The sequence below is a fragment of the Syzygium oleosum genome, unplaced genomic scaffold (assembly GCF_021117445.2).
Source record: "Syzygium oleosum isolate NSW1041296 unplaced genomic scaffold, Sole_v2.1 Sole_v2.28, whole genome shotgun sequence".
Lineage (NCBI taxonomy): Eukaryota > Viridiplantae > Streptophyta > Magnoliopsida > Myrtales > Myrtaceae > Syzygium > Syzygium oleosum.
This window is the reverse complement of record NW_026607512.1, coordinates 654362-924669: the sequence shown is the minus strand read 5'-3', so window position 1 is coordinate 924669 and position 270308 is coordinate 654362. Positions and strand designations below refer to the sequence as shown.

At 42.7% G+C, this 270308-nt stretch overlaps 38 protein-coding genes, 2 long non-coding RNA genes and 3 pseudogenes across 63 annotated transcripts; 21 read left to right on the top strand and 22 right to left on the bottom strand.

Moving 5' to 3' along the window:
• The first annotated feature begins 1262 nt into the window (after positions 1-1262).
• On the top strand, positions 1263-3097 carry LOC115680616 (dof zinc finger protein 1-like). 3 transcript variants are annotated; one of them, XM_056303684.1, is made up of 3 exons: positions 1263-1477; positions 2104-2192; positions 2274-3097. In XM_056303684.1, exons 1-3 carry the CDS (start codon positions 1454-1456, stop codon positions 2848-2850), a joined length of 690 nt encoding a protein of 229 aa, XP_056159659.1. In that variant the 5' UTR covers positions 1263-1453; the 3' UTR covers positions 2851-3097. The 3 variants fall into 3 exon arrangements, with proteins under 3 accessions (XP_056159659.1, XP_030460293.1, XP_056159658.1); XM_030604433.2 differs by having other exon boundaries at positions 1266-1477; positions 2104-3097; XM_056303683.1 differs by lacking the exon at positions 1263-1477 and adding an exon at positions 1612-1876 and having other exon boundaries at positions 2104-3097.
• Positions 3098-8043: 4946 nt separating this feature from the next.
• LOC115680618 (protein yippee-like At4g27745) lies at positions 8044-9094 on the bottom strand. Its single transcript, XM_030604436.2, has 2 exons — positions 8976-9094; positions 8044-8485 (listed from the first exon to the last, which is right to left on the bottom strand). Exons 1-2 carry the CDS (start codon positions 9066-9068, stop codon positions 8258-8260), a joined length of 321 nt encoding a protein of 106 aa, XP_030460296.1. The 5' UTR covers positions 9069-9094; the 3' UTR covers positions 8044-8257.
• A 2635-nt stretch (positions 9095-11729) lies between these two features.
• On the bottom strand, positions 11730-12584 carry LOC115680617 (protein yippee-like At4g27745). The gene is made up of 2 exons (XM_030604434.2): positions 12357-12584; positions 11730-12235 (listed from the first exon to the last, which is right to left on the bottom strand). Exons 1-2 carry the CDS (start codon positions 12447-12449, stop codon positions 12011-12013), a joined length of 318 nt encoding a protein of 105 aa, XP_030460294.1. The 5' UTR covers positions 12450-12584; the 3' UTR covers positions 11730-12010.
• Positions 12585-17667: 5083 nt separating this feature from the next.
• LOC115680686 (nuclear speckle RNA-binding protein A-like) lies at positions 17668-24037 on the top strand. The gene is made up of 7 exons (XM_056303614.1): positions 17668-17919; positions 20351-20466; positions 20549-20786; positions 20861-20922; positions 20999-21080; positions 21764-21841; positions 22592-24037. The coding sequence occupies exons 1-7, from the start codon at positions 17820-17822 to the stop codon at positions 22666-22668; spliced, it is 753 nt and encodes a 250-aa protein (XP_056159589.1). The 5' UTR covers positions 17668-17819; the 3' UTR covers positions 22669-24037.
• Positions 24038-24257: 220 nt separating this feature from the next.
• On the top strand, positions 24258-29792 carry LOC115680685 (oligopeptide transporter 6). The gene is made up of 6 exons (XM_030604503.2): positions 24258-25290; positions 25548-25645; positions 25720-26289; positions 26795-27053; positions 27209-27391; positions 28927-29792. Exons 1-6 carry the CDS (start codon positions 24817-24819, stop codon positions 29539-29541), a joined length of 2199 nt encoding a protein of 732 aa, XP_030460363.1. The 5' UTR covers positions 24258-24816; the 3' UTR covers positions 29542-29792.
• Positions 29793-46804: 17012 nt separating this feature from the next.
• LOC115680785 (uncharacterized) lies at positions 46805-48938 on the top strand. The gene is made up of 3 exons (XM_030604621.2): positions 46805-47012; positions 48109-48268; positions 48485-48938. Exons 1-3 carry the CDS (start codon positions 46934-46936, stop codon positions 48723-48725), a joined length of 480 nt encoding a protein of 159 aa, XP_030460481.1. The 5' UTR covers positions 46805-46933; the 3' UTR covers positions 48726-48938.
• Positions 48939-49646: 708 nt separating this feature from the next.
• LOC115680661 (uncharacterized) lies at positions 49647-54256 on the bottom strand. The gene is made up of 8 exons (XM_030604472.2): positions 54034-54256; positions 53056-53200; positions 52796-52964; positions 51466-51736; positions 51005-51270; positions 50583-50798; positions 50334-50436; positions 49647-50184 (listed from the first exon to the last, which is right to left on the bottom strand). The coding sequence occupies exons 1-8, from the start codon at positions 54182-54184 to the stop codon at positions 50123-50125; spliced, it is 1383 nt and encodes a 460-aa protein (XP_030460332.1). The 5' UTR covers positions 54185-54256; the 3' UTR covers positions 49647-50122.
• A 1181-nt stretch (positions 54257-55437) lies between these two features.
• LOC115680662 (uncharacterized) lies at positions 55438-59881 on the bottom strand. The gene is made up of 5 exons (XM_030604473.2): positions 59642-59881; positions 58260-58560; positions 56849-57007; positions 56359-56654; positions 55438-55950 (listed from the first exon to the last, which is right to left on the bottom strand). The coding sequence occupies exons 1-5, from the start codon at positions 59834-59836 to the stop codon at positions 55729-55731; spliced, it is 1173 nt and encodes a 390-aa protein (XP_030460333.1). The 5' UTR covers positions 59837-59881; the 3' UTR covers positions 55438-55728.
• Positions 59882-61223: 1342 nt separating this feature from the next.
• Positions 61224-64758, top strand: LOC115680660 (metal-nicotianamine transporter YSL3-like). The gene is made up of 7 exons (XM_030604470.2): positions 61224-61886; positions 62029-62198; positions 62351-62448; positions 62535-62669; positions 62762-62951; positions 63061-63175; positions 63331-64758. The coding sequence occupies exons 1-7, from the start codon at positions 61511-61513 to the stop codon at positions 64266-64268; spliced, it is 2022 nt and encodes a 673-aa protein (XP_030460330.1). The 5' UTR covers positions 61224-61510; the 3' UTR covers positions 64269-64758.
• Positions 64759-66225: 1467 nt separating this feature from the next.
• On the bottom strand, positions 66226-67433 carry LOC115680666 (protein S40-7-like). The gene has a single exon (XM_030604477.2). The coding sequence runs from the start codon at positions 67081-67083 to the stop codon at positions 66481-66483; it is 603 nt and encodes a 200-aa protein (XP_030460337.1). The 5' UTR covers positions 67084-67433; the 3' UTR covers positions 66226-66480.
• Positions 67434-73828: 6395 nt separating this feature from the next.
• LOC115666243 (cytochrome b5) lies at positions 73829-76472 on the top strand. Of its 2 annotated transcripts, none has more exons than XM_056303606.1 (4): positions 73829-74049; positions 74443-74578; positions 75670-75736; positions 75993-76472. In XM_056303606.1, the coding sequence occupies exons 2-4, from the start codon at positions 74492-74494 to the stop codon at positions 76241-76243; spliced, it is 405 nt and encodes a 134-aa protein (XP_056159581.1). In that variant the 5' UTR covers positions 73829-74049; positions 74443-74491; the 3' UTR covers positions 76244-76472. The 2 variants fall into 2 exon arrangements, with proteins under 2 accessions (XP_056159581.1, XP_030443867.1); XM_030588007.2 differs by having other exon boundaries at positions 73831-74049; positions 74482-74578.
• A 563-nt stretch (positions 76473-77035) lies between these two features.
• LOC115666242 (rab GTPase-activating protein 22) lies at positions 77036-81312 on the bottom strand. Of its 4 annotated transcripts, none has more exons than XM_056303596.1 (6): positions 80811-80920; positions 80560-80647; positions 79327-79462; positions 79177-79226; positions 78791-78844; positions 77036-78677 (listed from the first exon to the last, which is right to left on the bottom strand). In XM_056303596.1, exons 2-6 carry the CDS (start codon positions 80589-80591, stop codon positions 77456-77458), a joined length of 1494 nt encoding a protein of 497 aa, XP_056159571.1. In that variant the 5' UTR covers positions 80592-80647; positions 80811-80920; the 3' UTR covers positions 77036-77455. The 4 variants fall into 4 exon arrangements, with proteins under 4 accessions (XP_056159571.1, XP_056159572.1, XP_056159570.1 ...); XM_056303597.1 differs by having other exon boundaries at positions 80566-80647; XM_056303595.1 differs by lacking the exons at positions 80560-80647; positions 80811-80920 and adding an exon at positions 81137-81312.
• Positions 81313-84188: 2876 nt separating this feature from the next.
• Positions 84189-86773, bottom strand: LOC115680665 (probable 6-phosphogluconolactonase 4, chloroplastic). Its single transcript, XM_030604476.2, has 3 exons — positions 86320-86773; positions 85630-85765; positions 84189-84859 (listed from the first exon to the last, which is right to left on the bottom strand). Exons 1-3 carry the CDS (start codon positions 86694-86696, stop codon positions 84398-84400), a joined length of 975 nt encoding a protein of 324 aa, XP_030460336.1. The 5' UTR covers positions 86697-86773; the 3' UTR covers positions 84189-84397.
• A 2012-nt stretch (positions 86774-88785) lies between these two features.
• LOC115680667 (ubiquitin-60S ribosomal protein L40-like) lies at positions 88786-90738 on the top strand. Its single transcript, XM_030604478.2, has 5 exons — positions 88786-88945; positions 89034-89120; positions 89792-89894; positions 90342-90408; positions 90513-90738. The coding sequence occupies exons 1-5, from the start codon at positions 88843-88845 to the stop codon at positions 90537-90539; spliced, it is 387 nt and encodes a 128-aa protein (XP_030460338.1). The 5' UTR covers positions 88786-88842; the 3' UTR covers positions 90540-90738.
• Positions 90739-90846: 108 nt separating this feature from the next.
• On the bottom strand, positions 90847-93724 carry LOC115680663 (pyridoxal reductase, chloroplastic). 2 transcript variants are annotated; one of them, XM_056303600.1, is made up of 8 exons: positions 93439-93724; positions 93116-93344; positions 92593-92686; positions 92312-92435; positions 92126-92227; positions 91828-91973; positions 91630-91723; positions 90847-91446 (listed from the first exon to the last, which is right to left on the bottom strand). In XM_056303600.1, the coding sequence occupies exons 1-8, from the start codon at positions 93601-93603 to the stop codon at positions 91261-91263; spliced, it is 1140 nt and encodes a 379-aa protein (XP_056159575.1). In that variant the 5' UTR covers positions 93604-93724; the 3' UTR covers positions 90847-91260. The 2 variants fall into 2 exon arrangements, with proteins under 2 accessions (XP_056159575.1, XP_030460335.1); XM_030604475.2 differs by having other exon boundaries at positions 91828-91979; positions 93439-93721.
• Positions 93725-94101: 377 nt separating this feature from the next.
• Positions 94102-95486, bottom strand: LOC115680743 (uncharacterized). The gene has a single exon (XM_030604575.2). It carries the CDS (start codon positions 95467-95469, stop codon positions 94204-94206), a length of 1266 nt encoding a protein of 421 aa, XP_030460435.1. The 5' UTR covers positions 95470-95486; the 3' UTR covers positions 94102-94203.
• A 1478-nt stretch (positions 95487-96964) lies between these two features.
• LOC115680781 (homeobox-leucine zipper protein ATHB-12-like) lies at positions 96965-98318 on the bottom strand. Its single transcript, XM_030604617.2, has 2 exons — positions 97838-98318; positions 96965-97508 (listed from the first exon to the last, which is right to left on the bottom strand). The coding sequence occupies exons 1-2, from the start codon at positions 98165-98167 to the stop codon at positions 97176-97178; spliced, it is 663 nt and encodes a 220-aa protein (XP_030460477.1). The 5' UTR covers positions 98168-98318; the 3' UTR covers positions 96965-97175.
• Positions 98319-108114: 9796 nt separating this feature from the next.
• LOC115680760 (auxin-responsive protein SAUR32-like) lies at positions 108115-109286 on the top strand. The gene has a single exon (XM_030604592.2). It carries the CDS (start codon positions 108778-108780, stop codon positions 109141-109143), a length of 366 nt encoding a protein of 121 aa, XP_030460452.1. The 5' UTR covers positions 108115-108777; the 3' UTR covers positions 109144-109286.
• A 7105-nt stretch (positions 109287-116391) lies between these two features.
• On the top strand, positions 116392-123163 carry LOC115680701 (uncharacterized). Of its 8 annotated transcripts, none has more exons than XM_056303593.1 (17): positions 116392-116870; positions 117748-117795; positions 117968-118018; positions 118102-118320; positions 118890-118988; positions 119075-119130; positions 119411-119522; positions 119741-119911; positions 120064-120306; positions 120686-120898; positions 120979-121182; positions 121279-121404; positions 121522-121797; positions 121895-121993; positions 122113-122600; positions 122709-122741; positions 122878-123163. In XM_056303593.1, coding segments are annotated over exons 1-17 (2556 nt in total). In that variant the 5' UTR covers positions 116392-116753; the 3' UTR covers positions 122879-123163. The 8 variants fall into 8 exon arrangements, with proteins under 8 accessions (XP_056159568.1, XP_056159567.1, XP_056159569.1 ...); XM_056303592.1 differs by having other exon boundaries at positions 118099-118320; XM_056303594.1 differs by having other exon boundaries at positions 118093-118320; positions 120797-120898.
• Positions 123164-132289: 9126 nt separating this feature from the next.
• LOC115680584 (growth-regulating factor 7) lies at positions 132290-135561 on the top strand. Its single transcript, XM_030604401.2, has 4 exons — positions 132290-132988; positions 133185-133337; positions 134005-134311; positions 134600-135561. The coding sequence occupies exons 1-4, from the start codon at positions 132772-132774 to the stop codon at positions 135369-135371; spliced, it is 1449 nt and encodes a 482-aa protein (XP_030460261.1). The 5' UTR covers positions 132290-132771; the 3' UTR covers positions 135372-135561.
• On the top strand, positions 133119-161118 carry LOC115680770 (60S acidic ribosomal protein P1-like). Of its 2 annotated transcripts, XM_056303608.1 has the most exons (4): positions 133119-133147; positions 159586-159702; positions 159818-160036; positions 160831-161118. In XM_056303608.1, the coding sequence occupies exons 2-4, from the start codon at positions 159634-159636 to the stop codon at positions 160882-160884; spliced, it is 342 nt and encodes a 113-aa protein (XP_056159583.1). In that variant the 5' UTR covers positions 133119-133147; positions 159586-159633; the 3' UTR covers positions 160885-161118. The 2 variants fall into 2 exon arrangements, with proteins under 2 accessions (XP_056159583.1, XP_056159582.1); XM_056303607.1 differs by lacking the exon at positions 133119-133147 and having other exon boundaries at positions 159546-159702.
• Positions 135658-138310, bottom strand: LOC115680585 (protein IQ-DOMAIN 18-like). 2 transcript variants are annotated; one of them, XM_056303598.1, is made up of 6 exons: positions 138018-138310; positions 137627-137926; positions 137247-137489; positions 136661-136804; positions 135975-136561; positions 135658-135884 (listed from the first exon to the last, which is right to left on the bottom strand). In XM_056303598.1, the coding sequence occupies exons 1-6, from the start codon at positions 138111-138113 to the stop codon at positions 135812-135814; spliced, it is 1443 nt and encodes a 480-aa protein (XP_056159573.1). In that variant the 5' UTR covers positions 138114-138310; the 3' UTR covers positions 135658-135811. The 2 variants fall into 2 exon arrangements, with proteins under 2 accessions (XP_056159573.1, XP_056159574.1); XM_056303599.1 differs by having other exon boundaries at positions 135975-136558.
• On the top strand, positions 139375-140662 carry LOC115680649 (small heat shock protein, chloroplastic-like; annotated as a pseudogene).
• On the top strand, positions 141223-143631 carry LOC115680767 (uncharacterized). 2 transcript variants are annotated; one of them, XM_056303605.1, is made up of 7 exons: positions 141223-141515; positions 141742-141939; positions 142033-142165; positions 142454-142568; positions 142667-142700; positions 142942-143170; positions 143269-143631. In XM_056303605.1, the coding sequence occupies exons 1-7, from the start codon at positions 141501-141503 to the stop codon at positions 143331-143333; spliced, it is 789 nt and encodes a 262-aa protein (XP_056159580.1). In that variant the 5' UTR covers positions 141223-141500; the 3' UTR covers positions 143334-143631. The 2 variants fall into 2 exon arrangements, with proteins under 2 accessions (XP_056159580.1, XP_030460464.1); XM_030604604.2 differs by having other exon boundaries at positions 141226-141939.
• Positions 144521-149537, bottom strand: LOC115680764 (polyadenylate-binding protein-interacting protein 12-like). 3 transcript variants are annotated; one of them, XM_030604601.2, is made up of 11 exons: positions 149458-149537; positions 148806-149324; positions 148398-148508; positions 148204-148248; positions 148049-148121; positions 147851-147963; positions 147658-147717; positions 147524-147571; positions 147368-147436; positions 145104-145165; positions 144521-144985 (listed from the first exon to the last, which is right to left on the bottom strand). In XM_030604601.2, the coding sequence occupies exons 2-11, from the start codon at positions 149262-149264 to the stop codon at positions 144928-144930; spliced, it is 1098 nt and encodes a 365-aa protein (XP_030460461.1). In that variant the 5' UTR covers positions 149265-149324; positions 149458-149537; the 3' UTR covers positions 144521-144927. The 3 variants fall into 3 exon arrangements, with proteins under 3 accessions (XP_030460461.1, XP_030460460.1, XP_056159576.1); XM_030604600.2 differs by having other exon boundaries at positions 148806-149347; positions 149458-149521; XM_056303601.1 differs by having other exon boundaries at positions 148806-149327; positions 149458-149476.
• Positions 151238-157250, top strand: LOC115680772 (serine/arginine-rich splicing factor SR34A). Of its 3 annotated transcripts, XM_056303603.1 has the most exons (15): positions 151238-151406; positions 152721-152984; positions 153134-153241; positions 153742-153807; positions 153909-153983; positions 154065-154134; positions 154198-154269; positions 154374-154420; positions 154502-154559; positions 155708-155757; positions 155864-155920; positions 156083-156162; positions 156245-156316; positions 156411-156447; positions 156984-157250. In XM_056303603.1, exons 3-15 carry the CDS (start codon positions 153155-153157, stop codon positions 157002-157004), a joined length of 792 nt encoding a protein of 263 aa, XP_056159578.1. In that variant the 5' UTR covers positions 151238-151406; positions 152721-152984; positions 153134-153154; the 3' UTR covers positions 157005-157250. The 3 variants fall into 3 exon arrangements, with proteins under 3 accessions (XP_056159578.1, XP_056159577.1, XP_056159579.1); XM_056303602.1 differs by lacking the exon at positions 152721-152984; XM_056303604.1 differs by lacking the exons at positions 152721-152984; positions 156411-156447.
• A 128-nt stretch (positions 161119-161246) lies between the features above and the next one.
• Positions 161247-166565, bottom strand: LOC115680763 (granule-bound starch synthase 1, chloroplastic/amyloplastic-like). The gene is made up of 14 exons (XM_030604596.2): positions 166546-166565; positions 164814-165197; positions 164612-164692; positions 164432-164530; positions 164245-164334; positions 163999-164062; positions 163764-163864; positions 163565-163674; positions 163235-163478; positions 162951-163127; positions 162634-162825; positions 162364-162450; positions 162091-162219; positions 161247-161856 (listed from the first exon to the last, which is right to left on the bottom strand). The coding sequence occupies exons 1-14, from the start codon at positions 166546-166548 to the stop codon at positions 161740-161742; spliced, it is 1878 nt and encodes a 625-aa protein (XP_030460456.2). The 5' UTR covers positions 166549-166565; the 3' UTR covers positions 161247-161739.
• Positions 166566-169941: 3376 nt separating this feature from the next.
• Positions 169942-170452, top strand: LOC115680771 (uncharacterized). Its single transcript, XM_030604607.2, has one exon. It carries the CDS (start codon positions 170048-170050, stop codon positions 170318-170320), a length of 273 nt encoding a protein of 90 aa, XP_030460467.1. The 5' UTR covers positions 169942-170047; the 3' UTR covers positions 170321-170452.
• A 1280-nt stretch (positions 170453-171732) lies between these two features.
• LOC115680765 (ribosome-binding factor PSRP1, chloroplastic) lies at positions 171733-174953 on the bottom strand. Its single transcript, XM_030604602.2, has 5 exons — positions 174433-174953; positions 173970-174113; positions 173627-173878; positions 172356-172464; positions 171733-172272 (listed from the first exon to the last, which is right to left on the bottom strand). Exons 1-5 carry the CDS (start codon positions 174748-174750, stop codon positions 172142-172144), a joined length of 954 nt encoding a protein of 317 aa, XP_030460462.1. The 5' UTR covers positions 174751-174953; the 3' UTR covers positions 171733-172141.
• A 2691-nt stretch (positions 174954-177644) lies between these two features.
• Positions 177645-178306, top strand: LOC130135170 (uncharacterized). The gene is made up of 2 exons (XR_008814644.1): positions 177645-177927; positions 178067-178306. It is a non-coding gene; the product is annotated as an uncharacterized LOC130135170 (long non-coding RNA).
• A 3790-nt stretch (positions 178307-182096) lies between these two features.
• On the bottom strand, positions 182097-185075 carry LOC115680647 (peroxidase P7-like; annotated as a pseudogene).
• Positions 185076-185346: 271 nt separating this feature from the next.
• Positions 185347-186590, bottom strand: LOC130135171 (uncharacterized). The gene is made up of 2 exons (XR_008814646.1): positions 185672-186590; positions 185347-185589 (listed from the first exon to the last, which is right to left on the bottom strand). It is a non-coding gene; the product is annotated as an uncharacterized LOC130135171 (long non-coding RNA).
• A 1432-nt stretch (positions 186591-188022) lies between these two features.
• Positions 188023-193066, top strand: LOC115680762 (two-component response regulator-like APRR5). Of its 2 annotated transcripts, none has more exons than XM_030604593.2 (8): positions 188023-188332; positions 189243-189404; positions 189499-189629; positions 189778-189933; positions 190193-190367; positions 190456-190795; positions 190983-191760; positions 192533-193066. In XM_030604593.2, exons 1-8 carry the CDS (start codon positions 188098-188100, stop codon positions 192638-192640), a joined length of 2085 nt encoding a protein of 694 aa, XP_030460453.1. In that variant the 5' UTR covers positions 188023-188097; the 3' UTR covers positions 192641-193066. The 2 variants fall into 2 exon arrangements, with proteins under 2 accessions (XP_030460453.1, XP_030460454.1); XM_030604594.2 differs by having other exon boundaries at positions 188024-188332; positions 190459-190795.
• A 2851-nt stretch (positions 193067-195917) lies between these two features.
• LOC115680768 (NDR1/HIN1-like protein 26) lies at positions 195918-196868 on the top strand. Its single transcript, XM_030604605.2, has one exon. It carries the CDS (start codon positions 196048-196050, stop codon positions 196675-196677), a length of 630 nt encoding a protein of 209 aa, XP_030460465.1. The 5' UTR covers positions 195918-196047; the 3' UTR covers positions 196678-196868.
• A 2298-nt stretch (positions 196869-199166) lies between these two features.
• Positions 199167-200582, bottom strand: LOC115680766 (uncharacterized). Its single transcript, XM_030604603.2, has one exon. It carries the CDS (start codon positions 200435-200437, stop codon positions 199493-199495), a length of 945 nt encoding a protein of 314 aa, XP_030460463.1. The 5' UTR covers positions 200438-200582; the 3' UTR covers positions 199167-199492.
• Positions 200583-202806: 2224 nt separating this feature from the next.
• LOC115680646 (E3 ubiquitin-protein ligase RHA1B-like) lies at positions 202807-203367 on the bottom strand. The gene has a single exon (XM_030604457.1). The coding sequence runs from the start codon at positions 203365-203367 to the stop codon at positions 202807-202809; it is 561 nt and encodes a 186-aa protein (XP_030460317.1).
• A 5610-nt stretch (positions 203368-208977) lies between these two features.
• LOC115680729 (protein TRANSPARENT TESTA GLABRA 1) lies at positions 208978-212330 on the bottom strand. 2 transcript variants are annotated; one of them, XM_030604559.2, is made up of 2 exons: positions 211166-212330; positions 208978-209205 (listed from the first exon to the last, which is right to left on the bottom strand). In XM_030604559.2, the coding sequence occupies exon 1, from the start codon at positions 212199-212201 to the stop codon at positions 211167-211169; it is 1035 nt and encodes a 344-aa protein (XP_030460419.1). In that variant the 5' UTR covers positions 212202-212330; the 3' UTR covers positions 208978-209205; position 211166. The 2 variants fall into 2 exon arrangements, with proteins under 2 accessions (XP_030460419.1, XP_030460418.1); XM_030604558.2 differs by having other exon boundaries at positions 208978-209267; positions 211166-212329.
• Positions 212331-225343: 13013 nt separating this feature from the next.
• LOC115680774 (protein DOWNY MILDEW RESISTANCE 6-like) lies at positions 225344-230571 on the top strand. Its single transcript, XM_056303704.1, has 4 exons — positions 225344-225669; positions 225797-226044; positions 229065-229389; positions 229689-230571. The coding sequence occupies exons 1-4, from the start codon at positions 225472-225474 to the stop codon at positions 229980-229982; spliced, it is 1065 nt and encodes a 354-aa protein (XP_056159679.1). The 5' UTR covers positions 225344-225471; the 3' UTR covers positions 229983-230571.
• A 223-nt stretch (positions 230572-230794) lies between these two features.
• Positions 230795-234271, bottom strand: LOC115680773 (caffeic acid 3-O-methyltransferase). The gene is made up of 4 exons (XM_030604610.2): positions 233737-234271; positions 231759-232069; positions 231547-231611; positions 230795-231380 (listed from the first exon to the last, which is right to left on the bottom strand). Exons 1-4 carry the CDS (start codon positions 234156-234158, stop codon positions 231078-231080), a joined length of 1101 nt encoding a protein of 366 aa, XP_030460470.1. The 5' UTR covers positions 234159-234271; the 3' UTR covers positions 230795-231077.
• Positions 234272-244373: 10102 nt separating this feature from the next.
• LOC130135140 (uncharacterized) lies at positions 244374-245711 on the top strand. Its single transcript, XM_056303567.1, has 2 exons — positions 244374-245136; positions 245226-245711. The coding sequence occupies exons 1-2, from the start codon at positions 244717-244719 to the stop codon at positions 245709-245711; spliced, it is 906 nt and encodes a 301-aa protein (XP_056159542.1). The 5' UTR covers positions 244374-244716.
• A 7664-nt stretch (positions 245712-253375) lies between these two features.
• On the bottom strand, positions 253376-255211 carry LOC115680775 (caffeic acid 3-O-methyltransferase-like; annotated as a pseudogene).
• A 3439-nt stretch (positions 255212-258650) lies between these two features.
• On the top strand, positions 258651-260757 carry LOC115680752 (nascent polypeptide-associated complex subunit alpha-like protein 2). Its single transcript, XM_030604585.2, has 4 exons — positions 258651-258853; positions 258965-259067; positions 260103-260221; positions 260300-260757. The coding sequence occupies exons 1-4, from the start codon at positions 258764-258766 to the stop codon at positions 260651-260653; spliced, it is 666 nt and encodes a 221-aa protein (XP_030460445.1). The 5' UTR covers positions 258651-258763; the 3' UTR covers positions 260654-260757.
• A 5290-nt stretch (positions 260758-266047) lies between these two features.
• LOC115680735 (peroxidase 5-like) lies at positions 266048-268146 on the bottom strand. The gene is made up of 4 exons (XM_030604568.2): positions 267894-268146; positions 267103-267294; positions 266849-267014; positions 266048-266545 (listed from the first exon to the last, which is right to left on the bottom strand). The coding sequence occupies exons 1-4, from the start codon at positions 268095-268097 to the stop codon at positions 266136-266138; spliced, it is 972 nt and encodes a 323-aa protein (XP_030460428.2). The 5' UTR covers positions 268098-268146; the 3' UTR covers positions 266048-266135.
• Between the last annotated feature and the right edge of the window lie 2162 nt (positions 268147-270308).

Below are 270308 nucleotides of genomic sequence, written 5' to 3'. Positions count from 1 at the left end.
TATTGTCACCATTGAAATGTTTAGGACTGAATCGGCCGTCGTACAATAGGTTTAGGACTTTTTGGACAACTTTCCCGTATTTGTGGTGAGTTCAATAAGAGGTTTCTATTGTCGCCGGAATAATGTTAAGTGTTGATCAACTCTAAGTAGAGATAGATCAAGAGACTCAAATTAAGATTTTCTGAAGTTTTAGCTACAGTATCATTGGGGGCTATGGACACATCTACTAACGTCTCGAAAATTTCTCCATCACATAATACATCCGATTCACGGTATGGCGCGCATGCGCAAGAACGTCGATGAGAAAGACAAAGGGACCGAGCGTCATAATCTTACCTAAATTCTGTTGCCGGTGGACTATCACCTACCAACGAGGATTTCATCATGCGGTGGACGAGTAAAGAATGACATCCACCAAGTCAAGCCCTCGTCAAATGACGAGCATCACATTCGATTATTAGGAAATAAATCATCATCGTAGCTCCAAAGAGATTCAGACTTACGCAATTGGGACTCCAAAAGTCAACGCCTAGCTGTAGCTAATGCATGCTAGAGCATTCCACCACCCGTAATGCTCACTAGAAAAACGAGGACCCCTTTGAACTTTCATCGGCATGCAACAACTGGTTGAGACGCGAGCATCCTGTCTTTCTGGTTAATGAACATGCACAGATGATGAAGCTGATGAGTCCTTGCCCCATGTCACGACTTCTTGATTCCTTTTGTGTCTGATGACCTAACAATGAAAGGGCTGCTTCTGTTCACTCTGCAATTGCATGTTTAGTCAGCATTAGTGCTGCGGGGGGACTTGAATAGGCATCATCACTGCTCCTGCGATGGCGGCAACAAAGACCCAAGTTAGCTTCGTGGGAGGGCGTGGCATAGCCGACCTACCTGCGCGCACTCTCTCTCTCTCTCTTTCTCAGAGAGAATTTTTATTAACGTGCAAATAATTGCGAAGGGAGAATGGGAATGGGAATGGGAATGAGAATGAGAGGAAAATTCTCAGTCACTTCTTGTGTGGTTTGGTCAGAAAGGAAGAACGCTCCCACCTTTAGGTCCACGTAGGATTTGCACCAAGACACCCTCTGAAGAAGAATAAAGTTGCCAATCCCAAAAAGATATACGGATGTCGATTTAAAATTAAAGAAAAAAGCGCGTGTCTATGGGAATTTTCATGTGATGTTTCATCATACAATTAATTGGGACAGCGAAAGATTAACTGATAGACAAAACTAGCCCCCCCCCCCCCCGTTCTCTCTCTCTCTCTCCTCTCTCTCTCTCTCTCTCTCTCTCATCACTGATAAGATTATACAAGGCAACGCAGAGGGGAAGAAGAAGAGGAGGAGGAGGAGCTGCAAGGACCCCTTTAAAGGTGTTCCATATCTTTTTGATTCTGAAGGCTCGAGAAGGAGAGTGACTCAACCCTCTCTTTTTTCTTCCTTTTTATCCCATGGATACTGCTCAGTGGCGACAGGTAAAGACAAAAAACATTTTGTTGTTGTTTCTCTTTCTCTGATCATCATCATCATTTAATTTGCCCTGTGTTTTGGTGTCTGTGTCTGCGTGTGTGGGAGATTTTCGCAAGGTGTGCAGAAGAAAAAGTTTCAGCTTTGAAAAAGCTTTCGGTTGATTTTATCTGCTCAAAAAAGTTAACTTTCTTTCCACCCATGAAATGATGCTTAGCTTCCCACTAAATACTACCGCTTTGAATTTTGTGTGTGTAGCTTTCTTTCTTAATAAGAAATCTTTCATCATCATCATTATCTTACAGTTGAAAGTACTGCACTCTTTTTCTCTCTCTTTCTCTTTCCCACCTTCTGATAAAGGGATCTGGGAAAGTTGTTCCTCTTTGTTCTTTTGCCCTTGTAAACATGTAATAACCCCCCTCAAAGTTGTCAAAAGTTAACTGCTTTTGTTTTCTTTTCTCTGTCCAGTGTGTTTTTTCCTTTTCTTCTATTTCTCTCTTTCCCTCCCCCACAAATTCTGAGTGATCCAATCTTTTTCATGCTGTTGGATGATGGAGTCCTAGACTTTTTTCAGTTTTCTTTGGCACTTTTAACTGTTCTCTTTTTTTTTTTGTTTGTGTGGAATGATGTTCAGGGAATTGGGGTTATTAAAGCCATGGAGGGCTCATCAAGGCCTGCCCTAAGGTCAAGGCCTCAAAAGGACCAAGCTTTAAACTGCCCAAGGTGCACTTCCACACACACCAAGTTTTGTTACTACAACAATTACAGTCTCTCTCAGCCCAGATATTTCTGCAAGACCTGTAGGAGGTACTGGACTGAGGGTGGTTCTCTCAGAAATGTACCTGTGGGTGGTGGGTCAAGGAAGAACAAGAGACCATCATCATCTTCATCTTCAACATCATCGCCATCATCAAAGAACAAGATTATTCCCAATCTGACTCCACCACCTCCAACCATCCTGTACTCTGACTCTCAAAACCCTAATAATAAGCTCCATGAAGGCCAAGATGTGAGCCTGTCCAGCTACTTGCCGGCTCAGGCTTACGCTGCCATTAATCACCACCTTCCAAACCCTAGCTCTTCTTCTTCCCCAATGGAGCTCCTAAAGAGCGGTGGGACTTGTCCTAGTGGTTTGACCCTGAGCAGTTTAATGGCGATTCCCGGGTCTGATTCAAGCGCCTGCATGTATTCATCACCAGCTGGGTTTCCTATGCAAGAACTCAAGCCAACCCTCCAATATTTCTCTCTGGCTGGCCTTGAAGCTGGGGAGTTCAAACAAGCGCCTTCGAGGACTGCTGAATTCGAGCAAATGAATAGGGGGCAGCATGGAAATTCATCAACTGGGTATTGGAGTGGATTGTTGGGTGGAGGATCATGGTGATGACATGGTCATATGACAGAAAGATAGCAGCTCGTTTTGCATGAAAAGCATTTGCAAGAGATCAGAATGAGTTTGATTTTTCTTTGATTTATTTTTCCTTTTTAAATATTTCCCTCTCAGTGGTGTGTGACTTGTTTCTAGGATGATGAAAGGCTAGATAACGGATAGAGGTAAAATGGTTGGTTTCTTCATTTTTCTTAATTACTGTCATCCCCCTGAGTGAGTTTGGTTGCTTTGTTTTCCTTCATTTCATTGGTTTCTTGAATTCTTCCGTGCTTGTGGTTTTTTGTTCACCTTGTCCTAGCTACTTGATCCATGGGGATACGCCTGAGAGGTTTCTAAATGGAGAAATTAGTACATTCCGGAGAAATCCGAAAGAATGTATATACATCACATAAAAGTTTTGGCTATGGTCTAGTATCAGCATCTTCTTCCCTCATTGCAAGAGGAGAGATCACAGAGCTAGCTTAGTATTGCATTGGTATTTGCGGAGATGGCTTGATTAATACTAGTGCATGAGAAAATTATTTTAACTTGGTAAGGCACGAATGTTTGTGGTCATTCTTCTTTTTCCTTTTTATTGGTAAAGTGGTGTTGGAATGATGGCTGTCAATCCTTTAGCTTTACAGCAATTATATATAATATAACTCTGTGTGCGTGCTCCTCTCTTTCTTCCCTTCGATCTGAAGTGTCTGGTCTGGTCTTATCTGCGCAACATCATCTTGGCAAAGATTCTTGCAGCCCAGAAAAGCGGATTGAATGGAGGGAGTAGAGAGAGAGGAGTTTGAAGAGAGATGACGTGAGAGCGAGAATAAGAAATGAGTGGGGAAAGTACCGGAGGTGCGTGTAATGTGTACATGAGTATGACCCATCTTCCACTTTGCCTCCCTCGCCAACAAGTTGTGCGCAGCAGCTTCACATGGTATCCCACTTTCATCATTAGGGTTTCTCTCTCTCTCTCTCTCTCTATATATAAACTTAATATAATGACAGTGGGATAAGCGAAAAATAGTCTTGAAAATTTCTTGCATTTAAATTCTTTCAGTTCTAAACATTTTAAATCTAGTCAGTCAAGTGCCAAAGTGAGCATATGTGTGGTGGTTGTCCACTCTGAAATTCCTATTGGTAGTGAGCCTACGACTTGACTAACCAAAATCGAAAATGATTGGAAGTTAATCAATCGAAACAAAATATGGACTTAAAGGACTAACTTGATCGATTGAACGAAAGGTTCATGACTGTTATAGTATCTATAAATATTTATATATAGTTAGTGCTTAGTGGTGAAATATTGTCTGCAAATGCAGTGTGTTCATCGTGTGAAAAATCTTTCTTGACTATATGTGATAGAGGTGAGAGCACAGCTGCCGTACATGGCTAACTAAGTAGCTTATAAAGTAGATATTATTAACATAAGGTAGGTTTCAAAGATTCGAAATCTATAGATGCATTTTGTTCTAAGTTACATTCAAGTCATACCCGTTTTTTTTTTAAATTAACACATTAATACAGGCTTAATCCCCTAAAAAACCTCAAACTTTAGGTTAAGTTTCAATTCTGTCCTGAACTTTTTTTTGTCTAAAAAAATCCTCAAAAGTTAGGTTCAGTCTCGATTCTGCCCTGAACTTTTTCTTATTTAAAAAACTCCTAACTATATGAGTCTAGTCCCAAATCTGCCCCGGACTTTTTTTTTTGTCTGAAAAAATTACCAACTTTAACTTTAATCCCAAATCTGCCTCAAACTTTCTTTTTGTCTAAAAAAAATTAAACCAACTTTCAATCTAGTCTCGAATATACCTCCATCAACCTCCGTCCAGAAATTGCTATTAGTTGTTTGATGTGGTATTTTCATGTCGGTAACAAATCTACATCGGTAAGGTGATGTGGAAAATTATCTCCAAAACGAAACCGTTCTTTGATAAGAAAATTAGGGAAATTAGGGACGAATAACGACGATTTTTAGACAAAGGGCTAGCGGGGTGTATTCGGACTAGAATTAAAGTTCAGGATAGATTTGAGACTGAACCTAAAATTGATATTTTTTTTCTGACAAAAAAGAAATTCGGGACAGAATTGAAATTAAATCTAAAATTGAGAGTATTTTAGGGAATTCCGCCGTAAATACATAATGAGCTTATCGAATCATGACTCTATGCCGAGGGGCTATCATTCCCTAACTTCACTAGGATTCATTCCTCCTCTCCCTTCTTCTCCATGCAAACGAGGAATGAATTTTGCCCCCTAGGCTTTGGTCCTAAAGACGCCCCCACCGACAAAGCCCTCGTTCACCGTGAAAGAAGGAAAGAAAGACAATCTGTAACATCCCCGTCACTTCTCTCCTTCCCCCCTCCATCAATGAAAACCATGCACGAATTCCGCAACTTGGTATGCAGCCGTAAAAGCTGCAATTATTATTCTAACGTCTGTTCTTTGACGAAGTGGTGAAAGGTCGCGAGCAAAGGCCATGATGATGATGATGACGACGGGGGAGTGCGGGTTTTTGCCAAACTGGGGCCATCCCATTCCTCTCTCTCCCTCTCTCTCGCCCCCACGGTCTTTTCCTTCGTGTCCCCTCCATTTCTGTGAAAGCTGAAACAGGCCATGCACGGGTCTGAGTTCTGATGTCGTCGCCATCTTTTGCTATTATTGTGCTGCGCCTCGAAAACCCTATTGTGTCGGTGCTAATTGCTGATTAGGTAACAACATGTGTTAGCATTTAGTTTCTCTCTCTCTCTCTCTCTCTCTCTCTGTTTCTGTCATGGCATTTTTGCATGTAGCTATAGGGTTTTGAGACTGGCTGAGTGAGCCCAACCTAGTGACATTCATCCAGTCTACTGAAGGTTAACTCCTAGAGAGACTAGCTTCTTTAGCTTTCGGCTCATCTTGGTATTTATGGCTCTCTTATAATTGCAATTGCTGCGCCCTCGGCAATTTTAGCCCGGTAATGTAAACGATTGGTGTAATCTTGTCGAGCTGAATGAAATCTCTTTTGGATGGGGCGGTTTATGATGTCGCGCCGCGGTGCGTGTCTTTGGGTTTTGTAAAACACGGACGCGATCATTTATCAGGGAACGCATCGTCCTTGGCAAGTTCTTCGATCAAGATTTAGGGACGTTTTGTAATGGCCTGCGATGAAATGACTATATTCAAAAGTATGATTTTACGACGGTTGTGTGATGGTTGATGACCAAATGAATGTGTTTAAGAGCACTTACAAGCCACCGGCAAATCTATCTTAGGTTATATCACTAAGATGTAGACACAACCCAGCTGACATTTTCGCCTCAAAATCCAAAAAAGCCCAAAAGTTAGATCTGATTGTATTCGGTAGTTTGAGAAATCAAACTTGTCTTGTCCGCTCAAGTCAGACAACAAGTCCGGTCTTCAATCACCGAGCTAACCCGTGGGGTTTTGCATGCACGCATGATGAACAGATCATAGAGCAACCTCAGACAATAACAGAGAAGATATCGAATTGCCTATGCTACGAAACGCACTGAGTTATGTTAGATGACTCAGATCTCCGTGTATGCATTTGGGCTCCGTTGTTGATCTCTGGATATGGACAGGTGGGTTCAAAGTTCTTCCTCGTCAATGTCTTACAAATTTCAGTAGTTACAGGAAACGGGATACAAAGGTTCCACCCATACCATCTCTTTTCACAATGTATAATCAGCCTTAAAAGTTAAAAATGTTGCTTCAGAAATACGTCTGTCAAAGATGGTCATTCCTTTAGGTTTAAAAGACCCACAAAGTTCACCCTTTACAGTGGCTACCGTTTTCCTAGCCAACCATCAGAAGAGCACGCGAAACAGATGCAACAAGGAAGCTAACTACATAGACCTTTTTCATATTCGCACGTGGCAATACCTTTAGTAAGCTATAACAACCCATTAGAGAATTGTAAATACAGAGACTACCAATTCAATGTAAAGGCTGTGCTTTTTCCAGGAAAAAAGGAAAAGGTTAACGTGGTGAAAGTGCATCTGCAACTCCAAGAGGTAACCAGGTGTTTCGAGCTCTAGCGAGCGAGATCTCCACCTCCAACCCGGACTCCATTTTAGAGCACACATAATAAGCTATTGTCACAGACTTGGTGAGATACGGGGAATACAGGGGTATCGCCATATCAATGAAGTCAGATAGTTCAGCACAATTGACTCACAAATTCAACTTGAACAATCAACTACTTACCATTTTCCAGAAACCTAAGCTGAAAAATCAGCCAGTTATGTACATAACACTACCGAATGCCTTGAGGATAGCTGACACTGGAGAAGGAGCTTTCATAGAATAATAGTCAGGAAAGTGAAACGCGACAGGGAATTATGAAATCACATGGACAAGTCTTTATAAGCCACCTAAGCATAATCTAGAGATTCTTCGTAGCTCAACTTCTCCTTTTTTTTTTTGGTCGAACAACTTATCCCATTAAACTCGTGTGTTTTAGCTCTTGGACCTCTGGAATAATGGAAATACACCTCGACTTGATCGACTCAGAAACATGAGAGTAACAATTTACTCCATCTCAAGAAAGGACAATGTGAAACTATTGAAAAGACCTTAGATCTCCACCAAGCAGCAAGTTCGACTCGGAAACATGAGAGTAAAAATTTAGTCCATCTCAGGAAAGGACAACGTGAAACTATTGAAAATACCTTAGATCTCCACCAAGCGGCAAGTTCTTCTGCGTCGCAAGCAACCCAGAAGCATTGCAGAAACCAAAAGGGAAAGAAAAGAACAAAGGAAACACTCCAAAGCAGCCACTTCGACTTAAAATCTTCTTGTGAGTCATGAATGTTTAAACAAACCGGTCGGGGCTCTTATGTTTCTATAATATTACGGCTTTCTTTCCCTAGCTGGGAACCTCGAAATTCAAGAGCTAGATGTCAAGAACCTATAAATTCACAGCTACTAACTGAAGGGAAGCGAAAATCCAAGAAGAATCGGACATTTTTTTTTTTTTGGTAAGGAGTAGAATCGGACATTTTCATATATACAAAAAGTGAAAGCGAAAGCAGCCACTTTGACTGAAAATCTTGTTGTGAGTCGTGAATGTTCAAACAAACCGGTCGGCGATCTTACGTTTGCATAATACCATGGCTTACTTTCCCAAGCTGGGAACCTCGAAATTCAAGAGCTCGATGTCAAGAACCTATAAATTCACAGCTACTAACTGAAGGGATGCGAAAATCCAAGTAAAATCAGACATTTTCATATGTACAAAAAGCGAAAGCAATGTGCAACTTCCAGACACCACACATGGCAAGATTCCCCGGTTCCTAGGACCAATTTTTAATGAGCGGAGAAATCTCTTTACACAGAGATCGCGTTATCTACACACTCACATGAGCATGAACATTTATGAAGATTAATGTTTTGACAAGCATAAACATCAGCTGGCGCGCTACCAATTTTCCTTAACAATCTTCACCTTCTCAAATATGAATTTTCCTTCCTTATACTTCTGTGAAGCCTCGTAGGCCCTCTCATACTTCCAACCCAACACCTCATGGCAATCGGCACAGGATATGTCGGCAACCGTATGAAGACCAGTGCGGAGACGACGATTTTCTTGGGCCCCCACGACAATGTTCATGGCATGAGAGAACAGAAAAGCCCGGCCATTTATTCCCTAAGAACAACAATCTCCAGACCCCTATTAAACTGATTCATATGCTTGAATTTTGATAACTGACAAGAACTTGGAAATAATACCAATAGCAAAAAACAAAAGTAATGAGATCGAACACCATTTAGCCATCTAATGTGAGACAAAGGCAGATCCTCTCCTAACTGTAATGCCAATTGCCAAGGACAAATCTCACCTTCTATCTGACAGCTTTAAAAAGGCCTTTAAGGCATAAACGGAGTATGAACTCAGAATTTAAGACACGACAAGACATTTTGCTGACTCTGTTCAATTAAAATTTTTTCCCATCAGCAATCTCTTTGCAATAGACTTCATACAGCCGACACGCAACGAGGGTCGCACCGATTACTCACGCACTACGCTCAAATGTGTTGAAAAACCCCAAACAACACTGAACCGAAACATCGCGAGTCCACAGAACAGTCAAGAACAACCAAACATTCTCTCGGAAAAAAAAAAAAACCCGCCTCACCTGGAAGTCCTTGGAGATAATATCATCGTGAAGACCAACATGGTTTCGACAATTGTAGCAGCTGTACACCCGAGGCCCCACGAATCCCTCCATTGATGGACAAAAGAACTCAAGCCTCTCTACTCAAGCCAAGCTGTGTAAGCCAACTAAAGAAGTGAGCAAAAACAAACGCCAATCGGAAGACCAACAGACCCAGAAGTGGAATCTATAGACGAACCCAAGACGGCAAAGAAACCGGAGATTCCGCTCACCCGCACAAGAATTTTGGCGACGACCCAGGAGTCCAAAACAGGGGCTTTAGCGTGCAAGCTTGCAGCGGGATGGGACTCTCTCCGGGTCGAGCCACAAGATTTCCACGGGAACGAACGACCGGCCCGACAGGGACGGAAATGGGTAAAATTAAAAGAACCCCAGAAGAGCACACAATCGAAAAATTCAACTCGTGGGATCAGCGACCGGGAAGCAGTAACTCGAAGCGAAAGAGAGAGAGAGAGAGAGAGGAAAAGTCCAACGCGAACCGAAGGGCGCGTGGCCCCACCAGTAGGCAAATTGGGATTAGTATATTGGGGAACGGATGAGTATCTGAGGTGTCGATCGTCCACCGGATCAAGCAACCGCTGACGGAAGACGAAAAGCGAACGGACGGGAATTTAAAGAAGCGATCTTTTTCGTCGACGCTTGTCCATTTTCGTGGTCGTCGCGCGAGCTCCGGAGCTCCGGGAATGCCCCCCCCCCCCCCCTCCATATGAGGTGAATCGGGCCGGTCCGGACCGGACCGGACCGAACCGAACAGCAGCCGGGGGGGGGTGCGCGGAGCCGTGGGCCCCACGCGCCGCTCGGGTGGGTCCCGGTCCGCCAATGGTTTTTACGTCGTACCGCTTCGGAAAACCGCCGCCCCGGGAGACCGGTTCATCGGGATCGTCGGATTGGACTTGGGTCCCACGGGATTCGACGGCTGCGATGGAGCGAGAGGGGACCAGGCGTCACGTGTTCAAATCCTCGCTGTACCTAGGTACTAGCGAAGCTCAATTTTCCCCTTCTTTTTGTACTAGAGTCCCACGTGTCTCGTGCGTGGCAGTCAAGTTTCTGAGCCGATTTTCTTCCGCTTGGATAACTTTAGAGAGAAAAAACCGTCCCCAGAAGAGAAAAAATTGGACCTCTCGTGTGTGTTTTTTTGTGAGGAGTCGTGACATGATGTTCAACGAAGAAAAAGTTGGGCAGAAATGTCCCAAAACCGCCAATCTTGCAAATCACTTTCACCCGCTTTCCCAGATTCTTCTGTCCGTGATCCCCAGTTTAGAACACGTTTGTGTCAAAAAAAAAAGAAAACGCTTTATATCATAAAGGACAATACTTTTCGGGAATATGAAAATTCATTTTCCTAACTTTAAGAATGCGCGTTTTCTGCAACTGTAAATGGCTTTTTGCCGACTAATTATTTCCTAGCAAACCAGATGCGTGAAAGTCCGGGGAAGCTAATAATTTGCGGAAAATTCTTCCACTCAAACAAACACACTATCAAATAAAAGGCCCAAGTGAACGAATACCATATTTGACTATTCCCGCCTCCATACGCGCCAAATTAAGCCATCGTTTTCAGATCCTAGTGAATCATGTTGCAACCCAAACTATCCTCAGCCGATTCTTTTATATACACGAAAGGTTTAGTACTAAACTGGCATAATTGAGATGTTTTGGATTAAATTGATAAATTGTCAAAAGGTTTAGGATAAACTGTTTAGGACTAAATTGGCCGCCGTATAGTGAGTTTTGGACTTTTCGGATAATTTTTCCTATGTTAAAGCATCATGCATTACTTATCAGCAAGGTGTATAGACTTTTTATATACATGCGGTTTCTTTCTATTTATAAACTTAAACTTTTAGGTTAAACTTTCTAACATTTTATTAGAGCCCAAGTTTATTTTGTATATACACCAGTTCGTCAAGTTTCGCGTCTTAGTCCCTTCACCTATAGAGTAAGTTTTTTTTGCTGGATTTCCTAATTATATAAACTTGACAAATTTGAGAAATGTAATGATTTGAAGATTCCTGATTGTATGAAACAATATTGATTTTGAGTGCGAAATTTGATATGCACTTACTAGCATTTATCATTCTTAATTTTCTCTGTGTCGTCACCCATACTGCTGGGATCAAACCCTAGTTTACATTATAAACATAATTAATACGATAAAGATCAAGCAGCTTTGGGATCAACAAGCACTCACTTAATGAAGTAAAAACAGTTTCAAAAGACGAAAATGCCACCCGTGCAATCATATCTTTGCTTTAGCTAGTCGTGAATTTTTGGTCTTTCCACATTGCCTTATCTTGCTTATTTAAATAAATCCCATACTAAATTACCAGTGCATTTGTTTTGCGGGATAATCAAGATTTGGAAAAAAAATTCTGAAAAATAATTGCTAATATCGCTTGTGAAAATTAGTCAATGGTTTGAACCCCAAAAAAATTATAAGTTCATTTTTATAAGCGATACAAGCGATTACTTTTTATAAAATATTTTTCAAATCTTGAATTTTCCTTTTGTCCTATATAAAAATTTGAAGTTCACGTACAAACTATTCATGAGATAATGTATCCAAGAAGTGTCACAATAACCTATTATGCTTATTTCTTCTTCTTCTTTTTGTTGGCCCAATTCATTTTGTATCAATGGTATGATCTTAAGCCCTTGCTCCTAAATATTTATTTATGCCCAACAAAAAGAAAAACAGGGGAAAGAAACCCTAAGTTCTCTAATCCTAGCGAGATTATAATAAATTATATATGAATATGAACATTCAAACGTTGTTTTAGTTATAATAATAATGTAAATTCAAACGTTGTTTTTAATTAAACGTGAATACGAACATCATCCGACGTCGTTTCCACGACGAGAGAGACGTCCAGCGCCTGGAGAGATTTCTTTACAGAGGGAGGCGGAGACGCAGCTTTATTCTTACACGGTACGAGAAGCGAAGACGGGAATGGCGAGAGAGACAGGTTACGCGCGGACCGGCATCGGCATCGGCATCAGTACTCCTTCAGGATCTTCGACAGGTCGATGATAAAGCGGCCTTCCTTGTACTTCTGCTTCGGATCGTAGGCTCGCACGTACTTCCACCCCATACCCTCGTGGCAGTTGCTGCAGTAGATGTCCGCGACCGAGAAGGCCCCCGTCAACAGCTCCCGGTCCTGCGCCCTCGCGATGACCACGTTCGTCGCGTTCGTGAACATGTAGGCCGGCCCCGATTTTACCTGACGTGGGGAGTGATCGGAGATCGTTTTTCAGATCCTTAAAGAAAAGCACGGTCGATTGACAGGAGGAAACAAAAAAAGGAGGGATTCTTGGGGAGGTTCTCTTTCGTTTTCCCCTTACTCGGAATTTCCTGGAGAGGATGTCGTCGGCGAGGGCGACGGGGTTGCGGCAGTTCCTGCAGCTGAAGAAGGGACGACCGACGAATTCCGCCATCGAAAGGAGAGCGATGAGATTCCGATGAAGAAGAAGAAGAAGAAGAGAGTGCTCGAGTGCTATCTGAATGTCGAGTTGAAGAAGGGTGAAGGAGCACGTATTTGAAGATGCGGACAGTTGACTAGCTGACCCTTGGAGAGAGAGTTGTTGGTTGCTCCCGAGAGTACCGTGCATGAAATGAGCCCGTATATGTAGATTTGCCACGTGTCCTGCATCGTCAAAACTTAGTTAGAGGACCAACGGATAATGGATCTTAGAAATTGTGGCGAAAAACATGCCAAAATATTTTTCGAAATTATAATATTTTTTAAATTATTTATTTTTTACTAAATAAACGGGACCTTAAACGAGGTTATCGATGAAGAAGTTACTGATGAAGCGGGTCTTGACAGCGATGTCAAGCGGCTTTGAAAGTTCGTGAAGGCTGCATCCAGCCTCTTCAAGGCTGGAAACAACGAAGGCTCATTAAACTTCAGTGTGGTCTAGCAGCTCGCGCTTGCGGAAGGATGGCAATGGAAACCATTGTCGGGATGGACATCGATAGCTCGAGGCCCGTCGAGTCGAGGTTGGCCTCTTCTTACGAGAAAGCCACCGGCTTGCTCAAGGAATCGCAGCTCGAGAACGCACGACCCAAATCCAAGCTCGGGTCGTCTAAGACCGGGCCAAGAAAGTCGGGACCGAGACCATCGCTTCAACGAGCCCCCCCACAGCCGAGAGCGTCGTTCCTGTCCAAAGCTCTTCGACGGGGTCGCGAGTGGTCGGAGAGAGTCCACGTTCGTGGGCATCTCTTCATCGGCCGAGGAACTCGTCGGTGCGCGCACTGCGTCCTGGATCGGAGCTTCGAGACGGGGGCGAAGCGCGGCGAGCGGCGATTAAGTGTGGCTTCCTGCGAAATCGGCGGGCTTCCTTGGTCAGGCCGCGTGAATAAGAAGAAGATGAGAGGGAGATGTTCTGAAAATTGTGGAAGCGGGAGCTCGTCGGCTCGTCGGCTCGTCGGCGCTTCACATGCTTTCCGGCATACATTCGAAACGGCCGTTGGTTCCCCAACAAGTCGTGACAGTGTCAGTACACATGGCATAATTTCACTGCTTGGGCTCATTTCACGTGTCGTACTCCGGAAGCGACCAATTATGTTTCTCTGATTCGTGGGAATCTCAGCTTTAAACATTCTTCTCCCGCTGCCGCCACGTGTCTTGCGCCAGTTGGCCCTCCAAAAAAAATGTTTAGTATTTATATTATATAGAGTTAATAACACGAAAAATACTAAACTGATAAATTTACGATAAATTTTCCTTAAACTAATTTTTTGACCACAAAAAATTTAAAACCGGTGCACTTATGACAAATTTACTCTCCATTAGTTTTCCTTAAATTGAATTAATTTCACGAAAAAATACACATTCGTACATGTGTGACAAAGGGATGGTAAACCCCAAACTTGTACATACATTGTCATCCAACTAAATAATTTGATGATAAATTTTAACAGAAATTAATGGAGAGTAAATTTATCATATGTATAGTAATTTGGGGTTTTCGATAGTATTAACGTTATTATACAATGCACGAAATATAATTATAAAGAATTAATACATCAGTGATTGGACCTGATGTAAGATGAGCCAAGTCAGAGGTTCGATCTCGGTCTTTGGCTCCGAGCTTTTTCTCTTTTTTTCTGCATTTCTTTCACAAATTCTTTTCCTTACGTTCATCGTTTGTTTTGCCCTCTTATTTTCTTCGTAAAAGTTCTTCGTAAAAAGCCTATTCTCCGTAAAAGTTCTATTTTTCTTTTCTCTCCTCCTCTTATTTTTTTTTTGTTTTCTTTCCAATCTGATCGAAGATATTTGAAATTTTTTTACGTGAGTGTACTCTTTTTTTCGTATTTAGTAATCGACCCACTCGCGTAGTCGAGTTCATAACTCTTTTTTCTTTCACTTTTTAGTGTATAGTAGTAATAGTCCTTAAAAAAAACACGAAATCTCCATCCATAAGTAAATCGTTTCATAATTCTCGTATCTACTTAGTACTAATCGCTTTAAAAATAGAATCAGGACAGAGGTGCTTTGATACTATAATCAAACGCTATTCTTCGTATTTAGTAATCGACCCACTCGCGTAGTCGAGTTCATAACTCTTTTTTCTTTCACTTTTAAGTGTATAGTAGTAATAGTCCTTAAAAAAAAACACGAAATCTCCATCCATAAGTAAATCGTTTCATAATTCTCGTATCTACTTAGTACTAATCGCTTTAAAAATAGAATTAGGACAGAGGTGCTTTGATACTATAATCAAATGCTATTCTACGTATAGATTTTTAACTTCAACTAATCCTCGCATCGTTAAGACATGGTGTGCCGGGAAATTAACACATTTACCATAATATCCATTGGTTACTTTTATTTTTCCAAGCCACGCACATAAAATAAGAGATGTGTCTTAATTTTTTCAGTTCTAAAGGTATAAAAATTCGACAAAGACATTCTCGATTAAGAAAATAATGATATCGATATAAATTTTTCATTTTGGTGAGTGTATTTACAAAATAAAATATAACCTTTTCCGTCGCATTGGGCGGGCTTTCTCCTAATTTAATTAAAAGCGATAGGTTGGAAACGAGATAAGGGCCGGTTTAGATAGGCTGAATAGCCCTCTTAAACGGTTGTATTTTAATATTCCGTCCGAATTAAAACAATATTTTAAGTTTGAAAAAAGAAGAAAAAATCTGGTGACCATCAAATTCTACGTTGAGATTTATATATATCTATATAGGGTTAATACCACGAAAAACCTTAAACTGATACACTTGTGACATATTTACCCCAAACTATTTTTTTGACCATAAAAAACCTCAAACTGGTCTGTGACAATTTTACCCTGAACTATTTTTTTGACCACTAAAAACCCCAAACTGGTACACCTGTAACAATTTTACCCTGAACTTACCACAAAAAACCCAAAATTGGTACATATGTGACAATTTTACCCTGAATTAAAATTTTAATATTATTTTTTTATTTTTTTGAATTTTTATTTATTTTATATTCTTTTCTTTTCTTTTCTTTTTCATCTTCAGACCCTGGCCTGTCGCCGGTCCGGCAACCGGCCAGAGGCGGCCTGGGCGAGGGCCGCCCTCTCCCGCGTCGGGCGAGGGCCGCCCTCTCTCGCCCGGCGAGGGCCGCCCTCGCGCGTCGGGCGAGGGCCGCCGCCGCCGGCATCGGCCGCCTCGCCGTCGCGCGGGCGAGGGCCGCCCTAGCCGGCATCGAGGGCGAGGGCCGTCCTCGCCCGCCAGGGCAAGGGCGACCTCGCCGGTAGATCGGCAAAGGCCGCCCTCGTCGGATCCGGCGAGGGCGACCCTCGCTGCGCCGGCGAGGGCCACCCTCGCTCGAGCCTGGGCGAGGGTCGCCCTTGCCCCGGGCGAGAGAGGACGCCCTCGCCCGGCGCAGCGAGGGCGGCCCGACGCCGGCGAGGGCGGCCCTTGCCCGACGCAGCAAGGGTCGCCCTCGCTGGGAATCCGGCGGCGGGCGAGGGCCGCCCGACGCCGGCGAGGGCGGTCCTCGCCGGCTTCCGCCTCTGGCCGGTCGCCGGACCGGCGACCGGCCAGAGGTTGAAGGTGAAGGAAAAAAAAGAAAAGAAAAGAAAAGAATAAAGAAAAAATTCAAAAAAATAAAAAAATGTATATTAAAAATTAATTCGGAGTAAAATTGTCACATGTGTACCAGTTTAAGGTTTTTTGTGATATGTTTGGGGTAAAATTGTCACAGGCATACCAGTTTAGGGTTTTTTATGATCAAAAAAATAGTTTGGGGTAAATGTGTCACAAGTGTACCAGTTTAGGTTTTTTCGTGGTATTAACCCATCTATATATAAAGATTAGGATTTGTCGTGTAAAGAAAATAAACTTTTTTAGTTTTAAGAAATATAAAAAAATTATAAAAATTAACTCTCTACTTCCCAAAAAGGTCTCGTCCAAACACGCGCCGACCGAGGACTTCGATTTACTGGAAACTTGATAAATTTGCAGCACGAATAAAAGAAAAGAGAAAAAAAATTAGAATCTATAAATATTTATTAGTTCGCGTAGGTTAACGTGGATTCATATAAGGATTAGCACAAGAAAATAGCGAAGCCGATTTAGCAGGACAATGAATTTTTGATATGGGTCGCAATTAATGGCAAGGCCAATTAAGCAAAGACAGTTGAAACTCTCTTTTTTCCATTTATGGTAATTGAATTAAGTAAAAAAAATTATACATGGTTTAATAATTTTAGGCAATACTTAAAATTCTGTAAATAAGAAATTTAAATATGGGCCGCGAGAAATGGCGAAGCCGATTTAAATACGGTGCAAGATATTCTTTTTGCTATATATGGTAATTAAGTTATGTAAAGGGATTTTCAGCCTAATTAGTAATTAGAGCTAAAGTAGAATCCCTAATAATTGCAGAGGATATGACAACTCAGATGCAATGTTTTCGAAGTTGGACCAAAGCTCAGGGCAAGCACGTGAACGCACCCGAATTACAAATATCCATATATTTGTTTGTCAAATGATTAATACCCAAAAAAAAAAAAATTGTGCACATTCTTGCAATAATGCATGTCATAAACATATATATATGTATGTACATCTCACCAATGTCACGAGCGATCTAATGTGTCATCATTTAATTTAGTCCATGCATTTTGATGAAATTAGCAGAACAACTCGTACCACCCCGCTATCTCTCGGAACATCCGGCACGGCATATCGATCCGGAGGAACTAGTAAAATGGGAGGAAGCGTGAAATTAAATTGCGGCGGTGATAATAAGATGACCATGATGAGTAAGCAGTTTACGATTCATACACGCTTTTCCATTACGGGTAGGTACCCCGTAAAGATATCCAACGGCCGACAGTTTTGGCCGGTCCTTCCCCGCGCATTTTTATTTAAATAAAAAGACAATTCAAATTTAGCAAAAATAAATAAATTAAAAAACCATAGTAGAACCTTGTACTCTTGGACAATATATACATACATATATATATAAAATATATACAATATAAAATACAAAAAAAAAAAAAAGCGAGCGAGAGCAACGGAAGCAACGGAAAGAAGGGGAAAAAAAAGGAAAAAGGAGGAGCAAAAAGACTCCCGATACCTGTTTCTCAAACAACGAAAAAACAAAATCTGCGCGCATTTAACTTCACTCCCCTACTTCACACACACACACTCTCCCGTTGTCTCCCTCTCTCTTATTGAGTCCAAAGTCCTCCTTTCCTTCTCATTTCTCCCTCCCTCCCTCCCTCCCTCGCTCTCCACCACCACCACCGCCGCCTCCTCCCTCCTCCCTCCTCCCTCCCCGCGCCGCCCTCCTCCGCCGCGGCGTCATGGCCGATCCTTACTGGGGGCAGCAGCAGTTGTTCAGCGACCCTCGCCAGGCGCCCTTCTTCCCGCCTCCCCCCGCGAAGCGTCCCCGGGCCGAATTCGGTAAAGCGCTCTCAATTCTCCCCGATCGCCTCTCCCCCGCTTCTCCGCCCGCTTGTGATTCGGCGCCCTTCCGGCGTGGGGTTCTAGGGTTTGTTTGCTCGGGCTCCTCCTCATTCGCTTTCGCCTTCCTTATAGATTAAAACGAACGGAGGACGAGGACGGCAGATGGTTGGCCTTTTCTTTTTTCTTTTGAGCGGGAGCTCTGTTTCCTCGTTTCTGGCTCGTCTGACGTGTGATTTGTCGTGAAAAGGGAAAAGATGAAGACGGTCGGAGCTCAATGCAGCTCGGCTGCTTTGCCGCGAGCCGTTGAGCTCGTCCTTCGTTAACCTCGGTTTTGAAAGATTCTCCAGATAACATGTTCGCGCTTCTTTTCCCAAATTCTCTGGAACCCAATGAGTTCTTTAGGCGATCAAATGGTCTAGCTCTGTTGTCGGAGTTCATTTGCAGTGGATTATGCCCATACCTCTCTGTGGTTGCAATTTTAAAATGTTCGAAACGCGTAAACCGATTTTGCTCGATGCAAGTTTCGTAATTTAGGTTGTCTGTTGACTGACCGACTTATGATTGAAGGTGGCAGCTTGAATGCTCGAAATCTGGAGGCCCTCGAATGGTGATTTAGGTTTGCGGTAGTTATTGCCGTTGGTTGCAGGCGGTCGGTTGATGCTACGTGTAGATTTAACAGGGAGGGGATTATGAGTTTCAACGGTTTCGATAGAGCTGGCGTTGGGTCTGCTGATATCATCGGACGCGTCTTTGCTTGCCACGCTGGCTAGATCATCCTGACCGTTAGTTCTGCAATATGAGGACTAGGATTTCCATTTGTGTTTCAGCGTATGCGCCAGTTCTATTAATTGTGATATGGAAAAATTAATAGTCAGTACTCAATGCACTAGTCGTTGGAAATCTCGGGTGGACGGAAAACACGGATAAAGTCAATTAGCTTTAGATGAACCTTCCATGTGTATAAAAAAACATGTATCCATTAGGCTTGTTATAGATTTGATGAAGAATTTGGCATGTTGGAAACCTGCATTAATTCCATAATTTTAAGGCTAGCTAATTTAGCGGCATGTTGTTTGCTGGTAGATCATCTTGACGGTCACTTCCATGATTTTACAAGGATTCCATAAGTGGATTCAGTGCACGTGGTAACCTTACTTAGTCTTCAAGTAAGGTTGTCCCTGATGTATCGACAGTCGGTTGTTGCTTCCTCTGATCTAGGTAAGTTGCATGGATAAAAAATGTGGATAAAGGCTATAGCTTTTAGATTAATAATCCCTCCAATGGGCACGTGCGCATGGGGGGGGCCGGAGACTCGAGCAAGATATATGCATTCTGGAACACTTGCATGACTTCTGTGGTTCTTGGCTTATTCTCGTAAGTCAACTGATAAACTGGTGTTTCTGTTACTCCAGGACATGCATTGTTCTGTCTTAGCAGCTAAATCATCTTGAGAGATAATTGGGTGTTTGTGAATGAGTATTTGTACCTGGGTACTGGGGCACATGCCAAGGTTGCACATTTTCGGTTTTTGGGATTTGCCTCCTCGGTCATGGGAATTTTGTGGTGGATAAAAGAACGTTGCTAGTGGTCAAACAATTATGTATCATTCCACCATCTACCTGAAGGTCACGTGGACTAGGGGGTGGCAATAGATTTGAGCCATGTATTTGCATTAATACTCTTTCACATTGGAGCACAGGGCACGGCAGTCTTTGCCAGAGTTGTTAGACCTTTGTTGGATGAAAATGATTCAGTCAGTAATCTCAAGCTATATCTGGTTTCAACAGGCTTTTTATCAAAGATAACAAGTCATTGGCATTGCTTTCTATAGTTTAGATGCATTGCTCTTAAATACGTTGCTTTTACACATTCAAAAGGGGTTTCTTTGCTAATTAGCACAAATAAAAAACCGAACAGTGCGAGAGAAAAGCGCATTCTGGCTTGAATTGATCGTTATGCATCTTTGAGTCACTCCTATCTGTGGGATTATGATTTCAGTATCTAATGGCTTGAATTGATGGTGATGCATCTTCAAGTCACTCTCACGGTAGCAACAGATTAAGGCTTGGTCTTTGCCGTTTAATGTATTTATGTTGCCATTCATGTATGAAGATCAGATAAGTAAATTTCTATGTCTGTCATGAGTTTCCACCAAAGGCCACTGGATGTTCAATCTAAAATATTCTAGTCGCGGCTGTTTTCAAAATGTAAAAATATCGAACTTGTAAAGTTTTAGTCCAATTAAGAGTATGTGCAGCGCTTTTACTAATTTCCGGAAGATAATGATGAGGGCTTCTAGTTTACTTAACACCTGGTCTGCACTATCCGAGTGCCTCTTCTACCAGTCTGTTTCTCGTTTATTTCCGGCAGTGTGGATTGTTGCTCGTCCTGACATTTTTTCTTTTCAAATTTGTACATGTTCCTGCAGGTGCTGCCCATGATTTCCAAGGTTATCTTCCCATAGATGATAATAGAGGAGCCCTCCCCGGAATCCCAGATACCGAATCCCTTGGAGCTTCCTATGATCTTTATCTGCATACTACTGTATGTCATACACTTCGTTGCATAAAGATTTTGTTCAATCCAAGCCTCGGTTCATATCTAATATATTGAAATGTTCTTCCAGCAAATGTCGCCATTTAGCGGGGCACAGCCAACTGGATTTGTAGGTGCAGGGACATCTGTTCACTCCTTTGATGATTTACCTATGGTGGGAGTCGCAGGATTGGGCCCAATGACACCTATGGCAGAAGGGACCTTGCCCTTTGAAGGTTGGAAGGCTGAGGTTCCCCTCCCACCTGATGCTTCGAATACACTTTTTGTGGAGGGCTTGCCTCCAAAATGCACCCGGCGGGAAGTTTCTCGTATCCTTTCCCACTCGCTACCTTTTGTTTTGGTTTGGTTCCTTCACAGGTTGTACTCCTTTACTAGAGTTTAGATATCTTTCGACCTTTTGTTGGCTACAAAGAAGTGAGACTTGTGAACAAGGAATCGCGACAGGTAAACCAAATCATGTGCTGATGTATTGGACATGCATCAATCAATAAATGAAGACTGATTACATGGATGTTTGCAGACTGGGAAAAATCCTGTGGTGCTCTGTTTTGTTGATTTTGTGAGTCCAGCCCAAGCAGCCACTGCCAAGGATGCCTTACAAGGTACGTTCACCCTAAAACAGCATTTTCAACTTATGGTTTTATATTCATGGTATAATTTCTGGCTTATATCTGTCATCCTTGAGTAAACAGAGTTGGCAATCTCTGATACCCATTAGTTTCTTCTTTCTTTTTCTTCTGCTTTTGGGTTTCCCCCTAGTAATTTGTGTTTCCCTCTGTTCTGTCCTTTAGAGAGCAGCAAACGGTTGCTGTCCATCTTGTAATTTTGTGTGCATTTCCGATGTCGCAATTTTTAATGCATCAATCAATCATACTAACCACTGAGATTCTTGTGATAATATTTTCCTCTAGCAGTCATTTTATGAGAGTAACAACAAATTAAAGCAGCGTTGTTTTTTTTTTCTTTCTGGGGGTAAGAGGAGCAGCTGTTTTCAGTTATTGCAAATCTTCCATTTCTGCCTTATGATCGGGTTGCATTTGAGGCCTGATCAGAGAGATTTTGTTTTGAAATCCAGGATCCATTACCTACAATAGAGAGTCTTCTTTTATCTTCTAGGACCAAAGCGGCTCTTATGCAATGTAGGCTGTCTTGAAGTCAGAATAGAAAAATCTTGAGATAAGAATAGAATTTTCCCGATGCGTCTCTTATCTTCCATGGCTGATGGCCATAATTCCCGAAACACAAGCTCAGTCGGAGCATAAAATAGTCATGCTCGCTTTTGCAGGTTATCTCTTTGATGAGCAGGACCGTGACTCGGTCAGACTGAGGCTGCAATTTGCTCGCTACCCTGGTGCAAAGTCAGGTGGGGGGTATCGTGGCAAGCGCTAATTTACATTGTCTTGCGGGTGATCATCCTCGTTTTCCAACCAGTTAACGTATTATATTTCAGGTCCCTTAGATGCTATTTTGCAAAACATCATATTGGGACAATGAAATTGAGCTAAAGTCTGGCAACATTATTGCTATGTAGGAATCACATGTATTTGGGAGGGTACATACTTTATAACCGATGATAAAGAGCCTTGCCGTTTCGAGAGTTATACAAATTTCCAAAATGGCGGTTTGATAGGACCAACATGAACTGAAGTTTTTGTTAGGACTGGCATAAGCCGCATGTCCCATTATCCATATTTATAGCTACAAAACTGATACTCTTTTCTGTTAGAACTGCAGACTATGTTTATCTATGTATGTGACTTAATTGCTGTTGGCATTTTGTTATGTCCTGGAACTTATATATAGTTGAACATCTGAAGACTCTATTGCCTTCTCCGTTGTGTGTTGGGTGTTATTATCATGGCATATGGATGTCAACAGTATCTCTGAATGCTCTATCAAAAGAGGCCAAATTCTTTTTACTTTTTAGGGGGTTTTGCATGGAAATTACGGAGTAGAAAAGAAGATTTCTTTGCTTGATCTTTCCAGGTCACCATAAGCAATAGCTCGTTGGGCATTTTTGGTACTTGGTCTAAAATGCTAGAGAATTTAACTGCCCCCTTCCCTCACTCGATTGTTGAAAATGATACTCCTATTCTCCTTTTACTGTTGTCAGGAAACTCATCACCTGGTATGATTAGTGCTATGGAGGAATTAGGATATCCATTAACACCTCGATATTTCATTGCTTAGCAAAAAGGGGAAGAAATAAAGTGGTTGCCCGGTCAGTTCCTCACTGTGCCTAGATAGTTGACACCACCAAGCCAACTTCTAGTCATCCAGTTCTTATATTTGCCAAAGTTCTGCATTTGATGACCTTGAATTAAGAATTGCTTTGTGGATTAAATATGTAGCTTACTTCAAAGCCATAGAATCTGTGAGTTGCTATCCGATTATCTGCTCTCTGTCTAACAATGAAATGTAAGCAGTCTTCAAGGAGGTTGTGAGTGCAATCTCATTTCTCTAAGTTTGTCATTCTCTAGCTATCTAGCTAGATAGAACCTTGCAAGTTCTGTCAAGCAATTTATGGGTATTCGGTTTGATTGTTTGAGCCTGCTTACCAGGTGCAGTCCTGTAATTTGCTTCCAGTTCTTTGTGGAAGTTCGTCGCAGTTCCTTTTTATGAGGAATGATCTTAAACTATTCCTTTTGGGAGCTTCTCTTCTTTCAATACCCCACTCTCTTATTGCCTGCAGCTAGACAAGAAGAAAATATAAGATTGCAGAACTTCGCCCGTGCCTTTCCTGTTTGCCGACTGTTCTTTTCTCGACCTCATAGAGTTTTGATCTTGTTGTGGATGTGTGCACTAATGCATCGATGATTGTTATCGTGATGGTTATCTGCTTGTGGGATAGAAAGAAAGCACTATTGTCACAGAACTGATGTCATGCTTCTGTTTTGCGCTTTGCTGGATGAGACTCCGAACGCTGTTGCTTCCTATTGCTATACTTTCACTAGAAGCATTGTAGTCGTTTGTATCGAGGGCAATGCTGAGAATAACGATGAAGACAGCAAAGTTTATGATGATTTTTAAAACTACTGTTGCTCCATTCTGCATTTTTCTATTTTACAGTTGTTCCTGATTCCTCTTTGGGGGGGGGGTGGGTGGGCTGTCTTTGTGAGCCTAAACGTTGGAATCTTGTTTTGGGCACTGAACTCGAGGTCCTGTCATGGACCCCCCCGGGCATTATTGATGGGGACAAAAATTAGTACCTTTATCGCCCCACTTGAGTAATGGATCATCCTATAGATTCTTAGCCCGTCTTAGATACGGCCATGTTCGGCTTGGGGTTCCTTCACCATCAAAAAGATTATTACTTTGTTTATTACAGAAAGGAGAAAGGATACATAAAAATATCGAATTCCTACGTTGGGAGTGGAGACCAGTTTCTTGTGGGTGGAACCAAGCTGTTGACGCTCTTTTGGTTTTTATTTGTGCGATTTTTTTTCTTATATCTCCTCCTTTTTGAATGGTTTGCGTTGGGGGTCAATTTCAAGATGTGGGTGACTTTTCCTTATCCTCATCAGATCGGTAAAAAAGGCCAAACTTTCGAAACTTTGACTTGCTTGGATTTGAATTGAATGCTAATCTTGTTGTTCCCAACCATCTCTCGAGTGATTTTGGTGGGCCGGAGCTTCCTCGTGCTTTTGCCTCGTACCAAACAATGATACAGCTCCAGGTCAATATCTTTCTCTGATGAAATCAGTTGAAATCTCGTCCCCAGTGTTTTTTTATACTAACAAGGTAGGTCTTATTCAGGACACTGATACCGATGTTTAACAGAGTGGTTTACCCATTAAAATCGGGAAGAGAGAGAGAGAGAGAGAGAGAGAGTTGATGTTTGTTTTAGCAATGCAAACAATGTGGACGTCAAGGCGGTGGGTATAGACACTCTGACCTTATTGAAAATGCAGTTCCGAGTGACAGGTGGGCGATGGAGGTGCTAGCGAGAGGGGCAGTTTTCTTGTATCTGTCTGCAAAGAAACGTCCTCCCACGCCCGGCACTCTACCTGCAAAGCTTTTCACACCGCGATATTCTTGCGCAAAATTCGGTTGCCAAAAGTCTTAGCCCAACCGTACATCTGAATCTGCGGAATCCTCAACAAATTTGAACTTTTCCGTTCCGTCCTCTTTCATCTGATGGGATTACGTTTTGCTTTCGCGCTCTTTGTACCCTTTATCTGCTCCTACTCTGTTTCTGTTTGCCCTGCCTCTTGAGATGCATTCCGCAGACTGATGCTCTCTGTGCACGTCTCTGTGTTTCTCCACTGAGATAGGCTTCTCTCGGGGCACCCGGTGAAACATCCCTCTGAAAGCGAGTCCCGTCTTTTCACCATTGCCATGGCTGAGACATTTCAGGTTCAGGGCAAGGAAGAGGAGCTCGACGAGGAATGCCCCGTCAAACAGGTGGAGCTGACCGTGCCCAAAACCGACGACCCGACTCAGCCCGTGCTCACGTTCAGAATGTGGGTTCTGGGCGTCGGAGCCTGCGTCATACTCTCTTTCGTTAACCAGTTCTTCTGGTACAGGCAGAACCCCTTGTCCATTACGTCCATCTCCGCGCAAATAGCTGTGGTGCCCATCGGCCATCTGATGGCGAGGACGATAACGAAACGCATCTTCTTCCAGGGGACGAAGTGGGAATTCAGTTTGAACCCCGGGCCTTTCAATATGAAGGAGCACGTCTTGATCACTATTTTTGCAAATTCTGGTGCAGGCACTGTGTATGCCACGCATATCTTGAGTTCCGTCAAGCTTTATTATAAGAGAAAGCTCACCATTCTTCCCGCCTTTTTGGTGATGATGACTACTCAGGTCTGATTACTAGTGATCTTGTGGAGATCTCTGACGACAAAGCTTTCTTTTCTGGGATTTTTTTTCTCGTTACTTTGTTTATGGTAGCTGTGAATTGGTGATAGCAACAGAGTGATATATCATATAGTGCAATCTGAACTCAGTGTTGGGTTCTGGCGAGATGAATTCTATCCAAAATCTTCAATTTTTTTCTTGACAAGAAGCCGTCTTGATCTACTTCATGACCATAACACATCATATTCTGGAATTTATCATAGGTTCTGGGCTTTGGTTGGGCTGGTCTATTCCGGGAATATCTTGTCGAGCCAGGGGAAATGTGGTGGCCGTACAATCTGGTCCAAGTATCCCTATTCAGGTAGTTATATTCTGTGCGGCATCATATGGAGTGGTGTTCTTTCTGATTGTGTAATGGATTGTTATGAATCGCAGGGCTCTACATGAGAAGGAAAAAAGGCAGAAAGGCAGCTTCACCAGGGACCAATTCTTCGTCATTGCATTGATCACCAGCTTTGCTTACTATGTCCTTCCTGGTTATTTGTTTATGATGTTAACCTCATTTTCTTGGGTATGTTGGATCGCTCCTAATTCTGTTCTTGTTCAACAACTTGGCTCGGGCCAAAAGGGCCTTGGAATTGGTTCTGTCGGGTTTGATTGGGCTACCATTTCATCATACCTTGGGAGTCCATTAGCTAGTCCATGGTTTGCGACTGCGAATGTGGCAGTTGGTTTCTTCCTCGTAATGTATGTCATGACGCCGCTTTCATACTGGTTTGATGTGTACAACGCCAAGACCTTCCCGATATTTTCCCAGTCTCTCTTCTTGTCAAATGGTACAAAGTATGACATTGCCACGATCGTGAATTCCGAGTTCCATCTTGATAGAGCTGCATATGCCAGGAATGGTCCAATACATCTCAGCACCTTCTTTGCAATGACTTACGGCCTTGGTTTTGCCACACTTTCGGCTACTGTCGTCCATATTTTCCTCTTCAATGGAAGGTAAATACTATCGAGTATTGGTTTTTTTGCACAGTGCAAGTTGTCACACAGAAAGAGATGGGATTGAAACGTTTGATGGAATATTGACATATCTTGGGATTTATTTGATTGTTTCCGTCTTATGGTTTCTTCGTGCCTTGACATTAATTGAACAATATTATCAGCATGAAGATTCCACAATATCCAAGTCCTTCGTTGCTTTTTATAAAGTAAATTTCATGATGATTCTGTTCATTATATATTTTTTAAACCAGGAAAACTTCATTTGTCAACTTGGTAATTTCACTTGTTATCTCAAAAGTTGGTTTAGACTTAATACCCTGTTGTAGTGAGATGCGACTATCGCAATCCAATTGGATTAGTCACATGCTCTTAGAGACTTAGACACCCGATGTCATTAAAAGGAAAAGAAAAGAAAATCACCTTGGCGGCGATGAGTGCTTGCAGAGTGTTTTTTCCCTTGATCTAATATTAATTTTACTTGCTCTGCCTCTTCTTCATGCAGTGACCTATGGAAGCAAAGTAAAAAAGCCTTTGGAGGGAGTAAAAAAATGGATGTACACACGAGGCTCATGAAGAGATACCAATCAGTACCCATGTGGTGGTTTCTTGCTATCCTGGTCATTAACATTGCCTGTATAATTTTTGCTTGTGAGCACTACAAAGAGACTCTTCAATTGCCATGGTGGGGCATATTACTGGCATGTGGCATTGCAATCTTTTTCACCCTGCCGATTGGTATAATTACTGCAACCACAAATCAGGTACGGTACGGAACTTGAAACTCTTCAACCTCTTTTTATATTTGTGTATCATGAACTCACACATGACCATCAATGCGAATTATGTTTTACTCCAATTGTGAAAATTTCATCCTTGAACTAATGCTCCCCAACTTTTGTGCTCTCCTTGGTAACAGACACCCGGTTTGAACATCATCACCGAATATGTCATTGGTTATATGTACCCAGAGCGCCCTGTTGCAAACATGTGCTTCAAGGTCTACGGATATATAAGCATGACTCAAGCTCTGACTTTTCTGCAAGACTTCAAGCTGGGCCATTACATGAAGATTCCACCTAGGTCAATGTTCATGGCACAGGTGGGGTTTTTTCATCTCTTGATCAATTTTTTTAGGCTTGATTACATTTTAAACCCTAAATGAGGATAGATCATTTTGGATTGGAATTTCTGCATGTTAGGTTCAAATATAACAACCAAACGAGGGGGTGGGGGGTTTGAATTGGTCGAAACTTAACTAGATAGAGATTTTTCAGATTCTTTTCTGGCAAGTGCCAATTTTAAAACTTCTAAAAACTGCAAATTTTGAAGCTTCTGTAAACAGTCTCGTGAATGCAATAATGAAAGTGGTCAATGCAAGTGCAAGCAATAATGAGGGATAAGGATAGAGAATATCAAGACGAGATTTATAGTGGTGGTTCAGTTTTCCTTTTGGCTACTCCACTCTTCCAGCTCTGGCAGCCCAATTAGGCCATATTTACTAGTATCAACAAATATTACAGACTGCTTCCGCAAAAAACTTGTTTCTCCCGCAGTTTATCTTAGGCAAGACTAGTTCCTCTGGTAGTGCCCTACAGCAGAATCGATCATTTCTTTCTGTTGATGCCCCACAACAATACTAGAGCTCTCACAACCTCTCCATTATCCCACAGTGGATTTACAAATCCCTTTGTCAAACACTTTGACAAAAACACAATTCCCTGTGTTTGCAGAACAAAAAGGTTCTTCGAACGCTTTTAATGATACTCTTGTTCTCTCTCATATATACTCAAGTGTGTACAAATGTATAACAAGTGTTGAGAATATTTACAAAGAAACTGTCGACTCTCAGACTTAGAATAACCTATGTGCAACTACTCAATCAACAGTTTCATAGCTTCGCTTCTCGTATATATAGATCTCCAAATCTGAACGTTGAGTATTGAATCAATAGCCATTGCATCAAATTGAGTTTCCTTGAATAATGTAGTTGTTGGTCCACGAAATCGGCTATTGCAGATATTTTCCAATCAGTCCATTTGACTCATGTATGCAGTCTCCTATATACGTGTATATTGTAATCATTGATTCGTCATCAATCCGATAAATCAAGGTATATCTTTGCCAAAATTGGGTCTGCTGTAGCAAAAAACTGTCTATGAGGTGGGTCTTGAATAATTATATTTCCACGAGCTTGATTTATATATGGGAACTTTTATATGACTGATGCAATCTTCTGCATCAGTGATGTAGAACATATATCTTTTAATATGTCCACTTGTGTTTCCTTCCATTTCAATAATGATCAGGTGAATGTAACATTTAAAACATGTATCTCCACTTGATATTTCCATTGGTGTAGGTCACTTGTGATAGCATAGACTAGTAAAAGATATTTAACCTGTTATACTTCTTTTACATTCACCCAGAGAACTCATTAAATACTTTATAAGGTTTTGTGATCGTCAAAATAATCTAAGGGGTTTCAGAATTGGTTTTCAATTGTCCAATACTTCAAAATATAGCATCAGACTGACTTATGTGCAAGATCTGGGATTTTTCTGGCTAACCCACTATTTCAGTGGAAAATTGAGCAGGTTAACCGTCAAGTCCTCAGAATGTTGATTTCTGTTTCAGGTCGTTGGAACAGTAATATCCGTAATTGTGTACCTGTTAACAGCTTGGTGGCTCATGGAGACTGTCCCAAACCTTTGTGACACATCCTTGCTGCCGCCTGACAGTCCATGGACTTGCCCACCTGATGGCGTGTTCTTCGATGCATCTGTCATTTGGGGTCTTGTCGGGCCCCGTAGAATTTTTGGGGACCTTGGCGAGTACGGAAATGTGAATTGGTTCTTCCTGGGTGGGGCTGTCGCGCCTTTGCTAGTCTGGCTCGCACACAAGGCATTCCCCAATCAAAACTGGATCCGCTTAATCCACATGCCCGTCCTCTTAGGTTCAACAGCAATGATGCCGCCTGCTTCTGCCATTAATTTCACCTCTTGGATCGTGATCGGCTTCCTCTCTGGATTTGTCGTTTTCCGGTATAGACCGGAATCATGGAAGCGCTACAATTACGTGCTTTCTGGAGGTCTTGATGCGGGAACCGCATTCATGACGTTGCTGCTGTTTCTCGCTCTGCAGTCAAAGGACATCTCCGTTGACTGGTGGGGAAACAATCCAGAAGGATGTCCCTTGGCCACTTGTCCAACTGCAAAAGGAGTTGCCATAAAGGGATGCCCCGTCTTCTGATCAAAGCCATTGCTCTCGTGCTTTCTTGCTCGTGTTTCCTCAGACCTGTATAAAGTTTCATAAGTCTCTTACTATTATGCGTTTTCTAGATTTATAGGCAGAACAATTTAGGTTGGGTTTTCATTGTTGAAAAAGGTGCACTCTGTCTCCATAGTCATTTGAATGTCTTCCTGTTTTCCTTTCTGAGCCAGTGCCGCATTTGAATTTCCTTAAATGCAAGCGCAGATGAGACGACTGATAATTCTCAACAAGCGGTCTGCATAAGACTTTGTTCTTTCTTTTCCTCCATTTGCCTCTCAATCTCAAGCAAAACAGGCATCAAATGCCTTAAAACCTAGCATGATGCAACCACACAGAGAGAAGGTTGTGCACGGGTAAGGTTAAAAATCAGCGAAGACTGCATAGGACATTAACATTAACATGTCTTTGAGCTTTATCAGCCAATTACTCTGATATGCGATGTTCTTTCAGTTTTGTTCCAGAAATGACAGATTACCTCTTCCTCGTATAGCTATGGATACGATCATTCGAATTTTGACTCGAGAGTGTCATTTGGTCAAAAAAAAAAAAACACTCGAAAGTATCAAATTGTGCTAGGGCTCTGCTAGCTAAAACTTCCTCTGTTGAGGATCTAGATTTCTTCTATCGGCTGTAAGTTGACAGAAAGAGATCGCTAGTTTTATTAATTGGAACTATGCATGTTATCTTCTTTTCTTTTCTTTTCTTTTTTCTTCTTTGTGCAACTTCTATCGTCAAATAACCGAGCGCAACAAGTGCATGCAAATGCGATGTCGTTTGCACCCAATGTTGTAGATATCTCTTCCTATCTAATTTTCCAATCACTATCTTCTGTTCTTATTCTTGTTTTTCCATTTGCCCTCAAACACAAGATTTTGTGTGCACAATATGGTGAGGTACAATAGATGATAATTTCAAAAAATTGAGAAACCCTATACTGTAGGGATCATAACTTCTCGTCTTTCATTGTTTATATTTGAAGAAGATTATTATTCTCATTCATAATGAGCGCATGTGAAATTAATGAAAACGAAAATGGAAAATATAACATCAAATATCATATTTAACCACCAAGGCTAGCAGCAGTTATATTGCATTCTTGACATTGGATTCACCATGTTGGCTACATTCTAGACCAACAATCGATATTAAAGTTCATTACATATCTTTTCGATCAACATCAATGGTGCATTTGTTTCATTGAAAATTTCAAAATTAAGGAAAATATGGAGAAAAATGGTTATTTTTCATTTATTTGGTAGTTTAGGGATATTGATGTCTTTCTTTTGAGAATGGGAGGTTGTTTTCCCCCAATCTAAGATTGTTGTTTTTAGTCCATGGAAAATGTTTTCCGTAAATCGATTAGTTTTCCATGATCCAGACATCGGAAAGTCAGAAAATAATTTTTCAGAAACAGTTTTCCTTCTAACGAACGGACCCTAACTTCATCTTCCAGTCTTACCTGGTGATTTGGATGACATACCTTTCTGACAACCTTTGGAACACGCTCAAATGTGGACAACAGTTTCTACGCTTGATGTAATTGTGTTGCTTGATGCCGTTATGCTTTGCTAAGTTGTAGTTATGGCTAAGTTTTATTGCTAAGCGATATGTTCTAAAGTGATAAGTGGGATGGATGTCTTATACGAACAAGCAAGTTATTTACTTTTGGGGGGAGATGTATCACCTTAAGAATTTTAAATTTTAACGTTATCTAGGCTAAAAGCAACCGTAAATGTGGAAGCTGGAAAAAACATCCTTAGACTATGTGAAATTTTGCTTCAACCGGTCGAAGTCTTGTCATAGATCTCGAGAAAAATGACAATAATAGTCCATAAACTTTGGTTCAATGTGCAATATCATTCTTGGTGATTTAATTCGTTTAATTTGGTCCTTCAAACTATTCTAAATGTTCAGTGCAGTCTTTTTGTTTGATTAAACCAGGGAGAAAGTCACCGCAAGTTCCTAAACTAGTGCAAAATGTGCAATCTAGTCCTTGAACTTTCATTTTGTTCAATCTAGTCCCTTAGCTTTCTTCGTAGCAAAGTCAAATCAAATGTTTAATACTATTCACCAATTTTCATAATTTCAATATTAACTAGATTTTAGAATACTTTTCATTTCAATTCATTTGCTAAATCAACAATAAATGTGCTATCTTTGTATTATCGTATTGGTCTAATATTACTCTAGTTCCATTTAAGTATATTTTACCTTATCTATAATACTAAAAGTAGAACTTTAGTGAGAGTTGTATTGGTATGGTCAAACAATAATTGACATTATAGTGCAATGTACTCAGAGTTGTTATAGATATGACAAACAAGGTGAGGCCTAGATTTGGATAAATGGAGGAACATTGGGCCTTCGACCACCATGGAGCCAACTAGAGGAGGTGTAGGAGCGATCAACATAGGGGGCTAATGATGACAGTGAACTGAAACGATCATAGGAGAATTGGAAGTTCGGTTGATCAAGTAAGGTTTGTCCACCATGTTTTTGACCAAATTTTTTGCCCTAAAACTAGGCCCTTGGAATGGGGGAGTGGGTGAAGTAGCATGGCCGACCAAGGCATGATGAATAATGGATGAAGACGAGGCATTCAATTTTGAGGAAATCATTCTTCCTACATGAGGAGTCATGGCTGCTGATCATCGAATAAGAGAATGAGCCGTTGGTGACCATGGTGATAAAAGGGATCTTACTCAAATGGGAGTTCATTAAGGGCTTAAATCACCAAGTAGTTGTCGGAAATGGAGCAATTGATTGTGATAAGAGAGTCTGTAATTGACTTCAGATGCCAAAGATGGTAAAAGATGGACTGGTCGGGTTTCTTGACAACATTTTAAAAATCAAGCTTTACTCCAATTTCCTTGGCCACGCAACAATTAAAAGCATTGTCCTAGAGAGAGCCAAACTATTGAGATGCTCAAAATCATGAACTTATGAAAAATATGGATTGTGAGGGTCGAATTGATCAAACTACAAAGCCACTAAGGGTCTGTTTGGTAACGTTTATGTTCCTGGGAACAATTTCTATTCATAAACAGTTTTTTCTAATTCTGTTCCCGGGAACAGTTTCTAAACAAAAAAATGCGTTTGGTAACCGCACAAAATTTCTATTCTCGGAATAGAAAAAGAACATAAATGCGTTCGGTACGACCTTAAAAAATTATACTCCCAATTTTTTCATTTAAGTATAAAATGTGAGTGGAGACTTAACAATTCTTCATGTTTGGATAAAATTGGACTAGAAATATAATAAGAATATATTATGATATAGAATTGGATTACCTTAATACAATTACAAAGAAAATTACTCCTTATAGACAAAGCAAATACCGGATTATGATCGAGGAAATTGCAGTTTAGGGTTTAGGGGTTTAGGGTTTCGGGTTTGGAGTTTTGAGGTTTGGGGTTTTAGGATTTGGAGTTTAGGGTTTGGGGTTTATGGTTTTAGGATTTTGGTTTTAGGGTTTTGGGTTTGGAGTTTCTGGTTTGGGGTTTAGTGTTTCATGTTTTGAGTTTGGGGTTTTAGGGTTTGGGCTTTTGGGTTTTAGGGATTCGGGTTTTGGGTGTAGGATTTAGAGTTTAAGGTTTTAGGGTTTAGTGTTTCGGGTATGGGGTTTGGGGTTTAGGGTTCGGCATTTTGTGGTTTAAGGTTTTAGGATTTAGGGTTTCGGGTATTGGGTTTTAGGGGTAGGATTTTGAGGTTTTGGATTTAGGTATTGAGATTTAGGGTTTAGGGTTTAGGGTTTTAGGGTTCAGGAATAGATTTGGAACAGGATCAAGAAGAAATTTTTTTTACTTCTTGATTCTGTTTGAAATCTATTCCCTGGCTGCTTTTCTGTTCTAGGGAACTAAAAAATTGACTGACATTACCAAACGGATTTTTGTTCTTTTTTTTTGTTCCAGAGAACAAAAGAACAAAAAATCAGAGAATTTGAAGCGTTACCAAACAGACCCTAAACTGTCCTAACCTAGGTGAAATAGGAGGATTGACCTCCATTGTGCCATTATGATGAGTGACAGGCTTTACACAGATACAAAAAAGATCCATCGACATAACTCAGCTAATCGTTGTAAATTAGAATAGGCTCAAACTTAGACTTCCACGAAAAATAATTGTGTGCATGAAGCTTGATAGAGATGATGTTGTGAACAACAAGAGACAACGAGGTTGAGTGTGGGACTGTAAATAGGAATCGGAGCAGCAGGGAAGAGGGAAGAAGAGGTGGAATTGGGCGTAGTTTTGGGGAGATGGATAATTGAGATTTAGGAAACATAAGAGAATGGTTAAAGAGGTGGTGGAGAAGAAGAAAAAACTAGAGATGCGTCTGAATGTTGAGATAGAAATATGAGTAAAGGAAGTTCTGAGTTGTGGGGTAGAGATATTGAGGAACTTAATGTGTTTTTCTGCTCCAATAACATGTGAATCTTTAGAGTCTGAGATAGAATAAAGATAGAGTGCTTATAGTGGTTTGGCCCAAATTAGGATTACGTGATAATATATATACAAGAGTGATTATAGTCAAGATACAGATAGAAACATAATCACATAGAGACCTCATAATACATATCAATTACATATTAATAATATTTCCATGAAACATCAGTTCCATTCTAGGGTTGCTTTTCAAGAAAAGAACACATACTTCCCAATTCTTCATAAATGTTTAATTCTATCTATCTCATAATGTACCGATTTACCCAAGATCCTGCACTTTCTTGGCTGCTCGTAGATTGATTGGTTGGGCGGTGGCTGAGTGGACTGCCCAATGTCAACTGGAAAAAGGAGAGACACTCCTCTCATCGATCACGTGCGTAAAGAGTTCCTACTCCAAATCCCAGAACGAAGCAGACGAGGACGAGATCTATGTTAGATCCACTGTTTCTCAGGATAATAACTTATGAATTAATCCATACGCACACTATTTCTTGCGAGTCCCCCATGATGTTCATCTTGCTATTATTTAGGTCAATCTATGTTCCACCCAAAGATTCCCAGAAGAGTGCATGCCCGTAGCCCAATTCATGCGCTTCTTGAAGCTGCAAGTACCTCCCGGTTGAAATTAAGCAACATATGTGTTGTTAGTCTGCTGATGATATAAGAATGCATGTAATAACATGTGTAGTTCTTTGGTATGAGTATAGCACAGAGTATGCAGATTAGCTTGACCTCCTCCATTTTCTCAACACTTCTTCATCCTGCAACATGTCGAATCAAGGGGTGATTATGTGGTAATAGCTCACATGATGAACAGCGATAAGTGAGAACGATATGTTGGCTAAACTCGTTCTACGGATGATACATATACAGCTTTTATAGCATTGCATAAATAAGTATATACGCAAGTTTGAAGATGGAGTGATTCATAATGGACAGTCTGAAAAGCAAAAGATTATTGATTGATGCAATATATGAACAGTAGAGTAGCCAGCAGATCTCAAGAATTAACTCAGACACCCATCCTTGGAAAGAACACATTGCAAGATATCAACGAACTTTGAAAGGAAAAAAAGAGGGCTTCCATATGCAAAAACACGAAACTTGTCACATACATTTATCCACAGATCTGAGAGAAGCTTCCCAAACAAACGGAGTCTCTCCTTGCGGAAGATGTCTGATGTATTTAGGAGAAGAACACGCATATATGAGCTAAGTATTCCTCATAGGAGCACAAAAGAACTGAAAAAACGCACAGAACCATCAAGATCTGGCGCTTAAGGAAGGAAAACAAGGAAATGGACCAGACAAATACCGACAATTGCTAGGGCGTGATTCAAAAGAACATAACAAGATGAGAGGTCTCTTCATCTCAGAAAGAACAAAAAGGAAAGAAAAACTAGGAAAAGAAGCATACAAGAGTGATATTGATTCGGCTCGTCTTGAAGATATTACATAGCTAATAGTAAGCATGAAACGCAGAAAGATGAGCCGGACCAATATCACGCCATGTCTACTTCTCCCATCGACCTTCACTTGCTCTTCTTCTTCTTCTTCTTCTTCTTCTACTTCAGTAGAGAGAGAAGAGAAGTTATTTAAGGCCTGGGTTTTTCTGTTGCAGCTTCTTCTCCCTTTTATAGCGTGGAAATGGAATATCATCAAGGGTTTTGACGCTCCCTCAGAAAGGAATACGGATAAAGGAGAGGTTTGTAACGTGGAAATTGATCTACCAAATTGATATCTATATACATTGATGATCTCTCGTTAAGTATCAAATGTTGCCCCATCTGTAATTTGGCACATCATTTTGATGCGCCGATTGGATCAACAAATTTAGTAGCCGAAAAAATTTATTCACAAAATTCCATTTATAAATGGATGCGGTGAACTTTTGTTTGGTTTTGAAAACGACTTACTTATCTTAATAGTTATTTATCTTAATAGTTCACATCAATCCATCTTAAACCATATTTTATATTCCTAAGGTCACTATTGTTTTGACCAGGCATGTGGAACATGTAAATAAATTACGGTCCACTCATTAGCGAATCCAGCGAGCAATGCCATCCAGTTTGCCACCTCTTTATTTTAAACCCTAGGGCAGGATTCTCGCAAATTTCATGATTATAATATGGCCACTTGATGCATAGTACATAGATACCTCCTTCATCCATTCATGTCGGGGCGATTCTTCTAAAAATGCCGACGTCACAATTATGGCCCAGGCATGAGAGGATAATTAGCTTTATCAGATTGAAATATTTTCCCAATCAATCCTCCATCATATTACTATGGATGGATAAAGTTTTTCTTAAAATATAATGTAAGTGTACGTTTCAAGTTCTCAATTGGATAATCTCGTCTGTGATTTTGTTGAATCATGAGCATGCTTTTGTTTTCCGACGAGGATCCTTCTACTAAGTATGCAGTTTTGAACGACATGGACATTAATTAAATTTTTCGAATTTCATCATTTACATTCACAGAAGCTAACACTTTTTCTTTTAAATCTACCATTTGCTTCTAAATCCTGTTATAGCCTCACACAAAACAGGTCTTGGGAAAGTGAATTTCGTCCTGCCTATTACCGATATCTTGCCTACATGAAAACGTGCTTCATTTGTACGGAAACAAAAGGCACATTAGTGGGGGAGAACAAAAGCTTATGGTCCCCCCTAATTTAAGCCCCAAATTGTGATTGGTGACTTGTCTCGAAAGGAGGAGGGGACAAGACATAAAGCCGAAGACAGGATAACTTAAACATAGTTTTGTGAGAAGGACTCGAATTTATTAAGATAAACCAGCGATCATTGTTAATTGCTTTCTCCTCTTGCTCCAATTAGAGACTTTAATTATCTCCGGAAATTATCGTTAACGAGTGCTCCCGAGACGTTAATTCAACCCGACTGGTTAGAATAAATCTATTTTGAGATGTCGGAAAAAAGAATAAATCGTAATAATGTCTAACGCATCATGGGATATTGCCGCGTGCAAAGCTTGTCTTTCTATATTTTCAAAGCAATTTGCGACGCTGCTTAACAAGTGCTAACAAGTGCTTCGAAAACACGCTTCGATGAATTCATTTTAAAATGCTAAATGGTGTCGCCGGCCCTAAAGTCTCTCCGGTGGTTTATCAAAAACCCTAGAGAAAATCTAGGCCCCTAAATCTTAAAGGCAAGAGAATCTAATCCTTTTTGCAGCGTAGGGAACTGCCAATGGATCCTCTTTTCTTTTTTCGTTCATTTGAGTGGCTCGTTGAGAAAGAATACGAGTCAATTTGGAAAGTTCGGTCGTCGCAAGTGATTCCAAAGTAGGCCAAAACAGGAGACATGTACATCTTTATCGAAATGTGTCGAATTCCCACGATTCTGAATGGATATGATGCTATCTCATGCCTGTTTTTCCAACACGTGCCAGTTGTCTCTTCACCAGTATTTAAAGATTAGCACCAGAGATGGAGCTCGATATGATGTTAGCAGATCGAACCGTTCAAGTATACAAGTTGCAACTTTTTCATCCGACGATCGTTTGTTAATATACACACACTGAAGTGCATCATTAAATCGGTCAAAAAACTTCAGTTAGCAGTAGAATTTGGACATGGGGCAATGATATCAAACCACATCATTCAATCCAAACAATTGATCGGTCAGTGACATTATTCCAAAATGTTTTGCCCCGCCCATGACACGAGATGCCGTGTTAGTTTTAGAGCAAGATGTCTAAAGTTCAATCCCTCACATCACTTCTTAGTAGTCAATGTTTGTGGATTTTCCTTTCTCAGGTGCCTTGAGTCTCTACAAATTCCGTCATTCACACAGACTTAGAGTTGTCACCAGCATGCTCTCAGTCATTCCACGACAGCTTTCGCACGAGGAGAAGTGTGTACAAAACACAATTCACGGCACGCCTTACAATCTAATATGCATATTCATCTAACCTGAAAAATAATTTAAGCTAGTAGATAAATCGATTCACACGTGAGATCCAAAGTTTCGATTCTTAAGGCCTCGTTAATAAATTATTGGTTATTTGTTCATCATTTTGCTCATTCTTCAACTCCAAGAGCATTCTTAATGCCCGGTTCCACTCCAATTTACACATAAAAAAGGGAGTCCTCAAACTATAGTGGTCATATCTTGGTTGCATCATCTCTTGGGGAAGTCCATCTTCCTCTCCCTTCGGAAGGTGGGGTAGGCAAGTTCCGTCGGCTGAGATATCACCTCGACAGGCTAAGGTCGGTCTTCCCCTTATATTCTCAGACTTCTTGCTTTTGTACTTGTCTGACCCCGACCTCTGTCCATCGAGTGGAATCTTCTTTTGGTGTTGTCCCATCGAGCTGTGCTCTCTTTTTCTTGCTCGCTTCGGTGCTATGTTGGTTATGCCCTTATATAACCATCTTTGTTAGCACAGTTTTTCTTTCTACCATGCCATATTTTTTATTAAAATAAGAACATCCTGTATGATGTGTGTCTGTTTATTCTTCTAGTTAAAACCTTATCAATCTAACTTCACCTATTTCTTATGGGTATGTGTTTGCTTTAGCTATGTATCACTTATCCTTTACTTCTAGACGGCCTGTATAGGGATGCCAAGTCAATATTCAAAACCTCAAGGACGTTTATACTCAACTAATAGAAGATGAGATTTGATTGCTCGTAGATGTCTCATTGTTTTCAACTTGTATGTTTCCTTTGTTGATCTGGCCTTGAATTGTTTACTTGAGTTTCAATTCAATACCATTAGTAATATGTATTACACTATCTCAATTTAGGCTGAAGAAGGAAGGTTTTGTTTCACGTCCGCTCTACTTTCCCTTTTTGTCCAAAAGAGACAGATCCAAAGGTTTTTCCCAAGTTAGAGAATTTTCCTTGCTGTCTTTCTTTCAGTGAGTCCTAACTTTCTTCTGTTCTGATTAATCTTATGAATCAGTAATCGATAACGGGTAAAAGGCTTTGTGAAGGTTAAATTTCTTGATTCCTTCCTGGAACCGCACTGGAATAATTTCTCCGATCCTTCCTCCAAAATGAAAGTAAAAGCTAGTCTTGGCCCGGAGAATTGATTGAAGCCTCTACTTCTATTTCAATAAGGAATGCGAGCAAGGAATTCAATCCAGGGATCTCATGAGTCCCACATCGGCTAGACCTTTCCAACTCTGATTCATTTGCGAATAGCAAAAAGAGGAGATCCAATCCTAGTTTCTCGAAAGACTTATTTGGATGCGGGAAAACTTGATAAGGAAGTAAAGGGAAGAATATAAATTTAATGACAACTTCGATCCGATGGCTGTTCTTGACTAACCACAAGGATATGGGGACTTTATATTTCGTCTTCAGTGTCATTGCTGGAGTGAGGGCACATGCTCCTCGGTATCGTTTCGTTTGGAATTAGCAAGACTTGGTGATCAAATTTTTTGGGGAATATTATCAACTTTAAAATGTTTTAATAACGGCACATGCTTTTTTAATGATCTCTTTTATGGTTATGCCAGTGATGATATGTGGATCTGATAATTGATCTGTTCTGATTTTGATAGGTGCACCGAACGTAGAATTCCCACACCTAAATAACATTTCATTTTCCCTTGTTGCCACCAATTCTCTTGCTCCTATTAAACCTAGCCTTAGCAAAAGCGGGTGTCGACGCTAGGTGGACGGTCTATCCACCCTTGAGAAGTCTTACTAGCCATTCCAGAGGAGCAGTTGATTCAGCAATTTCTAATCTTCCTTACAAGCAGAAGATTCATCTAGCAGCTTTAATAAAAGTAGGATAAAATACTAAGTAAGGAAAAATGTGGCAATCTATCTAATCGAGTTAAGAGGAATGCAATTGAAGTTCTTTCATAAGCCCCCCTGGACAGCTAGTGAGAAATATGTCTAGTCCTTCTATCCCAAGTTTCCCGAGCCAAACAATATGTTCGATCCAACAAGCAAATTAGGTCTAGCCAAGTCAATTTGAGTGAGAAACTAAGTCTCTGTAGTTGGATAGTGATATGATGTTAAGCACATATATCTTTATAAAAGAACAAAGGAGTTTGATTCTTGATCTCAACGTACCATTGTTGAGATGATTTCCATTATATATAGATATTACAAATGTTACATTTCGTAAGGAAACATGTTCTTGGTGCTTGCTTGAGACCATATAAAGCTCTCTCCAGTTTGCAGACATAAGAAGGGTGATTTTTGTCTTCAAAACCTGGCGATTGCTCCATATAAACAGGTTGCGATAGAAAACCATGTAAGAAGGCATTTTTAACGTCTAATTATTTGATGGGCCAACCTTTAACAGTAGCAATGGTGAGGACTGTTCTTATACTTCCTGGTCGAACAACTGGCAAGAAAGTCTCAAGGAAATCTACTCCTGCTACTTGAGTATATCCCTTGGCGACCAATCTTGCTTTTAATCTTTCTAATGTCCCATCGGCCTTTAACTTAGACTTAAAAACCCATCTACATCTCACAACATTAGTATTTGAAGGATGTGGAACAAAAGTCCAAGTTTTTTTCCGATGTAATGCCTCGAGTTCCTCTTTCATTGTTGTCGACCACACTGGATGCTTCAAAGCATAACGTACATTGTTCGACTCCTTCGGTATAGAATTCATCATAAGTAAATTGGCATATTTTGGATTAGGCTTCACAATACCAGCACATGCTTGAGTAATCATTAAATGATTTTGAGTGGAGGAATGTGCTATTGAAGAATCATGAAGGACATCCATAGAGGAATCTTCATTTTCAAAATTGAATGGAGAATCAAGCGGAGCACTCGATGAGTCACCAATTTCAACATGATTTTGATGAACATGTGTTTCACCTTCCTCAATGTTGTCTTCGTGAGAAGTATCATTGGTAGCAGAATTTAATAAGTCATCATGCAGTTGATCAGAGTTAACAGACAACTCACCTTGTTGCAAGTACAAAGGTGAAATTTTCGAGTCTGATGTTGTGATGTCATGATTTAGCCAGCTTATAAATTCAGATATATCTGCTTTATCACTTTGATCCCTAAATAATAAGCTGGGCACGGTATAAGGAAATACTGTCTCATAAAAAATGACGTGTCTTGATAGATAGATTCGACCAGTTGGAGGATAGAGACATTGATATCCCTTATGGCGATCACTATAGCTGAGAAACAAGCATGGCAACGATCGAGCATCGAACTTATTTTTAGTGTAGTTCCTAAGATAAGGAAAGCACCTACAACCAAAAACTCGCAAAGAATTATAATATGGTTTTCTGCTAAATAAAAATTCATAGGGTGATTTCATGCCCAACACCCTTGTAGGAAGCCGATTCAAGAGAAAAACTGCCGTTTGGAAGCCTTCGACCCAATATTTTTTAGGAATTCCACTTTGATGAAGTATAGTCAAGCCAATTTCACATATGTGCCTATGTTTCGCTCGGCAACTCCATTCTGCTCCGGAGTATTTGGGCAAGATACTTGATTAATAATGCCATTCTTTTGCAAATGAATTAAGAAATCTGCTCGATTGAACTCGCCTCCTTCATCTGATTGAAAGATTTTAATATGCCCTCCAAATTGCCTTTCCAAATATTTCTCAAAATTGAGAAAACATGCATAAAAGTCAGATTTTTGCCGTAATGGAAACAACCAAGTATATCGCGTATAATCATCCACAAAGCAAACATAATACTGAAACCTTTGAAATGAGATTATTGGAGCCTTTCCCCACAAATCACAATGTATCTTTTCAAAAGGCTTAGCAGTACTAGATTTGGAAGGCAAAAAAGGAAGTTTAGATGCTTGACCTATTTGACAACTACTACATATCGTAGTGGTTTATTCCAAGCAGTAATAATAATTTCGCCTTTATTTTGCAGATGACGGATTGTCGTTGACTGTGGATGTCCCAACCTTTGATGCCTAGTGCTTTCATCAGGTTTTCTGAACCGATTTGAAAATAGTGCTTCTTTTGGCGCCTTCAAGGTATATAGATCACCTTCACGGTTTCCAACTGTTAGAACCTTTCACGTTTTCCTGTCCTTTATCGCAAAACCAGTGACAGAGAGCTCAAAATTTAGAGGATGGCCAGTTGTAAATTGGCTCACTGATAATAAATTCTTTTTCATATGAGGAACAAGTAGAACATTTTTTAAGTCAATGCTATTTTGCCCCAAATTGATCTGAGCATCACCGGTATGGGAAATTTTAAGCGAATCACCCAATGTATGGTCGTAAGTTGAAAAGGTTACCTTCATCTTTGGTCATGTGATTTGAAGCTCCAGTATCAGTGAACCATTTTGAATCCTGACTATCTCCAATAGTAAGCGCAACAAATGCCTTTGGCACATCCGATGGAAGGAAAGATTGATTAAATCGATTAAAGCAATCTAAAGCAAAATGTCCCTGCTTGTTACATATTTGATAGGAAACAACTTTGTCTGTTCCTTTCACAAGTTTCTCGATCTTGCTTTGATTAAATTGTGGCTGGTGACCCTGCGATTGCACAAAATCAACCCGAGAATTTTTCATTCTTGGACCATTGTGAGAAAACCCTCTTCCATGCGAAGAAAAATAATTGTTGGAATGTTGGAATTGTTTGCCCTTCTTGATGCTCTTAAAATTATTTCTTTGACCAAAGAAAGCTGTCCCGTGTTGAATTACAAGGGAACTTTTATTTGTGAGCCGACTCTCAAAACTTTGCAGTTGTGAAACCAAGTCAGAGAATATCGGCATTGGAGGCTTCAACATGGAGGTTGTGAATGAATCATATTGATCACCTAAGCCATTCAAAACAAAGAGACCCTTCTTTTTGTCCTCAAGGGGACATCCGATAGTAGATAACTCATTAAAATATTTTTGAAAAGCACCGAGATACTCGTAAAGAGATGAGAAATTATCTCTATGACATTTTTGAATTTGTAGAAAAATTGAAACTTCACGTTCCTCATATACCTTGGCAAAAATATTTTGTAAAGCTAACCACACCTCAGCAGATGTCTTCAATTCTACTAATTGAGCAAGAACTTCTTCGGAGAGCGTCGCAATGATCCATCCCCGCAGAAGGCGATTTGACCTTCTCCATTGTAAAAAATCTAGATTTGCCACTTCCTCTAGGACTCTAGCTTCTTTTCCAGAATCAGAGTGGGTGGCTATTGTTGGACTTGGCATCTGGTACTCGCCATCAATGAATCTTACCAGATCTTGACTTTCAATTAGTGCAAGCATCTGGGCTCTCTAATAAGAATAGTTTGTTTGTGTCAGTTTCAGTGACACAAAATTGCTAATGTTCAAAGATGAGGGGTATAAATACTTAGGATTGGTGGAAGACATGGTTAAGGATCGATTTCTTTTGAAGATATGCTCTGATACCATAAAAGAACAAAGGAGTCTGATTCTTAAGCTCAACGTATCATTGTTGAGATGATTTTCATTATATATAGATATTACAAATGTTAAACTCAGGAAACAATACAACAATGGAAAATAATAAATGAAAATATCATTATATTACAAGAGTTGTCAATCACTTGATTCTATCATTTCCATGAATTATCTTGTAATTTTGATTGATATCTCTAGAATCTCCAGATTCTTCTTCCTTGGTTGATAAATCAATGCCTTTACTTTATTCCATAGGGGTAAGCCTATCCAAAAAAGCAAAGAAAAGGTCAACGATCGAGATCTTATCTTGTGCTAAAGCTATTTCTAGGTGGTCTCACTCAAAGATAAGGGATTCGATGGCACCAAGAGCTTATCAAATAGATCTCCTTTAACAGTCGAGCAAATAGGGTTCTTCAAATGAGTTTGAAGTAGGCATTTTGGGCGCATGTCAACTTTTGAAAGGAAGCAATGGGCTCGCTATCAAGCGATCCAATGAGAAAGCAAAAAAGCTTACGCTTAACCTCTTTTGGAAAGCTAGAATTAAGTTCCTTTGCTTCGCCCTTTGTGGATAGATCCGTCGGAAAAGGCTGCTAGCTCTTCTTGTTCTTGTCACTCTTCCGGTGATGATTGGTGTATGTACCGGTCTAACCAGCAAACAAGCGAGACTTTTTATCCTAATATTATTTTGTCTAACAGCTTAAACTTAAATGGGTCGACACCCCGATCGTAATTTCGTAAGAGTTCTATACTTTCATTAGAACTGCGGTCCATAAGTACGATGTATTACTAGAAGATTCGCACTAGGCAATCACATCAACATGTACCTATCGTAATACTACATGTTCGAAAGATGGGAATTCCGGAAGAAAGCAATGTTACAGCGGTCACTCCACTTGATTAAATTTACAGCAAAAATCTATATGACGTATAACTAGTTTTATGCGACAAATCTCAACACTGATGAGTACGGTCTTCAGTGTTCGTCCATGAAGCAACTCTTGCCTACAATTCTCGTGTGTTGGTCCATGTGGAGAACATTGAAAAAGTGTGCATTTCTCAATTACTAGTAGCCTTTTCGGATAAATAAAAAAATTGTCCAATCAGTCGTAAACATATTGTACGGATGCTAATTCAATCCTAAACTTTCCAATTTTGGCAATTTATTCATAAACCATTGCACGAAATTCCAATGTAGTCATTCCAGCCAATTTTCGCCGGAAATCGCTAGCATGACAGTTTATCACGTAGGATAATCGGTGATGACTGGATCATCACATCGATGATTTTCGGCAAAAATTGACCCGAAGGATTACATTGGAATTCCGCGCAAATGTTTAAGACTAAATCGGCAGAATTGGAAAGTGTAGGACTGAATTGGCATTCGTACGATAGATTTATGACCGATCGGGTAATTTTCCCATGGATAATTTATAAGTTATTACGTGGAAAGTTATAAGAAATTACTTATATCTTCACGTGTTGTGTGTTTTCATACAAAGAAAAAGAAGCAAGTTTTAGGGCCAGTTTGCTAGCTCTAAATCAAATGCAAAAGACGCCTTTTGTTTTCCGTCGTTTTGATAATTATCTAAATTAATAAAGATTCCATCGTCTATTCAAAATCAAAAGTACAAGATTTTAACTAAGTAAAAAGTGAAAATCAATCCAAACATGCCTGGGGCATTGATAGCGTAAAGAGACTATAACAAACTCTTTAGCATGTAAAAAAAAAAGAAAGAAATATCCCGCCTTGGCTACTATCGATTTGATGGTTATTAAGATATTTTGTTTTATGATTTTAACCTTCATATCAAATATAACTAAGACTGTCGATGCAAAGAAATTCACATATGTATGTAATATTCCATTCAAATTAGCATTTCATGTGAATTTTTTTCTTCTTGCCGGTTTTTTTACCTCCCGCTTTTTGGCGGGTACTTCGCCGTTCACGAAGCTTTTCAAGTTTCGCGGTAAGAAAAAGGTAACTCACGGTGCTCATCGATGCTGCACGCGCTAGAGTACAATTTAGCTCCTACTCCCGATCCCCAACGAAAAGCGAGCCGCTCCATTTCACCTTGTAAGAGACTTAAAAAAACGTACGGCAAAGTCACCAAAAAACTCTAAATTATGTCAACTGTAATATAAAAAATCTCAAATTTATACTTGTGTGACATATTTATCTTTCTCCGTCAAAGTTCAGTCAATAGGGCGCTACAAAGCAAACAATGTTGACATGACGCCACGCGGCTTAAGATAAAAACGTTATTTTGGTTGAAAAATAAACTATCGAACTCTAGACGGAAGAGAATAAATGTGTTACTTAAGTATAAGTTTGAGGTTTAAAGTAAATGTTGTTACAAGGAACATAATTTGAGATTTTTGATATCACAAAAATAAAGTGCGAGTAAATGTGTCGCAATATAATTTAGGAAAAAAGCCACCAAAAACCCTAAACTTTTCCATCTGTGACACATTTACCCCGAACTTTTTTTTGTGACACCAAAAACCCCAAACTTTGCTATTTGTGACACATTTACCTCAATGTATTTAGTCCATGGGCATTTTCGTCTTTTTTCCTTTCTGGCGAGGGGGCCCTCGCCGGCGTCGGGCGAGGGCTGCCCTCACCGGATCCAGCGAGGGGGGCCCTCACCGGATCCGGCGAGGGGGACCCTCGCCGCCGTTGGGCGAGGGTCGCCCTCGCCGGGCGAGCGAGGCGGCCCTCGCCCGAGGCTCGAGCGAGGTCGACCTCGCCGGCGTCGGGCAAGGGTCGACCTCGCTGAGCCTCGGGCGAGGCGGCCTCCTCGCGCCCAGGCGAGGGCGACCCTCGCCCGATCCGCGAGGAGACCCTCGCCGGCCGCGAGGGTCGCCCTCGCTGGGCGAGCGAGGGCCGCCCTTGCCGACGCCGGGCGAGGGCGACCTCGCTCGCCGGCGAGGGTCGCCCTCGCCAGATCGGGCGAGGGCCGCCCTCGCTCGACGCCGGCGAGGGTCGCCCTCGCCTGGGCGAGCGAGGGCGTCCTTCGCCGGATTCGGCGAGAGCCCCCCTCGCCGGAAAGGAAAAAAAAAAGGAAAAAAAAAAAAGAAAATGCAAAAAAGACGAAAATGCCCATGGACTAAATGCATTGGGGTAAATGTGTCACAAATAGCAAAGTTTGAGATTTTTGGTGTCACAAAAGAAAGTTCGGGGTAAATGTGTCACAAGTGAGAAAGTTTGGAGTTTTTGGTGGCTTTTTCCCTATAATTTAGGGTTTTTGTGACTTTTGTTTTTTGAGAAAAAGGAGAGACCCATAAAAGGGCAGAAGCCTTACGGGTAGAGCGAGTACCGGTTCGTGAACTACTCGAGCGATGCGGGGTTAGTACCGCGACACGTCAAACGTTTCGGACTGTTCGAGTGGGAAGACGCTCCAGAAGCGAAGCCTGCCCACCTAAGAAAGCATCGCGACAGCCTCATCATCATCATCATCGTGTCGTCATCTCTCTCTCTCTTACACGCACACGCACACTCTCGATCTTGACTTTTGTCCAGAAGGCCATTCGAGAGGGAGGGAGGCTCGTGGGCATTCGGGAAGCTCTTGTTCAATGGAGAGATTGCCGGAGGAGCTCTGTTCCAAGATATTCTGCTTGTTGGATCACCAGAACCTCGCCACTGCTCTTCAAGGTCGGTCGGTCGGTCGATTCCCGGATTCCTGGATTTTGTCGCGTCCAAGTTCAAAATTTGGAATTTGATGGGTCTTCTGTAGCGTCTGATCTGAGTTGGGTTCTGCTGATTCCTCGCGAATCTGGGTTCTTTGCAATGTTGACTGCTCGCTGGAATTCTAGCAGACTAAATCGAGATTTGTCTTTTATCATCGGTTTACTAAATTTCTATTGAGATTCCGATAGGGGGGGCGGTATATGCTCGTTGTTGAATGTGAGCGCCTTTCAAAGGCTTGATTGGTTGATGAGGAGCTCGCATCTCGTGCAATTCAGTTGAGGTGATCACAATCGGAGACGGTTGATCTTAACTTCAGTGAGATTTGATTAGAATTCTGTGGGGGGCCATATTGTTTCGAATTTAATGAGAGAAAGATACAACTCGTGGTCGCAAAGTAGTTCAGATCTGCCTGAGAGGGAAACGGTCCGTTTTGGCGCGGTCGAGTCGTTTTATTGACTTTATACTGAATAAAGCTTTTGATGTTTCCCTTTACATGTAAAATGTTTTGATATTGTTTCCAGAGTTCAATTCAAAATTGTTCTTTTTCCGCGAGGAGAACGAGTGCAACTGTCTTATGCTTAATAAAGTCTGGTTGGAGTGTGCTTGATTTTGCTGATGATAGGTGATCGTAGATGCATCCGTGGAGGCAGTACTTAAATGCAGCAAAGTAGATGACTGGCAAAATAATGAAATTTGTGATGATTTCTCTAGATCGAATCTATGAAACCTTTAGATGCATTGCATATCTGTTCCTTGACATGATCTATCGCAATGGTGATGTAGGAAGATGGATTTAGATGAAAAATTTGCCCTGGCTGAAAAAGTGGCTATCTAGCGACATCGGCGTATATATAGCAGGCAATACGGGATAACTTGAAACTTCAGAAAGTATATTCCAACTTAGGGTGGGATGAATGCAAATCGACTAGATTTTGATAATTGAGGGGCAAATGAGATTCTACACAAGAATATATAGTTGTTTGCGAACTGTTAGATCTTTGCTTTAGCTGCATTTTGCTTCTAAATGTTAAGTTAAGATGATGAAATTGGTGATTAACAGTTTGCAGAAAGTGGAAAGTCTTGGCCTCAGCCAACACCCTTTGGAGTAATTTGTTCAAGGAGAGATGGGGAGAAGATCGCGCTGCATTCTATGATCCTGCCAACTCAAAGTCCTGGAAAGAGGTGTATGAGGTGCAGGACCGTTGTGACCGTGTCGGACTGTAAGTTTGATCTTTCTGATTTGTATGGCGATCTTTTCAAATTCATTTTCTTTCTATTAATGCACCTCCAAAAATCATTTGTTTGAGACAAATTAGACATATCAGTCATTGGAGTTACTTCCCTTCCATCATGTAGAGATGCTAACAGAAAAAAGGTCTCCAAAAGATCTGCTTCATATGGTGGCATTGAATACCCAACTCCGTTCATGATTTCAGGGGACTAAAGATAATCAGGGAAGGCGGTGAATACTTTATCGTTCACCAAGGTGAAATTCAACATCATCTAGGTTCAAGGACCTCTTGCCCTTTGGGTTCTAAAAGGCATCAAAATGGGGAAGAATTGAGGCACGGGGAGGCATCCTGCCGAAGCCAAGGTATTCTTGACAGGATCCTCTTCTTCATTGGGGACTTGGAAGTGGCTTCCACGGATGCAAAACGTTGTCGGGTCCTAGAATAGCGTCTATGTTCATATGTTTATAACATTATCCTGTTTGTTGTATGTAGGCCTTTATGTAGAATCCGCTCATTTTGATTTAGAAGCGAGGAGGGCCCTCTCGTGTTGTGTATTCATCGCCTGATGTAGAATGGCCTATGCAGATTTGTGTTTATCTTGCGGTTCATTTCAAACTGATGGAATTTATCGATTCTAGTTCATTCTGTACTTGAAAAATGGATCTTTCAAGAACTTCAACCTTTTCCCAACCCCGTTTCCATAAGTTAGACTCTCGTGATTTATAAGCGACTTGAGCAGTCAATTCCAAAAAAGTGACTCCGGACATGTAGTGTGTACAATTCACGCTTGATAAACGGATCGTTATGCATCTTATATAGTGCGTCACTGGTCAATGTTTTAGAATTTAAAGAACAGATTTCCTTGTTTCAATGAAGATACTGAAATAGTATTGGGTTGAGTCCCCATAATATTATCGGACGGATCCGGCCGAGGATTTTAGCTCATACAAACCCGGCCGAGGATTTTAGCTCATACAAACGATATGTATCAATATAGTTAGGGACTCCGGATTTTAGCTCATACAAACGATATGTATCAATATAGTTAGGGACTCCGAATCCATATTTAACGCAAGTAAATCACCGATATCAGTCGATTATTCTAGACTAGACTACTTCAGCTGAAACTCAAGAAGAGGAATGAATTCGCTTTCATCTACACACCCGCTTCTGTCTAATTTGATCTGTTCAACTCAGTTCGGCCCTTAAAGCTTGTCTTTGCGAGTTGGTCGTCGTGGTATCACATTACAGCTGCATAAAGTGAACCAAAAGGAAAGTAAAGTTCAATTTATGCAACAAAAGTGCATGAAACTTAACAGAATTTCCTAAGGAATAAGCGATGGCTGAAGCGCCACACAGATAGATCTCTGTATGAATGTAGTGAAATATAAAACTCTGACGAGCCAATGTGATTTCATGTCCGAAAGAAAGAAAATATGTAAAAGATACATTTAGATGCACGTAGCAACAGATACCACTTTTAGGCTGAGAAACAAAAGAATGACAAATGGAACTACTACATAACTGGAGTCTCCTTTTTAAAGAAGGGAAAAACCAAAAGAAAATGAAAAGCTAAAGTAGATTCGATTGTAATCTAGTCTTTGCACTCGATTGCCCACTGGAAGGAGGTCGATAGCCATTTAAAGATCTCGAGCGTTCCCCGTCTTCTCATCTCCTTTTTTTTGTTTCTGCTTTATCTCCATATCTTCTAATCTTCATACAAAAAAGAAAAAGCTCAATACATCTGCTATCCAGCACAAACTGCGACGTCATGCGCAGTTGAATAACTTGCTGTTTTGCAACTTTTCGAGACTTTCCTGTATTCGTCAGCACAAACAATAATCATATATTCATTGGCTCAGTTTCTGGGTCCCTTTCCTTCGCCAGTTCCCTGTCTTCTGTCTCTGTTGACAACAAGTACTTCCAAGTCATTAAAAGCAGAATATAGACAGGACATGAACGAGAAACAGACTGAATTACAACATTTTTAGGGATCCAAGTTCAGATGTGCTTGCACATGTGGTTCTGGACCAGAGGCAAAGATTTTACTCACTCGGCTTATCTGCAATGACCAAGAGCCGCCTCTGCAAGAGGGAAGCCACGAAGAGGAAAATAGAGCACATGCCGAACATCACAGTGATGGGGAAAGCATCAACCTTCAAACACGATTCATGAAAACTTTCAGTTAGGCAGGGAGAAAAGTTTCTAGGAGGGGGTGACACTACTACTAGATAGCTCGACATGCACTGGCCTCAGATTTCGTTAGTTCGCTGATCTTGATTAAATAAAGCCAGCAACTTACATTGTACAGCACTACGCAGACAAAGATATTAAGAGGAATCCGGAAGAAGTTCATGATGGTGCTTCTGGCCTCCTCCGGGATATACTGGGACCTCATCTTCATGATGGATGGCCAGAAAATGCCAACACAAGCCTCAAAAGTGCAAAAGCCAAGAAGCTGGAGACAACCTGAAAATGACATACCTCCGCCTTTGACCTTAGCAGGCGTCACAAACATCTGTTCCAAATCAACAAAGTCAAAATGCGAGTATATCTCCATGTACAAACACAGATATAAACATACAAAAAGCTGTCACAAGATTCGCGCAAGAACATGCACATGCTTGTGCATGCTCACACACACACACACACACACACACACACATAGAGATAGAGAGAGAGAGAGAGAGAGAGAGAGAGAGAGAGAGAGAGAGAGAGAGTTACAGTGGTTAAGATGGGGAGCAGGAGAGCGGCAGCAGATATAACAAAAACAATCTGCATGTAACTTTCAACTCGGGGTGATGTGCGAGCCATCAATCGGGAGGCAAGAGAGCTACCCAGCATGGAAGCCAACATGAAGGTAGCAAAAATGAAACCATGGGGAATCTCCTCACCATTTGGGCTCAAAGCAGGAGTCCACAGAAATACAAATGTATACATTGAACCTTCAAAAAGTGATTGGATTGCGCCCAGCAAAGCGATTTTCTCATCTGACCATAAAACAGAATTTCAAGGTTAAAAATAAAAACAGATCAGTGGAGTGCAATATAAGCAAGGGAAGAACATTTGAAACAAACATGTATACAGAGGTGACAACTATGAGCATTGCATGTGTCAATATGGCAATCTACAAACTAATAGTAAGATATCTGAGATTCGTTGAAAAAGTAAGATCAGGAATCTACCAGAAGCAATGGCTGTGGCCGCCCCCTTGAATTGAGTGAGCAAGTCCTTATTCTCTGAAGGATCTCCATAATTCTCAGTCCACGAAGACAGAATAACTGCCATGCCGATAGCTAAAAAGCATGAAGCAGCATCGAAGGGTGCCACAGGCCCGAGAGAAAGTGTATCGACAAGTATATTTCCAAATAACCCAGATAGGATAGCAACAAGACCATTGCCAAGAAAAATTGCCTTTGAGAATGTTATAGACAGCCATTGTTGTTCAAAACCCCTCTGCGCAGATTGTGTGAGAGGACATAAGTATGAGAATTCTCGAATTCCTTTAATCCAGTAAAAAGAATAACTACAGGGAAAAACTGCACCATCTCATCAATATTATATTCAGGGGAATCGACTCAGCAATGTTTTGACATCTGAAACCACAGGAGCAAATTCCCAAGGGTGGAATGGATCAGTCTATAAATGGAGACAGCTAGAAATATATGTAAATTCACTATCTCATCCTCCCTCCGGCATACACATGCCGAACAGACGCGGATATATAATATATTCAGGGGAATCGACTCAAAAGTGTTTGGACATCCTAAACCACAGGTGCAAACTCTCAAGGGTGGAATGAATCAGGCTATAAATGGAGACTGCTAGAGAAATATGGTGAACTCACGATCTCATCCCCCCACCAAAGGCATATGCATGCCAAATAGATGCAAATAGATGAACAGGTTTCAAGTGTACATATGTATTCTTAACTTTTGGAACTTTTACCTGTTCGCACAAACCTTGAGCCAGACAAGACAGTAAATGCAAAGTATCTAAAGCATGTTTGATAGAGATTGTGTTAACCCTAAAGAGAAAGTACGAAAACAAGGAAGTTCAAGTTTAGATGAAACCGAATAACGTGCTTTGTTCTACTCGGCCTAAATGATCCAAAGGGCAACAAAGTCCAGTTCATTTGACTTAATGTTTCCAAATAACTTCACTATTAGAACAGGAAAATGGGGAAACTATGTTCCCATCTCATCAAATGAAAATAAACTTCCCAGGAAGCCATCTAAGGAAAGCATGAGGATAGTAGCTTGTTACTGCATTTACTCCTTAATGATTAGGAGTTACAGGTTTAAAAGTTTCAAAATGCATAATGACTGTCAATGAGTAGAACTGGTGGTATTCAGAGACAGAAGTTTCCCAACGATCAACTTTCATGCATCTTTATTATCCAACAGAGAATAAATTTATCCAGCTTTGTGCTAATTATTTCAGCATTACAATTTATTCAATCATCTGAGAGAAACCAAACAAAAGAAAAGTAAGGGAATAGCCGCCATCTCTTACCTTATTGTGTTCAGCAACAAGCCAGGACTCAAATGCTGAGAACAATAGAGAAGTGGCAATACCTCCTAATACACGGCCCAGCATCAGCACTTTGTAGTGAGGAGAATGCTTGGTGATGCAGCTCAGTATGTAAGTGATACAATAAGTCACACATGCCCTCTTCCGACCCCTAATTAAGTGCAAAAAGGATCAGTCGACCACGAAAGAATTTCCCGAATAGTGGAAAGGTATGCAAAAACAGCACGTAGCAGAAGCCTCACTGTTTGTCTGCCAGGGATCCGACAATTGTCCCGAACAACATGGAGGAGCCAAAACCAGCAATAAAGAGTTGTCCTATATCTCCTTTTCCGTAGCCATACTGACTGTAAAGGTAGTAGACATAAGGGCCCTGCAACCAATCACCGGCTTTCGCCATGAAGAATACAGACCGTCAGATGAAGAGTCGCAAAGCATCTCAACTTCTAAAAAGTACATTTCTCCGCAGAGTTCGCCAAATAAGCAGCTGATCTCGAAGAAAAACTACAGATCCATCCTTGATGGTCTCGCGAGATAATGCATTCCTCTTTACGGATTAACGAACGACGGTACGAAATGTCTAACGATCTAGATGCCCCTAGAGCAGAAACAGGGTCGGTCGGGGAGAACGCGTCGACATCAAACAAAGACAAATATGCAAGCATACGAGCACAATGGCCAAAAAGCGAAATTGATCTATAATGCAATTGAGCTGTAGTCCTGCACAATCGAGCATCACTAATGACAGCAGATTCGATTCTGATATTCCCTTCGAATCTAGGAGGAGCTCCAACCTGCAAAATGAATCCGCATTTCCACAAACAGTTACACAACAGAGGCCAAACCTCCACGGTCCACACGCGATCAGCTAAAACACGAATGCAGCTGCAGATCCGCTCCGCACGCAGCATCCGGAAACGCACGCAAGAACCGCAGATCAAGCCCGACGGCGCCTCAAAATGCGGGATCGTCGGCGCCGGCATTCTCACCAATTCGTCCAGATCTCGACAGGAAATCCTCGCCACGCGTCAGATCCACGCCACAATCCCTCGGCTCGAGGCGCGAACCGCAATCGGCGCGGCGACCTCGCGGGAGCGCGCAGGAAGGAAAGCGAACGGGGAACCCGAGCGCGAGATCCGAGCCGGGGAGAGAGAGAACGAAGGGAAAGAGGAAAAAGAGAGGAAGGCGCGAAATGGGGAGATCAGAGGAACCGCGAGATTTACCCATCATGAGGGAGTAGACGAGGAGGTAGTTGTTCTTGAAGGAGGTGAAGGCGGAGGTGGTGTTGATGCGGTCCTTGTTGTTCTTGCTGAGCTCGAGGGCGGCGACGACGGCGCCGAGGGCCCCGAACACCATGTAGTAGAACACCTCCATCGCCTCCTAAAGATCCCACGGATTCAGATTTCGTGCGAGCGAGCGAGCGACGCAGTAGAGAGTGAAGGGTGGGGGGGGTGGAAAAAAGCTCCCTTTCGCGAGTGAGATTTTATTGGGATGCTTTAAGGTCTCCCCGGAGAGGGAGGAAAGCTATAAAGAGAGAGGGGAAGAAGGAAGACGACGCGGGCGTGGGTTTGGGATCCGGTGCTTCGCGGCCTAACCTTGGCCATTCGGCGGGGGAAGGGACAGGGAGGTCATTTCCCCCCCGCCCGCTTTCGAAGAGCCCGTGGGGACGCGGTTTCTCTCGGTTTGCCGGTAATTGAATTTGACACGTGGCGAGATCTGAGGCCCGGGATCCGTGTCGATCCGGTGTCGGTGCTCTTTTTCGGTCGCATCGCAATACTCTCTCGCTCTTTTAGTTTTTGCGCCCCCCCGTGAGCTGCCTAGCGTGCCGATGCCTTTCGACTCCGTAACTTTCGTTTTTTTCTCGATATACAAATATTACGTTACACGCCTAGCGAGACGAGAGAGGGTCATATCTAAGCAAAGCTTTTTTTAACTGGGTCATTTCGATCGTATCGTACGTTTTCGTCTCGGGTCTCGGCGAAGCAGTTATCGCCATTCATGTGCACCGCGATACGAGGTCAAAGCCACGAGCAATTACGGAAGAAAGTGAAGGGTCGGATGAGTATCCTATAAAATCAGGATGGGAAACGGACCGGTACGTCGAAGCACTTGTCGCAGAACGACTTGCACCCCTCCTATGTCATTCGATTTGGATGGCAGAACAACTTGCTAAAAACAACCCGCCCCGGCAGCGCCATACCTTCTTTAGGAGGGCAAACCCCGGATATGTGAAATACTATGATAGTCTCGTGCTTCGCATTTCTCCAGTTTATACAATTATTCGACGAAAAAAATGTCACCTTCGAATTTTCTTTGCTCTTTTTTTTTTTTTGAGGGGGGGACTCAATGGCCAGGTAGAGTACAATTTGATGCAGAGTGGCATAAGGTTGTCATAGTTTTGTGGGATCATTTCGTGCATTCTTGTCACCACCCTTCAAATGCTTGGCTTCATCTGCCGAACATACTCCCACTTTCAATGAGCACTCCCTTCATGAGCTGACGGCACATCAAACAACCAAGAATCGTAAAAGGTTTCAAGAGCGGGGAGACATTTGCTGGCCCAACCATGCAAACTGGGCAGGCAATGGTCCAAATTTGTCTAATATCCGACACATCAATACATGGGATTACAAAAGAATGAGTTAATTGCCCTCCCATTAAAATCTGAAACCTGTCATGACATGGAATGTCGATTTACTTCCCCATATGTATTCATTAAGAACTCGTCCCCTACTAGCCATCTTCAAACTAATTGAACCACAGAGCACAAAAGAAAAAAAAATTGGTGACAAGTTCCAAATTTTCCAGAAGGAAATATGATTTGATGCATCCGGTGCTGAGTATTAAAGCAGACAAAAAGATATTAGAGGACAGATTCTACAGACAAGAGGAGGCTTAAGATGGAGACGGACCCCCCTTCAAGAATCCTGCGAATCCGGTCGGAGGTTCATGATCTGGGAGAGGACCAGCCTCGATAGCTCGTTCATGGCGGCTTGAACCTGATAATCGTCGGACTCGCTATTCCTTGGCCAACTGGGTGACTGTGAGCTCAACCTGGTGTATTCACTGGCTGCAAGCTTGGTCTTTTTTGAGGTCATGAGAACTTTCTCCAAATCAGATTGTAATAAGGGCCTTGGTGCCTGGAAAAGATACACACATCGATAGAAACCGCTTCAGTCTATCTCGAGATAGGAACATCATCATAGACATACACAAAACTACATGCGTAAAACTAGCACCAGACAAGTCTGTACAAATAATCCAAATGGTCGCCACAGAAGTCTGCATTCAATGGAGTCACTAATAGGAAACTAATCATCATGATCCTGAAGCATATTTCATGTCATCATAGAGGCAGCTACAAATGTCCTGGCAAATTTATCATAAAACTACGCAACTCCACAGGCGACACCAAGAATCCACCCGGTACCAAGGATTTTTGCAGTTGAACACCAAACCATACACACTATCTTTTCCTCCTTCAGAAACTTAAACCTTTAAAATAAGTGAGTCTTAAATGCAACTTAACTAGTGAAAAGAGTACTCACTTGAGAAGGCCTTCCCTTCTTCTCTTCATCTAATAGATCCCTGATTGGAAAATAAGCCGCCTTCTTGCAGAGTTCAAGCAGATCTGAGCCTGTGTACCCTTCACACAAGCTGGCAAGGTAGTCAAAATCAATGTTCTGTTCAACTTTCTCACCCTTCAAGATCACCTTCAGTATCTCAGCCCTCTCCCTGCGATCAGGTATACCAATCTCAAAAGCTTGAGGAAGACGGCGAAGTATTGCTTCATCAAGTTCAGATGGACGATTGGTTGCAGCAAGAACCATAACCCGAGCATTCTCTGTAAAGAGAGGGCAAAATTGTTAGAACCAAAACTTACTGCTCAAATTGACCAGAGGAACAAGCTCCTGATATAGCAGCAGCCATGCATAGTATACTAGCATCCACTTCTAATGTTTTATGTGTGCACGTGCATGTGTGTGCGTGTGTGAGAGAGAGAGAGAGAGAGACAGACAGAGGGGGGAGAGAACTCACGATCTGTCGTGAAACCATCCCATAAGGCCATGAATTCAGTCTTCATGTTCGTTAATGCCTCATGATCAGTAGTTTTACGCTGGCCCAGGAAACTATCGACTTCATCAATGAATATGATAGCCGGCTGCAATTTGTAAGCCAAGCTAAACACGGCAGCCACTGCAAAGTAGTACCATCATATATTTAAAATCAAAGCACCAGAGTCTGTACTCTAAATATGAGATGAAAGTAAAATTGAAGGATTCCCTTTGATTAGCAACATTATAAAACCTAGGATATCGAACTCATGATAATTTCTGATTAGCACCGACACTGATACACGACACGCGACACGACACGACCCGACCCACCGACATGTCATTTCTCAAAAAATAGAGAATTCCGACATGTTGAGACGTGTGTGTATATATATATATATATGTATATATATTTGGTCAGATTTGGGACACATATATTGAATGTATAGTTTTATATATACATAATAAATTATCATTTGTATGATTATTTCAATCAAATTAATTTGATTCAAATCCACAAATAAAGAAATAATATAAAAAAAAGAGCCTAGAATGAAATGTTTAATTTGACTCAAATCCACATGTTGAAGACTAGGGTTTCTTCTTTCTCCCTTTTCTTTCTTTTTTCTTTACATTTTGACCCCTAAGTAATTGAAAATGTTTAAAATTGACCCCGTGTGTGTCGGATGGCGTGTCGGGATGCTCTGACTCGCGTGTTGGAGGCGTGTCCGGAGCGTTGACCACGTGTCGGATGTCTGACACCAACGTGGAGGCCTACGGAGAGTGTCCGTGCTTCCTAGGATAATTTTCACTTACAATTTAACTTCATGAATAAATGCAGCGGTTTTTAGAGTTAGCTTCATCACTAAAGAACAAGAAAGAAGAATATGTCCTAGAAGTTACAAACACCAATACCCCCATGCCCCCATGAAAAACCAAGCATGCTGCGTGCCATCAAGAAAAAGATAGAGGAATTATGTTATATCCAAAATGATATGAAAAATTAATTACACCGAAAGCTCAACCAAAAGTCCAATGTATTAAAAGCCACTAAAAAACCAATACCACTGCCGAAGCTTTACCGTATAATGCAGTTCAGTCTGTGGTAGAAGTTTTTTCTTTCTATTTGAGCCAATTTACTACAATAGCATCCAACAGAAAATAATACACATTTCAAACAAGTGGCCACTGACTAGCCACGATGCACAAACAATATTTACCTAAATTATGCCTCACTGTGACCAACTTCACTGCTTAATCATATGTGACTCCTCTAGCCAAAAACTCTATCTAAATTCCACTAAAACGAGTTTTAATAATCTAAAATATACTCACTCTGAGCATTCATCTCAGCTGTCACAGTACATAAAGCAAACACAGACATGCAAACTCACCAAGTTTTTGAGCATCTCCAAACCATTTGCTCATCAAGTTTGATATCCTCACATTAATAAAAACAGCTCCAGACTCTTTTGCTATGGCTTTGGCAAGCATGGTCTTTCCAGTACCAGGTGGTCCATAGAGCAAAACACCTTTTTGGGGACCAAGAAGTTTTCCATGTGAGAAAAGATCAGGTCTTCGTAGCGGAAGAATAACCAGTTCAAAGAGAGCATGTTTAATGGTTTCCAATCCTCCAATACAGTCAAATTCCACATCAATATGGTCAGGATTGATGACGTCACATGCTATCACATCCTGAAATTGTAAAGGAGAAAAATTAGAAGAAGAACAAATCCGAAATTGACATTTGAAAGCCCAAAAACCTTCGTGAGAGAAGAACACTTTTCACAAAAGAAGCTATTTACTGCAGCTTGCAAAGTAACCCAGGAAGATGAATGATGACTGACCAAACAACAAGATAACAATAAACATGCCCAGCCCCACTGCATATACGTAACAGGCTATCAGTTAACAAACTAGTCAAAACCAATCTAAAAATAGTTTTGATGGCAATCTGATCGGCATTCACCATAATCTTAGTACATGTCCAAAACCCCTCCTTCACCACTTATGAAATTTTGACAACTTTATAAGGCATTCAAAATAGTTTCGACAAGAAATTCGGGCATTTAAGCAAGGTCTCTACATCCAAGATGGTGCACGACCATCAATAGTGACAACAACTTACAAAGATGAGACGATAGTGGAGTGTATCGTCATACAGATAGAACCTTAGCATTAAAAATGAGAACAACAACCGGGAGGACAGCGCTAATCCCTCAACTCCCGTCCCACCTTCCATATGAGACTCTTTAGTTCACTTAACCAATTCAACACTATTATAGACAGGAGCTGCTATCCATGGCAAGAAATACAAATATCAATCACCTTAAGTAAAATGAGTATCTTAGATAACATATGTGCTCAACCCAATATCACACTATAACATGCCGGAATCTCTGCCCCCTTCGGTAAAGAATTCTACATGGTCGACCGTATAAAGAATCACAGTAGAGGTACCATTAATTTTTGGGCAGAGCAATACAACAAATGAGATTAAGGAATCCTATCAAACACCGAACGAAATATGAAGCAGACAGAACATTTAAGCACTTTTGCTGGGTGGCAAGCAATTCGATTCATCTCATCGCAGTCACAAAGTCATAACAACTTGAGGGCTCCCCAAATTCTCCCACACAAGCACATCAAACACTGCATAATCCTCCATCCAAATCACAAAAAATCCAGCTCAGAGCACACCACCCAAACCTCAAATCCAAAACCCACGTGCAAGACAAAACGATTCAAACGAGCAGAAAATCCGAAGGGTCCTGACCTCATACGGATTGGTCTGGACGAGGGGCCGACCGAGCCGCTTGGCGATCTCCTTCTTGTGCTCGAGGGCCTTCTTGGAGGCCTCCCGGTTCGGGTCGAGGTGGCGGAGCCCCGCGAACATGACCAGGCAGCTGAGCGCCGCGCTGGCCGCGTACAGCACCAGCTTCTCCAGGAACCTCGCCTCCGACCCTTCCATGGCTACCCGCCGGGGGGGTCTCGCGCTCGGGCCGGCGGCGACGGGCGGCGGCGGCGATGGCGGCGGCGTCGAGGGGGAGCCCGAAGGACCTGCGTGCTCTGCTGCTGCGCCGGCGAGGACCCGAGGAGGAGGAGGAGGAAGACGACGACGAGTCTCTCCGCTTGAGGATCGGAGGAAGAAGATGAAGGGAAGGGAAAGGGAAGGGAAGGGAGAGAGGGTTCTCGGGAGAGAAGAGGAGAGAAGTTACGGGGACTCGCAGGGAGGAGGGGGCCCATAGTGGCAGTTTTGGTAAAATAGCGGTTGGTGGTTGGATCCGTTTCTTTCTTCTCTGGGCTCTCCAGTCCTGACCCGTCCTCTTTTGGGCCGGGTCGGGTCCCGGACTTAGGCCCGGCCCGGCCGTTCCCACCTGTCGCGGTCGGCGGGGGATGGTACGGACTTTCCGCGTGAGGCTTCGAATCCCGCTCGCCAGAGCGAGCAGTTTGGGGGCTACCCCATGAACTGCCGGAAGCCTGCCGTGGTTCTTTTTTTGTAACGAATGAGGTGGGGGTGATTCGTCTGGGGTGGATGCCTCCTAAAGAGCAACAGAGGCGGGCGAAGGTAGGCTCGGGCTGAAATTATGCTCGTTAGCGACAGCAGTTCTATGAATTCAAAATCTCGTGATTGGAGATATCCAAAAATTCGATGTTAGCTAGAGAGTTTGCGGGAGTTTTGGAAACACAGAGAGTTTACTGAGATGCATGTTATTTGGGTTACAATATTCCACGTTACTCGTTATTTCGTTAATATGATTGTAAGCTCTTTCTAAATATGTGATTTTCATTCACCCATTAAGTTAAACTCAAAACTTTTAAAATGGTCGGTATTAGTGTTAGAAGTCTCGAGTTCAAATCTTTTCAACCTCTTATTTACGTCCCTAACGTGCATTTTTCACGCTCAATACTGTACCAAAGTCCAATCTAAACGTGTAAAGGGAGTTCTAAAATATTTAAATATTAACTCCGCGTATTCGTTCAATTGCTTTAACTTTTAAAATGGGTGGTACCGATCTCACAAAACTTGTTTAATATAGAGCTAGCGTGCAAAGCATTATAGAGTTCTTTTTTTCAGTGCGATGGGCATCCAGCCTCGCGGGAAAACAGTCGCAACTAGCTCGAATCAACGGCCAGGAACTTGCCGTCTCCCCCTTAGAGACGGCCCACACCTGCGCAGTGTGCGGCTCCTACGCAATTCCTCCGTCCCCGACAAGAAAGAAAGCTCCTCGCGTCGCGCGCATGGCCACGCCATTTCCGGCCCAATAGCTTTCGAGCACCACGACGGCAACGTCTTTGCTTCTTTCGTTATTTTAAAGAGAACTCAACGTCGACATGCGAGAACAAAAACAAATTGTTTGTCGTTCCCCATCGGCTCTGCTGACCCTTTCCTCTTTCGTTGCAACGTTACCCTCTTCGTCTCTTCCACCCGGAACCATCTTCTTCACCGCCCATTGAAGCGGTGATCCTGCCGCCGGGGCTCGAGGCATCCATCTGCTCCTCAGCTTGCTAAGCTGCGTTGAACGGTCGGGTGCGTGCGTTGTTTCTTCCGTTCTTTCTTTTCTTGTGGGTCACGCTTCAGTCAGACGCCGGACGTAGTTAGATAAAGATCCCGACGTCACGATCACTTCTTGCAGCGACGACTATGCCGGCGGGGAACATGGACGGGGAGGAGTTGAGCGAGCCCCTGAACTTCGGGAGAGAAGGTCCGGAGGAAGCGCCCGGGGGGCGAGCGGGCTTCGCGAGAGCCGTTCCTCCGTGGACGAAGCAGATCACGGCGAGGGGGATAGTGGCCGGGTCGGCGGTCGGGATCGTTTACGGGGTGATCGTGATGAAGCTCAACCTCACCACCGGGCTCGTGCCGAATCTGAACGTCTCGGCCGCGTTCTCGGCCTTCGTGTTCGTGAAAGCATGGACCGAGGTGCTCCGCAAGGCCGGCGTCATGTCGACCCCGTTCACCCGGGAGGAGAACACCACGATTCAGACGTGCGCCGTCGCGTGCTATAGCATCGCTGTCGGAGGTGGGAGATTCTTTCTTGCCTAACCTTCTCCGCTGACTTTTTTTTAGCATCTGTGTTCAGGACACTTTCAGCGTTACGTTTGAAGCAATCTGTGTCTCTGAGTTTCTGCGTGCTCACTACGAGAATCTGTTCCCTTTTCCAGGCGGTTTCGGGTCTTACCTGCTGGCCTTAAACAAGAAGACTTACGAACAAGCTGGGGATGCGCCTGGTAATACTCCCGAGAGCACAAAAGAACCCGGGATCGGTTGGATGACCGGCTTCCTCTTTGTTAGCAGCTTTGTTGGGCTTCTGGCACTTGTTCCTCTCAGAAAGGTAATGCCTTGATGATCCACAAAAGATCAGACTTTATGCTTCTCGACGCATTCTCGATGTTCGTTAGTAACTCGAATTTTGAGTTCGTTTCGAACGAATTGCCTCTTGTAAGATCTAGAATTTAATGCCTGTGCAGCTATGTGGGTCTACAGATCATGATAGTAGATTACAAACTGACTTATCCAAGCGGAACTGCTACGGCTGCGCTTATTAATGGGTTTCATACTCCTAAAGGAGACGACATAGCCAAGTACGCAGTTTTTCTTTTATTGATTGAAGCGTGCGCCACAGGTCCTAGTTTGGAAAATGAGAGATCTCAGGGAATTGTATTCGCAGGAAGCAGGTTCGGGGTTTCGCGAAGTTCTTTTCGATCAGTTTCCTGTGGGCTTTTTTCCAGTGGTTCTTTTCGGGGGGCGAGCGATGTGGATTCTCGCAGTTACCGATTTTTGGATACAGCGCCTGGAAAAACTCGTTCGTGTTTGAATTCTTTGACGCTTCTTTTTTGCCGTTTCCCTGAGCGACTTGATTTTGCTTGCATTTGGTTGAGCATTTGGTTTTTGCAGATTTTACTCCGATTTCAGCATGAGCTACATTGGAGCTGGAATGATCTGTTCCCATCTCGTGAACTCGTCTCTGCTGCTCGGCGCTCTGCTCTCCTGGGGAATCATGTGGCCTCTGATTGGTCGCCGTGAAGGGGACTGGTTTCCCAATACGCCACCCGAAGGCAGCATGAAGAGTCTCAATGGTTATAAGGTGAACGAATATTTGTGGATGTTCACGATTCGATCCGTGATTTTTGACCGATAACATGTCCTTGGGTGGTAATATAACATATTCAGTACATCGAGTTATGTGCCTGCAGGTTTTCATTTCAATAGCTCTCATTCTGGGCGACGGACTCTACAATTTCCTAAAAGTACTGTATTTCACTACAAAGAGCGTCTGTGCTAGGGTGAACACCAAGAACCGTAAGACCTGTAAGTCACAGATGAACTTTACTTGAGCTACCCTATTTTTGAGTTCAGACGAGCTTAGTGTGTCACAGGTTAATCATGAACTTAAACCACCAAAAGTATGTAATGTTACTGTTTGAGTGCGCTGCTGAAAGCTAACATCGTCTTCTCTACGGCAGTTCCTGAGGATGAGAATCAGTCTCTTGACGATCTTCGGCGGAACCAAGTATTCGCGAGGGACAGCATTTCCGTTTGGAAGGCCTGTGCAGGGTACGCTTTCGCCTCCATCATCTCCGTCGCCGTGATCCCCATCATGTTCCCTGAGCTAAAGTGGTACTATGTAGTTGCTGCTTACATGCTTGCGCCCCCACTTGGCTTCTGCAATGCCTATGGGGTGGGACTCACAGATATGAACATGGCCTATAATTACGGAAAAGTAGCGCTCTTTGTGCTAGCCGCTTCGGCTGGAAACGATTCCGGCGTTGTCGCTGGACTAATTGGGTGCGGTCTAATTAAATCTATTGTTTCCATCTCTTCCGATCTGATGCAAGACTTCAAGACTGGTCATCTGACACTGACCTCTCCCCGAGCGATGCTTCTTAGCCAAGCCATTGGGACGGCCTTAGGTTGCGTGGCAGCCCCTCTAACTTTTTTCCTCTTCTACGACACGTTCGATGTGGGAAATCCGCAGGGTGAGTATAAGGCTCCTTATGCTATTGTTTACCGCAGTATGGCCCTTCTAGGAATGGAAGGATTCTCTGCCCTCCCCCAGCATTGCTTACAGCTCTGCTACGGCTTTTTTGCCTTTGCCGTGGCAGTAAACTTGGCTAGAGACCTCTCGCCTAAACACATAGGGAACTGGGTACCGCTTCCAATGGCTATGGCCGTGCCTTTCCTAGTTGGTGCCTACTTTGCAATAGATATGTGTGTGGGGAGCTTCATAGTTTTTGCGTGGCACAAAATCAACGGTGAAGAGGTGGGCTTGATGGTTCCTGCTGTTGCTTCTGGTCTGATTTGCGGAGACGGTTTGTGGATCCTTCCGTCCTCGATCCTTGCTCTCGCTAAAGTTCGTCCGCCAATCTGTTTGAGATTCTCTCAAACTACTCAGTTCTTTTAGAGGCCAACTGCTTTTGGAGGTGAAACAAACCGATATGCTTATCAGATGAAGGAACTATACACAACCCACCATCTAATCTGAGTTAAGAAGCTGACCGAGAAGTTTCAGTCGCAGCAAACTAACAGAAGATCGATCATGGAATTATACACATGAAGGAGATGCACAACCCAGCATCTAATATGAGTTAAGAAGCTGACCGAGAAATTTCAGTCACAGCAAACTAACAGAAGAACGATCATGGAATTATACACATGAAGGAGATGCACAACCCAGCATCTAATATGAGTTAAGAAGCTGACCGAGAAATTTCAGTCACAGCAAACTAGAAGAAGATAGCTATTGGAAATGCTTACAGGCTTCATATATTCATCTGATTAAAGTGATTTTGTACATATAGCAAGGAGCCTTTTCTCTGCTGATCTGAATATCCGTGGGAACGGATTGAATGGAAGAATTGAAGTGCTCTTGAAGAGGTGGATTGTAACTTAAAGGATGCCGGGTTCTCTCTCCTAAGCAAAAAGGCTTACAAAGGAAGATCTCACCTGTGAATAGAACACAAATTAAGTCCATGTAAAGTTTAACAGGATTGAATCGAACACAACAATCTCGCATGCTTGCATAGAATTGGGCGAGAGCATCTGACAGCTAACTAGAAGAAGATAGCTATTGGAAATGCTTACAGGCTTCACATATTCATCTGATTAAAGTGATTTTGTACATATAGCAAGGAGCCTTTTCTCTGCTGATCTGAATATCCGTGGGAACGGATTGAATGGAAGAATTGAAGTGCTCTTGAAGAGGTGGATTGTAACTTAAAGGATGCCGGGTTCTCTCTCCTAAGCAAAAAGGCTTACAAAGGAAGATCTCACCTGTGAATAGAACACAAATTAAGTCCGTGTAAAGTTTAACAGGATTGAATCGAACACAACAATCTCGCATGCTTTCATAGAATTGGGCGAGAGCATCTGATTGCTTTGCTAAAAGCTCTGCACAGGCCTAACAGTAGTTATCGATAGACTTGATTATAAGTTGAAGAATATAAGCTGTGAGTTTGAGAAGAATTCCTGAATGATCTCTATCTTAAGAAACTACAATGAGATCAAATGAATGACCTTGTTGTACAGTAACGAGTCCTATGTTCGACATGCCGAATCCTTTTTCACTACACCACTCGTGCAAAATTGATCAGCCAAACATGCAATGGAGTTCGAGGGGAAAAACTGATTTTCCTAGGCTGGTGGCCTATGGAGGCGTCGCTGTCCGCGTTGTCATCGCGTAACAATGGTAGAGACGAAAACCAATCTTACATCTGCTTGCTTTCCCCTTCTGAAGCTCAGGAATAGTGTCCTGACCGATTCTTAATCCCATTTAGAAACTTCAGACTTACTCAACTTACTGAACTTTCTAGAGAAGATACCATCAAAATGATGAATGTCAATAGTAAGGGAGGAGCATCCACAGTCAATGGACTGATGTCCGAAATCCGAGGGTAAATGTTCTGCAGTAGCAGCAGCAACCAACTCTCTGAAACCCCCCAAAGAGAAAAATGAGAACAGAAAAACCTCAATGCTAATTCTAGAGATTCAAGATTTTGATTTGAATTCTGCAGCGCTGACTGAACACGTTCTTGTTCCGAAAACACCCTATCACAGTGATCGTACAAAAGGGTGTCACTGGTGCTTGAATACTTCAGTCAAATGGGCAGAGAGAGAGAGAGTCAAACCTGACCACTTGAGCTTTTTCTTTACTCGAGTAGCTTCAATAACAAATCAAGCACTTGACCCCCTGTCGGCCCAAATGAATAGTTCTCAGATGTTTCTTTCTTGAACAGTCATTACTAATCAGAGCCTAAAGGGTCACTTTCATTCACAAAGCAATGATCTTGGAGTGCTTTTTGCTTGAGCATCGTCGGAAAACGATGCAAATTACGTGGATCACATGAGCGCACTTCCATAGATAGTGTCACCAATGTGTTACACACACACTTTTGTCTTTACACGAAAAGGAATATGTCTCTCCATGGTTGGCGCATTACAAGCTGATTCCAACTAAGAACAGCATGTGTTCGTAGGATAAAAGATCCTCACACATGTGACTAAACCTTTTGACCAAAACACTAAAAAATTTCATCATGTTATTTATCCACAAAGCTAATGGGACTTAGGGAAAGTTGGTCATCTCCCCACACGATAGTTGATGGCCCTAAGCACTTTCAATCTAGAAAACCTGTTTTCCTGAAAACAGCATTCCTGACTCGCCTCAAGTCCCTCCCTTTCAGCGTCCTCCCGGCACCTTCAAACACCGAATACGCCATCGTCGCCCGCGACATGGCCGCCATTTCATGCGGTGGCACCATCTTCTTCTTCTCCGGCCGATGATCATCCTCCGCGTCAATGTCCTCGCACTGCTCCCACTTGCGACGGTCGGTCCCGGGCACGCTGCCTTTGGCCCACTTGGGCCAAACCGGCACATCCACGGGGGCCGACATCCGGGCCCTCCCAGGACCCGACCCGGACAAGCCTCCACGGTCCGGAGAGGACGAGTGCGGCGCTTGCGGGATCGCGCGGGCAGCCGACAGGGCAGACAGGGTCGGGTTTATGGCGGGTTTCTTCTGGACGAGAGGCGGGTCGGCCAGCACTGCGGTGAGCCCGAACATCGAAGCATGTGGGTGGCGGTTCGGAGCGGCGGTCGGGGTCGCGGGCGGGGAACTCGGGTCCGTGTCGGAGGACCAGACGATATCGGACTCTTCCCATTCCTCGAATGAATCCTGACCCATGCAACACCGTGAGGGCGAGCTGCTTTCGAGCATATCCATGGCTGAATTCAATTCTCTTCTTCTTCTTCTTCTCTCTCTCTCTCTCTCTCTCTCTGTTCTCTAGAGCGGTCTTCTTTGGCTACTTCTGTGGCTTGAGATTCAATGGGAAAAGAACGAGAAGCATCCAGAACCGAGTAGAAGAGCTGAGATGGCGATGCGCAGCTTGCGAGGCGGCAGTTGCAAGTTCATTTGACGCCACATGTTTGGTGCTAGTTTCAGGAGGACCACCCAAATGTCGGGGAGCATTGAATACGACTGTACGAGAAAGATGCTCACTGGCCATGATTCATTTCATCAAAATCTTGTTTCATCGTGAATCCTTCGCTTCGTTTGCTTTTCTAGAGACTTTCCGAGGATCGAGTCGCGCTTCGGATCTGTTTTGCCTTCGCAGAAGAATGGCTGGTGAGATAAAAACATGGTACGCGCACCGGGAAAATTGTCCAAAATATCTTAAATTTATTACACTTTTGCCGATTCAATTCTAAACTTTTCAACTTTGCCAATTAAATTTTTTTTTTCCTTTTCTCTTTTTTTTTCTGATTTTGAATTTAAGGCCGGCGAGGGTGGCCAGCTGACCCTCGCCGGCCATGAGCGAGGGATCACCGGCAGGCGAGGGCTTGGCGGCCCTAGCAGGCTCTGGGCGAGAGTAGGGGTGTCAAAACCGAACCGAAAATTCATACATTTTCGACTTGATTTCGATTTCGGTTCGGATAATAAGTAAAAAAATTTGGTTAGTTGATAGTTCGGATCGGTTTGGTTCGGATCGGATCTCGTTTCTTTGCATTTCTTTTTCTTTTCGCGTACACTCTCTCTCCTCCGTCTCTCCTGTCTCACTGTCGGTACTCTCCCTTTTCTCTCTCTTCCCTCTATCTTCGCAACTCTCCTCTCACTCACTTTTCTCTCTCCTCTATCCCTCTCTCTCTCTCTCTCTCTCTCTCTCTCTCTCGTCCTTCTCCTTTATTCTCTCTCTTCCTGACCTCACGCGTGCCTCTCCACGCACTGGGGACCGGACAGAGGCCCGAATCGGAGAAGCTCCGCCGCTCGGCCCAGATCCCGGTATCGAGAACCCCGATTATGATGTTGTCCGCATAATCGGAATTCGGCCAGAGGCCGGTGCTCTCGGTGAGGCCGAGGAAGTGAGGGGTCCGGGTGGTGTGGAGGTGGCGGATGCGGTCTGGGACGACGGAGAGGACCCCGGGGCGCGGCGGAGGGCCTCGGCCTGGGGGGCAGTGAGGCGGGCGGAGAAGTTGCCGGCGGTGGCTCGGCAAGTGTAGAGGATCTGGGAAAGGAGGGTCTAAGGGTGGGAGGGAATGGAGGAAGGGAGGAGTACCAGTGGTGGTGAGTGGAGAAGAGGGAGGGCTTGTGGGAGGATGAGGCATGGATGATGAAGGTCTGCTGGGGGCTGTGGGGGTGATTGCTCTTGTGGGGTTGAGAGAGATGGAGAGATGAAGAGCAGGAGGATGAGGAAGAAGGTGGAGGAGTGAGAGAGATTGGCCATGGATGAAGATGACTATTCTTCGATGAGGAAGAAGATGGTAGCGAGCGGGAAGAAGAGGACGACGGTGAAGAAGGAGAAGAGGACGACGGAGACGAGCAGGAGGAAGAAGGGGGACCCCAAAACCGAAAACCAAGCTGTGAATAAAAAGCAAAAAAAAAAAAGAAAAAAATTCGAAAACCGAATCAAACCGGTTTTTCGATTCGGTTCGTATTTGGTTCGAGCGAGATTTGATTCGATTCCTCCCTAACGGCTCGGTTTGGTTTGATTTTTCAAGAAAACCGAACCAAACCGAACCATTTACACCCCTAGGCGAGGGTCGGCCAGCCACCCTCGCCGGCCCTAATTTCAGAACCCAGAAAAAAAGAGAGAAAGGAAAAAAAAAAAAGAAAAAAATCATAAATTATTAAAATATTATTTTAAAATGTCCACGTCAACGCCACGTGGTCAACCATGTCAGCGATTTCCGGCCAAAATTGGCAAGATAGACTCAATTGGCAATAAATGAAAAGATTTAGGACTTAATTGACAAAGTTGAAAGGTTTAAAATCAAATTGGTAAAAGTGTAATAGATTTAAGACTTTTTGGACAATTTTCCCTACACGCACCCCCGCCATTTTGGCGACTTTTGAAAGAACAAAAGAAACAGATTTTTAAACCAAGCATGACTTTATGATTGATGAAAGTATATGCTAAATAAAATTTGAGCGATCAAACACGATAATAAGCGGGATGGCAAAAATAAATCGTCGTGCATTCTCAACGACCGTCACGACCATCCTCATCGGCCGGACCCAAGACCCCACCATCTGAATTGTTGGACCCGGGCCTTGGAGCCAACCTTGGATCTTTGTGGCTCGAACCGAGACCCAGCACACCCGGAGTATTAACAACATTCCTTAGTACATCTTCTCGGGTCATGCCTTATGATTAGGAGATTTATAGCCGGACAAAGAACTAACAAAACCGTGAAGCCTATGTCGTCAATGAATTGAGCGTGATATTGACGAATGCATGTGATTAATGTTTTGGCGATTCAACTCACCGAGCCGTCTTTGTCGGAACGACTCTAATGGATCTGACTCCGAGGAATTTCGTCTTCCCATTTTCGGGAAAATTATCAAAAAAATTCCAAACTTATTGTAATTATGTCAATTCAATTCTAAATCTTATTTTTATTCGATTGGGTTATAAACTTTTTATATTTGTATCAATTCAGTCCATTCGGTCAATTTTCGTCGGAAATCGCTTACATGGACGTTGGCCGTGGCGCGAATAGTGCAATTTTAATAATATATTAATATTTCTTGATTTTTTTAATTCAATCCATCCGACCAGAGGAAGAAGGTAAGAAAAAAAAAGAAAAGAAAAGAAAAGAGAGGAAAAGAAAATAGAAAATAAATAAAAATTCGAAATTTTTTTTAAAATACTATTAAAAATTATCCACATCAGCGTCGGCCGTCCTATGTGCCAGCCGCGCCACATTGGACGGCCGACGCCTATGTTAGCGATTTCCTGTCAAAATTGACCGGATGGACTGAATTGACACAAATGTAAAAGGTTTAGGACTCAATTAGCCAAAAAAAAAATTCGAACTGAATTGGCACAATTACAATAAATTTAAGATTTTTTTGGTAATTCTCCCCCTTTTTTCTAAGGGTTAATACCACAAAAAATCCAAAACTGATATATTTATGATAAATTTACCCAAAACTAATTTTTTGACCATGAAAAACCCCAAATTGATACACATGTGACAATTTTACCTTCCGTTAGTTTTCGTTAAATTTTACCGTTAAATTTTTTAGTTGGATGACACGTGGCAATTGACGGATATACCAGTTTAGGGGTTTACCCTTCATCTGTCACAGGTGTACCATTTTGTGATTTTTCATGATATTAATCCAATTTAATAGAGGTAAATTTATCACAAATATACTAGTTTTTGGTTATTGGTGGTTAAAAAATTAGTTTAGGGTAAATCTGTCATGGGTGTACCAGTTTAGGGTTTTTGATTGTCAAAAAATTAATTTTGAGTAAATTTGTCACATGTATACCAGTTTGGGGTTTTTCGTGATATTAACCCTTTTCTTCTAAATTGGCAAAGCTTGGCTAACTTTTTAGTCCCATTGGAGAATTGTTGCTCTCCCCCGGGTACATTTTGCCCGTTTTTCATTTCAAGGGTTAATACCACCAAAAACCCCAAATTAGTATATTTGTAATAAATTTATCACAAACTAATTTTTTGACCATCAAAAACCCCAAACTAGTACACCTGTGACAATTTTACCCTCTGTTAGTTTCCGTTAAATCTTATTTTCAAATTTGTAAATTAGATGACATGTGGCAACGGGTGTATCGGTTTAAATTTTATATAGGTGTACCAATTTAGAGTTTTTCGTGATATTAATCAAATTTAACATAAGGTAAATTTGTCACAAATATATTAATTTTAAGTTTTTTATGGTTAAAAAATTAATTTAAGATAAATTTATCATAAATATATTAATTTGAGGTTTTTTATGGTGTTAATCCTCATCCCAATTGAAAAAAATACTGTCCGAGCTTATTATCTTGGGAATACGTGTGGTTGCAGGTCAAGAACATACTGCCGACTAAATATAGGAGGAGTCAAAAACAAGAAAATGCATGTAAGAGACCGGTGGGGGTGCCCATCGTTTCTGACCAAGCCAGTTGACCTGACTCTCTAGAAAAAAAACAAAAGGGAAAAAAAAAAAGAATTGCTAATATATTGTATAGTAATGATAACACGAATGATTCTCGAACTTTCACCTTATATGCAATGTGATCCCTGACTTTTAGCCCAATGTGCAATGCCATCTTTGAACCTCTAATTTCTTCAATGTGATCCCTTAACTTTTGGTGCATATTCAATTTAGTTCCTGTACTATATAAATTAATGAAAAGACAATATTGAACATTTTCATAGGGACAGAGACTGGATTGAACATGTATAAAAAGTCTAGGGACCACACTGAACAAACTAAAAGTTAAAGGACGACATTGGCACTGGACTAAAATCTGGGGTCCACATTAATCAAATTTAAAGTACATGGATCACATTGCACATCAGGCAAAAGTTAATGGATCATTTGTGTCATTTACCCTATTATCCTTTTGGAGCACTCTCAAAAGAGCCCGACAACAGAAAAATACACAAGCAAAATGAAACGAGCGGCGGGACCAAGATTTTAGCATAAAGAAAAAGTGGTGCGACTAAGAACGAGTCAAACAAATGGAAGAATCATAGTTTGATTTTTGGAGCAATATATATTAGTGAATCGTGCATGGGGGTGAGCAACGGTCCAGGGTTGACCCTGGATCGACCCTGGACCGGCCGGTCCTGGTTCGATTCCCAAGGGGACTGGGTCAGTCATTGGTTCTGGGATCTTTGGATCCTGCATTGTGTGGGTTGATCCTCGATCTTGAGAGTTTAGGGTTGATCCAACCCGGACCAACCCTATATACATATATTTGTTTTCCAAAGAGCCTAAGGCCTTTTCTCCTCTTCTTCTGGCGTTGAAAATAGAAATTCTATTGACTATTGAGCATCGCCTCTCTTCTTCCCTCGCTTCTCCATGACCGTTCGCTATATCTGCCTCTCCTCGCTCTCCTCACGAACTAGCTTGCCTCTCTTGGCCCGCCTCGGCGCCTCACAAATGGCGAACGCAGGTCGCCTCGGCCGTCCTCGGCATCTCACGAACAAGATATGAAGTTGATTGTTTTGTTTTCAAGTGTTCAGAAATTGAAGCAATAATTTGAGAATGAACAAAATACAAAATTGTATAATTGATGGTTTATGTTATGTATTTTGACCATTTTATTTTTTAATTTCATTTCACGTGTTCGTATACTACTAAGTGGAGATTTTTGTTGTTGCGTTGTCTTAGATTTTTATTTGATTTGCACGGGGTCCATAGTTTGGTTACTCAATATTACATTGTCAATGGATATATATTTTCAAAGTGTACCGTTTATCCTTTCAATGAATAAAAAAAATGAAACATAAAAAAAATCGATTGGTCCCGGGTTGACCCTGGGACCGGATCGGACCCAGGGGGTCAGTCCAGGCCTCGGTCCCAAGCTTTAATAGGATCGATCCTCGGTCTCAAAACTTGAGAACCAATACTATGCAGATTGGTCCTAGAGTTACGTGTTGGACCGACCTAATCCGGACCATCCTCACCCCTAATCGTGCACGCAAGTCAGTCTTCATGAAACTTATAATATCATCTGGTCCTGTTTTCTCCTTTCTCCACCTAGCACAGGATCCTAGTTTTTAATTTTTTTTTTTTTTTAACATTCTCTGTACGTTAAGAAGAAGAAGAGGAAAAGGAAACATGGACGGCAGCAGCGCCAACGACAAAAGTTAGCACAAAAGCTCTGTTCAGGCATCCAAAGACCGAGACTCTTCCAAAGTACCTAAAGTTAGGTCGATAATTACTACCCTTTTGACAGAGCAAATCGCAGAACAGAAATGACCATATTCTTATTTTTCTTTTATTAATTGGATGGCAAGCTAAGCTAGGTAAATTTTATTTTTATTTTTTTTTGAAAATGAAATCTTGAACTATTTAGGCTCCGTTCGTTTGGCGGAAAATATTCTCCCGGAAAATATTTTCCGGGTTTTCCGGTGTTCGGGGCGAAAACGTTTTCGTGGGAAAATATTTTCCTTCCCCTCACAAAATAGCTTAAGTCATGGAAAATTACTTCCGCTTCTTCAAAAGCGGAAATCATTTTCCGGGCTGCTTCTTCTTCTTCTTCTTCTCACTAAGGTCGCCGGCCGCCGCCGCCGCCGCGCCGCCGCTGCCCTTGCCGCTCGCCGCCGCCGGTCGCCGTCGTCGCCACCGGCGCCGCCCGCCTCCGCCGTCGCCGCCGCCGGTCGCCGCCATTGCCGCCTGCCGCGTGCAAACCTCGCCACGCCGTCGCCGCCGCCGGTCGCCGCCCGCCGGTCGCCGCCATTGCTGCCGCCTGCCGCCGATCGCACCCTCGCCGCCGGTCGCCGCCGCCGCCAGCGAAAAATATTTTTCGAAACTTTTTCATATTGACCACCGAACACCGGAAAATTATGTTCCGGGAAAACATTTTCCAGGAAAATGACTTTCGGGAAAATATTTTCCAAAAGAAGAATATTTTCCGCCAAACGAATGGAGCTTTAGAGAAAATACAAGCAAAGAGCAATAGGTGTTTCGCTTCAGGACGCATTTGCCCCCTGCCCAACTCCAGCATCTGGAGAACACCGCCGCATGTTGTCTGGAAGCGGAAGGGGCGTTTCGGACACTTCGGGGCAAAGAACCGGGCCGCGTATAAAACCGCAGGGCGTCGTGTGTTTTCGGGGTGCCTTTGAGCTTGACAGGCTGCGACAAGATCGAGGGGGAGAGGGAGAGAGAGAGAAGAGTAGGGGGGCGAAGCGAATTCCGATACGTCTTCCGGAGACCCTTTTCTCTTGCGTAAGTTGGGGCAAGATCCGTTGCTCTGTCTGCTGATGATTCTGATCCAAGATCTGTGCTTTTGGTGCTGATTATTTTCTTGATGCAGTTCCACTTGCGTGTGTTGTTTTGAGGTGGACTAGATGTAGATATCGCGGGGTTTATGCGTTTCTGGGGGGTTTCTTTTCCTTAGTCACTCACTTTTCATTTCACTGGCACCACATGACGCAAGATTCAGTACGAGTTGAACCTTTTTTTGGCGCTAATTAAATTCTTGATCGACTTCACTCGTATGTTCAGAATTAGACTTGATGAAGATGTTGTGGGCTTTGGTTCTTTTGGGTTGTTTTTTGTTTTTTTTTTTCTTTGTCGCTTATTTTTCATTTGATTAGTACAATATGTTATTTGATTCAGTGCAAAATTGAAGTTTTTTCGTGCTTTTTGGATCGGTAGCGGCTGAATAATGGCTTCGGACCGAAAGCTCTTTGCATTCGAGGAGGTCGAGAAGCACGACAAAACCAAGGATTGCTGGCTTATTATTGCGGGGAAGGTCAGAATCAGATCTCCCTCGACCGGATTTGTGATCGCTTGTGTGTTGCATTTTTGGATTGTTAATTGCTAAAGCACTGACTTTTCAATTGTAGAAGTAAAGAGTTATTAGAGGGTCGGTTGAGTTTTGCATTGTGCTAGACCGAGTTCTGAAATTCAGGAACTTTAGCTCCTCAAGTTGTTTTTTTCTGAAATCTATTTGCAGCGCCCTTTTAGCATGGTTTGTTTTTTTGGGTGTTATCCGTCTGCTGTGGGTGAATAGTGAGTGAACTTTCTTCGCTTGAAACTGACCAGGATTGTGCATATCACAGCTGATATATTTTGGATGTTTGTCTTGTGTAAAGTAGTTAAGGCAATGAGTTTTCAAGTTTGATAATCTTCTTGTCAATTATCGAGTTGTCAATCGACATAGTTTTAGTAGGAAAACAAGACATGAATCATGAAATTGTTGTATGTAGTCCGGCAAGAAGATACTTAGAGTTTCGTATATGATGTGGTAAAAAATACATAAGAGAACGAAGGATCCAGATAGCTCTTTTCGTTCTCACAAGAAATTCCATTGATGGAGTGCCTTTATAAGTCCATTGCTGAAGCATGAGATGATGCTATAATGCTAAGTGTCTGATGCCGGGCATCAACAGTAAGACATAGACATTGATGAATGATATACGCATTCAGGTCATATTGGAAAACAAGCCTTTTGTCTATGATTCAGATTTGCAACAGAGAGTACTATGTACGAATCTTGTCAAATGTAGACTCTCTCTCTCTCTCTCTCTCTCTCTCTCTCTCTCTCTCTCTCTCTCTCTCTCTCTCCATCTAATAGGCTACTTGCCTTACAATTTCATAGGCATAATATCTAGGTGGCTCTAAGAAATGGTTTCCCCTCGCCTTCATTTTCATACACTTGCCTATAGGTCAGATAATTTGTACTTGAAGAGGTTTAACCATGAGGATCCTCTCTGTCACATTCCTTTATAGTGCTCCAGACACCATCACAAAATCGGCTGAGTGCTCTGTGATGGAAAAGAAAATGCCACTTTTGGTGGTTAAAATCATTACTCAGATAGAAACTGCTATATACTATTGCAGGTATATGATGTAACGCCATTTATGGATGATCATCCTGGAGGAGATGAAGTTTTGCTATCTGCTACTGGTATGGAACAATTTCATCTTACTTAATTCTTCATCCTCCCTTGAAAGGAAAAGCGTTAGAAAACTTTAAGCCGCTTTTTTCTGAAAGTGGTAGCTTGAACACAGTCAGTATAGGTTTATGAGTAAGATGGAGGATGTATAAGGAGAAAAGTGAAAGATTGGAGGGCAAAAAACAAAATCTGCCTTAAGTTTTACTATTTCCTTATATTTATCGCCTTGTCTTGGCTGAGCGTGGTGTGTGCTCCCACAAATTGCAGGAAAAGATGCAACGAATGACTTCGAAGATGTTGGCCACAGCGATTCAGCTAGAGAAATGATGGATAAGTACTATATTGGTGAGATTGATGTATCAACTGTTCCGGCCAAGCGCACTTACATCCCCCCGCAGCAACCCAATTACAATCAGGACAAGACTACGGAATTTATTATCAAGATTTTGCAATTTCTCGTTCCTCTTCTGATCTTGGGCTTAGCATTTGTCGTGCGGCACTACACAAAGAAAGAGTAGGACTGGGAACTACTGCTTGGAGATACCCCCTCACATGAGGAGTGAACTGTTTGTCTTGCATTATCTTTACTAGTTTGAAGAATTATAGCCGAGAATCATAATTTGGGGTTCTGTAACAGCAGTCAGTTTGTTGTCGAGACCCAAATGTCATTGGTGAGCCCCCATTGCTGTTGTCGGAACGACTTCTCTCTCTTTCCCTATCTCTCAACCCGATGTTCTGTTTCAGTTTGGACCTGTCATTCTCTCGAACCCAATGTTCTGTTTCAGTTTGGACCTGTCATTTTCCGTGCACACTTTGTTAATTTTTCTTCGAAAAGTTTCTTTCAAAGAATGTTCTTATCGCTTTACTCGTCCAATATGTTAAAGTGATCCGGATGACGATTGTTGTTGAGTTGGAGTGACACTAAGGAACAACATAACCAAGTCGATGATTATGTTGTTCGACAGTATCATGAAAGGTGAAATTTAGGATGCCAATGCCCATTTCTTTTGCTGGAGAAAGTTAGTTGGCACTGTATGAAACTGGGTGAAACAATTATTGAGAAGCTGCAATGGTGCTTCAAACGTTGGCAAACAACCTAAAAAGTTAGCACTCCTTTTGCAACTCTCTTTTTATCACTCTAGCTATGTGAACCAAGTACCCTGTGTTAAGCTGATCGCACAGCTACCAACTAGGAGAATCACACAAGCATCATCACGTCACAGACCGATGAGAATCCGACTATGGGGACTTAAGTGATAGGTCTAGACGTTAGGACTTGGAAGACTTGACCAAATATCAGCAGAGAAGAATAAGAGAAGCCTCAAGTTCAACTATTGCGAGCCAAATCTGAAAATCTGCAAGGAAAAATAAAAAGTTGCCACCATGTCTTTCTTCTACAAATCTGAATTTTATGCTTTCCATCTCACAGACTTGATGGAAGCAGACACGGCTATGCTCTTTCAGACTAAAGAGGTTTTGTCACTGAGAATAATACATTGAGGCATCTTCTTGCCGGCTGTCGCACCAGATGCAAACAGTAGTAATTTATAGCATAGCTGCAGATGTCTACCCTATCTAATGTTTGCCCCTGCCACTTCCTCAAGCCTTGATAATGTAAAGCCATGACAAACAGGCGGTATAAGCTACGGAACCGGGTGCTCATTGCTCCAGTCCCGAGATCAGTAGAAAACCACATAAACAATTAGCCAAAAATCAAATCCACAAACTGATCATCGGAAAGAAGTTTCTATTTTCTCATGGAGGGTCACCACCAGGTTGTGTGCATCATCTAAAAGCTTCCACACATCAAGGTGCCCAGCCATGCTATTGCATTCTCTCAGTATCTCATCCATGCTGTTGTACCTCTCTATGATCAATTTCCTCTTCTGCAAAACCGAAGCAGCTATCGCGTAGAGCAATAAATCCTCTGTTGGTGGGGCCCGCTGCCTTATGCGGCTCCATGCCGATTTCCCGACCCCAGCCCTTATAGCGGCCTGGTCGGCCCACATCACCTCCCAGAGGCAAATTGTTTGTTCAAAGGATAATTCCCTTCTAAATAGTACAACCACCATCCTATAAACGAAGAAACAATCTTCTGCCTGGAGCTTCTCCAAGTGCCTGTAAAGGTGAGAGTCCTTGGATTTGATAATTTTGGATACAATATTGAGCTGCCTTCTTATGCCCACCTCATCGAGCCTAAAATTATGCCGGGCCTTCCTCATGAAACTAACGAAACACCAGAAAGCCTCGTGATCTTCGGTGATCACAGTAATTATTGGAGAAAGAAGATCACTCATACCCTGGCAATAGCCAATTTCAGGGTCATAAAGGGCATAGGCTTCAAGAACTGCAACTAGTCGAGCAGCGTGGAAAATTCTGCAAGGCTCAAGATGATCATAGTCCTTCAAACCGACAGCCTCGGCAGAACGCCGAGCCCTAGCTTCTGATACTGTGGCCTGAGATGGGGAGTACGGTATCCATTCTGGGTTGGCACGCACTGCATCCAAGCGGATAATCCGCTGCCATGTGGCAAAGTCCTCATCAGTGTGGAGGGAAGATTGAACTTCTGTCCTGGAGGGAGAGAGGTTCTCTTTGGGTGGTGTATCGGGATCATCATCCCCAGTCTCTAAAGAGAAAGATGCATCATTTATTTCAACATCCTCTGATGAGTCCGTATCTGATGAGTCCGTGTTCAATGTAGAGGTATCAGCATTTGTAACTCTTCTTGAAGAGTCATCTCCTTCCAACAATTTGCTAGAAGAATCATCCAAGCACCCACTATCTGGGCCGCCTTCCCCACTAGATAGGGACTCCCTAGCACTTTCCACTTCTTCAGAGCTAGGAGAATATGTGTCTTGAATGAGCCGCCCACTATATCGCCTGCTGCTGAAGCTCTCATCAAATTGCCTCATCAACCGACGGCATTGCATTCGAAGTTTTTCATATTTCTTCCTGCAAAGAACAATGGCAAGCAAAATGCCAATTAAACGGAGTTGCATTAATGGTACAAGGACAAGGATTGTCACAGAAACAATGACCAGATTCAAATTGAAGAGGGAAAGCACCTGTTTTGGGTCCTTGTCATATCTCTCTCTCCTTTAGAACTTTTCAAATCATACCTGATAGCAAAGGAAGCAAAATGAACAGAAATTTACTGTTACCATATCCTAAGTCGTAAAGGTACAAACTGCTGATACAGAACACACGACCAATATCACAGAAACTAAAGAACTTCAGAAGTATCACTTTTAAGAGAGGCAAAAATGTTTTTGTCGATAAGGAAGGAAAAGTTCTACAGAATCATATCAATGCCAATGTGCATAGATCTAATGAGGGAAAGCCATAAAGATCTTCAAAGGTTCAAATTCATAACTCATATCACAAGAACTCCAATTTGAAATTAGCACACTCCGTGAAAATTAAATTCGAGAGTATCAAGAATCTGTCTTACACTCCAAGAAGGAAAGGCCAAACCTCTGCCCTAATGCTTGGATGAATTCCCTGGAGAAGGATATGAACTTTTAGCTCACAGGTTATGTACATTAACGATACAGTTTACATACTTCTTGACAAATATCCCTAGAAAGACTTGATTACTCACTCCACTGCGAACTTTCTTGAGAAACTTGACTCCACCATCTCGAAGTCTCCCATCGGGTGTATACAAACTTCTCCATTGCTTGGGCAAGAGTGCATGTTTCCTTTTTCGGCGAGACCATGGTGATTTAAGGCGGCCCCTGATTTTGATGACAGGCAAAATTAGCATATGCAAGAAGGGGGAGAAAAGAAAACAGCATAAAGATGAGCAAGCAAGAGTAAATTGTACAAGCTAAACAGATGCTTGGTTTCCCTATAGCCCGTTTTGCAATATATATATATATATTCCAAGTGAGTGCTCATGGAGAAAGCAAGGACCAAAAGCATTCAACAATCCTAATGGGCTTCCAGTGATCATCAAGGAAAATGGGCAAATCCAAAAACTAAGACCACCCTAAAAAGGGACCTCGAGCCATAACACCATAAGAATGGACTAGCACTTATTATAGGGCAAGAAGCAATATGGGGAGAAAACATATTACAAGTGATAATGACATTCTCAGATAAGCCAAGTGTACAGCAGCACCCACACGGCACAAAAATTTCAACGAAGCATGCAAACGTTGGTTGGCTAGTTCGGTTTTATGTGTTGCGTTCCCTTGCATCCATTTGGTAATATAGGTTCAATAAATTGACAGGTTTTGATCGTCTTTTTAATAGGAAAGATTTCTCCGAGCTGCATTGACAACCTAGAAAGCATTCAAAGTTGGCTTGCCAGTGTGAACACGATTGATCTAAGCAGAAGGTTTTCAAACACATGCACTTGTGCCAAGAAAAAACAAAGAAAAAAACAACAAAAGGGAGCATCTGTGCTTGTGATGGAATCTAGTCTAAGTAACCGCCTTTGCAAAGGAAAATCCATTCGACAGCACGCAGGACACATGCTTCCAGCCAAAATGGCAATCGAGGTTTTTCAGACTTCCAACACCTGCTTTCTTGCCAACAATTTCCATTGTTTATGGCCAATCGGCTTACCACAATTTCCAATTATGGAAAACATCATCTATTTCATGCACTGTTATTACCTATTTAATAAGTACTTCGATTGACCGAAGACGCATAAGAACGCGTAAATCACAAACTGACAGAAGCTCGAACGAAACCAAAAGGAACAAACAAGTCAAACACCATAACCGGAACTAGCACGACATGATCATGAACCCATGAAACCGCACAAATCTTCGAATGAAACCCGATCTTCGATCGATCAAAGCCAAGCAACAACAGGCAAATTTACACTAGCCTAGTCACAGAGAGAACAGCATCCATCTTCGTAACTCCGATTTAAACAATCTCCCCCAAAGTCGGCCCCCGAAAACATTTCCCTGAAAACGGGACTAACGAAATGAAGAACTTGGGAAAGTATAGAAAGCAATCGGAAGTGAAGCTAGAGAGAAAAGATTTTGAGATTCAAGACTTGGACTTCAAGATCTGAAAGACAGCAGAAAAGCGACATAAAACTAGAGAGAGAGAGAGAGAGGGACTCACCTATCGAGGGAAGAAGAACAGGAAGCTGGCGACGAATTAGCTACGACGAACAGGACCGAACGCAAATGGATCCACGAAGACGACGAGGAGGAGGAGGAGGAAGGGGAGGACGAGTGCGAAGAAGACGAAGTGTGGCTCCGCTTGAGAGCTTTCATCTACGTGATGCACACGCGAACAACACGGTCTCCCCCTAACACTCCCCACCTAACGAGCCCGAGCCTCTCTCTCTCCCTCTCTCCCGGGGTGTGTGTGTCTAGGGTTCCACAGGAAGAATTCGACTTTTGACCGAATCAAAACTTCCCGACGCACGACCGACCCCCGATTACCTACGAGCGGAGCAGAGCACGGCAGCCAGCACCGCGAGCACGGCCAGGGCGGTGAACAGGGCCGCCGCGGGAGCCGGGGGGAGCGGCGCCGCCGACCAGAACCCGCCTCCGCCGCCGCCGCCGCCGCCGAGTCGTCGTCGTAGGGGGAGCAGGTCGGGCATGGCAGTGGGCAGTTGGGGGGGGGAGGGTCAAAACCGCGGACCTGCCCCCCACGGCGGCGGCGGCGGCGGAAGCGGAGGCGGAGGAGGAGGAGGAGGAGGAGTTCGCTGCGGCGGTCGGCGGCGGCGATGGCGATCTCGGCTGCTTCGAGGCGGATGGGAGATTCTCTTGCGGGCGGAGAGAGACTGGCCGACGACTGAAGCCCAACTGCTTTCGCTTTGATCTTCTTTTTTGCTTTTCTTTCTCTTTGTCTCTTCCGTTTCCGTAGAGAGAGGAGAGAGGAGAGAGGAGAGAGAGTGCGCGCGCGTGTTTGTGGGGGTAGATCGTAGCGAAGCGACTTTGAGAATCTACGCTGCGCAAATATTTTTCTTTCTCTTCCGAGTGAGAAGGCGCTGCCCTCGCAACGACGTCGTTTTGGCCGCCAAGGAAAAATTGGGGAGAGAGAGGAGGGGGAGAGAGATGAAGCTTTTGTCTTTGTTTGGACACAACGGATGAAGATGATGAAGATGAAGAAGATGATGATGATGATGATTATATAAAATCGGACAATGGACGGAATTGCATCTAAATCTATAGAAAAAAACCAGAATAATCGACTCTCGTTTTTATTCTAAATAAATCGAAAGCTTTTCGAATGCTTTTTTACGACATTCACGTTTGCGAATACCTACGATGAAACCCCGTCAAATAACACGAGACGAAAAGAGGGATTGATTAGTTCGGCCGCGTGTAAATTCCTTATTCCTGCTTTTCGTGTGAAGGTCGAAAGTTAAGGTGCGCAGAATAAGTTTGGCGTCTTTACGTGGAAACCGCGTTGACTTTATTTGAGCCTATGATTATGTTCGAGGAGATCAAATGAAGAGACTTCCGTCGCGAGTTATGCAACAACGAGATGCCCCCCTTGATCTTTGTCGGATGTGCTCGAAGGTCTTTCGAAATATCCTCACGTTGGAGACTTCTTACTCCGGTTGTTCCAAGAGTCGCCACTATCCGAACCCCGTCCAATAGACTCCCTGTCCCGGGCTCATTCCTTTCGCACGCGGGTCGATCGGAACATTAGACTTTAGGTTTCTCGACTCGGAATGGATGGCGGATCGCACTTGGCAAGCAGTTATATATGGATTGCCTCACATGGTACTCAATATCAACTGATAACTCTTCTTCTATCTCACCCAATTCATCATTGATCATTCTACGGTACAACTCCTTAACCAAAACAAGGAGGACATCCGAAATGTGAAAAGTAAAGAATGGTCTACATATTCCTTTGAAGCACAGGAGGGAGGTTGGTTTTTTGAGAATGGGGCAAATCATGTCCTTCCCTTCCCTTCCTATGCTTCCCACCGACTCTACCATACCGTCCGTGATCCGTGCACATCAAGAAAATGTCCAATATGCATCGGCCGAGCTCCGCCCGGGAGGCTAATCTGATCCTCGAGTTGTCGGTTCGTGCGTAGAACAACAGCTCGTGTTCCACGAGCCGAATGATCGGAAAAAGGAGAAACTTGTCTCTTTAATTCATGTTTGTTTTGCCCTCCTCCCTTTTGAACAGTTCATGTGGATTGGGCAGGGCGGAAGAGTTGAAGTGGATGCATGTTTTTGCCATCTCCTTGTCGGGGCAAAGGCAAAAGCCAAAAAGCGACCGCTCACCCGAACGGAGATGCTTTCGAAGCTTTTTTCTGCCCGAGCGCCCTTTACTCAGCAGCTAGGAGCCATTCATTCCCCTTACGGGTTTCCGAGTCAACAAAAGCAGGCGCCACCACGCTGTTCATCGAGCACGAAGAAGAGGAACGAGAGGAAGAAAAGCGCCATTCGTTCCATCAAACGGAGATGAAACCCAGGCAAGGGTCGGTCACAGAATCAAAAGGCCTTAGCGTCGCGAGTGGGATAACCAAGACGAGAGATGACCCATCAAGAAGTCCCTCTTTTCGTTCTTGGGTTGGGCATTGCTTTCCCCTCTTCTTTTTTGGCTGGTCAAAAGGTCAAAAGCGGGGGCTCTGTCCTCCGAGAGGGGGCGGTTTTATTCGAAATGCGGACCCGACCCTCTCTTTTGTCCTCTTTTTTTCAGCTGGGTCGTGCTAGGTCGTCATCATTAGCGCTAATGAAATCGATTAGGAGGAAAATTTAATGATGCGTGAAGTGGTGGGGAGGGGGGGTCCCCATCGAGAAGCGGGGCCTCTCTTCTCTCCACCGTGTCGTTAGCATCACCTAATGCTTTCCACTACACCAACACAATCATGGGACGGAAGCCCCCGGAGGCAGCAAGATTCCATGTCTTTCTCCTTTTGGTTCCGGTCGGCCAACGGATCATCCTCCCTACTCTTGAAGCTTAATTGCCATGGGGACGCCCTCTCCTTTTGACCCTTTTACGGCGAAGGCCGATTTGTCACTGAAAACGTGATGGACAAGCCTGCGCAAATGGTGGGGAGGCGTCAGTGGATTGAGCAGTTTTGCGTACGAAGCACGAAGTCAGTCGTCGCGCATTAGCTCGCGGCAGCGGATTTTATAGGCTTCAATTTTTACCGATTTTTTTTTTTTGGTCAGACAATTTTTGCCAATTGCATGGCTATAGCCCCGTGAGAAATCGATTTGTCTTTAAATATGCGAGCGACCTCCACGCATCACTGATCAAAGTGCAGTAGGCAGGAGATGAGAATGGACATGCCGTCCCGCGAAGAATGGTAAAGAGTTCTTCGACATCAGATGGAGCTTGAAAGGCTTTTTGAACAGCTCCAGAATGGCTGGATCTGGTAGCCATCTACTGTATGCACAGTGGTGTTCACCGTAGTGACAATGAATCGGAACCCATGCATCGGCTGCCAAGAATAAGCGAGAACAACGGGCGTGATAAAACCCAAAACTATGTTACATAAGTCAAAAGTACAGGAAGCAGTTTACAAAGGAAAATGCATGTATCGAGTTCACGCTGTTTTATTACATCGATGCTGTGATCCTGTGACAGATCACAAGAACCTCACTGATCATTGCGCAATGTCATCAACATATCCCGGAGCTTGTACATGTAAAGGTACAGAACCCGTAAGATCTCGACACCTAAATTATAAAGGAACAAACACCGCACAAACATAGCAAAGCCTGCTACTACAGCTTTGAAGCAGCAGCCTTGTCCAAGAACCAAGTCAGCTCGCCCTCGGGCGAAACCAATTCAACAGGTAATTGGTCAGGAGATTGACTATTACCCAATGCAGCGTGCACTACACCAGCTTTTCCAGCTCCAGCAACTACTAGCGCAATGTGTGCAGATGCGTTGATCACAGGGAAGGTAAAAGTAATTCTCTCTGGAGGTGGTTTAGGTGAGTCCTTAATGAAGGTGACCCATTTCTTGTTTTCGTGGACAAGAGGATGACCGGGGAAAAGAGAGGCAACATGTCCATCGGGACCCATACCCAGAAGCATGAGATCAAACTTTGGGAGCCCACTTTCTGATGATGCTACTATGCTGCTTTTCACTAAATGCTTAATGCATGTCTCATAATCATCCGCTGCACCCTCTGCCGACAGAGCGTCGTTAATTGCATAGACATTGCCAGGAAGTATTGGCACCTAAAGCAGGGAAAGTAGCAAGAAAAATGGCTGGTCAGTCGAGAATCTTACAATTCAAAATGATCTCCCTTACAGCCAAAGAAATGTGCCATATCTGTTTTCATACATCTCAACCTTCGAGGCCGCACAAGAATTTTTCTTTTTCCTGATCACTATAAATGCAAAGCTAATCAAGCATAAGATGAAGCCCCTAAATAGCCATTGATAGCAGGTCAAATAGATAAAAACAGATGACCCAATAGATTAAAACCACTGTAGACATCTGCCAACAACTAGGTCTGGAAACTACGAACAACAGAAACCAGCACACGACATATCATCAAAGATGCATCACATCCACTTTCTTGTGCACCAATACACCCAAGTAACTAAGCGCTCCCAATCAACTAAATAAACAATCATGCACTACTGATTTAGTTGACTGAGCTCTCTCTTAAATTGTCGGAGTAGTGACCCCTTAAAAAGCGGATCGGGATTTGCTTTGCCTTATTCAACCCCAATTCATCCATTTGATCTGTTTCAATGCAAAAATGCACCTCGAAGTAACAGAGCTCAAAAGCAATGAGTACCCTATCAAACTTTATGAAAAAGCTACATGCAATTGTGACATTCTGCACAATCTAAATGACGAGACATGTCTTCAGCTGATCTACCAAGAGGAATAACAGGAACAAGCATATCCACACACATCATCAGAGCATGACCTTTGCATTTGGAGTAGCGTAAATGACATTCCAAAATGCTCGGACCTTTACAAAAAATAGACACACCTGTGATAGAAAGCCATCATAAGCAAGCTTGTAGTTACTATCATCGTGATCCTTAGGCACAACTCTCTCATCCACCCAGAGAACGTGCCATTTCGACCAGTCCACCGAATCAATGTACGGCGCTTCAACCAGTTTCCTGAAATACATCTCAAACAATGAGCCAAGCTCTTTCCAGTGTAAAGTAAATGAATGACACATAATCAAACGACACTCCAATCAAGCCAAACTAGTGATGATTCTAATTCTTTATGCCAAGATGATTAGCTAATTGGAGCTGAAAGAGCCCAACTTCAAAATCTAGTCAAGCACAATGCCTCAGAAATCTCGGTTTTGCTCACTAAACCAGCTCAACCACCCCCAAAGGCAAAACAAATGGTCGCCTGAATCTCCATCAGCAGTTCAAAAAAACTCTTATTTACCGACCAAACGCACCTATCTTCAGCCAGATAAACTTGTAAAGTTTCGTTTTTTTCCCACGATTCCTCCACCGAAAATTTCACTAAGTTGTAATCTTCCTCATTCATAATTCTCCTCCTCCTTCCTCACTCGCTGATTATTCGGTTTAGCAATAACTCCTCCAATTCCCCACCACGAGCAACTGAACTAGCGAAAGTTAGAAAATTTCCCTCGGAATCAAGAAAGTTATTTCCGCAAACACACAGAAGAATCAATGAAAATCAAGCTCCAAACCTGAGTGACTTGATCAACGAACCTCCGGACACGACGACGCTGAACGCTCCTCTTTCCTCGGCGAACTTGGCGGACAAATCGGCGGTGTACTTCGCCAGAGAAACCGCGAGATCCTCCTCGGTGTCGAACACCTCCACCACCTTCTTCCTACCGCTCTCGGTCGCGGCTCCGGCCATCGAGGATCGCGCCCTGGGGACGAGGCTCCTCGAGCGAGCGCCGGTCAGGGAGAGGCGGCCCCCGAGAGCGACGGAGAAGGCGAGCCGCTTCGGCGGCGATCGGGACGGGAGGAGCGGCGGCGACGCGGCGCGCGGGGAGAGGGGGAGGCGGCGGCGTCCGGGGGAGAAGGAGCGGAGAGAGGAGGAGGAGAGGGAGGCCATTCGCGAAGTGGAAATTTATGGGTGGTTGGCGAGTTTGGTGGCTGACTTTTCGGTGGTGGCGGTGGGGGGCCGAAGAGGTGTAGTTGTCACCGGCGATACGGACGATGATGGCCGGCGAGAATCCTGGTGACACGTGGGAGGGGAGCGTGAATGTTTAGTTTTTTATTTTATTTTTTTAAATTAGAATGCAAACTTTAAAAAATATTTTTCAAAAAACAACGAATTGTATTACTTATAAAAATAAATTAATTAAAAATATTTTCATTACCCACGAAAATATTAGGTATAAACTGCTGTTCATAATTAAAATATTTTCTGTTCACTAATTTTTTTAAACGATATAATCAATCATCTTTTGAAAAATATTTTCTAAATTTTGAGTTTTAAATAGACTCACCTTACTTGTGAATTTCAAAGGCTTCTTTGGATTTAGTGATAGAAAGAAAGGGAAAAGTATTACAAAAGTCTTAAACCTTTTGTATTTGTATCAATTGAATCATAAACCTTTTTTTGGTACCAATTGAGTCCTAAATCTTTTATCTTTGTGCCAATTCAGTCCTTCCGGCTAATTTTTGCCGGATTTTGCTGATGTGAACACTAGTTGGCCGGCCGCCAGCGCTAACGTAGACAATTTTTAATAATATATTTAAATTTTTCTTTTTTTTTCCTCCTCTCCTTCCTTCTCCAGCCGGCCGCCAATGGCCAGAGGCCGGTGAGGTCGCCTTGCCAGCCACAGGCGAGGCTCGCCCTCGCCGGATGGCCGTGTGGGTGGCCTCGCACTAGGCTGGCGAGGTTCGCCCTCGCCCAGCTGCTGGTGAGGCTCCAGCCCTCACTAGTGGCCACGAGGACGAAGGCCATGACCTCATGCCCTTTGGCGAGGTGAAGCCTCACCAGTGGTTGGCGTGGCTCACCAGAGGTCGGTCGTCGATCTAGCGATCAGCTGGAGGAAAAAAAAAAGAAAAAAAAAGTAAAAATTTTAAAAATATTAAATATATTATTAAAAGTCGTCCACGTCAGCGCCAGCAGTGCCACATAACCCCGTCAGCGTCCACGTCACCAAAATCCGACCAAATTTGCCGGAAGAATTGAATTGGCACAAAGACAAAAAGTTTAGGATTCAATTGACATCAAAAAAAGGTTTAGGACTCAATTGGCGCTAATGCAAAATGTTTATGACTTTTCTGAAACTTTTCCCTAGAAAGAAAGGGGCATTTCGGTCATAAAATTAAGGAAACTAGGCATCTAGATTCACATAATCTATGAACAATTTTTTGTGTAAAAACACTTTATTGGAACATTAATTCTAATCGCTAAAGTTGTTATGTCATCTACAAGATTAAATAAAGTAATTATGGCATCCGAATCAACGTTTTTTTCCTTCCTCAAATATTATCAATCACTGATTTTGCATATATTACTCATTTTCATTATTCGTCATCTCTCGTGTGTTTTAATTTTAATATTTATTCCTTTGCATTATGTATTTTTATAAGTATCTACGTAACTTGCAAATTTTCTTTAATACGTATTTCTATCAATCTTTGATTGAAGTATTTTTTGATATGTTATATTTTACATATATACAACTAATTTGCATCACAAACATTATTAATTTTACTACTTCTCTGGTAAAGGTCGTGAAGTATTCCATGCCAAATATTTCTTGCAAAGACAAATGATGAATATCTTGTGTTAAGATTACTTTTACTCTTGTATTCATCGCGTTGTGTTTGACAATAAACTAAATTATTCACTATCACGTATAAAATCAACGAAGGTTAAAAGTCGGAAAGAAAAGCGACCGGTTGATTATGAATTGACTTTTTTCTTAAAGTGAAAAAAAAAAAAGCCTCATCTCCACCTCGTCCCATTTTTACATTCCTTAATTGTTTACTTTATTGAGAAAAAGAAAACGAAAAAGATGACTTCGAAAGGGACCGGTTGGCAATTGGTTTGTTCCTATCCCGGCACGGCGGTGAAAGGGAAGAACCCGCTGTCCCTCGCAAGGATATCCCAAACCCAAGAACCAAACAGAGCCTAACTCCCAAAACCCTAACGACCTCGCAATCGCCTCGTATAAAAAGGGAAGCTCAAACCTTCGGCAACGGGAGCTGGCACAGCAGAAGCGTCTCTCGGCCGCGCGAAAATGCAGATCTTCGTGAAAACCCTAACCGGCAAGACCATCACCCTCGAGGTCGAGTCCAGCGACACCATCGACAACGTCAAGGCCAAGATCCAGGACAAGGAAGGTACGCGAATCCCCCGATCCTCGAGCTCTCGATCGATACCTGTATGCAGGCGCCTGACGTTCGGCGCTTCTTTCGAGTGCTTTGTCAGGAATCCCTCCGGACCAGCAGAGGTTGATCTTCGCCGGGAAGCAGCTCGACGATGGCCGCACGCTGGCTGATTACAACATCCAGAAAGGTTCGCTCGTCCTGAACCTGAGCTTGCTTGCTGTTTGCGCTTTTAGATGGCTAGATACGTAGCGTAGTGAATCGGCCGCTAGGAGCCGTGTGGAGCTTGAGCTGATTGTTAAAGGTGTCGAACTTTGGAGGATCGGTGCGTAGAATCTTATATGTTAGGTGTGTGATGATTGCAGTGTTCTAAGCTCCGAATTAAGGTAGATATGTTCTGCTATAATCTCTGTTGTGTTTGAGGACAATGAAGGTTGAGGAAGTTTTCTCGCAAATCTGTCCTTTTCATACACGAGGAAAGGACGTTTGTTGTTGGTTGAAAATAAATGATCAGATATAACAAAGTGGATCTACGGTTTCTTTTACAAGATAATCTCCTCGGTGTCGCAACATGCCAATAAAGGGATTCAAATCCTTGGTTTTGCAACTGATTCTTTTGCTTGGCAGTAGTGGTATCATGTGTAACTCGATGAAAACACGGCAATTAGTAATCAGGGTTAGAAATAGTTTTTGAGTATGTAGAGATTTTTTGTTGAACTATACTTGTGACCACAATTCACTGTGTGTTGGCGTCTAACTGGCCATGGCTAGTCAGCTACAAGAAGGATTTTGCAAATAAGTGCCCTTTTTCTACCTGTTTAAAACGAATGGATTAATCATCCTTGTTGTTGCATTGTGCAGAATCAACTTTGCACTTGGTTCTAAGGCTTCGAGGAGGCATTATCGAGCCCTCGTTGATGGCACTGGCCAGAAAATACAACCAGGACAAGATGATATGCCGCAAGTAAGTATAGTTTTGGCATGACACATAAGGCATGATTCCACACGTAATGGTTGCAACTGCTAATTCACTGGGTATCTCTCCGTGCATTTGCTTGATGTGAGTAGAAGTATACTTTGGTGTCTGACATGCTTGAGAGCAGTAAATCTTGGTGCGAAATGATATACTTGTTTAACTGTGCCTTAGTTTCTCAAGGAAAAGATCGAATTCACCTATCATATTTAGAAGTTTCTTCTTCTTTGCTTCCCTCAACAATAATCAATCAGTAAAGATAGTTCTTAGAAACTGCAATTCATAAAATGACCGCCGAAGATGGCATCTTTCTAGCTCCATTGGCCTAGTACAATGTTTCCGTGTAGTTTCCTTAGTTAGATGCATTAGTCTTTAGTAAAATAAAATGTATATTTGGGTTGCTTCGAATTGTCAATGCTGAACGCTTCTGGGCTACAGATGCTATGCGCGCCTGCACCCTCGCGCTGTCAACTGCAGGAAAAAGAAGTGCGGACACAGCAACCAGGTAGATTGTTCAGTAATTCCATTCAGTTGCTTTGGTGTCTCTCCATTTCATTTCTCTATTTTTTTTGGGCTGAAATGTTTGCCTCCCCTTCTCTTCAATTGCAGCTGAGGCCAAAGAAGAAGATCAAGTAGATTGCTGATTTTGAAGGGCTCTGGCATGTGTTTTGCTTGGTGGATTTTGACTTGAAAGCTTTTAGTTTTTCAATAGATATTGTGAGAAGCAGAACGTTTTTTGGTTACCGGTATTAGTCACTGGCAATACATTGTGCCCAGCATTTGAACATTGCATCTTTTTTCAATTTGATTCAACCTGTTGGTAGTTTCAATCCAAGATTTCCCTTCTTGTGTACTATTTTCTCGGAATTTTGTTGTTTGCAATCGAGGATATCATTTTGATCGATGAATAATGAATATTGAGAACCATGCAACCATGAGCACATTCACAAGTGAATCTATTATTCTCTTGATCAACTATCTCCAACGAGAAAGGTTGTGCCAACGGAAAAAGAAAATTGAAGGTAAGAGGGACGCACGCACCCACACAATCACACACCGCGTGCAAAGTTGGCCCCAAAACAACTAAACAAGCCATGTCCAGAGGCAATGCCAGTGCTCAAAACTAGCAAGACAGGAGGAGGCACGACCCTTCTTGAAACGTTTCTTCTACCCGTCAACATTGACGTCATTGTCGATATCTCATCAGCTACAGCGGATATGAGCTCGTTACCATTGCCTTTCCATTCCCCCGCTATGAGAAATTCCTGTGCTTGATTGATCACATTTAGCCCATCCAACTTCAGATGAGCTGATGCTTTAGCAAATAGTGCTGTTCAGTCACTACCTCGCTGAAGTTTCACCTCGTCTGAAAGATGTTTTGGATCATTTTCTTCGGAGATTCTTCTGCTGCGTTTTCTAACTGAAGAATCTCACTGGCACTGAGGCGCCAACCTAAAGCGCCCAAATTTTCCTCGGCCTGCACCACTGTCTTAACTCCAGGTATCGGAATCGCGCCCTTACGGATGCACCAGTTTATAGCAACCTGTTCACAGAATAATCCAACGTCACCAACCAACGGCAAAGAAATGTCAGGGATAAGATCAGGGGACAGGAGCAGCACAGAAAGAGAAGGTAAATAATTGTGCAATCTAATTTTGATATTGGCCATCTCACAAGAAGGCCGGATGTCAAGAATCCACAAGAAAGAAGACGTAAAGCAATTTACCTGAGGTATGGTTTTTCGCCGCCTTTGTGCGATATCTTCTAGCGAAGATAACAAGGGCTTCAGTCCAGGAAGAATTTGTCGGAACAGGAACGAACTGCGACGAATATGCCATTCATGAGAAGATAGTCGCATGCATAAGCAATTTTTACCCAAGTCACTTTACCAACATCTTAAGGTGAAGTAATAAAACTATCATACCGGGGACCCCGTGGTAGTTTGGAAGGTGTGTACTTTCCTGTCAGCATTCCAAGTCCCAGAGGACTATAAGCAATTAAACGGATCCCCAAAGAATCACATATCTTCTTTATCTCAAACTGATCTTCTCCCATGCTAAGCAATGAAAACTGCACCTGCGAGCACAAACGTAATTACAATCCATAGTCTAAGCGAGAGCCGATTGCTGCTCGATGATGAGCTCCTCAAAAGCCATCTCGGAAAGCTTTAATGGACAGTGACTTGGAACAGTAACAAATTCTATCTAGAGGTATACATTCACCTGAGCAGAGCTTAGAGGAACGCCTCGGGCTGTGAGGTACTCATGAATCTTTACTAGCTGCTTTGGTCCGTAATTGCTCACCCCGACCGCTCGAACCAAACCCTGAATCATCAAGGCAAATTGTAGGAACTCGAAAGTACGGCATAACTGTGAGAGATTTCACGGCTTATAGTGAATCATGATAACCTTTTCATACATTGCCACTAAACCATCCCACAGGGCTTGCTCCTGGAGTGGCGCATAATTTGCAGTCGACCAATGCAATTGTCCAATTCCGATTTGCTTGATCTGCAGTCTCTCCATAGAGGCCCTGAAACGATCCGCATACTCGTCACGATTCCTCTTCAGAAGACGGAGAGGACTGGGGACTTCCTCCTCCGTCCACGCTCCCTCATTCTTTTGAGTCACCGTACTGAAGAAGTGAGCATTGCCTTTTTCACAGAGCATAAAAGGTGAGTGCAACATACTTGCACGCGTCCACGAACTGACCTGGCGAAAGTCGCCAGGGGTAGGCAGCAAACTTTGTAGCGATCACGATCTCGTCTTGTCCCTGCTGGTTCCCTACAAATGCCATGGAACCGATCCGACCAGTTGGATGAGCTGGATGAGAAAAAAAAACTAACTGCGCAAAGCACTTTCGGAGAACTTCTGTTGAGATTTCGATTTAACAAGAAATCTGCAAGTGTGATGCAATCTTACATTTACATGGAGCTGATATCTCTCAATATTGCAGTTGACATTTTCATGCAGTTTCACGTTTCAATGGAATGAACATTTGGTCTCCACCTTCTACTGACTCATTAATACCAATCACTTGAGACAGGAAATCAGCTTATCACAAGACTCAATATAAGGGTCATCCTCCTCGAAATGATCAGGTAACAACACCAAAGCTTCACTCGTTCAAGCACAGCAATTCGATCCCCTCATACGCGCAAAGTTCCACAGTCCGCTTTCATCTATACCACAGAGAGAGAGAGAGAGAGAGACCTTGAAGGTCTTTGATGAACTTCCCCAGGAGCTTCTCGCTCTGCCCATTCAGCCTACCGGTGCCATAAGAATCGGCTGTGTCGAAGAGATTGACGCCATTTTCAACGGCCAAATTGAAGACCCTCTGAAGATCAGAGTCCATCGATTCTTGATAACCCCACAGGAGCTGGTTCCCCCACGCCCACGTCCCAAACCCCATCGGAGACACGCTCAGCGGGCCCATCTTCACCTAGTTCCAGCACCAGTTTCCAAATGCTTCAGACAATTCTCACAGAAAAGAAAAGTAGCTGGCATCGCGTCGCGTCGCGTCGGGTCGCGTTTACCTTTTTCAGGTTTTGCCATGGCCAGAAAGCAGGGGGCCTGAGGGACTTGAAGAGCGAGGAAGGAACAGAGGCCTCGCCTTGAGGAGCGAAGAAGCTCGAGGGGCTGAAATACTTCGTGGGTGTTGATAACGTCAGGGTGGAGGACGACACCATTAACGTTCCCATCTGCTCTCTTCGCTTCTGCTCAGCTCATCGCTCGCTTCCATGCTCTGTTTTCATTGTGTGGTCAGAAAACGGGGGGATTCGCGGGTTCCATTTGGATATTATTACAAGGACGGTTCTTCGAATGATATCCTGACCTGTTTTTTTTATTTTTTAATTACGAAGTTGACGCATCCGACCGTCAGTTGGCAACAAATTGGCATAGACCCCATGCAATTAATTTGCGAAAACATGCCAACCGAGGCATCGAACGAGAAAGACGAGCACGCTTCACCTAATGCACGGTGATCATATCGTGTACTAAATTTTAACCGTGTCGATGTTATTTTTCGTCCGTTCCAAATCGAGCAATTAGTTTCCTTTTCATTTCGGTCTTTTTCTGTAATTTATGCACGGTGCCTCACCTTGGTGGCACTATCGTGCATGTTTTCTTTAAGGTAGTCTGTCTTCATCGATCAAAGTTTGTAGATGCACAACATTAGGGAATACGAACGCGAAAGCTTGTCCAAAGGGGGTAATGCTATTTCCATACCAACGAAAAATCAGTGCAATGAACCCCTGAAAACACTCCCTAGAAAAGATCAAAACGACACTTATAATTGTTCAAAATCGACAAAGATCCATCAACGCAAATTGATGTTGTATGGACACACAGACTAATCCTTCTTGGGGGGTACTGGTGCTTCCAGGCTCTGAGCTCGAGCCACCGGGAACCGAGCTCGGACCGCCACCGTTGTTGTTGCTGTTGTTGTTTTTGTTTTCATCGCTACCGTCGCCGTGACCCGTGTCTCCTCCGCCGTTTCGTCTGTCGTCGTCAAGTTTGATCAGAGCAAAGCAAAGCCTGTCGCGACAGTCGTCAGAATCGACTCGGAACGACCAGATTTGGACCCTGTCGCGTACTTTCAGCTCATTCTCCGACGCGAAATTGTTCCAGCCGGATCTGAAGTTGTAGATCAACGACGGCTTCGCCTTGTTCCTGCTGCCCATCTCCACCAGCGCAAATTTCAACACCTGCGATCGCTTCGGGCCGATCACGCTCACATCCATCGCGTTTTGCGCTTCCACGAATCGGTTCTCTTCGTCTCTGAGAAAGCTCAGATCGCGGACTTGGTTCTTGGGAATAGACACGCGACATATATGTCTATCCAAGTCCGTCCGCGATAGCTCTTTCTCGATCACCAGCTTGACCTCTTTCCCGCCCATGCCATCAATTTGGTCTTTGAATTCTTGAGGCATATCCGCCGGCGGATCACTAGGGGCCGGCGAACTCCCCTTGCTTTTCTTGCCACTGCCCTCTCCGGCTTTTGCGGTGAAGCCGACCTTTCTCCCAGTACCGCGACTCTTCTCTTCCCTCAAACACCATTCCTCGTCGCCGATTCCAGCCGCGAAGCCAATACCCTCCTCGACAACTTCTTTCCCGGGTCGACGACGGCGCTGCGCGTCCCCCGCAGACAGTGTTTCCTCCATCGCTTTCCTCTTTCCTCCTGCTCCTACCGGGTCACCAATGCCCAACCTGTTACTCCATCCTCGCCTTCCCATAATCTCTCCTTCCCTCGGCGCGCCCCCAGACAGTGTTTCCTCCCTCGCTTTCCTCTTTCCCCCTACTCCTACCGGGTCACCAATGCCCAACCTGTTACTCCATCCTCGCCTTCCCATGATCTCTCCGTCCCTCGGCACGCCCGTCGAAGCCGTGGCCGCCGGCTCGCGGTTCTCTCCTTCTCCGCGGGGGGACGACATTTCTCTCTGGTGTTTGCTTCGAGCCGCTCGGCCGAGCGCCGTCAGCATCGACTTGAACGTCTCGCCCATGGAATGCCCCGCGAAGTCTTCGAGGCGCAGCAGCCATCTGCTCTGTTCCCTCCAACCCTCCATCGAAGACGATCTCTTCTTGATGCAAAGCAATCGATTTGGAACGATCTTTTCTTCGACGCTTCTGAATCGATCGCAATGTCACTTATGGTTCAGGGACAAGCCTTTATATATATTTGCAGGTGAGAGAGGACAAGAGTCCGAGTAGAACTAGGAAACTGGAAACTCAGTATCATGGGCAATCTAATTAAGGAAATATCCGAGATTGGTTTGGCGGTTCTTGATGGAAAGAGAGAGAAACTAACGAAGAAGTTTCCTAATTTAGTAGCAGTATCCTAGGATTCCCCGAGTTTTATAAGAGAATAAAACTATTATAAATCCCTTTTCTCTGATTTATCTTAAATTTGGTTTCAGAGGATTTATCCTGACCAATATTGTTGTCACGTTAGGTTGCACTACTCATCAGTTATTTTTATCTATTTGAACGTAAAGAGTAATTATCCAAATTTTGAAAAAAAAAAAATAGGGTTAATACCACGAAAAACCTCTGTAACAAATTTACCCCGAACTAATTTTTTGACCACTAAAAACACAAAACTTGTACATTTGTGATAAATTTACTCTCCGTTAAATTGGATTAATACACGAAAAATCACAAACCGGTATACTCATGACAAACGGAGAGTAAAACTGCAAACTGGTACACTAGTCAGCTATCACGTGTTATTAGCAATTTAACGGTAAAATTTAACGAAAACTAACGAAGGATAAATTTGTCACGTGTGTACCAGTTTGAGGTTTCTGGTGGTCCAAAAAATTAGTTCGGGGTAAATTTGTCATTGATGTACCAGTTTGGGTTTTTCACGATATTAACCCAAAAAAATATGGAAGAAAAGATTATAGAGTATTCTATAGGTGGGTAATTAACTGTTTTTATCGCGAGATTTAAATGAAGTCGAAACCCTACTTGACCAACTTACTAGTCTGATTTATCTTATGATCAGGTACGGCGAGTGATTCCGGTGTCCGGCAACAACGTTAAAGATTGCCATGCAAGCATCTTCAACATGCCGGTGAAAGCCGCGATTTGAAGACTAGATCGAGAACAAGAGAGATGATTACAAGCCAGAGGACGGTAATCAGATCGGAAGTTGCATTAATGGCTTGATTCGAAACGCTAACGCTCGAACCCAGGTTTTGATCCAGACAAACGTTTTGTAACAGCGTTCGGGCCTCCTTCCCGAGCAAAATTCGCCTCAAGAACGTCGGCCATGGATTGCTGATAACTCACCAGATGCTCCCAGCGCGATGAATCGCGTGCGTAGGAATGATTCGACTTTGGCTAACCAGAATATGTCGCACGCGACAAGTAAATCGAATCTAGTTAAAGTTTAGTGCCCCTAACGTTGTTCGTTGATTATTTGGGGTTCTTTAGGTTAGCGAAATGGTGGTAGCAGCCAAGAAATACGTGCAGAAAACAGCAAGAACCAACTGCTAATGCAAATGCCTCAACATGTCTTTTACATGTCCACTGTACTACCATCACAATGGAACTCCATGTTTGAAGCTCTGAATTCATTTCATTTCTTTCCTCATCTGCGATGCCCCTATTACCGAGCGATCTCTTCGTCTATGTTCGAGCAGGACCGTTTACCCCACCAGCTACCCCATTCTGTACAATGTTTTAGCTAATGCTGAGACCCCGCGATGCATGTCGAATTCATGTTACACTGAATCCCGAAAGTTCAATCGCCTAGGCGGCCCCCTTCTCAGGTCCAGAAGTTCCACCACGGCGCCACATTGCTGCAAGGATAGTCTAAAATGTCGTTCGAACCAAAGTTGCTCCATTTCTCTGGCAGTGCCACGGAACAATTTTCTTCGTCCCGGCTTAGATAATCCCGCGCATCTTCCGACGACTTCTCTGTCTCATTTAATTGGTCGTCAGGTGAGGCGACAATCAAACTCCGATCGAAAGATTCGTGTAGCCCGATCGGGTCGGCTTCGATCTTGCAATTAGTATCTTCATCGTCTAAATTGCTAGCCTCTCTGCAGATCCTGCCCCCACCTTGGTTTTTATCTAACATACCACTTAGCTTCTGCAGCTGTGAATGACCAAAGAAAGTTGTTATTATGAGGTTTATATTTTTATCCAGAACAACTCGTTTCCTAAAGCACTATGGAATGATCACTTATGGTGGTCATACGTCATAGTACATGCTGATTCTGTCTAACGCTCAAGATTGAAATCATTTGGAGTTTTCGCTTTCATCAATCATTTCCTAAGAGATGAAGTCAAGTATGTTGGAACTAAGAACAACCCATCTCTTCACTTTTTCGAAATTCTTTGTCCTGATGTGATTTCTCCATGACCATAATCAGAAGGATCAACTGCAATTAGCCAGGAATTAAGTAAAAAGGGGATCAGTGCTACCTCTTTCTCTAAATCCAGCTTTTCTGTCTTCAAAGACTCGAACTCAGCCAACAGCTTCTCATAGCTGGCTCTCAGCACTCTGTACTCTTGCTCGACCTGCTTCGACTTCCACCGAGCCCTCCTGTTCTGGAACCATATCGCCACCTGCCGCGGCTCCAACCCCAGCTCCCTCGCGAGCTCCATCTTCCTCCTTGGATCGGGCTTCGACTCAGACTCGAACATGGTCTCCAGCAACCTGATCTGCTCGTCGCTGAACCCCTTCTTCATGTTCTTGCTCTTGCCCTTCTTCTTCTTCATATTCCCAGCCACGCAATCCTCGCTCTTCTCCATCTCCAGCACCCTCGGTGGTGCCACCAGAATAGTAGTAAAGGCTACAGAACCGTCTTGGGTAGTGAGAAGCGAAAAAAATATGGAAATTGATATTAAATAGAGAGTGAGTGTTGATTTGATATGTCTTTCGAGAAGAGTGTGGGCTAACGTGGGCTTGGTAGCATAGCTGTGGAGGGTGGATTTTCTTTGACATGATTTGGATCATTTGCTTTCCGGGTGATGATGACGTGTGATTGATTATAGGATTGTTGGCTATCCAAAGCCAATCGGGTCAATATCGTATTGCAGTGATCTTGCTTATATTATTCCTGTAATGTAGCTTGTGGTAGTCACTATCTATCTATCTCTTCTTCTTTTCCATTCTGGTGCTAATAGTTGTACCTCAATGTTGATTATCGACCACTTGAGCTACGTCATTGAAAAGGAAAACTAAAGCTTTATCACCACCATGGGAGCAGGAAAATATCAGTCCTCATTTGAACCGCTCTTCTGTAATTGAAGTGAGAAGCCACAGTTAAAGATCGATTCGGAAGATGGGATCTTTACGTCGAACCCTGAATTTATCTTCTGTTTCTCGAGAAGGGAAAGTGCCTACAGTGTGACCGGCGTTCGACTTCCTTGACGACGTGTGTAAGTTATACCGCACGGTCGAATCGGGAGAGTTGGTTCATCGAAGAAGAATTGCACCTCGAACTCGTTAGCTTAACGTATGTCTTCTCTTTCTCTCGTTGCCAAGATGCCAACGGAGGTGGAGAATGGAGACGAATGCGAGGAGAGCTAAGAACGCATCAGTCAGCATCAGCTCAATGTGAACTCTAATGGGTAAAGCAGCCACTTGGCCAGTACACGTTGAGAGCGGATTTACTCAACAGTCGCGTCTCACCTAATCACAAGACTACGACGTTCCCGAAAGGATAAGCATCGAACCCGCTAGGGGACGACGGCGCCAGCTTTCGGTACTTCGATCATGCACCTATCCATATATACATTCGGACTTCCGTGGGCTTCTGTCGCATTAGAGTCGCGCGCACGTGGCCATCCCGGTCACTTAGTCCTCGCGAAATCGGGTAGCCACGGGGTAAGAAATGAGCACAGCTGGGGAAAGATTAACGGGTTTCGCGAAACGGAGTGCGTAATCACTGATCATCTTCCTGTCGTTTCCACCATCAAAGACGTCAAGCGGAGAAAAGAACATCTTTATCCTCCGAGTCATCACCAGGGAACGGAGATGGTGTTCATCATCGTCTCGTCTTTTGCCCAACTCGCAAGTTGGTCCCTTTCGGGTAGCCTAATAGCGACAAACGACTTGTCGGATTTGTCAAGTTAAAACCATTTCCAAAAGTTCTTACCCTGGGAAAGAAAGAGAGAGCCACCGAAGAAAGCAAGCGCCTGCAATCATAATCAATCATCGCCGTCGTCGTCGTCGTCGTCGCGGTGGGTCAGGAGCTCGGGACGAAAGCTGACTTCACGTCGGCCCGGGTTTTGGAATCTATCGCTGGGATTAAAATATCATTCGCATCGATTACGGGTCAATTCAGGGACCACTTCGAGAGAGCTTAGGCTGAAGAGGCTGCTGCTTCAAGCAAGTTTTGCTTGTCGGGCGTGGCTTGTATGGTGTGGTGGGACGTCCGTGTCGCGGACCGCTAGGTGGCTCCCGGAGGCCGAGTACGAGGGTCGTTTTATGTACTTTTGCTCAGGATGATGCTCTTCTTCTGGTTCTGGATGTCAGCCAACTCCACCACGCCACGATGCCGTCGATTCAGGTGCTCGAAACTTCGCGCCTGCAAGAGTGTGCGTGAATAGTGTGATGATGATGGATCGATTTGGTACGAACTACGTGAACCCGATTGATTAAACGGCGACTAGATGCGTAGCACGCTCGCTCCAAGATTCACTGGATGGAAACCCCCTGAGTCCGATGATCCGACGACTGAAAAAGAAATGCCGCGGACCCGGCATTCATCGAGAGAAAGTTCCTAGAAAATTTGTTTGTTTGCGATGAAGAAATGGAATCACCAGAACGTTATCGTTTGCCATTGTCGATTTTGGTTTTACCTGCTTTATCGTGTATGTAATTTAGCCGATGCATCGTTGTAGGAAGAAGAGGCCGGCACGTTCTCACTTCTCTTTTATGTACCAATGTAAGAAAAATGTAATCGAATTAGTCAAATTGATGATAACGATTCTTTGAAATGAAAAAAGTTACATCCTTTTAAGTTTTTGTATAACTACATTAATAATATCAAAATATACAACGCTAATCTCATCAATATAGATTTCTTAACGAGTGTCCAGAGGCACCAGTTAAACATTCAAATAAAGAAATTTTGTTGCAGTGATCCGGTTCGGGGAGTGTTCGCCGGGGCCAGAGAGTTTTGATAAGAAGCGGCTTGTAACAGGCTTTTAGAATGGCGAAGGGAGAGTGTTCATAAGATAAATATTTGAAATTGGAATTAACTTATAAGAGGCACATTTGGCATAAAGGCAAGTTTAGCATTGGAAATCCAATGTTAAGCGTGCTCGGGTTGAATCACTATCGAGATAGGTGACCTTTTAGGAAAGTACCCACATGTACGTCAAATGACAAAACCGTAAGACTCGATATGAGATGAGCCAAAGTAAATACAATACCTCGAGTAATTAACCTAGGGGTGTCACAATATGGTATACCCTCTAGTAGTTGCGTAGTTCAGGGATGAACCACATGAAAGCTAGTGGGCTTGTAATGACTCGGTCCAACGAGCATAGGGAGTGTTTGTCGGGGATTAGAGGGTATGAACAAGAAATGGCTCCTAACAAACTTTTAGAATGGTGAAGGAGGTAAGAATATATCGCATTGCTCACCGAACAAAGAGCAAACATTCCTAGGACATATATGTAAAATCGGAAATACTCATTACATGCGCTTTTGTATAAGAATGGGTGACCTCTTGGAGAAGAGCCCACCTATAGATAAACTTGTCAAAATGGGTCATAAGCTTATTTCTTGACCCATATTTGATGAGCTGAATTGTTATATAAATTAGTTATATTTATTAAATGGATCATAAATTGGTTCAGAATGGTAAACCCAAGATACTATATAGTCATGGCCACGGTTCAGGAACCGCCGGTTCCGGTTCGTGGCCATGTATGAATCGGAATCGGAACCGCAAGGGGGCGGTTCCAGTTCCGGTTCGGAACTGGCGGTTCCAGGCCGGTTTCTGTTCCGGTCGGTTTCGGTTCGAGGGGGGAGGAGGAGAAAAGGGGAGGAGGCATCGGCGTCGGTGGCTGCGGCCATGGGCGGGGGCGACGGCGGAGACGGCGGCGGGGGTCAGATCTGGAAAGACGGAGGGCGGGCGAAGGAGAAAAGGGGAGGACCGGCACAGGGGAGAGGGGGGAAGGAGGGACCGACCATGACGAGGACCTTGCTGTCGGTCCGCGAGAGGAGCTCGGAGGAGAGGCCCGAGACGCAGGCGGTGCGGTATAGGGTCAACACGGTGGCGTCCGCGGTGGCGAGGGGCTGGCCGGTGAGGGAGCTGAAGAGGACGAAGACAGCGTGGACCACTGGCAGGTTCAGCGCGAAGGAGTTGCCGGGGAAGTGGGTCACGAGCTCGACGCCGATGCAAGGGAGGGAAGGGTGGGAGGATAAGGAGGGCATGAGGAGGAGGGAGGTGGAGGGGACGGCGGCGGCAGAGAGGGGGTGGGAGTGGCGCCGGCGGAGAGGGGTGTGGACGGAGGAGGAGAGGGTGGAGGCGTGGAGCGGAAGACTGGTGGGAGTCTGGGAGAGGACAGAGGAGGGCGTGGAGTACTGCTGTACTGGAGGAGGTGAGGGAGGGTGGGTGGGGGTGGGGCCTTGCTGCACTGCAGGTGCCGGGTTTTTTTTTTATAATTTTTTTTTTGGAATCGGGCCGGTTCCAAAATTTCTGGAACCGGAACCGGGCCCGTAGGCCACGGGCCTGTTCCGGTTCCGAACCGCGGGCCCGGTCAACGGTTCGAGTCCGGGTTTGACCGGGCCGAAACCGGCCCGTGGCCATGACTAAATATATATGTCAAATGGGTTCACAACTTACTTATACCCAACCCGACCCGACCCACATTTATGACTTTCTCCCGCCTTCACTCGATCTCACGCTCTCAGCTCAGTTTTGGTGCGAATTTTTCTAGATTTGGTTAAATATATAAGTATTTTGACAATATAGATCGGTATAAGTTGGACCATTTCCGACCTGACCCATTTGACAGGTCTACCTATACACCAACGTTCTTTTTTTCGTGTTATGCACAATGAATGTCTTGAAAATGAACATCTTTTTTTGTCTTGGGAGGCATTCATGAACGACCCACTATCGATCTTTACTAATTTGACAACGATTATTAGGGGTGTCAGAACCGAACCGAAAAATCGAACCGAACCGAACCGAACCGAATCGAAAATTTTATGCCTTTCAATTCGGTTCAGTTTTCAATTCAGATAATGAAAAACGAACCATTCTTTTTTGCCGGTTTGGATAGTTTCGGTTCGGTTCGGTTCGGTTCATGATCCGAATTGAACCAAATAGTTTCATCTTTCAATACCGTGGCAACTCTCCCCCACTACAATCTCCTTCTCGTCCATCGCCTCCTCCTCTTTCTCCTCCAGTAGCATCGCAGACTCGCGCTCAACCCTCTCCCCACGATCAAATTCCCTCTCCTGCAACAGTGCGGCAACGTTCGCCACCTCCCCATGATCGGTTTGAATCCGGAGCTTCAGCCTGGCGATCTCGCCAAGGAGGGGGGACTCCTTCTCGCGGGCCCACCTCTGCGCCTCGTGGAACCGCCGCTGCTCCTCGCACAGCCACCATTGTTCCTCCCGGAGCCAGCAGGACTCCTCGAGGCCGTAGTCGGGGGCTGCCTGGGGATGCCGAGAGGGACACGGAGGTGGTGGTGGGACTTGGGAAAGAGGCGGAAAGAAGAAGGTTTGGGGACTGGGAAGGTGAGGGGGGATGATGGGTGTTGGTGGGGGACCTAATGGTGGGGTAATGGAGTGGAAGAGAGCGAGTCGCGTTCAGGGAGATGAATGATGGAGAAGAAGACGACATGAGAGAGACATTTTTGCAGAGACAAGGCAAAAAAAAAGCAAAGAAAAAAAGAAGGAAAGCGATTTTCTCTTTCTTTTTCAAAAGGGAAAGTGAGCTCGACTAGAGTATAAAGACAAAAAGCAAAAAATCGAAAATCTGAACCGAACCGAACCGAACCGAGCCGAACCGAATCGAACTGGATTTTCGGTTCGGTTTGTATTCGGTTCGGATCACAGTTTGGTTTGTAGCGAGCTCATATCTCAACGGTTCGGTTCGGTTCAGATTTTCCGAAAATCCGAACCGAACCATTTACACCTGTAACGATTATGCCCATAATCAATTCCATATCTGTGTAGCAATAGTTTTTCTCTCTTAATGAAAATCCGAACCGAACCGAACCATTTACACCCCCAAACGATTATGCCCACCATCATTTCCATTTCTCTCTAGCAATGGTTTTTCTCTCTTAATGGGAACGGGGCCAAAAGTGTCCTGATGCGAATCCCCACTCATCCTTTGGGCCCATCCACCCATCGCCTCGCAAGGGCCGGTTCTTTGGACAGTTTGGTGAGCCGGCAATTCTTTTATCATGCGGTATTCGTAGCATTTCGTATCGTTACAAGGGATGTTCACGTTCGACATGATCATAGAATGATTTCGACTAAAAAAATCGAGTGAGAACGCGCCGATTCGTGCCCGTTTCGAGTCAAGTCGGGACGTGCCGTTTCGAATTCGTACTTCTCTCTGTAAATTCGTTTCGGGTTCTCACATCGTATCCGGAACGGCCGTCCCTCGGGCACCGTCTCGTTGCACGTAATAGTTTACAGACAATCGATCACGGTGCAAAACCTGCATAAAAATCTATGCCTTTTCATAAGGCCGGTGCGTAGATTTCGCGATCTTGCCCCCGTGTGTGCAGCTCGTTGATTTTGTTGGGTTAAGAAGATAGACCTTGTTCGCATGCAAATCTATCCGGGAAATTGTAACCCATCTACCAGGAGGCTAACGGAATCGATCATTCATATAGCATCGAGAGAACCGATACGAAATGAAAGATCGATATTTGATTTTGTTTACCGGATTAATGTTTTTGGGGGAATCTATGTTCGAGTCATAAAGATCAAAAGAGAGAGATTTGATCAAATGAATTAAAACAAAAATTTAAAAGGTGGAATTCAAGTGGTTCCCCGTTTCGTGGGCTGAGGGCTCCAGGCAATCATATGCTTTTTGGCAAAGATCCCCTTTTTATTATTCTCGGTCGTCCCATTTTGTGGGGGGGAGCAACGGCTCCACTGTTCATTTAAATAACTAAATAAATAAGTATATAAACACTATCGAATATAAAAAAAAAAGCAACCTTAAATCCGCTTAAACAAAAGGAGAGTTGATACCACGAAAAACTCTAAATCGGTACCATTGCCACGAAAACTTTTAAACACAAATTATTTTTGGCAATGAAAGCGTTTTTTTTTTTTATTATTGGAAAGGATTTCCAATATCTCTTCTTCGTTTCCTGAGATCGGGGTCAGAAGACACGCTAAAATTTCACGGGCCTTGGGAACAGCCGGCCCTTATTAGGTAATACCGAATGATGAATAACTCGCCTTTCGAAATATCGGTTTCGCGCATTGCTCAAGAGACGGTTAGCAGGATACCGAACATTGTAAAGTCTCCTCAATCAGCTGCTTAACAAGGGAATTCGTTAACAGAATCCGAATTCAAAATTGCATCGTGTTTTGCTGGTTTGGGGTGGTGACTAATGAGGAAGACGATTATGCAGAAATCCCGGCAAATGAAAGTTCAAAAAAAAAAAAGGTTATATTGATTCGATTTGTTCAATTCGATCTCTCAATTTTTAAAAGTACGATTTATGCGAAGGCCGCGAGCGATTTGAAAAGTGTCAATCCATATCTAACGTACACATCTCCTGAAATTCTAAAAATTGACTTTAATTTGAAAGATCATCTGAAGATTGTGTACTTCCCCACCTTCTACCTTAACAAAAATGTTCTGTAATTTTAGCTCAACAGCAATTTCTTCCGTTCATTGCGGCGTCAGATCCGGTCCACCAGGCCCACGGCTAGCTAGATTTTTCGGGAAAAAATAAAATTGAAATCGAGGATGATTTTGTTATTAGTCCCATCTTCGATTTTGTGACAAGATCCCATTAGTTTCGCAGAAAATAAATAATTTAAATTTTTTTCCGTAACATACAAAAAAGAACGAACGAACGAACGAAAATGATTAGATATAAATTGCTGTCAATAATGGAAATTTTTTTGTCGACTTATTTCAGGTGATACGAACGATCATTTTTAGGAAAGTAATTTTTAAATTGTTTATTTTTCGCGAAACAAATCTAGCCTATCGGATCGTTCTAAGAAATATCTATTAACTTATCGATAAAAGAAAAAATTTAGAGTATTCAACTTATTGATTGTTGTTCTCGTGTTATGGGTGATGGGAATCATATAAATTGACTTGAGTGCTTTCAAATAAAATATACTTAAAATTTGTACTATAATATTTTTTTGGATTAATATCACGAAAAACTCCAAACTAGTATATCTATGACAATTTTACCCAAAAATAATTTTTTTTACCACGAAAAACCCTAAACTGGTACACCTATAACAAATTTACCCTAAATTAATTTTTTGACCACCAAAAACCCCGAACTGATACATTTATCACAAATTTACTCTCCGTTAGTTTCCATTAAATTGAATTAGTACCACAAAAAATCATAAACCGGTACTCATGTGACAAACAGAGGGTAAAATATAAAATTGGTACATCCGTCAATTGTCTCGTGTCATTTAACAAAGCAATTTGACAGTAAAATTTAACGGAAATAAACTGAGGGTAATTTATCACAGGTGTACAAGTTTGGAGTTTTTGGTGGTCAAAAAATTAGTTTAGGGTAAAATTTTACAGGCATGCTAATTTGAAATTTTTCGCGGTATTAACCCTATTTTTTTTGTCCTGTGATCACGTATTTTAAGTTAAAGGGGGAATATATATTTTTTGGTCAAAAAGTTTTAAAGGGTAAATTTTTTTTTTTTTTTTTTGGTGGTAGGACAAATTTAAAGGGGGAATTAAGAAAGAAGGAAAATGATGAAAACGTTAGGATTAAGTTAGGAGCTGATCCAGACCCTGACGTTTCTCTTTTCGCGCCGAAGACTTTTGGGCTCACCAGCCGCGCCAATTGGCGAAAGAGTCCCCTTCCCTGCTGACGTGTACCGACAGAACTCGTCGTCCGGCTCGGCTCGGCTCGGCTCCTCCATCACCGTCATTGTCGGCCGGCCCCACGCGAGTCCCCACGCGGGAACGCCCGCATTCCGCCCCACCCCCTAGCGGCCACGTGTCCTCGTGGCTGGGCGACGCGTGTGGCCCTTGGGCCCGGGTGGGTCCGCAACGATCGTACCGGGCCTTTCCTGGCGGAGCTCGTTCTGCTGCTGCGTCCCGCGCCCCGGCTCTGTTCCGGGCGAGCGTCATGCTGATGCGAAGCGCGAGTCATTTGGAAAAAACAAAGGCGGGTGCGAGGTCAATTCGTGAAATTAAAAAGTCTGCAGTTGGAGATCGACGTTGAAACTTGCGAGTCAGTTCACCATTTTTTTTTATTTTTTGGCAATAGTCTTGATGTGAAAATGTATTTTTTAATATGTATTGTAACTATTGGGATAGTTCCGACCAAAAAAAAAAAACTATTGCGATAGAAAACAAAACCTACAAAAAGAAAATCTCAAACTATATCCACTGTATGCGATACATTTACCTTCCGCCAAAATTTCATAAATAAGGATCGTTAAAAATCTACCTACATGAACGTCGAACAGCTGACGGTGTTGACTTTGTGTTCATGTGGCTTAAGTGAAATAACAATAACGTTATTTTTTCCGAAAAATCATTTGACGGTTGGAACAATATAAAGCCTGTGCAACGAAAATCACCATCCTCGATTCACTTTCTTATTTGCTGGTTGCTTGAAATATAAAATGGTAAGTTTGTCATTACTTTAAAAATAAAAAGTGCCCTGTTTTCTTTTTTTTTTACATAATTTTCAACATGGGAAATAGATAGGAATGGAGGATTGATATAGAAAAATAGGCGTGACCCCCGTGGATAGACTACAAGGTATACATTGGAACAATTTCTAGGAAGGAGGGATTTGATATTATAATTGCATTCAATAAGTCAATTAAATCTTTTTTTTATATTAACAGTAATTTACGGTCATGCATTTCAGGTCATGCATTCCACTTCGAGGCGTCACCAGACATGGTTTCTTATTTCACTTCTTCCTTCATTTCATGCCACCTGTGAATATAAAGAGATATTAATCGAGCATCACATCTCAAATCGACACTTAATCGCGCGGATTTGATTGCTTTTTTGAAAGTTTCGGGACGCGATCGCAACTCCGCGACAAGTTTCAGGGCTCCCGGTGCACTTATCCGCTAAAATTTTAAAAGGTTAATATCAAGAAAAACCCAAAATTAGTACGCCTATGACAAATTTACCCAAAACTAAATTTTTAACCACGAAAAACCTTAAACTGGTAAACCTGCGATAAATTTATCCTAAACTAATTTTTTGACCGCTAAAAATTTCAAACTGTCACGTGCCATCCAATTAAAAAATTTGATGGTAAACTTTAACGAAAACTAACGAAGAGTAATATTATCACAGGTGTACCAGTTTGAAATTTTTTATGGTAAAAAAATTAATCCGGAATAAATTTATCGTATCGGTTTTAAAAAGGAAAGAGAGAAGAAGATCCCGGCGTGAACACGGGGATAAAAAGAAGTCAAATAGGGAGAAGCTTTGAGAGGGAATCCACGTAATAATCACGTCAGGCCCCGCTCGCAATATATCCCGGAAGTGGAAACAGCAAAGGGTCCTCTAATCCTGGAAGCAGCCGCGGCACCTTCCGATCTCCAGCTGTAAATTACCCCGAAATTTTGAAAAAGGAACGATCCTGATCTCACCATCTTCATCTTCATCTCCATCTTCTTCTTAGCTAGAGAGGGGGAGAGAGAAGGCACAACCAGACCAGAACCACCTGATCTTCACAGTAGTGACCCACACGAGATATTGACTGTTTCATCCTCCCCTCCTCTCTCTCTCTTTTGCCTTTGTGTATAAGCTAAGCTAAAGCCAAAGCCAAAGCCAAAGCGATACCCTACACGAAACAGAACACCAAACGCCAAAGGGCCGAAGCTCCTCCGTCCACCGCCCTCTCTCCTCCGTATAAAAAGCCCCACCTCCGCCAAACCTCCTCCTCCTCCTCCTCCTCCATCCCCTTCACACACCCCCCCATATGTTGTTGATCGGTCATCGTGGTCTACCATGAGCAACATCCCCAGATCCTTCACCGACTCCTCCTTCACCCTCTTCCAGCTCGCCATCTCCTCCTCCGACCCTTGGCCCTTCTCTCTCCTCTCCCTCTAGCAGTCGTCCCCTCGACCCCGGCTCGCTCGCTCGGCGCCTCTCTCTGCCACTGTCTCTCTGTCTGGTTTCTTCCTCTCTCTTTTTTTTTTGCTCTCTCGCTCTTTCTAGCGGCCGGCGATGGGAAGCGGAGACAAGCTGTTCCACCTGCACTTGCCCCACCACCACCACCACCAGCGGCAGGAGCACGACGTGCCGAAGGGGTGCCTGGCGGTGATGGTGGGGCAGGGCGAGGGGGAGAGGAGGAGGTTCGTGATACCGGTGATGTACGTGAACCACCCGCGGTTCGTGCAGCTCCTCAAGGAGGCCGAGGAGGAGTTCGGCTTCGACCAGAAGGGGCCCATCACCATCCCCTGCCACGTGGAGGAGTTCCGCTCCGTCCAGGAATCCATCGACCGGGAGAGCTCCCCCCACCACCACCACCACCACCACCCTTCCCTCGGCGGCTGGCACGGCCACCACCACGCGTGGTGCTTCAGGGTTTGATCACATGGACACCATGTTTTTTTCTTATCACCACACGCTAGGGCTTCCTTTCGTTGTTATAGATCGTTCTTGGTCTGTCGAACGTCGGTCGATGATGCGTGAATCACTTCTGCAACTGTGAAGAATCACCATTTTTCCTTTTCTTTTCATTTGCCTTCTTTTTAGGTCTTTTGTTTCAGCTGAAATTTTTTGGGGGCGACGATGCTCGGGTTTGTTTCGATGGAGACGATGATGACGATGTTGACGAATGCGTCCTGGTCTGATAAACGTGGATGCTTGGTTTCTGCTTTTTCTCCCATTTTCCTGTAAATATTCTCCACAGGAAAAGCGTAAAGAAGAATATTGCTTTTGTTTGTAAATTATATATGCTCTCCTTTACCGGTTCGATCATTTGTGGAAATAAAATTTTAGAAAAAATATTTCAAATTCGAATTCCCAATTTCGGGACATTTTCCGGGTCAAATTCACCGATTTTCGCTAGTGGGAGGTCGTTGGGGAGAGGGAGCGTGCGAGGTGGGTACTTCAAACGTGTGGAGCACGATTTAAATGGAGAAAAAAACATGATTGGACACTATAAATAAATATTAATTTAAATAAGGCTAGATTTAATTTTAAACGTTTGGGGTACGCCAAGCGTCTATCCGTTTGAGCCGGAAAAAGACGTTGAGATTGGCTGAGGGTCTCCATACTTGTGGGACAGGGGGTGATCAGTTCCACATTAAAAAGTCTCTGGAACTAATAGCCGACCCCGTCCACCTTAAAAACTATTAAAAATATTAGAAACGGATGTACTGTAGGCCGATTTTGCCGGTTCGGTACGGTCCGGTCCGGTCGAACCATCTGGTCCGGTTTCTGGATTGGACAGAGATCGATGCATACCGTTATTGTGGGAGACTTTGGAAAAAGATCCTTAAATTGAACATTTTTATTTGCTTCTGGAGATCCTACGAACAAAGCTACTTGTCCTACAACATGGGTGATTTGGAGGTTAGGATATGATGCCGCATTCAATTTGTTGGTTTGGATATAATATGGTTGTTGGGATGTAATGTCCAATTTGTTGAAAGAGGGGAAAAGGATCATCGGAAAAACGGATTATTTTGTTGCGCGGGACTTAAATTCGATGCTCCTAGGAAGTAATAACCTTTTGACCCAGGTATTATTTTCCCTAGGCCCTTGTTTGTGTGTTGTGCAGGGGTAATCGGTTTTACGGTGAGTCAGTCGATTCTCGACTGAAAACTTGAAATCTATTCAATCGGGATTAATTTTGAGAATCGAGGACTGAATCGGGATCTTTATTGAACTGGCCTCGAAATCGAACCGGCTGCTTCCAAATTGATTCCAGTGTACGCATGAGAACCGGGCTATAAGCCTTTTTCTTTTCATTTTGAACATTTATTAAATTCTTTTGGGCAGGAATCCCGTCCCTGCCCTAAGAAACAAATATTTAGCCCGCCACCGCTCCGTGCTGAGGCGAGGTGATTTTGCCTTCACGGGGACAATGGGGCACCGACCCGGATTTTTTTTTTTTTCATTCTCGAAGAGAACTAATACCACTTGCTAGATGACAAATTGACATTTTTCTTATTTGTACTATTCTTTATAAGAAAGAATGGCTTTTTATGAACGGATTTTGTAACAGAAGAATGGTCTATAGAGATGTTCCAAAGCTTACATTTTCTATGCGAACAAAACTTGTAAGCAGGAGGCGGATGATACCGGCCTCAGCCTACCCCGTGCCCCGCCCCGCCTAATGCCGCATTCGAGTCGGGGCAGCATCACGCGGGGCACATATTCCTCGCGTCCCATGCGCATCCCTATACTATAAGTAGTTAATTTCTTTGAGAAAATACCAAAATGGGTCCCCGCCATGGACAGACCTATGTTGAATCGAAGGCAATGAGGCTCTTGCTCCGACTTTTTTTTTTTTTCCTAATATTTGATAATAAAAATAATTTTAGATTTTGCTAAATTACTAGGGCCTAATGAATAAGTTTTGCCTCCTTTAAATTTCCCCAAAAAAATGCACGACTCAGTCAATAGTGACTATCTACATTGCATTTGGCCCCACAAATTGATGAAACTCAGGAGGCAATTCTACAATTATGAAAATGCAGCTAGTTTAGACAAACAAAGCCTACATAACATTTGATCATATCGAGTAATACGCATTATTGATAAAATTTGGCCCCCATTGTAAAAAATTTTCTAGATCCATCCCGAGTCCCCGCACTCTTACTTGATGTGCAAATTTAGTTCTTGAACTTTAATTTCAATCCAATTAGTTCGAGCGTTCTTTGATTCGAACCAATTGAGTCATCTTAGTTGACATGGCAATTTAACGCACATTGTGGAACCCATATTTCCAATGTGGCTATACAAGTGCGCAACCACGTCAGCAAATTAGCAGAAGATAAGATTGGTTCGACTTAAAGAGTACAAGTATCAAATTGATCAAAATCATAATTCAAGATCAAAATGAACGTCAAATAAAAGTTCAACCACCGATTTTTACATGATCCCACCAATAATTGGCGATTATTCACATCCGCCGAACCATCTCTCTTTCCAATTGCAATTTTTGCCGGTCGTTGTATAATGCAACTGCATAATAGGAGCCTTTGGCTACTAGCCGAACATATTCATGCCTTCGAATCCCTTCATATTTTTTTCCCCTCAAATGCTTTCATGCCTCGAATCAGTAGCTTTACAAGCAAGGACATTACCTCGCCTTATTGTTCTAATTAGGTTTGCATGCGGGCGACATCCATGCCCGTAACTCTGTGAGCAGAGGCATGGTTGGAGGGAATTTCCAACCACTGATTGAGGAGAACATTGTTCAAAAAATAGTGGGGTTGGGACCAGAATAAAAGGAGGAGGAGGAGGAGGTAGGGACATGCACATGCACATGCACATGCACAAGGACCCAACATATAAGATGCTTACCAATAACTTTTGACAGTCGGAACATAAGCTGGCAGAATCGTGGCTGTAAAGATATCTTAGAAGTCAAAAACGAACGTGAGCCAGTCATAGAAGGGCACCAGAAGAAATTGACCAAAAGACAAATGTCTCGGGCCCAGAGCTTAGGGTGCGCATGGAATGCATTCCGGAATAAAAATTCTGTTCTGAAATGCATTCCGGAACAGAATGGCGTTTGTTAAAAAATTTCCGGAATGCATTCTAAAACGATTTTTGCATTCTGGAATAAAAATGCGTTTGTTAAAAATATTTGATTCCAGAATGCATTCTTGATTCTAGAATAAGTTTTTGGCAAGAAAAATAGAAGCTACTTTTTGTAGCTTCTTGATTCCGGAATGCATTCTCCCTATTTTCTCACAAATTTTTTTTTTCAGAAAATCCATAAAAATTGAAAAATTCTAGAAAAATTCATAAAAATTTCCAGAAAATAAAAAAAAGTCAGATTTCGGGAAAATATGAAATTTGATGAATTTTTTTTTTATAAAAAATCAAAAAAATCAAAAATTTCAAAACTTCACAGAATAGCTTAAAACACATGTGGCCACCCACTTTGAGTGAAATTTAAATTTTTTGAGGTGCCAACAAAAAATCAAAAATTTCAAAACTTCACAAAATGGCTTAAAATACCTGTGGCCACCTACTTTGAGTGAAATTTAAATTTTTTGAGGTGCCCAAAAAAAAGAAAAATAATAAAATATAAAAATTTTCAAAACTTCACAAAATGGCTTAAAATACCTGTGGCCACCCACTTTGAGTGAAATTTAAATTTTTTGAGGTACCCAAAAAAAATAAAAAATTTCAAAACTTCACAGAATGACTTAGAATACCTGTAGCCACCCACTTTGAGTAAAATTTAAATTTTTTGAGGTGCCCAAAAAAATAAAAAAATAAAAAAATTCAAAACTTCACAAAATGACTTAAAATACCTGTGGCTACCCACTTTGAGTGAAATTTAATTTTTTTTAGATGCCAAAAAAAATTAAAAAAATAAAAAATTTCAAAACTTTACAGAATGGCTTATAATACCTGTGGCCACTCACTTTGAGTAAAATTTAAATTTTTTTAGTTGCAAAAAAAATCAACAAATCAAAACAGATTTCTATTCCAGAAATCAATTTCTAAAGCAGAATTAGTCATGTTTTACCAAACAGATTTCTCCTCCAGAAATCAATTTCTGGTAAGAATTTAATTTCTGGAGCAGAATGGTTACCATTCGCACCCTTAATATCATCCACGACCTCACGTCTTCTTTCGAGTGGGCGTGAAACTGGCCATTCCGCAGCACTCGAGGACGATGACCAAATGACAACGCTTGGTTTGGTGCGTGTTATAACAGTTGCGGAACATGCTTCTCCACTGGCAAAGAAGGGTTGAACCTCGAGCGTTGACAAATGGAATCGGCTCAAGAAACTCGTGCGTATTCAGAACGAGATCCGTTCAAGGAAAGCTTCATGTTCGGGGGAAACGAGCCTCTCGGCCGACCATGACATCGTTGACTTTCCCATCGATCTTGCGGGTCAGAGGGATTGGGAGCGTGAACTGCATTTCTCCTAAGAATAATGTCCGAATCACGCGTCGGTTTTAGTGCTCCGATTCGTATTAAACAACTACTCACCTGCCGCTAATCGGTTATTTAAAATGGCAAGTCAACGGTCTTATCTTGAAGTGGCGAAAAGATCGAAGATGGGTTTGTCGTAGCCGTACTCCTCCTGCCCCCTGTGCATGCATTCCCACCATGTAATGTGTGAACAACTTGATCTTACACTTAAGAGGGCAATGTCGACCCAAATTCTTTCGTCTTCTCTTTTGATTTTGGCTCTATTTGCAATACCAGCTCTAACGTGACCATAGATCAAAATTAGATCCGACAAAATGAGTCATTTTGGAACTCAATTTTATGTGAGTAACCCGTTTTTTATAAAATGGGCCTAAATGGATAATAAGAAAATGAAAGCCCTAAAAAACAGATCATGATAGGTTTGCTTATGACCCATATCTAGCTAAATGGGTCTCTCTTCGTCTCCCTCTTTCGTCTCTTGCACGATCGCCCCTCTCTCTCCTCTCTTTCTCTCTCCTCAGTCCGCTCACTCGTCACAACCATATTTACCGCCGCAAAACTCTAACGCCACCCTTTCCATCATGCCAGCATTCACCCCAATCATCCGCACGATCAACCTCGACCTCCCCATCAAGGACCTCGAGACCAAGGTCTTCGCTTTTGGAGCCAAGGGTGGCGCGCCAGCGGCGCCGTGGTTGACCCGCACTCTGTATTATCATACCAACAAAAGATGGTGGCCGATCCACCATCGCAGCACTCCGATAATAACCGCAGCTGTGGCTGAGCCAGAAGGGTGTCAACTCCCTCAGTGACCTCGTCCTCTTCACCAGCAAGCTCGACTCCGGTGACCTCCAGTGCCGCCTTGGCGTCTTCTCTGGTCTCTGAGTCCTCATCCAACTTCTCCTTGACAAGTGCAGTGACCACTACGAGGCCATCTACAGCTTTGCTTCAGCAAGTACGAGCACATCTCCGTCCAAGGCCCCTACCTCACCTACCAGGACACCTTCCTTGGCGTTGCCTATGACTCCGACATCTTCGAGGGCGTCTCCGGCATTGTGAAGCTGCAACAAATTGTCTTCTACTTCAAGCTCTTCGAGGGCGGCTCTCACATCTTTGATTTTTTTTTTTTTTGAGATTTTTTCGATTTATGTAGTTACATCTTCATATTTTGTGATTATACTTTTTTAATTTGATATAAAATTTTATCTAAGTGACACATTAACATGAAGAGCCTAAAGTGGGTTAAATGAGTTAGTGTTTATTTTCATAGTTAGAAGGGAAAATTTCAAATAAAGACTCGAAATGCTCTCATTTTCACAAATAAAGGCTTGAAGTGGACTTTGTGTCAAATAAGGGCATGATGTGGACTTATATTTTCAAATAAAGACCTGAAGTGGCTATAATAGTTTCAAATAAAGACCTCACTCCGCCGGTTCGCCGGCTAACCAAATTTTCCAGCAGACCAAGGGCATTTTCGTCCAAAAATAATTTTAACATAAATTTTAGTTAAATTAGATTTAAAATTAAAAAAGAAGGGGCAGGGCTGGCCTCCCCTTGTTTTTTAACTTTATCTCTTTTTTTTTTTCATTTTTGAGTTTGTTTTTTATGGAAAAAACTGAAAAGAAAAAAAATCAAAAATTTTAAAAGATGAAAATGCCCTTGACTTCGGTAAGGTGAGACCCTTTTTTGAGACTAAGATAGCCACTTCAGACTCTTATTTGAGACAATGTTCACTTCAAGCTCTTATTTGAGAAAATGATGACACTTCGGGTCCTTATTTGACACATGGTTCACTTCAGGCCCCTATTTGAGAAAATGAGAGCACTTCGGGTCATTATTTGGAATTTTTCCCAGTTAGAATTAAGTATGGATGTATTTTAGTAATATGGGTTGAGTCGGGTATGGATTGGGTTAGGATCAGGTCGTCAAAATTGTATTTCATAAAAATGGGTTAAATTAGTCAATTTGAGTGGGACCATTTTCGACTTAACCCACCCCCCCCCATTTGACACCCTAGGCGAAACTTATTGAAAAGATGTGCTCGTGTTATTGTGCCGCGAGTTACAATTACATAGCCCAACACGCCAATTTCAGAAAAGCCAACTAGAAGAAAATACTGTCTCGACATGACCCACATTCAATCTAGATCCACATCCGTGGTTGCTCGAGGTGGGACGAGGAACCGATTCTAAGATAGTGATACTAAGCATAGGAACACTAATTCATAACATCGATGTGCCGAGTGATGCGACGATAAACTCTTCTCGAGAGCCCATCGAATCTTTCATGCTTACTGGACCGGTTCGACCCGTTCGATTCCTCAGAAGTCAAGATGCCTGTGATTCTAATGCGAGGGATCATCATATAAGTGAGCGGGCATGGACTATGCAGCTTGATGGGATCGATGGGCTCATAAATTTAGATAGGTCTGATACATAGTTTCGACTCTTTATTAAACCGGGTCCCTTTTAGACCCGATTTAATCACACCGTACATCATCCAAGCCCGAACACTTTTGGACATCATCCAAGTTTTGTGGGCTTATGGCCCGGCCCATAAGCCCACCAGAGCTAGAACTCTTCTCAAAGCAATCTGGGACGGAAGGGGGCCGAATCCCATGCGGCACGCGCCAAAATGGGGTGCGTGAGCCTGCCAATCATGTGAGCCCCTTATAAATAGCGGGAGTCTCCCCAGCGTTGAGATTTTGCACATCTAAATTCTCTCTCGCTCTCTCTCTCTCTATCAACACTCTCTTAATTGCACTCGAGGACCTCCAAAACCCCGTAATCTCAAAACCTCACTCGTTTCGCCCCTGAATCTTCAGCTACGTGCCCCCCCGGGTTGTTCATCCCCACCGCCCGCCGCCCGCCCGTGCCGCGGCGGACCTCCTCCTTCTCCGCCGGCTCCCAGCCCTAATCCGTCGGCCGATTCTCTCGATCCGAGGTCTCTCTCCTTTCCTCTTTTTTGTGGTCTAGGGTTTGTCGGTGGGAAAGGTCGGGAGGGGGAGCACCGGGAGGACGGGGGGAAGGGGTTGAGGGTTGGAGCGGCGCCGGGTGGGGTTCCGACTCCGATGGAGGCTCCGGCCGGTGTGGCCGCCAATCGCGCCGGCTCGTCGCCGATGTCCTCGTCCCGGAAGGAGTGGCGCGCCGTTTCTGAGCATCAGCCGATTCGGAGCCCTGGAAATGAGGTTAGAATTTAAACCTAAACGCTCGAGTCGTTTGATTATCGCGTAATGTGAATCGATTGTTTCGGTAAAACGCGGAGTTAGTTTCGGGAAGCCGCGGTATATGCACGACTCTGAGCAACTGTCGCGAACCTGTGGGGGATTGATTTTTTATTTTGGCACGGCATATGTGTTGTTTAGTGGTCGTCATCATTGTCTAGTGCTTACATTTCTCGACTTTGTCCGCACTGTTGGGCGTGGAAGATCGTGCGCGAATCGTCGTCATGTTGGGCGTTCTTGTGATGTGATCATGGACAGTCGGACTCATTCTAGTTTATATTCGAAAAACTGTTGCCTTTATAATCTGAGTGTAGATAATGTCTGTTTTCTATCCTTCATGTCGCGCTTTACCGTCCGGTGGAGGGGAAAAGCCAAATTATATGATTAGGTTCGGTATCCTCTTAGGACTTGTACTTTTTATATTCCCTTTCTCTAGAATCTTGATGTACAAGTTAAATTTGCAAATGCTTAGCTAGGTTCAGCCTTTTTGCTGTATTGGCAGCCTGTTTTTGAAAAAAGTTTAGGCTCCGTTTGTTTCGAGCAAAATGACTGATTTGGAAGACATTTTCCTAAAAATTATAGCTATTAACGAAAAAAAGTTCAACCGTCTATGAAAATGTTTAGACATAAATCAGTGTTGATAATGATAATATTTTTTATTGACCAATTATTTCAAGCAATCATTTTTAGGAGAATATTTTTCCAAATCTGTCATTTTCCGCGAAACAAATGGAGCCTTAAAGAGAATTAGAATTTGCCTCTCACTTTGTCTAAACTATTCTTGGTCTTTCTGATAATTTGAATTGGCAATTCGGCTTGATGATAGCATAATCGTTTGCAGGTCCAGAATCTGGGTGCCAGCCTCACTGGCCCGCTCTCCCCCACTTTGGTATAGGAAAAGAGATTGCCCTTTTTTAATTTCTTTTTTTCCTTGGGGGGGGGGGGGGGGGGGGGGGTTTATACGGTTAACGTAGATGTGAATCGTTTAGAATAGTCATTCTACTCATCATCTCTTATTTACTCCCTCCATTGATTTCTCCTGACATGTTAATTGTTTACAGGATTTGGAGAGGTCAAAATTAGGTCAGTCTGATGAGAGAACAATATATGAGGTAATAAACATGATGTTATGGTTGGGACTTATTCGATGGACATAAAAAAGTGATGTGCTTTGCTGTTAATTAAGGTGCAGCAGGGAAGACAGCCGCTCGACTTCTGTACAATTACAATTGATGGCAATTCGGGTGACGACCTATTGGAGCAGCTTCAAAGCATTGCAACTAAGAGAGAGGATTTGCAGCATCTAGAGATTGAGCTTAGAGCTCAGATGATTGCTAAATCTGAGATTGCTGAAATTCAAAACTCCTTTGATTCTCAAATCAAGGAGCATGCGGATGCTGCTGTCAAACTTCAGGTCTGCTAAAGTCAAAGTGAACTCTGAAGTTCTGCTCTAATAATGTACTTAGAGGGAAGAATTGGTTTTGTAACTTCAAACATATGTTTCTTCATATACAACATAAAAGTTTACACTGGAAGTACTTGAGCTTCTGCATCAACTTGTTTAGAGCACAGTTAGTAGGAGCACTCTCCTCGATCATGGACAACCTCGATTAGCATTCTCATTTCGTTTTGATATCCTTTGGAGCTCCAGTGAAACGGTCGAGTTTATTTCTTATCTTTCCAATGAGGAGTAATATGATAAATTTTAAATCCAAAATGAGTAATCATAAGTTCATATAAAGGCTTGGAACATGCGTGGTCTAGAATGAAAGGCCAGCTGAGCATTTCTCATTTTTACAAGCTGCGCATGCAGCATGCCCAATCAATGTTCTCCTGCTTTGATAGATAATGGTATTTCATGTTAGGTTATTGGCACCCCATAGCTCTGACCAGTCATCATGGACTAAATCTTTTCAAATATATCGGTAGATTGATATATATTAGTCCCTGTCCTTTAAAATGTGATGTTATTTGGTCATGCAGGAGCAACTACACGAAAGAGAGCAAGCAATCCATGACTTGGAAAGGAGGATGGAAGAGAAAGATCGAGAGCTTATTGCTATAAAAAGAGACAACGAGGCGGTTTGTGGACCTTTTTCATTTTCTTCTACTTTCATTTCAAGGCTTCTTTCTAGCCATCACTCTTAACTGTCCCTTTGATTTCGCAGGCTTGGGCCAAGGAGGATCTTTTAAGAGAACAAAAGAAAGAATTAGCAACTTTTCGGTGTGTCCTTAACTTCGAGTTCTGAGCTTATGCTTTAGTTTGATATGAGGTGTCACTTTGCCAGATAATATGAAAAATTTCTCTTTGATTGTGCCTTTGGTGCGATATTGTCAACTCATTTGCATTGAGTGCTTTAATTTGTATGCTTCTTGACATTCTTGTCTTATTTCTACTGCAGCTTTTTTACCTCATCAGGTTTTATTCCTGAGATTTGGACAGTCTGATGCTTAGACATCTTGAAGTGACTTTAATGGTAATTTCTCTCTTGTACTCTGTGCAGAAGGGAGCGTGATCATTCCGACGCTGAAAGAATGCAACACTTGCAGCAAATTCACGACCTTCAGGAACATTTTCAGGACAAAGAGAGGCAGCTCATGGACTTGCAGGAACAGGTCGGTGCTGCTTAACAGAGGTGTTGCTTAGGCTTCTCAAGTGAAAAGCTTTTCGAGAGTTAACGAATTTCAAGCTTATTGGCATAAGGAAATCATATCTTTTATCCTTTTTGTTCTAAATGAATTATTTGGTTGATGTGCTAGTTTACTTTGGTGCGATAATGTGGTCTGGATAATTTACTCCATTTATTATTACTTACTCTTTACCCTTTTTGCAGTATAGAGTTGCTCAAGAGACAATCATATATAAGGATGATCAGTTGAGGGAGGCCCAAGCTTGGATTGCACGTGTTCAGGAAATGGATGCTTTGCAATCTCACTCTTTACAAGCTGAACTGCGCGAACGAACTGAACAATGCAATCAGCTCTGGATTGGTTGGCAACGACAGGTTTATCTGCTATGATCTCTCTTTCATACTTCTAGATTGTATCTCCGATCTGCGATTAAGTTAACCTGTTTGTGTTTATATTTTTGGTTCATAGCATTATTTGGCTATTCCGATCTTCATATGCTGACATTATACTGTGTTACATTTGCTAGGTGGCAGAAATGGAGAGATTTCATGTGCATACAATACAACAGCTTCAACTGGAATTGGCTGATCTGAGAGAAAGATGTGGATCCTTTACTGATGAATCTCGTATACCACAAACAAATGTGAAAGATGTATCTCAGTTTGGACAGATTAATGGCAACCGATTAGATTCTAATGGATCCACTGGAAATACTGTTGCGCTTTCAAGTGATAATTCTGGCAGTGCATCCAGCAATGGATCATCCCAGGTATAATGCCAAATATGGGATATTCTTTTTATCTCAATGATTGGCCAAGTTAGATTCAGGGCCAGAAAAAGATCCAGATCCTAGGGCGTTCATTTCGTGGAAAAATAGCTGGTGGAAAACATCTTATCTCTGTCTTTGGCTTTGCTTGGGCTATTGAGTCAATAAAAATGTTTTTATTTTCAGATTTGGAAAGAGAACTTTCTTTGGTTGTTATGCGGAAGATGTTGGTCCTGCGTATTGAATTAGAAATTCAGAAATATTAGTTGATAATCGAGTTTCATTACCGTACTTTTGTGTTTTACTGAAATTATGCTAGTAATTATTTGTCGAGATGTCTCTAACTTCCAAGCGTTTTGGATACGTGGCAATTTCAAATTAGATTGACCGTGCTACTGGTGTTCCACTTGGGTCGTCATCACTGCTTGGACTGCCTGCATACCTATCACCTGCTCAGGTCCCTACACTTCATCCATTTGTTATGCATCAACAGGGAATCCCACAATCTGTGCCATCAAATGTTCCTCACTCTCAGCTTAATCAGTATCAATCAATACCTTCACTGTCGTCCAATCAGCAGTGGCAGAATCAACAGGTTAGCAGAAATAGCATATAATCCCTACGTGCTGATGACCGAATTTTCTTAAGGTATGGTGATCAGGTTCATATCTGCAGGATGTATCTGGAGAAGAACATATATCAAAGCACATACAGCATTCAGAAACCCAGAACGAACAGAACTTACTGAAATCTGATTCCGGATATGGCTATGAGCTGACTGTTAATGGCGAAGTCGTTCAAAGAGAATATCCAGATGTTCATGTGAGCCAAGTAATAGAGCCTGATTCTTCGATTTCATCATCTACTGGAGAAGCACAGGTGGTGTTTACAATCCCTGTTTAATCATTGAGAAATTTTCTCTTCACACTCTTGTCTACGATTTCAAATTAAATAGCACAATCTTCGATCCGCTAGGTTACCGAGTCTATTGATAGAAGCTACTTGGGATCCTCCCAGCATGAGCAGAGTTTGAACCCGATTTCATCTCAATTTCATGATGCTTTGACTTTGGATGGTCATCAACAGAGTATCGAATCTAAGGTGGGCTGCTGTTTATGCCTTTGTAACTTTTGCAATATCTTTTACTTGTGTCGCGAGTTCATCCTCCTCAGGCAGCTTGTATGGCTAAAAGAAGTTTCCGCTGTTGTAATGGTATAGGAGGAGGTTTCCAGTGTGACTAATCAAGAAATAGAGGTTCAAGCATTTAAAGCTGAACAGCCAACTCCAATTTCACTTCATCCTGCAAATAGTGATGCCATTGGCAACAATCACGCTGCTGATGAAATTGCACCTGAAATGGTTATTCCAACTGGGAAGGCTATTAAGTCAACTGGTGGAAGAAATCCAGAAACTAATCTTCTTGATGAAAGATCCTTGTTGGCTTGTATAGTTCGCACCGTTCCACCTGGTGGTAAAATACGAATTAGTTCAACGGTTAGTGTTTTTTTCTGGAAATAATCGTTGCGAGCTGCTTTGTCCATCTTGCATGAAAGATTGATTCAATCTGATGAGCCATTTTTGTCAATTACAGCTGCCAAATAGGCTGGGTAAGATGCTGGCACCCTTACATTGGCACGATTACAAGAGGAAGTACGGGAAACTTGATGACTTTGTTGCTAGTCATCCAGAAGTGAGTTTCTTGATAAGCTAGTTCGCATTCTTGCACATGTGCACACACTCAACTAGTTTAAATATCGTTGATATAGGGAAAGATCCAATATAACTGGAGAATGTGATGTGCTATTACAGTATTTTGTGATCGAGGGGGACTACATTCAGCTGCGTGAAGGTGCTCAAGAAATGATAGCTGCTACGGCAGCTGTTGCAAAAGTAGCTGCGGCAGCTGCTGTGTCAGCTCCCAATTCCTCATCGATGTCCTCTGTGGCTCTTACCCCTGTGGCACAGGCCCGATTAAGAAGTGCTTCAGCCATTGATAGCAAACAGATGAATGCTTCTGAAAATAATTTCAATGTCACTGAGGATTCCTTGCGCCCGTCAACGATGCATATGCATTCTAATGGAATAAACTTTAGCATTACTGGGAGTACTTCCAAAGCCACAGTACTAAGCAAGTCTAAGGAAGCTCTGGGTTCAAACGGTCTAGAAACAAAGCCAGGCCAAGCCCCTGGGTTCATTTCCAACGGGGCACATCTTGATACGTTCGGTGTGAATGCTCATGGCAAAGGGCTAAGTAACGGAAGGGCTGGCTTAAATGCTGTTGGCAGACATCCGGGAAGGTATTGATCGATGATTAAAAGTGTCCTTTCTCTTTCTTTTGATCCGATGCTTTTGCAGTCGAAATTATTCTAGAGCATGTGCTTATTCATTGTACTGAATTTTGACAGGGCTGGCAGCCATACTTCGATTCCCAGAAGATAGTAAGTATCGTATCCTTGTGGTTGTTGTATGCATGATTAGTCATCAATCTACATTACTTAACTTGCATGTCCGTCTTTTTTTTTCTTTTTCGGTGCTAGGCTTGTAGAGAATTATTTTTGTTTTTTGGTGATGCAGGAGATGATTGGGCGTGCATGGATAGCAAAACAAGGAACAACGTCCTCTCAATCGCCACGGCGAGTGGATGAATACGTGACCGGAATTCTTTCAGACTGAAGTTGCACCCCACCCTTTCGCTGATGCTCAAAGTCCTCTCTGATTGAGATATCTTGGCTTATTTATTCTCTCATTTTGCCTGGTCGAGTAAAATCACAACGTGAATCTTCGTACTTTACATTGCATACTAAATTGACATGACTGCATTTTTGGCGAAAATTTTTATGCGAAGCATCCTTCTATTCCATTCCATTTTGCTCAATCGTATTGTTGGGTGGTGGATCGGGTTATAAGTGTCCAGGGCAGCGTTTCGAGGTCCCGAATTTGTCCCAAAGACTTGTCCCAAAGACGATGAAAACATTAAACATACCGGGCGTTGAAATGAGAAGTGGTAAGGAACTTCCAGTCAAGTTTTCCTTTTGAGTTCTGTGAAATGAAGCAACCATTTCAATTTCATTGAACCCCATTAAAGATGCACGGTAGCTTGAAGGTTTTGAGGGTAGCTGTACTTCACATGTGATTGGCATTGCCTTAGTTTTTGATTGGTATTATGAACGTTTTGTGATGTATATCATCTATCTTTGCCCTGGACATAGATGATAATCAGACGAGTCTCGGTCGAAATGTCTCCGACTGGAATGGTCGGATTTGCTTTCGACCCTGGCTGGGTTCATCGCTAACCGATGCACGAATTACCTTACGGGAGTGACTTTTGTCGAGTGACGATGCATTACATGAGCGCGGTCGCTCAGATGTAATCATCAATCCACGAAAAAAAGGAGAGAAAGAAAGAAAGAGCCAACTTCAAAAAAGAAGCAAGAGAAACATCTGATGCTGGGTCCTAGAAGATGGACGCGAAAAGGGCAATCACATGCATGCCACAACTCCACCAAGCCAGCTTTGTTTCGGAAAGGACCTAGTGGGCCAACACAGCCCAGCCTAAGGAAGGACTTTGGGCCCACTTGGTCCCTACCGGCCGGTTCGATCTCCAATTCGATCTTTTGGCCGGTTCGACTGCCTATCGAACACCTATTCTCCTCACCCCCCCCTCCCCCCCCATCGTAGCCAGCGGGTAAATATCCCGTCCCTGACTCCCTATGGAAGTATAGCCGAACGACGAATTTGCAAGTAACCCATTCGACGGCAACTTTAGGAGGAGGAGTGAAGGTGGTGAAGTGAAGGCGATGACGGTGTCTCCTTCGCGGTGGCAGCTAACCACTCGCGCGACAACGGTTCCGCGCCGTCATCACCTATTTGTAGGTTTAGAACACTAAAGACCGGTCAATTTTCGAATTACCGATAGCCATGGAAGCTTTCGCTGCAAGGATATGGAGCCCGAATGGATGCATTTTGAGCACGACCCCTCGTGCGTGAGGGGGTCTTCATGGGGACGTCTTTGTAGGTTTTTTTTCGTTTTCCGACGACGTGATCGAGTAACATTTCAAACCTAACTTTAGATGAGTTGTCTCACGTCATATTTATGTCCATCGAATGAAAGGCCGCCAGGAATCACCTTACTAAACGGGTAGAAACAGATCGCCGATTGATTGGTCGGCGTCCGTAGTAGGTACGAGAAAATTAGCGAACGAAGGAATGCGAGCAGCTGAGTAAATGCGGGCGATACGACGAAGACATTGAAAAACTTTTACTATTATTGCAATCTCAATTGTGTTCTTTAATGGAGTGAAGTATCAATCTCGTACATATACGATGTATGCAAAAGACCGATCGGGATGTAGCCTCACACGGGGACCGACCTTAAAGTAAGGGTAGTTGGGGCTGTTGCCCCCACTCATTTTTCTAAATATCTTATAAAATTCAAGGGTTTTTTTTTACTTTATGCTAAATTAATTTAGCCTAAAAAAAATGAGTTTTGCCTCCCATTAAATTTCTCGTCAAAAATTTTAAGACTAAAGTCCACGGTAAATATTTTCATTTCACTTCGTCCCCGCTAGTTCATAAAAGGGAAAATGACACAAATGGTCCATAAATATATGTGCAATGTGGTCCCTGAATTTTCAATTTGTTTAATGTGGTTCATGAACTTTAGCCTAATACGCAATATAATTGTTGAACTTTGAATTTGTTCAATATGGTCTCTAAACTTTTGATATATATTCAAATTAGTCTATGGTCCAATGATCACGTTACACATTGGACTAAAGTTCAGGGACCGTATTGAAAAAATTAAAAATTCAGAGAGTATATAACACATTGAGTCAAAGTTCAGCGATCAACCGTGCCATTAACCCCTTTAGAAAAACAAACTTACTTTTTTCACCATGTTTTCAAGGGTCGGAACGTGTACTTCTACCTTACCATAGTAACCATTCATCGAATTTTGTCCTCACCACAAACAAACAAACAAACAAACAAAAGAAAAGAAGAAATTCTAGATTCATCCCCGGTCTCACGTCAACATCTGGGACAACCTTTTCTTCGTTAGAGCTGTCGTGCCTTGTCGAGTACAGACATCGTTTCTCTCACACCCCCCAACTTTCTTTTTCTTCTTCGTTTTTTTTTTTCTCTCTCTCTTGCTACGTTTCAAAGAATTGCGACGATAGAAGAAAGTTAAAACCCGATTCGTGTTGTGTTTTTCCCAGTGATCTTGACAAATCGTTGCAAATGGGGGGGGTGGGGAGGCGACGACTTTGGGGATGGTTTTGCCGATGGTGGGGGCAGGAGGCGACGAGGAAGGTGCCAAAATCCAGGGCAAATATCTCGTTTTTTTGGTACGACCGCTGCTGCCCAATGTGTGTGTCGCCATTAAATTGGACAAGATGGAGGCTACAACTTCCCCCCCAAAACCAGTTCGAGAATAAATATTAGCCTTTGATATCTCGGCTCCGTTCGTTTGGCGAAAAATATTCTCTTTTTGAAAAATATTTTCTCGAAAGTCATTTTTCTAAAAAATATTTTCCCGAACATAATTTTCCGGTGTTCGGCCGAATATGAAAAAGTTTCGAAAAATATTTTTCACCGCGACCGGCGGTCGGCGGCGGCGGCCGGCGGCGACCGGCGGCGGGCGGCCAGCGACCGGCGGCCAACGGTGGTGATCGGCGGTCAACTTCCTCTCCCACGGAAAATATTTTTCCTCCCATGGGCAATTTTGCCTTCAATTTGGGGGAAAATGATTTCCTCTTTGTGAAAAGAGGAAATCATTTTCCTCAAAACAATAAAGGATTTGGGGGTGGGGAAGGAAAATGTTTTCCCATGGAAAACATTTTCCGCCCCCGAACACTGGAAAATGCGGAAAATATTTTCCGGAAAAATATTTTTCCGCAAACGAACACAGCCCTAAATTAATGGGAAAATGATGCGACCAAGCTCCGAATTTTGGCAAGATGTATAATGTTATTTTTGGACTTTTGATTCATTTTAATGTAACCTTTGAACCGATCCTGGATGTTCGGAGTCCATAAACTTTCGACTTCAAAATGATAATATAGCACATCATCCTGGTATTATGCTCTGTACTCTGCACTCGCCTCCATGAGGATCTTGTGCACCGGAAACTGAGGTCAGAATGTCTTATGTTCGGAATAAGGGTTTAAATGGATGCCAAAAGTCGGTCCCGACAGGGCATGGCCTAGGGGATTGAATATGTGCATTTCCTAAGTTATTGTTCTGAACACAAACCCCTCTCGTGAAAATATTACGATAGTTCCATTTATTTATATTTCAGCTTATAATCTATGTAACAGTAAAAGTAGAATCTCTCATTTAGAGCTGTATTAGGTTGATATCCTTGCTATGTCGATTTCCTAATTTAGCTCAATTTAGTTAAGAAAACACAAAACATAAAAAATTGTAATTTATCTATCTAAAAAATTAGGAACAAGATTTAGATTAACATAAGTACGAGAAATCTACTAGAAAAACTAATACCATTAGTAAATATCCTTACGAAAATACTTATTTTAAAAATAAAAAGAACATGAATCCGATATAACCCTAAATGAGGTTATATTTTTACTAATATGGAGATTATCGGTGAAAATATATTTAAATAGAACTATGGTATTATTTATAAAGACCATAAAGGTAAAATGGTGATAAAAAGATAGCATAATCTCTGTTGATTTAGGAAATGGGTTTAAATGAAAAGATATTCTAAAATCGGGCGACAGTTTAATCACGAAAACTCGTCAATAGTATTAAATGACCGATTTGACTTTGTTATGGAAAGTTGAGGGACTTGACTGAACAAATTGAAAGTTTAAGAACTAGATTATTTATTTAGGAATAGTTTAAGCATCATATTTGAAAATTAAGAGTTTAAAGATTATATCACACATTGGGCCAAAGTTTAAGAACTATTTGCATCACTTCCCTTAATTTATTCCACTGTCGATATAAATCAATTGATATTGTCATAATTTAATAAACGAGACATGCAAAAATGAAGTTATATGATTAACTCGATCAATTTATACGGTCGTAATTTATTGGGAAAAAAGTTCTTAAAAAGAGAAGATTGAAAAATATTTGGTATTGTTCTAATCATGGGTAGGATTAAGGAAGGTTTTTAAACTCGATATTCGACTCTGCCTTTTTCATTGATTAAATTTAGATACGAAGATATTTGGCCTAGTTTTAGTTGCTCATAATTTGAAAGTTCTTTCTTTCTCCTGGTAATGTCTTTGTGAAATTTTTTATTTTGAACATGGGCAATATGATGCATCAAAACTGGTTTGATAAGAAAGGTGAAAATGACATATATGATTCATAAATTTTGGTTCAACGTAAAATATCATTCATAAAATTTTAATTTATTTAATGTGATCCTTGAATTTTCATAAATATTCAATTTATTCCTTAGACTATATGAAAATGTTCAATGTCATCATTCCGTTAATTCAAATTAACGGAATCTGCTGAAGGGAGTCCCACATCTCTTTAGAGAAGTCAATCCACTCTACATATAACCTTTAGGGCTGTCCCTCCCACTATCAGATGCATCTTTTGGTGAGGAGAACCTTAGTTGGTATCAAAGCCAAGGTCGGTGGATCTGAGTATATGTTAAACCCATGTAGAAGGGAGTCCCACAACTCTCGGAAGTCGCTAATCCCACTCTGTATATAACCTCGGGGGCTGCCATCCCAGTATCAAATGCATCTATTTGTGACGAGAACCTTAATTGTTAAGTTTGAACGGTGGATCTCAAATCATGATATAATAATTCATGTCATCAAATGACGGCCGGCATGTTAACGCTCTAATTTTTGCCGTTCAAAAGATGGACGCGTTGCCTCATCATCTTTAAAAGACCAATTCATCACATATCAGATAACATTAGCCGACGAAACACATTGGATACAATAAAAGTTTAGGTGCGATGTTGCGTACCAGGTCAAAGTTCATGGATATTGGTGCCATTTTTCCCACTAAAAAGAAGAATAAAAAAGAGAGAGTTAGTATCACGAAAAATCCTAAACTGGTATACCTGTGATAATTTTACCATGAAATAATTTTTTGATCACCAAGAACTTCAAACTGGTACACATGTGACAAATTTACCCCGAACTATTTTTTTTACCATAAAAAATCACAAATTAGTACACTTGTGACAATTTTACTCCAAACTAATTTTTTGACCAATAAAAACCTCAAAGTGGTATACCCGTGACAAATTTACTCCGAACTAATTTTTTGACCGCAAAAAACCCTAAACTAGTACACTTGTGACAAATTTACCCTCCATTAAATTGGATTAATATAACGAAAAACCACAAATTAGTAAACTTGTGACAAACAGAGGAGTGAAACCCCAAACTGGTACACCGGTCAACTACCGCGTGCCATCAAACTTAGCAATTTGACAGTAAAATTTAACGGAAACTAACGAAGGGTAAACTTGTCACAAATGTACCAGTTCGGGATTTATGGTGGTCAAAAAATTAGTCCGGGGTAAAATTATCACAGGTGTACCAGTTTGGAATTTTTTATGATCAACAAAAATAGTTTGGAGTAAATTTATCACAGGTGTAGGGTTTTTTATGGTATTAACCTAAAAAAAAAAAAAAGATTTCACCCGGCCAATATGCTGGGCCGTGCTGGCCGTCGGATCACGACAGATCCAATCCAAAGGCGGAGGGGGGGCGGGGGTGGAGAGCGAGATACCAGTACGAGCGCACGAGCAAAGGGAGTTCTCCCAAAAGGAGGTAATGACAAAAGAAGAAAACGCCCAAAAAAAAAGAAAAAAATAGGGGGGACAGCAAAGTAGCGGATCCCTCTGCACGCGAGCCAAACTAGCGGTCGTCGTCGTACCGGATCCCTCTGCACGCGAGTTGGCAATTTGCCCCGGACACAAATTGGATCGAAGACTCGCCCGTTGCACGCCCCCGAACTTATTGATTTCACGAGGAACGCTCCGGCTTATCGATCGCCGGGCTGCCGTGCCGTGCCTTTGCCCCGCGGTATTCTCGTTTCGTCGGTTACTCTCCGCGTCCCCTAATCGAAATTTCACGCGATGCCTTTTGAGCCTTCTCTTTTAAACTTCTTTTTCCATTCGTTAACATTTAATATAACCCGTTACTATAATTACGAGAAGGCTTCATTAACATGAGCCTTCAGAGCTCCTGTTCAACATCCAATAGAGAGAGGATAAGGTTTTTCGATCCATTGGATGTTCTAGCCTCACGTGCGACCGTTGCTCTGAAAAGCAGTAGGCTCTTGCAAATCGAGCATGTTTAACAAGTGTCTCGAGGCGCAAAACAGATTTTTTAAAAACCCCAGGAGCACGAGCACGGAAAACCCTTATTTATCCGTAAGATCATGAAACGCCCTATAAGTCTTATGAAACAATCAAGACTTGCCTAGACCTCTGCAGGTAACCCTAACCTAAGGCGATTTACATACGGTTGATGAGATTTGAACGAACGACCTATAATTTGTGAAATTTGAACAAATGAGATTGGAATTTATTAACGCACGCAGCGGATCACTTGTTGAGCGTACTTTATCCGGAACGAAGTTTTCTTTCCATAAAAGCACCCGCCGATTGCGCATGATCCGAGGTGCGCTTGTACATCGAAAAAACTGCGAAATTTTCTAAACCGGGTTACTCAAACTGCCCTTAAAGCATACATTATTAATTAAATTGGTGATTATTGTTATCGTTATTATGATTATTACTACTATTGGTTTTACTATCGCAAAGGGTTTGGGGATTCGTCTTGTTCCCCTTTTTCTAAGGCCAATAATGTTGTTGTTCTTCCCGATGGGAACGTGCGATTGCATGGCCACCAAACGAAAGGGTAAAAAGGGAGGAGAAAAAGGGCGGAGAAAAAGGGTGGGGAGATGGTGCCCATCATAAATGGCCGTAATCCCCTCCCCAATGAGATCAAAGTCCAAAGAGGCCCACCGCCCTCTCAAAATTTAAATGTCGCATCTTCTTTTTATTCTATCCTTTCTTTCTTTTTCAGAAAGTTTTTATGACGAGGGACTATTTTGACAAGTAGGTGAAGTGCACATTGAATTCGGGGCTTGTGATACCGAGGGGGGGGGTGGCGGGAATTTGTTTAACACGACACACGAACATGAAACGAAATGAGCGGGTTTGGATAGGGGCTGGTCGTGTTCCGGGGGTCAATTTCGTGTCGACCCGGAACACAGGATTAATAGTCGTGTCCCAACCCGCGTAATTCCGTATAAACTGACGAGCTGGTGTCGAAGCGACCTGTATACAGCTTTTTGGGAGGGGGGGGGCACGATTGACTGCACGGGCTATTCTATCCATGCCATTCGCTATCGGAAATTTTACTTGTTATTGACTATGAACATGTTATTTGATCTGATTTTATAATGTTTTGTTTGCCGGTTATTGCAATTTATAAACATAATAACGAAAAAAATCGAGGATTTTTTTCGTGTTAAATTCGTGTTGATGGGTTGGTTCGGTATTGTGTTGACCCGTCGATCGGTTGTTCGATCATGTGCACAAGTCGTGCCACGAATGCTCGACAATTTCTCAAGTCGTGTTCGTCTCAAGCGGGTCAACACGATTAGTTTAATCGACTCGTGTTCGATTCGACGTCTCGTATTTGGATTGACGTATTTTGTAGGATCCGCTTACGCCGATACGATACGAACACGACTTGTCACTCATGGCAGCAGTGAGTGGTCGGACTAGTGTGTTAATTATATTGATTCGGGATAAGCTTAATTTTTCAAAACAATCGCAACGGATTACGATGATAAGTCAGTATAATCCACTAGACATCTACAATACCCTTCCTACGGCGTTATCTTTTTACGTGCTATCGATATTTTGAAAATTATGTCATTACCCGTAAAATAAGATTAATAAGTATCTAATACTAAAGACACATGAGAAAATGCTTAGAATTCCATTTAATTTTTTCCTCAAAATTTTTTTTTTTTTTTTTTGGGAGAAGCCCCATCCCATTATTTTGAAATTAGGTACGAAACTGTCGGGTTCTCTTTTGTCATCCCACCCCACAAAAGGAAAAAGTCCACTCCCATCCCAACTCGCACGGCCCCCGCGCGTGCCCATCACCGCCCAATCGCAGCTCCTGCAAGCGAAACTCCCCCTCGCCCCAGCGGCGCGTGGTCCCCACGCGTGGAGTCGAGCGTGAGCGCGTGGGGGTGGGGACGCGACGGCTTCCGTACTGGTCCAAGGGGGAAGGGGGGTGTCTTTAAAGCTCTCACTTACGTCAGCACGTGGGCGAGCCGCGGGGGGGGCGGTGGTCCCTCGGGGCTCGAATTTTTGCACTACGGAGTCCCACGAAAAGCCGAGCCTGTTCTGTCCTCGGTTCCGATCTCGTTTCGATCTGCTCCGTCTCGATTGTCGCTTCTAGTGCAAACAACAACCACAGCAACAGCAACAGCAACAGCAACGGCAACGGCAGCAACAACAGCAGCCTCAAAAACTAAAAAGCACGTTGGTGGGAAGTCTCTAAGGGACAGATATGTCCGGAAAACGCTTGGCGAATTGCCCGAGACAGCGGCGTGTCGGGTCGGGGTTCGGATGGAGCGAAACGTTCGATATGAGCCGTGACTAGGATACCCGTCTCCCCCGTAACGCCCGAACCCTGGACGGACATGGGTCAAAAAGATTTGGCATTGATTTACCGGGGTGGTGGTGAAAGAAGATCGTGGCCCGTTCTGCGGAAACGGGGGTGTCAGGTGTGCGCTCGGATTCCGACTGGTATTTCTGGCGTTATGGGAATAATTTTTGTATACTGGCGGTACTGGTACTGGTACTGGTACTGGTGTCTTGGTGTGTGGTGGTGGGGAGAAAGGAGATGGTTGGGTACGGAGGTGGTGAGCATTACATGCAGATAACGATAGACGCGACAATAATGAGGAGGGAGAGGGAGAGTGGGGGGAGGACATAATTATCTTCTACTACTTTGTCTAGTAGTGTGGTGCGAATGTTGGAAGCATGGAGGCAAAGCAGAGGCCGAGAATGGCGGCAACCCGTTCCTCCACCTCCTCAGCCTCATACCGAAAACCGCCACATTATCGCGCTATTATTGTCATTCTCGCCTTTTTAGAAAGCGAAAAGAATGGGAAAATATCTGCGGTATAAGACATGGGTCCTCTCTTAGTCACCTGCCTCGGGAGCTCCTCTTGAGATCTGTCTGTCTCTCTCTCTCTCTCTCTCGCTCTCTGTCTATGCCAGGGACGCCTTAGGCCTGTCTGAAGCAGAGAGAGTTTTGGGGAAGAGAAGTTGGGTGACTTTCTTTCCTTGTGTGCTTAGAGAACGACCTGGAGATCTGCCATTTTGGTAAAAGTTTGAATCTTTATGAGGGGAGATGGAAATGGCACTGTTCTTGGGACTGATTTGAAGCGGTGACCGAGCTGAAGCATACCCTTTTTTGCGAGACCATGATGGTACATCACGAGAATCACCCCGGCGGCGGCGGTGTTGGAGGAGGGGGTGGTGGTGGTCCCGCCGGTGGTGTGTTTCCCAATGTTGTTCTTCTTCCTTCTGATGTCTCCGGTGGCGCTCGTGGCGATAATGGTGGACTGGGGGGTGGATTTGTGAGGACTCTGCAGCCTTATGGCATGGCCTCTGCTGTTCACACTGCCTTCAAATCCCCTGGTATAGCCTCTCACTTTTGGAAGTCACTCCACTTCGCTCTGTTTTAAGTGTTGCCGTGGTTAAAGATCGCATCTTTGTCTCACGAATCACTGAGAAAACCTGATGGGTTATTGTGACAGTCACTGAGGAAGCAGCTCTCTCTCTCTCTCTCTCTCTCTCATCTCGTGGGCTTTTCGATTTTTTTTTGTCTCTGCAGGAGCAATGTTGGGATATCCTTTCACGCATGCACAGTGGAAGGAGCTTGAGAGGCAAGCTATGATTTACAAGTACATGATGGCTTCTATTCCAGTACCTCCTGAACTTCTCATCCCTATCTTAACGCCCAGAGACGGTCCTCCTCGTTATTCCTGTAATGCCTCATCTCTCTCTCTCTGCTCTGACATGCAGATTATACGCATTGCTTCTGTATCTGTTCTCCTTTTTTTTTTTTTTCTTTTCCTTGTCTTTTTTGCTCCGTTTGTTTGATTTGATGGGTTTTGGGTGCTTTCTCTAGTTTACCAGCAGAAACAACATTTATATTGGCTTCTCATTTGCGCTTGTTGTATCCTTGATGTCTCTTCCATCCCTTTTGCTTCAATGATACTCTGTTTTCTGCATCTGATGAAATAGACAGTGTCTGCTGATAACTTCTTTATGACTCTCTGTGGAAAAGCTTCAATCTATGTTTCCTGTCCTTAGCTTTCCCAGATTGTTGTTTCACAGGCAGCTATTGGTCACCGCTCCTTTGATGGCTTCAGTATCTACCCGTTCTTTCCCCTTTAAAGTTTCTTCTGTACTCCCTACCTCTAGCAAAAAACATTCTCGCTGGGGTCTACTACATCAGCCTCTTCATCTATTTGATTTAATGCATGGTATTTATACACAGCTCAAAAAACACTTAAATCTATATATGCCGTGTGCTTGTCCTTGCTGAGGAAAAACTGCTCTATGGTTGGGTCAAGTTGGGTTTTCAGTCAAATCTGTGTGTGTGTGAAGACTGATGTAGTGGTTTCTTCTTCTTGTGGTGGCGATGGCAGTTGGGAATGGATATAGTCTAAGGTACTCAAGCAATGGAGATCCAGAGCCAGGGAGGTGCAAGAGAACGGACGGTAAGAAATGGAGGTGCTCAAGAGAAGTGGCTCCTGATCAGAAGTACTGCGAGCGTCACTTGCACAGAGGCCGTCCTCGTTCAAGAAAGCCTGTGGAACTCCATCCCTCCGTTTCCAAAAAGACCCGCCTTCTTCACCAACCCAGTCCTCTTCCAAAAGCAGAGGACCCTCCTTTGTTTCTTCACAAGCCCAGTCAGAGTTCTCACTCTCTCGCATCTCCCCTCAAGGAAGCTAGGTGAGTGAAAAATCCACCCCAAAACCTACAACTACTGAGTAGCTACTATTCTATGTTTGGATTTTGATTATTTTAGTCTTCTGCAAATCAACGAGAAGTGCATATGCTTGATTACTTATACATCAGTATGCCCTCAGGATTAGGAAAAGTCAGTTTAAGCTTTTACACATGCACTCGCTTTCGTGCGGAACATGATGAAGTTACGGAGATGCTTATATAAGAATCTTTTGTGGCTTACATGTTATATTAGCTAGATTTTGACTTGTTTCTGCATAATCCATTTCCAAGGAACACGGACTGGCTCATGATAGGAGAATCTTCTCCAGTTCCAATGCTGGATCAACAACAATGGCCAAGTTCGATGCATAGCAAAATAGGATCAACTGCTGAGAGCTCACTCGACAATTTCAATCCTTTTCTAGCGAAAGAAGAACCCCTGAACCTAAGTTTTTCTACTGGTTATCCTTCCGGTGAAATCCATCATTTCAGCAAAAACCAATTTTTCCTCGACTCATATTCACTTCCCCTTGACAAGCCCCAGATTGAGAACCCCAAGGGATTCATTGATGCCTGGTCTAATTCGGTATCAGCTGGCAACAGTAGCCGCTGTTCTGTTTCATCAGATGAAAAAATCTCTCTTTCCTCACTCACTCTGTCCGTGGGTGGCAATCATTCAATCGAAGACGAAATGGGCCGAGCGCATTTAGGCTTCAGTCTATTGGATTCTGACCGGAATCGAAGCAAGAACAACTCTCATGCCACTTCTTGGCTTGGTTCGACTTCATGGGTTTCTTCAACGCCTGGAGGACCATTGGCCGAAGTGCTTGGACCTGGTATAAATGCGACCCTTTCTAATCCTCCATCTCCTGGCGCAGGTAACAAAGATCCTGGTAGTGTTTTGACAACCACAGTTTCTTCTCCTTCAGGGGTCTTGCATAGAACGTTGGCTTCTTTGTCTGACAGTAGTGGCGGTAGCAGTCCGACCCCCTCCAGTTCCATGGCTAGGTCAGAAATCACTGTTAAGTGGTTCAATCCTAACAAATTGGCATCGTCTAATTGAGGAGGCAAACTTTTCTTATCATCTTTGTGCGTGAGCTGTTCTTGAATGTGTTCCTGATGAATTTGCATTGCAATTTACTTTGGGCAAGTTGTAAAATGATTCGTGAAGTTGAACACCTATTGCTGGAAATCAAGACAGATTGTTAATTTGAAAGCACGCAACCAGCATACGAGTGCTGCTGATTCCTTCCTTTTCCCCTCTCTTGCTCACTGGAGATACTCCTCGTTGTTTTTAGGTGTTGCTGCATAAATGCAGAATAAATTTCTTAAATGTTGTCTACTAACAATTAAATAAGCTTACAAGTATTTTATTGCAACACAATGGCGGCATTCCCTCCTTAAGTCTGAATGTTTTTCATCGATCCAAAACAGTGTTGGAGCGTCAAGGCGCTAATCCGAAACATTAGGGATGTATCATTGCACTATGATGGACATTCAAACTTATTGGATACTTGGTTCATGATGACACCATTTGCACTTGCACATGCTCAGCTTTCTACCATTCATCTTTGAACTTCCAAATACAAGAAAGAAACCATCACATACAGAGGCTGGCTACATTCTGATTGTCAGTCACTCACCTAAAATCAGATCCATTTCTTACCTTGAATGACTTCTGGGATCATTCCACGAACGGTTGCTCCCAAGAGCTCCTCTCTCATTGCTCGGGCTCTTCAAACGATGATGAAATTCACCATCCATTTTGCCAAACGGATCAGGAAGAGGAAATGACAGGCGTTTTCTCGCTGATCCTGTCCTTTCTCTCACTGGAGTAGGAATGCTCTGCCTTGGTGCGCTCTGGGACCGTACCCTAGATTTTGCAGATGCAGTTGCAGCCATGTAGTTCGGCTTCAGTCCAGCGCTCGAGCCACTTAATCTAGGTTCGGGACTGGAACCGTAACCTGGTGCTTGGGGCGATTCTTGGTGGTTCTGGTGATATCTGATTAGGCGGGGGCTCGAAGACAGTACGACTTGGGTATGATGTCTCGACTTAATTGGATATTGATACGAAAGAGAGGCTGGGCGGTGCCCGCTTGTATCGACTTCAATGGTTTTTATGGTGTCTCCTTGGTCACACGAGATTCTACTTTGATCGCTTCCTGTTATCCTCTGATCAGACCTCCGGGGCGCGTCCAGGGTTGGTTCTTCCTCCCTATCAAGTAGGTCTCTGCTGCAATCACTCCATATCTTCTAATAGATCATGCAAAAAAGTGAAAGTGTAACTAGATGCAAAGCAAAGCTAGGTGAGGTTGGATGATTGCAGAAGCACAATGGGGTTTCCAACCGAACCTGTTGAGAGAAAGCAGAAGCTAGGTCTCTCTCGCTTTTCCAAGTGACTTCCTTCCTCTTCTCCGACATGGATTTGGTCTCCGCTAACTTGTGCATCAGGCGATAGTTATTCCTATCACAGGAAGCGCTTCTTCCATCTCTAGACTGCGATGAAAGTTGTGAGTTTCAGCAAAAACCGAAAATAGCAATAGCAGATATGGACAGACCGGTCCACATGGACTCGACCAATGTCGCTGCTGAATGCGGCGAACGCTACAGTAGTCTTGTCGACTCGGCAAAATCGGAAAATAATTTGGTTTTCTGAACCTTATAGTGTTGTGGCCTGAAGCACGAAAACCTGGTTTGTCATAGTAATATAACTATATCTTGTTCAAAATGGATCCTCCGGAAAAGGGAACCACATGAAAAAACCTAATTGACCACGATATTCTCCGGTAAACAGAGCAAGTGAAAATGAAAAGCCTGAACTTTTGCTTCTCACACTCAACAACAGGCAAGTGCTAGGGGCCGGCATCTGAAGGTTGATGTCCATAGATCACCTACGCTTTATGCATTACTAGCGATTGAGAAAGGAATGTAATCTTACGGCGAGTTTGAGGTCGAGAGAGTCGATAGAACTCCAAAAGCTGCTGAATTCGGGAAACCTGCATTTTGTGCTCCCTGCATCCGAGACCGAGAGCCTCTTACGTTGCTCACATACCTGCGCTTGAACTCGAACCAAAGCCTGCATGCATTTGAGAGTCATCTCCGCTCGCTTTCTCACATTGCGGCCTCTTACTATTGCCTGCAGCTTCACCAATCCTTTAAGCGCCCGAAGCGCCCTCCTCGCCTAAGATTTACACGACACAACACAGACCTTAATCACTATTCACATGGTGGTGGAAATATAACTATCAATCAAGGCAGCTTTCCCACGTGTTTCAAGAAAAAGTTCAGTACGTATGTCGAATGTGAGTACTAATTTACCAAATATCCCCTAAAGCTTGTCTGAATGACAATGGCGGCGCAGTGTTCTTTCTGAACATCAGTGCGAGGCCTACTGATATGCGGGAGGGCTCCAAGAGCCAACTTTGCCGTCGCGACCTCCGCTTGAGCAGCCGCCGTGGTCGCCATTGCTACTTCAAGTTCAATACCATCTGCATGGCTTTCTTCGACGACACTTCTCATTGCTGTCGTGCTTATGGTCCGTTCGCGGCAGCATTGTCGGGCTGTCGCAGCTTCTTGATTAGCAGGCCTCAAGAGCGTCCACCTTCTCTTCCCTCTCCCCTGCAAAGAAAACAAAAAATCAACAAAAAAGGAAGGAGAAGAAAATCACTTTCTTGACCCTCTGAGAAAATTGACGCAAATGGATATGTACCTTGTCTTCTTCGTCTTCTTCCTGAAATTGTTCTCTCCTCCTGCAAATCCTTTTCAAGGCACTGAACCAAGAGCTTCGTCCGATACTTTTGCCCATGAATCAAGAAGCTAACGTAGCATCAACTTGACAAAGCTCAACTGAAGCCAAGACGTGCATCGAAGGAAATAATCTCTATCTATACGAGCTTAGCCTGGCTTAGTACGTGGTTGGAGTCATCGAATGCGCAAGGGAAAGGAACAGAGCTGAGATGAGACTTGTGGGTGCAATCAATGGAAGTGGGCATTTCTGGTCCATTCATGTGGGAACAGACGCTGCCCAGTATTATTTGAAACGTCCATATATGTGCCACTGTGAGAATGCAGGGCTCATATGATGTCGAAAAGAAATGGGTGCTCTTTTTGCGGCAAAGTTGTATCAGTCACGCCTGAGACAGTTCATGAAAGAGGTGAGCAACCTCGAAAAGGATGAAATCCACCCACATGAAGAGAGAGAGAGAGAGAGAGAGAGAGAGAGAGAGAGAGAGAGAGAGAGAGAGAGTCCTCGCATCTCCTTTCCTGTTTACATGTTTCTGTAAAATCAAGTGAATTAGTCAATCATATCAAGATCATCTGGAACGGGTGAACACCATCTTAACTCCACCTTTTATATTTAGACTAGTGCTAAAGGCTGCCGTGATGTTATTAGGAAAAATAGGATTGCTAAAGGTGAGTGCGCTGAGCAGTCTTGAGTTCATTTCTGTTCGATAAAGTTGAAGAGAATAACTCCATACGGTCTACTATTGCAGAGTTCAAAGTACACAGCTTTAACTTTATGTAAGTTGAAGAGAAAGGGGTTGTCCCACTAGCGAAGAAGATTAGTCAAAGTGCCTTGGATTCTCTGGGGGGCTGTTTGCTTTATTCGTCTGGGTGCGTTGTGTTATTGCCCTGAAGAATCAAAAGAAAAGGTAAAGGAGAAGGCTATAAACTGGCCATTCATAGGGGCACCAAATCGCAGAGACCCGAGGACCAGTAAGATTTAATTCTTGAACTGTTGAGAAAACCTTCTCCTCCTTTGCACGGTTTTGGGCTATTTCTAGGTTATGCTGTGAACATTACCCAAGTTCGTGAATAAGATGTTGTGAACAGTGTGGGGGTTGAGGCGTGTCTTTAATATAACAAAACTTTTGCATGATGCAAGAAACGACCGACAGCAACATCTTGAGCGGTGACAGATGTTGGAACCCAGGGACTTCTCGTAACCTCTTCCCTGCACACGTATTACACTTATCGACCTCGCAAAACTATCCCCAGGAGAATCATATTCAAAGCTCGCACTTTGGATCACACTCAACGTTAACAGAGCATCTGGTTTTAGTGAAATGGCCGGGTCCTTATTGTCGTACGCTTCACCTTTCGTATGGGTAGAAGCCAGGGCTCCGCCTAGAGCGGCAGCGCCACAGCCGCTGTCGGTTGGGCTTCCGTTGAGGAGTTGTCGCTGCCGTTTGTTGTGGGATTAAAGGGATTCGGATAGACTTGAGCGTTGGGCCCATTTTAAGTCCTATATATTGTACTCGTATGAGAGATCATTGTAACGAGTGGTTGTGATTGTAAAACCAAAATATCATAGTGGAATCCCTTTGCATGACGTAATCCTAGATAAACTCGTGTGTCAATTGTTTTTTCTATTATCTATGTGATTGTTTTGATTCGATTCGGATTTAACCCCATCACCCGATACATTTTATCTGATGGCAGGGATGATGGATCATCTATCTCCGATGAGGATGATGCGCCAGATGCTCGACGCCATTGACCAGGCCTTCGACGGCGACATGGACAGCGGCGGGGGATGGGAGATCCGCCCCCCATGGGACATCCATGAGGACGACCGCGAAATCAATACGTGGTTCGACATGCCGGGGCTCTCCAAGGAGGACGTCAAGGTCTCCGTTGAAGACGACGAAGACGACGAGCTCATCATCCAGGGGGACCACAAGCAATCGAGCGGAGGAGACGGCCCGTGGTTGGCCAGGACCTACGGCTCATCCTATACCCAAGCTCCCCGACGACTGCAAGAGGGACAAAGTCGAGGCTGTGCTCAAGAACGGAGTGTTGCTCATTTCGATCCCGAAGGCCAAAGTGGAGCGCAACGTCATTGATGTTGAGGTCCAGTGACAAGTAATGCGAGTAGGATTAACCGTGTCAAGTGCCTGTTATGGAGATCCTGTACTGCTTGTGTCTCTGTTGTGTTCCCTTCCCTCGTCTTATATGTGCATATGTTCAAGAAACTATCTTTGCCCACCATCTCTTTCGGATCTCGTAGCCCCTATAATGGGCTTGCTGAAGTTGAGCCCAAGATGAGCAGAAACTGTTCATGGCAACAGAACAAGAGATCTTCGCGTTTCGATGCACCTTTCGTTTTCATTCTCGCTCGTCAAGAACAGTTGTGATCAAGAAACGTGGCCTCCTAAGTGGCAGACAGTCGGCAAAGATAGCCGCCGTAGTGACAGCCCACAGAATGATGTCAAACCTTGGATACTCTGCACCCACGTCACCCGATGGTTTGACTCTCGCGTTTCTCTCCTCTCTTTCTCGCCACTGTCCAATTGGTGTTATAGCCGTTGTCTTTCATCGCTTTGCCCCCGGTATCTAATGCTTTCCAGAGGATGCTCAACGTACACCGGAACACGAGATTTACGACGAAATGAGTGTATGTGGGTTTTCGTTTTCCACTGTTTGTCTTTTCCTCTGGCTAATAATGCCTCGTCGCCCATCCAAAAACAAGAGATGCCCGCACGTTGCGACGTCGTGACTCGTGCAAGAACGTTCGTCGACTTCCGCCGCTGGTCGAGGGGCGTCATAATATTCACGCCCCCGAGCATACGAACATGTCGCCAATGTTTTCACACGAAAAGGGGCGCATTAAGACCCATCCATCCCCCCAACATCAAGAATTGCATGGTGATGGCTTCGCAAGAAAAGCGAGGCGACGAGATATGGAAAGCGAATATAAAAATAAACAATTTCTTGGATGAGGAGAGAGCGAGATGTTGAGAGTTGAATACAGCGAGGCACGTATCGTCTTCGGACCCATTAAAAGTGGAAATTCATGGTGCTGATACTGATTAACTATGGAAATCAATATTAAATTTATCGCCTTCTTCTTTGGAAACCTCTTCTCTATACGCTCTAACCACCCCCCGCTCGCACTGTTCTTGTCGTTTCTTAATTTCCTTTTATTCGCCATTGAAATGATCTTTGCCCTCCATGATTTCGTGCATGTGCATAAATTTTTGTCACTTTTCGCATTGATTTCCTTCTGTTCTGATCTTTTCCTTCCCCCCCTCTATCAACGGTTCCAGTTGAAAGTTTTGCTTGGAGGCGGTTTTCTCTCCTTCCTTGTTGAGGGAATCTTTGCTGGGGGGGGGGGGGGAATCTGAGAGGGCTCTATGCGAATGTTTCTGATATCAGCTGGTCCTGCTATAAAGTGAAGGAAGCACACTTGATGACCATGATCATGGTCCTAGACTTTGTTTTGACCAGATTCTTTTGCTAACTGCTTTTGGGTTCCTGTGTTTTCGTAGGGGTGTATTTGAGATCACACGGGCTCTCTTCACTTTCTCCTTCCTAACCTTTTTCTTGCGATTTTTGGGTTTCTTCGAATCCGAATCTTCGACGCATGTCCTGCTGTTCCTGTTGTTGTTGGCAAGTTTCCGCCCTTCGGACCTAAAATGTCTCACTCGCAGCCGGCACAGAAGGAGATGGTGAACGCGAGAGAGGCCTCGCAATCGGGAGACACGACCTACACCAAGATTTTCGTGGGTGGGCTGGCTTGGGAGACTCGGAGAGACACGTTGAAGGGCTACTTCGATCGGTTCGGGGAAATCCTAGAGGCCGTGGTGATCGCCGACAAAGTCACCGGAAAATCCAAGGGATATGGCTTCGTAAGTTACTGTTAGCGACATTCCGCCTTTCCTTTTTCGCAACTGTGTCTCACCGGTGGTTGTTCAATCCTGTTTGATCATTTTTTGTACCAGGTGACATTCAGAGACCCGGATTCGGCGAGCAGGGCTTGTCAGAATCCTTACCCTGTCATTGATGGGAGGAGGGCTAATTGCAATCTTGCTTCTCTCGGTGCTCAAAAGAATCGATTCTCGACAAATCAACAAGGTGCTCATTCTTGATGGTCTCTGACAGTTTCTTTAGGAGTCCTATCAATTTGTTCAGCTGCAAGAAAATACATCTGTTGCATCGACCATGGAAAGCTTCAATTACTCTGTTTGGTTGTTCCTGCAAAGTAACTAGTTGTCTGGTTTCTCATTTTGGTGTTTCATCACTTCTGCGGACGATCAGATGGCCATTGGTTGTCACTAGCTAATGCCTTCAGGAGTACTTTCAAGTGCATTTCTACTTTTTGTGAATAATTGATATAATACCAGCTTTGCTCGCAACGTGCAGGAACTGAGAAATTTAGGCAGAAATCCGCATCAGCGGCACCCTCCAGCTTCAATGCGTCCTCTGCATATTTTCCGCAGTCTGCCCCCAATAACGCATTTACTTACTCTGCTTACGGGTATCAAAACAAATCATACAGTAGACAGTCATGTCATGCACATGTTTTTTCATACTCCCATCCTTCTCTGCTCTAAATTCCATTTCTTGACATTTCAGGTACCCGGGCTATCCTCACAACTTATACGCAATGGTTAGTCCAATTCCTTGCACTCATTGTAGATACCATGCATTCGTAGTCGTTTCAGTGCTTAATTCAGAAGTAGGAGTTTATTGGGAAACAATTGCACAGTCAAATTAGCTAAAAACCTATTTAGATGATGACTCTAGAAGGGAAGGCTCTATACGTTTTCATGCATCTTTTGTTGATCACTTTGTGCTAGTTGATCTCGTAAGGTAATGTCTTTTGAACGAACCGATTGTATGCATTGCAGAATTATTACAATGTATATGGGGGCCAACAGCATCCGACTTATTACCCTTCTCTGGCACCTGGATCTTCGGGGTTCTACCTAAACTACTATCCATTCTATGCACATCATGCGCAGAGTAGTTCGACGCAGTACCCGAAATTGATGCGATATCCGCTTCTATCTCCAACAGTCCATGCCTTAGAGTTCTCGTCAACAACTACCTCGGCTTCTTTGCTACCTGTTGTTACCAGTTGAGTATAATAGTGCTCCTTGTCTAAAATTTAGTATTTCGGTTTTAACCCGCGGAACGTAAAAAGATTGTCCCTGTACCGGATGGTTGAATTGCAGCACAATCAACTGCATCAGCAGTTCCTGCAGAAACGAGGGACACACCAGTGCACAAAAATGGCTAAAAGATTCACGGGGCAGGCATAGGAGCAAGGTTCAAAGTCTCTTGGGGCTGCTGAGTCCAAAAATATACGGAGGCATGAAGGAGCAAAGTTTTCACTTTGACCATCTTGTAGGCTAGGTCTTTTCTTACTTCTTCTTTTCCATTGACATGGATTACAGAAAGTCATATTCAGCTTCGTTTCGCACCATCACACACATTCACATACACGCATATTGCATGCTACACTCGACATGGAATTATCTTTTCTAACTTGAAGTTGAACTCAATTATTGACATTGTTCTGGTTTATACCTCTATAATGTTAATAAACAGCACTAGCGATCGTCCTAATCCCCGAGCCAGAAATCCTTCTGGGCCTCGTATGGATGCCTAGTAGCTTTACATACTGGCCTGGTAAAATTCAGTTGGGCATCTTCAATTGAATAATCATATAAAAACGCCAAAAATATGCATCGTCACCCGAGAAAAAGTGTAAGGAGAAGGGTTGATCGCGCATTTGCATCTTAGCTTTGTATGTAGGATTGCACAATCGCGCAACCGCCAGATGCGAATTAAGATTGTTGAAACTTGAAACTGCTTTGCTGAGGAACGACATTCCTATCAGACGAGCAAATTCACTTCCATGCATTAAGATGAAATATTTTCTTGGCAAAGCCTCGTGCTGAAGATTTGTTTGAACACTTTCGAGATACCATTTGACAGTAGGTAACATGCTGACGCAAATGCTCTCGTCACATGCCAGGACTTACAGAGTCAATTTGTCCCTGTAGTAGTATCAAAGGTTGTCTTGTAGCCTATTGAGTATTTGTCATTGGGCTTTTTTTTTAGTCCAGAGACCTTTGACATTGCAAGCAACAACATAAAAATGAAAATAAAGAACCAGACCTTTCACACGAATGATTAGGTTGCTAAACCAATGTTTCGTAAGCACTGATGGGCAACCATCTACTTTTGCTCATGAAATTGCTGAGACGACAGAAGTTGAAGCTCCGGCCTCTGAATATAAACAAACACTGACCAAAAGGTTTTCCGAGTCTGGTGACTCGATAAAGATGTCTCTCTCTCTCTCTCTCTCTCTCTCTCTCTCTCTCTCTCTCTCTCTCTCTCTCTAGATAGCCACCTGGATCTTATAACACCCAATTTAAGCTGATAATACTGCAAGGATATCCATTCCACTAACAAATCCAATTAACCGAAGCTCAAATTCATTTAACAGCTCATATGTCAACGGCAAAACATCCAGGAGTTAAACTACACAAATGGAACAAACAAACAATAAAAACTTTTGGGGTTTCTTCAAATATCACAGCAATCCTCCAGGGGGCAATCGTTCCACCGAAAATAGCAAGAACTCCATTGCACTATGCAACATGCACTAGACCACTCATATTCTCAAGATCTTCAAACTCTCCATGCTTAACAAACAAAACATGAAGTTGTCCTACATGTCCGAACAGATCAGGCTGAGATGGAGGAAAGGATACAGATAGATAAGCGGGCACATTGCACGTTGCAAGTGCCATATAGTGACTATGTACCTATGTATGTGTGATTAAATGTCTATCATCAGCAGATAAGTCCTAGAAAGATGATAATTAATGCGTTGGAGAGTGAGGAACTCGAGGCCTGACAGGGGTCTTCGATGGACTCACCCTGCACGCATATTATGAAGAAAACTGGTTAAAAGACAAGTGATTTCTACATTAATCTGGAGTTGGGGAAGGACAAATAGTTGGATCACAGATATCATGAAGAGATCACGAGGAACAACCTTATGGGCAAAGATCCCAAAACCACACCACTGCAACTAAGAGCTGCAATTGCACTTTCAGCCTGCAATTATGGTTAAGATGATCAATGAGCACTAGTGCAGGGTCAGCCAATGGCAACTGAAACCAAACTAGTCATAAATATGTTCTACAAATTTTTCTGAAGACATCATAAGGCGATGCTCTATAATTCATAGATAGTGAACACAGATAGTGAACACAGAAGGAGGCTTGTCATAAAAGAATCCAAAATCGACATAGATTGTCACGCCAACATCAAGTGAAATTCCAGAACCTTGACAAAATAACATACCCACAAAGACAGGATACCAGACTATGGTTGGTGATTTTTAGGGTTATCCTATGTAGCAACAATACCCCATACACCAATGCCCCAGCTATTTGCTCATAATTACCAACAGTGAACCCACTACAAGGTGCAGCAAGGCTTTTTTTCCCCCTAATATTCTCTTTCTCTCAAGCATTACAAAATGATGAAACCATGGATAAGCAATACATGTCATGGCTAATGTACCATACATCTATGCATATGCTAGAATACCACTGGTTCCGTCCAAAAAAAAGGAATACCACTGATCACAACTTCGTCCTAGCATAAAATATATATTTTTGTGTATTTCATTCAAATATCTACAGGTGAGTTCCATGAAATCAAATGAGAGAAGACGGCTTAGAGGCTAATGTTTCAACAGTTCATTGGCATTGACCCAATTAATACCAACAGGACAATGCACCGCCGCATCAGTTATAAATGTCTTTCCATTGTCTTGTACATAAAACAATTACACTGTGATGATATACAGCCATTCATAGCAGAACATTGATAGAAAGGCATTTAAAAGCTTAATTTCATCCTCGGCAAAGCAAGGCAGAGGGAGCCTTACTCGACCACACTAGAATTATGCTGATCTGTTTGAAGCCATCAGCAATAACAAATGCTCACCCAAACCTCAGAAGAGGCAACATTTGCTTAAGAAAGAAAGTATTTTCTTCCTCTTTAATCAGTACAGGACTAATCCATCTCAGGTGTAGCATTCTGCAAATTTTGTTTTATTTAAGCGCTACTATGGACCTTACTCTACACTTTAGTCCCTAATGTAGCAACACTTCTGCTCACCTGCCACATGCCAACCTCAGCACGAGTAGTCTATAATTTTTTTAGTCTCAAATTTTTTTATTTAAGTGCTACTCAACGTTAGCTAAAGCTCGCTTGGACAAGGCTTCAAACTCAATAAGACTCAAACTTCACACTATGCATTTCCTAACAAACCAGCCTTTCGACTTTCAGCTCGAGTTCTGACCAAAAAAAAAAAAAGACTTTCAGCTCGAGTAGTCTATAACAAGTTAACAACCACTCCCTGAGGGCCCTAAAACTTCAAACCAAGGAGGTTCAGCAAAGATCCACAGGTCATAAAATTGTTTAGTAAAGTGTTACAAGTGATTAAGATATGAACTCTATAAACCGGACATTTCCGTTGTCATTAGACAGGCAAAACCCAATTCCGCATGTAGGGACACAAGAAAGCACTCCAGTCGACTTGTGAGGATCAAACTCAGGTAATCACAGAGGATTCCAGCCAGCACCAGTAAGATGCGGTGTCTATTTTGCTAGAGAGATAATGGGAGACCATCACCACCAAGTGGCACTAACAGTGAACCTGACATTGAGGACCACTAAAAGCTAAAATTTTTCAGCACCAGTGCTCAAAAAATGAACAGTAGACTATAAACAGTGTTTTAGGAATACTATATTCCATATGCGTGATTTCACAGATGCTGAGGATCCTCTTTTAGGCATTAAGAGAATTTCCCAAATGTACAAGGAAACAGTGAAGCGGAGACCTGAGAGAGGTCGCTTAGTTGCAAACATCCCCAAGTTAAAAATCGTCAAAATTGAAATACTAGAGAGGGTCAACTGCTCAATAAAGACACCAATGTAAAGGCGGACATGAAAAGACAAAAACCTCCACAAGGAAAAATTAACTAACATGATATGATAGAAATATAGACAAAGGCATCGTTCTATGTGACTGGAAGGCCAAAACACCCAGCCATCACATCCCTCAGAAGCAATCTAAATTAAAAGGATCTCATCTCTTGGATTTGAAAATATTGCTTAAAGGGAAAAGATTCTTAACTTACTATGAAGAACCTGAATTCAAATTGTATCATTTCAGAGAGAACTTATATTCATAGACTGTAGTGGATAGCTATAGGAATTAAGCATCAAAAGATCTGGCTTTACCATCACAAACTCCACAAAAGCAATACGAGTTGAATGATGGTAGTCTCCAAGTAGCCTCAGACGGTGAACCTGCAGGAAGCAAATCCATACGTATTCAGCGAAAGGTAATCAAAGTGAAGCAAGGACTAAAATATTACTTAAGCTGCAACTGCTCACCTCTCCACAGAGTGACTCAAAGAAGAGCTTAACATCTGCTTGAGTAATCTGCATTGATAATCAACAAAATGAATAAGTGCAAACGCAATTCCACCTGGACATGTACTTCCAAAATAGGGAAAGTTCATTTCTACCGTTTTGTCAATGTTTGTGCAATAAACAGTTCTCGAGCACATCTCGCGTTCATCCTCGGACTGAAACCATGATGAAATCAGTACATAGTGACAACAAACAGAACAAGATTATAATGATCTCAGAGAAGATGGAAACACTTAGGTCAATACTAGAGAAAAAGGTATGATGAGATAATTGGTACAGTTTACTTACCCTTGGCAAAAATGTTGGATTAACAGGTGCAATCGCAGTTTTGGAAGGCTGAACCCTAATAGGATAAAAACCAAGAACAGTCCCCGAAAGATTCAAAGCAGCCCTTGCACCATCTGCGAGAAAAAGTAATGATTGTGTCAAAGTGAATGTGAAAAGTTTGCCATGGCACTATAACTATAAGTATGTTCAACCATATACCTTCATCAGTAAACTCAACAAAAGCAAACCGGAGACAAGAGCTTGGATCGCCACATACACGACAGTCAACAACCTTCAGCAGAAAAGAGAAGCTCTAATGAAACAGCACCGAAATGCGTCAAACCAGTACACCGAATCAATGAAATTCTGCTTACCTGCCCAAAGCTATTGAAAAGAGCTGCAAGTTGCTCTTCAGTTACCTATTTCAGAATAAATTACAGACACATTCAAACCCAGAGACAGGTTCCGGTAAGAGGGAAAGAATAAAACATTACGAGCAACAGATCACATTTCCATCAATGTACAATAACAATCTAGTAGAGCCATATGGCATAAACCAAATGCTTACCTGTTGATCAATGTCAGTCACATACACGGTTCTTCTAATTACCTCATGACGCTGCGCCATACTAGTTCTACTATTTATTCGCCGCTTACCCTGGCTATTGTTACTCTTCCTCTGGATAACAAAAAACAGAAAACTAAGGTAAGTAATGTGCTCAGGAGTCAGCAGACAATAGAAATGAAAATTAGATTAAGAACTACACATAAAAAAACCACAGCCTTCACTGAATGTTAAACTATTCGTTCCAAAACTGACAATAGTCCAACACCGGCGACATTCCTTTACTAATTCAGGGTAAACGAAATGAAGATCGCATCATTCAATGCTCTCACTTTTCTCAACCTTCTGAACTAACCATCAGATAACATTACGGAAGATTTCTAAAAATGAAAGTGCGGCTAGCGTCAATACCCGTCTCCCGGTATGTCCATTGCCATCGACCCCATCAATCTGCAACACAAAATTCTGGGGATAGCCAAAGCCGCCATTAGCTAAATAAGCAAAGGTCTGACCCAGTGAAGGTCCTGAAGGAGGCACGAATTCCTCAGCCATGGGATTCAGCTTCGACAACATATCCACCAGCTCCCTCACGTCGTTCACTCCACTCGACCTGAAATTACTTCCGTTCCGGCGAAGCCCGTCCCTCACCAGACCCATTTGACCATTTCTACTGCCCCTGGCGACCATGACTCTGCTGCTCACATCGTCGCCGTTGCCGTTGCCGGGCCGATCGAGCCGGGTCGCGGCATCGCTCCTGGGCTCCGATTTCCCGGAATCGCTCGAAGCGCTCCCGTCAGACGACAGGGCAGCAGCGTCCAGATTCTGACCCGACGCGCCGATCTTGACCCCAGCATTCTCAGCGACCGCCATGATCAAAGACCCACCTTTTATTCTTCCTTCTTCTCCCAAAAAGCTCCTTCCTTTTCCTCTCTTCTGCCCCAAAAGAAAGACCCCTTATCGGGATCGAACGATACACATAAGGAAGGAAATCCCAAAAATGATTTAAGATAAGCAGCGAAGCACGTTGGGGGGGGGGGGGGGGGGTGGGAAGAGCACAAATTACCTGCCTTATCTAATTCGCATTGACCCAGAAGCCGCCCAAGAACACAAGAAACGAAAGACCCACCGCCAACCAGATCGCGTCTCCCCCCCGAAACCCAACAAGAAACCGGGCAAACGGAGAAGCGCCCAAGATGATCGTCGTCGTCGCCGGGGGCGGATGGAAGGGAGGGAGCAGGTGCGAAAGGCGAAGGAGAAGCACCCACCCCTCTGCCTTTTATACTCGAGTCGTTGTCTCAGTGATGACCCCGTGCGAGGGATAGAGAGAGAATGGAAGTGGGTTTTAGAGAGAGAGAGAGAGAGAGTCGTAGGGGGGAGCTCGTCCGTCTTCGGATCGTCCGTTTACGTTGTACGCTTGGCCGTTTGGACCGTCTTCTCGCGCTTCATGGGACGCCTCCCGGTGTTGTTGCGTGCGCGACGCGGGGGTAGAGAGAGAGAGAGAGAGAGAGAGAGAGAGGGGATGAAAAGTCTCATTCGAAAAACCCATTTTCCCCGTCGAGTGCCCAACCCATGATTTTGGCCAATGCAATACGCATAGATCTATCCTCACGATGTGGCCATTCTTGCTGATTTTTCCAGTTTTGGACTGATTCATTGGAGGAGTACATCGAGAAGCGATTCGCGGTCCGAATATAATTATTGTCTTTTCGCGATACATTTTTGCATGGATTGAAACATTCGTCGCGCTTTTTTACACGAGATGAACTACACATGAAATTAACACCCGACACTTCTTTATAGCGGGCATGTACTGCGACAGTAGGAGTTTCAGCTTCGACCGATAGTGTTTTCATTCAAATCCGCATAATGCAGAGAAGCTTACATGTTACCATGCGTGTTTAACCAAAGAGTTGTCTGGCTCTGTGACCAAAAGAAGAATCGAAGAGTTGTCTTACATTATTGTTGAATTGCCTTGGTTGTGTCCACAAAGGCAATTCGCTAGTAATGGCTTCTTGAATTTTCTTTTAAAAATCTCGGGATTACTCGACTCATTTAATTTGACTTTTCTGTTTGAGCTCAATTAAAATCCTTACTATTGATGTACTTTTTTATGGTTTTATTTAATCCAATATGACCGCACCTTTAACAAGGGATAAACGGTAAAATGCAGATCAATCTATAATTTGTTCACAATTTATCGGAATGTAGATGACATTTTAAATACGCGCAAACGAACACGTGCCCTAAATAGCTATGTTAGAGTTCTTTAATTGCGTGAAAAAAGACGGCTACTTGTGTGTCGTCGACGAATAAAATTAATATCGAATTTAAGAACTTCTTGTCAAAATTTATTGTTTTTCAATTGAATTTTGGCAATTCATATGAACCGAGGGAAGGGGGTGGGGGGATGGATACGAGAGAATGGAGAGTTCTGGAATATTAGGCGGACATGCCGCTGACGTGGCACGGGGGGTGAAGCGTGGGGGAGAATGCCGTGCGGCGGCGTCCATGACTGGCGTGGTGGATAGACGGCCTCATCCGCCGCCACGTGTCACTTGCTACAGCCCTGAATCCTGATCAGATTTTTTGGAAATGCTCATCCCCCCACATGATGATAAGGTCAAAGATAACATAGGAACAAATTCTCTCATTCTCATCCATTACCCGGTGGCGGCTTTGACGAATCCCCGGTTCCCATTGGGCCTGGGCCTTCTCTTGTGGGCCGGCAGCGCCGCCCGATCCGTGAATCGGCCCATTGGGCTGGATCGGGCCGAGACCGAAACGCGCCCGACCCGTCGACCGCCCGTCCCCCGGCTCGGATCCCCGAAGTAAAAGCCGAAAAACCGCAAGAAAACCAGCGCGAGCGTCCACAGACTCCCAACGCCGGCCAGCAGAAGCGAAACCCTAGCGCTCGCCTGCTCTTCCCTCCGTTGACCTCGCTCGGAGCTCCGGCCCGCCTCTCCTCTCGCGCTCGCTCTCCGGAGGGAGCATCCCCAGCGCCGTCGAACTCGGGTACGGCATTTGTCTTTTCGCGTGCGCAGACGGTAGAGTTGTTTCCTCGAGATTTGGTGACGGAAGGATCGAGTGCGTCTTTTAAGCATCTGGAATTTACGCTGCGTGTCTTTAGCTTTTGGTGTGTCGTGTGATTTGGTTTTGCTGACGAGGAACGATCGGACGGGGCGGGGGGGGTGGTTTGCGTTGCCGAGTTCACCGTTTTAGGGGGCTTTGGTACGGTGTCCCTAGGTTCGGTCGCGACTGTGTGGGAATGCGGTGTAATATATCCATTTCGGCTCGGGAATTGGGTTTGGAAATGCGATGCCGCAGTGGGGATTTCTGATAGAGGGGCGGTTCTGATGGTCATCACTTGTTCTTTAGCACGATCGAGCGAACTGTGTGCGGAGGACATGGGGCGTTTTTTTTATATTTGAGTGTGGCGAGTGTCGTGTCATCTTTTCGAACAAATATGGATGTGTTGGTGTGATTGGCGGGGGGTGCCTGTGCAAGTTTAAAATGTGAGAGGTGCGACACATATCTGTCAAACTGCGAGTGTGTGGGGCGAGATTTAGCTTGCAAGGGAATGTTGGGGCCATAACTTTACCTATCTTCTAATGAGAGTATGATCATTTGCTGTCGATTTTCACTTTCGTCTACGTGACTCTATTTTGTTGAGAATGAAGGATGGTAAGGACTGCTGAGTTCCCAGTATTATTTACTGATAATATGGTTATCTTTTTATTGTGCAAATTAATTGGAGAGAGAGTTATGTGACAGGGTGCAAGTTCTTTTAGAGGTAACTGCAATTTGGGAAATATTTTACTGGCCGCTGTTGAATAAAGTGCATTATCCCTGAAAATTGATGTGATGGAAGTATTTTTTTGTGCTTGGGAGGGCTTGTGTATGATTTTTCCAAACTTATACATTCAGTCTTATTTACATATTGGAGACAACTGGGGTTTGATTGAGCACTCACTTTCATTCTGCCCTTTGAACTATGTCATGCTACACTCAGTTTGACGTTACCAACCAATAGGAATATATGTCCATCAGGACAATCACTACAAGGCGGGTTTTGCTGATCCATTGCCTTCTGGCGAGTAAGGCATAATCAACTAGTGACTCGCTAACAAGACATGTCTGGCTCATTACATACTTTTTTTCTACGGTGGCCTTTTGGTGTTTAATCAAATCTACGTTTTCATTAGACAGAATACATGTTTAGCAGGCTTGTTAAACTCCGACGATCTTAAAGAGAGATGAGTAAGGTGAATGAATTGATGTTTCTCAATCTTACCTGATCTCATGACACGGATCCTTTGTTTATGATAGATGACGAGTGCTTGGACAAATATGAGCTTTGCAGTCATTCGTAGGGATTTAGAGAGGGAGTGGGAGAATCAGGGAGGAGTAATGGGTATTTTTTTAAATAACTGGAGACCTTGGTCACTCCCAGAAGATCTATACATCTGCGAATTTTCTGGAGGGGATCTGGAGATCAAATTTGTTTTCGAATTTAATATAGCTTTGGAGCATCTTGGAGCAAATGAGCAGTGGAGCTTGTGGAGCATGGCTCACCGCGGGATTGCTCTCTTGGTTTGCTTCATAGTTTTGGTCTTTCTTTATTTTCGTTACTCTTGACAGCGGTGGTTGACTGATCATGGCAGCTGGGTTATATGTCGGCGAATTGAGTAAGAACAATTTAGTTTTCAAGCTTCACTAACCTGTTCCTTGCCCTGTTGCAGTGAATAACTTTTGAGATAGAAATGAGTAGCCGCTTTTCTCGCACAATCTACGTTGGCAACCTGCCATCTGATATAAGGGAATGGGAAGTCGAAGATCTGTTTTACAAGGTCTAGTTCAAAGTTTCTTCCTCCTATAGATGTTATCCTGCCATATTTGCCTTGTCAAATTAGCTATCAGATATTCTGGAATAGGTGGCTGTGACAGGTGTCTGAACTGTAAGGTGTTGTTTTACCCATCCAGCTTCATTATATCAATATGATTGAATTTCTTGCATATAAATTGCTTCTTGTTACCTAGGGCTGTGAACGGTGGATCAATCTGAGTTTATCTTCTCAATTTCCACCAGTTCTATGTGATGCTTATAAAATTTGGATAGTCAGCTGTGAAGCACTTGAGTGTCTTGATTCCCTAATACATTGTCTACTTAAGGTTGCTGTGGATTTTATGTTGCCATATGTCTATATAGGTTGCATTCTGTGGTTGCTATAATATAGCTGTTGGGTTGAGGTTCCTATGAGTGGGCTCTTTTCTTAAATGACTCATTCTCAGATTTTACTGAGCTATGACTGGATTAGCCAGCTTATTTGAGTTCTTTTGCCATCTGCAGTATGGAAGGATATTGGATATTGAGCTGAAGATTCCGCCTCGTCCTCCGTGTTATTGTTTTGTGGAGGTACCTCCCAATAGCCTTCATTCTACTAAACTATATTATGGTATTGGTAATGCTTACAGTCATAGTGATCTACTTGGCGAATGTGTATCATTTATGAACAGTTTGAGACCTCTCGAGATGCCGAAGATGCAATTAGGGGTCGTGATGGATACAATTTTGATGGCTGTCGTCTACGGGTGAGTTGAATGTTTTCCCCTTTGTTGTGTTCTACAGCTCTTCCTTTTTTTCCTTTGGCTTTTGACCAGTCCTTGATGCAGGTTGAACTTGCTCATGGTGGTAGAGGACAACCATCTTCAAGTGATCGTCGTGGTAGCTATGGTGGTGGTGGTGGTGGTGGTGGTGGTGGTGGTGGTGGTGGTGGTGGAGGTGGAGGTGGAGGTGGAGGTGGAGGTGGTGGAGGTGGAGGTGGAGGTGGAGGTGGTGGGGGGCGCTTTGGTATCTCACGCCATTCGGAATACCGAGGTACTCAATTTATGACTCTTCCAAATACAATTATAGATGTAATAGGAGAACTGTGGTTTGAGTTTATGTGAATGAACTTAACTTTTTGTTAAATTTAAACGCAGTCATTGTTCGAGGGCTTCCTTCTTCTGCATCCTGGCAAGATTTGAAGGTGAGAAGCTTTTTCATATGCGTAAAAAGCTTTGAATCTAGCATTGTTTTCTTTCCGCTTGAATGTTTACATCAATTGCAGGATCATATGCGGAAAGCTGGTGACGTTTGCTTTGCGGACGTTGCGCGTGATAGTGAAGGTTTGCTATCAAATTTTAATATGCATTGCACTAGCACGATTTTCTTCTATCATTTCCCTTTATTTTGATTGAAATGGAAATAATTATCGTGTGCTACTTTTAGTTGACAAAGGCTGTCTTGTTGATGAATGATCAGCAAGGGTTTTTAGCAGTTTGTTAGAGTTTCTATCTTTCTCAAGTGAAGCTGCGGATATTTTATTTGAGTCATTGAGCACAAGCATCGACCACTTCATCGCCCCAATGTCGAGGGAATGAAAATTAAAATAACATCTGCATCTGTCAATATGAAATTTTTAGCTGATTTGAATTCTTTAGGATTGCCTTGCCTTCAAAAATTTAAAGTGGCATCTTCATGTCATACAGCGGATGGGTTCCCTATAATGTACAGACATCATCGCCAATGTTAGACAAATGGATTTACTTTGCCAATTGTTTTCTTGTTTTGGTCATACTCTGAGAATCAATCTTAAAGTGCCCAGAAATTATGTGAATTTTTGATTGCTTGTGCTAAATAAATTTCTTGAAAATACATGCGGAGACTGTGTGAAACTTCCAAGTATGCTTATTGAAGCAGTACTCTTCCTTCTTGGCATAGATCTAAACATGGCTGAGGCTGACTTGAAGCAAGGGCTGCAGATGCTCATGTTTTAATGAGCTGAGCTGGTCATCTTGTGAAAACTTTCTTTTTTATGTTGGTAATAGAGTGTGGCCTTATACAAAATATTGATTTCAGTGTTTGAATAATTCCTTCTGCTTCCCTCCACTTTAATCTTTTACATTTGAGGGTCTGAGATGCATATAGGCTCATGAATGTATATTTGTGGGTTTTATGATACTTATACATAATGAGAGAACACTGTACTTTGGTAGATATATCATGGAAAATGAAGTTTTTGATTTACTTTGTACGCTTCTGCCCAACTTCTGATGTCATTTCTGTGTGGAGACCCATTTTCATTGGGAAAACCTTTGCTCTGATGAACCGCTAGATCTGGTCCAGGCTCTTGGTTATAAATAATCTGTCATACTGCTTAGAGCATGATAGAGATGATTAGAGTCTGCACCATGCACTAAATTTGTGATTATGGAAATGCTTATCTTAAGTTATTTTTCATTTAGAAGTGCTAATATATGAGATGTGCAATCAGGGACTTATGGCATTGTTGATTACACCAACTATGACGATATGAAGTATGCTGTAAGTTTATGAAAAGGAGCGCTTAACTTGCTGGAATTATCTTCTACGGCTCCTATTTTTTTCACTCTTTTTCCTTATTTTGTGTAAAATCCTTCTACTTGTTCAGATTCGGAAACTTGATGACACTGAATTCAGAAATCCCTGGGCGAGATCTTATATACGGGTGAGTTATTTAATGATTTGGTTTATATATTTGATATTTTAGACTAATTAATCTTGGTAGGAGAACTGAGTTTTTAAAGTAGAGGTTGAACATTTAAGAAGATGGAGTTTAAGTCGCTTTGTTTGTCTTCTTCTGATTTGCGTCTTTTGGTCACTTGGCTAGGTGAAAAAACATGAAAACAGTCCTTCTAGATCTCGCAGCAGAAGCCGCAGTAGAAGCAGAAGCGACAGAAGGGAACGAAGGTTCTCCCCCCCCCCCACCCCCCCCTCTTCTCCTCTCTCTCTCTCTCATGGGTGAGCTAATATGCCTTTTTTCTTTCTCTAGTAAATCACCGGGTCGATCTGCATCAAAATCGCCATCTAGATCTAGATCAGCATCTCCAGTCAAGTCTTCCAGGTATGTAGCTTTGTGTTTTTATCTTGATTTGCTTCTTTGTGCTGTCTTCCGTGTCTTATAGTATCGGTCATTTTTCCTTTGCCAAAACACATAGACCAAGGTCCAGATCAAGGTCAGCATCTCCCCGCCAGGTGAGTTGTTTTCCCCCCGTGTACTACTATGCATGTTATGCTCGGCAAATTCACTTAGAGCTGATCAATTGAGTCTTAGGGTTCTGTTTCGGAAGTTCAAAACTAGAATAGCAATGATATACGAGATGACAGGTCCTCCTGTGTTACCTTGAGAGGAAGGAAATGAGGGATGTCCTCATCCAGGAGTAATTGGTAATTTCATGCAAATGTCTTACAACTTCTGTAGACGAATTGCTCACCTTTTACGTATCTGGGGGGTCCTATTTGAGTATAGATACTGATAGGAAGGTTCTCTTATTAAAGTGTATACTCAACACTCCTGTCCCTATGATTGTGCGTTTGAAATTGTTGAGTCTATTAAGCCATCAATATGCACATGGGATGGATATAAAATCCAAGTTCCTATGGAGGACAAACTTTTATCTTTAAATCAATGAAATACTGATATTAACATTTTTATGTTAAACAGTAATAGTTGGTTTTTTCTTGGTTGGTGATTCGTGTGCATCTCTGAAGATATCTTCTTTTCTTTTCAGGTGAGATCAGGTAGTGGCTGATTCCTTGTAGCAGAAATCCCGGTGCTCATTGCTGTAATGAAGAAAGTGAGTGAGTTAGGGAACTTTGGGAACCATCTTTGTTGGGATTATGATGCGTTAGTCCAAGAACTTTAGGTACTCGAGAATGCCTGATACTGTTTTGTGACGGTACTTTAGTGTTGGATTTTTCAATGCGTCGTCTGAATATCATGTAGCTTGCTATCGAGATCTTTGAAGATGCTATGGTAGTGGTACTGTTGGAGATGATGACGGCTCGGCTCAGATCAAGTCCAAGGGAAAGCACATCCTGGTTTTGAATTAATGCCGATGTCAAACCTCAAAGCCAGTGTTCTTAGAACTATGCTTGTCCTTATCATCATGGTCCATTCCATGTTAGCTATGCGGGGGAATCGGAACTTGGTCTTCTAGTGATGTTTGATGGATTCACAAGGATATCTTTAAGGCACTTTTCAACTTGATTGGTCCCTACCATCATAATGCAAGAGCTTTCACTCTGGGTACCATCTACCTTGAAGCAGCTTTTGCACCCGGAGCACATCGTATTTTAGCGGGAGGTTCCATAAACAGACTGCTTTCTTTTTGGGGGGGTCAGAAAACAGACTGCTGGATAGAGCCACGATTCTTCCAATTAGATACCTTCAATAATGTTTACCAAATCTGATGAAGTATATACAGAACTACGTATTCGAAACAGAGAAATGAGCATCGTATCATCGATTATGGCCAAGATAAACGAGCAGCAAAACTGGTTCTCTTGCGTTTTAACATTTCCTAACCTAAAAACTGGTTGGAGCAGTCTCATTAGAGGTGGAACGATCAGATTGCAGCTGGCATGCGTTTATTGAAATCTATCCGGCTCATAGTGAGATTTAAACTTGAGGTTGCCGATGCGTAAGATTGATTCCTTGATCGTGCCGTTGGTGTACTAGGATGACAGCCAGGAAATTCGTCACTCCGGCTTGCCATGGAAGGATGATGTCCCAAGAACTGACAACCTTTGTTCATCCCCGTAATTTCGTGCCATTTAGGGTGTGAGCACTTGATTTTCTAGTCTGTACACCCTAAACCCACAAGTCTTCAGCTGTTCCTCGTTGTTCCGAACGTGCAAAAATCTATAAACCAACAGCAAATTGCCCCAGGAATGTTCACTATAGCAACAATATTGGCCATGCCCCCCCTATAGGAATCCACAATATGAAAGAGGCCTTTGCAGAATATTACGTCGTTGAATACTCTTATCCTAGGATGATCCCGGAGGCACCTCCAATTACCATCTCCAGGATCAGAAGTGCTATCCTGTAGATCCCGCCGTACACCACCACGACCTCGTATTCATTTGGAGACATTACCACGACCTCGTGCCCATTTCGGAGAGGAAGTAAGTCTCACAAGACAAAGCAGCTTCTTGATGTGGTAATAATGATAAGGATCTTCATCCTCCGCGCCATTGTCGTCTACTACTTCCTCTAACATCAGGGGAGAGAGAGAGACTCTTGTGCCGGTGAAAGGGTTGAAATGGTCACCTCGAAGGCTCCACCCACGAGAAACAACCATCCACTTGATGACCCGGAACATCTCCTATTGTAAGGCGCTTCGACTTGAAACCTTAAGCTTTGATGCCTCTACTGTCATATAAGCCGCCTGCACATTATCCCTAGCCGGGATCAAAAGTAGGAGAAGCTGCGGTCACGACATGGGGAGGGTACTCCGCTGCTCGCCGCCATTGTGCGCGACCGACGACCATCTATTGCAACCGAGACCGAATCGGAGGTAGTAGGAGAGAGAGAGACCAACTCATTGAGAATTGAGGAAAGAATGTGTCCAGGGGGCCATGCCCATTCCCAACAATTTCATGCTTAGTTGTTGAGATCAGCACGGTCCTATGTTCCTAAGACGTGTGAACGTGTTTGGTTTTGGCTGCCTCTAATTCTCATGATCTTTTATACAAACCAGAGAATTAGGTAATCTTTATTGTTCGGAATTTACGGTGATGGTTAATTGAAGTTCGGTATCCATGTCACTTTTACAAAAAATGAAACGAAAATGATTTTTATCAAGTTAACCGATGATGTACAAGTCATTTTTCATATATCTTTGGACGGAGGATACGCAGTTACATGACCATCTTTAAGGACACGTCTCATCTACCATCATTATTTATATTGGCAGTGGATTTAATAATAATGAAAAAAAAAATTTAGTTAAAATTTGAATTTTTCCGTACTCTCAAGCTAATCGGTTTCGACCAAAAAAAAAAAAGAAGCTAATCGGTCTTGATTTAAACTATCGTCTTTCTAAAGAATCGAAATCAGTTACAAAAATCCTGGCAATAATCCGACTTGGTTACATCTTTCTCCGATCAAAATCGCTGAAACGTCTTTTTTTTCACAACTGGCCCCAAAATCCATGGGCCAGCCCAACAACCGTCGGCGTTCATTTCGGCCCAGCACGCAAGTCACGTGCCGCGTCCACGTGACAATGCAAACCCTAGCCGTCCCGATGCAACATAAGTACGTCCCATCTTCGTCTCCAGAGCTCCGTGACGGCACTCTCGCTTCCACCAGCTCTCTCTCTCTCTCTCCATCTCAAGCACGTTTCGAAGTCGAAGGTCTTCTCCACCGCCGCGAAGATGTCCGCCGGCGAGCTCGCTTGCACCTACGCCACCTTGATCCTCCACGACGATGGAATCTCCATCACCGTAACTCTCTCTCTCTCTCTCTCTCTTCCTCTCTCTTTCTATATAATCGGAGGCAAATGATCGTGTCTTCCTTCTCTTGGTTGTCGTCGCTGAAACGTCGAATGAAACGGAACAGGCGGAGAAGATCGCCTCGCTGGTGAAAGCGGCCAACGTCTCCGTGGAGTCGTACTGGCCGAGCCTCTTCGCGAAGCTGGCGGAGAAGAGGAGCGTCGGGGATCTCATCACGAACGTCGGTTCCGGCGGCGGCGGCGGCGCCGCCCCCGTCGCCGTGGCCGCACCCGCTGGCGGCGCCGCCGGAGCGGCTGCCGCGGCTCCCGCTGTCGAGGAGAAGAAGGTAGAGTTTCCTCCTCTTTCGTTACTTTGTCTATAGACAGCCATGAGTCTTGATTGCGGTTGAATTGTAGAGGTCTTTCTGCATCTGATTGATTCTGTGTTGGAAAATGGAAATTAGTTTAGTCAAATTTTTGAGGCTTTGTTTTCTTCCTCTTGATCTGAATCTAGAACATCACCAAAGGCTTCTGTTTTTGCAATGTTAGTGCAAAACGCGATCATTACGGAACATTGCAAGAACTAGGAAATTTCGTTATGACGGCGATGTTCGACTGAGTTGGTGTTTAGCTACTTAGCAATTGGATTCTTAAGCCCTCAGTATTGTTGTCGGAGGATTGTAAAACTCGACAGAAAGACATCTCAAAAGCCTTATGCAGTGATCTTGATATGAGGAAGCGACGATCATATCTGTAGATGGTATCTGTAGATTGTATGGAAGTTTGCATTCCGCACTTTCAGTTTCCGTCATCTATGGGGAACCTCGGAATACAAAGTAGTGCTTTTCTCTGTGAACTGTGCAATGATATGTTTAAAGTTTCTCTTTCGTCATTGTATAGAGTTTAGAGGATTGAATTGGAAATGAAGAAAGCTAAATATGCAATCGCGACATCAATTCTTCTGAAAAAAATCTGCATGAGAAATCTGCAGGGATGTTGTTTGAGTTCTTGTGCTATATGAACACCATAGCTAGAATTAGTCGGAAATTCTAAGATTTGTAATTTTGCCTGGTCTAATTGATGTCTCCATGACTTGATCATTTGTCTGAGTTGCTCCTTTTCGTTCTTGAATTGACCGCAGGAAGAACCAAAGGAGGAGAGTGACGACGACATGGGCTTCAGCTTGTTTGATTAAGGAAAACAAGTACTCTCATTCTGATTCGTCTGGATTTTTTGTTTGGTTCCTTCAGATTAGGATCTCTCGGAATGTTTCATCCTCAATTTTTGTTTGGTATAATGTCGACATTTAGCTTCAACCGGTTTTTTTGTACGATTCAGTTGGCTTGAAAACAGAATCATGTCTATTGCTGATCATTTGATATCGAACCTTATCACGCTTGAAACGTTCGGAGTTTCTTTCTCATGAAAATTCTTGATACACACGGAATATTAGTAGCTATAGAGAGGTGCACATTTACTTGCTCAAAATGAAAAATCGCTTGTTGCGGTGAATGACCATCGTGGCTAGCAAGTAAATGCGGCATTCGAGAATTGCTCTTGTAGATCATAAACAGTCGAAGGTCATTTTTCCGCTGTGGCAAATGGGGTACATTGCTATCATTTGTGTCACAAGTACAATTCTCTCCACAGTCGCATACCTTCAATGCGACATATAACTACTTCAGAGAAACGTTCTATGTAACACATGACAGATTGAACATAGATTTGTCTAGGCCCTTCCATTCTCATTGCCCTCTGAACATAGCTAATTTCGACATTCGATAGGGCAACATCCATCACCTTCTTTGAGTGCTGGTCGGCAACAGCAAGCTTGACATTGTGACGTTATGCAGTAACAGTCAATGATAAGCTTTTATATTTGCACCAAAAGAATAAGGGACAAAAGAGGGCTTTTATGTAAGATCGCCATTAGGGTTTTTTTTTTTCTTTTTGATGAGGGAAACTGTTTTGTTTCTTGTAGTCAGCCGTTAGGGTAGTTGGTTAGTTCATTGGAACATACTGAATAGCAGGTATTGGAAGCTGACCAAGCTTAAGGAGTGGCCACATTCTCTTTCGCCAGAGGAGCAATCTCCTCCCCGTCGACTCCAGGTTCGCTGCTCGCGACCTCGAGACTCAACAGCAGTTTCTCCCAGTTCTTTGCCGGTCCCTGTCACAGCAAAGAGGCAGCTCTCAGAGAAGAAGCTTGAGAAAATGATAGCATATGCATTGATTCTAGACGAAGACAGCTTAATAGATGGGAACGGTAGTTCTTGAATGTGCTGATTTCCCTATGCAGTTCTTTCTGTTTTTGCTTAATAGTCAAACGTGATTCTATAACAATGATCAACGTCACACGATGCCGGCCGCGAAGTAAATATGACAGCGTAACAATCTTTCTGACCTTCCAGGAGAGATCTTGAGCCATGCAGTTTCCAATCATCTCCTTCAAAGCAGGGGTGCCGTAAGTTGCTAGTGCCCTTTTGACGGTCTTTGCTATCGCTGCTACATCAGCAGGATCAACAGTTTCGCACTGAAAGGTAGAAAACATGCAGCTTGTTACGCGGCACGATCAACAGTTTCGCACTGAAAGGTAGAAAACATGCAGCTTGTTACGCGGCACGAGTTCATCAACTCTCTCTTGTGGGATGATAAATTGAAAGGGACGTAAAATCACCTCAACATTGAAGGCGCCCATTTGGAATCCGGTATAACCTTCTACTACCGTGTTGACAAGGCCACCGGTGGATGCCACGATTGGTACCTACATCCATGGTTGAGTCTCAGACTCGTGTCTAATGAGAGGGATATGCTTAGTGACAACCGCGAGAAATTCTCAGGTTCTGAAAAGATGGAGGGAATCGCATGTTCGTGGGTGACATAAGCTTCATGGCCAAATGCAGATTGAGCTATCGTCTAGAAGTTCAGAAAAAGTGAGCGTGCATACCGTTCCATATCTCATGGCGTGCAGCTGAATGAGACCGCATGGCTCAAATCTACTTGGTACCAACATAAAGTCGGCACCAGCTGTGATCATATGAGCAAGGGGAACACTGAATTTCGCGACTCCCCTGGCGTTGTTAGGGTACTTGATCTCGAGCTCTGCAAGTTGTTTCTCCATGTGTTTCTTCCCAGTGCCCTGAACATCAGTAATTTAAATTGTTAATAAGTAGGCAAGCAGTGCGCAGAGCGACCTAGTTCTGAAATTGCAGTAGCGGAAGCAACACTTGAAAACCATTCATCTCTATCTTTTTCCATCCTTACTAGGACAATTATCTGGACATCTTCGCCGATGAACTGAGGAATTGCTTGCGCGAGAATATCGGAACCTTTCTGCTCTTCAAGCCGGCCAATGAAGCCTATTACAGGGATATTTCTATCAATTGGCAATCCAACATGAGCTTGCAGTGCTTCCTTCAGTAGGGGCTTCGCTTGCATCACCTGAGAATTATTGAAGATGTTGAGTAATGCGGATTCGTATTCACCGGCATGCCAATTCAAGTATTTCGGACATGGAGTGGAGAAAGTACTGGCGCTGAGGATCTTACATTTGTAGCGTCGTATTTGACGTCAATGTACTTGTCCGACAATGGATTCCACTCTTGGACATCCATGCCATTGACAATACCAGTGACGCCGGTCATTCTGCAGATATTATCCAATTCTACACCTTTTTCTATGCCAGAGACGAGTTCCTCTGCATAGTATGGACTCACTGTTACAACCCTGTCCGATTCTAGTATTCCAGCCTTCATCCAATTAATCTTCCTGCCCTTCACGGGCTTGTCGTAGCTTCGGAAACCAAAAGGCTATCAGATCAGACGCAGGTTCGATATATACTTGATGGAAGGTTGAAGAAAAAGCGAAAGTAGTCATACCCGTCAATGAAATCGAAGGATGCCCTGAACCGGTCCGGAAGGTTCAACAATGAGAAGTCTGCATATGCGAATCTGCCCTGGTATGCGATGTTGTGGATACAGAAAGCAACCTAAAACCATTGTCACGAAGAGACTTAGCTCGCCAAGCTCTCGAGACTAGAATGAGAACTGGCAACTACACTAAACAGCAAATATATACCTTTGCATTTTTGTAGATTCCTCTAGGCTTGTACATTGATTTTAAGTAGCAGGGGACAAGAGCAGTGTGCCAATCATTAGCGATAAAAACAACATCCTCCCCTGCACAGTTTTGTGAATTTGTCATGCATTTAATCATGAAGAATCAAATGAAATAATTTAAAGTTTTCACTCATCCTTTTCTTTTTACTTAGCAAAAAAGAAAAATAAAGAAAAGAAAAGGAATGGTGCCGCACCATATGGTCCTGAGAAGTACTTGCTGAGGTTCAAGTTTAAAACTCGAGGTGCTTCCAGAGCTGCCTGATGATCATGGGCAGTCCATGTTAGTGTCAAAGCATTATAATGGTAACTATGACAGTGGTAGTGGTCTTAGCACAGGTAAAGTGCACGATTGACTCTCCTTCTGTTTGATTGAATATGAATGTTTTTCCAAATGAAATGGTAAAGATGACAAACATCCATGAACAGCTAAAAGAACTGACCTGGCATAGCAAGCTGAATCTAAGTTGGTTATCGACATAGTCCTTTCCAGCCTGGGGACCATAAATCTTGGATCCAGTTTTCCCCCATACCTTATGAGTCAAACCATGAAGATGGGTTCAGCTAAAGAGATTATTACCGATTCAATTTCAATAGTCAATACCACAATAGACAGTCTATGAAACTTACTTTTTCGAGGAACATGGGGTGATCTACAAAGACACGATCAACTCCTCTTTTATAGCAGTGGTAGAAGCGAACGGTTTCCATTCTATCACCGACTTTAATCTGCAGAATGAAAAGCAACCTCCGAAACATATTCCATGGAATGTGAGCACAATACAAGTATGAGCCATCCGAAAACTTTACCTTGGCCGGCACCTCTGTATCCCAAGCATCTTTATACTGATCGTAGCGAGGGCATACAGTCATGACTCGATGACCAATTGCCTGGAGAAGAAGCATAGAACATCGGCTTATAACCGTAATCATTTGAACTTCTGAACAGGAGCCAAAAGAGAGAGAGTTTGTCAATAGACAGAAACAGAATTATGCTGTAAGACATGCTCACGGCCATAGCTGGCGGAAGTCCTCCAAGAACATCACCAAGTCCACCAGTTTTGCTCCACGGACCAACTTCTGCACCTACAAAAATTAAATTCATCCCAGTTCCACATTTAATAACTCCTGAGGGGCTCGCAACCTCAGTCTTTAATGCCTTTCTTCTTGATTGTCTGCTAGCTGCCCTTACGTTAGTCCTAATCTGCAGCTTATCCAATTTGTTCAAGGACCTCAAGCCACAGTGTGTCATTGGTTGGTTTTTCAGGTCATTGTGGGTCAATACTGTTTTGGAATCTGACCCAGTTGCTCCCGCAGAGCCAAGGTAAGAACTCCCAGAGACGAATCGAGCAGCACTCACAGACGCCATTAGGGGAGAGATGCTGCACACGATCGCCTGGAAGGGTACACATAATTTGATGATGTGAACGATTAATGCAAAACAGCCATAATCAAAACCATACACATATTTCATAGCCAAGCCAGTTGCCGAAATACTGATTCCCGGAGTACATTTTTACAGCTCTATCACGGCTATTTGACTTATTTCTGATCAAAGAAAGCGCCAGCATGTTTATCAATTCTCAGAATCAACAGCATTGCATTTGAAATGGTTTAAACGCCACAGTGGAGCCAAAGTCGCACCAATTGAGCACACTCGGTCCTACATAACGTGAAATCTGCTCATATTCTTACTAACCAGCTGCAACTTACTATCTACATGTACAATATATTGAAATCAACCATGAACTTGCACCATCACTCATGAACAAATATAATAATTTTAACACAGAACCATCATGCAAATGAATAATAGATGGACTGGGGCATCTCCGACACTGGTTTCTCCATCGAATCACGGGATACTATGCAGGTCAATAAATAGAAGCAGGGTGCGCTTGGTAGTTATTTCTGTTATGACCCGACTTATAAATCTTGTCAAAATAGACGCATCTACTGAATTTAAATACTTCTGTATAGCCTTCATCAGCTTGCCCCTACCAACCTCTTCTTAAATAGACGTTCTTTGTCGATTGTTTATGCTAACCGGGCGTCCACATGAACATGTCTATAAAATGTGAACCACAATCCTAAATGGCGAAACTCAGGCGGCATAGTTCGACCCATCTTCTTAACTTGGTTGACTAATCTGAATTGCAAAACAAACTCAACCGACTCCTACTTAAGGTAAAGGAAATCGAGTCTGGAGACGCCCTCGCGACAGGCGTCCATTGGTTATTCAGTCAACCGAAAGCGTATGCTTAGACATGGTCGAGTCGGCAAACTTTTCTACGGAAATTGCAACAAACAAGCAGAAAGAGGAGAAAATCGAAGACGCTTTTTTAAATTTGATCAAACTTAACATCATTTATGTATTTAGACAGCGACGTAACCAACCTAAAAGCCACCGAGCGCTGCATAAGTATTCGGTAATCATACATAATCACGGCGCACATGAATAGAAAACATCGCACATCGGTCAAGCATCCCCTCTCGGAATCTGTAACGACCCGGTCCGACAAGGGCGGGAAGTGATCGCCGGGGCCAAAAGGCCTGGACAAGGAGTGGCTTCCGGTAGGCTTTTAGGATGGCAAGGGGGCATGTTTCCTGTCCCACATCACCTAGGAAGGTGTCCAAAGTAGATAATAGCTTGCGAGTGGGACCCAGATCGTTACAGAATAAACAGATAAGAAGCTGAGTTCTACCTCACAAATTTTAGACAAAAAGAAGAAGAAGATAGATACCATAATCTACGCAAAACATTGCAGAGAATCGGAAGAAAGATATGCTCTGATGCACTACATGAAAAATGATAGTAAGCTGAATCCTCCATGACAGCAACGGTGAGAGAAACACGAATCAAACCGCACAGAGTAGCAACACAAGCCAGGAAACACTACACGAGAAAAGGTCCAAACCATATCACAAGGCTTCTTCTTCTTCACTCACCTGGAGAGCAGTGTGCTGTGGGTTCACTGCAGCACAACACCTCGCTCGCTTCAGACTTCAGAGAGCCGAAAGCTTCCACTTGCGAGCGAACTGAGAGTGCGTGTGAGCTCCAAGCATGGAAGAACGGCCGCTCATTTGTAGCGGAACCGGTCCCCGGGGCCCGCGAGTCCCACGTGGCGGAAGAATAGTGGCCGGGACGTCCCTCCCAAGTCCTTGACGATCTCTAGCTCCGATTTGAGGCCGTGAGGAGGCGCCATTGGAAGCGGGGCCCACGTTAGCCCAAGCGAATATGCGGCAATTCCTTATTATTATTATTATTATTATTATTATTATTATTTTCTTGTTGACCGAAAAAGGAAAAAATCCAGATATTTAATTTATTTTTCTTGTTCGATGTTGGACACACCAATGACTGTGGCCCAATCCGAGCCGTGCAACTGCAGCCAGTTTCAACATGCTTTCCATTGTTAACCGTCGACATTTGTTCCCCCTCGTGGGGTATGCTAAAATATCTCAATTCCAGTCAAATATTTTAGAAAAACCACAAGGCCGTTTTACATTTTTTGCGTTTCCCCGAGCAACTTCGATTGAAAAGACAACATAAACTTACCGGACAATGACACAAACAGTCCCTGAATCTTGGCTCAATATGCAATTTGATAATTGAACTTTTAATTTGTTCAATATAGTCCGTAAACTTTAGCGTAATATTCAATGTGGTCCCTGAATTTTAACCCAATGTTTAATGTGGTCTATGAACTTTTAGTATATGTTCAATTTAGTCCCTAAACTATATGAAAATGTACAATATAGTCCCTGAACTTGAATTAATGGAAGGACTACATTGAACATTTTTATAAAGCTCGGGGACTATATTGAACATGTACCAAAAGTTCAGGGATCACATTGAACAAATTGAAAGTTCATGGACCATATTGAAATTGGATTAAAGTTCAGGGACTATATTAAACAAATTAAAAGTTCAGGGATCAAATTGCACATTGAGTCAAAGTTCAGGGATTGTTTGTGTCATTTTCCCTAAAATTATTTATGTGGTTGCATTGTCTTTTGCTTGTGTAAAGCATCATATTTGTTGGTACCATTTATTTTCTTTCGAACAATTGTCCAAAAGGTCCAAAATCTGTTGTACGGAGACCAATTTAATTTTAAACTTTTCGATTTTGTCAATATAATGCAAATCTTTTGACGATTTGTCAATTTAGTTCTAAATCTCTTGACAACTTGCCAATATAGTAATTACAGCCAATTTTGATTAGAACTCTTTGACTTAGACAATTTTTGTAATTATTTAAAAAAATTATGAATTTCTTTTAATTGCAAATATCTTCCACGCCAATGTCAGTCATGTTGGCAGTTTAAGGACTATATTGGCAAATCGTCAAAAGATTTAAGACTAGATTGACGAAATTGAAAATTTTACAACTGAATTAACCAATGTGTAATAGGTTTAAGACCTTTTTTCTAATGATTTTCACCATTTTTCTTTTGTGTATAAGACACGCCAAGCTAGGGTAGGGCATCTTTTTGTTCTCATTCTTTTCAACTCTTCTTTATTCGAGCATGATGATATGATGACGAATGATAGGGAAAATTACCAAAAAAGTCCTAAATCTATTGTAATTATGTTAATTCAATCTTAAACCTTTTTTTTTGTCAATTCAGTCCTAAACCTTTTGCAATTGTTTCAATTCAGTCCATCTGGCCACTTTTGGTTGGCCGGTGCTGACGCGAACGTTGGCTGACGCTGGTGTGGCCATTTTTTATTATTTTTTTTGAATTATTTATTTATTTTTTGACTTTTTTTTTTTTGCCTATCTTCATCGGCGACCGGCCAGAGGCTGAGACCGGTGAGGTCGAGCCTCGCCATGGCCAAGCGAGCTCACCCGGTGACGGTGAAGCTGCCTAGATCTGGCGAGACCTTGCTGTTGCTAGGCGAGGTTGCCTAGATCTGGCGATACCTCGCCATCGCTGGGTGAGGTCTCGCCAAATCCACCCTTGCCGTCGCTGGGTGAGGTCGAGCCTCGCCATGGCCGGGCGAGCTCGACCTTGCCACTGACAGTGAGACCGCCCAAATCTGGCAAGACCTCGTCGTCGCTGGGCGAGGTCGAGCTCGCCCGGCCATGGCGAGGCTCAACCTCGCTCGGCGACGGTGAGGGCCAGCCTCCGGCGAGTTCCACCTCACCAGCCTCAACCTCTGGCCGATCGCCGGACCGGCGATCAGGGAAAAATATATGAAAAAAAAAAAAGAAAGAGAGAAAAAAAGTGAAAAAAATTCGGAAAAAATAAAAATATATTAAAAAATTACCACGTCAGCGTCGGCCGGACGTCCAACATCGGCCGGCGTCCACGTCAGTACTGATCGGCCAAAAGTGGCCGGATGGACTGAATTGGCACAATTGCAAAATGTTTAGGATTGAAATTGCAAAAAAAAAAAGATTTAGGACTGAATTGAGACAGTTACAAAAAGTTTAGGGCTTTTTTGGTAATTTTCCCCTTTGAAATGCTGCGCCGAATGCGGCCCAAATCATGTCCTGTTCTCGGCCTTTTCGCCAAAGATGAGAAACCGAGTGGAGCTGGTCAAAGGCGACGGACCGTTTGACTGCAGACTCTTGCTCGTCCTCCTCGCGTGCTTGCCTTGGGGAAGACGGAAGTTGACCCGTTGACCTGGCGGGTTTCGGAAGCCCCCCGGTCTGGATAAGCTCCAAACACCGCAGCATCGTGTCATCAAAACGCACATCACCGCTCGTAAAAATCAACGTGTCCATCCATGGAAGCTTCGACCGCTCTCCGGTCGGTCGACCCGGCACGCGCCCCACACGCCTCTTTCTCGTCCACGTCAAACCGAACGGGGGAGTCCCCCTCCTCGTCGCCGTCGACCACGACCCGTTCAACGCCCGACCGAACCTCGCTTCGACGCGTCCCACGTCGTCGCCGTCCCCAGGCCCGACCGCCAGTGAATGGTCAAAGATCGGCCCACGTGTCGAGCCGAGGCGTTGAACAGATCGTCGTCCCACGACTCCCACCGCCACCGCCACCCCCACCTACCTTCCTCGAGCTTTCCCATGGACAAGATTCAGCTCCCCGTCCACGCTCGTTCCAGGTCCTTCTTCTTCCACTTTTCCGTCTCGCCATCCTTAAATACCCCCCTCTCTCGAATTCTCCCTCAGCTCGAACCCCAAGAAAAGCTCCACCAAAACTACCCTCGAAAGTCCGTCCGTCCCTCCAAGCAAATCTCTCGCATCGAGTTTCTCCGACTTCTTCGTGATCCAGACAAAGATGATGTCCATCTTCAGCTCCTTCGACGCTCTCTGCGCCGAGTCGCGCGGCCAGAAGGTCGCCTTCTCTTTCTCTCCCGCCAAGGCTCAGCCGCCGCCCGCGGATTCGCCGGCACCCGCCGCGGCCGAGAAGGCGAAGAGCGTCGCGGGCGGCAAACCGCTGCCACCGGCGACGAAGCAGCCGCAGCCGCAGCCGCAGCAGAAGAAGCGGGCGCCGAGGTTCGCGCCGGAGCTGGACGGAGTCCACTGCTTCGAGACGATCCTTCCTTATTGATCGAACCCCCCCACGACATGGGTGGTAGCCTGAAATTCGTATTCTTTTTCCCGCCACGATTCTTTTTGTATATGAATGAATACACTTCTGGGTAAATCACGAAATATGAAGCTCGATCAAAGTTTTGACTCCCATCGCGTGTTCCATAGCGTGTACTACGTTTTTTTTTCTCTCTGGACTTACGACCGAGTTCCTGCTGAACTGCGATCTCATTAGCCACACGATTAGAAACAACACGGACGCGTTAATGAAGATTCATGAATCACGATATCGAATGATGATGACGATCCACTGCCTACGCTAGTTATCAAATTACAAGACTTTGAGCTTTCCGATAAGGGCTTGTCTCGCCAGAATTGGTCTCGGTTTTCGTTAACAGAAGTTTAGGTTTAGTGGCGATCTTGTGCGAGAGATCTCACTAGAAAATATAGTAACGATACAGGAATTAAAAGATAACAGATTTTGCTTCAAAGATGACAACTTTGTTTTTGTTTGCGGGATGTTACGATGCACCGATACTAGTTTTTAGCGTAACTGCTCGTAAGCAGTTCTTCAACTGTTTCAATCGTGCCTTCACCATCTCTAAAACTTTCGGCTCCATATATATATTCACGTTGTCACGACATCTTACTGTTACTGCTTCAAAGTCGCGTCTTGACAGGTTGTTATTACTTCAAATTCGCCTCCTGATCACGATCTATCGTGCTTCATCGCCTTATCTACAAGCAGTTTCTAATTCGAATACCATTATGCTTGAATCTCGCACCCACTTTGCTCACAAAACGGTTAATTCTCGGATGATTTCTCACCTAATTTTGGTCAGCTATATTATGACAATCATCAACCGGTCGCTATCGTATATCGTTAACTGATCATGGCCATTCATAAGTATGACCATTGACAAAAACTCTAGTGATCAGAATGGCCATCGAGCAGGACTCCTGTAGTCAGTATCCCGCCAATAGCCACCTTACCTAATCTCAAGTCATATACATTAATCCATGTCATGCCAACTATAATGACTCGATTAATTTTTTATGTAAACAGGGTGGGAGAACTTAATGAAATGAAAATCCTTTCTCTAATAATTCAATGTGAATGGCCTAACAGATGGTGACATTGACTTGCTGTGAATGGCCTAACAGATGGTTTTGCTGCAAGATGTTTCAAATTGATCCACGAAGCACCCCTCTCGTACTCAACTACTATACTCACTGAAGGCTAAGCCTTATATCGTGAGTTCCATCAGGGATGGATACTGATAATCTTCCACTTATCAGACAGTTACATGACAATCACTGTCATTACAAAAACTTAAAAGTCTAAATAACAATTGCATAGATCTTGGTAAGCTATCGTAGTTTTCATTTTCACCTAGTTAGAATGCCCGTCAATCATGCAAGTCGTCGATCGGACAAATTAACATCATATAATTCATAACAAAAAGAGAAACACAAGATGAGAAATGTTCTGTAATAGCAGAAACTCGCTGAAGACCCCAGGAAATGAAAGCAAATGGGCATATATACCTTGCATACAGGTCAGATGATGATTACAACACCGCAAAGTGGGCTCTGCTTCAAAAGGTTGGTTTTCCATAAGTAGCTCTATGACGCTTTTTTTGTTTTTTGTTTTTTGTTTTTTGGTCGACTATGATGCTTAATCAGTTGTAATTTAGTCTTTTCAGTATGAGGTCATTCTGGCAATGCTTGGCCTTTCAATGATCTCCTGCCAGGATGATTATGCCAATGATGCAAAAGGCCTTGAAAATCTTATGTTATCACATGGAAAGGATCATCCCCTTGCTTCACCTCGCCTCTCTCACTCAGCAAAGGACGGCTCTTTGGCTGGTTCCATGACCACAGGCTCCAATTTCTGTGCTTTACCATTTCCTTGCGGTACTATCAGACCATATCCCCCAGCTTTTCTCTTGTACAAAATGTTGATCTCACCTGCAGTGAAGGCATAGAATTAGTTGAGATCTGAGGAAAGATAGCTATGAGAAGAAAGCAACAAAGCAAAGCGACCATCATACCGGTTTCTTCATTCCGGAACCCATAGAAGTCGTGATCAACATTTTCCAGTTGCTCAATTGCTTCAGCTACCGTTAAAGGTGGCATTTCAAAGTACTTGGTCCTGACAATCTGAGAAATAAGTTGACTGTGAGTGTGACTTGCAGAAAGAGGGCATGAGCATGTCATAAGTAAATATAAACGAAGGGTTCTTGCAATTGCAGCGATTCAGTGAGATAGTAACCAGTCAGACTAACAATGGTGGGAAATATCAAGCAGAACTACTAGTCGTAGTATCAGCCCGACTCATGAAAACTGCCGCGACATACCGGGAGGCTAAATACAAGTTGTTCTTTTACATTGCAAGAGCCAATTAATGACCACCAGGACGTGTCAAAAGAGAACGAAGCTCAGCAGTGTCACCTAGACTTAAATACAACAATCTACAGTTTATAGCTCAACCACAACTTACAAGTAGGATAATCAACTGAGAAGTATCTGAATATAATTGCTATTATGGAAAACTAGGAACAGTAGAGTCAAAATACAGGTTCCCACAGTGCTTTTTTGGTGCTTCAATAAAAAGACATATAAGCAAGCAAAGTCTGCTATGAATGTGAGCACGCAAAGAACAAAAGAGCCAATGTATTGACAAGTGGTAATCATATTTATTGCCATGACATGAACAGAAAAACTTATCTCTAGGGGTTTGACTAAACAAGTTAGTTCATTTTGTGCAGATCATGTATACAGAGATACCTTGTGGGTGGACTAGAGAAACATTGAGCAATATATTGATGAAAATTGATGTTTTTATAGAAGGAAGAGCAGCCTTGTGATACTACAGATTTCAAAGTGAATGACACTTGACAGTCTGAGCAGACAGCTTCACAATTTCACCAATCCAGGCCATGAATTGAGCCTCACATCACTGATGCAATGCACCACATTCACCTAATACCCAAAGTTGAAAGCACAAATCTAATTTGGAAAATAAGTGACTACCTATTGTTTTATCTAATAAACTGCTTGTCTCATTGATTTGACTTCCCATGATAGTTATCTAATATTTACTCACACATGCGTGGGACAAAGTGCATAGAAGAATGCCAGCAACAAGCCTCATTACATTAGTTTTAACCCAATACTAGAAATAATTACCTCACTATCAAACAGGCACTGGCATATGATTCGTGGCTACCAAGTGCAGAAACAATAGAGAAGTGAATGGAGCACAAACTGATAGAACCAGACATTCAAGAACGGATGACAAGTGTAAACAAACAGTTATAACCTCATCAAAGTCCTCATCCTCTCGTTGAGGAACATCCTCTACATCATCTTCCACAACCGGCGGCACAGCCACCGGTTCTCTTACTTTCAGTCTATCAAATCCCTTCATGTGCCTACCATGATCAGACTCCTTCTCCTTGATCTTCCTTAACTTCCTTTGTATAATCGACGACACCAAATCAATACTTCCATAAATCGACTCCGCATCTTCCTCGGCTCGAACCACGCCATGCTTCTTGGTGAACAATGTAACCTGAAAACTAGCAGAGAATCAGAAAGCCAATCAACAATTTCAAAGAACAACAATTTCAAAGAAGTCGAACCCCAGATTCAGTCGTAGCTACCTCACATCTCCGAACTTTGGGGCCTTTTCCAAACTCTCCGCCTCGAATCGATAGCCTGACATCGACCTCGCGCACGAGATGGCTATGCTTCTGTACAGCCTTTCCAACTTTCTCCTCAACATAAGACTTCACTGCACTGTTCATCTGCACCCAGCAATAGGAAAGATCCACATTATTCTATCATCCACACCATTCCATGAATAAGGGAAAGATATAGGAAGAATCATGGCCTGTGTGTCTGCAAATATAAAGAAACTCCAAACTGTAACTCATGCGATTGCTCGAGGCAGATACGTTTCACCCCCCTCGCACCATCCCTTCTCAAATTCCTCACCCACCCACACTTCGATTGGACCACTCTCGTCCATTGCCAAATGCCCAAGACTAAAAGACCCGGGACTAAATACCCACAATAGAAATTTGAAAAAAAAAGAAAGAAAGAGAAGCAAAGAGAATCAATCACCTCCAGATTTTTGCCTTGAATGATCAATTTGACGGAAGAGAGGGGTCCGTCCCAGGACATGCACACGACCAGCGGCCCGCGGCATTCGCTCCTCGCCACTCTCGCGCTGTAACTACCGACAACGCTCCCGAAGCGGCTGGTGAAGAAGGACGATCGGCTCGACGACAGGCCCGGGGCACGGGTCCCCGCCGCCGACAAGATCGGCGAGCCGAGGTGGGAGACACGAGAAGACGCTGCCGACGCCGACGACGGGGACGCCGGCGACGGTGGGTGGCCGCGCAAGGCCGTGTGCAGGGACGACGCGAAGAGGGTGGCCATGTCGGGAGCTCCCGGGAGCGGATCACAGCAGATACTTGGTCAGGTCTGGCAGCGCAGGGATGCCTAAGGAAACGCTCGGAAAGCGAGAGAAAATCTTGGGTTCGAGCAGGAAGCGGAGGAGGAGGAGGAGGGGATTCTTGAATATTCAAGTTTTGAAAAAGTTGGAATTTTTCGGTTTTGGATAATTCCTGGGTGTCGGAATTCAGACGTGGCGGGTCATCCGGACAAGAGAGAGAAAAATATCCGATGGCGCGGGGACGAGGATCGGGTCGGGTCGGGTCGGGCGGCTCTGGCGCCAGCGGTGCACGACGACCGAAATGGTCCCGCCCGCGCTCGATCCCCGGCTGGGAGAGTGACTCGTGGGCCCCACCGCCGTTTCCCCCGTGTCCGGCGTGGGCCCAAGGCGACGGCCCCCGCCCACACCTGATCCGGATCGTGTCCCCCGTGTTCCAATCATCCTTTTCTTCCTCCCGATTTATTTATTTTCACCCAAAAAAGAGAGAGAGAGAGGAGAAAATGACATAAGTGATCCTTTATTCAACGTGATACTTGAACTTTAACCCGCTTTGTTATGTCATTCTCGAACTTTTAATTTGTTCGATATAGTCTAAAGTTGAATTAATAAAATGATAACATTTGATATTTTTATATAGTCTAAGGACTAATTGAAAATTTATCAAAAGTTCAAGGATCACATTGAATAAATTAAGAGTTCATGAACGATATTTCACATTAGGCTAAAGTTCAGGAATCACATTGAACAAGTTAAAGTTCAGAGAATATATTGCATATTGGTCAAAATTTAAGGATCATATGTGTAACTATCATAGAGAAAAAAATAGAGCTCGTCAGGTGGTGCTTTTGTATCAATAGTTCTATTATTAGTATTATTATATACACACACAATTTTGCAGATAATTCTCGCTCTATCTTACCTCATCTAAATGAGTCGATCCACAATTTTTTTTTTATCTCCCTCCCTCCCTCCTCATCTTTCCTCAATTTTTTCCTAGTTCTTCTTTTCGCGTGGCCATCCATGGCCGTGACCGCAATGGCTGCCTTGGCCTCGGAAGATGAGTTTTGCGACTTTTTGCTAATTACCCTCGAGGTTTGTTTTGGGTTGTCCTTTTTAAATTTGTGAAAGACGAGTTTGAGCTAATATCGTCTCCACTGTGAGAAGACGCCGTGTCTTCCAATACATCAGTTTTTTGATAAGTTAGCGTGGGCATATTTGGAAGTAACTCGTTTTGGCAAATCTTTGCTTGGAGTTCTCATAGGCCCGGATGAATGTGCAGTGAAGCCCACTTCTTGCTTCTCTGCGAGTGAATATTCTTCTGATATTGTCATTCTCAGAAGGGGTTTTAATCATATATGTGTGGACATTTATACTTTTTCACAATTTTTTGTATTGTTGTATGGCTTAGTTGTGTGCTTGGAGAATTGAATTCCATCAAACTTGCTTAATAGAGGCGTTCTTGCATGTGCAGTCTGCTTTTGCACGTAATTCCGTCACTTTCATAATTCATCCTGTTCGTTTGGTATTTCTCTTTTCTCATCATGACTTTATCCTTGTGTTTGTTGTTTCTGTTGAACTTGCTTTGCTTTCATTTATCATACCTATTTAGTAACTTCTGCCCCGGTGCTTTAATGGCTACCCCTTCTATTATGCTACTATTTGGATTAAGTATTTGCTTATGATACAAAATTTGTTAGCTTGACACAGCCACTTGAATTATAATAATTTCAGGTTTTAATTATCATAGATCGGTAAATGTCTACTTCAATGAGTGAATCTAGTGGCACAAATAGAAAGAGGACGAGATCTACTGCGTGGGAATACTATAAAAGGATAGAAAATCCAGACAAAGCTGAATGTTTATATTGCGGGGCTCTTATTAGTTGTTCTACCTCTCAAGGGACTAGTGCGATGCGTAATCATTTAGGTAGATGTAAGGAATATCCATATGCGAACGTTGAGAAAAGGCAAAAAAGTGTCCCAGGTCAACTTGTTGGGGTTGGTAGTTCTAGTTCATTTGGTCCATGGAAATTTGACCAAGAAACTAGTAAAAAAGACTTAGCAGCGATGTTCATCATTGGTGAATTACCCTTTAAGTTTGTGGAAAATGAGGCATTTTGGCAATTCATGAGGGAGGACTGTTATAAGTTATACTTGGACGAAAGATGCAAATTGAAAAATTATTTTTTCGATACATCTCCAAGGGTTTGTCTCACAATGGACACGTGGACTTCTTGTCAAAATATGAGTTTACATGTGTCTCACTGCTCATTTTGTAGATGGTGATTGGAAGTCGCAAAAAAAAATCTTGAATTTTTGTCAAATCCCGAGACATTCTATTGAGATTATACGAAAAGCATGGTGGAGGCTCTTATATGTGCTCAAGATTGGCTACGATTCACACCACTTTCACTTTCGATTGAGGAGGACTTAGAAGAACTCAAAAATTTTGAGTCAGGTGAGAAAAAATTATCGTGGAATATTTTATGTCCTTTAATATTGCAATAGATACTTTAATTCTCATTTTTATTGTGAATTTAATGTAGAGTTGTCAACTGTGACTGCGGACCTAAACTCGATATTGGTTTCCCTTGATGATTGACGAACAAAAAGAGAAGTAGTCATCTCCTTGATGTGTAAAGAAAGCGAGTACTAGAGATTGTGTATTCTTTTTTGTAGCTAGTCCATTATCTGATTATTTTTAAAAAGGGGAAGGCTCAATAGCATGTCACTATATTGACTTGATTTCATATCATAGCTGAGTGAATGGCCGTCAACCTTTGAAAGAAAATTAGAAGAGGAATAATCCTAGCGATACCTCATCAGATAACACATGCCAAGAGATTCTTCAGTGACATGCAATTTATCTTGTGATTTTAACGGGTGCAACTGTGGAACCATTTGGGTCATTTGTGTCTAATCTTTTCACTAGACAACTGGACCTGGATATCTCTGTTCAGTTACCCAATGGTTCATATATCTCGGCCGCTGGAAAGAAACTTAAACAGGCACTATTAGGAGACTTGTTGAAAGCCTTGAGACAGACAAGTGAGCGTAACAGAGATTTGAGCACTGTTTGGTTTTTACAAACTTGGAACTGTCTGTGCTTGTGAAAGTTGACGGATGGGACAAACGCAATAGGGACTTTTTGGTTCCTTTAGGTTAGCCGATTTTGATTGTGTTCTGCTGGGAAAAATCTAAATAGTATCTTGGTTAAACTTCTATTTGATTGACATTAGGCCTCAGTATTCATCTTATAAGTGTGAGTTCTTACGTTAATTACTATTGTATATCTTGTAGTATTCACCAAAAAATGAAGAAAGGCTCTCATCAACTAACCCTGTATCTGCAGGACTGAGAGGAGACATCATAAAGCAGAAGCTTTTTGCAGAGCTGAGTCTTATTAATTTCTGACATTAGAATTAATGTAATCAAATGCATGAATTTTTCTTGCAAGAACTTCCTTTTATCTTGGTTCTATTACATTAAAATGGCACTTCTTGTTTTCACCCACTCCAGTGAAGTGCATATTTTACATAAGAGGCTGAGTTCATCCACAGGTGTTGTCTAGGTTGTGATTTTTGCCAGGCCTGAGAAGTGCATATTTTACCGGTTCTTTCTATGCAACATGTATGCTCACTCGGAAGGTGTTTGAGAAAATGTCCAGGAGAGAGATACCCATGTTCAACTATCTAGGTCGGCGATTGAGTTGAGCGATATAGAAAGCATGGATTTTGATACGTGGTTCGACATTGTCGAAAGTGGTCGAGAGTAAGATTGGCTTTTACGTTGTGAAAGTCGTCGGCTTGGGCATGAAGTGATGGTTCTATAATCGGGTGAGGGGTTGTTGGTTTGTTATTTTGTTTGTTATTAGAATGTGACTTACTTCAAAGGTTTAGGATACCCATCTATACTTTGCATGGATCATACAGTTTATAGTGTCATTTATGGTCTAAAGGCATATTTTAGAGAGGTGCGGATTTTGTGAATGGATGAGAATTTAATATTAGAGTATTAGTTTCTTTATTTAGTATACAAAATGGCGTGGTACATATGCGATGACGATTAAAGTCGAAATTCACTAGGCCCATCAGAAAAAAAACAAATATCCCACGGCATTAAAATTCAAAATCTATGAAGTAAATGTCTTTAAATATTAAAATGAATTATTTAAGTTTAATCTTGTTCGGAATGACATATTGAATTTATTCATTTGGAAGAGTCTTCTAACACAAATTATATTAATGATATCAAATGTCCTAGTTTTTTTTGGTCAGAAACTAGTTTAAATATGTGATTTTTTTTCGTTTTTCAATTTTAAATAATGAGTTTTTAATTTGTAATATATTTACAAAACTTATTTTAATTTGTAAGATCGATGATTCTCTCACATTTTGACATTAAAGATTCAAATCTAGGAAATAAATGTCATAAATATTAAAAAGTATTATTTAATTTTCAGCAATATGTAATCGAAATTATAAATAGTTGAATAGCGTAAATGACTAAAATATTTTTATTGGAATAAAAAGAAAAAAAAGAAGAAAAAATAGAAAACCAAGCCATGAAAAAAAAGCAAAAAAGAAAAAGAAAAAAGAAGAAGAAACGGAAAACTAATCTGAATCAAATCATATTTTCGGTTTGGTTCCAAGTTGGTTCGAGCGAGTTTCGGTTCGGTTCAAGGGGCACCCTTTATGGATCGGTTTGGTTAGGTTTTTCAAGAAAATCGAACCGAACCGAACCGTTTACACCCCTATCCATGGCCATGACCGCAATGGCTGCCTTGGCCTAGCGTTGGAGCAGAGCTCTCGCTGACATCTTAGCTCTACTACGAAGCTCACATGGATGGTCGTGGCCCTCGTGAGCACAAACCGCACCTCATGCGGCTTGACGTAGATGCGAGCTTAGCCTCAAGCTTCGATCGCCGGCTCGGCAATTGCCTCGAGTTGCAAACTAGCTCAACATAAATAGAGATAGGGGCACCGAGAGAGGGGTGTTGACGATAGGATCCTTAATTCTTGATTTATCGGGGTTTTATATCGTCTTACCTGCTTGACTCTGTTTATTTCATAAAAAGTCTTCACTTTGAAGAATGTTTTTCTAATATCATTTACGTCACTTAGAAAAATGAGTTCATGGATAACATTTCATGCAAAGGACTCCACTTTGAAGAATGTTTTCACAAGTGTTCATTCTAACCTCACCCTTTGCTCGGAAGCATGATATTGTATTATCAAGAAAGTCTCACTTCTCGAAACTTACCAGAATGTGGGAGTGACACGGTCGTCCTTCCACCCGAAGGATGTAGCCTCAAACACAACCAAAAAACCAACTCCCAAAAATCTCCGTTGATAATGCTCTCGCTCTAGGCCGCTAACTGAGGGATCTGAAAAGATTTGAGAAAGAGAGAGGTGAGCAACCATAATCCAGAGGGTAATACATATCTCTTCTAAGCAGATCAAGCAACTACTACACACACACACACACACACACATATATATATACAAAGCAATACTAGAAACTCATAATCTAACTCTTTAATATACATATCAATTTTATTTCAACAAATTTTATGCAATTAAGAAAATACTCACTTAAATCATCATAAACATCAATAGTCAAGTCTATTGATCAATCTCATCAAAATCACATGCTAAAGGTCTATTTGATCGACTAATCTCGAATCACATATCAATGGTCCAATCATTGAACAATCTATTGCTCAATCTCAAAATATGGTCATGATACAACGCCTTATGACAAGGCAACCAAGATTCACTTCTTAGCAAGGTCTCCATCTATTATAAGTCAATGGCTCGGTCTAGAAAGATATCCTAATCGATATACATATCTACAAGTCTCTCAATGGGCTCACACTGACATCGAGCTTCAACACCAATCCACAACAACATTGATGCACCTAGGGGGGGCCGGCGGACTCGTTATGCGACTAGACGAATCGGCGGGTTTGAAGTCAACGATATCAGATTGAGCTCAAATTTGGTCGGCTGAAGTGAAACGGCGTGCTGATCAATACTCATCGCCTTTGGCTGTGACTAACGATGGATTTTCGCGATTCGAGATTGTTTAGATTGATTTTTCTATTTTTTTAGTATTTTTTATGGGTTAATTTAGTAGAGGGCAGTTTCGTAATTTTGCGTTTTGATGTTTACTAATCCTAGTAGGGTTAGGTTTGGGGATATATAAGCTTGTTTTAGGGTTTCCTTTGGGCAGACTTTGAATATTTTGATTTGATAATCATATTTGGAGGACGAATTGTTCTTCTGTCGAATTTTCTTGTTCAGTCAAATTTTCTATCGCGTTTCGGCATCAAACATCCTCGGCAATCCTCAAAACCAAATCCATAATGGATATCACAAGTCGATTTACAAAACAAAGCATATAATTTTTTGCAACTCAACTCATCCACCAAAAGACCTTATACCATTAATTTCATAAACACTTGTTAAACATTTCAAATAACAAATAGGGTAGTAAATACTCGATCGAAAGTTATTTATCAAATATGCCATAAACATCAATTTTCCTCTTTAGCCAAATTACACTTTTCACATAATATGTATCATACTTTTTATTTTCAAAATATGAGTTTATAAACTCAAAGAAGAAATACCATCACTCACCTAAAAATGCTCAAAAACCAAATAGCGTGTAGCTACAGGAGCTGACGATCTCATAATCCTAACAATTAAATAAAAGACGACGTCAAAATCGTGTAAAACGCTACCTCAACTACGAAACGGCTAAACTAAACTGAAACGCTAACAAAACAACTCCCTTGTGACAACAAATCGCTCCCTCAAAGAAATTATTCAAATCTAAACACAACATGGAACTTGTACGTGAAATCCTAAAATTTCACTCCAACTAAACTGTTTCTTCAAATTGAATCCCGTCAAACCCCATGGCTCCACAATGCTATCCACCAATTCCATGAAATCCCATAGCTCGACAACTCAAAAATCGGATTTCACGGTTTGAATTTTACGAAACTTTGAATATACGACCTAACTCCGAAAACTACTCCGATTGGACAAACGAGGGGCGCAAATACTTACCGGGTGTTGCTATGTAATTGAATTGGCTTGGTTAGGCATTGGCAAGAACCCTCTTCTTATTTCCTTCTTCTTCTTCTTCTTCTTCTTCTTCTTCTTCTTCCCTCTCTGTTTTTCTTTCTCTTTTCTCTCCCTTGCTATCTGCGTGAGCTCTTGGTGCATTAGCTTGGCGATCGTGTATGCACCACTTAGTGCGACCAAGTCCCAAGTGTCGAGACCTTGCTTTTGGAACGTGATAATCACTTAAGGCAAGTCTATGTTTGGTGCGGGAATGTCAGTGTTGGCTGCCGTCCTATTTGCCGTGGTGGAATGTTGTACTTGCCATGAAGGCCCTCCAAGCTGAAATATGAAAGTCAACCTTTTAAATTCAAATTGAGCTTTGCTTAGATATTCGAAACTTTATGTATGTGCCTGGTCAACAAGGGTAAGTCTTGCGATGACCAATTTGCTTAGTTCGGGTTTTCAAACTTAAAACAGAGTCAAATGATCTAAATGAACTTTGAAATACACATCCCAAGCTTTCTAAAAACACTTGAATCATGTCAATTGGACTTTGTTTAATTGGTTAATTGAATTGAAACAGATTCAGTTCAAACTTGAAATTTAACTGAATAAGTGACCCTTTTATGGTTCATTTCCCCTTGTCTGATTGATTGAGAAATAAGGCAATTTGGCCTAAATGCATATTTAATTTGATGCTTATGCATGTGTTTTGTTAGATGAATGGATAGGCACGATGTATACTCGATGGGCAACCGAATGAGATCTCTTAGAACCGATTTTAGCTGTTAATTGACGTTGATCATCATTTTGCGCATGCAAATGGTGACCAATCGTTATTAATCGTCAATCAAATTAGTCTTAGTCGATTAAGAGGTTGGGATGAACGAAATGTATGAATTCCGAAGGCCGTCCTTGAGGCCACTCTTTGATTGATTTGTTTGAACTTTGCTAAATGTGTTGATTGTTTGAGTGCACATTGTGCGAACAAATGTAATGAATGTTGGAAACCGACACCATCGACGATGGCCATGCGAGACGGTCCATGGAGGAGGCTGCCGAGGCTCATGAAGATGGTGGCAAAAGATGATGTCTTATCTGGTCTCAAACTTGTAATAGATAGTTCAATTCAACTAAATAAGCAAGATTGACTTAAATCTTTAATAAAAACGGTATAGTTAGAAAGATCACCAAACATCCAAAGAGAATCAATTGTATAGCTTAGGCTACACATTCAATAATAGGGGGAGCTTGGGACACTAGTGACTTTGAGGCTACTTGAAAGGATTAATGACGCACTTTATATCTAATGGTCGGAATTGATGACTTGCATTGAACAAGTGAAAACATAGGATTTCTTGTGGATTTGGTCATGAGGGAACCTCCCACTTCTTGATTGGGTATCTAACCAACCTCCCACAAGGCTAGTGGCGACTCCTAGTATGATATTTAGGTTGTTAAATAACTTAAAAATAATCACTTGTCATGCGAGGTATGGTCTTGGGAGAGACAGCGTTCAAGATTGATGGACCGATGAACCTAAAATGATGCATTTGAGTTGTCTTTTTGGGATGTGCTATTTGGAATGTTTGTTGAACAATTACCTCTGAATCTATTCTTGGGATGGCCCTCAAAAGGGTAGGTTGCGACAAGTCTCGCCATCGCCAACCTGAGGAATGTGAACACATTGAGGATACCTGTCAGGAACACAAGATGCACGTCGGATATCTTCAGATCCCATTTATATATGTCGCCACCCCGCTCATCATTGTTTGGTCTGACAAAATTCAAAAAAGAAAATCTTATATCATTACAATGTTCGTGCGTAAATCGTAACCATATATAAGAAGTTGAAAACATAAAAATAAAAAAATTTCATGCTGTATTTTCTTCCCTTTTTCCAGTGAATTTATTTTCCAAATGTATATGATTATAAGATAAAAATGATGAGAAATAATAAGTGTGATGCACACTATCCAAAATTAACTTGCTTTGCTAAAAAAAAGGAAAAAAAGTGGATGATATCCGAAATTAAGTAATGCAAGTGTAATATACGTGTTATACACGTGCAATATACGTGCTATATACGGGCAATATATGTGCAATATGTGAAATGAAACGTATGATTTAATTGGCTTTATGTTTCCATCTTGACCATCGACTTCACAAAATCATCCCGACAGTCCTCCACATCATCACTATAAATTTTCACCAGCTCATTCGTTGACCCATCACCGTAAAGTGCTTGATCAAAGTGAAGAAGCCCCTTCTGCGCTAACAAATTATGGAATTACAATGTATCGAATTGAGCAGGCGAAGGATCCAAACCGGCGAGGTTACTCACCTGTCCAATATGCGGGCGCAAAGATCGGAGGCTCTGGCGAAATCAGGGGCGATGTTGGTATTGTTGTATATGCGATCCCTGAAAACACAACATTGCGCGAACCCGATCGCATGTGCACCACTTAGTGCGACCAAGTCCCAAGTGTCGAGACCTTGCTTTTGGAATGTGTTGATCAGTTCAGGCAAGTCCATGTTCAGTGCGGGAACGTTGGCGTTGGCGCTTGTCCTATTTGCCGTGGTGGAGTCTCCCCTTCCAAGTAGTACTGCCCATGAAGGCCCTCCAAGCTGAAATATGAAAGTCAACCCTTTTAAATTCGAATTGAGCTTTGCTTAGATATCTGCAACATTATGTATGTGCATGTGAGCCTACGCATAGTGTGTTCAGTTAGCTGGAGACTCTCTCTTTTACTTGTCTGCACTGTAGTATTGCTCAAATGAAGGCATTATATATGGCATTAAAATTAGACGTACCGCAAAAACGGAGTTACGGGCTGTGACGGTATACCAGTGAGTATCCGCAAGCTTTGTCGACCTTCGCTTTAATCTGATCGATCATTTCGAACCCTTTGGCCAAATTGTTATTCGCGCCGGCGAGCTTTTCGCTGTCAATGATAGGGATCTTATCCAAAAGTATCCGTGGGTCTAATTCTTTAAATAGTTCGGAGGTCCTCAAGGAACGAATCGAGGATCATAAGATCCTATGAATTTATCAAATTAATGTCTAGAGTTTGAAATTCCAACATTGTTTTGCTCAATTATATGCAAATCAACAACTTAGGAATAGGTCATAGGCAGCAAAAAACTCAAGTCCGAAACAGGGCAAGAGCATCTAGAACCTATTTGACCCTCTAGTACAAGAAAATGTCACTATCAAATTTGAGTTTTCCCATTAGAAGTCCAATAAACAAGCTAACAATCAATCGATCCGATGAAAGAACAAATCATCAGTATTGCGAGAACTGTGTCACATCCTAAATGTCATTTTTATTTATGCAACTTGTTGGATAACTCAGTTAACAAGTTGAGGGTGAGTGTGACCTTACAGGTTGAGGGTCACACTCACACTATTCTATACAAATCCTGGTTAAGGGATATACAAAACCCTAAGCACAAGTTTAATCAATATTAAAGACCAAAATCCAGGCTTTTTTGCCCTCTGGGTCACCAAAAACAACCATAAAGTTCTCTTTTTTCTTTGATAAACTTATTACAGTTCATAATAATTAGCAGCATGATCCAGAAAGAGCTCGAACTGTAGACATAGATAAGCTGCTCATTCAAGCAGAGTCAATAGATGTGGGAAGTGTCAATGCGTCCTTCCCCATCACCATGCCCAAGCATTTCGTCTTGTTCATGATGAATCTTGCTTGATTGCCTCGGTGGGTTTCCTCATCAAAGTCGCCTCTGCAGAAGAACAGCATGTCAGTCTTTCCTTCTTCCCAATCAATCAACTGATTTTCACTCGAGGGGCGGTGTGAATTCGCACATCGTTCCTGAGATTTTGAAGCACGGGGGAACCCATGATGGATCTGGCCGCCATACACTGATCTCGAAACCATCTCCGAGCGCCCGGTTCTCTTCTGTAGAACCATCTCCTTCCCGACCGAGGTAGCTTTCCATGCACCCAGGACAGACCAACAAAATCTGAGTTGGAGGAGTAGTTGAGACTCGTTGAGGCACTGATTTCGATCACGGACGGCCCTACCCGACTCCTTCTGTCGGATATTAGGAAGACCATCTCTCTTTTCAGTCCATGTGTATGGTTAGCCCCCATTGCAACACAATTCAACATCACCCATACAACATCCGGTCCATGTGTGTTCGTAGATTGCACTGCACTGATGGTAGACCCGCGAGGCGAGACAAAAGGTACAATAGCCACATTAGCACTCCAAACGCTAACCAACGACGCAATTCATCGTCCGAGTACTTCGAGTAAACCCCGCAAAATAAAAATTATCAATAACCAAACTGTCGTGTGTCCAAAAATCTTGTCGGTGCGAATATCTCCGGGACAAGTAGATATGATTTAAAATAAAAAAATAAGGAAATTTGTTAAAGGATAACCATGCTTCCTAGATTGCAGCAATCTTCTGGAAGCCCCGTTTGTAATTCGCCTACTAGTTCCTAGTCACTCACATGCTAACAAAGGAAAGAGGGGATAGTATTCTACACACTGGCGGTTGGCACCGTGTGGTTCCCATTCTCCCAAAGCTTTTGTCCATACCGAGGAATATCTAGAATAGATATTCCGTCGTGCGACACATGTAAAGGTGTCATGTAGCTTCGCTTCATGGGCAACTCCGTGGACAAAACCAACGACAGTGCGGCATGCGAAACATTATTTCTTGTAAGATCCTCTATTATTCGTGCAAATTCTTAATGCGTCATGGGTCTTGATCTAATGAAATAATTCCAAGCGAGATGCTAATTTATTTACTCATCCATCATCGAGCGCTTACAAATAGCGATGATGAAAAAAAAATAAACACGTTCACAAGAATTCCCAAGCTCACATTATAGGCAGTATGGTAAAGTAGCATGACCAAGAGCACATTATCTTGATTGAAAAGTCGGGTCAATCAAATGTCGAGTTCTTTTCGGGTGGATGCAAATTAAACGGAGTCGCCGAGGCAAAAACGTCCGCGTGGCACCGATTATCTCTTCGATCCTTAATAGTCTTTTTCCAAGATGGGGGTGGGGGCAAACTGCCAACTGGCCACTTGGGTACCCTAGTGAACCCAATCTAGGATCTCAAAGGCAATCAATCACGCACGCACCATCAATCAAGCGATTGGGAACCAAAAATATCTGGCCAAAAAGAAATGAATAAAACACATGTGGCCTCAACTAAAAGCATCAGGCCATGAAAGAACAGCCTTAATGATAACAACCACGACTTTTTTTAAAACGATAACAATACTAAGGTTTCAAGTAAAAACCCGTGGGCTCCAAATTGACCACGCACTCACCCAAAACGGATGGATCGCACGTCTCGTCCGGGCATCTATCTCGTACCGCAGATGTTTAAAAAAATTGCCCCGACGTCGAACCCCCCCCCAATCGGCGATCGACACGTGGAGCTTCGCGAAGAAGAATCTCGCGCGATGTGGGGTGGGGGGTGGGGGGGAAATGAAAAGATAATAAAGCAGCGCCCCCCACCCGATGACTCCCGAAAAAAAAAATCGAAAAGGGCCCACGGAAATCGAGCCTCCCCTAAATATCCTCCACGTGTCGCGACGACGTCCATGAGATCCGGTGCCTCCCCCTCAGCACTCAACCTCCCCCCCCCCCCCCCTCCAAAATATCTCCACTTAAACAAGTATTTCCCGAGGCCCCACGCCCCGCCACGTGTCCAACCCCTCCCAAAAATATCCCGAGCACCACAAGTCCTCTCCCCACCCCGCCCCCGGCCTTTTTGACCTCACAAAAAAAGAAAAAAAAAGCACGGGAGGAGGAATTTTCCAATTTCCCATTTTCGATTTTTTTTTTCCTTCTTTTGTGTGGGGGCAAGGTCACTGGCCACCTACCAACCACACAAACCAATGACTCTTCTCCTTTTGATCTCGGGGGGGGGGGGGAGGGCTCGGGCTCCGATAGAGCGGTGACGTGGCACGCCACAGCCACACACGCGAGGGGTGCTCGAGATATTTTGCGCGCGCGCATTTGGGCGAGATATTTCTCGCCGTCGGATCCCTTGGGCAGTTAGCGGTGGGCCGGGCGTCCTCGCCGTCCGATCCCCACCCCCCAATGTCCTATCGACGCCAGATTTCGCAGATATTTTGAGCAGCCAAGGAAAAAAGAGATAAAAGAAGAAAAACGAGGCAAAGAAAAAAAACAACACACGAAAGGAAGGTGATCTCAGTTTCCGTTTCTCCTCCAGTTCTTTCACCGTGTCGCGACGTGAAGGAGATGGGGGAGGTGGTGGTGAGCAGCAGCGACGGCATGGAGGAGAGGGAGGAGGAGGTGGTCGAGGTCGTCGGCGGCGCCGGCGGGACGGCGGCGGAGAAGCAGGCGGGGAGCCCGGGCGGAGTGGTGAAGTGGGAGAGGTTCTTGCCGAGGATGGTGCTGCGGGTGCTGCTGGTCGAGGCCGACGACTCCACGCGGCAGATCATCGCCGCGCTCCTCAGGAAATGCAGCTACAGAGGTCGGTCTCGGCTCTCTCTCTCTCGGCTCGCGATTTCTCTTGTTTGGTGATTGCTTCGTCTGTTCCTGTCCTCCTGTACTGTGTGGGAAGCTTTGATTGTGGAATGGTGACGAAGAAGGTCGATGTTCGGAGTTTTAGTCCGGCAGGTTTTCCAATTGTAGTGAGTCGAGGTTGAGGAGTGGCGTTGTTGCTGTTGTAGGCTCGAACGATCTGTGCTTCTTGTGCCTGGTGGTTGGCTGCTTAGGCAAATTGGCGTACAAGTCATGGGGTCGTGTCTCGATGACAGTATCGGAAACCGCGACCTCTGTGTCCATCTCCTTCAGTTTGCTGCTTTTGGGAGAATGGTTTCGCAAGATCTTCTGTCGTTTGTCATTATGCGTGTCCTTTTCCTTGGATAGAACATCATTTTTCGCTCTCTACTAGGCAAGGAGGCCTTTGTTGGGTTTCGATTGAAGTGTTCATCTTAATGTCGTCACGAATCATCACACGTTGTCTGTTGTTGATGCAACATGTGAGCTGCTTGCTTCCTCATTCAGAAGAAGAGGTCAAGTAGAAAGTATTTCAGTGTATAACTGCTAAAAGAGGCTAATTAGTTTGAAATATGGAATACATGGTTTGTCTTGTGCCATGTTTCATAGTGCTTACTGATTAACATTGGTTTTCACTGCCTGCACAAACCAAGACATGCATTAATAGGTTGTGATTTGCTTTTAAGTTGTGGATGTCTTGTTGATGTAGACTCGTTCTGTCCGCCCTGAAAGAGGTTAATTAATCAATCTCCATCTGTATTTTCATACTTACGAGTTATGCACAGGTTTTTAGAACTGAGGTTTAGAATTTCCTTCTGTCTCTATGCGTTTTAACATGTCAGCCCTCGTAATGGAAATGACTTTATCCTTTTGTTGAGCAGTTGCAGCTGTTCCTGATGGTTTGAAGGCGTGGGAGTTGCTGAAGGGAAGACCTCACAGCATAGATCTCATATTGACTGAAGTGGAATTGCCGTCAATATCTGGATATGCTCTTCTTACTCTAATCATGGAGCATGATATATGCAAAAATATTCCAGTCATAAGTACGTCATACATATCTATACATAGCAGATTCATATTCTTTACTGGTGCCATGGTCCAAAATGACTTATTTGCTATTCCGTTGTGATTTTGCAGTGATGTCCACACAGGATGCTGTCAGCACGGTGTACAAGTGCATGTTGAGAGGTGCTGCCGACTATCTTGTCAAGCCTATTAGGAGAAATGAATTGAAGAACTTGTGGCAACACGTGTGGAGAAGACAAACCGTAAGCCTCCTAACTTGCTTGTAAAATATGCAGGTCATTTAAGATATATTACTAACAATGGCTTAGCATTTTTCCATCTCATTTTTATGTTTACTTCAAAATTATCGCTTGCTCTATTGAGACCCCGATATCTTTCCTGTTTCCGCAGTCAACCGCAAGTGCAAGTGGCCGAGAAGATGAGACTAATGCGTTGCAGAAGGTTGAAGCGACTGCTGAAAATAATGCTACAAGTTGTCATTCGAGTGGGTACATGGCTTGTGTCGAGAGAGACAGGGAATTAATTGAGAAAGGAAGCGATGCTCAGGTTAGTATCCACTCCCACATCGAGGAAGCACTCTTCTTTGCTAAGAGGAATAAAAGCACCGCCTGTGCAGTCAATCTGATTTTCGTCGTAAAATTCACTGGCAATCTGATATTGTATATGCAATTTGGAGTTCCTCTTATCTTTAATATTTACCTGCAGATCCACTTTGTTTTAAAGTTCCATGTATTAATTATATGTCAGATCCACTTTGCTTTTAAGTTCCATGTGTTAATTATGTGTTTGCATTCCTTCTCTGTAGAGTTCTTGTACAAAGCCAGACTTAGAAGCTGAGATTACAGAAATAGAACAGGTGCCAGATTTTTCTCGGCCTGGGTGGGACAAATCTTCTGTGAATGACAATAAGATAGCAATGCCTGAAGAGAAAGTGAAATCAACTCAGGAAGAACTTGTCTTGCAAGAGGATTCTGCTGATGGTATGCTATTCGCAACTTCTCCATTTTTGTTTTGTTGCATTCAATCATTTAACAAAACACCTGACTCTCCACGTTCTTTCTGGAAAAGCAGCTATGGTGGATGCCCACAAATGTTCTCATGCATTGACTCAGATCAAGGATGCCAGGTCTGAAGTTCACAGGGGGGATGAAAATGCTGTCAGTGATGGGTGTGGTGATAATGATGGAATAATGAACTCATATAGACAAGCGATTAACTTAATTGGAGCATTTGAGAATAATTCACATGCCTGTTATGTTGATTGTCCATCCAACTATGGCATGAGACAGCCAGACTTTTCACCACATCTGGATCTTTCCTTGAAAAGATCTGATCCTAGTTCTTTCGGAAATCAAAAAACTGAAGAGAGGCAAACTCTTAAGCATTCTGATGCTTCAGCATTTTCACGGTGAGTTTACTTTTCAATCTCTGATACTTGTCGTGCATTATAATTTTGGCTATGAGGAATAAATTTGAAGATGCAGCTGGTCTGTGGTGCATTTTCTGTTGTCGTGTTCTTCTCCTTTGCACATTTAGGTGCTCTCTCTTTAGTAGGATTGTCTTCTTCAACTCAGTTTGGAAGTCCAAATGTGCAGGTATGTGAACAAATCTTCGCAACCTTTGCGGCCACAGTCAGTTAATGTTCCTATTCAGCGGATGGCACATGGAAACGACCCTGATAAAGAGGCTTTGCATGTTGTTGATGATAGTAATCCTGACACTTCTGTTCCTGTGCAAAGCACTCCAACAAGTATGATTGCATCGGGAAGCACTCAATCTAGGCAGTCCGAATACATCCTTTCGTGCCCTCAGCAGAGTGGTTTTCCGGCTCCCATTCCAGTGAGAGGTGTCAGGTTTGACAATCTAAGCACAGATTATGGTTCTGTGTTTCCTCGAATATACTGTGGGCAATCAGTTCCCTCACCAGTGCCAAGTCCGAGTACTACTGGCCAGCAAGATGCTTTCTTCCGCTCTGAATCACTTCATCAGTCAAGTTGTGAAAATAATAATTGTGATCGCATACAAAACCCCCTCGATCAAAACACAAGCAACTCCTCCAACCAGAGTAGGTACAAACAGGAGTTTAAGTTTGATTCGTTGGAGGATCGAGGACATATTTCGCCGGGTACGGACAGGAGTGCAACTAGCAGCTTCTGCAATGGCACATTAACTGGGCTTAGTAGTCTCGACTGTGGAAGTAACTCTGGAAGTAATGGCAATGTGAATCAGGTCTCTGCAACGAGGCATGCTGGTGAGAGCATTGGTGGAGATGGTATTGTTGCTCAAGATGGAAGCTCCCGACGAGCTACGCAAAGAGAAGCAGCTTTAGCGAAGTTTCGCTTGAAGCGAAAAGATAGATGCTATGAAAAGAAGGTAAATACTTTTACTTTGGTCCTGATTTTTTAGTTAGTGCGAGTAGTCATCATATTTGCCTACTTGAGCCTATTTCCTTTTGTTGTGAGACAAAATTGTTTAAATTAAAACTGATGGGTATCCAATAGGGATTTTTCTTGTGGAAAATATATCTCAGGCCTCGAAATTTTATTCCCTGTGGAGTTCTGGGGTATCAGTTTGAAAACTTGAGTATTTTTGAGAATCTCAGTGAACTGGGGTCAGCACAAATGTTGTCCGTTGCTCTTACCAACAGCCTTATATGTGGTCTTGTTCTGCCTAGAAGTAGGGATTTTTCTGTCTCCTCTTCATAGAATCTTCGAAGGCCATAAGGAGATCTTGGAGATTTAGGTGTTTTTCGAGCCTTGTGATAGAATGGAATGAATGGTTTCTCAGGCCTTGAAATTTTAGTGGCAGCATGCTGATTTTTAATCAATTCAGCTTCCAAAATGGAGTATGGATTTCTGAAACACTCTGTATCAAATCTTGATAGTTGAAAGTGAAACTCAGAATGGGCGTGTGTTAGCACGTGTTACATGGTTGATTTTTTTCTAATGGAAATGGGACCCCTTCTAATCTGGCTGGCTCGTTAAGAGTTAATTAGGTCATTTTGCTCATAACTTAGCATATGATGGTATTTTATTTCAGATCCGTTTGGTTTCGCATGTTTTAGAATCTTAATAATGACAAAAATCAAAATCCCACCGAGTACCATTTTCCAGCATGTAGACTTAATTATGCCACTGGTCCTCAGGTTCGGTATGAAAGCAGAAAAAAACTCGCAGAGCAGCGTCCTCGAGTGAAAGGACAATTTGTACGGCAAGTGCCTGCAGATCCTGCACCCGGAGAAACCAATCCTTGACATGGCATTTTGTCCACATGTGCAACTGAACTATCTGCTTTCAAATGGGAGCCATGGTCTTAAGATAGCTGGATTTAAGACGCATTTTGAAGAACACCGCACCCATTTGTGATTGCTTGGTTAGTAGCGGAAGGACTTCCCAGGATGCGTCTTCTGACACCTTATTCTCACCCCTCTTTTGTGGATAGAGAACAGAGTAATCTGTAGGATTCTTTTTATCATAGTACTAGATCTAAGCAAGTCCTTTTCCCTTGCTTTTAGTTCTTTGTTTTGTGAGGTATTGGCATATGTGTTGTATTTAATCAGATATATAGGTTGTCCTTTTTTTTTGCAGAAGTTAGGGATAGGTTCCACGTATAAAACCGAATGTGGCTTATCAACTGGCTGCCGCTTGACACGATATGTGTAGCTAGTGTTTTTGTTTAATACTGCAGACTCGTTGCTGCCCTTTATTTTTAGGTGGTACCATTTAAGTTGTCTGTGCGTCAGATAGTTTTGGTCCTCCATTTGGGTCAGGAGAAAAATCAAGGCTCGCAAGTGCATCTACTGAATATGTTGTTACTGCATCTGAATCTTTAAGTCAAGTCAACTATGCAGAAGTGAAACTTAGAGTTCAGGCCTTCGAAAGAACCGATGTGAAATCGGCAACTGAAATTTTCACGGGCACCAATTTAAGTTCAGCCTAAGAATTTTCCTTCTTCTCGTTCTTCAGGTGAATGTCGATTCATATCTCTCAATCGAACATGATGGATCTTTATTTGGTTCGAGAGTCTTGGCATCTAATGAAAATCTGGTCACGCAAAATTTTCTCCTAATTGACAGGATGACGCATTAAAATGAGCGAAAGACGTTGCCAAAGCAAAACGAATCCAGGAAGATTTCGAACCAGAACCAGCGCTGAGCGTAATATTCTCTCGAAGATCCTACAGCGTCACGGTGCCGTGGCCCATTGGCTCTTTATCGCATGGTCAGTCAACTCGAGACGCAGCGGTACATGCGTGAGCATCAAGCTTGACGAGGGTCATTGTCTTGTTCGATTTTTTTTTTTTAACGTTAACATGCAATGGGATTCATTGGTCTCAGGAATCCGATGTCACTAGCACATCAGCTCGTGGACTTCTTCTCTTTGCGCGGTTCAGTTTCTTAACCTGAAAGAAATGAGAAAGACTCGAATAAAAGCGAGGCAATCATCCTGAGAAAGTATTATTCCCATGGGGATACTGGAAAAGTCGTTCTAGGGGGACGCGCTCCATGCTTTCTCCACCTTAAGCTGTCTGTTTTCATTGCTCGTCAAGAAATTTCCTAAAAGTCAAAATCGGAAGTACCCTTTTCAGGGTAATATTCATATCGATGTATACGTTTTTTACACTGTAAAAACCGGCAAATCCCTGGAGCAGTTTCTAAGCGATCCGCCAAAACCAAAAAAGGCAAGGAGAGCGATGCGGAGATGCGAAGATGATCCGAGAGATAGCTACATGTCATGTAGAATGCGACGGTGCATGACCATGCACATAAGCTCATGCTCATTGGATCTCCAAAAAGCACCACACCATCATCGAATCTGCCACTGCTTCGCTTTGTTAGAAAGCAGCAGATTATTAAAAAGCACACGTTTGTTCAGCTTTTTCCATCTGAAACTTTGCGGGCTAGTGGATTGGCAGATACACATCAAGACGCAGCAGCATACATTTACCTGAGGCCGAGGGTGTTCCACTCCGGATCTAATGCTCAACTGTCTCCCAAATTTCGCTTCGTTTACTTCCAAGAAAGGTTGTACAGGGACAAGGCTGCTTTGTAGTTTGCAAACGGCATTGTCTCCGACTCTCATGCCGCATGATTCAAGATGCCACTGGGTGCCGCTTACTTCAACTGAACACTGCTCCCAGGAAGAAGAAACGGGACAGAAGAAAATGTTCAGCAGAACAATCAAAGCTTGGATCCTTTATTCACGTGACACTTCGAATTCATTAACTGGAATTATGAATTTAAAGTTAGCGCGACTTATCAACTTTTGTCCAATTAAATTAGCTACTCTTATTTGAAACAATGTCCATTTGAGGCCTTTATTTGAGAAAATAAGGGCACTTTATGCCCTCATTTAAAACAAGTTTTACTTCATGCCCTTATTTAAGAAAATGAGAGCACTTCAGACTCTTATTTGGAATTTTCTCTAAGAAATAAGAGAAGTTGTTAACTTAAAAAAATCAAATAAATATTGGTTACTAACTCGAATAAAAGCTGGTAACGGAAAACTAGTCCGTGATATAATAGAAGGAAAAGTTGGTGCACATTTATTGAGGTTGGTAATTTGCACAAAAAAGGTAAAATTTTAAAGGTTAATAAGACAAATAAAAGTGGTAATTCAATAGAAAAGTTGATAAATTAAAAAATTAATAAATAAACATACATAAGCAACTCAAATGCGAGTTGGTAACCCAAACCTAGTTGATAACTTAACGAGAGAAAAGTTGATAAGTTACTCAAATAAATGTTGGTAATTTTATATAATAGGTGGTAAATTCGAGGAGTTAATAAGAAGGGTAAACAAAAGCTTATAAAGGATAATATAAGCTTTTTTTGTCAGAGATAATAGAAGTTGGTAATTCTTTTAATAAAAATAAATATCAAATAACTAACTCTAATAAGAGTTGGTAATCAAACTAGTTTTGTTAATGTAATTGAAGAATAGTTAGTAATCACTTTAATTATATTGGTTATTTATAAAAATAATTGGCAAATTTAGCGATCAGCAAGTAAGGCCAACAAAAGCTGGCAACTTAATATCAAGGTCGATAAACTTAAAGAAAAAACCGAAAATAAACATTTATAAGAAACTCAAAGGAAATTGGTAACTTAATGAGAGAAAAATTAATAAGTCTTACAAATGAAGATTAGTAAATCCACACACGAGTTGATAAATTTAGGACGATTGTAAGAAAAATAAATAAAAGCTAGTAAACGCTAACAAAAGCTGATAAATCTAAAGAAACTAAATGAACTTTAGTAAATAACTTTGTTAGATTTTTAAAATATTAAACCACTATGCTACTGATATATCAGGTGACCCGGAAAACGTTTTTATCAACATGCTTTTTAACACTAATCAACTCTTTCCGAAAACTATGGTTATGGGACATCACAAGGTCTTTCTGGTGAAGAATGGTTGGCACATTGAAGTTGAATCACTTGATACATGTCAAGATTTACAACTGACTAAGTATGCCCCAGATTATAATCCTTGGCAACTGGGAACCTACAAGAGGATCTGCAAGTCAAAAAGCATGAAAGCTAAAATTATTGCTGCTTTCTGCCTTCTTGCCCACCTTTTATTTAACTCCCCCTTCTCTCATTCCTTAGCATGCTAAACCACCCCCTCTCTCTCCACTCACCTCGTTCAGTTCCTGCAAATGTCTCCAGCCCTCATCAGTTCACCGGAGCACTGCGCAAGGCGAGGATTCAACATTGACAGGCGCTACAAGAAGCTGCTTTTCGCATTCTTCACCACCCTGACCTCATTCCTCGCGCTGGTTATTCTTGTTTGGCTCATCCTCCACCCGGCCAAGCCTAAGTTCACGATCAAGGAAGCCGATATCGACCAGCTCAACCTCTCCAGCCCTCGCCTCAACTCCTCTATCCAGCTCACTTTGCTCGCCGAGAATCCTAATGGAAAGGCCGGGATTTACTACGACGACCTACAAGCTTATGCTGCTTATACGGGTCAGCAGATAACGGTTGAATCCGCTCTTCCTCCTTTCTATCAAGGGTGTCAACACAGCGATCTCCTGACCGCTTCCTTGGTTGGAAACGGACTTCCAGTGGCTGCTTCTCTCGGTTACCAAGTGGGACGCGATCAGACGGCTGGGAAACTAGCGTTGAGCATCAAGGTGAATGGACAGCTGCGGTGGAAGGTCGGGACTTGGGTTTCCAGGCAATATGTGCTCAATGTCAATTGCGTCGTGGTCATGGCCTTTCAGCCTGGTGCCCTGGTTACCCCCTTGAGTTCGAAGCAGGGGAGTCGGTGTTCGACTTCCATATAAAATTGACATGTACTGAGTCTACTGACGTTTTCCGGGTCTAACCGTTTTCTTCCTTATCTATGTTTACACTTTGTTGATATTGTTTCGTAAGCATTCTGCGCCCGGTAAATCCAGTGGACGGATGGTTTGGGGTAAAAAATGAAAGTCAGTGCTGTGTGAGAATGAATTTCTACGTTCAGCTTTTCATCGTATTTCTATATCTTATCTTTGCATATCATCATTCATACAAAGGTTTGGATGAGTGGAAATGGAAGGGGATATGTCTGTAGATACTACTTTTTCCACTCTCCTTTTGCTAGTGAGTATTGAGAAGGGGCTGATGTGGAGGATTATTCAGCCTTTGGTTCTTTGCTTGGGTTGCAGAAGAAAGAAGGATAAGTTGGCACGAGATGAGATTCAAAGGGGGCAAAAATCAAAATAATAAAGGAGAAATTAAAGGCGGGAAAACAACTGCTTTTTGGATGAGAATCTTGGCACATCCTTAGCCTATTGCCCTACCTTAATGATTGGCAGATTAATGGAGACCACCCTCTACAAAGAGAACATTGCCTAAACTCAACATCCCAACTAAAAACAGCGTTTTTTATATGATTTTGTATCGTGATTGGTTCTGCTAACTGAGTATTTTAATTTCATGGAATGAGTCTCTACAATATATTTTGTGGTCCGCTTGCGTGATGAGCATGAACCGTCTCGTGCAACAATTCCGGGTCCCAATCTTTTCTAAGGGTATATGAACTTCTTGAATTCTTTCTGCAATATATGCTCTTAATCACAGCTGAGAGTTGAAGAGTCAAGAACCACCACCACAACAACAACAACAAAATTGAATGGACGAGGATTCATTTGGGTCTGGTTGCCTGGAACATAGACAAGACACAGACTCGAGGGCGTCTTTGGAATGAACCTACCTGTAAGCATAACATGAAAAGTCCTAGTTATGCTTCGCTCTTCGGTAAAACCAGCATATATAAAAGAGTGCAAACTCTTCGGTAAAACTGACATAATCCGGACACGACTTTGTTGGCTCTTCAGATTCCTAAACAGAGGATTAGCTGTCGAATTCTACAGCGAGTTCGGATTCTAATCCAAAGTTTACAAAGCTCTTTGTCGCATCTGTCGAATTGTACAGCGAGTTCGGATTCTAATCCAAAGTTTTACAAAGAAATCTTTGTCGAATAGTGCGACAGAGACGTGTCTTGGTTGTTCTTCGAGAGAGAGAGGGAGAGAGAGTTCGCAACTATCAAAAGTCCTCACGACCACCAGTTATCTTATCTTTTCATGGCTTTATTATGGAATGTCAGTTGGATTTCTGTTTCTGGCTAGATTTCCCTGTAACGTGAGAATTCAGGACATGAGGCAAGCTGAAGGGCCTTGGAAAATGTCGTTCTTATCGAAATCCAACAAACACATACCAAACCCCGCACGTCGTCAAAGTACCGTGTGTTTGAGCATGTGCTAGAAATTAGAAAGAACACCCATATCCACAGTGAAACTGCATTGACAGCAACAGGTTTAAGCACATGTCTATGATCACGTGATTAATTTCTTACATTAGCAGCTCACCAACGCATCTTCTTTCGAGAAAAGCTTTACGCAAGTAGAACTCGCACCAGCCCAAATGATCATAACTTGTACTATTCAAAGACAGTCAACTTTTTTGGCCCAGAGTACAAAAACATTCAACTTGTGGTGCCATTCTCTGAACCGGATATGATCAGATAAGATCGGACATAACTCCGTGATACAATGTCTAACCCTAGGGCTGATTTTTCTCCTTTCAAGCGACATGTGGCTTTTAAGTTGTCGACCTAGCGAAGCCATACCTGTTTCCCGCAATGAATTCGACTACTCGTCAAACACGTCCAGCTCAATAAGTTTCAGTATCTCTCCCTCCCTTCCTCTCTGATCAGTTCCAGATCTCATTGACTACTGCAATTTGGCTGAAACTTCGGCCTATGACCATGAGGCAAGTTGCCGGACCAAATGTCCGCCTGAATGAGTTGCCGAGACGTGATCCCGAGTGTGATCTGGTCCCATGGCTTGTCCTCACGGTCACCGGCCTAGATTTCAGCCAAATCGCACAAACTTGCAGTCAACAGTTGATTTGCAATTGTCCACAGCCGGTCGACATGCCATAGGCCAGGACTTTATAGGCAGGGTGTCTGAGAACGTCCGATAGTTCCTATTCTTACACTCCAAGACAATCCCATCTACATCCTGATGCTTGCCAAAAACTTCTACTACATCTTACGCCGGTAATATTTCACTAAGAAAGTTTCTTTTATAATCGAATTCCATCTTAGCTGGAATTTCAAGGGGTGACTGGAAGTCATAAAGTATACCATTTTCAAGTTCAAACTCTCTCATCAAATTAAAGTCCATTGCTGAAGTTCTAACTTTTACATAGTTCCGGACCTTGTGTGGTTCGATATATACAACCTTAGTGAGGCCCTGAGCAAGATGTACAGGAGGTGGAAAGCAACAGAGCACCATGAGAACTCAAAGAATCACATTACTGAAGCTCATCATATCACTGAATAAGAGATGTCATGAGCGAATTTACATCAGGCTCATCATAAGCTAAAAAAAGCTCTACACAACCATCACTCCATCTGAAGATGCAAGCTATTACCAGAGCTACAACCATCTTGACGAGCTCACGTAAGGCTCAACCTCATATACGTTATCGAATCGCGCCTTATTCTCTATCGTATACATAATAAAAGAACAGAACAGAAAGAAAGCAAAAAAACACCAAAATTGTCAAATTGAAGAGCCAAAACTCCCAACCCTCCAGCCAAAAACTAAAATTTCAAGATTCAATAGAATCAGCACTCACCCATTTCCAGTAATGCCTCTTCACAGAGACCGCCCTGTTCGCAACGCCCGCATCGCCGCCGCTGCATTCGTATTCCTCCTCCTCCTCCGTGCAGAACTCCGCGTCCTCCGGCAGCCCCTCGACCTCCACCTCGAACGAGTGCAGCATGTAACACGCCGGCAACCCCGGATAAGACATCGAATTCCTCTCCTCCACTTTCATCTCATACGATCCCGGAACAATCCTCACAACATCCCCGAAATTCCCGATCTCCACCCGAATCACCGACCCCAATTCTTCCCTCACGGCCCTGATCACCGCCATCTCGGGCGTCTCGCTCGGCTTCATCTTCTCCGACAAGGGCCTGCACCGCTGGCGGACGCTGCCGTCGGACAGTTCCTGGCGCGACTCGACGAGAACCCGACCGTCGGCTCCGACGACGCGGACCGAGACGACGCTGACGGTGCGGATCGGGGGCACGGAATCGGCGAGCGAGGTCTCGCCCTCGGATATCTCGAGCCAGAGGTTGTGGACGTTCTTGGTGCCGGGCTTGACGCCCCAGGAGGCGAAGGAGTCGGAGGGGAGCCGAGGCCTGAGCCAGTCGGAGAGGGACTGCGGGGTGGCGAAGCGGTGGCGGGTCTTGGGGCTGGGGCGGGACATGGTGGGGATTCCGAGGAACCGCCGGGGGTTCAAGGGGCAGGACAAGAACGGGATCTTCAGGGCCCTGGCTTTAGCTGCGGCGGCGGCGGCGGTGGTGGAGGAGGAGGAGGAGGAGGAGGAGGAGGAAGAAGGGTGGGAAAAGAGGAAGAGGACCGAGAGGGCGGTGAAGAAGAGCTCGGGCAGGGCGGCGGTGGGCTGGTGGCGGAGGAACGGGAGGTGGGTGTGGTGGTGGTGGTGGGGGTGGTGGCTTTTGGTGACGGGTTGCGGCGGCTGCGACATGTCAACGGTGTTGTGGGTGATGATGGGTATTGCTCCGGCGGCGATCAAGATCAGATTTTGGGGGTTGTGGTGGTGGCGATAGCGAGCAGTCCATAGAGAGAGAGAGAGAGAGAGACAGATTCTTGAAGAGGAAGAAGAAGGAGGAGGAGGAGAAAGGAGGAAAGTTTGGTGTTCTTGATTTTGTGGGTTCTGTTGACGGAGATTGGGGCTTGGTGTCTGAGAATAAGAGGTGAGGAATACAGGTGGGTTTGGGATCAGATATATTGAAATTGATGTCCTCTACTATTCTCTCTTTTTTATCTGGTTCTTTTGGTTTTTTTTTTAATAAGGTCACACACAATGTGATTTCGAAACTTTTAATTTATTCAATATAGTCCATGAACTTCAGTCCAGTATGTAATGTCGTCCATGAACTTTTAATTTGTTTAATGTGGTCCCCGAACTTCGACCGAATGTGCAACGTCGTCCCTGAACTTTAAATTTGTTATATATGGTTTATGAACTATTGATACATGTTTAATTTGGTTCCTGGACTATATATTGTCCATGAACTTGAATTAATGGAATGATAACATTGAACATTTTCATATAATTTAGGGACAAGATTGAATAAGTACCAAAAGTATAAGAGTCACACTGAACAAATTAAAAATTCGGGGACTATATTACATATTGATCTAAAATTTATGGATAATATTAAATAAATTAAAAATTTAAAAGCTATGTTATGTACTGAATCAAAGTTTAAAGATTATTTGCCTCGTTATCCTTTTTTGTTAGGTCATGGACACGGTGGCATTGCATCAATTTGATCTGGGCCTGTCTTGTATTTCTGAATCTGGGCCCTTGAGATGGGTCAGTCGCATCCACCGTGGGCAGACCAGATGTGCCTGGATATATCTCTCGACCGTGACCTCGATCTTGGGCTTTTCGGATCCTATCCGGAAAGCCCATTTCTGAAGAAAGACTTCGTCATTGGGGAAGCATAAAGAGAGTAAAAAACAAATTCGATAAGGGCGCGTTTGATAACCATTCTGTTTTCGAAAATAATTTTTATTCAGAAATAATTTATTTTGATTCCGTGCCCGGGAACAATATCTAAGCATTTGAAGGTATTTGATAATTGCCCAAAATTTCTATTCTTGGAATAGGAAAATAACATAAATGCGTTTGATAACTATACAAAATTTCTTTTTATTAATAATATTTTGAATATTTTAATAATTATTTCTCTTTTTTTTTTCTTTTTTTTCTTCTTCTTCCGCTTCCTTGGCCATGGCTAGGTCGCCGGTGCCGGCGATCGGCCACAGGCGAGGGCTGGACCCTCGTTGCCGCCCTTGCTAGATCCGGGGAGGGCGGCTAGCGGCCTGGTTGAGGGTCGCCCTTGCCCAAGCAGCGAGGGTCCAGCCCTTGCCGGCCCTGGCCTGTGGCCAGTCGTTGGAGGTCGGCCATAGGCTAGGAAGAAGAAGAAAAAAAAAATTTCTTTTCCATTTTTGATTCTTGTTCTCAGAATCAAGAAACAATTTTTTTTGCTTCTTCATTTTGTTCCAAAACTAATTCTGGAAATAAATTTTTGCAAATTTGTGCCCGGGAACAAAAAATTTACCGAACGGATTTTGTTCCAAAACTGATTTTGAGAACAAAAGAATAGAAATAGTTACTATTTTCCTGGTTGCCAAACGCGCCCCAAGCATCACGCATCACATCATCAACCGTGCCGCTTAAGAGCCCTAATCCCGAATCTCGGATAATGTCGACAGAATCGTGGCGATGAGACCATTCGTACGTATGCTCCGATATGAATGCTTTGTCGCACGTTGAACTACTTGAAGGTGCGACATGTTAATTTAAATGCTCATCCACCCATCTCTTACTTTTCAATCGGAATTCTTTGACATACCGACACTGATATGATCATATGATAGTCTCTCACAAGTTCCGCTCAAGATGAGCGGGAGGAATAATAATAATGCGACTCGAATAAAAGTTACACGGTGAATGGCGAGGCACGACACATTACATGCAGAGGCTCTGATATTAGTGAGTTTAAAGCTCACAAATGGAATCGATGTTAAATGATGGATGAAAGGGCATAGTCGTAAGTTTTTTTTCTAACAAGAGAGAGACTATAATATAATCAGCCAAACTCCAAACTTGTAGTATAATTTACCCTACTTTGCGTATCAGTGATTTCCAGACAGACCCACAAAAAGAAGAAGAAGAAGAAGAAGAAGCGGCAAGATCTGTGATATCTCTTCATGTGGACTCATGGAGCTAAAGTAACATGGTCTCCCATGGTCTTCTGCAAAGGCTAGTATTCTCAATTTCTCATCATCTTCATCTTTGCGATCTTGATGCAGCCTGGATTATCAGAACTCCAGATCCTCCCCAAACAAGTACACCATCCTCTCCGCCCTCCACGGATCGCCGCCCCCGTCTCCTCCCTGCTCCTCCGACGGATCGCTCCACAGCTTCGCCCTGCAGATTGGGCAAGTTTCGTGGCCCTGGTCGATCCAAGCGTCGAGGCACTCGCGATGAAACGCGTGAGCGCAGTAGCAAAGCTCCCTCACCTGGTCGCTCCCCTCCAGGCAGTTCATGCACACCGCGCACACGCCCGAGTCCGGGTCTCTCCCGCCGTCCGATGACCCTCCCCTTCTCTCCATGAACTCGCGATAGGACAACACGGGACACGGATTCCTTGCCGGCTTGGATACGTCGGAGGCGATCGGGAGCGGTACGAGTGAAGGAGAAGGCCGAGAGCCGGTCGCTGCTTCGTTTGGCTCTTCATCCGCTTCCGATGGTCCGCCGATCAGCGGGAGACGAGAGAGCAGCGACCCGATCACGTGCTTGGCGCGGCGGAGATCGAGGTTCCAGGACGCTACGGACGCGAGGGCCGGAGCTTGCTTGGTGCTCGGGTCTGGGGAACCCATGAACTCGCAAGTCGCGAGTCTCGGGAGCGAGACGAAGGAGATGGTAGAAATACGAGCTAAATGACAATGACCGGCCGACAATTACATCCCACCAAATGATACTTGAAGGGGCAATTCACGAGCTGTGGGGTGTGGTCCTTCTTGGAGGCATTACTGACGACCAAAGGACGAACGTTTACATATGCACAAATTCTCGATATTCTGCAATAACGAAATGATACGGTTCATGGGTCACATGCAATTTACTATTGCGGTACATAATTATATTATATTTATACGCAAATCTCTTGTATCTTTTGTATAGATTGATGCGAGCTAACTCTAATGCTTGCAGAGTGCGAGAATCAAACTTCACATCTGTGATATTAGTTTTTCTATTCCTTTAATTCCTTTATCAGTAGGATTGCATATGCCTGTTGGCCTTTGCCCTTGCACTTGGCCTTTTTTTAATGGCCACTTGGTATGTGATCCTTTGGAGTTGAAACAAATTAGGGCACCGAAAACGCGAGGGGTTTGGATGAGCAATGATTCTTATAGTAATTGATTACCCCCATTCATTGGGAAGCACAAGTACTGTGATGTTAGCCAGTGCCAATTAATTACGGTTGGAAGCAGAAGTTGGGGGGGTAATCAATATTTTGTGATGTTGGTCGATGCCGATTAATTCGAAGTTGGATTGCTCCGGCAGTTGTTGAGCTCGTGCATATACATTGGTCCTCTCACCTAACATGCACAGTACTCTATTGGGCGATCATTATCACAATTAAAAAAAATTTAAATTTATTATACGAATACTAATTAATGAGAAAGTATTAGGTCATCTCAGATCTCGAACCAATCAAGAAGTGACGCGTGGCTCTACGTGGGCGAATGGCCTCCGCTGGCTTTTCCGCCCCAAAATACATTATTTTCCCCATTTCTCTCTCCTCTGTTCTGTACGCTTGCTGTTGCACGGATTAATGGCGCTTTCTCTCTCCCCCTTTCTAAAGAAAGAATACCCACGCTATAGCTTCCCTCTCCTCCTTTCTTTCATTCTGAATTCAAAATTTTGGGTCATCTTTGCTCTCTACCCTCGTTGCGTTGCTTCTTCGGCCCGCTCCGACGCCGGTTCATCTTCGCTCTCTGCCCCAAAACTCGTTGCTTCTCTGACCTGGATTGTGGTTTCCTGCACAAGACGGTGAGGAATGTTCTTGTTGTAAGTCGCAGACTCTAAGCAATTCGAAGTTCCGGCTCTCTTTGATTCGGCTCGCGGCATGATTAAACAGTGAATTGATTCTTTTCCAGATTTTTCTACTTTTTGTTGCTGTTATTTTTTTAGTTTCTTTTATTGGTGGGTAATTGCACGAGCTTGGCTATTGAGTCGACAGTTTTGCCCGTGAGTGTCCGGTGTTGTGATTTTTGGGAGGTTTGGTTTGACTAGGACAGCATTGAGTTTCAATCTGAGGTGAAACGAATGGTTGGAAGTTACCGCAAAACCAAGGACGTTAGCAGAAAACGAATGATTTGTAATATTGGATATGATGTCGAAGCCTACCGAGGGACTTGTCTAGTTTTTCTATTTTTGGCTTTTGTCTTCAAGTATTTCAGTGAAAGTAATTCGATCACATCATGATATTATCTCGCAGTACCTTAATGTTGCGAAGAAAGCATTATGTCACTTTTGAGCTAAATGCTGTGTTGCTACGCCTATATAACAATTCTCTTTAATATAGACTATGTATATAAAAACACAAAATCCACAATGTAACCTTCTTTTGTCCAAATTTTATCCACGGTCCATGTTAAAGAAAATTGTTATATAGGCAAAACAACACAATATTTAGCTCAAAAGTGACATAATGCTTTATTCACAGCATTAAGGTATTGCGAGATAATGTCATGATGTGATCGAATTACTTCCACTGAAATACTTGAAGACAAAAGCCAAAAACAGAAAAACTAGACAAGTCCTCGGTAAACTTCGACATCGTATCTAATATTATAAATCATTCGTTTTCTACTAACTTCCCTGATTTTGCGGTAACTTTTAACTATTCATTTCGCCTCGAACTGAAACTCAATGCCGTCTAGACAAACCAAACCTCCCAAAAATCACAACACTGGACACTTACGGCAAAACTACCAACTAAATAGCCAAACTCGTGCAACTACCCACCAATAAAAGAAACTAAAACTAAAAAAAATAACAGCAACAAAAAGTACAAAAATCAGGGAAAGAATCAACTCACTGTTTAACCGAGCCATGAACCGCGAGCCGAACCAAAGTGAGCCAGAAGTTCGAATTGCTTGGAGTCTGCAACTTACAACAAGAACATTCTTCACCGTCTTGCGCAGGGAAACCACAATCCAGGCCGGCGTAGGTCGGAGAAGCAACGAGCTTTGGGGCAGAAAGCGAAGATGAACCGGCGCCAGAGTAAGCCGGAGAAGCAACGCAACGCAGGCCAGAGAAGCAATGAGCTTTGGGACAGAGAGCGAAGATGAACTGGCGCCGAAGCATGCCGAAGAAGCAACGCAACGCCCAGAGAAGCAACAAGCTTTGGGGCAGAGAGCATAGATGAACCAGCGTCAGAGCGTCGGTATTCAGAATGAAAGCAACGCAACAAGAGTAGAGAGCGAAGGTGACCCAAAATTTTGAATTCAGAATGAAAGAAAGGAGGAGAGGGAAGCTGGAGCGTCGGTATTCTTTCTTCAGAAAGGAGGAGAGAGAAAGCGCCATTAATGCGTGCAGCAGTAGGCGTACTCGCATGAACAGTGACGGAACAGAACAGAGGAGAGAGAAATGGCTTGTGCAGAAATGGGAAAATGGGGAAATAAGGGATTGTTTGGTAATCGGTTAATAGTATCCAATTCTATTTTTTCGTTTTTCGAAATAAAAAAAAGAACATAAATTTATTTGGTAAATTTTTTGTTCTTAAGTATAAATTTGTTCCCAGAATTAGTTTCGGAATAGAATCAAAAGTAAAAAAAAAAGGTTGATTCTTGATTCTAGGAACAAAAATCAAAAATAAAAAAAAAAATTTATTTTTCTTATTCTTCTTTTTGGTTAGTTGCCAGTCGGCCATAGGCCAGGGTTGGCGAGGGCGGCTTGCGGCCTGGGCAAGGGCGGCTTGCGGCCTAGGCAAGGGTCAAGGAAGGGAAAGAAGAAAAAAAGAAAAGAAAAAAAAAGGAAAAAAGAGAGAGAAAGAAATATTAAAAAAATACAAATTTTTATTAATAAAAAGAAATTTGTATAGTTACTAAACGCATTTATATTCTTTTTCTATTACAGTAATAGAAATTTTGGGCAGTTACCAAATGTCTTTAAATGCTTAGAAATTATTTTCGGGAATGAAATAAAAAAAAATCATTTCTGAACAGAAATTGTTTCCAAAAACAGAATGGTTACCAAATGCACCCAATATATTTTGTGCGGAAAAGCCAGCGGGGGCCACTCGCACACGTGGAGCTACGCGTCACTTCCTGATTAGTCTGGGACCACGCTGACGTGAAGGTCCGGGATCACCTAATATTTTCTATTAATTCAGCCTTATAACTTTCAATTTGATCAATTTAGTCATAAATATTTTGATAATTTATTAACATAGACTTTCCGACTAATTTTACCCGAAAATCACTAACTGGGATGCTGGTCATCCTACGTGGCACAACTGACGCTGATGTAGACAATATTTATAATTATTTTTTTGAATTTTTTTCATTTTGATCGAGGGTCGTCGATTGACCTTGGCGAGGGCCTACAACCCTCACGAGCGTTGGGCGAGGGTCGCGATGCTCTCGCCAAATCTGGGCCAAGAGAAGGTGGCGTCGCCCTCACCAAATCTAGGAAGTTGCCAGCGACCTCCATTACAGAAAGAAAAGGAAAGGAAAAAAACTAAGGACAAACTTCAGAAAGACTATATGTTTCGACTTTTTGGGAAATCTTCCCACTCCATTGCTAGTATCACTTGTTTAGCTTCAGCAAAGATTCGGGTATAACAGAGGAAAGGGCAATAAAAGCTCTATATATATTGCCTTGTCGTAGAAGATATGGGTAAAGATCGTGAAAGGAGGTAGGACCCCGACGCCCCAAAAGCAGTCGCGCATGCCTTTGACATCACCTGTGCATCTACAGCGTACCAGGAATACATGTCAGAGAAGAAAAATAAACGGACAATGTGGAAAGGGATGTCCAACCAAAATGAGTTGACGATTCAGCTCCTAGAGAACCTTCTTCGCCGGAACAATCTCGATTAGCTTGGTGGACCCTCTTAGTTTTAGACTGTTATGCGAAGCCGTTCTTACAATTTCTCTCCCAATAAGCAAGCCGATTGAGCAATGCATGATGACCCGTGGGCGGACTAGGCCTGCTCACAAGCCCTTCAAAGTTACGTACGCGTTTTCTGCATATTCGATTGCATGGAGCTCACCTCGAACCCGAAGTAGAGGTGATCGGTTTCCACTCAAGAACCGGGAACTGAACCAGAGGAACCGGTTCCCCTTTTCTTGGAATCGGGAATCGGATCACCCGGCCCATTGGGTGGGCCGATGGAAGCGGAGGCATGTTCCTGGGTGGGCCAATAATCTGGCAGACCAATGTGTTCAATAGTGTGGAAGCAAATCAAGAAAGAGGGAAAACTCCATTGTTGAGCTCTCTCTCTATTCATGAACAAGATCCTCACGCTCAGGAGGACCCAAATAAGTGTTGCCTGCGGCTTCGCTTTCCTGGAGAATCGATTCGACCCAAAGAAATGGTGAATGCGACCCTTTGCTGTGCACTGCCCAATCGCACCTCCTGCAAATCACATCTTCGACTTCTCCTAACCCCAGCTCGCTGCTTCTCAGACTCTCTCTGGTTATGGAGACGATGAAGGGCCAGGTCATTTTGGTAGAGGAAGACAAAGCTCCGAGCTCGTCGGAGATGGTCGCTCTTCGCCAGCTCATTCTTCTTCGCCACGCCAAGAGCTCCTGGTCTGACCGTTCCCTTAGAGGTTCATTTTCTTTTCCGGAAAAAGGGATATTCAATCACATAGTTGCATTCAACGGCTCTTGTCCAAAAATGCGATTCTTTTTTCTTATCTAAATGTTTGAGGATTGCTGCATTGTCTGAGAGAATAAGATCGGCAAAGTGAAAGCTTCACTTAAGTCTTTTGAGTGTCTAGGCAATTTTTGAAATCAGTCCGATCAAGGTAGGCGCTTCCACACATGAAAACGAGAATCAAATCGAAAATCACTGGTTCCAATTTTTTAGAACTGGAAACCGGACCGGTGCTCCCAAAAACCCCCCTAGAACTTGCCGATTCGATTCGGTCTAGGCAGTTCCTTTTGTACATCCCTAACTTGGAGGTGAGATTTGATCAATGATCCCCGTTTGAGGCAAGCCGCAGTAGTCTTTGTTCGTCAACAGATCCACCTAATCAGAGAGATGCTCGTCATCGGACAACAATCAAAATTTGGTCAGTCCGCGTGATTCGGTATCGATCCATGAAAACCAATACCAAACCAACTCCCTGATTTCGAAGAATTCAATTCGGATAGCCAATCGAAACATCCAAAGGATTGGCAAAATAACGTAGTCTAGGATAAGTGAACAGAGAGAGAGAGAGAGAGACTGTGTCATGAATCACAATGATCTAGACAGACACCACAGATTCACGGCGTGAACTTGTTCACAATCCAATCACGTTAGCGAGGTTCTGATACCGCGATTAGATTACAGTGACAAAATACACCAACTTGATCCGTCTCCAAGGACCTTGCAAAAGGAGAACAGACTTCACCTGACAACTGAATAATATCCAACCGTGACGGGAGCAATCTCCATCCTACTATGACCTACTTGTTATACAACCCGCATACAGCCTGAAGAATGCCGACACGCCAATAAGTAACACGTTCATCAAGCAGCTCCACGGTAGGCGACTCTGAAAAGATAAAATAGCAACTTCATGAAGATAAAATAGCAACTTCATGATATAACACCACACATGCTAAAAAGGATAGGCAAATATAAGCCGACCGAATCAGGAAACCAGTAACAAGTAGTCTTGGAGTTTTTAAATCGAGAAGAGAGCGGAAATGCTATGCATGCAGGATAACTGACAACAATAGCACTGGATAGAAAGCTGTAAACCAGCTTCATCCTCCTAGTTCTAACAATTTGTCCAAAGTTTTCATCCATAGTAATGCTACTGTTAGGCAGGATGGTGACAGCACTGCACTTAGTTAAGCAGCTCTCCCATGTTGCAAGACATTTTTTTATGTATATATCATGCTTGACTTACCAGGACGAAAGGACAGACAATTACAAAAGATCTTGGTAAGATATCTTATGGGCAGGCACATACACTGCAGTATTATGCTGCATTGATGGCGTAAAGGTGTTGTTATCAAAATGAAAAGCTTCTTGGTTAATTTTATCAGCCATTAAAATGAAATCTCAGCAATCTCATCAGGACTCATCAGCCTTTCCCAAACTTACAGAAACAGTATCAAATTATCAATCCAGTATCCAGTCTGAGGTAGCAGATGCAGCAAAGGCAATAGAGAACAGATTTTGAAAGAGCAAGAAGATCAAACTACGTCATTTGAGAACGCATGTGCCTCAACCGACACATCTAAACAGTGGCCAGAGGAAAAACATTCGATCCATATGGCCATAACCAAATGCTTTGGACTCGACTTGCCCTTGCGGTTTGAACTTCTAAAATAAGCAATGCCATTATTCAGGACATGAATTGCCAAAGCTGACTTGAGCAGCAGGAGACCATAATGGTACTAATAGACCACGCAGGTTCATTTTATGTGGCAATGAGTCACTGACTTTTGACAAGATAACCAAACATAATGAAAAGAGGAGGCTAAGCGCGTGCTACTAGAAAGCTACAGTGGCTGAGCCATGTGTTTAAACAAAGAAAAGTCTAAAGACTCCATTTTATTATATCAGCTTTAAGTGGACAATGTGAAACCCCAACCCTGCACCAGGTCTCAGCAGTCAATACTTCCTAGCTATTGACTTTAGCTACAAGACTCCCTGAATAAACGGTAAACTATTTGTGAATGGATTAGACCGGCAAAAGATTATCAACAAATTGCATGTTCGAGGAGGCCAATTCAATCCTACCCCAAAATCCATGAATGAGGCTGGAGAGTGGTAACATCCGACGGGTTGAGATTGCCAAACATGAGACGAGACAAAATGACATTCAAGGAAGTTAGGGAATGAGTCCTCTGACAGGGTTGGAGAGAACTCATAGAACACAGTCTCATCACTCTGCGGTTATAGTCAGTGACGAATGATATTATCCACAGTCTTGGGATGTTCAAAGAGAGCTCTCACTGTACCATTTAAAAAATCATAAAGGCCACCTTCGGTAAGTAATGTTGGCAAATGATTTGAGCTATTACTACCAGACAGCACATGCACTTCAACATGATGTCTAAGAACCAATATGAAACCCAGTGAAAGTGATGAAGCTCCTGGAAAACAAGCTAGAATAGTTAGCCAACTATAATTCTCAAGGTAGAATTGGCCTTCCATAATTCTGGGATAACTAGCTCACGGGAAACAACAACAATTCATGAAAGCAAGCTTCAAATCACTTGAACTAACATATAACTCAACAACCACGAAAGAGAAACTTCAGACCTCAAATTTCCAAGCGCTACATTTCATTCAACTTCGAAGAGCATTTCATTTAGGCAACGAACAACCTAAACTGTTCATCTAGACAGAACACTCAAGCTCAGCAACTCCTAGGCATTGAACCATCCTGTGACCAAGACCATTGACTACTTACTGAGATAGAGAGATTTTTCACACCTCAAACTTTCAAAAGCTGCATTTTGTTGGCGAACGAGATAGCAATCCAATCCGGCTGCGCCGCACACCACTGCAACTGGTTTATCTCGGACCCAGCAGAGTACATCGACATCGGGTCAATCCCGTTGGGCCCAGCAACGGTGGGCAACTCCCAAATGAGCGCCTGAGAGTCATCCCCGGCCGAACAGATGTGCCTACTACTCTGGGGAGCCCACGCAATCGCATTCACGCTCGCCCGATGCCGCTCGAGCTCCGCGACCGGCATCGCTGGCGACCTTATGTCCAAGATCACAACTTTATTGCTGTCCATCAAAATAGTGGCCATGTATCTCAAGTCCTGCTTGTTCCAAGCCAGCCTGAGCAACGGGGTATCGGGCTGAGGGCTCTCGTAGATGATCGTGGAATGCTCCTTGTCCCTCAAATCGAAGATCCGCACCGACCCATCAGCGGAAACGGAGGCGAAAACCCTAGCCTCGCCCCAGGCAATGTCGTACACCTCCTTGTCGTGGGCGATCAGCTGCGTCTCGACCACGTTCTTCTCGATGTCCCAGATGGTGCACGTGGTGTCGATGCTGCACGTGCCGACCCGCTTCGGCTCGATCTCGTTCCAGTCGAAGGACGTCAGCGGGGCGCAGAACTCGCTCGTCTTGCTGTTGTTGAGCACCGCGACGGGCTCGATCGAGCTCTCCCGGACCTCCCAGAGGCGGAGGTAGTCGCCGGAGGAGGCCAGGAGGTCGGACTTCGAGGGGTTGCCGGAGGCCGGGTGGAACATGAGCTTGGTGGGCGGGTAGGGGTGGTCGAAGGAGAGGGCCGGGTGGGCCTTGACGGAGAGGGAGTCCGGGTCGAAGGAGACGACGTCGACCCGGTTGGTGTACTCCTCGAGGAAGCTCCCGACGGCGATGCGGTGGTGGTGGCGGGCGGCGGCGGCGGCGGCGGGGGAGGAGGAGACGGCCATGGCGTAGAGCGGGTAGGGGGACTCGTGGGTCACCGAGTTCTCGGATCGCAGGTGGTGGGATTCCTGGGTCGAGTTCTCCATCTCCGGATTTTCTCGGGAAAGAGAGAGGGAAAATGTCCTGGGGGCAAATTTTTTCCCGGGAAAATGGACGAGGCGGGGGGGCTTCGGGGGGGACTGCACGGGGGAGGAGAAGTATTTAAGGCCTGATGTCGTTTTGGCCCGACGGGGAGGTTCAAAACGGCGGCTGTCGTTCATCTAACTTTGTCGCTGGGAACGGGTTGAAAAACGGGGAGCGTTCAACGCTGACTAGCTGGAGGGGGCAGGGGGTGCCACGTGGGTTGGACCGAGACCGGGACACCGACACAGAGCGCGTGCGCGTGCGCGTGCGCATGACTCGGTCAGACCGGACACATTTGTTTTGACCAGTCTCGGCTCGTGAAGGCAGAAAGCAAGCCGCCCAAGAAAGATGGAAACATCGTTTTAAAGAAGGTCAGCATGCCCCATTCTATAACCCTTTAGATCGCAAAGTTAGACTCCATACCGGGAGAGAGCAAGACTTGATTTGCCGAGAAACGATCCTTAGGAACGGGATAAGCCTTGAACATCTTCCAAAAAATGTATATTTGTATTTAAAATATTTAATGGTAGTCTTATATTTAATAGTATAGAAAGTAGTTGAGAAGAATGAATATATGGGGTGTTTTTCCCCTCATTTGTATCATTCAACATTTGAACAGTAGAATTACTTTCTCTTTCAAAGCCCCTCTCTCTCTCTCTCTCTCTCTAAACGCTTTCTCTTTCTAGTTTCTACAAATCAGTTGATCTAGTGAGCGAGTGATCGATCATTGGGAAAAAGGCTTAGCTTAGGTGATCCAACGAATTAAAGGAAGCCTAAGTTGCCGCACAGCCTCGATATCAAATATTGGCTCGTGATAATAGCGTGTAATCGTTGCCGTAAGAGCATAATCTTGATAATTGAACAAATAATAACCAAAAAGTAAGCTTTTTGCGAGCACGAAAAGATGTGACATCTCCTATTTGAGTTTTACGCGACATAACTTCATTGGTTCATACCTTAAGAAGACGTTTTTCCCCCTCCGGACAACCGGGCATGGCGGGGGATTTCTTGAAGGAGTTACTGATGCTTCGGCTCTGAACGATCAGGATCCAAAGTGTTGAATCTCTAGATGGAAAGAAGAGCTAAGGATGAGTGCGTTTAGTTTATGAAGTTGAATTCACCTGGAATATTAAATCGTACGATCCGTGTTAAAGCTTAACAACTCATGCGAGTTTGGCTGACTCGCATGATCTAGAACTCACTGTAATCAAAGTTCTTTGTCAGAGAGAGAGAGAGTGTGTGTCTGTGTGTGTTTGACTCGTCAAAAGATGAGTTCATGGTTTGACTGGGCTAACATGAATTGGGCCCAGATCTTTCGGCAATGGAAAGTGAGTGGGTCGAAATCTGGCCCTTTTTAACTTGCAACTTGTTGGATTGTACCGTCTGTAATGTTTAACTACAAGATGTTGTGGACCCGATAATGAACACGGAGTCTCAAATTCCATCTGTAAAACCTGACCTCTTCGAACTGCAAGTGTTGAATTAGGCCTCGAACCATCAGCACGGCCCAACCCATGAGGTAGACGTAGCTCGTTTAAGTGCAAAGATGGGGCCAGTTACCTAAAGCTAAGAAATTCAAGATTTCCTGAAAACTCTGCAAGTTTAATATCTGTTAGTAAAAGAAAGAACGGATATCCGAGACGTGCAAACGCCGTTCTTAAGGATAATTTTGCCTCTTGGAGTATGAAATCCAGTGCATCTAGCTCTAGCGGTTATACTCCCAGATACAACAGATCTTCCTTTTTACTTCTCACAGAGTAATCGAGGGAATAGGAAGAACATCGTTATATGTAAAACCCAGCAAATAAATGAAAAGAAAATAGAGAATTTCTTGTTTTTGGTATATTTTTATTGTGATTTGGAGATTTTCTTTGTAGACATATAAAGGAGACGGTTAACAAAGAAATAAATCAAAGCCAACGTTACAAAGCCGTTACAAATTGATTAGAGTCATACTTTCCAATCAAGTCGTTACAAAAAAATTGCTTTGAATAGTTCAAAACCGTTGAAATACCCAACAATCCCCCACGTATTTCAAAAGTTTTGAAAAGAAAAGAAAAAACATAAATGTTGGGTTAAACTCGATTGAATGTAATGCATCGGAACTGATGCTCGTTAATCTATGAACCAGATCTAGGAAGAATGAAATAATAATGCACGAAATAATTGGTGAAGTTTGAAGCTTTTATGAACGAACAATTTCTTGCGTGAATTATAATTTTCACCAAACGCATTACACCCCACGAACTTTGTTGTTCGACTCGGTTTTGTGCTAATAGGCCATGCGCCTGCCTAGTTTATTCATAGGTGCTCTAAAGATTTTATCAAAATTCTCATAGGAGCGGCTCCACTCCATACTTATATAAGTGATTCTATCAAGTGTTTACTGCAATTTAATACACTACCAATAATGGCTATGGAAATCATTAAGAGCTTAACTCAAGCTCTCTTTCATTGCAGTTTTACACTACTCTCACCTTAAGAGGGACAATAATTTCTATAGATAAGTGAAATGGAAATTTTAAAATTTGTTACGAATATGCAATTGAATCATAAAACTTGCAAAAAGTGCAATCAACTCTTAAAACTCGTCAAATTGGTAAAATCAAGTCATTTCGTTAAGGGTTAATACCACGAAAAACCCTAAATTGGTACACTTGTGACACATTTACCCCAAACTATTTTTTTTACCATAAAAAATCCCAAACTGGTACACCTGTGACAATTTTACCCCAAACATACCACAAAAAACCCTAAACTGGTACACATGTGACAATTTTACCCCGAACTAATTTTTAATATTATTTTTTTGAATTTTTTCTTTTTTCTTTTCTTTTCTTTTCTTTTTTTTTCCTTCACCTTCAACCTCTGGCCGGTCGCCGGTCCGGCGACCGGCCAGAGGCGGAAGCCGGCGGAGGCCGCCCTCGCCGACGTCCGGCGAGGGCCGCCCTCGCCGGATCGGCGAGGGCGCCCTCGCCGGCGTCGGCGAGGGCTACCTCGCCGGCCGGCGAGGGCCGCCCTCGCACGATCCGCGAGGCCGCCCTCGCTGCGTCGGCGAGGGCCGTCCTCGCTTGCCCGAGGGCAAGGGCGACCCTCGCCCGACTCGAGCGAGGGCGGCCTCGCCCCACGCAGCGAGGGTCGCCCTCGCCCGGATCCGGCGTCGGGCGAGGGCTACTCGATGCCGGCGAGGGCGGCCCTCGCCGGATCTGGCGAGGGCGACCCTCGCCTGCGTCGGGCGAGGACGACCGTCGCCCGACGCTAGCGAGGGCAGCCCTCGCCGGCTTCCGCTTCTGGCCGGTTGCCGGACCGGCGACCGGCCAAGGTTTGAAGATGAAAAAAAAAAGAAAAGAAAAGAATAAAAAATAAATAAAAATTCGAAAAAAATAAAAATTAATATTAAAATTTTAATTCATGGTAAAATTGTCACATATGTACCAGTTTGGGGTTTTTTGTGGTAAGTTCAGGGTAAAATTGTCACAAGTGTACCGGTTTGGGGTTTTTTGTGGTCAAAAAAATAGTTCAGGGTAAAATTATCACAGGTGTACCAGTTTGGGGTTTTTTATGGTCAAAAAAATAGTTTGGAGTAAATGTGTCACAAGTGTACCAGTTTAGGGTTTTTCGTGGTATTAACCCTTTCGTTAATTCCGTCCAACTTGGATGACGGAAAATACTGACATAGTTTTTTTTTAATAATTTCTCTTTTCTACATGGCGTTAAGGTTAAAAGACATCGTTTTGATTAAAATTTCAATTTTTTAACCTAAATTTTAGTTAAATTATATTAAAACTAAGAAAGCTAATAGTTTTTAAAAAACCAAAAAAAAAGAGAAGAAAATACAGGGGCGGGCCCTCTTGCCAGTGGCCGCCGCCCCATCACTAGTGGGGCGTTGGCGATGGGTCGCTGGCGATAGGGCGGCGGCCACATAGGATGCCATGTAGTAGAGAGAAAATAACAAAGAAGCCATGTCATCAATGTGTGTGTGTTTTTTTTAAAAAAATTTAGCCTTTTTGTTTTTTAGTTTGTCTTTTTTTGGAAAAACTTTTGGATTTTTTAACCTAATTTAATTAAGATTTAATGTAAAATTTAGGATTCGGATCAAAACAACGTCGTTTTAGTGATTTAATTAACCTTAACGCCAAATAGGACGCCATGTAAGCGAGAGAAATTAATAAAGAAAGCCATGTCAACATTTTCCGTTAAATAAATTGAACGGAGTTAACAAAAGGACTTGATTGCACCAATTTGACTTGTTTTAAGAATTGGTTACGCTTTTTGAAAGTTTTAGGACTCAAACGCACTTTCGTGACCATTTTTAGGACTTCCACTGCACTTATTCCTAATTTTTAGTGGTGCATCACTTGATCAACAAGCGACTTGTTATTACCTATATGAACTAGGAGTGAGCGGTTCTAGATTTTTTATAGGTTCCAGATTCCTTATAGGTTCTACGTGAAACCTGAAACTTACTCTCGGGTACAGGTTTCCTATTTTTTGAAGCCTAGAACCTACCTGTCCGAACTTGGAACCTGGAACCTACTCTGTCACAGGTTTCAAGGTAGGTTCCAGGGTTTAACAGATTCCTTTTTTTTTTATTACATTTTTAGTTAAACAAAACAAAAATGAACGCAACAATACTAAACCAGTTTGTCATTGATCAAAGAAAATACAAAAGACTCGTTTTCCTGGCATTACGGTTCCAACAAATATAACTAAAATGAGAAGTCAATGTGTGAATCGATACTAGGGGTAAGCAGTTTCATGTTCTGTATACGTTCCACCCATGATAATAGGTTATTCATTTTTTGGAACTTGGAACCTACCCTATCACAGGTTCGAGGGTCAGTTCCAGAGTCTACTCAGGTTCCACTTGTATTATTAAATAAACAATTGCAGTGAATCATCACTTTTAATAACCACCACTTACTGCTATGATCTACTAACCACAATTTATATTTAGATACACGAAAAATATAAAATATTAACAAATTATAAAATGAAAGCTCAGACTAATGGTTCCAAATCATACATTCATCATCTAATGCCATGAAACACCTCAGAATCATGAGAAGACAGGTTCAGATTCCAGATTCCAAGTTCCACCTACCTAAAATCTGGAACCTACCTGTCGAAACAGGTCCCCCAAGTTTTGGAATCTAAAATCTATCATGCATACCTTGGAACCTAGAACCTACAGGTTCTCATTGGTCAGGTTCTCGGGTTCCAGGGTAGAACCTAGAACCATGCTCACCCCTAATATGAACCTAATTCATGGGATTGCAAATTGCATAGGAAGATTGGGTTACCATCATTACTGATTTTCCTCAACTAGCTTGAGTCCCGTTCCTCTCGATGTATAGTAAGAGGATCGGCCGAGTCCACTTCTGACTTTAAATAATCAATGGATATAATTTCACCTTTAAGCAATTGCTTCACCACATTACGTCTCAATCGGATATGTATGTTTTAGCCATTGAAAGTTTCGTTCTTTGCAATAGCTATTGCCTCTTGACAATCACAATGGCCCAAAAGAATATATGCTGAGGAGTATTTTAACTACTCGGTCTCATCTCCAAATGTGAGTTTGAGAAGAACTTTACCTTTCTCGAGAACTTGAGTAGTTCTCGAGTCACTAAAATAAATAATATCTTCTCCTTCCCCTATTAGAGTGTAGGAGGATAAAAACATTTTTTTGCACATATATGCCTAGTAGCAACTGAGTCTACCATCCATTCTTTCAAATTGGTCACAATATGTGCTTGAGAAATAACCATAGCAATTACGTCATCATAATCATATGCTTTAACCGAGTTGACTTTTGGTTTAGCGGTATGATCATTTCCCTCATAATTTTGTTTAGCTGATTTCCAAGTCACGGCACTTCCACCATGGGTGAACACATATCCACTAGGAGATTTTGTCTCATCTGAATTTGAATCTAACTCGTACTACCGTATCTTTTTGATATAGAGGGAAATTCACTATGTAAAATGTCAGCGTCAGCATTCTCTTTCTGCATTGTACTGCATTTTTTGTCTCAACTATTGTACTACCACCACTATTTTACTACTACCAAACACGTCACTTTTAATAAAGGAAATCTATATGCAGCACGATATTCAACATAATCAATAAATGTGGATACACAATTTAAAGTAACTCAACAATATGCAACTTGGTAAAAAGTCTAACATGGGGATAAAGGTATTAATTTCAATGACGCACACGAGCATACATATACCAGTATCACCTTTTACAAGATTGGGTCTAAATTGAACTCAAATTTCATCATATGTATTTGAATATCGCATTGAATATTTTCATCTACCATGCAAGCTAATGTATATCAACATAGCATTAAATAAAACTCAGAACATTCTTGAATGCCAAATCAACTTAGGGGCAAACATGAATCACGTAAAAACACATTGACGGAATTTTTTTGTTATTTCCAGCATGGACACATCACAAAAAAAAAAACCAATTTGCATCAACTTTATTGACTAATTACAAATAATCAAGAAACAACTTATTAACATATCACGATTTCCTATCTCTTCACTCAACAGTTAACACATGAAAGAGAGTGATGACTGAACATATCTTCTTCTTTTTTGTGTTCACCCATGGTTTTGCTTGAGAAGACATGCAAAAGTAGAATATAAACCAAGGTAGCGAAGAGAATCTGAACATAAAATTGACTATAAAATTCAATTAAAACAGAAACGACCTGATTATTGGGAATCCGAATTATTCTTGAGATTGTTGGAAAATCTGTTGGAAAAGATGAAAAATAATAACAGATTTCCGAGGCGTGCAAGCAAATATCTTAGGGATAATTCCACCTCTCGGAGTACGAAACTTAGTGCGTCAAGCTCTAGTGGCTATCCTCTCGAGATAAAATAAATCTTCATCTTTACTCCGCATAGAGTAATCGAGGGAACATGAACAACATAGCTATATGTAAAACTCAACAAATAAATGGAAAAAAGAAAGAGAATTTCTTGTTCTTTTGTATGTTTTTATTGTGACGTAGAGATTTTCTTTATAGACAAATAAAGGAGATGGTTAATAAAGAAATAAATCAAATCAGACGTTACAAAGCCCTTAAAAATTGATTGCAGTCATACTTTCCATTAAAATTGTTACAAAACAATTGCTTCGAATAATTCAAAGCCGATGAAATATCCAACAAATTGACAAAGGACAACAATTCCAACGACAAACATTAGGTCTTCCCAGTATCAACTAAAGGTAATTCATGTATCATTCTTTGAAATCTCGTGAGGGCCATTATGATTTGCGCGAAATGGTCGACAAAAATCGAATCTTCGTGTCTCAGCACTTTGGTATTGATCCATTGGCGTACATATACGATTAAACAAGCTGTCTTGCTACACCGCGACCCAAAATATGTGAGGCTTATCACAATACGTGGCCTTATCCCCGAGACCAGGCATTGACCTTGACTTGGGATATTTCAAGTCATTGCTCAACGATACTTCCCATCATTGATGCTGGTGACCCACAAAGAGCATGTGGGCGTGGTCGCCCACATCCACCATTCGATCAGATACGGGGGGAGCATGAAAAGTAATCTATGGTCCAAGGATGTCGAGCCTACAAAGTGAGGATCGTTTAGAGGTTCTTCTCTCGAAATCGTGTGGAAAACGGAATGGACACGCAAAAACCTAGGCCTCATCTTGTTACATGTGGGGGACGAAGTTGTGGGCCGTGAAATGTGAACGGGTAGAAAACCGAGTCCAAGTCAAGCTATTGAGTACAAATGACAGGTGGGCAAGTTGCGTTATCTTTTGGTTTCTGGGGCGGTGCGATAGGCTCGATTGCACGTCGAGATAAGGGAAGCTCTGCGTTTTCTTCACGGTTGTCTCGTGGCCCATCTTCATCCTGGAGCAAAAGCTCATCATCATCCATTCCTGCCATCGACAAGGAGCGAACAGACAGGTACGGTGTGACCAAAAAGGGCGCTGAACGACGGTGATCACGATGCCCCGCGCCACCCGTCTCTTCGCACCACTCAGAGGGTTTTCCACGGCGGGTACGATCGAGAGAAGTGATTTTCACGGCATCGCTGTCGACTTCTAATGCAACATGATGATCATGACTAGATATAGAACGAGAATATATGGCAAATAGTTTATCGTGTTAGGGACAGTTCCTGAAAATATCTTCGTTGAATTAGGCCTTTCGCCCCGGAAAAAGAAAAATTGGGGTGGGTTGGGTCTCGATTTCTGTCGTTCATTGGCTTAACTATTTTCGATGGGAAAAATTATCCAAAAAGTTTTAAATTTATCGCATTTTTGCTAATTCAGCCTCAGACCTTTTAATTTTGTCAATTGAGTTCTAAACCTTTTCACGTTTTGCCAGTTGAATCGGTTCGATCAATTTTAACTAGAAATCGCTGACGTGAATGCCGGTAGCGGCACGTAAGACGGCAGGCAGTACATGGACAATTTTTATAATTTTTTGATTTTTTTTTATAATTTTGATTTTATTTTTCTTTCTTTATTTTCCTTTTTTTCTACCAAGTCCGGCGACCATAGGTGAGGGCAAATAACCCTCATTGACTATTGGGTGAGGGTTGCGAAGCCCTTGCCGGTTGTAGGTGAGGGCACAAAGCCTTGTTGGCCGCGAACCAAGGGGCCAGGGCTTCGCAGCCCTTGCCAATTCTGGGGCAAGGCCGCGACCCTCGCTTGCGACCAGCAATAGTTGGCCGGCCCTCGCCGGGGCTTGAAAGAAAAAAAGGAAAAAAAAATATTAAAATATTACTGAAAATTGTCTACATCAACGCTAGACGAACCACGTAGAACATCCGGCGTCTACATCAGCGATTTTCAACTAAAATTGGCCGGATGGACTCAATTTGCAAAACGTGAAATGTTTAGGACTCAATTGGTAAAATTGAAAGATTTAAAATTAAATTGATAAAAAGTGCAATAGCGTTATGATGTTTTGGATAATTTTCTCATTTTCAATGAATTGGTTATTATCAGTCATTTATGCACCTTTTAAGTATTAAAGCCAATCGTTTCGAAAAGTTTAGTTTTGTTCGTCTGGATAGGTCGTTGACCTTTCTTGTGGTTGAGGATTCTTTATAGGAGTAGAATTTAGTTAATTTATTTTATTTAATTTCAAGCGAGGCCCCTTGCTTTTAATTTCTCTCGTACTTTAACAGAAGAAAACTATGATTAATAGCTTCTCGATAAAACCGACATAAGATATTGGTTATTTGAAGGCGTGATATATGAAATAATCATTAAAAAGTACTTCAAAGTCCTATAACGAAGGAAATAATACATTTTAATTTGACTAAGAAAGTAAAAAAAATTTGCATGTTATAACGCGATATCACTTGATTAGAGCAAAGACTCTTCTCGACACCATTATATTATTATAAATTATGGGACCGAAAGCATGAGATAATCATAGGCGCATAGTTATTAAATGTCTGCTATAACAAAATTGTGAAAAAAAAAAATTCCGTGGCAAAGCGCGGGTATTCGGCTAGTTCCCTCTAAGGCTCTGATTATAAAACAAAATGCGTCTCCACGTAAATCTAATAGAACCGGTCATGTTTATTAGGATTTTGTTAACAAGCGCCCGTTCGAATACTAAAAATTTATTATTTTGGAGATATTATTTTCCTCCTCTAGCGCATGGAAATTAAAAAGATTTCTTTTACTAGGTATGATTAATAAGCCTAGTAGAGACACCAGATAACAAAACCCTATCTATATCAACATGTCACAACAATATCTCTTTCGAGGATAGACTCAAATTTATAAGGAATCGATCATTCTCTTTGCAATGAGATTTTTCTTGCGCTCTCCATTGATTCTACTACCTATTTATTACCCTTGTCCATTTCCCTCCTCTCTCTATCTTCATATCAGGACTCCTTCGTATTAAATATATTTTCCGCCTTAATATAAAAGTGCGTTTGCTAAAATGAAAATACATAAATCACGTGTACTTTGAGATATACTATATAACAAACGCAGCATAACGAGTTAAAATATCACTTTAACGTCTTATTGCATGAGTTGCTCAAAATGATTCATATATTATGTTAATATTAGCATTATATAAGACAAATACATTGATGGGAATTTCTCTCTATGCTTAAATATTTATATATAACTTTGAGTTATAAAATTTGTGCAACATTATTTTATTGCACTCACCTAATAATATTCGTCTTGTTTTCACCTGCGCCTCTTTTGTCCCCATCCCACGAAAAGATTCTCCCTTTTTCGGCGTTACGAAGCAAGACTTACCCACCTCTTGACAATAGCGAAAGAGTATAATTTATGCCGAAAGGTTCACGGGCTGTGTTTGTTTGGACCTGAAAAAAAGCCTTTGTCAGAATTCAAAATATTGTTTAAAATTCTAATAATAATATAAAATAATCATATACAGATTCACGCGTCAATATTTAAATGTTGCGGAAAATTTCGTTTCGAACTTAGAAAACGTTGAAACGCGCGAACCACAATATCTAAAGTGTTAATACCATGAAAAATCCCAAACTGGTATACATGTGATAATTTTACCCTAAACTAATATTTTGATCACTAAAAACCCCAAACTGGTACATTTGTAACAAATTTACCCTCCGTTAATTTCCGTTAAATTGGATTAATACCACAAAAAATCACAACATGGTACACCCATGAAAAACGAAGAGTAAAACATAAAATTGGTACATCAGTCAATTGCCGCGTGTCATTTAACAAAGCAATTTGACAGTAAAATTTAACGGAAATAAATTGAGGGTAAAATTATCACGGGTGTACCAGTTTGGAGTTTTTTGTGGTCAAAAAATTAGTTTGGGATAAAATTATCACATATATATCAGTTTAGGGTTTTTCATGGTATTAACTCATATCTAAATCAATGAAAGCAAAAAAAATCAATCTAGCTAAGCCCTCGATGTGCCGTAATCTCAACTATTCGTATCGCGATTAGCAAGGAGCAATTAAAATTGAATTCGAACATTTCGTGACGGGCGCGGGATTTTCTCGATAAGTCAGAAGGAAGTGGCGAACTTCGGTTGTGCCTCTTCTCTACTACCGAGGTGGAAAAGGTCAGACGAGGGCCCCCACGTGGGCCGGACCACCGCACTTTTTGAACTTTTCCGCCACTGGTCGGCCCCTGGTCCCCTTTTAAAACGTCCTTTTGCATGCCGACATGGACCGACCATGCCCATGACGTATGCTGAGCTGGGGGGCTCACGTCATCGCCTGACCTCGCGCTTACGTGTGCAGCACGTCGGCAGTCGCTCCCACCTCGTAGTTCTACATGGGGTCACTTGCCGAGGCTTTGGAAGCCCTCGAAGGAATCGGACTCTATAATGTTGTTAAATTCAGCATCGATTCCAAGGTCGAGGCTAACGTAGGAGCTCAGATTTCTCCAATAAATTAAGTAGAATTGCACTTCTTTCCAGAAAGGTGGATGCCCTTTGGAAGGGGGAGAAATAAATCATAAATAATTCGTAACGGAATAATGCCGCGGATACCTATCTGCCCTTTCTTTGATTTCTACACGGTATCGATTTATAAAATTGATTTTCTCATTGGGTACTTGAACACGTCGAAGCAACAGATGCTCGTTCGACATCGTTCGCGTGGATTTTTGCTAGCCTCTCATCTGATTCGTGAGATTGATGACGTGATTTTTAAAATAGAGATTTATTTAGCTAAGGCGGGTCATATCGCCCTTTAAAAGCTTATTTTAGAGTTTGTCATGTCATTTTATAAATTTATTAATCATTTTGTCGTGTCATTATTATGCAATGCACAATTGCACATGACTTTTAAAAGGGCAAATGTGTATTTGCATCTCACTTTTTTTTTGTTTTTACAAGAGATCTATCTTTTATCCTTGATTTCTATAAAATAAAAAAAAATAAAGAAAAAGGGAGAATAATAATTTTTAAAAAATATATTACTATCGTAAAAAATAAAACATCAATAGAAATATTTTAGAAAATTTGATATAAACGAATATATCAATAGAAATAATTAGATATTTTAAGACAAAGGCAATTAAGTAAAATGGAAAAAAAAGGGCTCGATAACAAAAATGTCAAATTACAAAAATAGGATACTCATTATGTATTTTTAAATGGTTAATTGACGTAACAATGATTGATGGATAAAAAGTATTTGAAAATATCATCTTGGATTTCGGTTAATCATCTCTTTTTATGAGTTCTGGGCGTCATTTCCTTTAATATTTTTTAAAAAAATATTCTTATTGTTTTACCTTAATTAATTATATAAATATGTATTATAAGTAAGTACTTTTGTTACTAGACACTTTTGTCGGGGAGATCTTTTCCCTTTTTCATCTAATTTGTGTTTATTCTTTTTCTTAAAACATCTTCTTTAGTTCTATTAAAGTGGCTATATTTATTCACGACCAAAAAAAAAAGTGGCTATATTTACTAAAACATTAAAAAAATTTTATCGTATAACAATATTATTGGTATTTACCTTTTCTATTATTAGTATTGTAGTTAATTTAGTTTTCTTCCGATTTCTATAATTTTTATTTTCATTTTTCACAGCATCTAGGGTTAAAAGAAAAATTTTCTTAAAAAACGAGTCGAAATCATACCTTTGCCTCCTTAAAATAATGTAAATTGCATATGCTGGCGAAAAAGAAATCGAGTAATTAAGCGACGTAACAATTTAAGAGTTCGGAGAGCATTAATGTAACGGTTGAATGTTCGGGAGGTAGGGTACGCTTATAACTCTTCCAAAGGTTTAGCCGAGCTCCGCATAGTTTTCCCCCCAAAGAAAAGGCTTTGCAAAGAGCCGGGAGATGGCGATATGCTAATGAACTTCATCGCCAGTAAATAGAGCGCCGCTCGAGGACAAGGAGCGAGCTAGCTGTCGTTCCCGTTGACCTAGAGTCGCGGCAGTAATGCTTTTTTACTCGGTCTCCGACTACTCCGATTCGATCCCGCTCCTCCTCCTCCTCCTCCTCATCTTCCCTTCTTTAAATAAAACGCCTCCTCATCTTCCTCGAAGTTGCTCCCCAGCGTGCGAACGTTAGCGGAAGAGAAGGTAGGGTTGAAAGCTCTGAAAAAGTGAATAGTAACCCCCCCCCGCGACCTACTCCGAAACTTCGCAGCTTCTCTCTCTCTCTGTCTTAATCAATTTCGGAGCCTTTCGTTGTTCCTTGGTCCTCCGCCTGACGTGAGAACGAATGGACACCAAGGTCATATCCACCGGGAAGCGGTACGACGCCCTGCCGGAGAGCTACATCCGGCCGGAATCCGACCGCCCCAAGCTCTCCGAGGTCTCCACCTGCGAGAACGTCCCCGTCATCGACTTGGGGTGCACCGACCGAGCCCAGATCGTGGCGGCCATCGCCTATGCCTGCTCGGTCTTCGGCTTCTTCCAGGTGATTGTCCCCGAGAACACGAATTCAAATCAAAGACTAATTAAATGGTTGGCCTCCTGGTTTGGGTCCGTTAGCTAATTTTAGCTTTGGTCAATTCGTGGTGGGGGGTGCTTATCTTTTCTTGAAGGTTGTGAACCACGGGGTGTCGAAGGAGGCGGTGGCGGATATGATGCGAGTGGCGAAGGAGTTCTTCAACTTGCCGGTGGAGGAGAAGCTGAAGCTCTACTCCGACGACCCTTCCAAGACAATGAGACTGTCCACGAGCTTCAACGTCAAAAAGGAGAAGGTCCACAACTGGCGAGACTATCTAAGGCTCCATTGTTATCCCCTCGAGAAGTACGTCCCGGAATGGCCCTCGAACCCTTCTTCATTCAAGTACGCCCTCTCTCTCTTTCTCTCTCTCTCTCTCTCTCTCTCTCTCATTCTCTCTCTCTCTCTCTCTCTCTCTCTCTCTCTCTCTCATTCTCTCAAGCCAGAGCTTTCATGAACAGAGAATTTGCAGCATAAAAAAAGATTATGATTAGCCCTAATTGCAGGCGTTTCCCATCAATGATTAAAGCACACGCATCATGCATGTCGGCAATTTACTTTCGCTGTCCCTCAGGAAATATTTTATAGAGAGAGAGAGAGGGGGAGAGAGAGCTTACGTGATCTTCATGATGTGCTCTTCCCCTTTGAAACTTTCCATACACCTTATAGCCATCACCGCAAGAAAGAGGCGCGAAGTGGAGCGCCTCTCGTCTTTGAGCTTGGGGTCATCTCTTAAATCTTTCTATATTAAGGACGAGGCCCCCTTTGACATCCTAGGGTTTTAGACTTTCCTAGAAGGTGCAAATCTAAGTCGTGCTGTGTCCTTTTTTGTTGTAACCTAAGACATATAGTGTCCTGACACGTGTTTCGATAGCAGTGAGGCCAACTACCAAATGACGGCACACCTTAAAAAAACCGTTTTTTATGTTGATTCGCATGGATCGAACCGTTCATAATGTCCGAAAAGTGGTCATACTCAACTGATATCACGTGGATCTCGCGTTTAAAAGAATCGTCTGATCTACCTGCGATGAATAAAATAGGTATAGACTAGAAACCGTTGGATCTGGCAACTAGCTATGCTTTAGCAACTAATTCTTCCGAGAATTACTAGGAGTTCAAACTCTGTATGGTTTTGGAAATTTGTTCCTCTATGGGAGATTTTATCTTAACTGGACATGCTGTTGGAAAGTCAAAATCTCTTTGTACTGCAAAATCCATCTCCCCGTGAAAAGTTCCGAGAGCGGCGGACAATGGGCTTTGATAGGTGGGGCCAAGCGATACGCATCGGATTCGGGAAAAGACGGGGTGTACCATATGTCTTATTCTAATGCCATTCTAGATGTTCTAGTGACTCCAAAGGGAAGACTTCTTCCCCCCTTTTCATGTATAGCCAAATGCATTAATTCTCCAACAAAAAAAATCCCCACTACGGATTGAATTCTAATTCTATTCCGAAGACTCTTTTGATCTAAAAAAAAATCACAAACTTTCGTTATAGTCTCAAAGATGCCCCCGTGTCCAAAAATCGCCACCGGTTTCTTCAAGATTATCAACATCAGGAGGCCGTTGTTGTTCTATAAGAATGCGGTGATTTTGATGAACACGCGGGTTTTGATAACGAACCTCTAGCCGGCTCCGATGTTGATAATTTTGAAGAAACCGGCGGCTATTTTTGGACGCGTGGGGGAAAGATTCGGGACCAGACTGAAAGTTGGGGATTTCTTTTTTCGAGACAGAAAAGAGAAAGTTTGAAGCAGAATTGGGATTAGACCTAAAACTCAAGGGATTCTTATCTATACGAAATTAGGCATAGTAGAGCCAAAGGTGATTGCTGATATTGTAAGAAAGAAAGATACATATATGGCGAGTCGCGGTACTCTCGGACAGCAACCTTGGACTTCGTAATCTTGCCCATTTCTGGCCTCGTCCGAGTTGAACTCTAGCAGCAGGCAGGAAGAATCGGAATCAATCGGGCGGTGAGGTGGGGCATGTGAACGCGAAAGGACTAAACCGACCGAGGAAAGAAACGACAGGGCCTGCTGCATATCCAGACAAACAAAACAGATGGCCGGAAGATGTCTTCATAAAACTACTGTTCCTAATCGACCCCAGACCCACCCCCCCGCGATGAATCACATGTTGTGGTTCGCCTCTCTTCTCTCTCTTGAGCCATCCAGATTCTTCCCCTCGCGGTGTTCGAGTGCCCGCGGAACGGGAACGGGTGCTCGGCGAATCACTAACGTGCGATGATAAGTTGTCTTTCGAGTCTCGGTCGGTAAGGTTCGGTGTAATGCAATTGTTCGCATGATCTGATGGCTACGACGGGTATCGAGTTGAAACCTGAGCTCGAACGCGTGGAGGTCGGGAAGGGTTCCCTTTTTTGTTTTAATGCCGAACGGTGGAAAAGAAAGGTTTTCTGCTGGTTTTGTCCACCGTCTTGCCGGAACTAGGGGTCTTTGGTTTGGAGAGGGGGACCGGTTCAACGAAGAACGAGCGGTTTAAAAGGGGGACCGGTCGCTTTATAAAAAGAAATCTGGTCCCGCAACCTCCACCGGAGGCGGGGTGACGTCAGGGCGGGCCGCGGCGGTGACGTCGCCGGCCCAGGTGTGCCTCCCTGCATGTGCCGCGGTTCCAGAGAATTAGTAATAAATGGCGCTGCCGGGGCCGGGGCCGGGGCGGTGGTTGGGGCCGTTGGGTGGGCCGAGGGAGCGGCGGTGGCCTCACCCCCGCGCCGCGTTGACGTCAGCGGCGCGACATTATTGGCGGGGCCACGTGGCCCCGCGTGGAGTCCACCGGGTCCTTTGGAAAAATAAATTATTAAAATGGATCTTCTCGAATCGTTTATACAGATTAATGCATAAATTAACAGTGTACGGATGCCATAGTTTTGTTTGTTTGTTTATTTTATTACGGATGCAAAGTTGGATCGGAGGTCTTCACGTGAGCATTATTAGTCAGTTTATTTCAGCTTAAAATAAAGAAAAAGGTACACATTTTTTTTTTATGTTAGGAATTTTAAATGTTATTCAGATTTAGTAGAATTATAAAATATCATAGATGATTTCAGGCGTCGATATATATATTTTTCATTCTGTGAAGATTTCGAGCTCTCTGAATTTTAGAAAAAAAAGTTAAAAAACACGAGTCACGAGATTATGATTAAGCTAAAAATAAAAGACAAATTTAGATGGACCTGAGCATGGTAGGGAGAGTTTCAATTAGCGTAATGATCTTCGATTACGTTAAAAAGAAACAGAAATTTCTAGTGAAATAATTAGCGAGATGCGCGTGCATTGCGCGGGTCTAAGACTATATGCATTATTCTAAATGTGTGGTGGTGGAAATTGGTGTGGCATTGACAGGGATGTTGTGAGCAATTACTGCAAGGAAGTGAGAGCACTAGGATACCGGATTGAGGAGCTGATATCGGAGAGCTTGGGCCTGGAAAGCTGCCGCGTGACCGGGGTGTTGGGCGACCAAGGGCAGCACATGGCCGTGAACTTCTACCCGCCGTGCCCCGAGCCGGAGCTTACCTACGGGCTCCCGGGTCACACGGACCCGAATGCGCTCACCATCCTCCTCCAGGACTTGCAGGTCGCGGGCCTCCAGGTCCTCAAGGACGGCAAGTGGCTCGCTGTCCAGCCCATCCCCGGCGCCTTTGTCGTCAACATCGGCGATCAACTGCAGGTAATGGATTGATTTCTCCCTCGTCATGCGTTATTAGTCTCTGTCTTTAATCTGTCTCGTGCCTGTCGCGAGCATTATGGCAGGAAAGCGAAGATATCTAGACGAAAATTTTGAACTTACAAAAATAATAAAGTTTAAGCGAAGTTGTTATACTGTCCTGAACTATCATATGTTGGATTCGGAGCCTCAAATTAGTATGCTTTGCTTAAAGACGAGGTTCAAAAGTCACATAAACTTGTCAATACTGCAAATAGTTGCTCTGTCATAAAAATCAAGGCATAAACAGACGTCGGTTTCAGGCATTGAGTAACGGGAAGTACAAAAGCGTGTGGCACCGGGCGGTCGTCAATGCTGACAAGCCGAGGATGTCGATCGCCTCATTCCTCTGCCCGTGTGACGACGCCCTGATCAGCCCGCCGGAATCACTGGTAGAAGAGGGATCCGTGGCTGTGTACAAGGACTTCACATATGCAGAATATTACAAGAAGTTCTGGAGCCGGAATCTGGATCAAGAACACTGCCTGGAGCTTTTCAAGAACTCTCGCAATTTGGCAGGAAGCGACACATCATCCTCCATTCTTGGAACAGGGTAACTCGACGGACTCTCCTCGCAGTTTAGTGAAATTTGACAAACACATTTAGCTTCTCAAAATATCTTCTGCACCATCTGTCAAAGGTGGAGGTCGGTCCTTAAGTTTAAGCGTAGTCTTTGGCTTCTTGATGCTGAGAGTGTCGGCTCTTTTGTTAAGCTTTATTTTTGGTATGGACACAAAAAGGGATCGACACTGTCAATCGACTTCCTCCTCTGCCGGGGGGTGTAGGGAAGATTTTGGAAAGCATGATGTGTCTGTTGAATTCCACTAGAGTGCGAAGAAAGTTCGTGAAGGTTTCCCTAGTTGAATATCGAAATGCCGCTTGTGTGATTCATCGTGCTTCCTCTTTGGCGATTATAATTTTTTGGCGCGAACGTCTGGCCATTGGCCCGTTACAGCTAGTGTATTGTAGTTGAAGGTAAAGGGTGCTGTATCCGTCGATCTCCTTGTGCTGTGTTCATTTGTAAAAGTGACATCTCTTTGCGCGATCATTTTAACAAGTTTAGGCCTTATGCTATTCATAGTTGTGTCGACACTCCCTTCCGCCGATAGCAGTGCGGCTTTGAATACATTTTTGTTTCTCTGTGTAGACCCTTCTTGATATCCATTGCTTCTGAGATGGGAATCTAAAGTGGCCATTTAAGTCTCTTTTACTTCAGTTGATTTATGCTCTCATACTTACAGCATCAAAAAATCATTGGCAAATTTGATCTTGATCCTTCTGCTACTGCGGCTGCAATGATTCACATCAGAAGTACCGTTTCAATCCCTTAGTGAGATTTTCCCTATTGTTCAAAGTGACTTACTAAAAAGAAGACAGAATATCACAATTTCATCATTCAGGCACATCCATATACTCCGTTTCGTTACACATTTTGTAAAATCAGTATGCAGACTCGAACTTTATTGACATAATCCAACAAATCTTGTAACTTTCTCCTCGCCCCATCACTGAGCATCATACAGTCACTTTCTTATTGTTTCCTTTTACGAGTAGAACTTGGTACCCCGAATCGAAATCCAGCTGCGAAAAAAGGGCTCATTTGCGACCTTTCAAATTCAAGAACCATGAACATCACCACCAAGAAGAGCAGTTCAAGCCGTCTTCAAGCACTCCATGACGTAAGTGTTGAAAGCGCAACACATGACTTGGAAGCCCTGAAATCCCGCCTCTTTGGCCAACGCCTCAAACTCCTTCTCTGTCCTCTCTTTCCCGCCTGGGTTGTGGGCCAGCATGATGCAGTCGATGTGGATCACATTCTTGGTCGCTAGGCTCGGGTCTGGGTACACAGGGAGTACGCACTCCGCAAGGATCACCTTTCCATTTTCAGGAAGCGCATCGTAGCAGTTCCTGAGGAACTTTGTGCAATGTTCATCACTCCAATCATGGCATATCCACTGCAAGAAAGAAATGTGCTTTTTATGAAGTAATCTTGCACGTACTCTAATTAGTAACAACTTTTTGGACCTGGCGAGAGACAAAATAAAGCAAAGAAAACGGCAACAAGGCTTGTCAGGTATTTCCTGAAAGTTTCCACTTCAGGAACAGAGACATAAATCTGACCTTCATGAAAATGGCATCTCCCTTTGGAACGCTAACGAACATGTCACCTCCAACGTGCTCCACACCTACGTTAGTACCAGCATTAGACTTTTCAGTGTTATTTTCAGCAAGGTGCTTCATATTAATCAAGGGGCAATGAATCAAACGCGAGATGTGAAAATGTTCCTAGATCTGGGGTTGCTCAAACATCTAGGAAATGACAACTTATATACCGGGTAAGGACGGAGCGTCTTCAATCACATGAGGCAAGTCGAAGTTGATCCCTTTAATCGACGGGTATGTGGCAACGATCATGCTGAGCACGGCCCCGGTGCCGCCTCCGACATCGACCACTGTCTTGAGGCCCTCGAAGCCCTTGTACGTTTCCAGTATCTTCTTCATGGTAATGGTGGAGTGATCGGACATTCCCCGGTTGAAGATCTTGTTGAATCGTGGGTCGGTGCCGTGATACTCGAACGCGGTCATCCCGTATGCCTTGTTGAACGGGATTCCGCCTTCAAGGACCGCATCTTTCAGGTAATACCTGCGAGTTGAAAAGCAAACAGTTCAATTTCATACTCAGGGAAGATAATAATGGGAAATTAACAAGTTCTTGAGCTGTGAAAACTCGAAGGAGATTTCTGATGATTCAAAAGCTCAATTACCGTCACCAGTTACTTCAATCTCTCGGATGATTCAAACATTCCAACATCTTTGCGATTGTCAAGTTTATACAGACATTAGCCATTCGCTCAGCCGATAAAAATTTTCTTTCTACAATATACTCGTATTTTATTTTACAATCCCATCGTCCTAGAGGTCAACGTAATCCTGGTCATCATGTACTCAGATCGGAAGACTTCTGTGTAAATTTACCAATGGATGGAGGATTTCGTTCAGGGGAAGATCGGGAAACCTGCTGGTCCGAAAACGACTTAAGTCTCCAATGAACAAGAAACTTCTGAAAATTTCTACCCAACAAAGCACGCAAAGTCTGTCCTTAAGCAAGTGCGAGTAACATGTCCGGCAATACTAATAACCGAGATAATCGTGCCCGTCTTATTTAATTTATCTGTATACATCAACCAAGAGCAACCCTCAATTGTCCGGCAAAAATTATCAAATCGAACTCGAAATCTTTGACGGAGCAAGCCTCCGGAACAGTCAATGGGGGTTAGGTACGGGGTCCCCATCAATGATTGGGCCGAGTCGGATACCAAGACTTCAAATTCTTACCAGGAAGGATGTGGTAATGACGTGATAGGGATCACTATATGCAATTATGCAGACCACATGTAGAAACCACGAATTTTATATGATTGCTTCTTTGCAGTGACTTCCTCCACTTGCATCATTCAAGAAAACGCACTTCACTAATTCACTGATGACACAGCAAGCAATCGTATACTATGGAGGGATGATTTCGCTGCGTCGAATGACTAGCGGACTGTGTATTTTCTTGCGGAAAACGATCTAAAGTCCAAGCAAGATGCAACCATGGACGACAAGAACAGCTTACCAGTAGCATTTATCTCAAGTCAAAGAGAAGTAACACGTGTAAGCCAACCAACCCTGGTATTTTTCATGTTCGTGCTTATCTAAAGTAACGCAATAAGCGTGAGTAATACAAGGACAAGGATGGGGGCCACTGGCCCGTTCCTGATCCGCTTTCAGACCTGAACATTCGAAAGTGATCGAATCGAATTAGGAATGGCTGATAAACTACAACCAGGCCATCCCAAAATATATTTTTACATACAGACAGCAGGAAAAACAGGCCACACCAGCTAAGCGCTGTACTTTGCGGAGAGGACTCGGTGCTGAGATTGCTGAAGAGATGTAAGGTCCATGTTCAGGATGAGTCACTGCTAAAAGCGACTCTTGAAAGGGAAAGAAGATGCAAGATTAAGACATTTTTCTGGACCATGGGATTTGGTAAGATCCATGGCTAAGGAGAGGCAAAGAACCTCACATATTACGTGGACCGATAGTAATCCTTGAAAACACCGAGTAAAAATTACGTGAAAGCTTGTATCTTTAGTGGGAACATACTATGAATCTCCCCGTTATGCATCTAGAATTGTAAGAATTAATTATCATCTCGGTGTCTTTCCATATCTTTTAATACCCGGCTACAGTTTACCATGTACTGTTTTGTTATATACTTATTGTGTAGCAGCAAAGAAAAAGAGCCAAAGAAAGAAAAAGTACCAGCTTTCCATGAGGACTTTGTCCTGGTTCATCAGGCTGAGTGGGGCAATGGAGACCCCATCCGCGTTCTTGACCAAGAACTTGCACACTGGGGCTAAACCGTAAAGCCGCTCGACCTTGCCATCGGGGAGGTCGCGGAGGGTGCACGTGAGCACGGAGTAGCTGGCCAGCAGCCGGAACATCCGGTCGAGCATGACCGTGGCGTCGGGGTTCCGGGTCGGGAGCTGGGCCGCGACCTCGCCAGGGGAGAGGTAAGCACCCGGCCCGGCCTTGGCCATGATCTCGAGGAGGTCAAGCTCGATGGCGGCCTTGAGGACCATGGGGAGCACGGAGGCGCTCGCCAGCTGCATGGCGAAGAGGTTCGCCTCCTCGTCCGAGACTTGGGTCGGGGTCATCTGGGTCTCGGATCCTGTTGATCCCATTTTCCTTCTCCCTCTCTTCTTCTGCTTCTTGGACGAGAATTGAGCCAAAGGAAAGCAGAGGAAATGGAATGAAAGAACAGATTGGCCAAAAAAGGGGTGGGGATTGAAGTGAGGTATGGTGGTGGGGGTCGATATGTATGGTACTTTGTGGCTCACCAACCCCGTAAGAATATAATGGACCCTACACGAGTACGTACATTCGTCCATCATGCCATTGGCACCAACCATTGAACCAAAATACAGACGGAAAACTCTCGTGTGTGTCTCTCTCTCTCTCTCTCTCACGCGAGTGATGACATCTGACCGTTTTAGGTTGGTTGTCGCTTTCCCACCAACTTAACCAGGCGTGAGAGGAAACACTGAGCTTTTGAGTACATGAGCAATATTTCCGAAATTCGATCTGATGTACTGATCCCAGAACATTTTTCTGAGCAATGATAAGGATGCTCTGCGGATATAACTTTGTTTTGATCATAACCCAATCGGGTTGCTTTGTATTCGTCTTGTCGGGCTCAAACCCGGACCGCCGTTGAGCGCGCGTACCTTTCACTAACGACGGTCCTAGTTTACTTGCGAAAGATTGGTCTGTTTCATTCGATATCCACGCCACTCGTGGTCAAAGACAGAAATTGTTTGCCCGCTACGAAAGACGGTTCGAATTTGGCCATTATCATTCTAATCAAACTGACTTAAAGATTGACCAACACGAAAGCAGCAGTCAGGTTTTACGAAAGGGCGGAGGTTGAAGTAGAGTAGACACTAATGAGAGACTCAATCGATTGATGGGAGATGCAAGTCTCAAGTCTCCGATCCTTTTCTCTCGAGTGTTCCAAACCAACATCTGCAGCAACAATTGAGGGAAGGAAACCTGCGATCCTTGGGAACCATGATTGATCTGATCATCTCAGCGATGTTTTAGGTAGAGTAGATGATTGACAAGAAGTCCGGCCTATTATTGGGTCCACAAGGACACCAGCAAGTGTTCTGATGACGATACGTTGGAGTGCAATTTGTCAAGGTCGAGAACGCTATCAATGTGGTTCTTGTTGCCATTTGGAAGGAGATCGACGTCTACCTAAAACATGGCGAAAGGTCGTTGTAACTTGGCCAAGTCGTAATCGAAACTTGTCATGTTTGAATAATCCCCATCTTCTTCAAACGTCGGACTTGACAAGAGAAAAGACCCGCCCTTTATCAATTTTTTTTTTCTTTTTTTTAACCGCGGTGGATGCTCTAATGTTCCAAAAAGAGTTCAATGCCTGGCCTACGAGTGAACTTGCTTGTGACAAGGCACAAAAACGATATAATTTATTAATTTATCTAGAAGGGCAGTATTTGTTTACAACTCTGGTATGACAAAACTTCCTTCGAACATACTTTCGATACAAGTTGTGGACATTATCCACATGTAAACTTAATCAAGATCAACGGCAGATTATGTCAATCTTTGAAACTCATCAATGAAAAGTATGATTGGAGGTAATGTCCTCCAACCACGGTGGCGCCAGTGACGCCACGTATGACGACCGGCTTCCACGTCATCGATTTATGCCCAAAATTGATCGGATGAACTGAATTGACAAATTATCAAAAGATTTAGGACTAAATTGGCCAAATTGAAAAATTTATGATAAAATTGGCACAATTATAATAGGCTAATGACTTTTTGGTAATTTCCCCCCTCATAGTATGAGGTGGAGAATTTTTTTTTTCATTTCCAAGAAATCCAAGAGACCGTGGTCCCAAATGTATCGATCCTATATATTATGGAGATTGGGATTTAGTACACGTTCAGACATTCCTTAGTAACACACACTTCCTTTGTTAAGTTCCTCTACCCCTTAATCTAATGGAGCGTATCTAGACCAGGATAGTTTCGGTTCGAACAACAACAATTTTACTTCAAAATCTTTAGACAGTAATCAATATTTTTCATCAACCACATCTTACTTATATATATATATATATATATATATATATATATATATATATATATATATATATATATATATATATATATATATATATATATATAAATCTATTCGGACGACAATTAATTCTCGTTCAATTATATCCCCATTGAGATTTCAAAGTCAAGCATCTCATTTGGAGCCTAGTATATGGCAAGTGCTGACATTTCTCAGCCATATTAACGATCCAGACACGTTTATAAGCTTTCAAATGCATATTCAGACAATTCACATATAGGCGTTCAAGTAACGTTCTCAAACAGGCACTACTTTTTTTAATTGCGCATCATTCATGCGGGTCATATCATCTTTTTATATTTTATCTGTTGTGGTTATTGGGTTCAACCCCTATTTAGCGTTGAAAATGATACGCATCATCCCTTCGGGAGATCACTCTCTCGTTTCGAATCATTTCGTTTGTTTCCCCCCTAAAGAAAGAAATGCTTTTCACCTTGTCGCATCGCAAGAAGTGAAATCGACATCCTCCGCTCTTCGTTTTTTCAAGACTTGGTTTCAATACGATGAAGAAAACATCTGCATTGGCCATGAATTCATAATCCGATAAGTCCGTCGCATTCATGTTGCTCGGTGAGGAGAGGAACCACGTTAGTTCGCTGATCATTTCGGAAGACAGATAGTGAGATCCTGCGAATGATGATGTTCTTTACATTAGACCCATCAAAATGGGTCATAGACCCATTTGTTGATCCATTTTTTATGAGCTGAGTTGTTATATGAAGTAATTATATTTATAATAATTGGGTTATATATAGGTTTAGAATAGTAAAGCCTAAAATAATATGGGTATTAAATGAGTTCACAATTTACTTACACCCAACCCACATCTATGACTCTCTCTTCGCTTTCTCGCCCTCATTCGATCTCGCACTTACTCCCTTTGTGCTTTCACCTCAATTTGGGTATGATTTTTTCCTAAATTAGGTTAGATATATAAATGATTTAGCAATATGGATTAGGTCGGACATGAATCATTGAATTTGCATTGCATGGAAATGGGTCAATACTGGTTAAAAGAGTCAATTTGGGTTGGACCATTTTTGACCCGATCCCGACCCACTCGTTTGACGGGTCTACTTTACATGATGCTCGAAGGAGCACCATAGCGTTTCCATTAGATAATTCAAATGAATACTTTTTCGACTAAGTTTCCTTATCTGTTTTGACTTGTGATGGAGTATATCGAAATTTAGTCAGGTAGTTGGATAGAGGAATACAAATCGAGGCAGGTAGCATTAGCTGCGTCATCACTTCTATCCAGCCAAACACTGCTTAGATTCCAATTTTCATATCCATGTTGGGGTTTCTTTATTACATTTATCTACGCGGGTACGAGTATATTCAAGAGGATTAGAACAAAGGGAAATGCAAGGGGGCAAGAAAGTTAGTGGGATAACATCTCCCACCTACTCCTTGATGGGAACAGCCACTTGGGCTGGGGCGACCTAGGCGGCAGGCACGATAGCGACTTTCGATCCGGCTCTTGCTTCTCGAATTCCTTAGATTTCTAGAGCCAAATTGTAAAAGCCCTTCCTCACCAACTTTCCCACCAAACCATGATGCATTCTTGTCCATGTTCTTCTGAGGTGGTGGAGTAGATGATCGAGCACGACCGCCACCACGAAACCACACACAATGTCAAGTCAAACTGTTCGTTTTCTCTTAGGGAAAGCGTTGATCGATTCTTCGTGGATAACATATTATACTCTCCCGGAGAACTGACGTGCACCCGATTTCTCGTTTTTCTGTGGAATCAAGATGAGGAAGACATTTGATTTTCCCTGGGAATTGCGGGATGTGTTCTTCTTGCAAGACTAGGAGTGAATTGTTCTGCTTCGTAGGATGTTCTTCCTGCAGAACTGACGGTAACTGATGATGGGCGTTGCGCGAAGCTGCCTCTTGTTTTGATTTCTCCGACCAGCGGATATGACGATTCAAGGCGGTGGGGCGGCGAATAGAAAAGACCACAGTTTCTTTTTATTGCGGGGATTGGTCTTGAAAGGCGATGGTGCGGAAAGAATAAAATAGGTTAATAGACTAAAAAGGAAATGGTTAATATCACGAAAAATTCTAAATTTTAACAAAAAACGCTAAACTGGTACACCTGTGACAATTTTACCCTCCGCTAATTTTCATTAAATTTTACCGTCAATTTTTTTTAATTTGGATGGCGTGTGGTAGTTGATGGATGTACCAGTTTGGGGTATAAGTGCACCACTATGTGATTTTTTAGGATATTAATTCAATTTAATGGAGGGTAAATTTATCACAAATGTATTAGTTTGGGATTTTTGATTGTCAAAATATTAGTTTAGGGTAAATTCGTTACGGTGTACCAGTTTGGGATTTTTGGTGGTAAAAAATTTAGTTTGTGATAAATTTGTCACATGTGTACCAATTTGAGGTTTTTTTATGGTATTAATCCAAAAGGAAATGACACAAATGGTCCCGGAATTATGGTCCAACGTGCACTATCTTTGGTGAACTTTTAACTTTGCCACAATGTGCAATGTGGTCCACGAATTTTTAATTTGTTTAATATGATTCCTAAACTTTGGTCTAATGTTCAATGTGATCCCCAACCTTTTAAATTTCATATAATTTACGGATTACATATAAGATTTACCAATAGTTTATGGACCACATCGAACAAATTAAAAATCTAAGGACGACATTGCATATTGGGCCAATGTTCAAGGATCACATTATACAAATTAAAGTTCAAGGACAACATAACATATTGGATCAAAGTTCATGTATCATTTGTGCTATCATCCCTAGGCTAAACAACCTTTTTCTAGGGGTGAGCATCGGTTTAGGGTTGACCCTAAACTATTCCTGGATCGGCCCAACCTGGCCAGTCTTGGTCCGGTTCCCAAGGGACTCTAGGTCAGTCCTTGGTCCTAGGACCCCTGGACCCTACATTGTGCGGATTGGTCTAACCCGGATCAACCATGTATATATTATATATTATATACTTTTGTTTACTCTAAGCCCTAGCGCATTCTCCTATGTTCTCTTCCTTCTTATGTAGTTCGGTTTGTCATGTAAATTAGAAAGTAGAAAGAAACCCAACCCTAATTCGACAAAAAAGAAGAAGTAGAAACCCTCTTTGCTCGCCTCGCCTTACTCGCCTCGCTCACCGTTCGCTTGGCTCGCCGCTCGCCTCTCTTTGCTTGACTCGCTTGCCTCTGTTTCACTCACCCCACCACTCGCCTCGCTTGCGCAGCTCAGCTGAACAAACATACTTTGTTAAGTATTGGTTATGTATGGTGTTTGTTTTATTTTTAGGTGTTTGGAAGTTGCATCGATCATTCAAGTATGAACAAGATATAAAGTTGTATAATTCATTGTTTATATTATGTATTTTGAACTTCCTAAGGTTTAATTGTATTTCACGTGTTCGTTTTCATGGTTTGTTACTTTTAGCAAGTGTGAAATTTATGTTGTTACCTTATCTCATATTCATGTTTGATATGTACTGATGTTCATAGTTTGATTGCTCAATGCCGCATTGTTGATGGATATATAATTTGAAATAATATGTTTGTCCTTTCAAAGAATACAAAAAAAGAAATAAAAAAATAATCGGTTGGTCCCAGGTTGACTCTAGAATCGAACCGGTCCCATATGGTTGGTCTAGTTCTCGGTCCTAGGCTCAACAGGGTTGGTCCTTGGGTTAGGTGCTAGATCGATCCAACTCGAACCATACTCACCCCTACTTAATAGGTTGAAAGTTACTTTTTCTAATTAAAACTTGCCAATCACTCTAAAGAATTACTAGTCTGAGTTTAGTAGATGAATACACAATTGCTTTGTCAAAACTAAAGATTTACAAACCGGGATGAAAATTTATTACGTTAAGGAGTTGCTAACCAAATCACCATCTGAAAAGTTACTAACCACTTTGAGGGGAGAAGGGACTCAAATTCTCTCTATCCCCATTTGGCTGGTTTCCCGGTAATAATGCCCCTGGTGAGAACAACTGATACACTCTAGACCAAAAAAAATAAAATAACTGATACACAGTTTCATTATTTCCTGACGGACTCCAAGTTCAACAAGTATTGAAACAATCCCTCACCATCTCATCAAGATGACGACGACGACTATGACCTTCACTTATTTATCTTCTTACTCAAATAACATTAGGGTTAACCAAAGGACACCTTCCACCCGAATTAGCTAGTTTTTGATCAGTTTGGCAGCGCCTTGGGGTTCTAAAGTTTCTACTGCCTCCGCAATGCTGGGATGCGCCATGAGAAGCCAAATATGGCCGAGAAGCTCTCCTCCTCTGCTCAGGCTCCCGTAGTGTTCGTGGCCTTTACATTGGCAAGCTATGTATATCAGCAACTTCGCCTAGACCTTGCTCCCATTTCGTGCCGAAGGTAAACTCGATGTTTTTCTTTTTTTTTGGGTCGAACTTGATGTTATTCAACTGGGGTGCAAAATGGCATGCGTCAAACATCACCAACCTGCTTTTGCCTTTCTGCGCATGTTCCTCTCGCGGAGGTCAGTTCTCATTTGGAGCAAAAGATGGCAGAATTCACACAAATCTCCTGACTCTCTCTACTTGTGCCCCTTCTTGCTGCATTTAACACTAGTGTGGAAATGTTTCTCTTTCTTGAATAATTTCTTTACCCACTCGATAGACCACCGATCAGATTCTGCCTTCGTTCTTTGACATCCTCACTAGCTTGTAGGGGACCCTGGACTGACCCAACCCAGTCGGTCCTAGTCTGGTTCCCTGGGGGACTGGGTCAGTCCTTGGTCCTAGGACTCCTCGATCCTATACTGTGCGGGTTGGTCTTCGATTGTAGGAGTTTAGGGTTGGTCCAACCCAAACCAACCATGCATATATTATATATTATATTATATGCTTTTATCTACTCTAAGCCCTGGCGTCTCCTCCTCTGTTCTCTTCTTTTTTATGCAGTTTATTTTGTCATGTAAATTAGAAAGTAGAAAGAAACCCATCCCTAATTAGACAAAAAAATAAAATAAAATAGAAACCCTCTTTGCTCGCCTAGCTTTGTTACGCCTGGGCCTTTCTCGCCTTGCCTGACTCGCCTTGCTCGCCTCTCTTTTCTTGCCTCGCTCGCCTCATGAGCGCGGCTCAGCTGGACAAATATACTTTGTCAAGTATTAATTATGTGTGTTGTTTTGTTTTGTTTTTAGGTGTTCGGAAGTTGAATTGATCATTTAAGAATGAACATGATATAAAGCTGTATAATTCATGGTTTATATTACATATTTTGAACTTCTTGTGGCTTAATTGTATTTCACGTGTTCGTTTTCATGGTTTTGCTTTTAGCAAGTGTGAAATTTATGTTGTTACCTTATTTCATATTTATGTTTCATATGTACTAAGGTTCATAGTTTGGTTAGCTTGATGTCGCATTGTTGATGGACGTGTAATTTGAAATAGTATATTTGTCCTTTAAAAAAAATGAAAAAAAAAATAATCGATTGATCCCAGATTGACCTTGGAATCGGATCGATCCCATATGGTCCATCTAGTTCTCGGTCCCAAGCTCAACAAGGTCGGTCATCAGTCTTAAAAATTGGGAACCAACTTTGTACGGATTGATCCTTGAGTTAGGTACTGAACCGATTCAATCCGAACAGTGTTCACCCCTACCTTTTTCTCCACCTTGTTATTTGTTGCCTTTTCCTAAGGATTTGTCTTGGAAATTGTCAAAAGACCCATAAATCGTCCTTCATTCCCATCCATTTCCTTGTACGGTCCAACGATTACCTCTGGTTCTCTCCGCTTCCCTTCACTTTCGATTGGCCAATCTCGAAAAACAATTCTTCTTTTTGTCGTTGTATTTTCGCTTGTTTTCTTGTCCATTTTCTGTACTTCCATCTTTTTTTTTCAAATCAAGTTCTTTTACTTGTGCGAAATATCTATTCAAGTCCCTCCAATACAAAACCCGATTAAGATTCAATTGATGTTGCTATCAAAGGACGCTAGAACATGATGTACATTGAATATTGCCTACATGGACATCCATCATGAATAGTACATAGGTGGGAGAATAAAAAAGGTAAATTAAAAAATTTCTGTCCCATCACTATGCGCGCCTCATCGTTCGTGTCCACATAGGAAGTATTTGAGCCAACGTCACGTTTCGGCATCCTCTAAAGACCACATTAGTTGGATTTTGACGGGATTTTGTGAGGGCGAATTTATAAGTAGTATCACTTGATTAGGAAAATTAAAAGTACGAAGACTTGATTAGAAAAGTAATCATAGTATGCAGAGGAAAAATAAAAATTTCCCAGGTACTTTTCCTTTCACTTCCTCCTGACCAAAGTATAGCATAAAGCACCCATGGCCTTATATATTCTTGGGCAAAAGGACACTATAAATGCCATAACTTGTGTACGGCGATCACTTTGGTGCCATAACTTTTTTTGGATCACTTTGGTGTCAAGTCGGTGGAAAATAGATCACTTTAGTGACTCCGGCCAAAATTCCGGCCAAAAAGCTGACCTGGCATTTTTCATTTAAAAAAAGAGTGTGACGTGGATATTGGGTTCAACATTTGATGTCCACGTGGACGAGCAAAACGACGTCGCTTAGTCCACTTGGACAAGAAGGACGACGTCGTTCCATTTAGGACAGCAAACGACGTCGCTCAATTCAAAGGTCTTAGCATCGCGTCGCTCGTCACACCTGCTCTGTCTCCCTCGTCCAGTCGTCGTCGCCCGTCGCTCGTCGCTCGTGGCGCCCTCATTTCGTCGCCGTCGCCGTCGCCGTCGCCATCGCCGTCTCTTGCCTTCCCTTCGCGGTCGGTCGGCGTCGCTCCCTCATCCCGTGGACTGAGCATCACTCGTCCCGTCGGCTTCGGTGCCGTCTCCGTGGCAAATTACGAAGGTCGGTCTTCAAATAAGGGCTGTTAATTTCTATTTTGCTGAATTTATTGACACATTGTGCTTCATTGTCCTATGTTTCACTCAATTAATTGGTAGATTAAGGCTGCCTTCGGGAAATTGGGGTTTAAAGTAGGAAATTAGGGCTCGAACTTGGGAAATTGGGGCTCTAACTTGAAATTAGGTCTTGAACTTCTGAAATTAAAGCTTGAACTTCATAAATTATGGCTAGTTGTTCGGATATTAGGGCTTGAAGTGGATTCGATTGTGTTGGCGCCGGGCTGAGTATATGCGATAGACTGTGGTCCATGTGGAGACCTCTGTCATTGTCACCCATGTGGTCTGATGGTGGCTTTTTCAATCTTGTCGACCATGTGGGGGACCTTCATGTGAAGCTATGCTCTTTTTCCTATGTGGTGTGGTCCCGAAAGCTAAAATATTGAATTTTTTTGGCTTTTTTCCTTCAATGCAGGGTCGATATGGGGGATAAAGAAACAATTATCGGTATCATTGTTCGCTATGGAGGAGAATTTGTCATTGGCACTGACAAGTGGGAATACTTTGGGGAACTTGAAGGTACTGTTTATTTCGATAGAAGCAAGCCAGCATATATTAATCTTATGAGGGATATAGTTCAACAATTAAGATGTAAAATAGGAAGTTTGCATTATTGTGTTCCTGGAAGCAGCTTGAAGGACGGTATTAGAAACTTTGATGATGATAATGGTATTAAGGATATCATCTACTATTATCTTCATGGAAAATAAGCTGTTGTGTACGTTGAGTCCTATAGTGATGGTGAATCTGATGAAGGGGCTGAGGGAGGAGACGTAGGGGATGGTGCTGCTTTACCTAGTACTCAGGTTGGTGCTAGTTCTATTATAGATGAAGCTGGACATGAGAGAGATGAGAGGGAGGCAAGCCATGCAGCGAGTGAAGAGTTCACTGAATTTGAGTTCACTGAATTGTCGTGGGAAGTTGCTGTATCTAGTGAATCAGATGATGAGGGTGTGACAAATGTAAATTTACCAAGTGATGATGACGATGAGGAACTTGCACAGTCAAGGCAAAAGCAAAGGGAATTTGGAAAAAAATCAATAGCTGCACTTGGAGGATTGCATGAAGCTGAACCAGGACATAGCATTGATGGAGCTCCAGCTGAAGTTAATGACACTGATTATGAAGAAAGTGGCTCTGATGAACAGAATGATAATTCTAAAAATCAGCATGAAGATGATGATCCCGTTGTACGCAGAAGGAAACGTAAGTATCCGTTATACGATCCTGGCTCTTCTTATTCTGTGTTGACTGTAGGTCTGAAATTTTCTGATGCCAAACAATTCAAAGAAGGGATTATCAAGTATTCAATAGCTGAACAGAGGACTCTTCAGTTCACTCGAAATACGCAGGACTATGTTAGAGCAAAGTGTTCTCAACCTAGTTGTTCGTGGAAGATATATGGCGCACGTTCAAAGAGGGACGTGTCATTCCAAATTAGGTCATTACAGGAGGAACATACTTGTTCCATCATGTTTGACAACAAAAGGGTAACGAGTGCTTAGTTGTCGAAGCACTTCTTCGATACCATCAAAGCGATGCCTGATGTGAAGAGTGCTCAGCTGAAGCAGTTGGTGAGGGAGCAGGTAGGGATTAACGTGTCACTCAATTAGTGTAAAAGAGCCAAGCATAAGATGATGAAAAAAATTCTAGGAAGGTACAAGGAAGAATATGGTCAAATTTGGGAATATGCTGGAGAATGTAGGCTGCAAAACCCGGGTAGTCGAGTTTATGTTGAGGTTGTGGAGCGGCCACTGCCTAACCATGGGACTAACTTTGACCGAATTTATATTTGCTTTGATGCATGCAAGCGGGGATTTGTTGCTGGTTGTAGACGAGTCATAGGGTTAGATGGATGTTTCTTGAAGGGTGTGTGCAAGGGAGAATTGTTGGCTGCCATTGGGAGGGATGGCAATAATCAGATGTTTCTAATTGCTTGGGCTGTTGTGAAGGTAGAGAGCAAGGACACTTGGTCGTGGTTCCTGAAAAATTTGATGGCGGACCTTGAGATCACTAATGGAGGAGGTTGGGCATTCATGAGCGACCAACAAAAGGTAATGCTGGTGCAACTGCACAAACAATATTTATGACATTTTATCTTGCACATGCCTTTATTAATGCCATGATGTATGAATTCTTGTAGGGACTTCTTCCTGCTCTAGCTGAGTTGATGCCATTTGCTGAACATAGGATGTGTGCGAGGCACATATATGCAAACTGGGCAAAGATCTACAAAGGGGAGAAACTACAGAAGCAATTTTGGATGATAGCTAAGAGCACAAACATGGATGATTTTAGAATTCACAAACAGCAGCTGCTTGACTTGACGAAGGACGGTTATGAAGCACTTTTTCAAACTGAACCCAGGCATTGGTGCAAGGCCTTCTTCAGTGAAGAATTCAAGAGCGATATCATTGATAACAATCTCAGTGAAGCCTTTAATGGCAGAATTTTAGAGGCGAGGTGCAAACCAATCATCAGCATGCTTGAGGATATTCGAGTGATAGTCATGACAAGGCTGCAAAAACAGAGATATAAGACTGCGAAGTGGACTGGACAGTGTGGTCCTAGGATTGCTAAAAGATTGGATGACAACTTGGCGAGTAGTAGGTTCTGTCATCCTATCTAGAATGGAGATGATGGCTATGAGGTCATGGAAAAGACAGACAAGTATGTTGTCCAATTGGATAAACTAAAGTGCTCATGTCGAGCATGGCAACTTTCTGGAATTCCCTGCGCATATGCCATTTGTGCCATCCAAGCGAGTACCAAAATCCCAAGGATTCCCTGCATGGTTGCTACCACAAAAGCACATATCTTGCTGCGTACCAGCACATGATGCAGCTTATTAGAAGTACAAAATTCTGGGAGCCGACAAATCATGAAGCTCCTCATCCTTTGCCACTTAAGAAACAAATAGGAAGGCCTAAAAGGAGACGAAGAAAGCAGGAGGGAGAGCCCAGAAGTAAAAAGATGAGCAAGTCAGGTGTAAAGATAAGATGCTCATATTGTCGTGAGGTAGGTCACAACAAAAGTGGTTGTCATTTGAAGAAGCAACATCAGTTGCTTCAACAGCCAAGTGAAGGGACTCAAATTGGATCAAGTGCAGCGCCAGCACAAGAACCAGCTGAAGGGGCTGCTGAAAGGCCTGCTGGAAGGCCAGCTGATAGGCATGCTGATTGTCTAGCTGAAGGGCCTGCTGAAGGCCAAGTTCAAGAACCAGCTGAAGAGCCAACCGGAGGCCCAGGTTCAAGGGCAACCTCCTCCTCGACTGTTGCACAGGCTAGGAGAAAATATCCAGTAAGCTATATGTATTTGTATTAATCTTTAGTGAGCAGACTTTGACTTTAGTTGACATTGTTTTGTCCTTATCAGTTGAGAAGAAAACCAACTGAACAAGCAGCTCAGGTTCTTCAAAGTGAGGCACCATATCAAACAAGAGGGGTCCTCGGCAGAAGATTAAGGCAATATGGTTATGGAATTTATACGGACTTCAATACTGGAATGACTATTTTGCATGTAAGTTTTGTACATCTCATGCATTTCATTTTTGAGTTTTTCACCTTTATGACAATATTGCTTCTTCTCATCCATGATTATGTTGTTGTAGCCTGGGAGGAGTTCAGAGGTTCTCATATCTCAAGTTGGCCTAAGCCAAGAGTCAAGGGCTGCACAAAAAAGAATCCAACCAACGTCCCAAGCAGCTGGTCCGAAGAGAAGAAGGGTGGCTGTAGAGAAGAGTGTTCGTAAACTACCACCAACAAAAAACTCAACACTAGTTCCTGATCAACCAGCACATGCTGACAGCTCCAAAATAGCCATCAACACCAGTAAGAAGAAGATAGTTGCTGCGCCTAAGAAGAAATCTCGAGCAAGAAGGCCAGTAGAACAACTTGCTGGTCCAGTAGTTGAAAAAGATGCAACTGGAGCAGTTCAAGAAGAAACAACTCTAGCTGTTGAAGAAGATGCAGCTCAAGTAGTTCAAGAAGAAGCAGCTCCAGTTGTTGAAGAAGATGTAGCTCCAGCAGTTCAAGAAGAAGCAGCTCCAGCTATTGAAGAACCTGCATCTTCAGAAGAACAACCTGCAGTTCCTCCAGTTCGAAAGAGTCAAAGAATTATGAATCAATTCAAGAAGTCGTCGAAAGGAAAAGGAAATGGTGGACTTATCACTATTAACTAATGGGAGGGTGTTGAGGTGATTGTTAGTTTTTATGAAATTAGGGAGATTTACCGTATTGGTTAATAGGAGGTTGATTTTTTATGGTCCTGGAATGTTATTGACTAATGGGATGTTGTGTGTAATGACTAAATTCGATGTTTACCGTGGTTAAGGTAGTTGTGATTTCCATATTTTTGCACACGTGTTTGTTCTGTTTTAGTATAGTACTGGTGTAGTGGGGTGCTTGCAAGTTACATCAGTAAGTTAATATTCAAAGAAACTTACTGATGCAGTTCGTGGGGGAGGGTGGGAATTGGTGCTGCTAGTGCTGGTTTTTTGTGCTATTTTCAGGTGCAATATGGTGCTTGCACCAGCTACTGATTTTGTGCTGTTTGGGAGTGCAGTATGATATTTGCACTAGCTGCTGATTTTGTACTGTTTGGGAGTATAGTATGGTAGCTGCTGATTTTGTCATATTTGGGAGTGCAGTATAGTGCTTGCACCAGCACGCCAGCACGTGCTGGTGCAAGCATTTTGAACCGGTTTTTTAATATGGTTTGAGAGTTGTTTGGTGCTGGTGATTGAATATGGTTTGGGGCCTGTTTGAACCAGTTTATGAGTATGGTTTGGGGTGGTTTGGTGCTGGTGAGTAGTGCTGGTACAGTTACTGCTTTGATTCTGGAATGATCTGGTTTAAAGATTGGTTTGTTGGAACCAAAGTCTCCATTTTTCAAATAAACACACGGCATGACACTTAAGTGATCAACTTTCGACCACAATTGGCACTTAAGTGGTCACTTTTGAACCACGACTGTAACTTAAGTGATCACTTTTGAACCACGACTGGCACTTAAATGATCACTTTTGAACCATGACTAGAACTTAAGTGATCACTTTTGAACCACGACTGGCACTTAAGTGATCACGATTAGAAACATTTGGCACTAAAATGTCAACTCGCCGAACTTGTGACGACTTCATAATTTTGCTACGCAGAGTTGCGAAGACCTCATTTTTCAAGAGTGAGCCTTACTCCATAATATGCAACCATCTAACCAGATGAAAAAAATACAACAAATGAGCAAGTGAATATGCAGCAAATGAGCAAGTGCAGCAAATGAGCAAAAATATGAAGCAAATGAGGAAGTGCAGCAAATGATAGCAAATGAGCAAAAATATGCTGCCAATGAGGAAGTGCAGCAATGATAGCAAATGAGCAAAAATATGTAGTAAAATATGCTGCAAATGAGAAAGTGTAGCAAATAACAACAAATGAGCAAAAATATGCAGCAAATGAGCAAAAATATGCTGCAAATGAGGAAGTGCAGTAAAAGACAGCAAATGAGCAAAAATATGCTGAAAATGAGGAAGTGCAGCAAAAGACAGCAAATGAGCAAAAATATGCAACAAAATATGCTGCCAATGAGGCAAAACTGCATCAAAATATGCAGCAACAAAATACTAAGCAACTCAACATTGAGAACCAATAAATTCCAACCTTCCATTTGTCATAGATTGTAGCAAACCTCTTGTTACATACATAAATTGCAGCAAACTAATAACACAACTATAGCTACAAATTGCCAAATACAAATACATAGTACAAGCCTATCTTAAATTATGGTAGACTAAGAAACTTTTGCTCATCACTGACATTACATTTGACCATAAAATAGGTTATAAAAAATATTAATAACACAATTAACAATCGATAACACTTTCTTTCGATTTTCATCCTTCGAACTTCCTTCTTCAAATGGTTGGCCAGAGATGCGAAACCCTTCATTTCAGCTTGCAATGAGTCGACATCATCCAACTCGTCCATTAATGTAGGTGGAGGTTGATGTCGAGCTTCAAGTAGCTTCACTATCACCTCTGTTGCTCGATCTGAAAATTTCGCATCAACCCACTTGAAGAATTTGCACTTCGAGCCTTCTCTATACCTGGCGCATCCATGGAATCTTCTCCCGGGGTTCAATCGAGTCCAAGATGTTCTTCTTGGACTCGGTAATCCACAATAGCAGAAGAACCGACCTTCTTCTTCACTTCGTTCAAACGAATTTGAGCCGCTAGTGAAGCTCCTGCCATCCATTTGCAACCTTCAGCTGTCAATTTCGGGGAAAACAAGGAAATAATATGGCCGGTTAGGGTTTGCAATTGGGGAATATGTCCAATTAGCCGATTTAGGGTTCTTATATTGGGGGGAGAAAGGTTGAACGACGTCGTTTTCGCTATAAGGGCTGATTGGACTCTCCGGCCAACCATCTCAGCATCGAATATTAATAAAAAAAAAGCCACATCAGATTTCTGGCATGCTATGTCAGCATTGGCACTCAAGTGATCGTTTTTCAAAAAAGTTGGCACTAAAGTGATCCGAAAAAAATTTATGGCACCAAAGTGATCGCCGTACACAAGTTATGGCACTTATAGTGTCCTTTTGCCTATATTCTTGGGTTAAGAATGGATTTAGTCATCTAAGTCTCTATTTGTTTCGAGGAAAATAAATGATTTTAAAAATATTTTCCTGAAAATGATCGCTTATATCGCTTAAAAAAATGAGAATGATAAATATTTTCTTTGTCGATGAAAATGATTGATAATGAAAACATTTTCAAGGGACTTATTCTTTCAAGCGATACAAGTGATTATTTTTAGGAAAATTATTTTTCAAATCATTCATTTTCCACAAAACAAAGGGAGTCTAAGTTTTAGTGTTTGTGCAATTTGATTCTCCAACTTTTACTTTTGCCAAGAAGTAATGAAATTGCAGCTGAAGAAGTCACTCGACAACTATATCATGGTTTGGACATTCTTCCCCATAAAAACGTTATTTTGAATATTGAATCTGTCAAGCTTGATTTCACTGTTGTTCATTATTTGTCCAAGCAGAATCAGGAAGTTGATATTCACCAATGTCATGTATTGTTCTGTTTGTGCTCTCACTCGAGGACATTCCTTTGCCTCGTTTATTTTGTTTCTCTGTGTTCTTCCCCTTCTTGATATTCACTTCTTCTGAGATGGGAATCTGAAGTGGCCACTCAAGCCTCTTCACTTCAACCGATCGAGCTTCAAAATTACATAAATTTCACCGTGAATAGAGAATTTGCAAATTTAATGTTGATCCTTCTACTATTGCGGCTGCGACGATTTTCAAATTGAAGTATCGTTTCGTTTTACTCCTTGCGGGATTCTTTTTCTTAGTGAGATCCTCCCTATTATTCAACATGATTAACTGAAAAGGAGACAAAATATCACAATTTCATCACTCAGGCACATCCGTATACTCTGTTTCGTTACGCATTTTGTAAAATCAGTATGCAGACTCGAAGTTTCTTAACACCTTATAACTTTTCCTTGTCCCATCCCCACTTGTCCCATTTACAAGCATCATACATTAGCTCCTTAATTCTTTACTTTCATGAGCAGAACTTAGAGCGCTTGGTGCAGCATTTGCTGGCGGCTTTGGGCCTTCTAAGATTCGTGAGACAAGTTTTTTTGTTTAGTGATACAATCTGATGGGCCTTTGGTTGCAAAGTTGAGCTTTGAAAATGCCCAAAGCTTAAGGCAAGTATCCCCCAATTTTGGGCTTCAGCATTTTTGTGATGCTATTTCACGGGTTTAATAATAATTTTTTCTTTCAATCTCGCCTTGCTAATATATTGGTGTACATTTTTTACCCCACTACCTTGGACACTTAGGGCGCGTTTGGTAACCGGCCAAACAGTAACTAGTTCTATTCTTTTGTTCCCATAATCAGTTTTGGAACAGAAATCTGTTTGGAAATTTTTTTGTTCCTGGGCACAAATTTGCAAAAATTTGTTCCCAGAATTAATTTTGGAATAGAATCAAGAAACAAAAAAAAGTTGCTTCCTGATTCTAGAAACAAAAATCAGAAATGGAAAAGAAAATTTTTTTTCTTCTTCTTCTTCTTCCTGGCCTGTGGCCGATCGTCGGTCGCAGGCCACTGGTGACCGGCCACAGGCCAGGGCGGCTCGCGACCTGGGCGAGGGCCACCCTCGCTGGATCTGGCGAGGGCAGTGGCGAGGGTCCAGCTCTCGCCAGATCCGGCGAGGGCCACGACACCCTAGCCGGCCTTGGCCTGTGGCCGGTCGCCAGCACCGGTGACCTGGCCATGGCCAAGGAAGGGGAAGAAGAAAAAAAAAAGAAAGAAATATTAAAAAATTCAAAATATTATTAATAAAAAGAAATTTTGTGTAGTTACCAAACGCATTTATATTCTTTTTCTATTTCAAGAATAGAAATTGTTTTCGGGCACGGAATAAAAAAGAATCATTTCTGAACAGAAATTATTTTCGGGAACAGAACAATTATCAAACGCACCCTTATACAGAAGATTGTGGCTGGCAAGCTTTGTGGAGGAGGTCAGGTGACCCCGGCAAAGCTCTGCTGATAGTCGCTTGTGCGAAGCCTGCAAGCTTTGCTTAGGGTCGCTTGACACAGGCAAGCTTTGCCTAGGGTCGCCTTGGGTCAAGCTCTGGCGTTGCCTTAACTAAGGTCGCACTACCTCGATGGCCTTGATGAGTCTTGCAGCCTCTGGTTGATGCTCGTTGAGCTCTAGATCTAGCTAGTCAAGGGTCGCACGATGCTGGCAAGCTTCGCCGAAGGTCACTCGACACCGGCAATCTTCACCTCGACAAGATCTGTCTCACCTTAGGTTGAGCAACCTCAGCGCCGTCTTGGCTAGTGTCGTGCCACCCCAACAAACCTTGTTGAGGTCCCGTAGCCTGTGGTCGATGCTTGCTGAGCTCTAGCTCGCCAAGGATCGCTCAATGTCGGCAAGCTTTGCCTAGGTGAGATCTGTCTCACATTGGGCCGAGTGACCTCAACACGACATTGACTGGGGTCACGCAACCCCGACAATCCTTGTCAGTGGTCTCGCAGCCTCTGGTCGACGCTCGCCAAGTTCTAGCAAACCTTCCACGATGCTCGTCGGGCTCCAGCAACCCTACCCTCTCCTTTTTTACTTTTTTTTAGTTTACTTCATCCTACATTTGCTCCACGAAAATGTACCAAGAGCCAATTTTCGGGGGAAGAACAGTATTGGTGCCAAAAGTTGTGTACGGAGCTCACTTTGGTGCCAAAAGTTTCATTTGGATCATTTAAGTGTCAAAAATTGTGAAAAACAATCACTTAAGTGCCACTTCGCCGGAAATCCGATGTGGTATTTTTTTTATTAATTTCTCAAGCTGATATGGCTCGCCGGAGGCTGATGTGGCTCGCCGGGGGCTGATGTGGTATTTCTTTTCTTTTTTTCCTTTTCTTTCTTTTTTCCTTTCTTTTTTTTTTCTTTTCTTTCTTCTTATTTCCGATGGCCGACCTCGCCAGGCGTCGCCTTCCTCCGGGCGAGGGCCGGCCTCGCCGGATCTGGCGAAGCGAGCCCTTGCCAGATCCGGCGAGGCTGGCCCTCGCCGAGGCCACGATGGCCTCACCCAGAGGAAGGCGACGCCTCGCGAGGCCGCCGTGGCCTCGGCGAGGGCTTGCCTCGCCGTGATCCGACGACGCCGGCCCTCGCCGAGGCCACGACCGCCCTCGCCGAGGCGTCGCCTTCCTTCGGGCGAGGGCCGGCGAGGCCGCCGGACCAGCCCCGGCGAGGGCTCGCCTCGCCGGATCCGGCGAGGCCGGCCCTCGCCGAGGCCACGGCGGCCTCGCCGGCCCTCGCCCGGAGGAAGGCGACGCCCGGCGAGGCCGGCCATGGCCGGTGGGCGGCCTCCGCCACCGGCCATGGTAGAAGAAAAGAAAAGAAAAAAGAAAAGAAAGAAAAAAAATCAGAAAAAAATATTTAAAAAATTGAATTATACACATGGAAATGCCACGTGTCATTAAAATTTAAATATAAAAGCTACGTATTAAATTTGGTCGGAATTTCTCGCCGTTGGCACTTAAGTAATCGTTTTTTCTCCGATTTGGCACTTAAGTGATCGCTGGCGTAAACTTTTGGCACTTAAGTGATCCAAATGAAACTTTTGGCACCAATGCTGTTCTTCTCCCGCCAATTTTCTAAACACTGCTTGCTTTATTGGAAAGTACCTCCAATCGAAAACTTTGTCTAAATTCAAAGTCATAAAGCCAATGCTCTCCAAAACGCACTCTAGTACACCGAATCAAAAGCCAGCTGCGAAAAGAGGGCTCATTTGCGACCTTTCAAATCACAGAACCATGAACATCACCACCAAGAAGAGCAGTTCAAGTCGTCTTCGAGAACTCCATGATGTAAGTGTTGAAAGCACAACACACGACTCGGAGAAGCCCTGAAATCCCGCCCCTTTGGCCAAAGCCTCGAACTCCTTCTCTGTCCTCTCTTTCCCGCCCGAATAGTGGGCCAACATGATGCAGTCCATGTGGATCACTCCCTTGGTCGCTAGGCTCGGGTCCGGGTACGGAGGGAGTATGTATTCTGCAAGGATCACCCTCCCGTTTACCGGAAGTAGCAGTTCTCGAGGAGTTTCGCGCAACGTTCATCGCTCCAATCATGGCATATCCACTGCAAGAATGTAACATGCCTTATATGAAGCAATCCGTACTTGCTCTAATCAGTAACTACCTTTTGGCCTTGACGAGAGACAAAAATAAAACTAGGGAAACAACAAGAAGCCTTGTCCTAGTACTTCCTGAAAATTTCAACGTCAGGAACAGAGACATCATTCTGACCTTCATGAAAATGGCATCTCCCTTTGGAACGCTGACGAACATGTCGCCTCCCACGTGCTCGACACCTACATTAATCCTGGCATCAGATTTTTTGTGTTCTTTTCAGCAAGGTGATTTATATCAGTTAAGGGACAATGAATTGAACGTGAGATACGAAACTGTTACTGGATCTTTGGTTGCTCTCAAGTATCTAGGATATTACACCTAATCTCGAAGAGCTAGTGAACGATACACATTATATACCGGGATAGGACAGAGCATCTTTAATCACGCGAGGCAAGTCGAAGTTGATGCCTTTAATTGATGGGTATTTGGCGACGATTATGCCAAGCACGGCCCCGGTGCCGCCTCCAACATTGACCACCGTCTTGAGGCCCTTGAAACCGCTGTACGTTTCCAGTTTCTTCTTCATCGTAATGGTGGAATGATCAGACATTGCCTGGTTGAAGATCTTGTTGAATTGCGGGTCGGCGTGTTGATACTCGAATGCAGTCATCCGGTGTGCCTTGTTGAATGGGATTCCGCCTTCGAGAATCGCATCTTTTAAGTAATACCTGCAAGTTAAAAAGCAAACAATCCGATTCAATACTCAGGGAACACAATAATGGGGAGTTAATAAGTTCTTGAGCTGTGAAACTGGGAGGAGATTTCGGGTGATTCAGACGTTGGATTACGGTCACCTATTACTTCAATTTGTTGTGTACAATTGATCTTAATATGACTGGCATTAAGGATGAATCCTGAAAACAATCCCAAAGAAAAAGAGAAAAAGGAGGAAAAGGGTTTCAGAAAACAAAGTATACCAGCTTTCCATGAGGACTTTGTCCTGGTTCATCAAGTTGAGTGGGGCAATAGAGACCCCATCCTCTTTCTTGACCAAGAACTTGCACACCGGAGCTAAACCGTAAAGCCGCTCGACCTTGCTGTCAGGGAGGTCGCGAAGGGTGCACGTGAGCACGGAATAGCTAGCCAGCAGCCGGAAGATCCGGTCAAGCATGACCGGGGCGTCACGGTTCTGGGTTGGCAGCTGGGATGCAATTTCACGTGGGGAAAGGTAAGCAACCGGTCCAGCCTTGGCCATGATCTCCAGGAGCTCGAGCTTGATGGCGGCGTTGATGACCATGGGGAGAACAGACGCGGTCACCAGCTGCATGGCGAAGAGGTTCGCCTCCTCGTCCGAGACTTGGGTCGGGGTCGTCATGCGGGTCTCAGATCCTGCTGAACCGATTTTTTTTATTTTCCTTTTCTTTCCTTCGACGAGTATTGAGGGATGGAAAGCAGAAGAAATGGAATGAAAAGAGGGCAAAAGCCTGGGCTGCTGGGTCTACAAGGACACCAGCAAAATCTTAAACCCCCCATTCATTTTTCATCGACCATAGCTTACTTATTTATTGAGGCAAGTTTCGAATTTTCTCAGGCATGGTACGGTCCCCACATTTTATGAGCATTCAATTGCAAACAGGCATTATTTTGTCTCCCCCTTACTTCTACGCGTTGATCAGGTGGATCTTATCTCCTGCTTTTTTGTGGCTGTTGCGTCCGACCCGAGTCAGTGATGAATTTCTTCCTATTATTCCGACTCCTGTTGACACTTAAATTGTTCGCCCAGAGTTTTTTCATACATTTTATAAAAATCAGGGATCGAATCCGACGACAGCAATAGAGTTTGACCTCTAACAAAAGATATCAACACTGCGGAGTCCTGCATATTCATCCTTTGTTGCATCTTTTCACATTAGAGAATGAGCATATCTTTTGAGAATCATCATCCGACTTACGGCGAAATTGCGAATTCCTGTGAACCGCCCTAGTCCTTTTATTCCGACCTCCATCCAAATGGCATTCCTTACATACCCTTTCTAATGGATTATCTTGTCCGACAATGTTTACCTTAGCAACATGCTCTCATCTTCAAGATGATTGGTTGTAGCTTTGGGTTATATTATCTAAAGGAAAAAAAAAGCTGCAAAATTTGCAAACCCACTGGATAACTCTCGTGCATCAACATGGGCATGGCAATCATCATCATCATCGTCCAGATCGGGTTCAGGACAAGGGCATGGAATAAAGAAGAAAGTAAAACAGAGCAAGCAATACTGAGAGAGTGGCGTGTTCAGTCAGTTGAAGAAACAATGGAACAAAGAAAGAAAAACGAAAAAGGTGTCAGAAAACAGGGGGGAGCAGAGGAATGCAGCCATGCACTTGGTCAAGATTCACACATTCGTGAGGACGAGGAAAAAAGAACGGAGGCGGAAGAGAGGGCTCCGGAATCCTCGGCACACTCTATACAAATTCTCAGCAAATAGGGAAGGGCTCGAGATCGTTCGCCATCACTTCAGGGTCTTCCTCGAGGAACCTTGCGCGCCACCACGTCTGCCGGGTCGTCCCTTTCCGAATAGTCCTTAGAATAATTGGTTTAGACTCCTCCTAGATTTATCTCTCGAGTTCTGCATTGCTTCGTTTTTGGTATGTCATGTCGAGCCATCACTGAGCAGCCACACCAACGACCACGCATATCTGGAATGCGATGGGCTCGATATGTGCGGTAAAGATTCGATAACAGAGTCGCTGGAGCGTGCGTCCCTGTCCGCCGCAAATCGCCGCTGCCTCAACCAAGTAAGTAAACACCCTTGTTGGTTTTCACGTTCGAGAAGTGCAATGGGATGCTACGCCATTTATGAGGTGCATTGATATTTACCCGTCATCAAACTTTGCTGTGGTGTGCAAGGAATAGTTAATCCATTAGTTTGTTGGAGCATTGGACCGTGATGTCTAATATGTTTGGTTTAGTTCGATACTCTTAGTTAATTGGAACTTATATTCGGTCTCAAATCTAGTCCAAATCTAGAGGTGCTTCTAATCGGTGAGTGGTTAATGAGCTGGTGCTAATTTAATAATTGATTCGTGATAGTCGGCTCAGATCTTGGCTTAGAATAATCTGCGGTGAATTGAAAGCTTCCTTTTGTGAGGATTCAATGCATAATCACATGGAATTAGAGAGTAAAAGCGAGAAAAGAAAATCATGACACAAGATTTTTATCTTGGTTCACCCTTAAATTAGGGTTACGTTCAGTAGAGGGTTTCACTATAATTGGCACCTTGCACCTCTACGTTATATCCCCTAATTACAAGATAAAGAAAATAAAAATAAATAAATATATATATGTAACAGTAACTATTCATGGGCTTAAGCTCAAACTATTAATAAAATACAAGCTCAAAATATAAAAATTAGGGCTTTGCGGGGGCGCTGCCCCCTATGAACCCCACTGGGGTGGCCCCCGAAACCCTTGCTTTATTGTCGGATATGAGTATATACCACACCACGACACCTTTATGCTACTATTAATCGCGTCTTACAGTTGATACATAAGTAGCCTCAGTGGTAAAAGGTACTGATTAGTGATTACGGATGACTGACCAGACTATTCAAGGATTGAGGATAATTTGAAAGGAGCACAAGCAATTTAAAAAGAGGAGAAGAAAGAAAGAGTAACAAGAGGAACAAACCACCGAAGAAGGCGAACAAAGCCAACTCCAAGCAGAAACTGAAGTAATCGAGCAAACAACTTCCAGCTGAAATTGAAGGGAGAACGGGCGCGCTCGCCAGCTGCATGGCGAAGAGGTTCGCCTCCTCGTCCGAGACTTGGGTCGGCGTCGTCTGGGTCTCGGATCTTGCTGAACCCTTTTTTTTTCTTTTTACTGTTTTCCTTTTCCTTTCTTCAATGAGAATTGAAGAAGGAAAGCAGAGGAAATGTAATATAAAGAAGAGGGGGGCAAAGATACGGCTTTGTTTAAATGTGGAAGGAGATCGATGTAGCCCTTGTGCACCTATTTCGAAGTTGATGCCTCTAATCGACAGGTATCTGGCGACGATCATGCCGACCACGGCCTAGGTGCCGCCTCCAACATCGATCACCATCTTGAGGCCCTTGGAACCGTTGTACATTTCCGGTATCTTGTTCATCGTAATGGTGGATCGATAAGACATTGCCTAATTGAAGATCTTGCTGAATTGCAGATCGGCGCCTTGATACTCGAATGCGGTCATCCGGTATTGCCTTGTCGAACCAGATTCCGCCATTGAGAATCGCATCTTTCAAGTAATACCTACAAGTTGAAAGGCGAATGACCCAATTCAATAGTCAGGAAACACAAGAATGGGGAAATTAATAAGTTCTTGTGCTGTGAAACTGGGTTTCGGGCGATTTGTATGTTCTATTACCATCACCAGTTATTTCAATCTCTCTGAAGACGACTAACACAAATTATCTATTTTACCAAAACTAGTACCGTTGCAACATCTTGGGGAAAATTGTTCAAACAGTCCTAAACCTATTACAATTTTGTTAATTCAGTCATACACCTTTTAATTGTCTCAATTGATTGAGCCCTAAACCTTTTCACGTTTTGCCAATTGAGTCTATCTTGCTAATGTTGGCCGAAAATTGGACAATTTTATTATTTTTATTATTTTATTTATTTTGTTATTTATTTTGTTATTTTCTTTTTTTTATCCCTGCCGGCCACCTTTCTTGTGACGCGAAATTCATTTTTCGACAATTTTTAGAGCCCATAAATTACCAAATGCCCCCCCGTTGCATGGGCCCAAGCCCAATGGGCTAACGATGATCTTGTCCGTAAGAACCGTCGAGGAACGGATCAGATTGAGCCCGATGGGCTGCAAAAGGAGGCCCATTTTAGGTTGCGGCGAAAACCCTTATCATCCCCCCGTCCCTCACTGACGCACGCCATCGAAGCAGCAGCAGCAGCAGCCGCCGTTCCCGTTTCTTCTGCGACCCTTCGCCGCTCGCTAGCCCGCCGTCCGCCGAATCCGCCAGCACCCAGCGCAGATGTCGCCTGCTCCGGTCGTCGATCCCGTCGTGCCCGAGAAGGAGCAGGAGCAGGTCGATCCCGCGGAGGAGCTCAAGAAGATTGCTCAGGCGGGTGTCGTCGTGTTCGCTCATCGAGTTCCCACTTTTTTTTTTCTCCCTTTCTTTGCGCGTGCGTTCAGGGTTCTGTAACTAGGGGGTGGGTGGGTTTGATTGTTGCAGGGCGACGAGCCCACCGTTGAGGACGTGAAGGACGACGACAAGGACGAGGACGACGAGGACGACGATGAGGACGACGACGACGACAAGGAAGATGGAACTGCGGGTCGGTTGTTTCTCCCTTCTTTGCCTTCGCCCTTGTCCTTGGTCGTCGATGTAGAGCTTTACCTGTTGCTGTGCTATTTGTCTGCCGTTGGATGTTTATGAGGTTTCAGGGCAAAAGCTGCTGACTTGCGAATCTGGGCATTCATTTCTATGGAATTTGGGAGTTCCCTTGTTAGTCCTTTTTGTCACTGGATTAATGGGGACTTATTGGAGTAGATAGAATGAACCCGCTTACTGTCTCCTCTTGCTCGAGTCATGTAATTTTAGCAGTGAATTATCGAATCTTTGAGCACCCACTAAAATGGAGTCTTTTGGTAAAGACTAATTCGACTTAAGGGGTAGTTGGAGCTACAGTGGTTGTTCTTGGTAGGATAGAACCAAGCTTTGCCGTTTTGTTGGTCGATTGCCTCTATGAAGTTGGCAGATTAAGCTAGAGTGTGGTCTTTTGTTTTTCCCCCGTCGAATAGAATATTACCGGAGAATCGCATTCGGGGAACTGCTTTTTAATATGTCGATCTGCGAGACATTTCCTCATCATTTTTTTCCATTTTGCAGATATGCCGGTCTTTTCTATTCTTTTTTCTTCTTTTAATCTATCTCCTGAGTCAGTGTTACATTAGTGCTGTCATTTTTTCACCCTGCCATTAGGGAACATAGGAATTTTAGTCTAGTATCACTGTTATATTCAGTTGAAACTTTAGGATCATTTTATAAGGGACATGATCTTGTATTGGAAACATCCTTTGAATTGAATAAGGCACGATGGTAGCAACTCTTTTTTCATGTACTTTTAAGTGGTCTAACAATATTGGGTATCAGTTGAAATGTGGGTTGGGCCTTGTTGGGTATCTGTTCTGATGGATTTCCTGTTTTCTGAAACTTAGTTTAGAAATCCTGCGATTGTGTCGATGTTCAAGTTTTTTCCTACTTGGCAGACACCTCGATTACCTGTTTGCTTTCTTCCGCCAGTGGTAGATGGATTAATGGATCGTTTGAGTTCACTTTCAAAACTTGGATCATGATTTGTATGGTGCAGGTGCAAATGGGAGCTCGAAGCAGAGCAGAAGTGAGAAGAAAAGCCGGAAGGCAATGTTAAAGCTGGGAATGAAACCTATCACAGGTGTTAGCCGGGTCACCATCAAAAGAACTAAAAACGTAAGTTATTTGCCCCTTCTTTTAATTGTTATTAACTTAATTATGGACTCGTATGAATAGTGTTCTCTGGTTCTCCAGATACTGTTCTTCATTTCAAAGCCTGATGTCTTCAAGAGTCCTCACTCCGAGACCTATGTCATATTTGGGGAGGCAAAGATTGAGGACTTGAGCTCTCAGCTGCAAAATCAAGCTGCTCAGCAGTTCCGGATGCCGGATATGTCATCGGTTATTTCGAAACCAGATGCTTCTGCTGCAGATTTGGGTGCACTGGCTGATGAGGATGAAGAAGAAGATGTCGATGCGACTGGGGTCGAGCCTCGTGACATTGATTTGGTCATGACCCAGGCAGGGGTATCTAAGAGCAAGGCAGTGAAAGCTCTCAAGACTCATAATGGTGACATTGTGGGTGCCATCATGGAGCTTACTACTTGAGCTTTTCTGTAGTTATTTTCTTGAAATCGCTGATGCTCTGTAATGGGGACGTATTCATTACTTATATGGTAAGTTTTGGTTAGAATGTGTTGAGACTTGTTGAATTTGTGGTTGGCCATGTCGAGGGTGTCTGTTCAATTGATCTATAATTTTGATCATGAGTACTATTATTTTCTGCACACTTGGTTTCTTGTAATCTATTGCTCAACAATAATTATTAAGTAACTTAATAGCAACTAAGGGTACCAATGTTTCATGAAAATCTCAAGATTTGGAAAACATTTATAAAAAAGATGATTGGTCATGTCATTTAAAAAAATTTGTCAAAGGAAAATATTTTTATTATTGATAACAATATATGTCTAATTATTTTCATGAATAATGAATTTTTTTTTTCATTCATTTATTTTTGTAAGAGATCAAAACAATTTTTTTTTGGAAAAGTATTTTGCTTATCTCGAGTTTTCTTTGAAATAAATGCTCCCTAAAAGAGACAACCAAAGACATTAATTTTAAGGAGAAATCCCTTTAACGTCCATAACTAGAATGATGCTGGTGCAACACAGGTAAACCGAAGACCTTGTTATTGCACATAAACACCTTTAATATATCAAGTTAGCATAACTATTTAAATATGCTTAATAACTAATTAAGGTTTAGAGGATGCTTATATGGTAATCTAGTATATATTATGAGTTCACGCTGGTTAACTTGTCATAAAACATAAAGCAGGATAAAAAACTCGGTAAGGAATTGGTCTTGCATATCTCCAAAAGTATTATCAGCAATATCTATCAAATCATCGAATGAACTTTATATTATGTAATCTTGACTAATTGTAAACACTACGAAATAGGAAAATGGTGAAATAAATATTATAACCTAAGCGAATGAATGTTTAGTCAAGTGTCGCTCACGTAGTAATAATGACATTTTATGTGTGCCATACTATAGTCTTGTTTGTTTTTTTCAAATGAATTGATTATAATGTGACTGATTTTGTAAACAATGAATCGCAAAATTAAATACATAAATTTTGCTTTTGACATTCATGAACAAAGCAAAAGAGCGATTACTGATTTTTCAATATTGACCAAGACATTTGTAATTAGATAGAAAGTGGAACTTTTGATTAACCAACAACTCCAACCAACTTAAAAAATAAAATAAAAGGAGAATCAAGCTAAATTCCCAAGCATGCAACGTCATAATTTTCCTATTCACCACTTTTATCGTATCCACAGCGCTTCCCACCAAGACGCCGATACTGCCCTCCATGGTAACCTCGAACTTCTTGGGAAAAATAACCAAAAAAGTCATAAACCTATTACATTGGTACTATTTCAATCCTAAACCTTTCAATTGGATCAGTTTAATCTTAAGTTTTGTCACATTAGTAACAATTGAATCTATCCAGCCAATTTAAGCCGGAAATTACTAACGTGAATGCCATCTGTCCTACGTGGCACGGCTGGCGCTGACGTAAATATTTTTTAAGTAATTTTTTTAAATTTTGTTCCATCTAGTGGAAGAAAGGGTAAAAAAATTCAAAAAAATTATTGGCACGGCTCGACCAGTCGTCAGTGACCCTTGCTAGCCAAATGAAGGAAAAAAGAAAAATAATAAAATAATAAAAAATAAAATAAAATAATAAAAATATTGTAAAAAATATTCACGTCAGCGACGACCGTGCCACGTAGGATAGCCAGCGTCCACATCAACGATTTCCAACCTAAATTGGCCGGAAAGACCGAATTAATACAAATGTGAAAATGTTTAAAACTAAATTGATTCAATTGAAAGATTTAGAACTGAATTGGTACCAATGCAATAACCAATATAATAGATTTATGACTTTTTTGGTATTTTCCGGTCTCATTATGAGTAAGATCTTTTTTACTGAGATCTATGTAAGTTGTTGACCTTAAACCACGAAATAGGTAGATTTAGTAGAGTCTCCAAAGCTTTGTCTAAGTTGTTGGACCTTAAGCAACGAAACAGGTAGGTTTAGTAGACTCTCCAAAGCTCTAGAAACTACATGTTCTTCCCCGCAACCTTGTAGCTGGCATCTCCTATCTACCGAAAAAGAAAGAAGCATGATATCAAGATAGTCCTTTGTAGATGAATTATAAACTTATTATATATGAGTGAAATCTCTTAACTTTGTTAAAATGCATTAAGAGCCATCTAGTTAAGTGACATGCTATATCGTTCTATGTTAATACTACATGTTTATGCTAGCCCACATATCTTTATATAAGTATTTATAGATTTATTTGCGTAAAGCTATGTGTTGAACTTGTTCTATAGGCAGTGTTTACGACATAATCATTAGATATGTAAGAATGAATAACCAGATAGAGCTGTTCCGTTGATATAATTTGAAATGATATTGACATTGAAACATGAATAGTCAACTTCACATCGTACATGCGTATTGGTGCAAGCAACGTGCACATGACGTGCATGTGGCGTGTACAAACAACTTTTCTAAAACTAACACTCATCTTCCTGTGGAACATCGTACCCAAAGCCTCCCATCTGAAAAAAAGAAAACAGAATGCCTCATATTCATTAGTGTGATAAACTTATGCTGCAAAGGCTAGTATGCCAGCACAGGAAACAACTCCTTTGCACATAGCTTTGAGCCTAGCCTTGGCACTGTCGATTACTTCGAATCCTCTCAGACTAGGATTGTTGGCTAGAGAATCCTTTTCGTCATTGTTTGACGGTGTGGAGTCGATGAACACGGACCCATCACAACCCTAAGATACTTCTTCTGTAGGGTCATTGAGTAGGAGTATATTTAAACAAGATTTACAACACGGCACATGATTAACGAGACACTTTTTAGTAGATGAATAATGAACAAATCATATACAATTCAAATCTCTAAACTTGTTAAGTGCATTTAGGCACATCTAGTTAAGCGATTAAACTCTAAAAATTGTATGCATAATTTTCCTGGTCGAATTTGCGATATAATCAGTAGCATGCCATATTTATTAATCAGATTAGGACAATTTCGTTAAATTAATCAAAGATACTGCATTGAAATGTAAGCCTGTATAGTCAAGTTCACGTTTTACATATGAGACTGGCACACATGTAGAGTACCGTAAACTGCAACAAATTAGCAAACTCTTAGTCGACACATTATTCTGCATACAACAATGCAACCAAGTCAAAGAAAAAAAGCAAAAGAAAAGGGAAATTGGTTAACTCCCTCAGTTGACATCGATGAAAGCATAAGTTGCAATTCAAGCTACAACCACATACGGGATATTATTATTGGTTTTAACCTACCAAGCAATTATGAAAGTGCATCCTCGCAAGACCAGCAACCAAACCCTTGTCCTTGACGAAAGCTTTTCTGACCTCATCCTTAGCGGCAGGGAGACCATCTCATCCCGAGTGAGATCCTTTTTCATTAGATCTGTGTAAGTTGTTGGACCTTGAACAAGGAAACAGATAGGCTCGGTAGAGCCTCCAAAGCTTGTTCCCCGCAACGTTGTAGCTAGCACCTCCTATCAACCGAAAAAGAAAAAAGCATGGTATCGAGATTGTCCTTTTGTAGATGAATTATAAACATATCATGTATGGCCGAAATCTCTTAACTTTGTTAAAATGCATTAACAGCCATCTAGTTAAGTGACTTGCTGTATAGTTCATCTCAATACTACATGTTTTTGCTAGCTCATATATCTTTATATAAGTCTTTACACATTTATTTACGTAAACATGTTCTATAGGTAGTATTATCTAGCACATTAAATAACTAGATAGAGCTGTTTGATTAATATAATTTGAAAGATACTGTATTGACATTGAAACATGAATAGTCAACTTCACATCTACATACGAGTGCACGTGTATGGGTGCAAGCAACGTGCACATGACGTGCACGTGACGTGTACAAATAACTTTTCTTAAACTAACATTCTAACTTGATATGAATTGTTTTGGCTGTTTTGAGTTGCACATATATATTATCTCTTTTCTTCTTTTTCTTGATTAGGAAATTCTTGATAATGGGGATAACCATATGACTAATGAACATAGGGAAATTCGATTAGATTCTTGCATAGATATTAGTGCTTTCTTACACATTCAAGCATGAAGGCAAATGCAACTTTCCTTATTCTATTTATTTTTGTTGGGTCAATTTGATATCGTTCTCGCTCTCTTGAAAAAGAGGATTGGGTACCGAGTTGCTATTGGAGTATCGTAAAAGTGCATATCTGGTAGTCAAAGACAATAAAGAGGAACAGTGGTCACATTCATTATCTGAATGTCTCACAACCTTACAAGGGTATTTATTTTTCAACTTTAACGAATACAAGAAACAAAACACATAAAATATAGAAGCAAAAACTCTTTCGGCCTTGCACAGTATTAATGTTCTCTCAGCTAGCCATTGATGACCCTGCAATTCGCTCGAATCTCCCCAGCAGTTCCGGTCAAGACACCGATTTTAACCATTTTTCACCATTGCAGCAGCAAAATTGTTCTTCCAAATGAATGGATTTCTTGCATTTTGATTAACTTGGTTTGCAGTTGTAGGGTTTGTGAGGAGTGTCTGGTCCGATGTGAACAAGCCTCGATTCGCAATTATGCCCTGATAATAGCTTGTGTCCATCGTGTTCGGGCTAGGGGGTCCATTGGAACAACTAGGGTCGGATCATTGCCTTGTGGACACTGTTGCTTCAATATGGCTAGTTAAGTGACTTGCTGTATAGTTCATCTCAATACTACATGTTTTTGCTAGCTCATATATCTTTATATAAGTCTTTACACATTTATTTACGTAAACATGTTCTATAGGTAGTATTATCCAGCACATTAAATAACTAGATAGAGCTGTTTGATTAATATAATTTGAAAGATACTGTATTGACATTGAAACATGAATAGTCAACTTCACATCTACATACGAGTGCACGTGTATGGGTGCAAGCAACGTGCACATGACGTGCACATGGCGTGTACAAATAACTTTTCTTAAACTAACATTCTAACTTGATATGAATTGTTTTAGCTATTTTGAGTTGCACATATATATTATCTCTTTTCTTCTTTTTCTTGATTCGGAAATTCTTGATAATGGGGATAACCATATGACTAATGAACGTAGGGAAATTCGATTAGATTCTTGCATAGATATTAGTGCTTTCTTACACATTCAAGCATGAAGGCAAACGCAACTTTCCTTATTCTATTTATTTTTGTTGTATCAATTTGATATTGTTCTCGCTCTCTTGAAAAAGAGGATTGGGTACCGAGCTGCTATTGGAGTATCGTAAAAGTGCATATCTGGTAGTCAAAGACAATAAAGAGGAACAGTGGTCACATTCATTATCTGAATGTCTCACAACCTTACAAGTGTATTTATTTTTCAACTTTAACGAATACAAGAAACAAAACACATAAAATATAGAAGCAAAAACTCTTTCGGCCTTGCACAGTATTAATGTTCTCTCAGCTAGCCATTTATGACCCTGCAATTCGCTCGAATCTCCCCAGCAGTTCCGATCAAGACACCGATTTTACCCATCTTCACCATTGCAGCAGCAAAATTGTTCTTCCAAATGAATGGATTTCTTGCATTTTGATTAACTTGGTTTGCAGTTGTAGGGTTTGTGAGGAGTGTCTGGTCCGATGTGAACAAGCCTCGATTCGCAATTATGCCCTGATAATAGCTTGTGTCCATCGTGTTCGGGCTAGGGGGGTCCATTGGAACAACTAGGGTCGGATCATTGCCTTGTGGACACTTTTGCTTCAATATGGCTGCATATCTGGAGTCCAAGCTCGGGTCTTGGTCCACAGTTGCATTGAAGCTGTACAGCCTATTGTTGAAGGAAGTGCAGTGAGACCGACCGATTGTATGTGCTCCTGTAACACACGTGAAGCAAGTTTATTCATTATGTATGAATTCCTTTTTGTGATTATTACTTTGGGGAGGAGACAAGAATGTAACTTTGCTGCAACACATAATGGGCCAAGTTTACAGAAATCCAGAACACCGGTTTCAAAAAAAGACTTAGCATCATGTATAATTTTTTCCTTTATTTAGTCCCTACAATCATTTTTTTTTCCTCTAATATTACTCTTTCCTACATAAGCTTTGATGCTCTATTCTTTATCTGGACTTCAATAACCAAAATTTCAGAGAGTTCTGATCTAATGAAGAGTTACCGGAGAGCGTGACCATTTCTAGTTGAGTGAAACCCTTGTTGGCAAAGTTTTGTGTGAGTTGGTCGACATTGAAAGACGGGGGAGGTAAGTTTGTCAGAGTCTCTGAAGCTAAAGAGACTCTACCATCTCTTCTTCCTGCAGGAACATCGTACCCAAAGCCTCCCGTCTACAAAAAGTAAACAGAATGCCTCTAGCTTGATAAACTTATGCTCAAGTTGGTAAATATAAAGAGTCAAAGGGGTTTGCATGATTACAATCTCCACGCTATCTCTTGCGGCAAAGGCTAGTATGTCAGCACAGGAAACAACTCCTTTGCACATAGCTTCAAGCCTAGTCTTGGCATTGTCGATTACTTCGAATCCTCTCAGACTAGGATTGTTGGCTGGAGAATCCTTTTCAGCCGTGTTTGACGGAGTGGAGTCGATGAGCACGGACCCGTCACAACCCTAAAATTGATCAACCACGCAATGTTTTTTAAAACTCACGAAATCCATTCCTGAGAGCTAAGATACTTCTTCTGTGAGGGTCATTGAGTTTAGGAGGAGTATATTTAAACAAGATTTACAACACCGCACATGATTAATGCGACAGCCTTTGGTAGATGAATAATGAAAATATCATATACAATTTAAATCTCTAAACTTGTTAAAAGCATTTAGGGACATCTAGTTAAGCGGTTAACCTTTAATAAATGTATACATCATATGCCAACTTGAATTTGCGATATAATTAGTAGATGTGCCATATTTATTAATCAGATCAGGACAATTCCGTTAGATTAATCGAAAGATGCTTCATTGACATGAAAGCAGGTGATAGTCAATATAGGTTCTACGTATGAGGCCGCACACTTGTATGATGTGCGAGTGGCGTAAATTGCAACGAATTAGTGAACTCTTAGTTGACACATTATTCTGCATACAAAAATGCAACCAAGGAGAAAGAAAAGAATTCAGTTAACTCTCTTAGTGGACCTTGATTGAAGGCATAAATTACAATTAGATGTACAACAAAATATGGGATATCGTCATTGTTTATAACTCACCCTAACAAAGCAATCATGAAAGTGCATCCTCACAAGACCGGCAGCCAAACCCTTGTCCTTGTTGAGAGCTTTCGTGACCTCATCCTTAATGATGAACTCGGCCATCTCGCACGAGTCCTCATAGAACCCAACTTCAATCTGAGACTCAACGCATCGAGACAACGAGACCAGAACGAGAGCGATACACACAAGAAGTTTCTTCATCTCAAAAACTACGAGATTCTTGATTCTTTCACCCGAATTCAAATGTTCTTTGAACTGGATTGAAGCTCGGGTTGAATGCTCCTTGTAAAACCACACCATATATATAGCACAAGAACCGCAATGCATCTAATCATTGAGATGTATTCTTTCACACGTAATTTATGTTTAAATTTCATTTGCCAATGGGCGAACACGAGAGAGAGAGAGAGAGAGAGAGAGAGAGAGAGAGAGAGAGAGAGAGAGAGAGAGAGAGAGAGAGAGAGAGTTGCAACTTGATTGATGAAAGCGCTTCTGCAGTACAGATAGAGATGTGGAAGATGAAGGAAAGGGACAACTGGGGTTGGTTCGATCAGTGGCATCGATCTTGTCATTATAATATCTCGTTTTGTGAAGGCCCATGATCATGATTTACGCGGGAAATCTGGGTCCAAAACAAGGCCGAAACAAAGAACATGGATCAATCTTCTTTGACTTGGGTGGATGATTAGCTAGAAGCAGTTCCGATTCTGCAAATATAATATAGAGATATTCACGAACGACAGGGAATCGGGTGTGCAGTTTCCACGTTTGTCTTGTTCTTGTTTTCGGCGAGTGCGCGTATGCGCCGGAGTCAAACCTTCGTGTGTCGCTTCCGCTTTCTTTATATCATCTGGATTTTGCGAAATGAGATCGGCCCGGGGGAGGCAATTATTGGGGTTGCTCGGCCAGGCAAATCGACTGATGCCGACTACAGTTCAACGAAGTGCATCGACATGATGGGGATTAGCCGGTGTTACTTCGAACCGACGAACTTGCCCGTAACTCAAGATTCCGCCGAAAATATACTTCAAGACCAGCGCGCGTACGCCATCCTTGCACGATTGTCACCTCTCTCTGATTCGTAAGGTCGTGACCGTTTACTCTCGGCCCTTGCTCTCGACGTTGTTAAAGACAAAGAAGGAAGTCACCAAATCAAACGGATTAGCAACTAATCATCTCTATCACTTTTGACTTTCCATGACGGTGGGGTCTTCTAAATAACTCTTGTCGGGTCCAATAAAGATGCTTCGCAAGTCGTTTGCTTTCAGCAGAACTCCGTGCATTACATGTTGATTGACATACTTTAATGCGATCGTGTACCCCGCGACGTCTACCAGAAATCTCGGAAATGCGAGGTTGAAAAGCTTAAAATAAGCAGCCGTTTGGGATGGAGTTCCATATTCTCTAATGCAAGATAAAGATGCTGTAAACCATCGCACTTATATTTTATGACATAGAATTATTGATTGGACTAAATGCTAGAGAGAGGGAGAGAGGAATCAACCTTTTGGGCAAGACTAGTGCAATAGAAAGACAAAGCTTTCGACCAAGTGGGGCTTTTGGAGTGGTTTGATTTGGTTCGTCGTGTTTTGTCCACATTCTTTAGCCAGTTTGCCTACCAGGTACTCTCTCCAAGTCGGCTACAACTCACCCTGTCGAATCTTATCCATGCATTTTTGCAGCTCGAAATTCAACTCAAATTTAGATCCGATTCTAACTTTTAGAGCTCGGCTCTTGAAGTACTTTATGCGCTTGATCTTTTACTTCAATTCAACTCAATTAGGAAATTTATAGTCTAATAAAGTCTTACCTTCTTTGCCCCTAATTACTAAGGGTGAGCATAGTTCGGGTGGGCGATTCCCACCCCGGAACCAGAAACCATTCATTAAGGACCGGTTACGAAAAATTAGAATCGGGAACCACCCGTTGGTTCCACGGATCCACTCGGGAACCGGACCACCGGTCCGTTTCCCAGCATTATGTCCCTCTGTCTCTTCCCCTGCAATTCAAGGTTTACAATTTCCCCTCCTTACAGCAGTTATCTTCCCTCTGCATTTCCAGCAAATGCAGCAAGGTTTTGACCCTTGTTTTGTCACCTCAAATGACCTCTCAAATGGTCAAAATACCAGCTGCAATTTCCGCCCATTTTTGGCCCAAGATTATTGCCAATCCCTGTCCATTTCCCTGTTTGTATAGCCCCTGCAATAGTCCAGTTTTTTTTACCGAGTTCTTTGCCATTTGCAACTCTCACGGCAGCAAACTCTCTTGATTCAGTCAAACTATAGATGCTGAGGTCTCTATGCAAAATTTCAAGGTGAGGACTCTCCTTGTTGGAGTTATAATTTCGTGCAACTTCGAACTGGAACCACCAAGGAGAGACGCCGGCCAGATTAGGGATTTAAAGTTTTCACT

What these genes read in the sequence shown, in the direction of transcription:
- LOC130135140 (XM_056303567.1), top strand. Translation starts at nt 244,717, where the DNA reads ATGATGAAAAAAATTCTAGGAAGGTACAAGGAAGAATATGGTCAAATT. An exon ending in TCATGAGCGACCAACAAAAG is followed by an intron (nt 245,137 to 245,225) that starts GTAATGCTGGTG and finishes GAATTCTTGTAG; the next exon opens with GGACTTCTTCCTGCTCTAGC.
- LOC115680781 (XM_030604617.2), bottom strand. Translation starts at nt 98,167, where the DNA reads ATGGAGAAGAGCGAGGATTGCGTGGCTGGGAATATGAAGAAGAAGAAG. An exon ending in AGCTGGATTTAGAGAAAGAG is followed by an intron (nt 97,509 to 97,837) that starts GTAGCACTGATC and finishes GGTCATTCACAG; the next exon opens with CTGCAGAAGCTAAGTGGTAT.
- LOC115680660 (XM_030604470.2), top strand. Translation starts at nt 61,511, where the DNA reads ATGCCGGCGGGGAACATGGACGGGGAGGAGTTGAGCGAGCCCCTGAAC. An exon ending in CACTTGTTCCTCTCAGAAAG is followed by an intron (nt 62,199 to 62,350) that starts GTAATGCCTTGA and finishes GTGGGTCTACAG; the next exon opens with ATCATGATAGTAGATTACAA. An exon ending in TACAGCGCCTGGAAAAACTC is followed by an intron (nt 62,670 to 62,761) that starts GTTCGTGTTTGA and finishes TGGTTTTTGCAG; the next exon opens with ATTTTACTCCGATTTCAGCA.
- LOC115680686 (XM_056303614.1), top strand. Translation starts at nt 17,820, where the DNA reads ATGGCCGATCCTTACTGGGGGCAGCAGCAGTTGTTCAGCGACCCTCGC. An exon ending in GCGTCCCCGGGCCGAATTCG is followed by an intron (nt 17,920 to 20,350) that starts GTAAAGCGCTCT and finishes ATGTTCCTGCAG; the next exon opens with GTGCTGCCCATGATTTCCAA. An exon ending in TGCCAAGGATGCCTTACAAG is followed by an intron (nt 21,081 to 21,763) that starts GTACGTTCACCC and finishes TCGCTTTTGCAG; the next exon opens with GTTATCTCTTTGATGAGCAG.
- LOC115680663 (XM_030604475.2), bottom strand. Translation starts at nt 93,603, where the DNA reads ATGGGAACGTTAATGGTGTCGTCCTCCACCCTGACGTTATCAACACCC. An exon ending in TAGTGGCAATGTATGAAAAG is followed by an intron (nt 92,228 to 92,311) that starts GTTATCATGATT and finishes TTGATGATTCAG; the next exon opens with GGTTTGGTTCGAGCGGTCGG. An exon ending in GGCGAAAAACCATACCTCAG is followed by an intron (nt 91,447 to 91,629) that starts GTAAATTGCTTT and finishes TTCTGTGAACAG; the next exon opens with GTTGCTATAAACTGGTGCAT.
- LOC115680774 (XM_056303704.1), top strand. Translation starts at nt 225,472, where the DNA reads ATGGACACCAAGGTCATATCCACCGGGAAGCGGTACGACGCCCTGCCG. An exon ending in CGGTCTTCGGCTTCTTCCAG is followed by an intron (nt 225,670 to 225,796) that starts GTGATTGTCCCC and finishes CTTTTCTTGAAG; the next exon opens with GTTGTGAACCACGGGGTGTC. An exon ending in TCGAACCCTTCTTCATTCAA is followed by an intron (nt 226,045 to 229,064) that starts GTACGCCCTCTC and finishes TGGCATTGACAG; the next exon opens with GGATGTTGTGAGCAATTACT.
- LOC115680771 (XM_030604607.2), top strand. Translation starts at nt 170,048, where the DNA reads ATGATGTCCATCTTCAGCTCCTTCGACGCTCTCTGCGCCGAGTCGCGC.
- LOC115680767 (XM_056303605.1), top strand. An exon ending in TTTACTTACTCTGCTTACGG is followed by an intron (nt 142,569 to 142,666) that starts GTATCAAAACAA and finishes TTGACATTTCAG; the next exon opens with GTACCCGGGCTATCCTCACA. An exon ending in CTCACAACTTATACGCAATG is followed by an intron (nt 142,701 to 142,941) that starts GTTAGTCCAATT and finishes TATGCATTGCAG; the next exon opens with AATTATTACAATGTATATGG.
- LOC115680618 (XM_030604436.2), bottom strand. Translation starts at nt 9,068, where the DNA reads ATGGAGGGATTCGTGGGGCCTCGGGTGTACAGCTGCTACAATTGTCGA. An exon ending in TTATCTCCAAGGACTTCCAG is followed by an intron (nt 8,486 to 8,975) that starts GTGAGGCGGGTT and finishes TGTTGTTCTTAG; the next exon opens with GGAATAAATGGCCGGGCTTT.
- LOC115680762 (XM_030604593.2), top strand. Translation starts at nt 188,098, where the DNA reads ATGGGGGAGGTGGTGGTGAGCAGCAGCGACGGCATGGAGGAGAGGGAG. An exon ending in GCAAGAGGATTCTGCTGATG is followed by an intron (nt 190,368 to 190,455) that starts GTATGCTATTCG and finishes TTTCTGGAAAAG; the next exon opens with CAGCTATGGTGGATGCCCAC. An exon ending in GATGCTTCAGCATTTTCACG is followed by an intron (nt 190,796 to 190,982) that starts GTGAGTTTACTT and finishes CCAAATGTGCAG; the next exon opens with GTATGTGAACAAATCTTCGC.
- LOC115680768 (XM_030604605.2), top strand. Translation starts at nt 196,048, where the DNA reads ATGTCTCCAGCCCTCATCAGTTCACCGGAGCACTGCGCAAGGCGAGGA.
- LOC115680785 (XM_030604621.2), top strand. Translation starts at nt 46,934, where the DNA reads ATGGAGAGATTGCCGGAGGAGCTCTGTTCCAAGATATTCTGCTTGTTG. An exon ending in CCTCGCCACTGCTCTTCAAG is followed by an intron (nt 47,013 to 48,108) that starts GTCGGTCGGTCG and finishes GGTGATTAACAG; the next exon opens with TTTGCAGAAAGTGGAAAGTC. An exon ending in CGTTGTGACCGTGTCGGACT is followed by an intron (nt 48,269 to 48,484) that starts GTAAGTTTGATC and finishes TCATGATTTCAG; the next exon opens with GGGACTAAAGATAATCAGGG.
- LOC115666243 (XM_056303606.1), top strand. Translation starts at nt 74,492, where the DNA reads ATGGCTTCGGACCGAAAGCTCTTTGCATTCGAGGAGGTCGAGAAGCAC. An exon ending in GGCTTATTATTGCGGGGAAG is followed by an intron (nt 74,579 to 75,669) that starts GTCAGAATCAGA and finishes ATACTATTGCAG; the next exon opens with GTATATGATGTAACGCCATT. An exon ending in AGTTTTGCTATCTGCTACTG is followed by an intron (nt 75,737 to 75,992) that starts GTATGGAACAAT and finishes CACAAATTGCAG; the next exon opens with GAAAAGATGCAACGAATGAC.
- LOC115680616 (XM_056303683.1), top strand. Translation starts at nt 1,676, where the DNA reads ATGATGCTTAGCTTCCCACTAAATACTACCGCTTTGAATTTTGTGTGT. An exon ending in TCTTTTGCCCTTGTAAACAT is followed by an intron (nt 1,877 to 2,103) that starts GTAATAACCCCC and finishes AATGATGTTCAG; the next exon opens with GGAATTGGGGTTATTAAAGC.
- LOC115680701 (XM_056303591.1), top strand. Translation starts at nt 116,754, where the DNA reads ATGGAGGCTCCGGCCGGTGTGGCCGCCAATCGCGCCGGCTCGTCGCCG. An exon ending in TCATGGACTTGCAGGAACAG is followed by an intron (nt 119,523 to 119,740) that starts GTCGGTGCTGCT and finishes CCCTTTTTGCAG; the next exon opens with TATAGAGTTGCTCAAGAGAC. An exon ending in CCAGCAATGGATCATCCCAG is followed by an intron (nt 120,307 to 120,685) that starts GTATAATGCCAA and finishes ATTTCAAATTAG; the next exon opens with ATTGACCGTGCTACTGGTGT.
- LOC115680646 (XM_030604457.1), bottom strand. Translation starts at nt 203,367, where the DNA reads ATGGGTTCCCCAGACCCGAGCACCAAGCAAGCTCCGGCCCTCGCGTCC.
- LOC115680764 (XM_030604601.2), bottom strand. Translation starts at nt 149,264, where the DNA reads ATGGCGGTCGCTGAGAATGCTGGGGTCAAGATCGGCGCGTCGGGTCAG. An exon ending in TTGAGTCACTCTGTGGAGAG is followed by an intron (nt 147,437 to 147,523) that starts GTGAGCAGTTGC and finishes TGCTTCCTGCAG; the next exon opens with GTTCACCGTCTGAGGCTACT. An exon ending in TTGGGATCTTTGCCCATAAG is followed by an intron (nt 144,986 to 145,103) that starts GTTGTTCCTCGT and finishes ATATGCGTGCAG; the next exon opens with GGTGAGTCCATCGAAGACCC.
- LOC115680685 (XM_030604503.2), top strand. Translation starts at nt 24,817, where the DNA reads ATGGCTGAGACATTTCAGGTTCAGGGCAAGGAAGAGGAGCTCGACGAG. An exon ending in ATTTTCCTCTTCAATGGAAG is followed by an intron (nt 26,290 to 26,794) that starts GTAAATACTATC and finishes TTCTTCATGCAG; the next exon opens with TGACCTATGGAAGCAAAGTA. An exon ending in GGTCAATGTTCATGGCACAG is followed by an intron (nt 27,392 to 28,926) that starts GTGGGGTTTTTT and finishes TTTCTGTTTCAG; the next exon opens with GTCGTTGGAACAGTAATATC.
- LOC115680770 (XM_056303608.1), top strand. Translation starts at nt 159,634, where the DNA reads ATGTCCGCCGGCGAGCTCGCTTGCACCTACGCCACCTTGATCCTCCAC. An exon ending in ACGATGGAATCTCCATCACC is followed by an intron (nt 159,703 to 159,817) that starts GTAACTCTCTCT and finishes GAAACGGAACAG; the next exon opens with GCGGAGAAGATCGCCTCGCT. An exon ending in CCGCTGTCGAGGAGAAGAAG is followed by an intron (nt 160,037 to 160,830) that starts GTAGAGTTTCCT and finishes AATTGACCGCAG; the next exon opens with GAAGAACCAAAGGAGGAGAG.
- LOC115680735 (XM_030604568.2), bottom strand. Translation starts at nt 268,097, where the DNA reads ATGAAGAAACTTCTTGTGTGTATCGCTCTCGTTCTGGTCTCGTTGTCT. An exon ending in TTCATGATTGCTTTGTTAGG is followed by an intron (nt 267,295 to 267,893) that starts GTGAGTTATAAA and finishes GATCAATTTTAG; the next exon opens with GGTTGTGACGGGTCCGTGCT. An exon ending in AGAAATGGTCACGCTCTCCG is followed by an intron (nt 266,546 to 266,848) that starts GTAACTCTTCAT and finishes CGTGTGTTACAG; the next exon opens with GAGCACATACAATCGGTCGG.
- LOC115680743 (XM_030604575.2), bottom strand. Translation starts at nt 95,469, where the DNA reads ATGGAGGGTTGGAGGGAACAGAGCAGATGGCTGCTGCGCCTCGAAGAC.
- LOC115680617 (XM_030604434.2), bottom strand. Translation starts at nt 12,449, where the DNA reads ATGGCGGAATTCGTCGGTCGTCCCTTCTTCAGCTGCAGGAACTGCCGC. An exon ending in TCCTCTCCAGGAAATTCCGA is followed by an intron (nt 12,236 to 12,356) that starts GTAAGGGGAAAA and finishes TCCCCACGTCAG; the next exon opens with GTAAAATCGGGGCCGGCCTA.
- LOC115680729 (XM_030604559.2), bottom strand. Translation starts at nt 212,201, where the DNA reads ATGGAGAACTCGACCCAGGAATCCCACCACCTGCGATCCGAGAACTCG.
- LOC115680661 (XM_030604472.2), bottom strand. Translation starts at nt 54,184, where the DNA reads ATGGAGGTGTTCTACTACATGGTGTTCGGGGCCCTCGGCGCCGTCGTC. An exon ending in GGATCCCTGGCAGACAAACA is followed by an intron (nt 52,965 to 53,055) that starts GTGAGGCTTCTG and finishes GCACTTAATTAG; the next exon opens with GGGTCGGAAGAGGGCATGTG. An exon ending in TTGTTGCTGAACACAATAAG is followed by an intron (nt 51,737 to 52,795) that starts GTAAGAGATGGC and finishes CAATCTGCGCAG; the next exon opens with AGGGGTTTTGAACAACAATG.
- LOC115680666 (XM_030604477.2), bottom strand. Translation starts at nt 67,083, where the DNA reads ATGGATATGCTCGAAAGCAGCTCGCCCTCACGGTGTTGCATGGGTCAG.
- LOC115680772 (XM_056303602.1), top strand. Translation starts at nt 153,155, where the DNA reads ATGAGTAGCCGCTTTTCTCGCACAATCTACGTTGGCAACCTGCCATCT. An exon ending in CATCCTGGCAAGATTTGAAG is followed by an intron (nt 154,421 to 154,501) that starts GTGAGAAGCTTT and finishes CATCAATTGCAG; the next exon opens with GATCATATGCGGAAAGCTGG. An exon ending in CGTTGCGCGTGATAGTGAAG is followed by an intron (nt 154,560 to 155,707) that starts GTTTGCTATCAA and finishes ATGTGCAATCAG; the next exon opens with GGACTTATGGCATTGTTGAT.
- LOC115680763 (XM_030604596.2), bottom strand. An exon ending in ATACAGAGGTGCCGGCCAAG is followed by an intron (nt 164,531 to 164,611) that starts GTAAAGTTTTCG and finishes TTCATTCTGCAG; the next exon opens with ATTAAAGTCGGTGATAGAAT. An exon ending in ATGTCCAGATAATTGTCCTA is followed by an intron (nt 162,826 to 162,950) that starts GTAAGGATGGAA and finishes ACTGATGTTCAG; the next exon opens with GGCACTGGGAAGAAACACAT.
- LOC115680766 (XM_030604603.2), bottom strand. Translation starts at nt 200,437, where the DNA reads ATGTCGCAGCCGCCGCAACCCGTCACCAAAAGCCACCACCCCCACCAC.
- LOC115680760 (XM_030604592.2), top strand. Translation starts at nt 108,778, where the DNA reads ATGGGAAGCGGAGACAAGCTGTTCCACCTGCACTTGCCCCACCACCAC.
- LOC115666242 (XM_056303595.1), bottom strand. Translation starts at nt 81,297, where the DNA reads ATGCCCGACCTGCTCCCCCTACGACGACGACTCGGCGGCGGCGGCGGC. An exon ending in GTGCTCTGCTCCGCTCGTAG is followed by an intron (nt 79,463 to 81,136) that starts GTAATCGGGGGT and finishes CATCAAAATCAG; the next exon opens with GGGCCGCCTTAAATCACCAT. An exon ending in TCAAGAAAGTTCGCAGTGGA is followed by an intron (nt 79,227 to 79,326) that starts GTGAGTAATCAA and finishes ATCCTTCTCCAG; the next exon opens with GGAATTCATCCAAGCATTAG.
- LOC115680585 (XM_056303598.1), bottom strand. Translation starts at nt 138,113, where the DNA reads ATGGGCAAAAGTATCGGACGAAGCTCTTGGTTCAGTGCCTTGAAAAGG. An exon ending in AAGAAGACGAAGAAGACAAG is followed by an intron (nt 137,927 to 138,017) that starts GTACATATCCAT and finishes TTTTCTTTGCAG; the next exon opens with GGGAGAGGGAAGAGAAGGTG. An exon ending in CAAGCTTTAGGGGATATTTG is followed by an intron (nt 137,490 to 137,626) that starts GTAAATTAGTAC and finishes TGTAAATCTTAG; the next exon opens with GCGAGGAGGGCGCTTCGGGC.
- LOC115680665 (XM_030604476.2), bottom strand. Translation starts at nt 86,696, where the DNA reads ATGGCCTCCCTCTCCTCCTCCTCTCTCCGCTCCTTCTCCCCCGGACGC. An exon ending in TCGTTGATCAAGTCACTCAG is followed by an intron (nt 85,766 to 86,319) that starts GTTTGGAGCTTG and finishes GATGTATTTCAG; the next exon opens with GAAACTGGTTGAAGCGCCGT. An exon ending in ATGATGGCTTTCTATCACAG is followed by an intron (nt 84,860 to 85,629) that starts GTGTGTCTATTT and finishes TCCCTGCTTTAG; the next exon opens with GTGCCAATACTTCCTGGCAA.
- LOC115680667 (XM_030604478.2), top strand. Translation starts at nt 88,843, where the DNA reads ATGCAGATCTTCGTGAAAACCCTAACCGGCAAGACCATCACCCTCGAG. An exon ending in CAAGATCCAGGACAAGGAAG is followed by an intron (nt 88,946 to 89,033) that starts GTACGCGAATCC and finishes GTGCTTTGTCAG; the next exon opens with GAATCCCTCCGGACCAGCAG. An exon ending in AGTGCGGACACAGCAACCAG is followed by an intron (nt 90,409 to 90,512) that starts GTAGATTGTTCA and finishes CTTCAATTGCAG; the next exon opens with CTGAGGCCAAAGAAGAAGAT.
- LOC115680662 (XM_030604473.2), bottom strand. Translation starts at nt 59,836, where the DNA reads ATGGAAGGGTCGGAGGCGAGGTTCCTGGAGAAGCTGGTGCTGTACGCG. An exon ending in GGATGGTTTCACGACAGATC is followed by an intron (nt 56,655 to 56,848) that starts GTGAGTTCTCTC and finishes CTCTCTTTACAG; the next exon opens with AGAATGCTCGGGTTATGGTT. An exon ending in AGAAGGGAAGGCCTTCTCAA is followed by an intron (nt 55,951 to 56,358) that starts GTGAGTACTCTT and finishes TATCTTTTCCAG; the next exon opens with GCACCAAGGCCCTTATTACA.
- LOC115680752 (XM_030604585.2), top strand. Translation starts at nt 258,764, where the DNA reads ATGTCGCCTGCTCCGGTCGTCGATCCCGTCGTGCCCGAGAAGGAGCAG. An exon ending in AGCTCAAGAAGATTGCTCAG is followed by an intron (nt 258,854 to 258,964) that starts GCGGGTGTCGTC and finishes TGATTGTTGCAG; the next exon opens with GGCGACGAGCCCACCGTTGA. An exon ending in CAAGGAAGATGGAACTGCGG is followed by an intron (nt 259,068 to 260,102) that starts GTCGGTTGTTTC and finishes TGTATGGTGCAG; the next exon opens with GTGCAAATGGGAGCTCGAAG.
- LOC115680584 (XM_030604401.2), top strand. Translation starts at nt 132,772, where the DNA reads ATGATGGTACATCACGAGAATCACCCCGGCGGCGGCGGTGTTGGAGGA. An exon ending in CACTGCCTTCAAATCCCCTG is followed by an intron (nt 132,989 to 133,184) that starts GTATAGCCTCTC and finishes TTGTCTCTGCAG; the next exon opens with GAGCAATGTTGGGATATCCT. An exon ending in TCTCCCCTCAAGGAAGCTAG is followed by an intron (nt 134,312 to 134,599) that starts GTGAGTGAAAAA and finishes TCCATTTCCAAG; the next exon opens with GAACACGGACTGGCTCATGA.
- LOC115680765 (XM_030604602.2), bottom strand. Translation starts at nt 174,750, where the DNA reads ATGGCCACCCTCTTCGCGTCGTCCCTGCACACGGCCTTGCGCGGCCAC. An exon ending in CCAAAGTTCGGAGATGTGAG is followed by an intron (nt 173,879 to 173,969) that starts GTAGCTACGACT and finishes GCTAGTTTTCAG; the next exon opens with GTTACATTGTTCACCAAGAA. An exon ending in GTTCCGGAATGAAGAAACCG is followed by an intron (nt 172,273 to 172,355) that starts GTATGATGGTCG and finishes CCTTCACTGCAG; the next exon opens with GTGAGATCAACATTTTGTAC.
- LOC115680773 (XM_030604610.2), bottom strand. Translation starts at nt 234,158, where the DNA reads ATGGGATCAACAGGATCCGAGACCCAGATGACCCCGACCCAAGTCTCG. An exon ending in AAAGTCCTCATGGAAAGCTG is followed by an intron (nt 232,070 to 233,736) that starts GTACTTTTTCTT and finishes TTCAACTCGCAG; the next exon opens with GTATTACCTGAAAGATGCGG. An exon ending in AGACGCTCCGTCCTTACCCG is followed by an intron (nt 231,612 to 231,758) that starts GTATATAAGTTG and finishes GTACTAACGTAG; the next exon opens with GTGTGGAGCACGTTGGAGGT.